This window comes from Drosophila sechellia, chromosome 2L, assembly GCF_004382195.2.
Source record: "Drosophila sechellia strain sech25 chromosome 2L, ASM438219v1, whole genome shotgun sequence".
In the NCBI taxonomy this organism is placed as follows: Eukaryota; Metazoa; Arthropoda; class Insecta; order Diptera; family Drosophilidae; genus Drosophila; species Drosophila sechellia.
The window spans coordinates 18528254-18772046 of record NC_045949.1 but is presented as its reverse complement, the minus strand read 5'-3'; the positions used below and the strand labels follow the sequence as shown (position 1 = coordinate 18772046).

Genomic DNA, 243793 nt, shown 5'->3' with positions numbered 1-243793 from the left:
CGTCAACCTCCTTCGACCATCCGCATTTGGCATTTCACAGCCTCTGCTAATGTGTTTGTTACCTTCATTTTGGGGTCTCCGGCCGAGAGTGTGTTCTTTCACCTTTAGTGGAAACTTTTTTCTGTTTCGGCAGAAGGTCAACGCTCATAATTGCTGGAGATACACTCTTAAAGCCAACGAACCGCGTGCCTTTCGACCAGCGACTCCATCTCGCAACGCTACGAATTGCGATATTAGATGCGGCAAATTATGATGTCGTCCACAGTCAAAGTTGGCTAACGAGGAAACTTCATAGGTTTCCATACAAACTATTTTAAAAATATATTTTGTACATTTAAATGTATTTATATGCAGATTAATTATATATATTTTAACATATTTCATTGAAACTATTACAGTATTCTTGATAAGAACACAAATTAAAATTACACGAATTTATGAAATTCTTAAGATTTTTATTGTCTTTAGGGATTTTTACTTAAATATGGAAAAAATATACACAACTGTTTAAAGTTTCTCTGTATACAAATAATTTTTTTTTTTTGGTCCAAGGTTTGCTTTGCTTTTAAGTTCCGTTTCACCCATCCCCCTTGCGCCCCCTCAGCATAATTCGCACACCCCTTGATTATTTCTTTAATCAGATGTGGGAAGTTCTTTGAACTGAACCTGGCAAAGAACGACCTCTCATTCTCCCAGGGGCCTTTGAACGTTTGCTCTGCCACATCGAGTGGGTTACTCCCCACTAATTTCCCCAAAGAACTTTGACGTAGACCCGGTTCTCTGCGGAGTGCTATGTACTCAGGGCAATCAGAGGGTTACGTTCGGTCAAAAGTTCCGCCAGATTGCCGATGGGGCCAAGCCCGGAAAACATTAGTTTCGGGGGTGCCCCAGTGCAGGTATCGCAGCTCAAAATTGAAACAATTAAATTATTCCATAATTATATGGATTGTCTTCCATGCTGGATGAAGAATTAAATGAAGGGAACTCCAGCCGAGAGCCACGCCTGCACACAACAACAACATCATTATCATTAACCAACTTCATGGATAGCATTTTATTAGAAGTTGTTTGTACTTAAATTAACTCGAATTGGGCGAGAAAAAGGGGGAAAAGAAATGAGCCGTCAATTGAAGACCAAGCATAAAAAGACCCCACAAACGATTTGGCATTTCTTTCAAGTTGAAGGAAATTAAAGGCAGGTAAGTGCATAAAGCAACTGGTAAACTACATTTTCGTAATATCTAAACATAATTATATTTTCCTGAGTGTAACCCACTAGCTAAACAAGAACAATAACGACAAAGGCCAATCATCACGCAATATCAACAACACAAAGCCTCTGAAGAATCCGAGAAGAACGTCGCCATCAGTTGAAGAATTGAAATCGGTGAAGAATCGGAATCGGAGGAGAACGTCGACAGCGGCGTTGGCGTACGAGCATTGACCTTCACTGGCGAAGAAGAAGAAGAAGAAGAAAAGCGGTAGAACCCACTGACGGCAGCAACAACAATTTGAAGCTTGTTCTCTCTGTTCTTGTTGTTGTTGCTATTATTATTATTGTTGCTTTGGCCATTGGCCATCAATCAGTCAGTCAGTTGTGCGCTGTCTCACTCATCCAACTGCAGTTTCCTTAAAGCCCAGACTCTCCCCGTCTCGCTTCCCCTTGCACTGCATCTATCGCTTAGTCACCGCAGACAACGGTAAATTTGCTTACGTTTTTCTGGTTTATTAAACACAGTATTATTTAACACTGACATTTTACAACCAAGGAACACAAACGCCAAATGCAAAACAAGTTACACTGGAAAAAATTTTGTTTTACTGGGTCTAATTAGGGTTTAAAATTATGAATAGAGGAAAGCAACTTTTCGATGTGACGCATTAAGTTATTTAAATCTGAACTAAATATTTAAAATATGATATTTGTTTAAAAGTTGTAGCTTTCGAGATACATACGAATATTACTCAAAATTAAGCATTGTTACTATCTTCTTTCTTAGCCTCGTAAAATGGTGTTACGAAACCGAAGCCCAATACTGTTTTCCAGCTAATCACTGTAAAAAGCGATTAAGTTGTTCAAAGCCGAAAAACCTTTTTCTAAGTGCCCACTGGCGTCGCTCGCGACGCCGACTGCTCTGCCAGCGCCAAATGAGCTGTGGGGGGCGGGGCCGGGAGGCGGGCGGGTACATTCACTTCTCGTTTTGAGCTGAATCACCATAAACCAAGAGCCACGAGTTGCTGGCCAGCGAAAGAATAAATAATAAGTGTCTTTGGGGCGCGACAGAGGGAGCGAGCGAGACGGGAACAGCACCAGAATATCTAATAAGAAATCAGCAAAACCGAGTCTGAAAAACGTGTTTTTTTTGTTTTTCGTCGTTATTCCTTATGTTTTTTTTTTATTATTTGTATTCCTCCTCGTATGCTGTTTCACTTATTTCTTTCTTTTCGTTAGATTTTGAATTGTTGGTGGGGCTTGGAGGGGCGGAAAACCGGGAGGTGGATCGGGGAGGTTGGCTGAACGAAACGAAACGGTCAACTGAAGCTCTAAGCTCGACACACAAAAAGTACATTGTGAAATCATTTCTATTTCTAAACAACAACAAGCGGAAGCAACAACAAATGGCACCACAGAAGAATTTGATAGGTGGTGACTACAGTGGTCGATCGGAAATACGCGATGCGCGAAATCCGGAATAGCACTATTCCAAACGATAAGGTAACATGAATCATGTCTCAAAATATCCGCAGGTGTGAAATTAAAAAGATACGCCAGGCATCAAACTTAGTGAATATTCATTGATTATAATTATTTAACGAGCAATGTTCTGTTTAATAGAGTGCTCACTGTACGCATGTGCAAATGGCTCCTTCTTGTCCCACCTCCAACCAAAGGCGTTTACATTGTTTTATCAGCAATTTCAGTTTCAGCTGAACCACACTCTATATATTTCAATATGGATTCGAGTCGTCGGTCTGAGAATTCCCGAGCTGTTCATCTTGCCCGCTCTGTTTCTTCTGGCCCGCTGTTGTTATTGTTGTTAGATTAATTTGCTTTAACAGCTGGCTTGTCGTCTGGTCCGCGAACATACAAATGTACTCGTAAACCGAAAGCCAAACAAACTCAAAGACAATTCCGAAGACTCCAAAAGCAAGCAGCGTGTGAACTTTTTGTGGGGGGAAGTCGGAAGAAAGGAGGGATGGCTTCCAATGCTTTCAAGTGCAAGAAGACTGGAGAACTCAAGGCGGCGAAGAATCGAAATTGGGGGATGCCAAGAACGACGCAGCCACGAAGGAATCCAAAATATGGGCACAGTAAAAACAGGCTAAGCTAGAAACTGTATTCACTTACTATTTTAAATTAATTTACCACAGACAGGATTTTACCAATCATTGTTAAAACTAATACACATGTGCATATAAATCCACTTAGCTGAAGTTCACTGTACTGCCTTAGTTCGAAACTTTGCTCTTTCGAATACAACAGCAGAAGAACCAACAAAAGCACATTAAACAAAGAAACACATGCTGCTGTTTATGTTCCAAGAAAAAAAAAAAATCACACAAATGGAGCTTGAAGGAGACGAAATTCTCCTGAAAGATTTCTGCCGAGATAATGCCCCTCATCTTTACCCGCCTCTAAAAACTAGATCCCCGCAGACCTATTACGATAATGGCATCTAACTTAATAACAAAGGCCAGGCCAACCTGTTCATGCAAAACGGAAACGTATCTCCGTAACCCATCCCAAAAGCCATTTCCCAACAAAAGTTTTGACAAAATTCCCACGAACCCAGGGTTCCGGGCACCCCGCGCACTTCCGTTTACAACCCTCTTTACAAGACCCATAAAGATTCATTTACAAGACAGTTTTCTTGGGACAGTTCCACCATTTGCATGCGTTAAATTTTCGCATATTCATGAGGACGCAAGGACACAGGACACCGGGAACCGGAGACCGAAGTTGAGCGAACCTGAAAGTCGAGAGAAAACTACCCCTGACGGTTAACAAAAGTAAATGACCTTTAATAATGTTGCTCGCCGAATTTCACGGACAGCATGAAAAGCGGAAAACAAAGACAGAACGGCTACGGAAACTGAGTAACCAACCGGTCGTTCTCTCCAATCATTCAACTAAAACCCATCAATCTGTACAGAGGAACCACACCCAAAATAACCTCGCGGGGGCGGAGGCAATAAAATCATTTTATGTCCATACCCCCAAAGGTAAAATAACACTAAAACAAAAGCTCGCGGGCGGTGGTGCTCTCTACACGGAGTGCAATTAAAGGTGCTTCTTGGCTTTTATGCCGCCGTAAACTTGCGATTGAAGATCCAGCGGCGTAATCAGGAAAAAGGGGAAATAATTGGGGACTCCAATTTGGCAATGCCTTCACTTGTTATTTGTATGTTTTACTATGCAAAAATTGGGTGTAAAACCCTAATATACCAAGTGAAAATGTTAAAAATTAAACAAATCAACTGTCTTGATATTAATTTAACTTTGAAATCTCAAATTAATTTAAATATACTTTAAAACTTGCGCTTGGCTTAGCTCCCTGTAATATTTCCTTACTGTGTACAGCAGCGTGCACATTTTAATATATAGAATCGTAAAAAATAATAAATACAAGAAAATTCATAAAACCCCCCGATAAAGGTGTTCTCCAACGACGGCAGGGCGTTGAATCCGCATCCATTCCACCCTCAAATTCCATTCACCATATGAAAATCAAATCAGCGAGGGTTGCCATTGTACTATGCAAACAAACAGATGTGCGTGTGTGTGCGTGTGAGGGGGAGCAAAGCGTGTGTGTATGAGTGCTTGTGCTCTTTAGGGATGGGGGAGGGTAGTTGGGTTGGTGTGGCACGGGGGTGCAGCTTTGGCTGGGGCGGTCTTCCGTCTGCCTGGGGTCAATGCACAAAAATGCGTAGAACGTGCTGGCGACCGCCGATTTCAGCAGGGGTTTTTGGCTTGAGCTCTGCTGGAAAATCGTTCACTTTTCGCACTCACCAACACTCGAACAAACGCCCGCACGCACACAGCCAGATACACCCACACACAGGCAACCAGGCACCCAGACACACACACACGCACTGATGCTGGGGGCTGACCCAAAAGTTTGTTGACCCCAACGCGAACAGACAGCAATGCGTAGTCGCATATATATTGCGTACAGTGAGCGAGTGATTTTCAAAGGTGATTAGCCCTTGATATTAGATTCATTCAACTTGCGACTCGAGAGATTGAAAATCCATTCACACGCATTTGCTGCCCAACGAAGAATGGCCAATTATTAGCTTTATAGCAATTCAATCTACAAATGTCCATTCATTATAGCTATTGAAAATTATTCATAATCGAATATTTCGAATATTTTTAACTTCTAACAATTAACTTATATTTGTTATAAACATGTGCTCCTCTACTCCTAGTTACCACTGTCGTATTGGGAGTTCCTGTATTTCGGGGTAAGATGCGTTCCCCTTTTCTTCGGAGGGTTGATTAGCACCCACACCACCCATCCGCCCGCCCGAGCGAGCACAGACCTTGAGCCACCTCCCAACCAACCTTTCTTCCCGGGCATTAATAATATGGCTGACATGACTATTTATTTATTTGCAAGACACTTTCCCTAATGTTACGGCCAAGGGGTGGGTGGCCAGACGACGGAGGTCCCACCCCCCGGAAAAGGATCAAAGTCAGGAGCATACGACACGCCGTCGCAAGTTTCACATACATATGTACATACATATATGTATGTATGTATGTAAGTGGAAACCAACCCTGCCAAAAAATAAGCCACAACCGGGGGAAAAATGCAAGTTGGACAGAACGAAAAAAGTGAAATAAAGTAAAATGAAATGAAAGCGGCAGCTGTAAAGTTCGACAATAAAAGCGGGAAGCAGCAGGGCGAAAAGGGAAAAAGTGAAACGAAAATGAAACGAAACTAGGCACAGGACATTCACACACACACACACACACACGGGGGATGCGGTGCGAGTCCTTTGAGGACTCGAGCAGCAACCACCACCACCGAAACAACATGAACAACATCAACTTGAACTCCCATCCGCAATATGGGCGATGGCAACGGCAACGGCAACAGACGGCATCGGACACATTTTACGGCTGCCCTACGACGTATTATGCAAATCCCTCCGAGCGTACTATGAAAAAAAAAAAGCTCAAATAATGCACGAATAAAACTTGCATTTCAATTGCGAAAACCACAAGGATGTCTGGGTGGCTTACAGTGCCATTTCCCTTTCAATTCACCTGAAACTAAAGGCCGGAAATCAAGAGCCACTCTCTTTTCGAAATTTGCTGGCTTAAATGTTCCCGGGAGCAGCGGCTGTCGGGTTTAGGTTACCAACTTGAAGGATTCGCTATTCTAAGCCAACATCTTACACTTTAGACCTATAATCCTAGGGGCTTTAATAATCAAGCTCATAGTCCAGCAAGGACACTTAATTAAAACTATTTTTAGCACCATATGTAATTTTCTTAGTGGAATATGCATACATGTATCATATATACATATAACAACTAAATGATCTACGGTTTGTTATTATATCCTCCTAAAATATGGCTAAACTTCGATACCCAACACAACAAAGGCCAAAAACAAGGAAACCCGAACAAAGGCGAAATAAGAGAAAAATGCATGTGAGGTTTTTGTTTGTTTTATGTCGCTCTGCCGGCGTCGCTGCTGCTGCGTCTGGGCAGCGATCACGCACACATATAGAAGCAAAGAGCAGAGGGAGGGAGAGAGGAGGAGACTCAGCGCAGCTTCCTTTTGACTGGTTCTTCTTACAGTGGAAAAAATTATGTGTCCTATAAATCTTAAATGTGCAACCGAATGATTTTGTTAGTATTGGCATTATTGTAAAATTTATTACTTCACAAATTATCAAAAAATTGATTAATGTACAGATTTTTCATTAAAAGCAAAGGTGCGAAACTCAAACCTATTGATGAAATATACATATTTGATTGCATATTTTTCCTGTTGTGTAGTTGAGACTGGCCACCATCGTTTATTTACTTGGTTTTTATGTTGATTTTGAGAATTCTAAAAATGCTTGCATCTTCATCCTTCTGCGTCTTTGTCTTCTTCCCTCCTCCTCGATTCCCCCTCCCACTATTCGTGGCCCGCATCGAATGCAGCAGATGACAGGTTTTCGCTCTCCTCCGCCCCCTGCTTTGCCGTGCTCTCCGGCTTTATGGCGCTCCCCACCTCCTTCGTGACTCGCTGCACAGGATGTTGGAATATCACGTCGTCGTATCCGTGTTTCCGTCTGTTCCTTGTTCTCGTTTCTCTGCTCCGTGCTCTTCGTCTTCGTCTTGTGCCATTGCCACTTTACCTTTTTTGTCTGCTTTTAAGCCCGGCTCCCCTTTGGCCCCTTCTTAACCACAGCTACTCCTTCCACTTCCTTTCGCCCCAAAACTGTCTGTGTATTTTATTTTATTTCGTTTCGTTTGGCTTTCGATGTCTGCAGCATCCTTGGAACTTTCTGGCACAGTGGGCCCTCCAAAAATATTGCAAGCACCATTGAAAAATGTAGATAAATGATCGAAAGAACACACCCTTTGACAAGGGTCCGCAGAAGCCGACGCTTATCTTAAATCCTATTTGTTATTTGTTGTGATTGTTATGTAATTGTAGAAACTTCTGTAAATTTGAAAAAGCTAACTATAGTTAGCCGGCGAGCCCAAATGGGCTGAATTAATAGATAAGAAGGACACCAAGGGGCTTCAAGACTTCCCCGTATGCCTTAATAAATAAATTAATAAAAAAAAAAAAAAAAAAAAAAAAAATTATTTTCAAAAATTTGTTAAACATGTATTAATGTACGATAAGAATCGGTAAAATCCTTATGTTAGTACCATTATACATACAAATTTTTGTTTTAAAATTCAATTTATAACCTGTCCAGTCAGCACACTGTGTCTACACCCTGGACAGGTATTTTGTACCTCAAGTAGATTATTTGCAATATTCATGGTACAAGGTGGAATATATACCACTCTAGGGAGGACTTACAAATTCGGGCTCCCCCTCTTTTGTCATTTATTTTCACGTGCGCAGCTATACACAAAAAATACTGTTGTGCTTTATTTATATTTAATTAATATAATCTTAAAATACCGTACTGCATCCTTTTTCTATGCGTTTATGACTTTCTACTCGTTTGCGTTGTTTGTACGTTGGAAAAATATATTACACACGAGTCGGTGAATTGTTTACGCATCAGTTTCGCGAGTAAATGCTAGAGAAGTTATTTTCCCTATATACAGGCCATAAATCGCTGTTGCTATGTACATATGAATGTATATAGTAGGTTGTGTTTATATATTTACATGGGCCCTCTGGATCGTATTCCCAGAACCATTTCGCACTTCTCTTTTTCTTATTCTCCCTTTTTGCGACGATCGTGACGGTTATATGCAGTTCCTTTGTTGTAACCACCACAAAGCCGAAATAATTGCAAACTCAAAAGAAACCCATAAAAGCAAGAATAGAGTTAGCCCAGGAGAGAGACAGAGCGAGCCACTTTTTTTCGGCCAGGAGAGAGCAGCTGCCTCGCTCTCACTCACACACGAGCCACAAAAACGCCGGCTCTCAATACAAATATACATACTTACACTGCAGGCCATGTAAAAACAAAAACAACAAGCAAAAGGGCGCCCAGCATAATGGGGGAAACGAAATGGAAGCGGAACGCAGCCTAGACTAAATTGCAACAACTGCAAATTGGGGGGAACGCATGGCGCCAAACGAAACGTGAGACAGACTCGGGGGCACATACACGAAAAGTGATTATTACAACACAAGCGCTGAGGCGCGTGGGCGCGAGGAGGGGGAACGCATGAGCTAACGGAACATGCTGCCGCATTAGTCACCACCAAAGCACAACAGATGTGTGCACATGTGTGAGTGTGTGTATGTGTCAGCTACCACCGAACAAATGAGTGCAAAGGAGTTAGCAGGATGCCGAAAAGGATGCGGAGAGGGGAATGGCAAGGGGCAGGGGAGGAGAGCATAGCAACCAGTGGAAACAAAATACAGTGAGCATTGGCTAAGAGCAATTTGCAATAAAGTGCTGCATATCCTGGGGCGAAATATATTTTTAAAAATCTTATTGGATTAAATACCATACATACACAAAATTAAATAAAATATTTTGTTAGCACCGTCCAAATTTTGATAAGAACTATGTAAGAGATCATATTTGATCGTATTTAACCTTTTGGTTATACGTAATTTCATAAAGTACAATTTAAGAAATCGAATACTGTTATTCTCGTAATTGGTAATTGAAGATGCAGACTGCCAACGTGAATGCATAGTGCCAATTAGGAAATTTACCAATTTCGGTATAAAAGTCTACATTATTGGCAATAACTAACGAAAAGCAGAACAGGAGGCACAGTAACGATCAAGATAAAGCTTTAGTTGAGCCTCTGAACTGGTATTTTTTAGCCATCACTTCCGCCTTCGCGGGCAGCAGCGTCGACTGCACGGCGGCCGAGGCAGCTGCCTGTTTGCAGCTGTGTGCGTGCACAAAAATAAAAGGGCGCATGAATTTGCATAATTTTCGGAACCAGATGGGGGGCGTGGCCGTCAACAAAATTGAAATGACAACTCGAGCTTTTCAATAACGCTTATTTATGTATGCGATGTTATTAATAAGCACATGGTGGGCATTAAACAAACCTGTATTGCAGTCAATTCCTGATGGAAACGGCAAAAAAGCATGTAAAATGAACTGCCGATTCGTCGTTGTATGCGTTTTTGGTCGAGTGTCGGTGTTTTTGGAGCAACTTCACGTTGAATGCATTGCGCAAATAATTATGTTTGCCGTTGCAGTTTTTTTGTTTTTGTTTTCTTCGCTCCGCTTCGCCTCTCTGCTTCTTTCCTTGCCGCCTTTTCTGCTGATGCTTTCAAACAAACCAACACTCACACACACACACGTATGCAGAAGGCGGCTTGCAATTATGCTAATGCGGCTGTTTGCGACACTTTTCTTCTTCTTTTGGCCGACACCGCACAAAACTGATTTCGCAGTTGGCCCAATAAAATTGGCCACAGAACGAAGCGAATTAACAAGCAACACACACAATTCAATGCTCTGGCTCGAAAACCGCGTCCGTGTCAGAACGCGTCAAGAACTGGAGCTGGTGGAGACATCGGCGTGCTATCGATACATCGATGACGCTACCTCGGTATCTATGCATTACTTCCAATTTAAAAGTAACGCATTTTATTTTCAAGAATTAAAGTCAATGGGGCATGACACGTGGCACAAGTAAACAGTAGGAATGTTTCAGAAGATATACTCTTTTGTTTACATACACAACTTGAATTTGCTATTTGTTTTATTTATAGTTTTATCGGGTAGATTTGTTAAAGTTTAAGTCAAATTTTAAATTGGATAAGCATCTCTACATTTTACCTACATTGCATTCCAATTGGAACTTGCCGTCTTTAGATACTTACATCGATATGTTTCGATGACTCTAACATCGATTGCCGAGGCATGTGCCTTGCACGTTTCTTGTAAACAAACGAAAGAGTATTTGAACAAACTAAAAATGGGAGCATTGGCAGAGGTAGGCAATGCATTAAATATGCAAAGTGGGTAATTAATACTTGAATACTTTCCCCAGCTGGCTGGTGATGAGAAAAACGGCGAAGGATCTCGGACTTTTGTGTTCACCAACGAGGGCCACACGCTGGGAAATGCACTGAAAACGATTATAGCCCGCTACCCGGAGGTGGATTTCTGTGGCTACACAATTCCGCATCCCACAGAGCAGAAGCTGCACTTCCGCATCCAATCCCGTAGAGACAGAGCCATAGATATACTTAAACGGGGACTGGAGGATCTGGAGGGTCTGTGTGATCATACAATCGTTACGTTCGAAAAGGAGATGGCCGAGTTTAATGCCATGAAAGTGGAGAATACATGACGGATTAGATATATATGTGTATAAAGAATACTTAAAACTAAACCACGCTGCGCGCCTTCTTGGGATCGTAGTTGGGCTTGCGGAGATGATGATAGTTTGGCAGGACCTTGCGCAGGAAGTCGATCTGCAGGGTTTGCGATCCCTGCTTGTCGATGGCCTCGCGCTGCAGTCCCTGCTCTCCATAAACAATCGTGTTTTCGGGCAGACGTTGACTACCATGGATCCTTATTCCAGCTCCCACCACACAACCGCTGGAAACAGTGACACCGCGGCCCACAAAACACTTGCTCTCGAAGACGTTCTTGTCGCCAATCTTGGCCGCTTCTACTTGGCAGCCGACTTCAAAGACATTGTGAGTGCCAATGCTCAGGATATTGTTAACATCCCAAACGGCGCCCGGCTCCAAACGGTGTGCTACGGTGGCATATTCCTCTATGATGCAGTTCTCCCCAATTATTATGGGTCCTGCGTCGGCGATAACGGTGGCACTCGGGTGAACCACACAGCCCGACGAGAAGGTGATGTCACCGCGCAGGTTGCTCTCCTCGCAGACCACCGCCTTGGGCAGGATTTTGATTCTGTTGAAAGGCAATAAGTATAGCAGAATTAAGTAATTAGTTTTGCAAGTACTTATGCTGCAAGTACCTGTTTTCCGAGGGCATTTTCTGGTTTCTTAAATTGTTTACGTTTTCTCACGAAGGTGAGAAGGCAACATTATTTATCGATAATAGCTGAGGGATTGCAAATGAGCCGATATTTTATAGCCAGATTTAGTTACTTTAAAAATAGGAAATGTAAAAAGAATCATTAAAGACCATTTGCACAAAAAAAAAAACCAATAACCATTTGCATAAAAAAAAACCAATGAAAAATCATGACACCGAACTTTATTGCTCAAAAACCAAATTAATGTTGAATACTCATTTACAAACAATACATACTGATTCCTAGTTCTTTTTATAAAAACCTGTTATGCATAGAACTTTTTCTTAAGAAATAAACACAATTATTTATAATGTAATTAGAAGATTTGCCGCCCAAAAATCCAAGTGTTGCATATTTAAACTTTTAGCCCCCACTTGGCAATTGGTGTTTTCCAGCACTTGCTTCGCATCGTGTCTATCGAGTATCCGGCGAGAAGTATCGTTTTGCCAAAGCTGTCGACTTGAAGCTGATGCAATTTTGTGCATGTATTAACGAGATTTAAGGCAAATCAGTTCTCAGTAAAGTCTTAGTCACAAAGCAGACAAAATGCCCGCCGATCAGTTGGCTGAGTTAACCTTGGGTAAGCATGCGTTTAAGTGATAGAAGTGGGCCAATTATTTCGTCCACGTTGCCAGCGAACCAGATTTATCGATCTATAATGTGCAATGTTTATATGTACGACCATGTGCAGGTGCTATCTTTACGTCGGAAAAGAAGGGCAGTGATGAGTCCGGCGATGGCAGTGAGTCCAAGCCCTTCAAGACCATCCTGCAGGCGATGCGTCATGCAGGCAAGGAGCCCTTTCCCACGATTTACGTAGACACCAAGGATCCGAATGCAGCGGAGCCCTACGAGCCGGCTGCCAAGTCCCAGCTGAAGAAAATTCAGAAACTGTTCGTCAGGGAGTCGCACAAGAATGCCGAGAAGCAGCAACGTGAGGCGGAGGATGCGGAGAAGCGCCAGCAGAATCTGGAGGATGCCCGGAAGGTGAAGATCTCGGAGGATCCCAGTCTGCCGGTGGCCCGCAGAATTCGAATCTTGGAGGGCACTGCCAACCGCGACTCGCGTGTCAAGGTCTACGGTTGGGTGCATCGTCTGCGTCGTCAGGGCAAGTCCCTGATCTTCATAACACTGCGCGACGGCACCGGTTTCCTGCAGTGCGTGCTAAACGACCAGCTCTGCCAGACCTACGACGCGCTCACCCTGAGCACGGAAAGCTCTGTAGTCCTGTTCGGTACCCTGAAACTAGTTCCAGAAGGAAAGACGGCGCCGGGAGGGCATGAACTAAACGTTGACTACTGGGAGCTGATTGGTTCGGCTCCGCCCGGCGGCGCCGATGCCATTCTCAACGAGGAAGCGCAACCGGACGTTCAGCTCGACAACCGGCATATCATGATCCGTGGCGAGAACACCTCGAAAGTGCTCAAGATGCGATCCGTTGTGACGCAAGCATTCCGTGCCCACTACGAGGCGCGTGGCTATAACGAGGTGACGCCCCCGACTCTGGTACAGACCCAGGTAGAAGGTGGCTCAACGCTCTTCAAGCTCAAGTACTTCGGCGAGGAGGCCTACCTCACGCAGAGCTCGCAGCTATATCTGGAGACCTGCCTGCCGGCTTTGGGCGACGTCTTTACCATTTCCCAGAGCTATCGTGCGGAACAGAGTCGTACGCGGCGGCACTTGGCCGAATACTCGCACGTGGAGGCCGAGTGTTCGTTCCTAACGTTCGATGAGCTGCTTGATCGATTGGAGGATCTGGTCTGCGACGTGGTGGATCGTGTTCTGAAGTCCCCATGGGGTTACTTGGTCAAGGAGCTTAACCCTGACTTCAAGCCGCCTCAGAAGCCATTCCGTCGCATGAACTACGAGGATGCCATCAAGTGGCTGAAGGAGAACAACGTGACCAAGGACGATGGCACCTTCTATGAGTTTGGCGAGGATATTCCCGAGGCTCCTGAGCGCAAGATGACCGATACCATCAACGAACCCATTATGCTGTGCCGTTTCCCAGCGGAAATCAAGTCCTTCTACATGCAGCGCTGCAAGGAGGACCAGCGTTTGACCGAGAGCGTGGACGTTCTGCTGCCAAATGTGGGCGAGATTGTGGGCGGATCGATGAGGATCTACGACAGCGAGGAGCTGCTCAAGGGCTATGCGCGCGAAGGCATTGATCCACAGCCCTACTACTGGTACACGGACCAGCGCGTCTATGGAACCATGCCACATGGCGGCTATGGTTTGGGACTGGAGCGCTTCCTCTGCTGGCTGCTCAACCGCTACCACATCCGCGAGGTCTGCCTGTACCCTCGATTCCTCGACAGATGCAGGCCCTAGGCAGTGGAGGAGAGGGTAATCCGTCAGCCGGCATTTACAGCGGTCGTAGAACTTCTCGCCACCTTAAAATTTAGCTTCTGCTATTGAGAATGAAATTTAACACAGCTATCTGCATATTTATCAAAGAATAAAGACCGCGCCTTCGCTTCATTCAATTGAATAAACTAAACAACTTTGCGATACTTTAAAAGGGTATATTACTAAAAAAGTTCAACTCTGTTTTTCCTTTAATATAAAATAAAACATCGGAGAGAATTCCGGGGAAGTACACTTTTCTGCTGCACTTAGGCCTCGTGGAATTAATAAAAAATGCAATTTGCAAGTGCAGCTGGCTATGGTGATTCACTAGATTGATTGATAACGAGGATGGAAAATAACGCATGATATGATAAATATAATAATAGTCAAAATAGGGCGAAAGTGATTGGGTAAAACGTAGTTGATCATGTATTTTTGAAAGCTGAAGAACATCACCAAACAAAACTTGATCCCAAGTTTAAGGGTTCCTTTCAGCGGATCGATACGAACTTAAATCACTAGTAAGTAAGCGAACTTATAAATATTCCCACGAGTTTCTAAGATCGTTACCAAACAAACAATTAATTGTCGAATTAGATGGACAAGGTGGAGAAGAGCTGATGGAGCGGCATCAAGAGTTCTGCGTCTGTGTGCCCAGAGGGGAAAAGTTGACAGCTGTCTCGCAGGGATGAGCAGTGTCCTGGTGGTCTTGGAGAACTTGTTGGTGAAATCATCGCTCCCGATATATACAATTTAAAACCTATGCTATATCAATTCAGCTTGTGATATTGTCGAAAAGTTGCTCGATGTCGTTGTCTACGAATTGCTCCGAGTTTCCCATGGCTTGCGTCTCATCCAGCTCCATGTCCTCTTCCTGCGTCTCCTCGTCCTCGGCCTCGTCTTCATCCTCTTCGTCGGCCTGCGTAACTGCCTCCACTTCGGCTGTAAGGTTCTCCTTGCGGTAATGGTTGCGCAAAAGTTCGCTAATGGAGGCGCAGACTATCTGTCTCACTTGAGCATCGAATCCCGGCGGCAGCCAGCCAGTGCGCTCATTGCACACAGCTCCGGTAAGTGGAGTGGGGATCTTCTCCAGCATTTCCTGGATCCTCGTCATTCGGACGTCGCAGTAGCGCAGCATGCATTGCCTGGAGCGCGGCAGCTTGTGCTCATCGAAGTAGGGATAGTCAATGTCCTGAACCAAATCGGACACTCGATCCTCGATAGGCGCGAATGGAGCGTTCGCCGCCCTGCGCTGCTTTACGAACTTCTTGGCGTACACGAATTCGGAGAGACCGGTGCTGAATCGCAGTCGGAAGTCGAAGGTCTGATAGTAGCGACTATGGAAGTCCTTGCGGGGATCGTAGCCGAAGCGAACATACAAAGTGCGCCACGGTCCGTTGCTAAAGTAAAATGCCAGCGATGGAGTGATGCACTTTAGCTTGTCGTTGGTCAAACCCGATTCATATTGCAGGGCGATTCGGGTCCAAATTGGACAGTCATCGAAGAGCTTTTTGACCAATGCCAGCTGCTCATCCGAAACGTACTTAACCTTGAGTCGTTTAAGGTTCTGGGAGTCTGCCTGAGTGGGAAAGCTGTCCACCATGTTGAACGAGACCACGCCCTGGTTGTCGTAGGAGGACTTGGACTGCACGCCCAGCACCTCATGTTGGCCGTCTTCTGAGGGATCGATACGATATGTGCCCGCGTAGACCGTGTCCACATGGGTGAACAATTCGGGCAGCGCCAGCAACTGGCTGTGACGACGTCTGTGGGAAAAACACGATGCTTTAACATCTCATTCTCTTGGTGCAAAGAGCACGACTATGGAGAAGTTACTCACTTAAAGAAGTCCAAGTCGGTGGTGTTTTTGGGTTTCAACTGGTCCAAAGCGTACGTGAGCTCCTGGGCAGCCTTTGCGTTGTCACTTTTGGGAGTTGACCAGAGGGGTAGGTATTGGAAATCACAAAGCGCTTAAAGTGAAAGGAAATTAGAATATATCGTGGATTGAATCCCCACCATCCACTCACTTTCAAAGGTGAAAGTCCTGCTGCAGTGACCCAACACCCGCACAAAATATTCCGGAGGCCGTTGTTTGTCCTTTTTGTGGCGCCTCACGGTTATGGATAGCAGCACACCAGTCTTATCCGTGCAGTCCCCAAATGTGGGTTTGTTGTAGGGATTCTCCGGATGGAAGTGCAATGCCAATCGTTTCACTTCGTCGCCCAAAACCTGTGCATGGAATCAGATATCAACCAAGCTGCCCGGTTGCCTGACCGGGTTGAATTCCATACCTTGGACACATTGATGATGCCGCCCAGAGTGGCTATCATCCGATCGGGATTTACCACTCGGCCGGGGTACTCGATCAACTCATATTCCTTCTGCGGATTGAAACTCAATTGGCGCGACATGTTCCGAAACTGAGGTGAGTTTTACGCATTAAACAGCTGTTGGGAGAACAGTGATGCTCTCTGCTAATAAATTTGAGCAAAAATAAAAGGAACAACAAAATTTAATCTGCTATGACGATGTACCCTTTCAAACTAGTTATTACCACAAAATAGTCAAAAATAAAAGAAAAATAATTTGTAATAAAATAAACAAAATTATAGATTTTATATATAATCAAAAAATAAATTTTTAGCAATTTAATTATTATTGTTGGCTCACCCCGGGCTGAAAATAGCTATCTTGGCAGCACTGCATGTTATCGAATTACCTATCGCTAGCCGGTTTGTTTATAGGCAATCTTGAAAATGTCGGGTAAAAACAGAAAACGCACGGCCAGCAGCAGCAGCGATGAGGAGCTGGACAGCGAGGAAGAGTCTCGCCTAAAGGACCTGCAAGAGCGCGACGAGTTCGCCAGCCGGCTGAAGAAGCGGGACGACGATCGGACGCGCAATGTGGTTGATTCCACCGGCGGACGCAGAGCCATCGAGGAGGCCACCAAGCGACTGAAGCTGGAGCACGAGGATCGGGACAAGATAGTGCCTCACCTGCGTCTGCAGTCGCGTCGCCAGTACCTGGAGAAGCGCAAGGATGACAAGGTGGCCGAGCTGGAGGCGGACATCCTGGACGATGAGTACCTCTTCGATGAGAGCGTGTAGGATCATAGCTTAATCCTTACCTACATACGTATCCAAATAATCGTGGTTTCCTTTCAGCCTGACCAAACGGGAGAAGGAGGAGCGCCAGTACAAGAAGCAACTGCTGAACATCGCCAAGGAGCACGAGAAGGCGCGGGAACTAGAGCGCATCCAGCGCTATAATATGCCACAGGACCTGAAAAAGGGAGAGCGATGTATGTAGACTACGTACGTTGGTCCTAGATAAATACTCATATGTTATTTTCCCACTTAAGCTGAATACGTTGAGGTGGATGAGTTTGAGAAGCAACCCAACTCGGAGCAGAAGAAATGGGAGGCTGAACAGCTGGCTTCGGCGCGTTTCCATTTCGGTGCCAAGGATGCCAAGGCGGAGGAGGAGTATGAGCTGCTCCTTGACGATCAGATTGATTTCATCCAAGCCCTAACCCTGGACGGAAGTCGAGAGAAGTCATCTAGCCGACAGCCTGAACTCACGGAGAAGGAACGCAAACGTTTGACATTGGACGAGACCAGAAGATCACTGCCCGTTTATCCGTTCAAGGAGGATCTGATTGCTGCTGTAAAGGAACATCAGGTGCTCATCATCGAAGGTGAAACGGGATCGGGCAAAACGACACAGGTGCCGCAGTACCTTGTGGAAGCTGGTTTCACCAAGGACAAGAAGATGATCGGATGCACGCAACCACGTCGTGTGGCCGCCATGTCGGTGGCAGCACGCGTGGCAGAGGAAATGGGCGTGAAGCTGGGCAACGAGGTGGGCTACAGCATCCGTTTCGAGGACTGCACCTCGGATCGCACCATTCTCAAGTACATGACGGACGGCACCCTGCATCGAGAGTTCCTGTCGGAACCCGACTTGGCCTCCTACAGTGTGATGATTATCGATGAGGCTCACGAACGGACACTGCACACGGACATCTTGTTTGGCCTGGTCAAGGATATTGCTCGCTTTAGACCAGAGTTGAAGCTGCTCATTTCCAGTGCCACTCTGGATGCGGAGAAGTTCTCTGCTTTCTTCGACGATGCGCCCATCTTTCGCATACCTGGTCGACGCTATCCAGTGGACATATTCTACACCAAGGCTCCGGAAGCGGACTACATCGACGCGTGTTGCGTTTCAGTTTTGCAGATTCATGCCACTCAACCCTTGGGCGACATTCTAGTCTTCCTCACGGGTCAGGATGAGATCGAGACTTGCCAGGAGGTTCTGCATGATCGCGTAAAACGGCTGGGCTCCAAAATACGTGAGCTGATCGTTATACCCGTCTATGCGAATCTACCGAGTGATATGCAGGCCAAAATCTTCGAGCCCACGCCGCCGAATGCCCGGAAAGTTATCCTGGCCACCAATATAGCAGAGACCTCGCTGACCATCGACAACATCATTTATGTGATTGATCCTGGGTTTGCCAAGCAGAACAATTTCAATTCCCGCACTGGCATGGAGTCGCTTATGGTGGTGCCCATTTCCAAGGCCTCCGCCAATCAGCGAGCGGGCAGAGCGGGACGAACTGCTCCGGGAAAGTGCTTCCGTCTGTATACGGCGTGGGCATACAAACACGAACTGGAGGACAATACCGTTCCGGAGATACAGCGTATCAATCTTGGCAATGCGGTGCTCATGTTAAAGGCTCTGGGCATCAATGATCTGATACACTTCGACTTCCTGGACCCTCCGCCGCACGAGACACTGGTTTTGGCTTTGGAGCAGCTGTATGCCCTGGGTGCGCTTAATCACCATGGAGAGTTAACCAAGCTGGGTAGACGGATGGCCGAGTTTCCCGTGGATCCCATGATGGGCAAGATGCTGCTGGCAAGCGAAAAGTATGTAATCGATCTAACTAACCAAAAGTGAAATAATTGACATATTCGTATATTTTTTTTTAGATACAAGTGCTCCGAGGAGATGGTGACCATTGCAGCCATGCTGTCCGTGAACAGCGCCATTTTCTACAGGCCCAAGGACAAAATCATTCATGCGGACACAGCCCGAAAAAACTTCAATCACATGCACGGCGACCACCTGAGCCTCCTGCAGGTCTACAATCAGTGGGCGGAGACGGACTACAGCACCCAGTGGTGCTACGAGAACTTCATCCAGTACAGATCGATGAAGCGGGCTCGAGACGTGCGGGAGCAGCTGGTGGGACTAATGCAGCGTGTCGAGATCGACATGGTCAGCTGCCTGCCGGAGACTGTAAACATGCGCAAGGCAGCCACCGCTGGTTACTTTTACCATGTGGCGCGACTCTCGAAGGGCGGCCACTACAAGACCATCAAGCACAATCAGACCGTGATGATACATCCGAACTCCTCGCTCTTTGAGGAGCTGCCGCGCTGGGTGCTCTATCACGAGCTGGTGTTCACCTCCAAGGAGTACATGCGTCAGGTTATCGAAATCGAGAGCAAGTGGTTGCTGGAGGTGGCTCCGCACTACTACAAGGCCAAGGAGCTGGAGGATTCGACGAACAAGAAGATGCCAAAGGTCGCCGGGCGCGCCGAAATAGCACAATAATTTTGGGGGTTTTTAGTTTGCAATTAATAATAAACTTTTATTATAAATTTTACGTTTTGTAGTTTTATATTGTAAACTGGGTTTGTTTATTATTCTTTTTAAATTTGGCCCCAATTTATCGATAATCTTAAGAAGCAGTAGTGGAGACATATATTTCACAATCGAATACTATTCTTATTAGTACGTTCAAAGTATCGATATGTGCCGGCCCCACCGCCAATTGTATTATCGATAACGTGCCGTGCGGTTGTATTTCGTGTTTTGCATTTCAAAGGGCATAATTGCACAATAATATAATTTAATTGCATCCAAAAAGCTTTAATAAGTAAGTCTATGAGCGAGCCGAGCTAACTGCGTTGAAAGAACAGAAAGAGCAGGAGATAAAAACACACAAACAGCACATTGTCATTAAACCATGACGTTCTAACCTAAAAACTGATGAAATTTCCAAGTCCAGTCGGCTTTCATTTACATATATAGTTTATAGAAAAGTAACTTAATACATTACGTTTTTTATTCAAAGGATAATGGCTGCTCAGTTCTTCAATCGCATTGGCCAAATGGGCCTTGGAGTTGCCGTTTTGGGTGGCGTTGTCAATTCGGCATTATATAATGTGGAAGGCGGCCACCGGGCGGTCATCTTCGATCGCTTCACCGGCATCAAGGAGAACGTGGTTGGCGAGGGCACCCACTTCTTCATCCCATGGGTGCAGCGGCCCATCATCTTCGACATCCGGTCCCAGCCCCGCAACGTTCCTGTGATCACGGGCAGCAAGGATCTGCAGAATGTCAACATCACGCTCCGCATCCTGTACCGCCCCATTCCCGACCAGCTGCCCAAGATCTACACCATTCTCGGCCAGGACTACGACGAGCGTGTCCTGCCCTCCATCGCGCCTGAGGTGCTGAAGGCTGTGGTCGCCCAGTTCGACGCCGGCGAGCTGATCACCCAGCGTGAGGTGAGTGAAACATCAGGAGACCTCTCTTTCTTTGGGATAAGCACCTATGTTTACTTAGTATCAGCTCATCAGATCGTTTCACGCGATTTTTATTTCCGATTAAAATTTGATTGTGTAAGCAAGAACGCGATCTTGGCGCTTAAGTCTAGGCTTATTGCTCTTTTGAGAATTGAAGCTTAAGAAATGTATTATTATTCAACTTAAGCAGTCGGAAATGTAATACTTTCATGCCCGTACTTAACGTGTTTACCTCTTTGCAGATGGTGTCGCAACGCGTTTCCCAGGAACTGACTGTCCGTGCCAAGCAGTTCGGCTTTATTCTGGATGACATCTCGCTCACGCACTTGACCTTCGGTCGGGAGTTCACGCTGGCCGTCGAGATGAAGCAGGTGGCCCAGCAGGAGGCGGAGAAGGCGCGTTTCGTCGTGGAGAAGGCGGAGCAGCAGAAGCTGGCGTCCATAATTTCGGCGGAGGGTGATGCCGAAGCCGCTGGCCTGTTGGCCAAGTCTTTCGGCGAGGCCGGAGACGGTCTGGTGGAGCTGCGACGTATTGAGGCCGCCGAGGATATCGCCTACCAGCTATCCCGGTCCCGTGGAGTCGCCTACTTGCCCAGCGGACAGAGCACGCTGCTCAATCTGCCATCGACCATCGCGCAGTAGCTGGGTGCATCTAGTTCCGTTAAGTTGTAACTACCTATAGCATTTACTAAGTACTTTTCGATTTTGTTTCTGCTGAAATATGCACTACTCTAAAGCGTTCGCGCCCGACTGACTGGAGAATACTAAGCGAAACAACCAAAATTTGTCTCATGTAATCGGTTTTTCCATTATCTTCCCGATCGGGTTCGAAATCCGGTCGCAGTGTGCGCTCCGAATGCGGCTCAACTTTTGTTGTTTCCGTTTGGGTCGTTCGTGTGCGCGTCCTGCTGAATTGGTCCTTAAGATCGGCGCCTGGCTCAAACCAACTCCAGTAATTCAAAGAAACACAGACCGTAAGAAAATTTCATTATGTGAACAAACAATAAATGATAATCCTTACATATGTGGGCTTTTAAATTGAGTGTGATGGGTATGCAGGGTATGCTATTTTATTTTCCCAATTAATTACAGATCGATCCTAAAACGAAAACCATATCGCTCCAGACTAAATACGTGACCTACTGAAGCTCAGCGATGTGATGTACCCCGCTCGCTTATCTCGGCCCGTGTTTACTTTTTATGCCTGTTTATGCAATCCCCCTCTCAAAGGCGCCATTCGACCCCTATAGACGGCAAATACTTTCCCATTCATTCGCAACTCAAGACGGTCATAAATCAAATTGTAGTATTCTTCGCCCCAATCGACCCGAACTCCAGCCACCCGTAAAGCAGCATAATGTGGGTGGGTGGTTGGGTGGCTGGTGGCTGGTAACTGGCGACTGGGTGGAGCACCCAGCGCATTAAAATCGAAAGCAGAGCCGTTGGCATGGCGTATAAATCTGTTGATTCAGCCAAGTGATTTGCCAAAGTGGCTTCGTTGAAATGTCAGGCACACGCACTTTGCTCGCACTCAGCAACAGTTGGACCACCCGTAGGATTCTCAGCAGCCGTACACTGAAAGAAATTACACCCTTCACTCGTAGAGTAAAAATGTATACTTGATTCAAAGAAAAGTAAGCAAAAGAAAGGAATGTTGTTTCGATCGTATTCCTAATATTCATAACTAGGATCATTATACGAGCCGATATACCCATGTTCGTTTGTCCGTCCGTATAAACTTCGAGATTTTGGGAACTATAAAAGCAAAAACAGTTTTGAAAAATATTTGAAATATTTTTTTTATATTTCTTGTTGTATTATTTTGCATGAAAATATCAAAAACATTTAAGCCACATATTTATGGTTTCTTGCCAATTCCAATTGACATTTCACATGAATTTTGAAATTCCGACAAGTAGCTGGCATCCAAAAGTCATTATCTTTCATTAGTAATTTTGATGTCCTTGAATTTTTCCCAGTGTATGCGGAACTGCCCGCTCAAAAGGCTCAACCTAGCCCACTTCCCCTAGCACAATGCGAAAGTGAGTGAGAGCATTGGATTATTTGACGTCACAATTCCATGAGCGGTTCAGAAAGCACGTCATGTGTGGTGCTCTATAATAACCGGTTTCCAAGATGCGCGTAAAGCGTGCCATTCGCGGCTTAATCAATTACTTGTCTTTCCTACGAATTTAATTTTGTTTACCTTTTTTTCGCGTGTTTTTTTCTTCGGGGAGCCCAAGAAAAACCCTGTTTCGAGTGACTCATGATGGGGGATTCCTGTCGAGATCGCTCTCTTTTTTTTCTTTTAATTTGAGTTGGGAAGCACGTGAGCAGCATTCAAAATGTTTTGCTTGGTGTTTAAAATATCACTAGGTTCACACACTAAGCTTAAAAATAATAAAATTAAGCTTACAGAGCTGGCAAATAAAATATATTTTTAAATGTAATAGCTTGCATGTATGTATTTATATATTTTTTAAAATTATAAGTAAATCCATGGAAAATAATGCCTTCGATATCCAGTTACTGATTCAGCGCCCAATTAATGCATGTTGCAAAAAAGTGTCAAAAAATGTGCACAAATCAAGCGAGTGCAGAATGTGTTTTTACGACTGCGGCTGCGATTCGAAGTTCAGCGGCTGCGGACTGAGATTGAACCGGTCCTGCGGAATAGGCAGCGCTGCTGGGCGGGCTTTAAAAGCCATGGCCAAGAGCGGGCAGCGCTCAGTCAAGAGGAGAACGCCGAGCGCACAGCAATCAGCACCGAAAAGTATCAGCGAATAATTATTAGCTGTTCCAAACCAGCAGGGCAAACTGAACGCGGAGCAAAGATTTAGTTCGGAACGGAAGTAACGCTCGGCGACAAGTGCAAATAATTAAAAGCAGTTAACTAAAGTGCAACGGTGAGAGACGAAGTGTGGCTGCTCAACAGCTCCAGCTGCCTGAAGTGCTTGGCCAACATAATGAGTGCATGTGCATGCGAAAGATTCATTTCGGGGCTAACGCTGCGTATACGTAATGTGTATCTAAAACTGGGCATATATAGCCTTGCTTCGGTTCAATCTGATAGTTCGGGCCCCGAATTCTATATTGCTTAAGCTTTTCTCGGCTTTCGGTATCTGCATGCTTTTGTGTATCTATTAAAATAAGATTTTAGCTTATTCGCTGGCAACAAGTCGTTCTCAATGCCAACTTGTTTACGTTGTTAAAATTGGAATTCAGAAAATCAAAAAAAATACAGCAGTCTTGATTAATGCAAGAATGCACTAAGCCTTCTAATTACCATACTAATTCACAGCCTATACTTAAGCAGCGCACTCGATGGGAAATCGCTTAATACTATTAATAACTTACTAATACTATTATCATCGTTTTGCCTACCAAGTAATTAGTATTCAATGTCGTTCATTCGCCGTGTTTGCAGCGATAGCATTTTTTGTTTGAGCTGCCGCAGCTGCACTGATTAGCACTATCACTGATTATCACTATCACTATCACGCACTTTTATTAATAACCCTTTCTATAATCGCACGTTTTTTCATATCAGCTCTAACCATTCGAGTTCATATCATTGCAAAAGTCAGTCGAAAAGTAAATCTCTGAAATGAGCCACATACCCATTAGTAACACAATTCCACCAAAACAAACCGATGGTAACGGTAAAGCTAACATTTCGCCGGATATGCTGGATCCCAAGGTTTCGGTATGTCTATTGGGTTAGGTACCATATAGGGCCAACAATTGTGCACGCATGCTAACTAAATACTTTTGCATACACATCAAGATCGACATGGAGGCGCCGGAGTTCAAGGATTTTGCCAAGACAATGGTGGACTTTATAGCCGAATATCTGGAGAATATACGCGAAAGGTGAGCCAGATTTGGACTGCTACTCAATTAGCTTGAATTAAACTAAATTTAGCGTATAAATTTCATTTATATGGAATCAGAATCAGTCGCTTGACCTCAGCATTTTGCGTTCGAATCGAAAGTTCGTTGTGAAGTGAATGACATTTCGCACACGTTTTGAGATTAGTCACGGGAAAGTCGCGCCGATCGGACCTTTCCATATCTATATATATCTATATATATATCACTTTGTTTAGAGGTTTGAGGCGACCTTCCCATTAGCTCGAGGGCCAAGTACTTTCGCTGAAAACTAATTAATTACTGCGGCATTAAAAGGCTTTGTGGAGTTGGCGTGTCAAGGTCGTTTTTCATGTATACGAGTATAGATATAATTGCACTGCTAACGCCTTGGCCAAAAGCAATTCGGCTATTTCACTATTCTTGGGCAATTCTTCTAACGGCTTCGTTTCCATTACCTTGAAAATCAAAGTCGGCTAAGTAAACAATTTTGTTAACTTTTAAGCCTGGTTAATTGAAAATCAAGCTTAAGTAGAGGGTAATATAATAATTCAATTTGCTTTATTAAAGTACTTTCGAAATTTGAGTTTGAATACTACTTTCTTAGTTAGAAAACTTTTCAAGCGAAGCACATCCTTGTTAAATTCTTAATTTGAGATACATTTATATAGAGAAATTTTCTTTTTCTTTTCTTTTTTTCTTTTTTAATACCTCTTAGTACTTCCTTTTAATTGAAAGGCTAGAAAATCCTCCCATTATTATCAGCTTTGCCTCTCTATATCCTTTTCCCATGGCAATTTGCTACATATTCGTATTGATTTTCATGGCAGTGGCAACAAGTTGGGGGTGGTTGGTTGGGTGGGTGTCCCCCAACCTCGATGCTTCCTGCTGCCTTTGTGGGCTAACTGAGTTTCGCAGCCAATTAGCAAGGAGCTTTTACTGAATGGGCGCCAAAATGCAATCAGAAGCTAACGCAATTTTCGCAATTACAGGCGCGTTCTGCCGGAAGTGAAGCCTGGCTACCTGAAGCCACTGATTCCGGACGCGGCGCCCGAGAAGCCGGAGAAGTGGCAGGATGTGATGCAGGACATCGAGCGGGTCATCATGCCGGGCGTGACGCACTGGCACAGTCCCAAGTTCCATGCCTACTTCCCCACGGCCAACTCGTATCCAGCGATCGTGGCGGACATGCTGAGTGGAGCGATTGCCTGCATCGGATTCACGTGGATCGCCAGTCCCGCGTGCACGGAACTCGAGGTGGTCATGATGGATTGGCTGGGCAAGATGCTGGAGCTGCCGGCGGAGTTCCTGGCCTGTTCGGGCGGCAAGGGTGGCGGTGTCATCCAGGGCACGGCCAGTGAGTCCACGCTGGTGGCTTTGCTGGGAGCCAAGGCCAAGAAGTTGAAGGAGGTGAAGGACCTGCATCCGGAGTGGGATGAGCACACCATTCTGGGCAAGCTGGTGGGCTACTGCTCCGATCAGGCTCACTCCTCCGTGGAGCGTGCTGGTCTCCTGGGCGGAGTAAAGCTCCGCTCCGTGCAGTCCGAGAATCACAGAATGCGTGGTGCTGCCCTGGAGAAGGCCATCGAACAGGATCTGGCCGAGGGCTTGATTCCCTTCTACGCCGTGGTCACCCTGGGCACCACCAACTCCTGCGCTTTCGACTACTTGGATGAGTGTGGACCGGTGGGAAACAAGCACAATTTGTGGATCCATGTGGACGCCGCCTATGCCGGATCCGCTTTCATTTGCCCCGAGTATCGCCACCTGATGAAGGGCATTGAATCAGCGGACTCTTTCAATTTCAACCCACACAAATGGATGATGGTGAACTTCGACTGCTCGGCCATGTGGCTGAAGGATCCCAGTTGGGTGGTCAACGCCTTCAATGTGGACCCTCTTTACCTGAAGCACGACATGCAGGGATCAGCTCCGGACTACCGTCACTGGCAAATCCCACTTGGACGGCGATTTAGGGCTCTGAAGCTCTGGTTCGTCCTCCGACTGTACGGGGTCGAGAATCTCCAGGCCCACATCCGCAGACACTGCAACTTTGCCAAGCAGTTCGGAGATTTTTGCGTGGCGGACTCCAGATTCGAACTGGCCGCCGAGGTTAACATGGGATTGGTCTGCTTCCGCCTGAAGGGCAGCAACGAGCGGAACGAAGCTCTTCTCAAGCGAATCAATGGACGCGGCCACATCCACTTGGTTCCCGCCAAGATCAAGGATATCTACTTTCTGCGCATGGCCATTTGCTCGCGATTCACCCAGTCCGAGGACATGGAGTACTCGTGGAAGGAGGTCAGCGCCGCTGCCGACGAGATGGAACAGGAGCAGTAAAGTGGTTGTGCAGGTCTCTTCCGTGTTTAGTATATAAATTAATATAGAAAACTTGAATTGGACCAGTATGACATAATGCATTGTGACTTGGAACCCGGAACAGACCATACACTTTCCACTTGCGACATGTTTAGGGAATTTACATCGCAACAAAAGATGGATCCTCCATCGCTACATTAGATTTATAGTATCCTATCATTGTATCATTGATGTTGTTCATGATTTTATTGTTAACGTTATGCGCCTAATAAAAAAAATGTATTCTGCTTAAAAATACAAACGAATTGTAACTATAAATTTTGACTAGTTTTCGTGTTGATACACACTGTACAATTTAGCAGCCCATTCGGATTTCCCATTGCACTTAACCGAAGTGCACGCTTTTCAGATAGTAGTCAATGATGCGTTGGGCTTCTCGGATACCACTGGATCTGGCGGCATCAATGGTTCCAAAGCCATTCAGCGAGGTTGCATCCCCAGCAAAGAGCAGACCGGGCGACTTCTCGCCCAGCGGAGCGGCCAGTCGCTGGACATCCCGTGCACTGCTGCTGGTGGAGAAGTAAGGACGACCGCCGAGGTAGCACGCCGAGGTGCTCCAGTTGGAGCGCAGTAGTTCCTGGGGGTATGGCACCAGGTTATTGCTCACGCAGCGCCTTAGAAGGCCGGTTATCTGCTCCAGCAGCTCCTCATCGGGCAGCTTCTCGATCTCCTCGTAGTAGCCGCCACCCACATGCACCTCCAGCACATGCTGACTGCTGGGCACCTGGCTGATCTCCACCACCTGCTGCGTCCAGTTGCGTTCGGGTTGCTGCTCCGCGGAGGGATTCAGAAGCGTTCCCAGTGGCCGCAGGCTTCCCTTTAGCCAACGCCCAATGGGCTTCTTGTAGGAGAGATATATCTTGAGGGGATTGCCAAAGCCGAGGTTGCGTATAGCCAGCATCTTGTCCAGCGGCAGCGTGGGTCGAAACAGAACGCCTGCAAAGCTTTTGAGCACGCCCAGCGGCAGGGTGCATATTATGTGATCGGCGTTGTAAAGGCTACCATCCAAGCAACCCACACTCTTCATCGGCGCTGGTGTCCACTGAATCAGGCCCACTGGTTTTCCGGTCTGCAACTGCGCTTTGTCCATGTTCTGAATGAGATCGTCCACTACATTATCTAGACCAGTGGGCACATACAGCGGGCGCAGTTCCTGCTGCACTGGACACTTGGTTATGTGCTCGATGTTCACGTACTCCAGGCAGCATCCCAGTATGCTGCCGAACTCCTTGAACAGCGATTGGAAGATCTCGCGTGCCGCCAGCTGCTCCTTAGGCTGCTGGAAGGAGGTGCCAATGATGCGATCGCTTTCTGTTCTAAAGTAATTCATGACATTGTCCAGTGAGTGCAGGTCACCACCCGTTTTAACTCGTTCGGAGACCTTGAAGCCTCGGCAAAGCTGCCGGAATAGCGTGTCGATAAGCTCGACCATGGCTGGATTGATGTGGCTTCCATCCTTAAGATAGGTGGCCCGATCCGGCTGCTTTATCTGCTTGTCCAAGCCCTCCGTGTTGCGTAGCAGTTCATACATCGAGTCCTGCGATCCATCGATCTTTACCCACTTGGCGCCCAATTCGCAGTAGGTGTCACCAAAGCGCTGGGTGTTAATCCTGCCGCCATAGCGATCGGTGGCCTCCAGGATCACTGTGCGCCGGAAGCCATTAGACAAGAGGTGCTGGGCTGCCGAGAGACCGGCAAGTCCTGCGCCCACGACCACTATCTGTGTATTTTGGCGCGCCGCATCCAGATCCGGATTGCGTTGCTTGTCGCCGATGTTATCCGCCTGTAGCACCCGTGCATTGTATAACCTGCGCCTGCTGGCCAGTTTAAAACTGCGGACAATAAGAGAGGGTTTAGTTTGCGTTTCACATCCAAATCCGCTGGAGCTGTTCAACTTACCATTGCATGGCAAGCGGGGCTGGTTTCCTGGAGTTCCGAAAGTAAATCAAGTAATTTTTAGAATTTTGGCAGATTTTTTAGTATTTGTTGACAGGCAGAGAGGCGTTTAGGCCTTTAAAGTCCCACTCGTCCCAGTTGTTCTTAAAAAGCAGAATCATAGTATCCACCACAAAGGAGGGTCCCCGGTTATCCAATTGCAGTTCGGATATCTAAATACAATCTTGGCAAGCAGGCAATGTTCCTAAAGGCTTATATTACTATTTTTGTATTCGTGTGTTACATATATGATTATTTACCTTACAGAAATCTGAGAATTCGTACTACGGCGAGCCCTGGACTGCGCTTATTCTATATTTATGAGAAAGAACACTAAACGTTCTTCAAAGCTAATCAAAATATTGAATTAAAGGAAACAGATATTTTTGTTTTGTTTATATTTTGTTATCCAATCGATATCAGGTGTTCCAATTGGGAGAAACAGCTGTTTGCCTGCGGATGCGACAACGACGATAGACCTTGGCGAAGTTATCGTAGGGCGAGGAAAAAGTGTATCGATTTGTAAGCAAATGCAGTCACATTAAGCCGCGAAAAATTTGATTTGAATTATAAAATAAAGTCTGTGATATTTTGTAATGCTTAAAAAACTAAAGCCTCGAGAGAAAGTTTAACAGAGAAGGTATTTAAGAGCTCTTTCGAAAGTAAAAAAATGACAGGGAAAAACCACTCTGCTTTTATAGAAAACGTGCGAAATGATCCTACATTTAATTTCACTTTATTTATAAACATGTGGAAAGTTACAAACTACGTCGCAAACTAACTAGGTTGTCCCTAAACATAAATAGTTTATCCGTTTTTCTCACTGAGATTTCTCGTGCGTTGCATTTTCGGTGCTTAGATGGATCTGGAAGTGCTGCGCAAGATCGCCTACGTTTCCCGATTTGCGGGCCACCAAGGATTGCTCCGCCTGCAGGTCCGTCAGCTGAGACTCGATCTCCTGCCAGGCGAAATCAATATCGGAGGCTTTGGTGTCCATGCCGCATACGACGAATCGCAGAAATTGACGTCCCGCATGCTCGGCCTTAACCATGTAGATCTTCTTTCGATCCATGAGCCGCTGCAGCAACTGCGTGGTAATCTCATTGTCGCCTTTGGGCCGGAAACAAACCAGTCCCAGGGCACGAGGAGCCACCAACTCGAATCGCGAATCCTTGAGCACCAGCTGCTCAAACTGTTTGGCCAACTCGATGTGCTTGCGCACATGGTTTCGCAATCCCTCGGCTCCCAGAGTGCGGAATGTGATCCAGACTTTCAGGGCTCGGAAGCGACGACCCAGGGGGATTTGCCAGTGACGGAAGTCGGGAATTTGCGACTGACCCTCGTGCTTGTGCTTCAGGTAGATGCGATCCACATTGAAGCTGTCGACCACCTTGTTGGCATCCCTTAGCCACATGGCCGAGCAATCGAAGTTGACCAGCATGAACTTGTGCAGGTTGAAGTTCAACGAGTCCACGCGATCCAATCCCTTTCGCAGATCCGAACACTCCTCCAGAGCAAAGGCTCCGCCGGCATAGGCCGCATCAACATGGAGCCAAACCTTGAATTCCTCGCAGACGGCGGACAGGTATTCAATATCGTCATAGGCACAAGTGCCCGTGGTGCCCAGAGTGGCAACGCAGATCACCGGAATCCGCCCTGCTGCCACGTCCTTCTCGATGGCCCCTCTCAGTGTATCGCCTCTTAGTACGAAATCCTCTCCAGCCGGCAGCAATCGAATCGGCATGGCAGCCAGGACTCCAGCCTTCTCGATGCAGCTGTTGCTCTGGTCCGAGGAGTAGGCCACCAAGCGACCACGCACATCGCTTTCGCTCAGCTCCGGATGCGATTCCCTGTAGCTGGCAACAGCCTGTTCCCTGGCAGCTAGGACAGCCACCAACACAGCCTCGCTAGCCGATCCCTGGATCACTCCGCCTCCTGGTCCATCGCTGGCGTGCTGGAAGTGTGCGGGCAGCTTCAGGAACTTGGCCAGCCAGTCCATGACCACCACCTCCAGTTCTGTGCAGGCGGGGCTGCAGATCTGTGGGGGATTATACGTGTTATTTGGTGTTTTTAATGTAAAAAATTATGCATATATATAACTCCATCCGTTTGTATACACTCTTAAATTAAGAATACATACATATAGTCATTTTTACCAATATATTATAAATTAAACTATGATTTATTTCACTTGGTTGGAGTTATTGTGCGGTAACTTCTTTGTCCGCAATGACAAATATTGTTTGCGAAACGGCTAGCTTGGGTTCGGCTCATCAATTCTATATACATTTAAATTTATTTGTATGCCTTTAAGGTGAGTCTGCTGCACAATAACTTTATATGGTGACAATTGCCGATTGATTTGTGTGAAAAACTCTCTTCGGTCAGGTGCAGTGGCAACCTGTTTGTCGGGTTCTTGGATTCACTTTCACCCACCGCGCACAATGGGCGCCCATTCAGCCGGCCAAAACAATGGGCCAGCAGCAGATTTCACCAGCCAGCATCCCAACGTACCCAGCTGAATCCGATGACGCCGAACCCGCTGGCCAGCATCTCGCCCACAATGGAGGGATACGAGGTGCTGGTGGGGTAGTAGGCGTGCATGTGGGGCGACTGCCAGTGGGTCAGTCCCGGCTTGATGACGCGACTAATGTCGCCGAGGACATCCTTCCACGCTTCGGGCTCTTCCGGCATCTCGGTGGGCAGCAGGTCCAGCAGATAGCCCGGCTCCACATTGGGCAGCACGTCGTCATCCCGGATATTCTCCAGGTAGTCGGCTATGTAGTCAATCGCCGCCTTGCCGAATTCCCGAAATTCCTTGGCATCCATACCGCTGACAATGTTGCGATATCGTTTTCTATTTGCACTTTTCACGTTCTGTTTGTTTTGGTTTTATTTCCCCGTTTTCGTTTTCGATTTGTTTGCCCAACTCAATTTCAGTTCCCGATCCGTTGATGCTACTCCAAGTTGCCTGAGGTTCACTCTGAAACCGATCGCCGCTGACGGCCGCCTTTTATACTCCGACTTCTCTGGACAGCCTCCAGAGCTGTCGGTTCAGCCAATATGGCTAGTTTGGAGAAATCTTTCTTTCTTTTGATTTAACTAATTTAGCTTGGGTTCGTTGATACTTTTAAATGTAAATACGAAGTTTGTTCAATTAACATCATCAAAACCTTAAAATACGGTTAAAAGTTTAAAGAAAGGTGTGTGTACTATTTTATACTATTTAAACTAAGTTGTATTTAGTGACAGGTTTATACTTTTATCCTAGAGTGTCATTCAAACACTTTTTTTTTTCAATTTGGCTATTAATTTCGAAAATATCCATAACCGATTGCTCTGCACAGTGATTCGTGAAGCGTGTCCAATCTGCGAGATTAGGGAACGAATCGGTAAACGGGATTATAGTTTTATGGGTTCGTATATTTCGTGCCATATATTTATAGAAAAACAATTAATTGGCAATTTTCCTAATCGTCGAGTGGCTATCTTCCGATCATATTTATCGCATAGTTCTTTGAATCGATAAGGATTTTTCGAGTGTTGCGTATATTTGGCCAAAAGATTTTGTTACCAACGAAACTCGAATAATAGCTGGTGGGAAATCACTTTGGGCCACAAACTGTTCCCACTTTTTTGTTGGTCGGTTGGCGCTCTCTTAGCCCTTCTCTCTTAGGCAAATCGATGAAAGAAATTATAGTTTTAAAACACATTGATTATTGTGGTTGCTATTGTTGTTGCCTCTAATGAACAATAATTGTAAATTCACGTGTTTGTCTATAAATCTCTTAAAATGAAACTCTTTCGCATTTAAATCTTTATCACAATAAAAGTAATATTCAGTATTAATAGTTGTTAATGTATAACGATCATAAGATAATTAAACCTATATATTCACTATATTTATTCGAAATGAATTATTATGGCTACACTTTTCAGATACAATAAGTTTTGTTCAGTAATTATTTGAAATAAATGTTTTAGCTTTTTTACTAATTTTTCTAAGAAAGCACATTAAAGAAAGTTGCTTATGATTGTATATCCACATTAACTCATTTCACATTTTGAATATTCATTTGAAAGAGGAGAATCTGCTGGATTTCTGCACTATTTATGTATATAACTTACCCAACTGAATCCCAGGACTCCGATGCCCGCGATCAGGAGCTCACCGATGATGGAGCCCGCCGACGAGGATGACGGATAGAAGGCATTGAAGTAGGGCGATTGCCAGTGGGTCAGACCCGGCAGGATGATATTCTCCATATCCTTGAGGACCTCGCGCCAATGATCGGGCTGCTCGGGGATCTCCTTGGGCAGCTGATTGATCACCGCATAAGGAGCCGAGCTGGGCAGGACATCCCTGTTGGAGGAGACACAGAATTTAGATACACCACCCCAAGGCTAAAAGTCCAGACACACACCTCTCACGTATGCCGCTCAGATAGTTGATAAGGAACTCGATGGAGGCGTGGCCAAATTCACGGAACTCATCAAAGTCCATGATCCTGGCTAATCCAAACAAAGGCGCGATTTACTTTGGGGGAAATTCGGGTTTTTAGCCGCTCGGTTGGTTCCGCACTTGTGCACCGCTGACATTCGAGTCTACAAATGAGCTGGCTGCGCTTTAACCAAGTCTCAATGAGCTCCGAATCTCGAGACCCTCCAATAAAAAGTTTGGGGGGGAACTACAACGACATCGACAAAAATCCGGCTATGTGTGAAAATGTGCAGTGGCAGCAAGTTTTTTGTCTTTCCGACTGGCCCATTGCCGAGATTTATGTTTATGTAACTACCAAAAGACACAATAGCGAAAACAAGATCGCCGGACAAAAGTTAAAAATGTCGGTGAAGAAAATTTAAACACACTGCTTGTTAATTGTCTATTAAAATGTGTTATCCAAACACCAGCACTGCTGCTTACTAAATCCCCGCACTCCCCCCCACAACCCACTGCCAATCCGGTTCCATATCATCGCATCATCAGCAATTAACCGTCCCAAGTCGAGCCCATTTGGCAAAATACTTCATGTGTCTAACCATTAACGGCTCCATTAGACAAAAGCGTTGGAAAATTTGAAAGTCAAAGTCGATTTGGTAACCGCGGAAGTGAAGCTCCGCCTGGGATGCCATAGATTGGGATCGCGTTGGATTGAGTGCATCGGTTTCATCAGCCATTTCCATTTCCATTCACGATCAGTTTCAGTTTCAGGGTCACGCTGCATTTTTATGCTCTTACCCTATATTGGTATTTGTATCGGTACTAGTTGGGTTCAAGGGTATGCCGTGTTTTCGTGTTTATTCGCACGCGTAACGAAAGCGCAGTAAGAAAATGTTGAATGTTCAATAAAGAAGTGCATTTTATGTTTAGCTTCTATTTAATATATATTACAGGCCAGCTCATCATGACTTGATACAAAAGTCTTAATATAAGTATATATGGTAGTAATATACTTTATAGGTTAAGATGGAACCATTGATGTTTCTTATAAAGGTAATCCTTTAAACATAACAGAGCTGCATTTTATGCCGAGTTCCTCAGACCGGGCGTACTCTCCGAGCGACCCACGCACTCCAGCTGTTCGCGTTCCTTGCTCCGCCGCAGCGCGGAACCCAACCCACAAACGACCTTCCCTGCTAGTGTCCACTTGTGTGGGTGGGCGGAGGTCATCCGCTGGCAGCGTGGGCGTGGGGTTCTCGAGCATGGCGTTGGGGTTCAAAGTGTTTGGCAAAGTATTTGGCGCGCTCTAAGCGGCTCATAAATAAATGCGAAAACAAAATCGTTCTTGCAGACGCAACGCATTTAAGGGGTTTTCGGGACGGGTGGCAAGTATCCACTATAGATATGGGGGTTCCGAAACTACACAGACAGCGAGAACCCTATGCAGATACGGCGAACTCATGGACAACGGGTGACTCGGGCATGGAGTAGCAGCTTCCCCCCTCTCCATCACCTTACAGCTTTGGGTTTTCCACTGCGCCGGCGCTGGAACGACATCGAACTCTAGGAATAGAAGCGTATGGCCACCCCAGCCCCATTTTAATGGCGACGCTGGGGCGATAAGATAATGGCCACTGCCTGCGCATGCCTGGAAGTTCTTGTTGCTTTTGGGCTCTATCGTCGGCCGATTTCCAGCGATTTTCAATATAAAGGGGCGGTGCCTGTTTTCCAGTGGAGACCCCGTATTTTTGGTGACCGCGCGCCGCGTATTGACTTGGACCTTTGAGTTAAGTTTCTCATATTTGTTTCGCCTCAGTCGACGTCGCTGCTGACTTTTAAGTGCTGTTTACTGTTGTTTTGGGGCCAACGAAGGTGTCGCGCTCGACGTTGGTTGGCTTTTTGTTCTACCCACAGTGCTGTTTTCCTTTTTCATTTTTTTTTCGCCCCTGCACTTTTGCAGCTCGAGCTTCTTGAGGCAGAGGGAAACAAAAAGTTTCCACACTTCCTTTTATTTCGGCTAGGCTAAAGTTTTTGCGTTTTACAAATATTGTAATGCTCTTGGAATTTGGACTTTTTGGGCAAATGGGCATCGCCAGAGAGCGACACACACATGCGCACGGTCCCCAAAAAGAAGCACAAAAATGTCGTCGCTGCTGGCGTTGTCGCCTCGCCGCCTTGTTGCCATTGTTGTCCTGCCATTCAGGGCTGGCTGTATGCATTTTACCATATCATTTGTGTCACATTAGGATCAATTGGTAAACACACGCCCGCCACCCGCACACCCGCACACACCCACAGATAGTACGCACCCATATGGGCGGCCAAAAGGCAAACGGAAAACGGCAAACGGCACACGAATACAAGACGAAAGGCAAAAAGACAAGAAAAACAACAGCGTTAAAAGCTCGCACAGTCGGGAAAAAGCGTGAAAAAGTGCGCAAAGTAAAAAGGAGAGACGACAGTTTGGACGGCCAAGAAAATAAATAAAGATGCAGCGCGGCAAATAGAGGGGATTCCCACCAGCAACAATACCAGCCGCCTGCCAGTGTTGCCGTGTCCAGGGTTGTCGCCGTACCGTTAACGACACCGTTACCTTAGCGTTGGCTCAACACCGTTAGCCATGCCGTCGCCATTTTGTCGCACTCGCTTCGCATTTGCCGTCGTCGTTTTCGCTGCCGAATCCGTTACCGTTACCGTTAAAGTTGCCGTCGCCAAAATGGCGTTCGCATAAAATCGCGTTCGAGTGCCGCAGAAAATTGAAATGAAATAATTCGAAATGTTGAAATAAGAAAATTAAAAACCAGCAAATATTAAACAAAGTTAACAAATACTGGAGTTGAGTGTTGAAGTGACGCAAAAAAATTAAAATAGGGTAAATGCAAATCAATTCCACTGGTTTTACGCGGCCGTCGCAGAACGCAAGGCTCCATAAAAAGCTAAAATTCAGAGTTAAGAAAACTGTTGGGAAAAAACTAGCTTAATTAAAAAAATTGAATCTTACATTTCAACAGTAGATCCGTAAAACCAAGGCCATTGAGCAAATTGTGCACGATTGTGTTGATTAAGTTATGAGAAGACCAAGATATATTTAGGATTTTAAAATGTTTAGTATATGAATTTTAATACTAACACGACTGCATTATGTTGGTTTTAAGATTTAAGGCAAACAAAATAAGATTAATATGCGAGCTCCAACTTCCGATGTTAGCCATTTTAATTTCAATTAAATCTTAAAGGATTAAAAATTACATACCGATTTTTTGTTGCGCTTTGCTACTTAAATTGAATTTCTCGAAAATAAATTTAAGAGTATTTTATTCATTTACATATGATCTTCAATCTTAACTAGTTTCCAAATACCGATGAACTATTAAATGGAAATATCCTATCAAAAACTTGGACCTTGACCGTTTTTTGATAGATAGTATCCGAATTTTTGACTGCGCACGAGAATCTCCTCTCCTCGTGACAAACGATGAGTAGATATGCGCCAAACGGTCTTTTGAATATCTACCGATCTTTTTGGCCCCATCCCCGTCTTACATAAAGTTCACCCGCCTCTCACTTGGTCGAAAGCACCCGAAGAATAGGTGGTCTAGTGTCCCCCGGTATCGCAAACAAATTCAAATTGTTCAAGTCCCTGGCTACTTCAACTGATAGAGCAGCCGAGCACTGAGCACGATCCCAACCGAGTGGCAAGACTGGAATCTAGAATCTACCGTAGAAACGGAAACCCAAAGAGACCGCCGCGATAAGGGAAAACAGTCCACGGGGCCACCGTTGGGCACGAACCAATGCCAGTTATCGAGCAGACAGCGATCCCGCCTAGCGGAGTCTCGTTTAAACGCTAAACGGGAAGCGAGTGCGGTAAACTAACAACAAGATTGCTTTTCAAACACCCAACAGGGCTAAAGATACAAACGTGTGCCAATTGGAATAAGCTAACTGAAATATACATATAACTCATACGACGCGTGTTCGAATCGCCGGCCCCTCAGCAATGATGCAAACCCTGAAACCACCGCCACCGCTACATCATCACCACCAGCATCAGCATCAGCACCAGCTCCAGCATACGCCTCAGCAGCAGCCACATCCGCATCAGCAGCTGCAACATCCGTTGCAGCAGCAGCAGCAACAGCACCTGTCAGCCATGGATAATCACCAGCAACATCAGCCGCATATCCATCAGCAGCAGCAGCAGCAACAATTGCCACCCACGCCGCAGGCATCTCACCTGGTCGGTGGGCAGCAACAGCAACAGCAGCAGCAACATCCGCACCACAATCACCTGGCTGTCGACCAGGATGACCCAAATCCCGAACTGGTGCTCGCCTTAATTTCCAGGAACCGGGCGCTCGAGGGTAAGTGGCCAAGTCATGCCATCTTTGATTCAGTCCTGTCCACCTGAAGGCTGCCTAGGAGATTTTCCTGCACAGCGAACAAAAATGTTTGCCAAGAATAGTATATTCGATATACTTATAAATTTTTGAAAATGAAACATTTTAAAGCAACGAAATAGAGAGAATAGTAGTATTTACATTGAAAAATATCTTTCTTCCTTAATTTTCCTTTAATGAATACCATATATTAAGAAAACAGTTTTCAACATATTTTTCACTGTCACTTCTGTAACTTAACCCTTTGAATACACTGTGCCCATGTGCTGGCCGCGCCTTAATTATGCAAAGTTTTTGTTTGCGCTCGCCCTTTGTTTTTATGAGCGACCAGAAAGGTTTTGTGATGAAGATGAGTTGGGGTTATGAGGTCGGTCTTTTAGGGTCACATAAGAGCCTTGCGGTTGGCCTGGCTTTGCCTTTGGCTCCTCCGAACTGGGGCTTAAGTGTTTTTCAATTAAATACGAAAGCTTTCCCGGTGGCAGACCGCCATCTTCACATCTCCACATCCCAACATCTCCACATCTCTGAGCAGCTCATTTCGAATGCCCTTTTAGGAGGGCCAATGTTGCGGCTGCTCGCTTGGACCGCCTGCTTTTTTATGCACTACGGCACGGAACAAATATATGGTCCGAGGGGACTTCCTTCAATATATGTACATAACTGGCAAAGTTCCGGCAGAAAGTTTTCTTTGAGGATATATGCATGGTGAATGGCTCCTAAGGAGATGATTTATTGCTGCCTGAGATGGCTCAAGGATGGTCAAAGGGATTTCTTTGTGCGAGTTGCTTATGATTCTGGCCTGTCACATCTATGATTTCGTTTCATACATGTGCCGCACTCGAAAATCCCACGCCCAATCAATTGGCAATCCCCGGACTAAAAGCCAGCCCAGAAAGTTGACAACTGAGTGTGGATTGGAGTCGAGTCGAGTCGCGTCGAGAGTGGAGAAGATGACATCGGACAGGGACACGCGCCGCTGATGAGAACAAAGCCGTAACCAAATCCAATGCGAAACTGTTGACAAACTCCAAATGTCTCCGGCATTGTTGCTAATGCGCTGGGAATACCCGGGCACCAGTGGAGGCGGTCGTCCACCGCACGTGTGTTCCCGGCTGAAGTTTTCGGGCATTGAAAAGAGCAGGCTCAGCCGTTTAGCCATTTTCCCGGCTTCAAGTGCGGCGGGATTTCGTTTTTAGAACACGCGTAATTACAAACAAATAAATATAGATTCTCGGGTGGAAAGGGAGGGGGAACGGATCCCGGAAACCGCATGTGCTGGGACCTGCGGATCGCCTTGGTCGAGCCTTCGCCACGTGTCACTAATATCCACTGCATCCCTGACAAAGTGCCTGCACTCGGGAAAAATCTAGTATATCGGGAGAATGAATATGATATCTTAAACATTCGCTGAATGGAAATCAACCTAGGAGCTTAACCTACTTAGCAAATCCTGATTAAATCTGGGCACATTTCAATGTTATTATATAGGAAACTATATTCATTAATCTGGAAGTTTGAGTAATGATAAATCTTGTTTCTAACCTTCATGGATTGGTGGATTGGTGCCTTTGTTTCATTTACTGGTCTTTTGTTGCAGTGTAGTTGTGAACTTTTCTCGCAGTGTAGCTGGGTAGAGCTTAGCTGGTGTAGCATGGCAGTTCCTCGGTGTCCCAAAGGACTCGAGTGACGTGTGCCGGGCGATGTGCAAAACGAGCAGAAAAATTGAATTATGCGCTTGCGGTGCTTCCCTCGAACCCATGGAACCCCTGAATACCCTGGAGCTGCCTCTGCCTTTAGAGCCTGCCCTACCCCGAAGCCAAAGTCCGCCCATCACCCCGCCCATCACTCGTTTCGGGCAATCGACAAATATTTTGTTATTTGCACATAAACATATTTATCGAGTTTGGGTTTGGTTTTCCTTTCGCTTGTTTCAAGTGAGCGGAGAAATGGGAAAACGGACGGGGTGGAGGAGGGGGTGGAAGGGGTGCTGGGTACGACTGCACCCACGGGTGTTTTGTTTCACCCGTTCGCCCGTCAAAAATTGTGTAAATATGTTTATCATTTCCACTTGCCCGGCGCACTTAGTGCTCGGCAAACAGACGATCCACCCCGCTGCCAGGACCTCGTTGTCCTTGTGTCCTGTGCCTCGAATTCTTCCCAACGCACTTGTCGCTCAACCGCCGGCCTCGTGTCCTTCGTTAGCAGTTCTTGTGTGGCTTTCCTATTAACGTGCCTACAGCCCGAACCACCCCCTAAATCCCCCACCACTCCCAGTCCTTCTAAGCGTATCCGTTTTCGGTTTGTTCCCCCTTCCTTCCTTCCTTCCTTCCCCGCGTTTCCGGAATGGGTTCCGGCAATTGTTGCCTTTGGCTTATGTAATTTGTCATAATGTCAACAGGCGCAGATCACGCAGTACGAGCAAACACTTCACTCGAGAACTGATTGTCCATGGAAAAGGCTGAACAAAGTTGGCTAGCCTATCGTTTGCAGTCGAAAAAGTGATTAAGTAGATGACTTTTTAAAAGAGCTCAATTCGCTTTGAAGATATTGGTATGTTTTGTGGGATGGATTTGCCGGATCTATCAAGGTTAATATTTTTACAACTCAATAAAATATATTAAATGGAACAATAAATCTTTATGCTTAGGGGATTGCATACTTATTTTTATTGTGGTTTATATAATTTAAATATATGTAAGAAATAATCACATGTAGCTGTATGCTATAAGATAGATCACTGGTCCATTTGCGCCTCTGATCAAACGCATCTCGCTGGCCAGCAACTCCCGCAACTCCCCATGAACGGTCTGGATGTCCTCCGCAGTGGCTCCACTATGGATGGGCACGTAGATCTCCCAGAGGAAGTCCGCTGGCGTAGCCGCAAAGGGATTCTGGCTGCTGGCATACGAACTACTTTGCGGAAGGAGCTCGTATCCAGTCACTGCTCGGTAGCTACTCTCTGTGGTGTAACCTGATTCGGATTCGGATTCATCCGATTCAGATGGAGATTCCGATTGTAGAGGCCATGGTGTCATCGCCAGATCGCTTCTTGTGGATAATAATCGGATTTCGTTATCCTGGGATTGAGATCTGAGCGGTTGCAGCAGCCTTGTTCTGCTGGATTCCATACTGATCTCGGAGTGCGTTCCCTTGACCCTGGTCTCCATCTCAATCGGATAAACACCACCTACTATTTCAGTTCGAGATCGTAAAGTTCGGATAGATTTGTTTCCAAATCGTCTTTGCAATCGAAGTCTGTGTTGGTGCCAGTTTCCTCGGTGAAATCGGTTTGCGTATACGAATTGAATGTCTTTAATATCCTGGCCAAATCGCGGCGAAAGGCGTTGTAGGCAGTCAAATTGATATCGGACATCTGTGGGAAAAGAAGTGATTAATAGAAAACAAATCTAATTCAAATATTTTATGTCCTTACCTTTTTTTTTTGAATTTTGAATTTCGGACCGAAAATGGTGTGGTATGGAATGTAAATGAATTATGGAGTTGAATTTGACAAATATGGTAGGGCTTCCTTGTTTATTATAGAGCTTCCGATGGGAACTGATATCCCATGCTGTTACTCTCTATGAGGATCTTGTTATTTTTCCAAAGGCAGAGCTGTGCAGGAAAAGCAGCTCCCCTGGGTACATCAATATCTTATACCTTCTCGGTGACCCCAATACCATTGGAGTCCGCTGTCTGTGAAGCACACTTTCAGCATTTTTCATTGCGGCAAAAACAAGAATGAAGTCCCGAATGGAAGGTAAAATTGTGGGTCTATCCGAGAGACCCTCGCCCTCCCCACCAAAAGTCTGGCAAACAAAAGCAGGCCCAGAGCCAAGTTGAGAAATCAGTTGATTCTGTTATTTTTCCCGGTTATTGTTGGCTTTTCGTTGCCGTCCGCTCCGTTCCTTCATGGCGTCCACATAAATCATTTTTTCGCCATTTTTCCGTTTTCGGGTGACGGGGAGTTGGGGGGATGGGAAATGGTAGTGAAACGGTGGCGCCTCCCTGCACATTTCCACCTCCTGCATATTTGATGGCTTTCTGGGTCTGCGCTTAGCATCGACGACAGCTTTTTGACTAGCCAACTGCCGGCTGGATGGCTGGGTTGGCTGGCTGGCAGGTAAGCCAAGCGACGACCTCCCCACCATTTTCTAACCACCCACCTTCGAATTTTCCTTTTTCTCTTTATTTTTTTTGGAACTTTGATGCTCCCCTTGAAGAGCTTTCTTTTCTTTTTTTTTTGTGGGGGGTTGAAGGCGAATGTTCAAGTTATGTTAAGTAAATAATGGGGCGTTCATATGACGCGGCAAACAGGGGGGCGTGGGGCGTTTTTTACTTCGGCAGGAGGGTGTACACAGTCATGTGTGTTTTTGGAGCCAACTGTTTACTTTTATATTTCTTCGCTGCTAATAAAATAAAATAGGAATTTCGCTTCGTAAAAAGAAACGGCGCACAAATGGTTGGGTATGTCAGCTGAGAATAGAAAGACATCTGGGACTGGCTTTGTTAAGGAAACATTCAGGTTGGTTTTAAGCCATATATGGGAAATGTAAGACAATTATTGTACGAAACTGGAAGTATTATGTTTCAAGAAATTCTACTTTGAAACATAATTTGTGTGAGAATCTTGTTGTAGCTAAGAATGTCATATCTATATGTACATTTATAAATCTGGAACTAGCTTTGTTAAGGAATATATAGCTTGGCATAAATGAATTTCTTGTATTGAATATTTAACAAAATTGGGAGTACATTTTATGAAATTATCATTGCTTTCAAATTCAATGAGTTTATATCTTAGAACTAGAACTATATCTGGAACTAGCTAGCTTGATTTTAATGAACGTCTTTTCTTGTATTGAATATTTTACAAAATTTTTTGAATGTGAAAATCATGTTGTAAACAAGTTATTTAGAGGCTTGGAAATGCTACTAACTTTAGAAAAACTTCTTATTTGAAAAGTATATAAGATAAAAAAGAAAAAAAAAATAAAAGTAGTCAAATTAAACCTACTAAAAACCTAGGAAATAACATAAATTTTTGTAAAAGATTGAAGATTCTTTGTGTTAGTTGGGTTTCATTAAAGATTGAAATGCACAGCTTTTTAAAATATTTTGCATATTTAAAGATATTAAGTGGATTTTAGGACTGGAAAATAAAACTTGAAGTAATATTTATTTATTTAGTCTAACATTTATTTGGTTTCCACTTACCACGACGCACAAGTTCTGTGTATTTCGCAAAGTAAGAATTTTTTCGCTGCTTTGAAGTAAACAAGTGGAATGTATGAAAACTTTTCGCAGCTCTCTTCATACATAGAAATGTATATTTTTCTATATATATGTACATATCTATATATATATATGTGTAGGGTTTTCTAGACCCCCCCTTGAGTGTGTTTGTGGAGTGCCTGTGGCGGGGCAACAAGACAGCATTGCGTTGTTGCAATATGCCGTGTGTAACTGAAGTGAACTGAATATTTTTGTGTTTGTGCAGCACACTTTAGGAGCCCCATTTCCACGTTCCCCCTTCCCCTCCCCCTCCCCCTCCGCCTCCGCCGTGAAAAACAGCAGCAACTCCCCGTTTGGCAGCTGGCAAAAGCTGTCTCAGTGCTGCTCTGGCTTCTATAAAAAACAATATCCCGCAGCGAACTTTATTAAATTACACGATTTTGACAGTTAAGCAACAGCCAGCCCCTCCGAAATTTACCCGCTTTCCACTTCCCCCACCCTCCTGTGGAAATCATAATTTTTCTTATTTTATGTAATACGCTCGAAGCTGCCAACAACCCGGAGAATCCCGGAGTAACATCCGCATCCTCGATGCCCTACCCCATCCACCGCAGGACGCTGTAGCAACGTGTTGGGGTTCAGGAGCTTTCTCGTATTCCTGAGGGGCCGGTTTAGGCAAATACGAGTCGAAAATGCTGGCAATAACAAAGTGCGCAGAGATACAAATTCCTATTTTATTTAATTGTCATACCCTTGCAGAGAGTTTTATGACTTCATCAGATACTTTTTGTGAATGCTATCTGCAGAGCTATCTGTTAAATACCCAGTAGCTTAGTAGTCTATTTAGTTCACAAGTATACTTGGTATAATTCTAAAGATGTTCCTTTTGGAATGACAAAATTGGACAAGAAGTACAGCTATAGACTATCAGATACCCGCTACGCTGTCACCTTTACAGCTGTCACAACTTTGTTTACCCTATGACTATCATGCATAGAATTTTAGTTCTATGCATTTAGATTTAGATAGAGTATTTCAACATTTGGCTGGGCAACTCTGGATAACCTCCGGGGCGCTTTTTCTTTTTAACGCAATCCCAAATCCTGGCAATAGCAACCGGGTTGGTGGAACATTTTCGTGGTCTTAGCCCCTGGGGCTGTTATCAATTCAAGGAGGGCGGAGGGAGGGAGCAGGAGTAGTACCCATGGTAGCCGACTTGGATACCTACTACTTGGTGGTTTTATCATTCCGCAATTAGCGCACCCATGTTCGCTCCCGCTTATCATCGTCTCCGGACTCTGGAGCAGTAGCTCCGCGTTTGGGGGATATCTTTTTGCTGCTGGGTGTAAATATTTGAACGGCATTTTAGTCGATACCTTGAACATTGATAAGGCGTGCGCGGCGGTATCTAAGTATCTGGGTATCTGTGTATCTATAAATACGCAACTTGTGCACTCTTCTCGTTTTCTATTTCGATGTGCCCCGCTTTTAGCTTCTTGGGAGCCCCGTGTTCCTGCGGTTATCGTCGTCTGGTACAAGATTTGCCCATTGAGGAGGCAACACGGTTGTCGACACTCTGTTTCATCGGTTACAAGGTGGGCACCTCCGGCTCAGGTAAAAAAAGAAGATATAAAACAACACACACCGAATGTACCTGCACCAGTTGATAAGACCAAACAAAAAACATGAAACAGAAACTGTGTTCCGAATGAAGTACGAGTATATGTGGGTTTGCTTGCCAATATGTCGGTGCTGAGGGAAGGAAGTGATTTTTATGGTTTTATTGGTAAGCGGAAGCCCTCTGCGTTTACCCCGGCAGCGTTAAATGAGGCCTATTAACATGAATCCGGCGGATAATGCACACAATTTTTCCCTTTCATACCGACCACCCCAGAGAAGTTCCACTTCCACTTCCCCTACTTCCGAAATTTGTATGCAACCACCCCTTCTGGTGGCTGGGCTTTTATGCTCTTATTTTATCACTGATTATTTTCCACATCGCTATGCTCTTTGTCTCGCTACCCGGACTCCTTTGTCCGAAGGATATCTAAACAGGTGGTCCCAGCAGGTGGCTACAAAGTCGGGATCCTTTGTCCATGGATCCCACCATCCACCATCCAGCTCTGTAGTCCATTTATGCAGTATTTACCTTTCAATCAAGTCGGGATATAGTTGTTTGCATTTTTGATTCCATCTTTTTGTGCTCGTGTTGTGTTTTCTTTGGCCTGCAAAGTCAACCGCACATCATTAGCAACGGAAATAGGAAAATTTTGGCTTGGGGTGAATTCAGAGATCGCAATAAATGGGCATGGGTATCAAGCCACCACAGAAGACAGAGATTAGTCAAATCCCCTCAATTTCCACTAGTTGTGTAAACAGAAGTGCTCACTTCCTCCTCCAGTTGCCAATTGATCAGTTGGGTGAGTCACGATCTGCGGTCGAGTAAGCCCCTAATTTTAGCTGAAATTATCTATTGGGTTTTTTCGCTAGTTAAAGATTATCGCCGCATAGACAATGCCAAACAGTCCATGTGTTTATTATTGGTACTTATTTTTCAAAAAATTTGTTCACGTGAGATCCACTTCTGTATATGCTGGAAACGGTGTCATTATAAAGCAATCCAATTCCCGATATGTCATTTTCAACAATAATAGCCGCGATTAGTTAACTTATCACCAGTTGCAAGGAGAGCCCGATTTCAATTCCAATCAGAGCAGCCGGCGGAAGGTCTTCAAGTCGATAAAAGAGCGGAGTTGCAAAGGTCGATCGCTAGACACTGAACTCACCCACACCGAAATGGAGAAATGTGATCGCGGATTTGGTGTTTGTTTTGATTTTGTTTTCCAGACCGAAATCAGTTGGTGGCAGCCAATCCCACGAGTATCGCCACTTATGGGGGCTTATCGGGCTTACGACTTGATAAGTTAAGTTTTGCCTAACCCTTACCAAACCCAAACCCACTGAATCAGATAAGTGTCACTCCAGAACGGAACGAACAGGATCGAGTATTGAGTGCTATCGGTGAACCTCTCGACTAAATAACACCCACTAGTTGCGAGCTTAAAAGATTTCAAATATTAACCAAATAGTAGAAGTGCAAAAAACCAGAAGTTATTAAGGAGTTGGGCATATATTAAAGTATCTATTACAGCTTTCCAATACTTCTAGTTTTAGATATTTTTGACAACCCATAAATAATATTTCTACAAATAGAAATACTCTCAACAGCTTGTTAATATTATTTTGCCTAACAACTTCGGTTTTTACAACCTATGTATATTAAACTAAACTAAAACTAAAGAGAACATATTTCTCTCACAAATGGATATGCTTTTAACTCTTTTTGAATGGGTACAACTACATCCATTTGATGGGTTTCCCGTGGCCTTCTTCAGTGGGCTGTTTGTCCAGAGATCTAAGAAGTGCCGCTGTAGGTGCTGCTCCGCGTTCTGTAGTTGTATCTGTATCTTTAACTGGTGCGCTTTCTGTTTCAGCTTGCCGTAATATTTACACAGATTGCTGAACTATTTTCCAACGAAGCCGGGGCAGCCACTTGAGAGTGTCAAGAAACAAGCGTTGTATAACTAGCGATGGCCTAACCCTCAGATTCGTGGGCACAGGGGCCAGAAAAGAGTGTGCCAGATGGGGCTTACGAGCCACTCCAAAACCTGAGCTCCTTGGAGTGGCCATATAAACACTGGCTGCATATGTGTGGCACTGATTGCACCTCAAGTAGTTGATTGGGGCAATCGAAAGGGGGTATAAAGCCCATAGGAGTGCCTATGTACAAACATTCTTCATACATGCTGCCTACTTGGATTTAAGTCCAATATAATCGTTTATTAAATCTAGAGTAAAGTTATTTATAGGCTTTGAAGTCACCGCACAGTGCAGCCGCTATCTGGGATGTTTGCACACAGTCGGATTGCAGTTGACCCAGTAATCCCAATGTGGGGGAAGGGCAAAACTCTGGCCAACTAACTGATAAGAGAGGCTAGAGCACCTCCTTCCGAAATCCGAAATCGGAAAACGCCGAAAATCTCAAGCTGGCAAATAGATAAATGGGTTTATTTTCCCGAAGCACATGACACACCATGCTAGTTGCGATTGTGACCTGTCCATTGATTGAGCGTATGTCGCAAATTATTCGATGCCGCGCTGAAAGCGTTCATTGAACAAAATGATTTTATTGCATGAGAGACCATGCTCCTTGGCCACTTGAAACCATTCGGCCATATGTTGCCATTTGTGACAAAACTGCACCAGACACGCCAGCTCCGCGTCCGCGTAAAGGGGATGGTATCCGTATGAGATCGGGAAAGTCGGAAAAAGTCCTGTGAAAGCGGGAAAAGTCGAGGGGTGGACGAAGCTGCTCGCTGGTGCGACTGTCGCTTGTTGTCGTTAATGCCCAATGGGTGGCAAATTGTTTTTTATTATCGCTCGGGCCGTAGCGAGACAAGTTGTTGGGTGGGCTTGTGGGCTGGACTTCGGATGGGTTTTCTCCGGCGGAAAGGAGTAAGGTCCTTGCACCCCGACTCCCTTGTCGATTGCGTGAATAAAACTTTAATGGAACGACACAAATCCCTGTTTGTTGCCCCAGCCCAGGCACACTCGTCTCCCCCATCTTTGGTGTCTCTAATGCAAAGTAATTGAGTGCGAAAATGCCGTCAGTTTTGTCAGAGGTTTTTGTGGCCTGGCGCTTGAATTTTTGATACTTTATGGCTCGTCCCCGGCACGTCCACTTCCACACGGATATGCGCAGGCATAAAGAATGCACTCCAAGTGCATTCCACTCCCAGTTGCCAGCACATTGGGGAATCGCACGGGGACGTAAAATAAAAATTTAAAAGCCAGAATGGGGAAGTGAACTCCGAATGGTCAAACTACTTTGGGTTCCACGTGGAGAAAAGGATGCTTTCCTTGCATAATTTGAACAAAGATACCTAGGAACCACTGCACATTTCAAAAGATAACTATAACGATTTATAATTGCTCGTATATCCTTAAATTTGTATGTTGCATCCGGAGTATTTCCAGAGCAATAAGGATATCAATAATATTTGGCTTATGTTTAATTATCCTTAAGTTATCCTTTGAATTGTGTTTCTCCTACAACTCTGCACTTTGCACAGTGTACATGTGCTGGGGTTGAACGGGTAATGTTGTGATGACCTCTGGGTAGACATGCAGTTGGGTCACCAATGTGGGCGTGTCAGGATCAGGACATTTCCAGTTCCTTGCCACAGGGAGCTCACGTAAATTGGTGATTGCAGCGGGCCATTGCACGTCTCAATTTTTTTGTTTGCCGAATCTCAACTGAGAACTTGCAGCTAAGTTGAGTTTATGGCCTCAACTTCAAGCAGGCAGTGGGCGCAGCCGGAATGGGTGGGCGTGGCCCTGTGGACGTGACCATGCAGTTACGACAGCCAAAGGGGCACAGATTGAAAGTTTGTCCTTGGCGCGAGAGGATGGCGAGAGTTATGAGCTACACTTTATTTGTCACGTGAGGGACCCTTCATAAAAGGAACTCATAAATCCCAGACAATATTTATGTTCGCGATGAGATGACCCAAGGTTTCGTTTTGAGTTTAATATTGTTATATAACTTTAAATGTGTGTCTCAACTCCAAGTCAATTAAAAGAATTCACTTTTCATTTACTTAAGAGTTTGAAATACTGCCGAGTAATGTTTGAAATTAATAGGAGTTCAAGAATTTGAAGCCAAGAATATAGTATGGTTAAAGCAAGCTGAAAGAGCTGAAGATGTAAAAAAGTAAAATGTCCTTCCTTAAAGAGTTGCCCGTAAATTCTGGTCGAAATTGAATCCGCATCCCAATATTTCCACTCCTTTGCACACAGATTTGCTGCGTCCTTTTCGAGCGCACACTTTGCGATCCTGGGTCCTTTTATAAATATGGCGACGTCCATTTTTGTGGCTGATAATTCAACAACAGGCAAGCAGGCAGGCAGAAATAGCTCTTTGCTCCCTGCTCCCTGTTCCGTGCTCCCCCAGTTTCCCCGTTTCCCCGTTTCCCACTCCACATGCTCCGGATTTCTCCCCTATTTCAGAGCCTGGCCAACCATTTTCTGCGCCATCTTGGCTTCATCAAACGCACACAAAAGACCATAAAGGCAAAGCCAAGATAATGGAGCACAGAGCACAGTCGAGTAGTCGAGCTCTCGGAGCAGGCAAATAAAATGGGCACCGAAACGAAGTCGTTAGAGTAGACGTACCCAGCCGAACCACCCAACCACCTAACCCACCAACCTAACCCCCAACAGCACCCGGCTAACCCAAGCCAACCCAAACGATTCCATGCTGCACCCCACCACTCCGTACCATCCCATAACATCTCCTATACCATCCCATACCACCCACACCTAGGACTTTTTGTGCCAGCTTCAAAAGAGGAAATCACCCCAAGTGTGTATTTTTATAGAGACCGCAATAAACCTTTTTCTTCTGCCATTTTTCGTTTCTTTTTTGTTTGGAACTCCCACTTTTCGTTCTAATACACTCGAAAATAAACAGTTGTGTAGTTTTGAAAGTTGCTTGACTTGGGTATTGGCCAAAAGTTTGGATGTTGAAGCTTAAATATTTTACGATTCTCCAGATTATGCAGATCTTTAAGAAAGTAAGCATTTGAAAGAAATGCAAAGAATAAATACGAGTTCATATTTTGCAAAGTCTTAAAATCTGCTAGATAACAAAACACTTTGCTTGACCAGATGCCAGTTGCCTTAGTGCACGAAGAGGTTCTTGGGGACCTGAGTTGCCCAGTGGTTCCTGCCCGCTTGATGAAGTTGCAGTTGAGACACAATAAGAACTGGACGTAGTAGTAGTGGTGGAGGAAACGGAAATCGCCGTCCATAACCATAAAGGCGGCTCAACGAGGCGGAGGCGAAGGAGGAGGAGGAGGCGAACCCAATTGATGATGGGCACCTAGCTGGGGAGCACTCAAAACTGAAGAAGTGATGGCCCAACTCTCCGCTTCGCCGCCAACTGACATCCGACATGGGCCTTCCATGTCGTCGTCGTTGTCGCCTATTCTTCGGAGCTGCAGCACTTTTCCGCCCGTAAACCATGGACCGTGGACCGTAGAAGCGTAAACCTTTTTTTCCCACATTTTACAGCTACGGTCAAGGGTGCCGGTGGTCGTTTGGTCAGCTTGCAGCTCGGACTTGACGCTTCAATGGCTGCCAACGGGCGCGCGCCTTTGTTTGCCAGAAAAAAACAAAAAAAAAAAGAGAAAGAAGGGAAATAACAGTCGACGAACAAAATGTTTTTTTGCAAAGTAGCCGAAAGCCAAGCGCATTACAAAGCTTCAACAAAAAGAGGAAAAACTGAAACAAGCAAGACTGAAACAAGAATGAAAATACGGAAAATAGCAAAATGTGTGTGGCGAGTGGATCCCATTGTTTAATGGCCGTCAGATGGAATGTGCGCCATAAATTGAAAAGTTATTGTGTTGCACGGACCGCACTGCGCCCTGCCACGCCCCCATTTGCACCCCAGCCCCACATTTTTCCTGGTCCAATTGTCCTGCCAAGCAGTTTTTGCTCTCAAATTGTTGAACGAACATATTTGACAGTTAATTTTTGGTTAAAGCATGCAATTTAATGCGGCTCTTTTTTACTTTTTAGTTTTTTTAGCGGTTAACTATTTAGAAATGTTGTAGAAAGGAATATAAGTACGTGGGAGAATTGAAAGTTTCCATATTAGGAAGGACATTTAAAATGGGAGTGTTCAGAAACAAAGCAGGAAATTGTAAAAAAGCTGCTTTCAAAGCAAAATACCGTGGCAAACCATTATGAAGAACCACAATTAACAAATTGCATAACTGGGGCAAAGAAAGGAGAACAACATGCCGTTCTAGGAAACCCATCCACAAAGACTTAATCAGACTACCCGAGTGCCGGAGAAGAAAACGGAATACGAAACAAATGCATAAAGTAAATTATAATAGGCATAATAAAGAAGGTCCTGGTGAAAGGCGAGGTAAACATGTCGCAGCGCTTTGTTGCCACTTACTTTGAATGACCAGGAAGCGGGAGCGGGCGGTGGGGCAAGGACATAAGTGCTCACGGCCCGGAATTAAAAGGAAACGCATTAAAAGGTGCCCAAAAAGACTTTCACCTTGGCAAATGGCGGCGGAACAGGCGACAAAATGGCCCAGCTGCAGATGGGGTCCATCGTCGTGGGGGTTTGGGTCCTGTGCGTCCCCGTGACTTAATATTGCATGAGCTGATGGTGGCTGCCTGGAGTCAGATGGTGTGGTATCTGCCACTGGTAACTGGAGACCAGGTCGACCACACGACACCGGCAACATTTTTAATTATGAAACACTAAAAGTGGCAAAGCCAAAGTGCAACACGCCGTCGGTTGAGGCACGGCACGCGCTAATGGAGGGGAGTCCGTGATCCGTACTCGCACTCCGCACTCCGCACACCGCACACCGTTCTCCGGATTTCGGAATGGCCCGGAGTGGGCGGAGTTCTGGGGGCCATTGCTATTAACTTAAACGCCTCTTTGCCGGTTAATGGAAATGAACCTGCTCGTCGTCGCCGCTGTCGGAGATGGGCAGTTATCTGGTTAAGACAGCTTAATGGTGCTGAGCACACGCACCTCACCCACACTGCACGAAAACTCGTGGAATTGCTGAAAGGCTGTTCAATAGAATTGATACGAAATTCAAGACAGGCAGACTATTTTCACTTGGTTAGCAGTTCTAGAAACGTTCTTATTTAAGCCACTGATTATTTAAAGTTTAAACATTTCCTTTTAAATTATGTTTAGTGTAAGGAAAGCTGGCTTCATGCTAACGAGGCCAAGTGGTGCGAGTAGTGCTCAGACCCGTTTCCGTATCGAGTTACCATTCCAGCTCTAATTGCAGGCACGTGTGAGCCACTTTTAACGTGGCTAACAAGTCAAGTGCGTGGCTCGCACCTACGAACTCAGCAGAGAGCCAACGGAACTCCACTTTGGAAATCTGAAGAGGGGGCGCATAAGTCGCAGCTAAGCCGCACGCGTTTTTCCCGGAGTTTCCACGCGGCTAGAATTTCCATATGACGATGATAACTATCCGAGGGTTGGGCCCTCCACGCAGTCGCGTGTCCGGGATGATGAGTCCACTTAGCGCGCCGAGGGTTGCTCCTTCCTCGACCCCGAAGCACCGCAGTTGACTCATCTCTGGTTACAGGAGGTCTTTGAGCATTTGCCTTTTTTATTGCTCCGTTTGCTTTAGTTCAATATATCGATGACTGTCCCGGCGTCGCTCCCTCCGTGTTAAGTGATTCCCATCTTCGGACGGACAAACAAACAGTCGCATTCAACGGATGCAACAGTTGAAGTGCCGCTGAAAACTCCACGCCGAGGGTTGCTGGGAAATTGATTAAGGTCATTATGCAGCTGGGTAGACTGACACTTAATCCCAGCGGCATAATCAGCAACATATTGCAGCAAAAGGCAAAAAAGCTTCGCCGTGAAAAGTAGCAAGTCCTTGTTTTCCACCGTAAAGTTTTTGAGCACCCAACCCCTGTGGAGTTCGAAGGTCGGAGGTGAGTTCGAAAGGTTGAGCACCAAGCCGTTCCTTTTATAGCTTACCCATTTTAGGTGCACAATAAACTTGCCTGGCTGTCTTCACCTGGCCGACAAGAGGGAGTGTCCTGAAACCAGTTTTCCAAGGCACCGGGCGCTCCCTTTTACCAGGAAACAGGATTATTCATGAGGTCAGTTGGCATAGGATCTGTCCAAATGCATATCCCAAATCCTCGCAAGCTATAGATGTCCGAAATCCACTTGCTGACATGTGACATCAACGATCGTGGCAACAAGTGAGAACAAACCGAGAACCTGTCCAATTCCAGACCGAGAAGCAAGCCATCCAATTCATGCTGAAACGCCCCTTAAACGCTGCAAATGCTTTTATTACATTAAAAGCATTAACATTAACTACGGTATGTAGAGCACAAAGTACCCCGAGTTGCGCCCAATATGTCATCAATGCGCCCGAGGACTTAACCCACTGCTGCCTGGTGCTGCGCTTTGTTAACACCCTGCGGATCTCGGGGTGGCAAAGTCCTCGAAAATGCAGAGGCAATGAATATATATTATGTGTTCGTAAAACTCCGAAAACAAACAGCGGGATTTTGTCATAAGCGAGAGCTCAACGGGAATTCCTTTCTTATTTGGATTTCCGGAGTGGGGTGAACACTTGGTCCTGTGTGGTGTAAACAGAAGTATCCTCAACAGAAATGTTAGATAAATCCTGACGCACTGAGGAAATCTTAACACTTTAAGTATAACTTTTCTGTATTATTTAACTTCCTTGCTTATGAAATATTTTAAATTACACAAAAAATGATTTAAAAACTTCAATTGCACTTAATTAATTTGTGATTTGCCACCACTGTGCCAGATCCGCTTGCAAGTCCTCCCACTCGGAACTTGACTTTGTCAATGAGGCTGCTCCGAGTCAGTCACGAATTCGTCCTGGGCGAGTCCTTTTGTCCGCCACCCTCGATTCGTCTTTATTTAACTTTGTCGAATTGATTTCGTTAGAGCAACAACAACAACTGCCCAAAGGGGCGGGTGATCGAATGGACAGGGGGGTGGGTATGGGAGAGGGGGAAGGATGTGGGCCAGGATAGCGGCAACACCCTCGAACAAGAGCGTTTTCCTTTGCCTGGTGATGTTTCCATTTGTACAAAATAGAGCACTTAACGGGGAAAACTGCAAACAAATTATTGCACTTGCTGTCACCAGACTGACTCTGCGTCTGTGTGCGTTAGTGCGAGTGCCCCGCCCCAGGAGTCCTCCGCCGCCCGTTCTGCCGTCCTCCATTCCCGTTACCATATCCGACCATATCCATGACTAGCGCTGCATACACTTAAAGGATTACAAGCGGATCTGTCGCTTGTTTGCCGCTAAATGGACGCATTTACCAGTTTGCCCATGGGTTGGTGGGTGGCTGGGTGGCTGGGTGGTTGGGCGGTTGGGCGGCGGATCACAATAGCCGGCGCTTTTTATGGCCAATGAATAGATGAATGAATGCATGACAAACTGACTGGATGACTGGATGACGGACTGCCTGACTGAGCGACTGAGCGACTGAATGAGTGAGAAAAGCGGCTGGGGATCCGGATGCGGAGGCTAAGGCGAAGTTACTTAATGGATTTGGTTAAGTGCTGCATTGACATTTTGATAAATGCTTTGGAACAGATGCGCTGCCAGTCGCGCGCTCAAAGAGTCCTGGAAAGCTTAAAAGGGGGCGTTGCCAGGCCGCCACACCCATCTCCACTTTTGTCCTGCACACCGCCACTGCTTTATGATAAATAGTTCACCACTCGGCGGTCCAAGGATGGAGCTACCCATCCAACTGGACTTTCTTCAGCTAAATCTATTGACCGGAAAAATAGTCTGATGGTGGAGTAATTTACGAAAGGTTTCTGAATTATATACATTTTATTGGGAAAGGCAGATTCGTGATTGGAGGTGTGTTGGAAAACCACATATAATGCAATACTGTTACTATCCAAATACGATGAGAATATAATGTAAGATCTGTTATGATATTGTTCTTTCCATTCTTAAGAACGTGCTTTTTATTAAGGTATAAAATAATATCAAAATAAATTAACTTGAAATTGTTTCATGAATATTTTCTTGTTTAATTCCCTCTTAGGGTTTCAAACAATTTTTATCCTTTAAAGCAACCATGATATAGGAAGGTGATTAAAGTTCCTCAAAGTCTACTAACTTAAAAGCCATTGGCTTTGCATTGCTTTCATAACTTTTTTAATGTCTCTTCTTGACCAACTTCACATAATTTTTTGGAACCCGCAGTCAAATCGCTTTGTTTCCCGCCCGCAAATCAACCCCAAATAAAGTTGAGTGCCACTTTTTTGTACATTGTTGCCCCCAAATGGCGAAACTTTTTGTTTCGTAATGTGGCCTACAAGTACCGCCTAATTAGATAATATGCGGCGGGCATTGCGTTCGTGTCCTTTCGCCTGGCCAACGAGTCCTTGCAGATGACGCCCTGGTTTTCCAATGCAAAGTGACGACGCGTGCAACCACTGAACTGTCAAATTGTAGCCAAAACTAAACCCATCCCAGCAAAATAATTTAGTATTTGGAAAAAGTTGTGGATATACCCTTCAAGAAAAAGTACAGAAAATATATCTTTTTTTTTACACCGAAGCTTATATTTTGTTTAATGGATAGGTTAGAGTAGAATTTTAAGCAATATAAACGTATAGGTAATTATTTCTTTGTTTCAAAATCTCTAGACAGATACAATAGCTAAGTTCTTAATAACGTTTATGTTGTTGGAAACGCTTCCTTTAAATACTTTTCAAATTCAGTATGCTCCCTTAAAGCACGGATATTATAACCCACATGCAAATATGTAGTTTTTGGCCAAAACTATTCCGAATAGTTTTATTTAAATATTTCGGTAGAAAATACCCGGGCAAAGGGTATGTGCTTAAAATAAAAAAGGCAAGTCGACGAGGCCGTCGCATAAAAAGGACGACCAGGACGAGGACGACGCCACCGCGCACAATTTGAATCCTAATGGATGCGTGCGGCGCGGCAAACGAGTGGCACGCACGCGATGAAGGCACATCTGGCGGGGATTGCCGTGTCCTGGAGTGCTCGAGTCCTGTCTCCTTCTGGCCTTACTTTATTCCTGACCCGGACCACGGCGGAGGTGTAAAGTTCACGTGTGCCCACTTACCCAGCCCACGGAGCACGGATGCCGTTTTATTAATGCTTTTGGAGTGCTTTCAATATTTTATCGCGCATTTTGCCCTATGAGTTGGGTTGGTTCGCTGCCTTCTGGCAGCACGATATCAATCGTTTCTGGCCGTTCCCTCGCTCCCTCGTTTTCCCCATTTTTTTACCCCTTTCGAAGTGCATCGGTGTTGCGTAATAACTTTTAGTTGGTCACTTTGCTGTTGGTCTGCTGGGCAGGAGAAATGTTTCAGTGGGGGGGGGGCATACATATAAATAGTGGCCCACCGCCCTCTATTATGATTATGACTTTGACTCTTTATCTAAATGGGTCTTTTGTTTGTCCATGCGCGGACTCCGCTGGCGGCGGAGGTGGAGTCGAGCTGGCCATATGAGTCCGAGCTCCATACTCCTTACTCCATTCATGTTGATTACAATCATTTGCTGTTTGGAGTCGTCGAGCTGCAATTGGTGGGCACTCTTGGCGGCCATCGAGGTGGGGCAGATCAATTAAGTTGTCAATCTAATTACCTGGAAAGGATCTGAGCAGATGTCAGCGCTGGCCCAAAATAACATAATGTCGCGGAATCGATCAGAAGCGGGCTAGTTAAAAAATCGATTTCCCTTCCCTTGGAAAGACAAACTGTATTTGTTAGGGTTTATTCAATTTAAATGGTTTTATTTGACTGCAAGAACAGTGTCACATATTTTTGGGTTTGGCATTTTAGTCATGTTTATTTTTCGGCAACGTGGTGAGCTTCGAAAGACAGCTAAACCAGCTCAACCAGCTAAACCGAGTGGCAACAAAAAGTGTATATAAATTATAAACCGAACAATATGGAAGAGTAAGCTGCGAGGCATTAGTGCGGTGGTGGCAACGCTTTTAAGTCTTAACGTTGAGGCAACACGACAGGCTAAAGTCGCCAAGGGACTTTTGGGCCACGAGTTCCAGCGCAACTATGAAAGCCAGGAGGATATAGCCAGAGGTTACACTGCAAGAAATTTATCCTATTTGCTTCTAGTCTTGTGTCGATAGGAAAGGTTTGTGGGACTCTAAAGCCAGTTAGCTAAGTTGAGTGGCAATAGAAAATTGTAGATGATAGATACAGGAGTTGACCTATTTGTAGTACTGAAATACCTTTTATTATGAAAAATACTCATACTTTACAGGTTTTGAGCATATAAATAGTGGTGCGATACCATATTCCTGTTGATATAATACTCTGTATTTTATGTTGAGATATAGCCGAGTTTTTGTTTCATCTGCTATTTTGCTGTTTTGCTGCAGGCTGGCCATTTTACAGGGCGTGCCCGCAACCCCCAGTGCACCCTCATCGGGGAAGTGGTTGTAGTTGTTGCTTGTTGTGGGTGTATCACCCATTCCCACCACCACCACCCACCTAGCACCACCCACCGCCCACCTGGTTGATGAGCATTTGTCTTTCGCCCGTCGCGATTAAGCAACAAGCTCGGCCAAAAAGAAAAGGCGAGTCGCTGGAGATGCGTGTGTCCAGCTTGAGAAGTCGTGGACATGTGTTTTTTGGCTGTATGAATTTTTGAAAGCCCTGTCTCTGGCCGCTTAATACCATAATATCGGGGTGGAGCGATGTGCTTCCACGGAAACAGCTGCTTTTGGCTCCTGCGAGACGTAATCCCGGCTTTGGCTGCCTTGCCGGTTGTCAGCATAGTTGAGCTCCCCTCCGGGTCCAGGAACCCGGCTCCCTGCTGTCCAAAGTAATACTTAGCGACATGGATAAAACCATACATATATTGTATGTTGACTTATGTATATTCCTGTTTGCCTGGCTGCGTGCCGCTCAATTTGCCTTCGATTGCGAGGCCGCCATTTTGCCCAGGGCAGCCATTCAAATTCGCTTTTCTTTTTCGCTCTTTTTGTTGTGAGTCCTGTCCGCTGTCTGCCATGAATTTGTATCGGTTTTCTTTCATTCGGCGAACACAATTGTGTGCTTTCATTCTTGTGCCCATTTCAACGGGGCTTGCTAAATCCCCAAGAAGTAGACTACGAATTTAAAGTGCACATATCTGAAGGAAAAGTTAAACAAAGATGCTTCAAAACCAGACTGCTATCTGATTTCAAAAATATTTGAGATATATAAATTTAAATTTATCACAAATTTAACTTCATTTCATGTTATTCTCTTAAGAGAGACACCTGTAAAATAATATATATCCTGGTTACTATCCGAGGTCAAATGTTTTATTGTCATTTCTTGTATTTTAAAAAAAGCTGTTGTCGTTCAGTGTATAATGCCATTGTTAATAAAATCTGAGAAGCCTGGAAGAACTGCAGAAAGATACATATATTCCAACCAGACTGTCAAGTCAAATTACAAAGAAGAGCCTTTATAAACTCTCCAAAGTCCGAATGCCAAATGCGAGTGTGTGGGTTTCCTCGTTTGCATGCGTGTGTGTGTGTGGGTGCGAGTCCCGTTGGCTACGCACATTATTTTGGCCTTTGGAAAATGGCCGAAACCAAGAGGCCGAGAGCGCCGACCACTTGGCAGCTCATAGCCATAAGTCTCGTCTCGTCTCGCCTCACCAACCGACTGGCAAACTGACTGACGGGCGGTATAAGCGCTCGAGAGTGCTATAATGCACTGAGAAAAATATCGGACCGAACTTGCTGACACAACACGTTGTTGAGTTAGGCATCAACATTTTGCATTAAGATAATCCAAGGAAAATGAATTTAATAATTATTAAATATAATTTTGAATTTTGAATATACCTATAGCATGAGTTCATTGGAATTTAAGGTTTTGCGCTTCAAAATCAAAGTTCCCTCAGCATTACACTGAAAGAAAAGAATAATTATCGTTGGAATAGAACAAATTGTTATATTTCCAATATGGTCATTCGATACTCCTGTATACACTTCTCAAACAAATTATTTTGAATTGTAGAATAATAGAATTTTGAACATTAAGCATAAATCTGTAGCATTTTGATTGAAGTTTCTCGGTGTGGGTTTTTAGTTGCAAAGGGTTAGGGGTTAAGGGCTAAGGGGGTTCGTGGGGGCTAGGGGTCAGGGGTAGGGGTAGGGGTTCCTGGGTGGCAGGTGCGCAGACGTTGCTCTCGATCAGCCGGTCGGTCGGAGTCAGTCAGTCAGCTATTCAACGACTTTAAGGTCATTTTCACAGTTACGAAACAATGACACAACAATAAGCAATGGCAGCCAAGTGCGCACAAACACACACACACTCACAAAACACACACATACGAAAGTACGGGCAGGATATGACAGGGTAGAAGAAGAGTCGGCCGAACTGCAGTGCAGAACAATGCAAACATATTTATGTGTATTTTTAGTGCACACCAGTGTGTTTTCCAACCGAATTTGCCAACAATGCGAAAGCGAGAGAGAGACCTCGAAAGTGGAATAGAGGTGGGCCGAGTGCCAGAAAGAGAGCGCGCGTGCTGGCAAAAAAGCCGAGCTGAACAGAGCTTTTCAAGAGACCACTCCCCGAAAACTGCAGGCGACGTCGACGCACACAAAACAACCAATCCCAGGCACAAACACACAAAAAAGCCAAAAGAAAACCCCCTGTAACACACACACACACACATACGCACGCCACACGCACACGCATGTCAGTGGAAAATGGAATGGGGCAAAGTGTTACAATGCAATTTCCCCGCTTTTTGTTTTTGGCGACCAACCCAAACTCAATTGTTGAGGCCAAAGGGAAAAAGTACAAAAGAAAACAGCGAAAAAAGGCCAGTCTGGAAAACTGGCACAGCCAGAGCAGCAACAACAGCAGCACACATTTGGCACAGGGTGCAGCTGAATCGGCTTTCCAATTGGAAGCGCTAAGGGTTGGGTTTCCCATTCCAGCTGTGATTATGTCAGACCCTGTGTGTGTGTGTGTGCGTGGCTGCATTCCAGTCCACCCCCTTCTCCAATAAGCAACCGAATCGTGGGCCGTTAGTCGTCAGTTGCTTTCCAAGCCTCGAAGTTGCCGCTCGGTTTTTTTGCCCGGTCATTCGTGCAGCTAAAAGTTCTGTGATAACGGTAGACAACAAGCCAAGCCGAAAAATACAAATAAAAAGTAAACTAAATCCGAAATTCGTTAGCGAAAAAACAAAAGTTTGCGCAAAATCAAGCATAATGTGGATTGAGCCAAAGGAAACCACAATGTGAAACTGTGAAAGTGATGGTTGATTGCTCTGCATAGGGAAAGAATCCAATCAGAGTGCGTCGGGATTTCCACCGCCACCAACAGTATGGAACTTTTGAAGCTAATGATGTTCAAAAGTGACTTCCTGTCCAATGGCAAATGTGACGATCGCGTACCGCCGATTAACCTGAGTCAATTGCCAGAGTTTTTGCTATGTAAGTAGCAAAAAGGGTAACCACCTCGGTTTGATATACCTAGTGGGTCATAGGTCGTGTCAATCCTAAGACAAGTTGTGTGACTACGAAAAAAGAACGGTCAAGAATCTACATTTATATGGATCGAAAGTATAGTGTTGTTGTGGATAAAAACATATAAATTAGAAGAGTAAGGGGTGTGCTATGAAAAGCAGAATATTTGTAGTGATTTTGTGTTATTTTCTTTTTGCAAATGCGAAAAAGGACTTAGGGAAATCATCAAATTCGCGGTTTAAATATAATTTTTAATCGCAATACGAGCTATTTTCTAAATTTAAATAATTAAAGTTTAATAACAAATGCCATTTCAACAGCTTACTAATTGGTTTTTGATTAATTTTCCAAAGGTATAATATCAAAGCCGATGTTATTTACATCTAATTAATATGTTTCAGCACAGTTCCATTTTTCTTATAAAATTAAAATATTGCAATGAAAAACAATGTGTAATGCAGTTATAATCGGATAATCACTTTTATTTTCTATCAGAGAATATATATATATTTGTATATAACATTTTGATTTTTTAATTTAACTGTAATATGTGCACGGAAGTCTAATCTTCTTTAAAATCTCTTTGAAAATCTTTTTGGTAGAAACAATTCTCGTTTTTCAATACTTACGCTCTAATCGGAATCTTTTCTATATAGTGACTTTTTAAATAGACGACAAAATCAAATTCATTTTTGATTAAAATAACTCAATTAACAGTTGTCTTGACTCGGTTGTGTGCGTGCATAGGCATAAATATTTGACTGAAACGAAATCGAAAAAATAAAATTTTAAGAACAAAATGGGTAAAGAAAACGGAAAACTCTTAACGCCTGTGCAGGAATAGCCCATCCTACATCATAGCATTGATATCATTTAATTGGATATCCTTCCGTCTTCCCACAGCCACAATCCCGAAATGCGGTGGCTGCCACGAGCTGATCCTCGACCGCTTCATCCTCAAAGTGCTGGAGAGGACGTGGCACGCCAAGTGCCTGCAGTGCAGCGAGTGCCATGGCCAGTTGAACGACAAGTGCTTCGCGCGGAATGGCCAGCTCTTCTGCAAGGAGGACTTCTTCAAGTAAGTAAATTTCTCAAATGCCAAGGTCCTTGGCAGTGGGTGGACGTTGGACGTTTGGTAGGCCAAGTTGGTTTAATGAAAAATCTCCTTCCATGTCGCACTTGCCAATGTTCGGGTCGAACAGACGTTACGGTACAAAGTGTTCCGCTTGTGATATGGGCATTCCGCCCACGCAGGTGGTGCGTCGGGCGCAGGACAACGTCTACCATCTGCAGTGCTTCCTGTGCGCCATGTGCTCCCGCACCCTTAACACCGGCGACGAGTTCTACCTAATGGAGGATCGCAAGCTGATCTGCAAGCGGGATTACGAGGAGGCCAAGGCCAAGGGTGGGTCATCCTTTTACCATTCAACTAGTAGAACTCCTTCTAATCTGTAGACTCTGCCACTTAGGACTCTATCTGGATGGCTCCTTGGACGGCGATCAGCCGAATAAGCGACCGCGCACCACCATCACCGCCAAGCAGCTGGAGACCCTGAAAACGGCCTACAATAACAGCCCCAAACCCGCCCGCCATGTACGTGAGCAGCTTTCGCAGGACACGGGCCTGGACATGCGGGTGGTGCAGGTCTGGTTCCAGAACAGGTGCGTCCTACTGCGTTTGCCCCTACTTTCCCATGCTTTACCTATGCTCTTATCCATCGGCAGGCGGGCCAAGGAGAAGCGACTGAAAAAGGACGCGGGCCGCACGCGCTGGAGCCAGTACTTCCGCTCGATGAAGGGCAACTGCTCGCCGCGCACCGACAAATTCCTCGACAAGGATGAGCTGAAGGTTGACTACGACAGCTTCAGTCACCACGGTGAGTGCTTGAGCCTAGACTGGGTGTCTAGGTTGTATGTAAATTGTCAAGTAGACACTTGTCTGAAAGAATTTCAAAGTTCACTGCCATTATTTTTTGAACAAACTGAAGGTTTCCAGTATTAGATAGCTGAAATATTTCTAGATATGCCATTAAGTGATAGTGTAATTTGTCATATTTGTTGGATAGCATTTACTATGACCGCCCAGCTACAATCTCCACCTCCACTCCTTGCAGATCTGAGCAACGACAGCTATAGCACCGTCAATTTGGGCCTGGACGAGGGCGCCTCGCCGCACAGCATCCGCGGATCCTACATGCACGGCAGTTCGAGTCCGTCGCAGTATCCGCCGAGCAGTCGCTCGCCGCCGCCAGTTGGCCAGGGCCACACGTTCGGCTCCTATCCGGACAACATTGTCTACACCAACATAGGTGAGTGACTGCTGTCCTGGTGCTTCCAATTCCTCAGAACTCATGACCTTAGCCTCGCTTTCAGATCAAGCGGTTGGGTCTAGTTTGCATGCCAGCAAGGCGCACCACCGCCTCCACAGTAGCAACAACGTCTCCGATCTGAGCAACGATTCCAGTCCCGATCAGGGATACCCCGACTTTCCGCCCAGCCCCGACTCCTGGCTGGGCGATTCGGGCAGCACCAACACGACCAGCGCCAACAACAATGCGAACAACAACAGCAGCCACAACAACAACAACAGCAGTGGCGGCGGGAGCGGCGGGGTGAGCGTCAGTACCGCCCCCAATCCGTCGGCGCCCGGCGTACATTACTGATACTCGAATCTGCTCTTGCGCTACTTTGAGATGCAGTCGCGCAGTCTGCTGCTGGCCGCTGCCCAGCAGCTGCAGCAGCATCAGCCACATTCGTCGTAGCTATAGCAGCGGCATCACACAGAACGCTCGCAACAGCAGCAGCAGCAGCAGCAACAGAAACAGAAAAAACAACAGAAAAAGAAACAGAAAAAGAAACAGGAAAAGCAACAGCAACAACATTAGATGCAGCAACATGTGACTTGGCGTGCTGCAACATAGACTTCAGCAACATGAGCGGAAATGCTTGGCGCCTGAGAAAGGTGGCAACGCTTCGCGTGGCTTTACCACACACACACACACACCTCCTCACCACCACACATCCACACCCTATTGTTTATGCCCTAAGCCTTCTTAATTCTTGGGAAGCCTACACCGAAAACAAAAATCCAAAACACAATTTGCTCAAAATCCTTGATTTCACTTCGGTTTGCCAAAAGGTGGGCTTAGCTTGAAGATACACCTGACACGGCTTGAATGTTACTAGGCGTTATGATTATCTGTTTCGAACGATTACTTCGCTCTATCATTTAGATTCGTAGCCCTGATATTTTATTGTAAATATTGTATATTTGTGTATAGTGAATGGAAACTAAAACTGAATTTTAAATTAATTAAGTCTGTATAGCGTCAAACAAATGCGGGGCATGGCGAGCACAACATTGGTTAGGCCCTGCCCGGAAAACCAAAACCAACAAAAACATCAACAAGTTATTTATTGCTTTATATAGGAATACAAGAAAATTGCATAGGAGAAATATCAATTACGAAAACGTGATGTCGTATTTATATCTAACGAATAAAAGAATTACAAAAACCAAAAATATTTCAACCAAATAGAAATGTCAGTAAAAAAAAGCAGCAACTACGTAAATGATAAAACGAATGCGATGAAATAAATTACTATTTGACACATAAGAATAAAAGACAACAAAAATTGTTAACCAGAAAGGTGTATTAATTAATTTTAACGCTTTTAAGAACTCCTGACGAAGAAGCGTTTCCAAACTTATATAGATTTTCCATCAAGATGATTCGCCTTGGTGATGGGTATCAGCATTTCTGCTTGCATTTTCTTTACAATGATTAATAGATATCTGATAGTCCAGCTTTGGTTTTCTGTGCTTCACACTTTCCATTGTTATACTGTCACTTAATATGCCTCATTCAACTGAGTTCAACATTTCAAATGGAAGAAAATGAATATATCGATCCTGTTGTCGTGTGCCACAAGCTTGAAGTGCAAGAAAATGAGATGAGGCAAGTGGATGCACGTGGAATACCCAGCATCCTTCTGGTCAAGCAAAGTGGAATCCTGCGGGCGGTTGGTGCCATGTGTCCACATCGTGGAGCTCCCCTTGAGAAGGGCGTTCTGTCCAGGAATCGGGTGCGATGTCCTTGGCACGGAGCTTGTTTCAATCTGACTACTGGTGACATTGAGAACTTTCCAGGACTAGATTCGTTGCCCTGTCATCGAGTTAGTGTCGACTCCAGAGGCCAGGTGCTCGTCCAAGTGAAGCGATCTTATTTACTACGACACTCAAGAATAAAACCAATGGCAAGCCGTAACTGGCAGGACCAACGACACTTTGTGGTGGTGGGAGGTGGTCCTTCAGGTGCTGTCTGTGTGGAGACGCTGCGCCAGGAGGGATTCACTGGTCGCTTGACCCTCGTCTGCCGGGAAAAACATCTGCCCTATGATCGAACAGGGATCATGAACTTGTTGAACACTTATACCAAGAACTTGGCCCTTCGGGAAGAACAGTTCTACAAGGACTACGGCATAGAGATGCAGTTGGGAGTATCCGCTGAAAGGTTGAATACGAATTGCAACATCCTTCATTGCGCTAATGGCAAAAGGTTTCCGTATGACAAAATCTATATAGCAACAGGTTATTCCGCCGTCACACCAAACTTACCCGGAATGCACTTGAAAAATGTGAAAACCATTCGGGACGTTGGCGATGCCAGGAGCATATTCCAAATGGTGGACAAATCAACCAAAGTGGTGTGCCTGGGTTCCAGTTTCATGGCTGTGGAGGCTTCGGCCAATCTCGTTTCCAGAGCGGGCAGCGTTACCCTGGTAGCTCGACAAAATGTGCCTTTCAAAAGCACATTGGGTGAGTTGATAGGACAGCGGATACTGAAGCTCCTGGAGGAGAATAAGGTAGATTTGCGCATGAGCAGTGGAATCATCAGGATTTTGGGAAACAGCCGTTGTGAGGTGGCTGCAGTGGAGCTCCTGGATAAGTCGCGAATAGCCTGTAATCTGCTCATTCTCGGCACTGGTTGTCAGTGCAACACACAGTTTCTCCAGCGGAGTGGTATCAGCATCAATCCCGATGGCTCCGTGGATGTCAACGACTTTCTGCAGACTAGAGTACGCAATGTTTATGTGGGCGGGGATATAGCCCATGCATATATCTTGGGTGGGCTTCCAGATCGAGTAAATATAAGCCACTATGGATTGGCGCAATACCACGGACGCATTGCTGCACTGAATATGAGTGGCCACATTGCGAAACTGGAAGCCATTCCCTTTTTCTATACCGTGATCTTCGGCAGGGTCTTTCGCTCCGCAGGATATGGACTTTTCAGGGACGTTGTCATCGACGGAAGTCTCGAGGATCTGCAGTTCGTTGCCTACTTCTTGGATGACAACGACAAGGTGACTTCAGTGGCATCCTGCGGTCGGGATCCCATGGTTGCCCAGTTTGCTGAACTAGTGTCGCAGGGAAAAGAATTGTGTCGGTGTCAGATCGTCGATCCCAAGGGGCGAAATTACTGGTTGACGAAGTTAAAGCTTTAGAACTAGAAGTGCTAACACGCTTTTTCGGAGTAATTAGGTTATTTAAGGAATAAAGATATTTCTGTTTATTTTATTCCCCAAAAGGATGGCATTATATTATATGGATATTAATTATTTCAGTGCTCGTTAACGAATTCTGTTAATAAAAGCTTTGAATTAACATTCGAATTTCGAATGTCGAAAATTCAACTCAAAGCTTTCTGCTGCTATAAAAAGCTCATTTTCGTTTACAGATAAACATATATTGATCTGAAGCCATACATACTGCATATACATAGTAAAATGGTTTTTGTTTTGAGTCGAATAAATGATCCGTATTTGAACTAAGATCAACGCCGAAATAAATAAAAACTCAGAATGAATCCGCTTTGCGTTTTTATTGATTGAATATCAGCTTAAGACTGAAACAGTTGGTGTGAGAAAATCTTAGATGTACTGGGTTAGTGGGTTGCTTACTTGATCTGCGCGAGAGCGCTTCTTGCTTATGCTTATGTGCATACATATGAAAAAGAATTCTTATGTGCTACGTGGCTATGTGCCTGCCTAGTGGCTGGGTTCTGATTTCGGCTTAAGTGTTTGTCTATTTAACAAGGAATCGATGCGGCGGACCACCGCGGTCGGTCTTTTGTATAAGTGAATTATGAGGAAGGCATAATTACGTTACTACATATCTATCTAGCGATATAAGTTAACAAGACAGAATGCTATAGTCGGCTATCAGATACCCGTTACTCAGCTAGTATGAATGCGAACGCGAAATTTCATCCTATTTCTGGGATATCGATAGATATTGGGGAATAAAATGAAAAAAATTTAAAAATTGTTTCAAAGTGTGGGCGTGACCGGTTCGGCGGCTTATGAGCGTTAGAGTTGTAAATCGATAGAAATTTACAAGGCTAATAAAATTTTGAAAAAATTTCGAAAAATAGTTCAAAAGTATGGGCGTGGCAATTTTGTGCGGTTTGCGGGCGTTAGAGTTGACATGGCAACATGGGTCAACAAACTTGCGCTGCGCCCTTTTCTTAAGAATCTGTATGCTGAATCTCAACCTTCTAGCTTTTATAGCTCCTAAGATCTCGACGATCTTACGGACAGACGGACATGGCTAGATCGGCTCGGCTATTGATCCTGATCAAGAATATATGTATGTACATGTATATGTATATACTTCATATGGTCGGAAACATTCCTTCTGCTTGTTATATACTTTTCAACGAATCTAGTATACCCTTTTACTCTACGAGTAAGGGGTATAATTATAATTTAGGCAAGAATCATTTTCTGGACATTCAAAAGTGATTTCTCTGTTAAGATCGGGACATAGATCGGGACAGACAGCGGGTCAGAGATCCTAAGTAGAGTGTCTAAAAAAACCTGGGTGCTTAGACACCCAGTGTTTATCGGGTGCACTTTGAGTGCCAGTGGATTGCTGCAGTTCTCTGGTATGTACTCCTCCAGATACAGTTCTCAGTCCCTAATTAATAAAGATGGCTTAAAACCTAAAGGTTAACTTTAAATAAAAATTGTACATTATATCTAATGCAGTGTTTTTGCATCTCATATAACCCCAAACAATTAAATTTTGTGTTGATGTTTCATACAGAGCGGAGGGTAATTCCCTATGTGAGGTGGTCATTAATATTTCAGCAATTTACTGACAGCTTAAACACGTTAATGGGCACATCAAAGCGGTAATAAGAGCCACATAACGGTAACTCGGCTAGCAAAACTAACTTTTTTGCACACCCATATTCATATATGTACATATGTACATATCACACGTTTATATTTATGTGAATATGATTGCTTCCGTCCACATGGAAAAGCATTCTTTTGTTGGCCATTTAATGGGTTAACAGTTTAGCAGGTAAATTATGCAATATGCAATGTAAAACGTCCACAATAAGCATTGCAATTAATTAGTTACTTTTGTACCTTCTAAAACAAGTGATAAATAAAAAAAATATAACTATGCATTGCATTTACCTTCAAAATAAAGAGCTCACTTTCGTAATTTTCCGAATTGGTTGGTACAGCTGCTTACAAATTTAAAGATTATTTAAAGATTTTAAAACCGCAGAGTTATCGACTTTGGAGAAGGACTGACACCTTGAGCACCATGTGTTTCAATGTACTGGGCGTGAGCAATCTTCTACCCGATTGCAGCATTGCAAACCAGGTCCATCTGTACTCTTTGCTGCAGCAACTCCAGAACCAGGATCGTCGTCCGGAGGAAGTGAGTGACGAGTTGCGGGATCGCTACAACGTATTCCGCCAGGTTTTGCCCAACTACCCGGCACCGGAACAGCCAGACGACGATCTGCTAATATTCGTTGATGAGTTGTTTCAGGAGCAGCCAGCAATATGGACCTTCACAGACACAATCCTGTCTGAATAGTGATTCCGAGCAGATGGGCATCGGCATGGACCGCCATCATTACACCACCACATTCATTTAAAAAGTGAAATTATGTCTTTGGTTAAGTGTCTGCCAAGTGGTCGGAGTGGCGTTAAATGTAATGAAAGTAAAACGTGGCCATTAAATGTTCACGACAATAAAAAAGGAAAATTCGGCATAAAATTACAAAACAATTTGGTGGTCAGTGGTACTGGCAAACACATACGTATATTAAGCAATTTAATGTGCGTTTGTCGCGCTTGTTTTCCTGCCTAAAAAACTGGAACCGGCTGGCCGTTTGTCCAGTGAAATGCGCCAGCTTATCAAATCTAAATGATCTCATTTAACATATTTTATTATTACCCAAAACAAAATAAAATGCGAGAAACGTAACAGAGAAAAAAAAACAGAGGAAAGTGTAGGCCAAGTGGAGCTTGGAGTGCCCTACCAAAAGGGGGATACTTTAAAGAAGTGATATAAGCTATTAGGTAATAAGCTATAATACTCTGAAGTTACTGATACAGATCAACGTTATATCTACTTTGTTTTGTATATCATACCTTGTCTATGTTGTAGGGCATTCAATGGTTGCTTAGGCCTAACCCACCGACCCTAAACTCACTTTTACCAAAACGACCACTAATGGCCAAAACGAGAAAAAAGCACACAGTGCACTGCGTACGGATTCACGAGACGGATTCGCAGTTCTGCCATAGAAATATGTATCTATCTGAACGGCTGGAGGGTGAATTACAACCTGGAAATGGTCGCGAATCGAGACCAAACTGTCATAAAAATCAGTTAATAACCGCAGACCAGTATATAGAAGTTAATATGTGTGCGATACACTTATCTGGTTGTGTGAATACGTAGATTTTCATTTTCATTTGGCCAGATCGGCCAGTTGGGGCATCGCCTCGTTTAGTTGACTGAGTTTTGTTCACCTGCACGGTTCGAATTACCGGAAACCGAAGTTCTGAGCCTTTACCTGCAAATAGTATTACTACTTAAAGGTGTAAAGCATATATGCAAAAGTTTAAGAAAATGCACGCGTTAAGAGTACTTTTACCAGTTTTGCAACTATTGGCAAGCGTTCGAGCGGAATCGGGAGAATTCGGTAGGATATAGTCTAAAAAGGATAATAGTGCTACTAAAAGTGATAAATATTCAAAATAAAAATATAACATCATCAAAGTTAGAGAATGAATATTACTAAGTATTTTATTGAATCTGGAAATTACTCCTGTGATGGTACTATCTTGAAATACAAATTAAATGTGAACGGTGTATGAAACATGCCAATATTTAGTGCCAAAAAAACCAAGATCCAGCCTAACCTAAGCATCTTGCAGAGAAATTTCTGGTGCCCGTGAGCCACGGAAACGCAGAGCAAAGGAGCGGAGCACGGAGCAACGAGACTACTGGACACTCGGTGTCCGCCCGCTCCTACTACGACGTGGTGCAAAACGCCGGACAGACGGGCTGCTCCGTGGGCACCGAGTGCACCCCGCTCCACGACTGCACCGCTCTGATCTACGAGGTGGCCCGGAGCTGCTACTACGGCGACAAGTCGCTCTACTGCGGCGGAGCCAGCGAGGAGCTGCCCTACGTCTGCTGCCCCAGCAGTCCGCTGGAAAAGAACCAGGTGTGCGGCAAGTCCCTGGTCCAAGGGCACTTCTACAAGGGACTGGGCTCCTATCCCTTCGTCGCGCGCATCGGCTTCAAACGTAAGGGTTATATTTAGTAGATAAATGCAGGATTTCCCCAGTTGAATACATATTTTTTGTGTCAATAATAGATTATTTCTAGATGTTTCTAAAGTAATTGTTAAATTAATATTTAGATGTCAACACTGGAGCCTTTGCTTATCCGTGTGCCGGAGCCGTAATTGCCCGCCGGGTCATCCTCACGGCCGCCCATTGCGCTCTGGCCAAGGCCGATGGACACCGACTGTAAGTTGGCCACTGGGTGCAGTGCATCACGATGCATATGGGTTGGCGAGGCATCTGATCGACTTTCTCCCACACTCCGCACTTTTGCAGGTCATCGGTGCGCGTGGGCGAGTACGATACGAGTAGCGATCCGGACTGCGCCAACACCGGATTCTGTGCACCACGGTCGGTCAACCACGCCATCAGCCATGTGATCGTGCATCCCGACTACAAGCAGGGCCAGTATCACCATGACATTGCTCTGCTGGTGCTCAAAACGCCGCTAAACTATTCGGGTGAGTTCTGGGCGGGATGGGGAGGAGGCACCCCTATATATGTATATCTATATTCATACATATATATCGAAGTCCAATGGGTGGTTACGCTTGGCAGTGTCGGCGTTAATTAAAAATCGTTTTGTTCTGTCATCTTTCCGACCGCTCCACTCCAAGCTCACATGTCATGTAGCTGATGCGATGAGGTTGGGGCTTGCGATCCCCACATGTCACTTAATTGGGCGGCGTCGGCCTTTGCTGCGTGTTTGCTGTACCAACTAATAGGTTGATCGCGACCTGGTCACTGGATCCACTTTGATTTGTGGCTTTTGGACTCGGTTCAATGGCTTCGGTAATGGTATACCCGAGCTCGAAAGTAACTCCTCTCACACGCAACCAGGAATCCTGGTCCATTCAGCACTTCACCTCATTGAGAACTTGGCTTGTGGTTCCCGCTGCCGCGGACTCGAATCGCATCGAACGTGATGCTGATGGTCTGAAATTGAATTCGGAGGCGTAAAACCATATTGCACATAGCATATCGAATAGGGGTCATTAGGGAGCAGCGGACGGCCGATCGGTGAGGCAATCGATTGGCTAATTGCAATTTGGCCAGTTCGTAAACAGATCATTACCGGCGACCCAAAAGGGGCGTCGCCCAGTTGGCTGGCCAACTTGTTTGCGTTCATCCTTATTGCTTTATAATGCCCAATAAAATACAGCGGTCCGAGATAAATCAATGGGCCCAGAGCAAGGGCGTCTTCCAATGGGGAGCTCCTTTTTTCGGCACAAACAAAATTATTACTTGGAACGCTAAAAGAGCTGCTGCCAAATATCAAAGAAATCAAGTTGCACTTTTGTGCGATAAGGCGAATGCTATGTTGATCAATCTGATAGCATCTAATAGATACATTTGTATATCAAACTAAGTAGTTCTGTTTCGCGAGGCCCCCCCTTCGAAAAAGTATACGCAAGCCCCTTTGGCCGAGGCAACAATGTTGCAGATTTGGGCAGGTAGCGATCAGAAGTCGAACGTAAGATTAATGGCGGCCAACCCATTTCCCATCTCGCACCGCCAGTGGCTACACAGCCCATCTGCCTGCAGAAGACACGCGCCAACCTGGTGGTGGGCAAACGGGCTACCATCGCCGGTTGGGGCAAGATGTCCACGTCGAGTGTCCGCCAGCCGGAGATGTCGCATCTGGACGTGCCGCTGACCAGCTGGGACCTGTGCCTGCGCAACTACGGCTCCACGGGTGCCCTGGAATCGCCCAACTCCATCGAGGGTCAATGGATGTGCGCAGGCGGTGAGGGCAAGGACGTCTGCCAAGGATTCGGCGGAGCACCGCTTTTCATACAAGAGAACGGCATCTTTTCACAGGTAATGAAATGCATTCGATCTACAATCCGTTCAATAAATCATAATTTACTGCTATCTAGTGGCGGAAAACCGTATGTCTTTATGTTTAACTAAAACTTTAAGTAACTTATCCCACAGATCGGCATCATGTCCTTTGGATCTGATAACTGCGGCGGTCTGCGCATCCCGAGTGTCTACACATCCGTGGCCCACTTTTCCGAGTGGATTCACGACAACACACCGCCGGAGTAGACTCAACTTAAGTAGGACCTAAAATTGCATTACTTAAATAAAGATATGAATAAATACCAACATCGGACTATATTTGTTATTCAAAGTCATCGTAGAAAGCTACTGCGTTCTGTAGCGCTTCCCATTGATCTGATATGTTGATCTGAGTTTACACGCACCCAATCACTTAATTAAATTAATTGAACTCTGACACGAACCACTCGACGAGGCTGAAAAATAAGAAAATCATCTTTTATACAAATAAGATGACGGTAGGGAAGTAAAACTTGGGGACTATTGGAAACCTTCTCTTCAAGCAATCGTATCTCATATTGTAGCTCCAATGATTATTCTTTTCTTTATTACAAATAATATATTTATTTGAAATTGTGTGAGACAGAACTAAAACAGATTGTGATTATAGCATTGATTATTTTAATAATGAATGAATAAAACTTCATATAAACTCAGCTCTATTAGGAAAATCGCAAGATGACTTTTAAAAAACAACAGCAATTTTTATTCCTTTTATTAGAGTACATTAAAAGGGAATACGTGTTCCATCAAATAAGTTAATCAATGTGAACCACTGATTTCACAGCACAGTACACAGAGAGCAAAATGCATATGCAGAAATGTTGCATAACAATATTTTCGAGCATATACTTCAGAATCGAAATTCACATTTCTTAGCCACTTCTGCAGTAACTTTTGTTTAGAATTCACTTTAGCCACATTACCCTGTTTTGTTACAGAGCTCCACCTTCATTTCTTTATGCACATTCTATGCTCTCCACAAACGAAAACTCCTCATTGCCGGCTCGTTAAACTTAATCGCTCCAGAGTCTGCATGGGAATTCTCCTGCCTGGACTTCGAGTTGACCATGTGCGTGCGGAGAGAAGAGTCCAGTCCGAGATGCCGATGAGGATGCCGATACCGGTGCCATGTGGCTAATTGGAGTCAGCTGTTTTTATGAGCCACTGTGATCAGCTGGTGGTTTGGCAGGAGCTGGAGTTGGAGTTGGTGCTGTTGCTGGAGCCCATAAGTGGGGCCATAAAAATCGAAATGGCTGCACTGCGCCAAAGAGCGCATAGAATCGGAATAGAATGGAATTCCTCGGATTCCTCGATTGCTAACCATTGCATAAGCTGCGTACAAATTAACTGTCTCACATTCCCGCAGAAATCAAACGACGGCCTAATCAATTCACGAGAACACTTTGCCCCGCCGAAGGCAGAGTATCTGGCCATCGGCGAGTCCCGGGGATGGCGGCGATGCTGGGGCAGAAGCCACTAAATGGAAAATCAATTTGTTTGCTCTCCACGACGGACGAGCTTCCCAGACGGTCAGTCGGCAGTCGATCGTCGCGAGGTGAGCACCGCGTCGCGCTCTCGCATCTCCCATTTTGCACTGGGCGAAAAGATCCTTTCAAAAGCGTCGAAAATAGTTTAATTGCCCTGTGTGTGTGTGTGGTTAGCTAAAGTTGCCCAAGAATGAAAAGCTGAATTTGTATTTTTTTTTTTTTTTTTAATTCTTATATTTAACAGTCTGGCTGTTTGGCACCAACTAATTGAGGTGCCTTACTATATAGCTAAATATATTAGTGAACTACCACGATAAATTCTAATTTCGCTTGCAGTGCGCGAAACGCTCAAGTTATTTTAACGGTGTAAATTACAAAATATGAATTCTTAAAAACTATGTGCTTCATCCATTGAGGTAGTGACGATCAAAGTGTTCAAATCCCTGGAAGTATAAAATATATATAAAATATAAATATATACATTTAAAAAGAATATGTATTTAAACTATTAAACAAATAGAATTATAAAGAGTTAATTTATGCACATGTGAATAAAAAGTGAATAAAAAAATACTATCCAAAATTATCAGTGATTTTACAAATTTATATTTCAACAATGTTTATAACTCCCTTGTTTTTCAAGCTCAAGATCTTCATGCCGAGCTACTAAAGCATATTCGAAAATTTCAGACATGCAGACCTGTTTTTTTGAAATGAGTTGTTCTGCCCAAATACCATGTAGTGAATTTTTATAGTTCTCAATTAGGAAAAGATGATTTGAGTGTATGGCAACCCCCGCGAGTGAATATAAGAGCCGAAGATCGCTCTGCACGAGCCCAAACTAATCCAATTAAAAAACAAACAATAAACAAATACGATCGAAGGAATTGTTTTTGACGTGCGTAATGCGCCTGTGTGGTAACGTGTTTGTTTACGCTTCCGATCTAGACAGTAAACCAAAACAATTAGCGTAGATTTAACAAAAACAAGCGAGCCCTCCGTGCGCGATATTTCGCCAGCGATAGCGAGAGCTCAAAAAAAGCGCCCAAGTCATAAATATCGGGCCTAATCAGATGGACGCTGGAGAGTAAGGGCGCTAATTGGGCATGCTACATATGCACAACTAACTGTAAGCTGATCGGATCGAAAAAACATAGGTTCGGTAGAAACGGCGCAATATGTGGGGGCGACAGCGCTGCCGGCAGAAGAAGCTAAAGAGGATAAGCGAAAAATAAAGTTCAAAACTCTTTTCAAGTCCCAGCTTGGCAACATGCACTGCGGCAACATGCTGCTGGCCGTCGGCCTCATGTTGCTGGCGCTATATGGCCCCTGCGCCGAATCCAAAACGGAGCACGAGTGCACCAGCATCGACATCCGAAACGAGTGCAAGAACATGCATCTGCTGGACAACTGCACCGTGGTCACCGGATACGTGATGATCACGCTGATCACCATCGAACAGCGCTGTAACTTCTCGGAGTACTCATACCCGCTGCTCACCGAGATCACAGAGTTCATGATCTTCACCGACGTGCGCGGCCTGGTCAACATCACCGAGATGTTCCCGCACCTGACCGTCATTCGAGGTCGTCGGCTGTTCCTCAACTACGCGCTCGGCGTGACCAACATGCACGAGCTGGAACAGGTGAGAGATCCTAAGCACATTCCATTGATAATGGAAAAGATTGATCCCTAAAGTGCTTGTGTTATAAGAAGAAATACCTAATTTCTTAGATTTTTGAACCATTTGCATGTTTTTTTTTTTTTTGTAAAATAATCTCCATTTTGATAACTCCTGAACTCCCAGCTGGCCTTTCCCAAATTGGTGGCCATTCAACGAGGACAAGTCTACATCGGCAGCTGCCCCAAGCTCTGCAGCATCGCCCGGGTTAATTGGGATCTGCTGACGCTCACTAGAGGCGAGAACAACATCATAATGGTCAATAAAAACTGCAGCACACCGGCTTGCTCTGGATGCAGTTCCTCGCACTGCTGGTCGAATCACTACTGCCAACGATCCGTCAACGAAAATGTCGCCAATCCGAAGGGGTAAGTATTACTTGAAATTAATCTAGACTAACTTTTTTTACTCTCCTCGAATGATAAATGCTAATCCCTAATTGCAGCAACATAAACGCATGCCACGAGGAGTGCTTGGGTGGCTGCAAGAACAACTCATCATCCCCAGCTGACTGCAGCGTCTGCCGCGGACTCAGTGATGATGGTGTCTGCGTGAAGAGCTGTCCTAAGGACAAGTGAGTGGGCACTTTCTGCCGCATCCGGCTCTATATAAACATACTGTCTTACAGGTACGTCATGGAGAACTATCAGCGCTGCTATACGAAGGCCGAGTGTGTGCTAAAGCACGGCTATGTTATTTCCGGAACACAGTGCGTGGCTTTCTGTCCCAGCGGCTACAAGACGAACAACCGTTCGGAGTGCGTGCTCTGTAGCCCCGATGAGGCTTGTATCAGCTTCTGCACGCCGGAGTGGCCAGGAAAAGCGTTTACCGTATACAATCTGGCTGATGCCGAGAATTTGCGTGGCTGTCAGATCTTCAATGGCAGCCTGGTCATCACAATCCGCAACAAGGTGAACGAGACGCAGTTGTACCAGAGCTTCACTAGTATGCGCGAGGTTCGGGGGCATGTAAAAGTCTATCGGTGGGTTTTAATATTTTAGGTGAAACCATTTAAACATATTTATTTATTGCCGCAGTTCCTTCCACCTAAGAAGCTTGCAATTCTTGAGAAATTTGGAGCGCGTTCACGGTGATCCCCTAGAGAATCGCCACTACTCCTTCATACTTTATGACAACAAGGAGCTGTCCGAGTTGTGGACACCCTCGCGGCAACTGGAGTTCATGGAGGGCGGCATATTCATGCATCGCAACAACAAACTGTGCAACCGGAGGATGCGAGAGTTCCAAAACGCTGTGACCCATGATAGAGCCCTGGACTCCCTGCAGACCAACGACCAGGAGGTGCAGTGCAGCCCCTCGAAATTGCAGCTAAATGTGCAGGTAAATAGCCCTAGCTTTTCTTAAGAAATATACTGACGATCTCTGTTTTAATTATATTTAGAAACGAACCCATCGGTCTGTGAAGCTAAGCTGGCTCAAGTCACAAACAAGCCAGAAGATTGAGGTGATCCACCGACCTTTATTGCCGGGGAAACTATACCACGAAGAAAGTGAACTGGAAGCGCCCATATGTACACGAATCAACTGGAAACGGCGCCTCCTCTTCCCTGACGATCTGATCGAAAATGGCACACACTATCTTTTCGACTTGGATAATCTTCAACCGGACACACGGTATGCCGTCCTGCTGCGTACTTTCGGTAATGATGAGGCGCATGAGGCGTATGAGGCACGCAGCGAATTGACCTACGTGCAGACGGAGCTGGACATTCCGAAGCCTCCGTTGCTGGAGCTGGTCAAGAAGACGGATAGCTCGCTGACGGTTCGAATGGCCAGTCACGACCATGTTAGCTTTCTTCTTACGGTCTTCGAATTGAGCGATGATCAGGCGTATATAGAGCAGAGGAACTACTGCCACCAGCCGTCGTACGTGTGGCAGGACATGGACGGCCCCAGGTGGATGGCGTACGAGGACTACGACGACTGCTGTGCCCAGAAGGCCGAGCAGTTGGAGGACTCTCGATTCATTGCGGACATGAGGGAGCAATATCGCTGCACCCTTGATGATCGCAAGCAGTGCCGACGACAGGCACATACAGAGGTCTCGCTTCCACAGCTTCGGCTGCCGGGAAACACCACGGAGTACGAGCTTAAGGCGCTGCATCGCTATCGCCTGTATGCGCTTCAGCTGCAAGCCTGCAATCAACTGGGATGCAGCAGCCACACAACGCTCTACGGACGAACGAACTATACAATAAGTGCCGATCTTCTCACCCAACAGTATGCCTGCCATATTCCGGAAATGGACAAGTACATTATGCGCTTCGACGAGCCTAAGAAGCCCAATGGCCTGGTGACCAACTACGTAATTCACTTTCGCAACAACTTCTCGCAGACACACGTCGGGTGTGTAACGCGAATGGATCACCAGAGTGCCGGCTACATGTACGTGAAGCAGATAAACATCACTTTCACCGAGTGCGCTGTGCGGGTTCATTCCCTGGCCGGGGATGTGATGACGCCCTACATGCCAATCAGCCTGTGCAGCGACGAGGACCGTCTACAGGCGTTTCACAGCAGGGAGGCCAAGGAACTTTCGCCAGAAATCACAGACATGCCAGCAACAGCGTCACATGGCCGTGGCATTAGCATATTCCTGATCTGCTTCCTGTTTGGGTGCAGTGTATCGCTGGTTTGGGTTCTTTACAAGCGGCGATGTTGGAGGAAGTTGCCGGAACTCCGGCGATATGTGCCCGTGCGGGAGCAGTGGCTGCGGGACCGACAACAAACTGAGGATCGCGAAATCCTGGTCGACGGTTTTGAGACAGTTCGTTTTCAGAACAACAACAACAGCCAGGCGGACGATTATCCCATGTAAACGATAATATACATTTGTATGTGAAAACTTACCTTGCTTGCTCAAGGATAGACCCTAGGTGGAGGATGTGCTGGGCTTGGTTGTGGGCTCCGACTTGTCTGCGTCATTGTCCAGGTTCTTGCCGCTGGCCAGGAGAACAGCTGGAACGCTGCTTGAGGTAGCCGGGAGGACCTCGCTGTCGGAAGGGGGTGTGGGCGTCCGGGGAGTTAGCAATTGTTGGCGGCTCCTCAGGCGCTCCATCTTAGCCTGCTCGTACTCCTTGAGATCGGACAGCTTCAGCTGGATGGTCTGCAGTTCGCGGCGTCGCATTTTTCCGGGATGTTTTCTTTTGGGGAGGAAGTATACAATCTGTATATCTTTATATCGATAAAGCATAGAAGTTATCGGATGCACTAGCTCGCCAGGGGTGACATAGGTTAGTCAACATATCGATAACATTTGTACCATTTTCCCATTATTAACATGAAGGGGTTTTTTTTAAATGAAAATAATTTTATCTTTGAAATAATTGATGTACCTAAGTATTGGCTTATATTTTGTGGGAAATAAAATATACAAGAACTTGGCCGCCGATTGTTTCTTCACTATAAAGTGTTTAAATATATTAGATATCAATCTATTTGTTATGTACAAAATCTATGCCCCACCAAACTAGTGATATATTAATAAAAAAATTTACTCCTCGTCACCAAAGAGTCCTCCCAGTTCCAAATCTTCTCCGCCAGTTCCGGTCAACTGATGTGCTCTGAATTCCGTAAAGAACTTTCCGTCGCTTTTCGAACTCCAGGCCTGCTCATCCGACTCGGCGGCAATGTGCCGGGCGTGCTTGGGCGGTGTGAAGTGGGTGTACGTGCAATCCGTGTAGTCAGCCGACGGTGTGTCGTCCTCACTGTATTCCAGATTGTAGTGCTCCTTCAGGAAGTCGACGACCTGTTCTTTGGAACCCAAACTGTTGAATTGCACTCGAAGATCTCGTTTCATGTGAGCGCTATACATGAAGGTGAGGTGGTGGTGAAAGCACTGAAACAGCAGGTTATCCCTGGCAGCAGAGGCTATATCCAACCACTGTTGTACACAGGACAATGGCGTTGTTTTGCCCTCTGGATAGCTGCTATTGAAGAGAGCCGGATTAGCAAGCAAGCCTCGAGCAGCCATTACACCAGCTGCACCCGTTTGTTCATGCATATCGCAAGCATCCCTGTAGCTCTCCACATTGCCGTTGACTATCAGGGGGATCTGAAGGGACTGGCGCACCTGGGACATAGCTGGGATGTCTAGTGTGTCCTTTGAGTGTTTTTGGGCTGGCGTCCGACCGTGAAGTGTTAGAAAGGTGACGCCCGCGTGCTCCAACTGGCGGGCTAAGTCGATAGTGCGCTGCAAGGACTCCTCACCTCCCAGCAGACGCATCTTCACCGAGACACTGAAATCCCCAGGCAGTGTGCGCCTCACTTCCTGAACCACTTGATGCACTAGCTCCGGCTGGCGCAGCATTCCGCAACCGTAGCCCTTCGCCATTGCCCAGCTTTGTGGACATCCGCAGTTTAGATCGATGCCATCGACATATGGGTAGATGAGCTGGGCGGATGTGACGAATTCCGTAGGATCCTTGGCCGCAAACTGAGCGATCAGCGGCTGGTCATCTGCACCAGTGGAGAACTCGTTCTGGCGGGCTTTTTCGCTGTTGTTAATGGAGTCCGAGATCATCATGGGTGTAAACGCTAGTTGTACTCCATTCAGACGTACTAGACGCCGAAATTCCAGCTTACTATAGCGCACCACTGAGAAATAATTGTGCAGATTTAGTAATAGAATACTGGCTATTCGTATTTTAGGAATTTACTTGGAGCGCTGACCCGCACGAAATCCGATTGTGCTTCCGCGAACAGCGCAGCGATGTCGTGGTGCGGTCTCTGTTGCGGCAGGTGCATGGTTATAAAATATTTAAAGGTAAACAAAAATAAACAATTGCCAAACGTGGTACAAAGCCGCTAATGCATATCGATGCTACCACGTGAGGGAAATCGATAGATCAGCTTAATACATACCGATACATTGCACGGTAATAACGGGTTTCGGTACGACAGTTTGTAATACGGTGATTTTAGTAACGAATATATTTTTTTATTTTCATAGTTTAGAGAGTCTTAAATCAAACTAATAATGGAATTATCTAACGAATATTTTCTTACATTTAAACTTATTGTAAATACCCCGATGAAAGACAACCCTAAGCTAAAGTTCCGTCGTGGCCACTCCCCAGTACTTTCGCATTCTACTCTCGTGCTCGTTGAAGTCATTATCGTCGTGCTCCTCTTCGTCCAGGATGTTTCTCTCCCGCTCCTGGGTAACGGCAAAGTCGTATTCGAAATTGTAGGGCATCAGGCGCTGAAGGGATCCAAAATAGGCTGAATTTGGACCCGTGGCCCGCTTGACTGTGCCTCCGTGAAACTTGGGCCGAGGCTTGGCATCAAATATATTATAGCCGTAGCTATGGGCCTGCTGGAAGGAGAGGGCACTGCCAAAGTGTCCTTGGGGCGATTGCTTCACCTGATGATATGAACCCAGAGGCACAGAAGTCGTTATGGGTTGGGGTAATTGAGGAGTGCTGGTCGAGATGAACTTGTTGGTGACAGTCCGCATTAAATTCGAGGTAAAGTCATTCCGTTCTGGAAGAACTGTAGCTGCCATGATTGCATTGGGTACGGTACGTTGTTTAGTGAAAGACTTAGAGATGGTGTTTAGCTCCTTATCGAACAGCAGCTGGGTGTTTTGCTCCAGCATGTACTCCCAGCACTTGAACTGCTCCTCAGAAAGCACTGATTCTGATACCGACTCTGTTTCGTCCAGCATCTCAAGCTGTTGCTCCTCCTGCAGGACACGGGCATGTGCCAGTACGAACTCATCGTCCTTATCCTTGGCCAGCAGGTCCCGATCACTCTGCCCACTTGGCGAGGATCGTCCTGCCAGCGGCTCCTGTTCAATGGCTCGGTGGCGACAGGCGTTGCTCCGGTCGCAGCACGTACGCTTGCAAACTGATCCACTGGACAAAGGTAAGGAAATCGGCTGGGGCTTCTTGCGTACACTTTGTTTCAGCTCTCGTATCAGGTGGTCCACATCCGTACCTAGGTGACGAAAGCGAACCACAATTACACTGAGACTCTCCGCCGCAGCAAAGCTTTGAGCAATGTCCACCAGTCGCTTGGCCGCAAGCAGGGAGTTCTCCTCCTTTCGCATCTCTCGGGCTGCACGATCAATATCCATCACTGACCAGAGGTGAGCATTGCCCACCACCAAGTACTCGTCGTCGTTGCTGAGAATGAGCTGCAACAAGGAACCGCTTTCAATTTGATTGGACTAAACATTTGATGTGGTAAAAACTTGCCTCTAACACATGTGGATCTGGCATGGAATAATTGTTATCCTTTTGAATGCCTTCCGCTTTGGTAAGACGCAACTGGGAGGTGCGTCGTATCAGATAGGCGTCCAGGCCTCCAGTGCTTGCCATGCGTAGAACATATCGTTTGCTCTTCAGCGGTCTTACTTTGGAAGGAGCCCGTGTCCTGGTAAGATGGAACAATGCGGCACTCCGCACACTGCCACATTGCTGCTGCGCCGCCAGCAGGGTAAACTTCATGTAATCCCTGACAGCCGAGTCCTTGACCATCTGCTGCTGCTTCATCAGATCGGGCACCATATGAGCCATCTCCTGGGCGGCCCGACCGCCACCCTCCAATGCCTCGAACATCCCGTACAGAGCCTCATCTGATCCCCCGTAGTTTGCAGCCCTTAGTTGGTAAACTGAAAGCTTCCGGCAATCACCAGAGCCCGGGGTTTCCGCAAATCCCATCGTCCAAGGCCCAGTGGACTTATTCTGATTCCGTTGGGCACTCACCTGTCGGATCTTGGTTGTCGGCAAAGCAGCTCTATTGTTCCCGGACACATCGATTAGGCTCCAATGGCGCTGGCTTTGGGTCTGACAAACCTTGAACTGCTGCTCGTCCACCTGAAGGATATTGATATTAGTTGATCAATAACAGCTGTGCCATTTGAAACCATAAGTTGGGTTTAGGTGCTCATATCTTACCTGCAACTGCAAGTTCCCCGATAGATCCAGGTACTTCAGATTCCTTGATGGAACCAATGCCAGCAGATTGACGCGATCCAGATGATTATGCGAGAGATCAAGGACCTTCAGCATGGCTAACTTTGCCAGTTGCGGGGTGCAGAGGAGCAAATTGTTGCAGCAGCGTAGCACCCTGAGCTGACCTAGAGTGGCCACCTCCTCGGGCAGTTGTTGCAGCATGTTACCAGACAAAACTAGGATCTCCAGTTCCGGCCAGTTGCGAACACAGGCGGCGGGCAGGACCCCAATGCGATTGTAGGCCAGATGGAGTACTCTCAACTTGGCGGCATTGTGCAAGGGCTCAAAGATGCTGTCATTCAGGTGATTCCCCGCCAGCGATAGATTCACCAGCGCAGCATGGTTATTCTGCTCGTAGCGTGGCAGGGTGGACAGTTTGTTGCAGGAGACATTCAGCGTTTCCAGGCGAGCGTGGGTCACGGCAAAAAAGTTGTCCGGAAGACTCGGTAGCTCATTGCTTTGCAATTGAAGACTCCGGATGCTGGAAAAGCCCTCCGGAAATTGGTCCAGCTGCTTCAGATCGTTGTATGCCAGGTCTAAGGACACCAGCTCAGTTATCCTGTAGTTGCGTAACAGTCCTGCCACGTTGCTAAGGCGATTGTGTGAAGCATCCAAGGCGGTCAAGGAGGCACATGCTCCGACCCAGTTGGGCAGCTCACTGAAGTTATTGTGAGAGACGTCAATGCGCTGCAGCTTCAGCGGAACTGGATGCGTGTTCGTTGTGGATATGTTGTGCAGGTCTAGAATTGAGATGGGAAAAGTAATAGAAGCCTGTTATAAATTCTACCCATTACTCATATAGCAGATTTCGTCGATCCAACCCTATAAAGTTCTAATCAATTTCCGTCCGTCCGTCCGAATAAAAGCTACTTTTTGGGAATTATTTAAGTTTAAAATGTAACGTTAAGCAACAGATTATAAAGACGTAGACGCAATTAATTTAAGGAATACAATCTAAGAGAACCCCTTACAATTATGGTCGGCGACAAGTGTCTGCAAATTGGTGGCATTTATGATCAGTTCCATCAGCTTGTTCCGGCTGCACTTCAGCGTCTCCAGTTGAGCGAGCGAACTGAGATCCAAGACCTCCATTTCGTTTTCGCATACCTCCAGCTGGGTCAAGTACTGCGGACGAAAAGAGAAAACGGCGATTGGGGAAGATGTACAGGCATGCCAGCCGGATATGGAGTACCGGAAGCCGGATGTCGGTTACCGACAGCCGGAGTGGAGTCAACTCACATTGTAGTTGCCAATCAAGATGCTGCCGCCCAGTTGGCTGCCCTTCAGGCTGAGCTTCTGGGGGGATGTCTGGCCAAAAGTGGCCGCCTGCTCCTCCTCCGCCGCCGTCACCTCCGCGGGCAGTGGATGCGGTCCACTGTGGCTGGCACTAACTTTTAGCTTCGATTTGTACGGATCCGCTGGCTTCCTCGTGGCTTTGAGCATTGTTTTCGGCCCTCTCGGGGGTTTCTTTTATTTCACTTCGAGCTCTTGGCAAAGACCCAACTTCGCTATGCATCAACGAACACCCATCGAGTGGCGATCGCAGCGGATTTCATTTGTTTTCGTGGGGTAATCCACTGCACTATTATTTTTAAAACCTTCTAAATTCACTAGCTTACTAATTCATATCACCATTTGCCTGCACTTATTAGTTCTTCCAAGGGGACTTGCCGAGATTTGGCAATAGGCAACTGTGTGGATTTGGTAATACTCCTACATTTTACTGTATGATCCGCACCCGATAAATGCGACCGCTCAACTGAAGACGAACACGATAACTACGGCTATGATGACTCTGGGCCGTTACAGAAAGACGGACACGCTTGAGGGATCCTCGGTCTTTCGATTGCTGGTCGTATTGCCCAAATCCGAGTTGCACTCAAGACGTGGAAGTACAGTGGTACACTTTCAGTGAACCGAATTAAAGCTCGTAAGTTTTAAAAGTATAGTAATACATATACGCGATATCGAAGGGAACTAAGAAAACTGTATAATCAAAGTCTCAATTTTATTTTTTTTAAATGTATTCCCGCTTGAATAATGGATATATTCATTCATTTGTAATCAGAAAGTGGGCTCGTTTAAATTTTTATAATTAAATATTCCGTTCGAGGTATACAGCACCCACTGTACAGGCCTAGAGAAGACTTGGCCATTCAAAAGAGGGTGAGTTTCAGCAATCCGATCAAAGAGCACGAGCGAGTCTCTTAAATGGCCACCTGTTGGAAAGAGGTGCTGTCGAAGGTGGAAGGAAAACCCAAAAAGGCAAAGTGCAGGAGAGGAGTAAAACAGTTCGACTTGTAGCTTTGTGTTTGTTACTCGAATTTTAGAAACAATTTGTTTTTATTATTTCAATGAAATATAATAATTGTTTGTCATGCCTACGCATTAGCAGCAAACTCAGAAGAGTGTGTATTTCATGTAAATCATTTGCTTCTATTTTCATTATCTTGCAGTTCGTCTGCTGACTTTACAAAATTTTAACAACGTCTATACATAAGAAACTAAGGGCAGGCAATTGTATTTTGTGGTCAACCGTGGGAGGTTTTGGCGTGACCTTAACGGTTATTTCTCTAACTTGGCCAGTTCATATACAGTTGCCATCGGGGTTCAAGTTGTGAGTACATAAAATAATCATTAGACAGAGTGCTTAGCAGTAACGTACGCCCTATCCACATAAGAGTGTATCATATACGATTGTTTGCATTAAAATAATATATATATATATATATATATGTAATATATATATGTGTGTATATAAGTATGTTGGTATTTATATAAAGTACAAAAAAAACATTGCTAAAAATACATGTTTAAACAAAGGAGCAGCAAATAAATAGATGGCGGAGTAACTAGAGTACAGGGTGTTAGTAGATCAGAGGGCTCGGTTGGAATCAGAAGTCGGTTAACTATGCACACTGTGCTGCTACGCTCGTTTGTTTATACACATAATCAATTTTAATATATTTGCTAGTTATTCCGTATGCTACGTGTGTTCTGTTTTCCTGGGCAACTCCAATCCCCTCCCCTCGTTTCGATTCGTTCCGTTTCGTTACGTTACGGTACGGTATGGTTACGACCGCCGTCGTGGTCTCGTAATGGCTTACGTAATGGTTCTTTAGCTTAATTCGATCGTGGCATTTGTAACATATCTGCCCATTGAGTGAGTTTACGGAACGCGGAGCGCAGAACGCGGATTAGGATTATTACTTATTGCTGTTGTACATTCAACTTAACGTTAGAAATATTAAGAGTGGCATATGACTAAAATTCGTTATCGACTATGTGTGTGGGAGGGGCGTGGCAGGGCAGGGCAGGGCATGGCAGGGCGCACCTAAATCATTCTTATTTACGGATAAGGGTTGTCAAGACTTAGCCGCAACCGCAGCCGCCTGCCCATCCTCGAATTGAATTAACGCGAATTGAGAGGCTTACGGAACTAAGAGAAGTGGCAAAGGCGAGAAATTTGATTTCCGCACTACACAATCATAATAAATGGTAATTCGTATAAGTAGGTAAGGATTATGCATAATCATTAATATAGCAGTAATAATATATCCATATATGTACGTTAATATACGGTCCCTCCGTATTATTTCCCCGTACTGGTCACCGTCCCCGCAGTCGCCGTCGAGTTGATCTGCACACCGCCCACGTCCTTGTGGTGATCGCCCGTGGCGTTTGAGTCCATGCTCGTCTCGGAGTAGTCCAGTTTGTAGCTAGCGCTTCGCGTCACATCCTCCATCGACGCCTCCTGGCATTCCCGCCCGCTGTGCGTCTGCGATCCACAGTTGTAGCAGGAGATCACTTTTGGCGCGGTTCCGCCACCACCCGCTCCCGTGATGGGGCAGACAGTGAGGGCGCTGTACGGCGTCGTGCTGGGGACTTGCTGCTGTGGCGTAGGCACCGTCTGCACGCTCACCGCGTTCGTACTGACCACGGCCGCTGTGTTCTGGAGCTGTGCAGGCGTTACCGCGGTAGGAGTGCCTCCCGCTGTCATTGGCAGGAAGGCCAGGCTGGTGTGGAAGGTCGGGTAGATAAGCTCACCGTTGTGTGGCGGACCCATCGGATAACGGAAGCCACCACGCACCGTCTGCGGAGGCGGCGCACTATGCGCTTGGAATATCGTCTGCTGTGGCGGCGGGGGTCCTCGCTGGTGATATGGATAGCTTGTGTTGTAGGTTGTGGGCGGCGGTTGTTGCGGCTGCAGGAGCACCGTTGTCGTGGGTGTGCTCACCGGAGACTGGCTGATGAGAAGGGTCTGGGGCTGTTGCTGCTGCAGGCTGGCGCTGCTGATGGTCTGTGCATCGCTAACGATGCTCGGCGTGCCCGTTGTGTAAACCTGCTGATAGGTCTTATCCATCCCATTGCGTCCGTTTAGCCGCTGCTGTAGATTCATTTGCTGCTGCTGCTGCTTGTAACTGAAGTGGTGTGGCTTCGCCTGATAGTTTCCCAGACCGGTGGGCAGTACGGTCGTGATCATGCCCATTCCCGCATCCACCGAATTGTGTACTGGCAGTGAGAGCTGCGTGGGTGTTGGCGTCTCAGAGGGCGACAGGTCACCACAGGATCCATTCGAGCTGCCCGATTCACTACCCGTGGTAGCTGCACTTTTGGTGGAGTTCATGGAGTTCATCATCGATCCACTGCCATCGTCGTTTATATTCATACTCTGCATCATAACGTTCATGTTATAGTTGGGGTTCTGAAAGTGCTGCTGCTGCTGTTGTTGCTGGTGCTGTGGTATGAATGTATTCGCCTTGACTCGATGATTATGTCCTAGACGCGGAAAACCGTTGCGAATGAGTCTGTGCAGACTGGTTCCGCTGGAATTACTGCTTCCGCCTTCGTTGATGCTCTGTAAAGATAAGTCATTTGTCGTATAAGTATTGTCGTATTTTGTAATATGATTGGCCGACTTAAACAATGGATGCAAATGCTAATATTAGTTAATTTGCTTTTGATTTCAATCTTGAGTTTGCTTTAAATAAATCAACAACGCATTTAATTGTTTAATAATTACATCGTGCTGCTGCTCGCCGCCAATGGTGGTTGGCGGCGGGGTAGTCTCCGCCGAGGGACGCCGCGTGTTCTTCTGATCCGCTAGTCGCTGGGACATACCCCTCATCTGCTGCTGCTGCTGGTGGGGTTGCTGCTGCGCCTGCAGTGGAACGTTAATTAGGGAGCGGTCCCGCTGAGGACTCGTGGTGCGGCTACTCGACGGCGAGGATTGCTGACTCAGCATCGGCGAGCTGGCAGGTGGCACTTGATGGTCCAGACTCTGCGGCTGCTGTTGCTGCAGAGCGGGCTGTTGGTGGGGCGGTTGTGGCACGTAGTGGCGCATCGTCCATCCCGTGTTCTGGTGGCTGATGATGGCACTAGTGTCCGCTGGAATGGTGATGTTAGGCTGCATCAGGTGCGGCATGCCATCGACACTGATCTGGTGCGTTCCATCAGAGCTGGGCAGAAGCTGTGGATGAACAGATTAAGTTAATCAACTTTACGTGGGTTTCTATTTGAAGACTTACCTTTTGAAAGTGCTGGGGAAAGATCATGGGGATATTGCCCTGCGGCGTCTGCAATACCTGCACCATTTGAGGATGTTGCGGGTGCGGGGGCGCCTGCTGCGGTCCTGGAATTTGGTGGATCACGTGTGGCTGTTGCTGAATCACCAGGTCATGGGGGGACGGCGGGTGAGGATGTTGGAGCACTGGCGCCTGCGTCTGTCTTTGCATTTGAGGCGCAAATCGCTCTACCACCAACTTGTTCTCCTTAATCTTGGCCAGAATGCCAAAAATCTTCTTTTGCTCCTCCATGGAGAACACCGGGTGGATGGCTGCCATCGTGTAGACCAGCAGCAGCTCCAACAGCGTGTCCTGATCATTAATACAACTGAAATCGCACTCTCCCCAGCATTCCAGCGTTCGATAGATCTCACTGACGCAGTTCCGATTGCAGGCACGGATCAGCGCCAGATACAGGGCCATCTTGCGCCGGATCTTCCGGTCGGTGGGATCGCCCTTCTGGCAGTTGACCATGTCTGCGGCCAGCTCATGCGGGTTATTCGCCCGCAGCTCCATGCCGCGCAGCGTCTCCGAGTCGCAACGGCCCTGCTCCTCGAGGAGCGTGCCCAAAAATCGCAGCTCGAATGGCAGGCAGGCGGTGAGCAAGGCGTACATCGTTTCGATCCGATTGTAGCTCTCAAGTTTCTCAAACCACTGCAGAACGTCCTGTTTGCAAATCATCTCCACGCTTGTCCCAGTCCCTTTCACCTACCGATCCCGAATCCCTGCAAGCGGCTGCACTGCATCAATGGCCACCTACTAGTGTGCCCGTTCGCCAGTTGGCCCGTCTGCGAATGTGTGTGAGTGTGTGTATGTGTTTGCGTCGGTGTGAGTGCTCTAGTTACGTGTGGTGGGTGCAAAAGGCGTCCAGAATCTCGTTAGCTGGCAGCAGCTGCTGCTGCATCACAGCCGGAATTGTCGAAGGCTGGATGGGATCCGCTACTGGACACCGGCCCAGCTTCCCGGGGCACTGTTAATTGGCTTTTCGCTGGCTTCTTCGCCACTAATCCGCTCACAAAGGCCGAGCTGATCGGCTGGTGCTGCTTTTCCTGCTGCTCTGCTGCCCACAACTACAACTAGTCGCGTATATTTTGCGCGTTAGCAGGGTAGGGGGTGCGCGGGCGGCGGGTGGCGGGGGGCTGCACCACATTGGCCAGGCACTCGCTGCTTTGCAAAACGCTCGCTGTTCGGCCGCTGTTATTCGGAGGAGATTACTCGCCGCTGCCACAAAAAACCCAGCAATTTTCGCGAAATTCCGCGATAGGCGCGCGTTTGCACTTTCCGGCAGCAATATACAGTGCGTAGGATCGCGGATTTGGACATTTAATGTGCACGGCCTTTAATTAGTTTGCATTGTGTGCACCTTTTTGTCTAAAAATTTTTTTCACTTCGGTTCCGTGTGACCGTGGCTGCTGTTTGTGTTGTTTGCGCCAGTGTGACCGTTAATACTGCCGACCAAAACCTTTGCCAGAAAAAGTGTGCTTTTTGTGGAAAGCCGTGTATTAATATATTTACATCTATAGAATACATATAATATATAATAATCAATTAAATCTTTCAAGCTGAGAAAAGTCCTGCAAATGTACTTAATAGATCATTAATAAGATAGCGTGGGCAAGAGTAAGATATCTGAAGAAGGAAATGAATCTATGTTGCCAGACTTCGTTTTAAATTAACGCGCCAAGGCTGCCAGAAGTGTGATATTTTTAAAATGTTTTTCTATACCTAACCGATTTGAAATTATTGATTGTGTACCACGTTAACACAACCTTTTGCTTGAATAAAAAGAAAGATCAGTTCTGAACTATTTTTGATATCCAATACATAATTAAATGTTCCGAAATTATTGTAACTTATTTAATTGCGGATTATATTTCTATAAAAATGAATGCAAGCACAAATTAATTTGCAGAATCAGCCGCTTAGAAACCATCCTCATCATCCTCGGCCATCTCCTTGGCCAGCTCAAGGTCCTGCTGCTCCCGCTCGCGTCTCTCCTCGGCACTCTCCAAATCCTTACCGTAGGATTTTGGGGGATAGCGCATGGCCTTAACGCTCTGGTTGTGCAGATTCAGGCAGAACGAGATGCGCTCGTGGAAGGCCAGCTGCGGTTCCCGGGTGCTGTAGATGTCCGTACTTTCCTTGCTGCGCATGAAGTTCTGGGCTGGGTCCAGCGTAGCCTCAATCACGCCGTCCCGTATAGCCTTCGATACAATAAACTCGGCATCCTCCGCGGAGTCCAGCATTAGCCGCTTGGCAATGTCTTGCGGCGAGATGCGTGAGTACGACAGTCCGATAGAGCGGATGGCCGTCTTGATCACATTGTGGCGCAGCCGGATAATCAGGGTGAATGTGTGGTCCAGTTGGAACTTGGGTCCGTATTGGGATACCACGTCGCCGAAGCGCTTCAAGTTGCCCAGACGCACGGCCTGCGTGAGCTGGAAGTAGGCACCAAGAGATTGGCGAAGACCGGCTTGCCGGAACACCACACGCTCCGGGATGTTGCCCAAAAGCAGCTCCACAACGATAATTAGCTTTTGAACCGTCTGACGGAAGCCGATGGCAGCGTGCTGCGGCGACTTACGCAGGGCCTGGACCAAATGCTTGTGGGCATCACTGTACTCCAGCTTGGCGGCCTTGATGCGACCGAGATAGTACAGGAAACGCGCCCATTCATTGTTGCTGGCCGATTCCGGGTAGACGGACTTCTTTACCAGCTTGTCTGCTTGGTCGTACAAAGCATAGTGCAAGTAGTTGCGGAGCAAACAGTTGATCAGCACCGCCTGGCCTTCAAAATCATTACGCAGCGTAGCGGTGCGCAGTCGAGCGTGCAGGAAGGATCGGATGCCTTCCAGTGAGTGCTTTAGCTCCGCCACTCTTGAAAAATAGAAGTAGGACTTAGCACCAATCAAATCAAGGGTGCGTCGGTTTTGGATGGAGATTTTGGACATTAGGGCGTCGGCGCTTATTCCGGCGCGCTTTAAATCACTGGCGTCGATGAGCTTGACCAGCAGGAGCAGGTAGAAGTAGGCATCGACCTCGGCGATTGGAGCCTTGGTGGCCACTTGTTTTTTGGGAACATCGGGCAGCTCGGTGGCGTCTTTCTCCACAGCGGGCATTAAAGCCACGGCCGCCTCACGATCTGCCCCAGCGGGGTAAATACTCTGGGCAAGATTCCGGAAGACGACGCCGTTCAGCTTGCGACGAGTGTTGGGCAAATTGCGAAGGACGCGCAGGATGAAGCTGTTGGCGGAAATGAGCCATATGAATAAGGGAGAAGATTACAATGCTTGCACTACTCACCGCGACTCCTTCGAGGCTACCCCCTTCTCAATCTGACGAATCTGCTCGCGGATCTCCTGCACGGCGGCCACATCTTGGTTCTTCTTCTCGTCAGCCAACGTCTCCACCGTTGGATCCACCTCCATCTCCACGTCGTTAGCAGCGATGTCCGTTGCGTTGGTCATTTTGTAATGGAACTCTCAATTTACTGGGGTCACAAATATAGCCGACTTTTCTTTTGTTTTTCCCAATCCCAATCAAAAATGCCTAGTAATGTCGCTTCTTCTTCTTATTCGTTTTCGGCTACAGGCAGTGCTGGTAAATGTAGTTGGTTAACAGTGCTGTTAAGCCGTTACGTTTCAATTTATCGATATGTTTTACGGTACACTGAGCGAACTTTCAGTCTCGTATGCTATAGGAATTTATTTCTAATGTTTTACAGTAATGATATCTATTGTTTCAATTTGGTTTAGGAATTTCCAAATTACGCACTCGCTAAAAGTGTATTTTTATTTAAATTGCACACCACAATTCCGTTAAGCCTTTTCGATATCGATACTCCGATAGCATCGCACGTTATCACTATTACAAAATAACACATTAATAAAAATATACGGAATATGAATTAAGTTAAAATTAAAGAGACCAAAATGTTGCGGTACAGACAAGTGGTGCGTCTCCTTCAGCGCCGTAATTTCTCGGCCGGAGCAACGAGCAATGGAAGTGGATCTTTCGGGGGCGACAAATCCGACGAAGATCTTCACCCTATACGACGAACACTCCGTTTGCTCGGCAACGATATGCGCAAAGTTAAGGAGTTCTTTGTACCAAAGGAACCGGAGATCGAGAAAGCTCCCATTCCGACACAGAGCAAGTTTCACTTTTCAGGAGAGCGAGACAAGAGCAAGGAATCCACTCTGCCGGATGACTTTCAGACCCATTGCGATGTGCTCATCATTGGCGGCGGTGGAGTGGGCAGCTCCATCGCCTTTTGGCTGAAGGAAAAGGCCCGCGACGGTCTTAATGTTGTGGTGGTCGAGAAGGATGACACGGTAGTAAAATGATGTGTACCAGTCTACCGCAAATATTTAAATGGTCTTCCACATATTTCTAGTATGCCCAGTCAGCCACTCGTGTTTCGGTGGGCGGTCTTTGTCAGCAATTCTCCCTGCCCGAAAACATCCAAATGTCACTATTTGCCGCCGACTTCCTGCGAAGCGCAAGGAAGCACTTTGGCGAGGAAGTGCCCCTCCAGTTCACGCCCCATGGCCATCTGATGCTCGCTGGCGAGGAGCACGCGGAAAGCCTGAAGCGCTCCTCTCAGCTTCAAAACGAACTGGGTGCCCGAAATGAACTTCTTACTGCAGATCGACTGGCTGCCAGATTCCCCTGGCTAAACACCACGGGCATCGCTTTGGGCTGTCTTGGTCTGGAAAAAGAGGGCTGGTTTAATCCGTTGGCCCTTCTGAGCAATTTCCGACGTTCAGCCAGTGGCTACGGCGCCCATTTTATCAGTGGCCAGGTGGTCGACTTCGAGTACAAATCCCAAATGGACATTTCTGTGGTCACAGACCTTGGTTCCAACGAGGGTGCCTATACGGGTTTGGAAAAAGCGGTCATCCAACTGCCCGATGGCACGCGACGCACCTGCAAGTTCGCCCTGTGTGTAATAAGCGCCGGTGCTAGTTCCGAACAAGTCGCGCGATTAGCAAGGATAGGCGTGGGTCCAGGAATACTTCAGGTTCCGCTGCCCATCAACGCACGCAAGAGGTACATGTACGCCATCAATTCGCAGGCCCAAAGTGCACCCGGGATGACCATGCCCATGACAATAGATCCGTCGGGCATCTTTGTTCGCAGAGATGGCCTGGGCGGCCACTATATTTGCGCGCATGATTCGACGGAAGAGATTCATAGTGGGACGATTGATCCGCAATATTTCGCCCAGCACATCAGACCCCATTTGTCCAATAGAATTCCCGTTCTTGGAGAAGCCCAAGTGGTGGATAGCTGGGCGGGCTGCTATGATCATAACGTATACGACGAGAACGGCGTTTTGGGAGCGCACCCGTACTACAACAATCTGTACCTAGCCACCGGTTTTAGCGGACACGGAGCACAACAATCTCTGGCCGTGGGCCGAGCCATATCCGAGCTGATCATGGATGGTCAGTTCAGAACCATCGACCTTTCTCGTCTAAGCTTCGACCGGCTGATTGTTGACCAGCCCATGTTCGAGTTGAATACTGTATTAAGCTAGAATTGTTGATGGTGCATTAAAACTAAATGCAGCTAATTTAATTAATGAATTTGAACTATTTGAACTGGCCTGGAGCAGGTCCAAACAGACCTACACCCTGCTTGCTGGCGGCGCGCGATGGGGCAAAGCCCAGAAGCTTTTGGATGTTCTGACGAATGGACATGGTGCACAGGATGTAGAGGAATATAAAGGAGCAGTCCGTATAGTCGTCACCGGACAAATTTCGGTGACTTAACCCCTGGATCCAGGAGATGGGTGTGAAGGGCAGCTGGGCAACCACACGGCCGTCGAAGATGCTGTTGAACATACTCAACAGGGCGGTGAAGGCGAATCCCGTGGCGAACATGGTCTTCATCTTGACCAGCGAGAGATCGCGGTTGTTGTTTTTCAGTTTTTCCTCATCGCGCTCGATCTTCTTCTTTACGGCTTTGTCCAGGGAGTCCCCATGGATTTCCTTGCGACGCTCCACTGCAACAGAATGCGGGTTAGCTCGTGACCATTTATAGCACCCTTTGACCGACTTACGCTTTTTGCTCTGCTTTTCCACCTCGGTCTTCAGCTTTTGGTACTTCTCCGTCCGGTAAACCATCACCCAAGTGAGTCCTAAGCAATAAATATGTAGGGTTAACTAAATTAACTGGCCTTTTGCTTACCTTCGCCCAGGAAAGCGGTGCAAACCGATATAAAAACAATTAATATTGTGTCGGACCACATTTTTTCACTAAATTAATGTTAATACAAATTAAAACTCATCGATAGCACTAGTGACATAAATCATTCAGCGGCTCCGATAGCTTACTAACATGGACTATCGATTAAAACAAACTTTTTGTTGGGGGTATTCCGGTACTTTAACGCACAACTTCATTTTCCCTTTTTTAAGTTTAGCCAATAAATTAGACACGTGATAATTAATAAAAGCCGTGTTTTTACTAAAAATTGATAAGGAAAAGTAAATAAATGCCAAAAAATTCATACTATATAAATCTGACCACTACATATAATAATATAGATTTTGATTTTTCTATAATTTTGAGTTAATTCCATTCTTTTCGAGTCCATATGAGTCGAGCGATAAGCTTATTTCTCAGACATTTAAAACACATTTGTGGGTTTTGGCATTGTCACAAGCTTGCCGACTGATGTTAAATTGTATTTCTAAGTTCATTAAAATTTTAAGAAATATTTGATTTTACAATATATTAATCAATTATTTTATGTTTGTTTATTGAATAGATATAAGCATGGTAACTTGCTGCAATAGTTTCTAGAGTCCGATGGTAAGTTTCCATGGCGTTGATGCTGATCTGATGCCGGCGCATTTCTGGTTGCTGTGGTTTCGATTTGGGGTGAGGTGACGTTAGGCGCTGTAATATGCTACATTTGAGGAAAGAAATCAAATCAGGTTATATATATATATATGGAAATATATATGCTATATATATATGAAACAACAATGAGAAAAATAACGAAGAAAAGAGAGTTTGAAATCTCAAAATCAGAATGTGGGTGAGACGTTGGCCAAAATATTCAATTTGAAGTCGGTTCACTTCAAGTTGAATATTACAAACGCCTATTTGGGAACGCAAAACGCTCGAAAGGAAAGAATAGAAATTATTCGGGTGGTGATGACACCCATGCTGAAGTTTTAGTTGCTGTTTCTTGAAGTTTTTTTTATATGTTGATTCAGTTTTTGAGATATTATCAACATTTATTTGCTCAATCTCAAGCCTCCGCCTAGTAACGTCTTCGCTCCCGCTCGCGACTGCGAGATCGTCGCCGTTCGTTAGAACGATTGCGACGCGTCTCGCGCTGGCGGTCACGATCCTTCTCCCGCTCCTTCTGGCGCTCCTCCCGCTCCTTAATACGCAGCTTGTGCTCCTCAATGCGTTTCTGACGGAATGCCTCCTTTTCTGCGATCTAAAAGCCGAAGAAATTTCATTGTTCAGACGGGCTTGGTCTAGAAGTGATTCTCGTTGATTGGAACTGTTTCTCTCAGCAACTTACAGCTTCCGGCGTAAGTGGCAGCCAGTATATGCATGGTGTTCCCTTTGTTTTTCGAAATAGATCATCTAGTAGTCTGATAGGCGGTTCATTCTCCTTCTTCTTAGTTTTGGACGCTATTTAAACGGGGTGTTTTTGAATTTTTTCATGACAGGAAAATGTATCCCACGGGTTTTACCTGGCGATCCACTGCGGCTTCTTGCATGTGCATTGCGATCAGGTCGCTCCCGATCGCGTCCTCGTCCCTCTCTGTCCCTGGAACGCTTTCGCTCCTGTCCGGCTCGTTCCGCATCCCGAGACCTCGAGTCCAGTCGATCCTTGCTCTCCCGACGCCTGTCGTTGCTGTGTTTGTCGAGGTCGCTTGGTTCCTTTTTGCCAACATCCCATTCGCGTACAGGTCGCGCAGGCTGAAGGGAAAAGACATGTTAGCTCTTTGCATTTCTATGCTATGATAATAATCCATTACTTTTTTGTCAGACGGTTCCAACCGAGACCAAGCGTTGCCCGACTGCTGGTTATCTCTGGTGTTTTCCTGCCCGTACCTCGGAGCCTCGTCCTTCGTTGAAAGTATTGCCCGATCCATATCAGTGCGACTCCCAAAATCTACATTCAAACATTTGGGATTTGAGACTGGCCAGCGAACTCCGTGCAGGGCATGTCGGGTTTCGATGGCCTCGCTTAAGGGTTGGAAAGCAAAATAATTGAAAGTGTAAGTTTTTTATAAACATATTTCAATGACTTCCTGGAGATTAGGTTCTACTTGCGCAACTACAATACTTACTCTTCAGTGGAGTAGGCAACATAGCACTTAGACTTGATCCGATCTATCCAGAAACCATCTTCCTCGACGATCTTTCCCGTCCGCGCCAACAGGCCTTTCAGCTGCAGCACTGTAAAGGGGCGCACCAAATTGGTGATATAGAGCACATGGCTGGCGCGGTTTCGAGCAGGACTAGGATCACGGACTATGTGTGGTGCTGCCGTGGAAACTGTGGCTTTGCTCAGGCTGACCTGGGCTGGAACCGTGTCTGCTGCTGCTGGAGGAGCGGGTCCTGCTTCTTCATTATCTGCCGACGCCTCTGCGGTGGTGTCGGTGTTGACGGTATTGCCCTTGTTATCGCGTTCTTTGCTTGCTTCGGATGCGGGCGCCGGCGAAGCAGATCGCTCTGAATCGCGATCGCTGGTAACCAGGCCTTCCTCCTCTGAGGAGGATTCTAGTTGCACATCGCTCAGGGGCACTGGCTGCACCACATCGGCTATAATGTTCTTCAGGGAATCCGTCGAAATGGCAAGCACGGGCGGGGTACGATCCGAGTTCTTTTTGTTCGTCAGCCACTTTCGCTTCCGCACCGACCGTTGTTGCTGCAGTACTGGAGCACCGGTTGTGTTGGTTGCGCTGCTGTTTAGACATGGATCATGCTTGTCGTTCGAAAGATCGGCTGGTTCATCCTGAATTAGTTTTGGGTTTTCCTCTATCTGCATGTGGTTTTCCTTCTGCTCCTCCTCTGCGGGTTGCTCTTCCTGTATCTGCTCCTTGTGCCTCTTCTTGGTTTCTCTGCGCTCCGCAGGAGGGGCGGCTTCTTCGTCCCTTTCATCGACCTCTTCTGTCTGAATGTCTAATACATCACTAGTCGTTTTTAGATGTTCCTCATCCTTGCTGGAAGGAGAAGGAACCTTTACCTCTTGTTCTTGCTCGCTCTGCTTGGTGTCGTCATCAGTGGAGGTGGGGACCTCCTGCTGCGGTTTTAAGTCCTCTTTCTCAACATCATCATCCTTGACTACAGCGGGATCAGAACAGGATTCATCGTTTTTAGCCTGCTTATCCTTCGTCTTGGCAAGGTCTTCGGACTCGCTCTCATTAGCCGCGGGTGGCGCTACAGTCTTTTTCTCCTCGACAGCGTCCTTTTCAACATCCTTTCCATTCTCCGGCTCCTCCTCGGGTATGGTGTCCACCTTCTTGTCGCCGCCCTTGGACTCCGTGCGCTTTTTAGGCGTCGTCCGGCTGCCCCGACTCCTGCGCACTGGCGATGCTCCAGCTCCGGCACGTTCTTCACTGGAGGCACGCGCCTCATTGACTTCTTGAGAGGCGGGCGGCACTTCTTTATTATTTTGAACCGCGACCGGAGTCTCGACCTCGGTCTTCTCGTTCTCCGACACCTTGCGGGAGCGGCGACTTCGCCGTGCCACTGCCACCGGCACCGGAGCGGGCGACGACGACTTTTTTCGCTCGCTGCGACGTCTCATGGCTGGCCGAAATCGCGAATCGCTGGAGACTCGCTGAGACACTGGAAAGATCTGAAATAAAACGTAGGTACAGCCGGCGGACCCACAGCTATTTCATGCACTGCTTTGCAAGTTCACTACTCTTTATATTCTGCACCTTTTCTTGATAAGAAAAAAAATTTTACTAGGCGAAAGAGCGTCAATCCGCCATCAATATACAGGGATGCTTTCTCTCGGTCTATCGCCCCGCTGACGGCTATCGATAGTATCGCATGCGGTGGGGGAAAGAAGTTACTAATTACATTAAACTTCATCAAATGTACTTTAACGTTTTTTATTTGATTGTTAATTACTTTATTCATCAATTTAATTTTGTTCTCAGATTTAACTTAAGAACGAAATGAAAAGTTGCCGATAAGGTTTTGTTTGACAGTGTCATCTCTAGAAAATTTTAAAAACCTTTGTTTACGAAATCTTAACGAAACATAAATATATTTGCGAATGTATGATAGAATAGAAATTATTTAAAAGTATTCTATGTTCTTAATCGGGCGGTACAAAATGTACTTTTAAAACGTATTTACCGCGCTTTGCAACACTACATACGTGCTATTTCATAATTTTTAATACCATACCTGCAACAATTATAGGTTTTAGTTAAAAAATTAATAAATGCCAAACATGTTAGTCAGAAATATTTACAAGTTTACGCAAGCTATGGTCAGGTTTCGCGTTGTCGCGAATCCCAGAGATTACTGTCATCTTGCGCCGCTGAAGAGAAGCCGTTATCACCAACGGTCAGAATTCGTATGTCGACCGCTGTGCTCCAATAGAGCGGGCTACCAGGTGTCCTGGGCAGCTGCACCCGCTTCTGGCTCTTCCAGTGGAGTGTTTTGGGCATTTTCCGCTGCTTTCACTTTGAATCTGTTTGGTGCCGCCGACGAAAAGGAGGAAACTCCGGAGGAAAAGCTGATCAAGACCATCAAACGATCAATCCTGTGCATTCAGAGGGAACAGTACGACAAGGCCGAGCAAATGCTCCACCTGGCTCTGCGAATGGCGCAGGATATTCAGAGCAAGGACGGCATCACATATGTGTTTGATCTGATGGCTAATTTGGCCATGGAACGCGAGCAGTTTAAGAAGGCGGAGAAGATATTCACGGACGTGATGAAACGCCTCTTTGCCGAGGGACACACCGAAGAGAGCCCCAAGGTGGGTGACCCACTTAGACACCATAACCAGTTAAGATCTCTTTCATCTTTAGATACTTCACATCAGCTCCAAGATAGCACACATGTCTCAGCTGCAAGGGGATCTGGAAAAGAGCTTTCAAGGGTTTACTTGGACCTTGCAGCAGTTGGCTAAGCTACTGGAGAAAATGCCCGACGACAAGGACATACTGGAGCTGTATGGCTTGACAAAGAATTGGTATTGAAGGTGTTTCCATTGCCGCTTACCAAACTTACACTTGCAGTTCCAGTCAATGCTTTTCCTTGTGATTATTTTCCAGGTTTGGCCAGCTGCTTATGAAGCAGGGCAAGTACCTGGAGGCTAAAAACCTCTTTAAGGAGGCCTTCGACACGCTCATAAATGTTTATGGTGCCGTCAACGACGCCTCTGTAACCATCCTAAATAACATCAGTGTGGCGTACGTAAACGTAGGTTCGTCTATTCATCCAAAGTACTTGAAATACATTAGACTAATTACAGCTGGAAAAGTACACCGAGGCAAGGGAGACGCTTTTGGAGGCCATGGAACTGACTAAGGAGCTAAAGGATGCCACCCAGGAAGGCATTCTGCAGGCAAATCTGGGTTTGGTGTATCTTCGCGAGGGCCTTATGTCGCAGGCGGAGAACGCTTGCCGACTGGCGTGGAAACTGGGCAAGCAACACCATAATTCCGATGCCGTAGAGCAGGCCGAGTATTGTCTCAACGAGATAAAAGCCACCCTGAATGGAGAGAAGCGCCAGTGAGGATTCTTTTTACAGTGTATTTTTGACTATTTATAAAAATTTCATGAAGCACAAATTTGGAAGGCTTAAAAAATCTTAAATAACTCCGCATTCTTTATATTGGGAACTAATTGCGGTTACTGAATGTTGGAATATAAGAAATTTAAGTAGTTGCTCATCGTTTTGAGTAGGAAATGAAAAGCCATCTTTCAAATTGTTTGCGGTATACTTTCAGTTCACGCAATTAGATCTTTTTTGTATTACTTCTCCCCACAATTTAATGTTACTCGAACTTGGCGATAACGATCATTAGGGCTACGCCGGTGAGCAGCGCAAAGATTTCCTTCAGCGACTGTTTCAGTTTAGTGGACTCCTCCAGCAGCTCCGGCAGGACACTCACTGTTGCGATGTAAATAAAGCCGCCGGCGGTGAAGGGCAAGACCCATGGGGCCGATCCGTCCCCGCCTCCAGCTCCCAGAAGAGCTAACGCTGTGCCCGCCAAAGCTCCGAGCGCTGTGACGAGCTGCAGAAGCATTGCCTTTCGCCTGGAACAGCCAGACTTTATAAGAATGGCAAAGTCGCCAATCTCATGGGGCACTTCGTGCAGCAGAATGGTGATAGTGGTCACGATGCCAATGCTGTTGCCCGCCAAATAGGAGGCACCGATGGCCAGGCCATCGGTGAAGTTGTGAGCAAAGTCCGCCGCCAAATTCAAGTAGCCGGAAATCTCCACTTCACCTTCTGGCTCCGCTTCTGGTTTCTTGGACTTGGTCTTGGCTGGCTTTGCCGGTTTGTCTCCATCTCCGTTGTCTTCTTTGTCAGAAGACTTTTTCTTAGCAGGCACTGGTTTTGGCTTTGGTGCTCCATGGCTGTGGCCGTGTCCTCCCTGACCGCCCTTTAGAATGCGTACCAGTTTCTCCACCGAAAGGAAGGCAATGATTCCTCCAAGGACCCACAGACCAATGCTCATATCGTGGCTATGAGCATGTTCATGCTCCTCGCCATCATGATGATGATGGTGATCATGACCGTGATCGTGGCCGTGTTCTCCATGACTGTGTGGATGCGTGGCATGCGGAATCAAGTGCAGAAAGGCATCGCCCAACAAACCGCCAGAAGCAAAGGCCAGAAGCACTTTAAGACGCGGCTTCATCGCCTCACTGTTGTCTAAGGGAATGATATATAGCAGCACGAAGGGAGCGGCACTGATAAGAAGAGTTGAGCCGATCGAGTGCAGCCAAATGGTGCTCATATCTATAAGAAATTTGGGTCAACTCGGGCATTTTAAGCGTGGTAGTTTGTGGATTACCCAAATCCGGCTTTGTCTTGGTGTGCCTTTCATCGTGCCCGTGATGATGGTGTCCGTGGTCATGTTCGTGGTCGTGGTCATGATCATGATCGTGCCCGTGGTGGTGGTGTCCATGATCGTGGTCATGATCATGATGATGATGGTGCTCCGCCCGTGGAGCCTTCTGCGGATCGAAATTTTCGTTGGCTTCCCGCGAGTATTTGAAACTGGGATTGCCCTGGCCGGCGCACAATGCCGGGAGCGAGAAAAGCACTGCTCCTAGGATTACGACCAGTGCCAGCTTCTGGTACAACTGGAGCTTACTGCACTGGAAATCAGCCACTTGTTTGGCCATTTTGTCCTTTACTTTAGTTTCGCGTCGGACTGCGGCCAAAGTGTTGTGACGTGTTTGCTTTTTTTCTGGCTGAGTTGTTATCGATAAGAGTGTAAATCTGGAGATATCGATTATTTGGCAAAAAATAAACAAGGAACTTGTGTATATTTTTAATTATAAGTTTCACTTTGCCGCTTTTGCTTACATTAACTTTTAAACGGAGCTCAAGATTCGACAGTTTTCTAAGGGAATGCTTACAAAAATGCGAAACATTTGATATTTATGCAGGGTACTCAAGGAAAATAACTTGTTCACACTTTGCCGTTACATTTCAGTTTTAAAATCTTCCACATTTATAATATATTCATTTTTAAATTAACCTTTTAAATAAACCAAATACAAGTAAAATCCACCCCAGCATATTCAGAAATAAAGTATCTTTATTTTCTGTAGCCTAACCACCGACATTGATTGAAATTCACTCAATTGAATAATTTTATATTTGTATATTTGCATTTAAATGACTATTAAATATTTGTATGCTTTAGTTAGTTTCCTATGTATTTATCGTTACCAGACATGGTTAAACGGGGCTAATAACTAGACACGAGAAGGTGCACAATAATTTGTTGCGTGTTGCGACGAGGCCGATGATGAACCGATTTAAAAAGCACTCGTAAATTTCGTTGGTGATCAATAAATAATAATTTCGATTTGCACATGACACGGCAATGTGGGTGTGTGTTTGTTTAGTGTATGTATATATACAAGCCACTTTGGTTGCTGGTTGAATTGCTGCTGATTTTGCCGCCTTTGCCTTTCTTTCGTTTCCGTGTCCGCCGTTCAGTACAGATTGATCTTCTTGAGTATTGTCTTGCGACACATGTGGCATGTGCGGAGCGTTTCGGCACAATGGGAGCACGCGCCGTGCCCGCACAGGAAGGCCACATCCCTCTTTCGCTCCATGCAAATACCGCAGAAGTGCGACTCCTCAAACTCCAGCACTTTGTTCTCCAGATAGCGAAGTAGATCCCCGGACGGTAGGCGAGTGGGGTCACTAGGTGACGTGGACGTGGGCAGGGCCACCACTCGGCCGCTGACCGTCAATCGCCGCTCGATTGCCACGGCACAGCGGAGACACTTTTTCATTCGGATGCCGCACTCCTCGCAGGCGATCTGATGCTGACACGGCTCAAAGCGCACCATCGGCAGGATCTCATTGCACACAATGCACTCCTGGGGACCGGGCACGATCACCGGACTTGTACTGGGCCCAGCCGCTCCGTCCTCCAACGCGGTGCTGGTCGAGCTAGTGGTAACCGGAGGCTTGGGCGCCTTCTTGCGCGGTGCCACCTGTGGAGAGACGTTTTGCTGTGTTGCATCGGAGTTCAGTTTCTTAACGCCCGGCGAGGCGGAGGGCGTGGATGGAGATGCTCCTACTCCAATGGCTGGGATATCGTTTGGCTTTGGCATTAGTTCAAATGTCTGGCGCTGCGGTGGTGGGGGTGCTGCAACGCTTCCAGGCCCGGCTCCATTGGATTCAGCTCCAGCAGACGCAGCGCTCTCCTCACCGTCGGCTGATACTGCGGACACTTCCAAAGCTTGAAGATTCCTAGGCAGCGATTCAGCTTCGCCCTGCTGCCCAAAAATCAGTTGCCTGATGTGGCGGTCCGTTATCCACTCAAAAATGCTTGCATTGGCGTTGTTCAGCTCCACTCGGCAGCCGGCCCTCGAAAGATAGATTAATATACTGTACATCAAACGATCCTCGGGACGAATGCTCGAGTGCACTAGACTCAGGTAAAACTTGTGAATCTCAGGAGCCTCTTCTGGCTGAGGCTCCGCGGCCGACTGCAGATTGGACTTCTTAATGACGCACAAGTGCATCGCATTGTCGCCATCCTCGTCCTTGGCATTCACGTCGCAGGAGAGGCGAACGAGTCGCTCGATTACCCCGGCATGGCCCTGGGAGACGGCCAGAAGGAACGGCGTCTGTTGGCGATTATTGCGTATATCTAACTCCGCTTGGCCCTCAGTGACCAGCGTTTCCACAACCTGGGCATGACCGTTAAGGGCTGCCAAGTGAAGAGCCGCAAAGCCATCGTCTTTGCGCACATTGACCAGCTGGCGGGAGAGTAACAGGATACGACGAGCAGCTACCACGTTTCCTTTAAGCGCTGCATGGTGTAGCACGTTAAATCCGCGATTATTCTTAACCGTAAAGTCAAGATTCGGAGCATTACAAAGCAACTCCACAACTTCCGTATTCTCCTTGCCGATTGCGTCGTGAAGAGCCGTATCCCCGTACGAATCCTGAATGTTTACGTTGGCATTGTGCTGCAGCAACTCACGGACACAGTGCGGCGTTTTCTTGTGCGCGCAGATGTGCAGTGCAGAGCAGTGGCTCGAGTTCAGGAAGTTCACCTCAGCACCGTGCTGCAGCAGCACTCGCATGGTGGCCGGCTGGTTGCCAAATGCTGCGTAGTGCAGAGCTGAATCACCTTCCTTGTCGACTGCATTCACGTTGGCACCCTTGGAGATGAGGTAGCTGACAAGATCGACGTAGCCCTGATGAGAGGCCACCTGAATACAAGCCTTGCCGCCACTCATCACATCCACCTGGCTGGGATTCACGTCCAGGTACTGCCGCACGAAATCCAAATGACCCTGTGCAGCCTCGCGCACCAACTTGTCGGCAACCGAACTACCAGAGAGGCCAGAGAGCGGTGTCATTACATGGTCAGCGCGTCGGTGGCTCAGGTCCATCATACTGTTGGAGCGCTCAGCTGCCGTTGCCAAAGGAGAACGCTCTAGTTTGACACATTTCGGATTCAGAGTCCATTCGAAGCCGTCGTCCAACTGCTGGATGCGGAGGTCGCCGTCCGAGTACACCTTCACTACCTTGCAAATTTTTCCCAGGGCCTACGAAATATTTTTTTTAAGGAATACTCTCAAAAAAGTTTTGACATAATCTGAATACTCACGTGTCGCATGATTTCTATCCATTCGCCGTGACCCTTCTGCAGCTGCTGCACTTTGTTGGCATCGTTGATGATGGTGACCAGGTCACCTACACGAAAAGAGACAACCTTAACGAGTGCGGCGGGATGAAAGGTCCATCGATTGGGACAGTTTTCATACTGAACACTGTTTGGATTTCGATTGTGTTAGAAATCCAAATAAAATCAATCAAATTATTTATTCTCACCGTATATCCCCCTTGTCCGTGATGCGGTGTACAGTGCCCAGTTTGGACAAATGCTCGACCATGCGTGGATTCCATCCGCCATGACCCTGCTGCAACTTCATTAGCGCGTCAACCTCTAGGCAAACCTTGACGCGGTCGCCCACGGAAAAGCTTGGCTTCACCATGGGCGCCACCGGCTGCAACTCCTCTGTCTGACCCAGAACAGGCATGTGGTCCTTGTAGTAGTGACCGCCGCACGTGGCCGTAATGTATTTGAGGTCAACGTTTCCCTTGTGACCTAGACGGTAGACGTTAGTCGATCCGGTTACCCACGATACGTTGGCCACGCTGCGACACGATTCGTTGTCCCAGCCTCGGATTTCCATTACCCGACCCGTCCTGCCCTCTCCGCCGTCCTGTTCGTTCCACTCCCAGTCAGGACCGCGCACCACTTTGGAACCCACAAAGATGCCTCGTAGCTGGATGCGCTTGGCACCTTTTCTCATGGGCAATCTCACGCCCAGCGAGTTGGGAGTCGTGTAGCGGATGAACGGGTGCTCAATATCGTGCAGATCCTCTGCGTAGCAATAGGCACACAGGTGATAGTTGGGACACTGGGCGCACTTGAATACTATGCCAGCGATACCCGCCTTTGAGCAGCCATCGCAGACAACATTTGAGTGCCGAACTCCTGCGAATAAATAATTCGAATATAAGACCTTTTAAACAATGAACTATAAATAATTGTAATTTGGAAAGATTGAATTAGATTTTATTAAATATTGTCACTTACCAACTTGAGCATTATCTACAATTGTCAAGTCGTACTGGTTTTGGTAGCCCACACGGTAATTGGTCCGGTGTCCGGAATCCCAGTTGACCACGACAGTGTTTTCCGGCGAATGTGTCGATCCGCAACGTCCGATTTCGCAAACGGTTCCAACGTGACCTTCTCCGTCGTCTGTTGCGTAAGCAATGAAACAAAGTCGAGAGTGACGTGATGTGAGTTGGAGAATCTATAGAGCTATAAAGCTGCCACAAGGATGCTCCTGGGGCTGCATTGTGTGTACATCGGCATCATCATCCACATCCACATCCGGTGGATATCAGACATATGCAGCGCGCACACTTCCCCCTCATAAACAACGCGCCATGACTATAAATACCCATAATCATTGACTCGGGCTCGGGCTCCAAGCGGATTTTTGTTATGCACTCGGACTCGGGCGTGCAGCTGCTCTATAATTACCCCGTATCACGGGTGTGGATGTGGAATCGTTCTCTAGAGGGTGACATTTGATGTTGGCCTAGGGAGGAATGGGAGCACCGCTGGCTGGGCTCCCATCTGAAAATTTGTTTATGTCTATTTTCAACACACCCCAGTCGGAGGAATACCAAGGTCCAAAAATAAACACTCCACATCCTCCCCAAATCTCAGGCCGGCTGGAGCTATGTAACTGCTCGCGATCCCCACCCGGTAGCTAAAAATAAACACTCCAAAAAGGTTGGAGACAAAATGGCACGCGCCCTTGCGCCTGACATGTGCATATGCATATGCTTCACAGGCTGCTTTTCGGGACTGGAATAGGGAGACTTCGGTAGGGGGGACACATACCATGACCTAATCCTAAACATGTGCAGCTGCTTCAATAGGCTTAAACATCACAGCACTTTTCTACTGCGTTTGATATCAAATTAACTTTTGGTGATAAGGTACTAAAGTGATTGGTCTAACTTCCACATAATGATTCAAATTGTTTTTGAAGTGTATTTGAAGAAATGTTCTCTCTTGGTAATATTCATTTAAAACCATTAAAATGTAATTGAAAATTATAGTGTTCAACATTCCTTTTATTTTTGAGGTTTTGAATTCTAATCTCTTTTCAAGGCACATATAATACAGTCGGGCTATCATACTTTCGAAACGATACAAGCCTCACCATCTAATTGTTTGTAATACGTTACGAATTTGTTCCAGCGAAAGACAATTAATTCAATTAAAAACTACGCAATATTATTGTTTGGCGGGCAGCTGCCTACGGACGTATGTGCATATGTATTTACTTGCTATATATATGTACGTACTATCGAGAGCCACACATCCCCGCCATATATATGTAGTACATATGTATATATATGAACCATAAAACGAAGCGACGAAAGCAGAAGCAATTGGTAAGCGCAAGAATTTCGCTGCTGCCGCAGTGAGTGTTGCTAAAAATAGCGTGGCGCGTCCTCTTTACATTCAACAACGCCCCGAGCAGCAGCAGCGGACACGGACGTACACCTCTCCGTCTCATCCCGTCCCACTGCCCCACGCCCCTTCGCACTCTCTCTCATCCCACGTACCCTCTACGGGTGCCAATGCCAAGTGAGTTGCGTTTGCGTATACAGTAGGTATTGGCCAAGAATGGATTCCCTTTAAGCCATTTATCATTTATCATGTCTTTTCTACATACATAATATAACCAAAATTAAAGTATCAGCAGATAAACAAAAACGTACAACTCATAGTCAAATATTCATCGATCGTACGAGGTAGACAAATGTTCCTTTAAGATATTCCATATTAATTATTACGCTATTAAATCCATTTGTAAATACAAATATGGGGACAAAATCAGCTTAAGAAATAATAATCGAATTTAGATGAAGTATTCAGATGTACCATAATAATCCTATTGTAAAGCCTTCTTATTCGGAGAACGTATTACTAAGCATGGGTGTTCCCCGAATTCAATGCCTAAGTAGGCGACATCCCCACCGCCTAATCTTCACCGTACGCCAATTTCGGTCTGCACAATATAACAAAAACACCCGTATCTATAAACAGAGAGCGGATAGCAAGTTAATACGCCTCTTTGTTGGTGGGGTAAAGTAAACAAGCTGGCCCGTGGCTGCCTAAATGCGTTCTTACCTTGATTCGACCAGATCCAGTCGGGTCCGCGCACCACTCGAATGCCGGGCGGAATGGAGGCTCGCATGGCGCTTGGTTGGCTCAATTTATGTAATCCGATTCAGCCTGCAAGGAGGATAGCATAAATGTGACATTTGACAATACTCGGGGCACGGAGTTTGATGGGACCTGGCTGATAATTGGGTCAACTAAATGGCGGCCCCGTCGGCGCATGACTAAAATGGAGAGGAGCATATCGGGGTCACCTCAGAAGTCTTTGTAGGCTTCAAGCATGGAAGGGTCACTAAGTGCATGTTTCAATACATTGCAAAGGCTTAATCCTAAGCAAGAAATTGTACTCTTCACAAAATACTTGAGCAGAATTAAAATTTTCTAGAGATTTCTGTATTAAACCTCTTGAGATTTCTTTATTAACCCTTCCTCAATACTTATGGGGTGTCGGGGGAGGAAATGCCATTCAAATGCCAGATATGTTTCCCGATCGCCAGCGCTTCGGTTTCTGGCAGTCCGAGGTTTTGTGGTGCGGGTGCAGCCCAGAAGCTCGTATGACGCATGCCGATAAGACGGATATATGTACATATATATGCACCGTCTGGAACTCCGATTCCAATTTCGATACTGATTCCTCATCGTCCCGCTGACAAAAGTCAAGTGCCTGTGACTACTTGGTCAAGCAGCGAAGTCATTCAAGGAACCGACCCGTATGTGTTGTTTACGAAAGTACAAGCACACACACTCACGCCCGTTTTGCCATCGCACATATATATACATATGTGTGTATATATATTTTACAAACATATATACTTATGCAAAATGGGTATGTGAAAAGCGATTATTGGGGGCTTGGTTTGGTTTTTTTTTTGGGCTTACCAATGCAATTTGTGATACTGTCGCTTAGCTCCAGCTGTTCGCAATGAAAAACGTTAAGTTCTCAAGCCTTTAATGGTGCATTTTATACGCGCGTGCGCTTTTTAATGGGCATTTAGTGTTTCCTTTCGCTAAAATGCAGTGACACCGTTGCTCTAGTGGCCAAAAAGGGCATAGTTCACTCGCACGCGATCTGTTTTTCGCACTATTCTAACACACAGCTACCGCACTTATGGTCAATTTCACCTGGACATTACAATTTTTTAGTTAAACGGCCAAATTCACTATTTCGCTAGAACTATCAAATAAAACTACAATTTTATGTGCTTCTTCTTTCCATCTAGAGACGACCGTGCAAAATGACAAATGTATTCGATAGTGATCGATAACACCTAGGGAAAACGATGAGTGGTGGAGATATACCAGAACACATGTTATTATTTTTATTTTTGGCAGTCCATAAATTTACATAGTTGTCAATCGCGGAGTGATTACTTATTTTTATTCATGTTTGGTAGTAGTGTGTGATGAAAAGAGCCGCCGAAATGGACCACATTACGTATCAGACAGCTGTAAAAAAGGGTACGCCTCTATGATATAAGTATTGAGATGTAAACAAACAAATATTGTTTTTTTTTTTCAGCCCAACTGGTTGAGAGGAATCCCCAGTTGCAGATCAACCCCATGCGTGTATCCATGCACCAGGAGGAAGACATCATCGAATTGGCCCAACAAATCCAGAATGCTGATAAACAATTGAAAAACACAACTTGCCACAAGCTGGGGGTCATAATGGAGCAGGTAAGCCATACTCCATACTCCTTTAACAATTATAATACAAACTAATAAATCTTTCATAGATCAAAATGCTTCAGGCCCAAGCCATGGAGATACTTAAGGAGTCCACTCTCAACCGAGATCTGCACAGTGCGGCCTGCAATTTCACCAAAAAACCTGGACAAATCTATCATCTTTATCAAAGGCCATCGGGTCAAAACTATTTCAGCATGCTATCGCCGGAAGTACGTTTTGTTTAAAAATAATTCTAAAAAACCCATTATTAATTGCTATACACTTTCAGGAATGGAATCTTTCCGTTGACCAAACATTCAAAGGCAGCTACAGATTGGAATACGATTTGAGCTGGACTCCACTGGATAAGATTAAGGAGCAGGATGAGAAGCTTAAGTGGACGGAGCAGTGCATGCAAAAGGCACTAGATGGTGGGCGTGGTTCGGCCATGGCAATTGACTTTAATATAAACAATGATTAAAAGAATATATTAAAAATTATTTTTATTAAGATGTTTTTGTACCCAAACTTCGATGTTATTGCTATTAAAATTAAAAAAGCACTAGCATAAAATGTATTAATTTTAGTTTAAACCTTAACATTTATATTTTTGTAAACATAAATATTTAATTCCTGTTTAATTTTGTAAACATGATAAATAATATATGCTAACGATATTTTCTATCGATAGAGAAAGTGCATCTCAATGGCTTTCGATAGCTGCCGTGCAGTTCGATTTATGTTTTTATTTTTAGTGCAACAGCTGAGAGCTCTCTTTTTGTGAAATTGTGCATATTTTTAGTTTGTTTTGTTTCGTTTAGCGTTTCGTTCACAACCGCAACATGTCCGCGCCCAAGAACGAGATGTATTACAGCCTGCTGGAGTGGTTCAAGACCCTCAATCTAAATGCCCCGCATGCGGATGCGGAATCACTGGCCGACGGAGTGGCACTGGCTCAGGTAACTAGATATACATCTATAGTTCATCAATATCTATTAGCTGTTTCTTCACAGGCCCTCAACCAGTTCGCACCCGAATCCTTCACCGACGCTTGGCTGTCCAAGATCAAAGCCAGCGCCGTGGGCAGCAACTGGCGACTGCGAATGAGCAATCTGAAAAAAGTGACACAGTCCGTGTACGACTACTACAGCGATGTACTCAACTACTCGCTGAGTGATTTCTCGAAGCCAGATCTGCAGAGGATTGCTGAGAAGTGCGACTTGGGAGAGCTGGAGCGCTTGCTGCAGTTGGTCCTTGGTTGCGCCGTGAACTGTGCCGAGAAGCAGTCCTACATCACGGAGATCATGTGTCTGGAAGAGGAACTACAGGCGAATATAATGCGCGCCCTTCAGGAACTTGAGGCCACGAGGCAAGCATCCACGCCGGAGGGCGGGGTAGCCAGTTCCTTGTCTCGTGGCTCTCGCACAGGACTCCTGGACAGCAAGGCAGTTCAGGAGGATCGAGACGCCCTGGCTCAAAAATGCTTTGAGACGGAAAAGAAAATGCTCCTTCTCATAGACGAGAAAACGAATCTGCAACAGGAGTTGCACAAGCTGCAGCAAGAGTTTGCCCGCCTAGAGCAACACTCCACGGTAATCGGAGATGATGGAGTCTCCTTGGGACCAGTCCAAACAGGATCTGTGCGCTACAACGAACTGCGGCGTCAATTGGACCTACTAAAAGAGGAACTTCTGCAGTCTGAAGGAGCTCGGGAGGACCTTAAAATCAAAGCCCAGCAACAAGATACCGATCTGCTCCACATGCAAATGCGAATAGAGGAACTAATGGTACGGTCACCACGAATCCATTTATGTTTTATGTTAATTAACCTTTCTTACCTACAGAAAAGTTCCGCTGAAGTGACCACACTGAAGGATGAAGTGGATGTTCTGCGGGAGTCCAACGACAAGCTTAAGATATGCGAGGCCCAGCTTGACACGTATAAAAAGAAGCTAGAAGACTATAACGACCTGAAGAAACAAGTAAAAATTCTGGAGGAGCGTAGCGCCGACTATGTGCAGCAGAATGCGCAGTTTGAGGAAGATGCTAAACGATATGCCAACACCAAAGGCCAAGTGGAGCTGTTCAAGAAAGAGATTCAAGACCTTCATGCCAAGCTGGACGCCGAGAGCAGCAAGAATGTAAAGTTGGAGTTTGATAACAAGAATTTGGAGGGCAAGAACCTGGCTCTGCAGCGCGCCAAGGACAGTTTGCTCAAGGAGCGCGACAACCTTCGCGAGGCAGTCGACGAGCTGAAATGCGGACAATTGTCCTCGAACACAGCGCTGACAGGAACCACGGTTTCCAGGGAACTGCAACCGTCGGCCACAGTGGAAAAACTACAGCGCCTGGAGGCGGAGAACAAGGCTCTGCGCGAGGGACAGGGTGGCCAGACAGCTTTGGCGGTTAGTAATATTAGATAGCATAACTTGGCCACTTTATATTAATACACATTCTTTGCAGCAACTTCTGGACGATGCCAATAAACGCTGCGAGAATTTGCGTGAGCAGCTAAAAACAGCCAATGAACGTATACTTTCCCTGTCGCATGCTTCTCAAAGCGATGATCCCATTTTAAAAGAGTAAATATAATAGGTTTTTTACTATTGCATATATAATTTCAAACCTTTTCTTTTACCACAGGAGCGAGTTCGGCAAACAAATCAAACAGTTGATGGAGCTAAATGAACAAAAGAGTGAGTCATGATTACTGCCACAAGATAAAACGCCTTCTAATATTTTATATCAACACAGCACTCCAACTGGAGGAAGCTGTTACCCAAAGCACGTCTCTGCAATGCAAGGTGACTCAGCTGGAAACCAATTTATCAGCACGTGAGCAGGAAATTCTGGTGTATGACGCCAAATACCGAAAATGCGTAGAGAAAGCTAAGGAGGTGATCAAAAGCATAGATCCTCGAATTGCCAGTGGTAAGTACTTAAAAATATAACAAAGATTTACAATAATTGTTGAAATTTCAGCTCTGGATGCCAGCGTACTGGAAAAGAGTGCTGATCTCGTCGAGGCGGAGCCCAAGCCCAAGATGAGTGTGATGGAGGAGCAACTTATGACCTCCGCCTTCTACAGACTGGGTGTCAATGCCCAGCGCGATGCAATCGACTCTAAGCTGGCAATATTGATGGGCTCGGGCCAGACATTCCTTGCCCGCCAGCGGCAGTCCGCGCCGCGCAAATCTCTAAGTGCAATGAAATCAAAGTAGAAAGCATGAAGTAGTACACCTGAAGAGTAGGATAAGTCTCATTTCTTGTTTGAAAATTTATATAACTAATATATAATACAAGTATTTATTGGACCTCCGCAAGGATCTGTATCGTATTTATAGTACATACCTTAATAAAATTGCTAAAATGATTCAATAGAATTACCAATTTAAATTTCAAATAATTTTTCCCCGTACCCCCTTTAAAACAGAATTCAAGTGCTTTTGTAAATATTTTTGCTTTAGTTATATAATTAAATACATTTAACGCAGAGTTCAGGGCAAAAACAAATGCACACATAAATGAAAGGGTAGCTCTCCTTGGCTCTGGAACCCATCTTGTAGTCTTGGGCGTTGGCACAGGTTGGAAATGCAATTCGGAGAGGTGCAGAAGCTACACAGACGAGCGGTAATAACAATAGGTGTCATCCTCTACTTGGCGATCAGTGGGGGCAGCAAACCGCCGGCTGCCGGCTGGTTCTCCCCCAACTAACTGGTGGAGTCTACATACTTAGTACGTAGGATCTCTGATCGAACGGCTCACCAGGGCCGCCACATGCTCTCATCCTGTCCAGCTGCTGCTGCAGCAGCTGCCGCCTGGGCCATGTAGTGATACTCCTCCTCCTGACGTTGCCTTAGAGCCTGACGAGCGGCGTTGCTTGTCTGGGGTCGCGGACTGGTCGCCGGAGCCTCGTTCTCATTGGAACCGATGCCACTCTCGGATCTTGGTGAGGATTGCTGCGTGGCGGGCATGGACTTCAGTTCCGACATCGAGACGCCGGAACTGACAGACGCTGCCACCGAGGCAGGTCTCTCTTGGTGCATCGTTGGCGTTCCGGCACCGGAAGTAGCCATTGCGGCAACTGAGGCTCCTGCTGAAGCGGCCACAGCCATGCTGTTGGCATAAGCCGCTGCGGCGGCAGCCACATGAGCAGCCTCCAAGCCGCCCGGAAAACTGGGACTCAACTTGCCGGCCAAATGTGGCTGAACCCGTTGCAACTCGATCAACCGCTCGAAATCCGTACGTGTGGCAATCGGATCCACCAGCGGCTGGGCACTAAGGCCAAGGGCCGCTGCCAGCTGGACATAGTGGGGCGGCAGGACCAGGACTCCATTGGTGGACTCTGGTTGCTGCTGCACGTGCGCCTTCAGCTGCTGCTTGTACTGCTCCAGGACATTGGCGCACACCTTGTTGCGATCCTCCTCGTAGCTCAGTTCGCTGGGAGCGACGGCATCTACGTGCGGCGATGTCTTCCCTTGTGTCTGGCTTTGCACCTGTATTGGAATCGGAGTTTGCGCCTGCGCCTGGAGTCCACGATTGTTGTTCTCATCCTGGGGAGCCGGCGTCATTGGCAGAGCCCTCTGCTCAGCGGCCACCATTTTCAGACCCTTGCTGTAGTCCACCGGATTCGAGTCCTGGCTGCTGTAGTCCAGCGAATGCTCCTCGGGCTGCGACTTCTTCGCGTGATTAAGGTCGAAGCAGCTGCTACTGCTGGGACTTTCGGCAAACGCGGCCGTCGAATGGGGACAGATCTCCACGTCGATCTCGGCTATGCACTGGTCCAGGTGCCGCAGCAGTCGTGCCTTGGAGCCGGGCTCCGCTAAGGTTGGCATGGTGCCCATGGGCGGTGGTTCCGGGGTGGCCAGATAACGAGCCACCTCGCGAGCGCAGTCCGTGTAACCAGCTCGGTATTTGTTAACCGCTGAAAGAAAATCAGGATTTGAATATTATTATCTATGTTTGGATACAAGAAGTTTGCCTAAGTCCTAAATTTAATGAATTTTATTTTAGATACAGATATGTTCTTCAGTATGTATGTATAAAATTACTTATTGTTGCGGAAATGTAAAATCTTAATACGAAAATGGTTACCCTTATATGAAAACTTACTGGGATCGTCGAGATTGCGATGCCGCTGAAAGTGGCGGACGGTTAGCTCCAGGATGTCCGCCTTCTCTAGCTTGGTGTGCTTCGCCTGGCCCTCGCCGTTCTTGGCATTTTGGCTCTTGGTGGACTCGAGGATGAGGGCCTTCAGGATGGCCAGGCTCTGGTTGATTCGCGCCCGCCGGCGCTTCTCCATGAGTGGTTTGTTTGTCCGCTTGCTGATGTCCTGCGACGAAGTCACATTCTGCGTGGAGCTCACCAGCCCGATGGACTTTATGCCGCTGCCATTGGTTGAGCCGGCGGCGGTGAATCCGATGCCTGGCGGGAATAGCGAAGGGTCAATAATTAATACAATTATCGCTATAACCTGGAAGTTTTTGTAATTGAATCAATTACAAACAAAGTTATCTCTTTCGTTTCAGAACTTTTTTGGCGTTGAAATTCTCATGCCCAGTTTTTCAAGTGAAAATATTTAGTTTATTATAAAATATTTGTTAATTAAACAATCATTGGTTTTAAAATTAAAAATCTATAGATTAAACTTAAAACAGTGAAATTCTTTGAGTGGTTGCGCTTTTCGAGATTATTAGTTGTGAGCATAATTAAGATTAATGTTTAGTTTCAAAACACTTTGGTGCTTTTATTTTATTTTCAAATCATTTTATTAGGTATTATTATAAAACTAATCAACAAAATGTTGTATTGTTTTATTATTTATTTTAATTATTTAATTTAACACATCTTGTCCACAGGTGGCCATGCTTTGCAAAAGCATGTTCTCTACTATTTGAATTTTTGTTTAATGGTCACTAAGTAAATATAAATATATTAAACAATGTTTAGCCATGAAGGACTTTTTTTGTGGAAACTTGTTGTCAATAATTTTGTTTGCCTAATATTTATTAGTCACAATTCACTTTAGAGGTTTAGGTCACGTTTAAAAATTTATATCATTCTGAAGTTCTGAGTCCTATTTTCTGATAGAATTCAACTTTTTAAACACAAACTTGTTTATTACCAGGTGCTGATTTATTTTTTGAGTAATCCTTATCACGTTTTGCTGTCATTTTCTCATTTTTACGAAATCCAAAAGAATTCGTTGCCCGTCGTCAATCAGAATGATATTTCTCGTTTTCTAAATTTTATTTGGGTTTGATAATTTCGAAACTTTCAGTTTAGAGTCCGCCCGCCAACAATCACGTCTTTTTGATGGTGGAATCAGGCTCCAAATTCCGCTCGACAAGGAGGACACGCGTCCGTTCTGTTCGAGGATTCACGGCTAACTGACGGCGAGCAGCGAAACAATTGCGACTTTTCACTTCGTCGCCTGTCGGCTGTCTGGCTGGCAACGGGGTTTTCCGATTTTCCGCTGTCGCGTGCGCTTGGCTTGTGCAAAATTTCCCGACTGAAATGCTTGGTTAGCTCATGTTGCTGCTGCTGCTGCTGCTTTTGCTGTTGGCAGTGGCACGAGCCATCGTCGTGTGGCGCAGCAACCAAAGCAGATTGGAGTCAACCGACAATAAAAGGAACAACAACAACAACACCAGCGACAGCAGCAACAACAACAACAATAGCAACAACAACAGCACTAGCAATCAGCAGGAGCGGCAACAGCAACAAAGCCTGTGGATGTGGCAGCAACAGCAACGCCTGGCTGCCTGCCACGTTAATGGTGGTTGTGGTAATGGTTGCCCCACCGACCTCTACACACACACACACAAACACCCATAGATTTGGCGAAGAGCTTAACGACGCAGCGGAGGCATGTTGCCAGTGGGCGGTGGGTGGCTGGGCCCGTGGGCGGAGGGAGGGGGCTGAGTGGAGCAAGGGGTTGGGTGATTGGTGGCGCGCTGGCTGCGGCAAATGTCAGGCAGCCCGAGCGACAAGCCGGATCGACGTGCCGCCACTTGGACGGACGGCGTGACCATGTCTGGCTTTCACACACACACATACACACTGGCACACCCTCAGTCACAGACACAGGAACCCACTCATACACAGGCATACAAATCAATTCGCTTAGGCGCAAATAGGAAACTACCCAGCACACATGGCGAATGAGTGTTATTTTGGCTGAAAATACAAAGCATACTTTTCGGGGCTAGGTGCAGGCTAACAATTTGATTGATTAACTAAAGCAGGCTAAATTAATAACTTATTAATAGATTGCAAAACTATATTAGTTTTTATTTTAAGAAAAATATTTATTAAATTCCAAATATGCTGCTAAATAATTCATATTACTTTTTCTTCTTGCCACAACAAACTGTCGACCGAAAACGTGCTGCACACTTTGTTCACTGGGTGGACTGCGTCAACGGCGGGTTAGCCGGAGCCGGGATCTGGTACGGGGTTGTGGCCTGCGGGCGACGAAGCAGCTCCTGCTCCTTCGACCGACTGGCTGTGGGTCGTGCGGGGTCAGTGGGGGTGGGTTGGCTGAATGGATGGATGGATGAGCGGGCGTGTAGGTGTTTGCTGTCGCTGACTTTGCCATTCGGCTGCCCGCATCGAAATCATAACACCAACGAGGCGAAACTTCTGCGGCGCAGCAGTCGTGGCAAATAATAAGCCAGGCCAGCGGAAAACGGAGGAGGGAGCGAGCGAGGAGCAGGAGCAGGAATGGCAGGAATGACAGTAGTGGCTGGATCCAGACGAAGACAACTGTGACAGCGGCAACAGAAAGGACTATTAGATAAATACGATTGCTGGTGCGTGTTTTTGGGGGCGCAATGCCGTGGCAACACAGTCGATGGCTACAAATTGGCAGGGATGTGGGCGGGCACACATCCACATCAGCGGCGGCTTAACAAGGTGCGCAACGCATTGCAATTCCCGTCGATTTAAACAGTCCAAATGCGGCCAACAACAAGTGCCCCAAACTGCGTGCCATACAATATGGAAATTCCACATTGCTGCAGTGCGCCCACATGTGGCGGGTTCACAGGGCTCCGACACTGCGTGTATCCAAAACCAATCGAATTTGTACGTAACATAATGCGTCACAAGGTTGGCAGGATAATCGGAGCTTAGCTCTTTTTACAGACGATGAGTGGCATCACATGGCTGTGCCACATTGTGGGTATTCATATATCAAGAGCTGGTTACATTATGTGGCAAACTCCAATAATGTGACTTAAAGAGAGGACTTAGTAAAAAGTGGTTGGCCAGAATCGTGTGGTATGTACTTAAAAACCAAGTTCTAGGTAGACAAAGTTCTGGGATTATTTCATCACTAGTTCTGGGAACATGCACTTTGATATTTTGAATAATAAAGCAGGAAACATTAACTTCAAAAATGGGTAATCAGAATACTCGTACTATCAGGGCATCTCTTACCAGCCATAATACACAAACTCCCTCCTCTTTTCGGTGATTTAATTAAGACAGATTCCGGGAAGTGATGCCGCATTGTGGCTACGTAGAATTTCAATTTGCAACGCCCGAACAGAAGTTTCCCCCGCGGCAAGGCAAGGCAAACAACGGTGCTTTTGTGAAATTTTAAGCGCCAATTTGGAAACGGGGGAGCATAATGAGCAATTAGCAGCCGCATCTTAAAGCTGGCGAAGGCCAGAACCTCACCCAGTGCCGCCGCGTGTGGCTCTCCTGTGGGTCGTTGGCACTCGTCAGGTGGCGTTTTTATGCGGCCTGGGCAGGTGCAATCAGTGTGGAAAGCACAAACATGGTCGGGGCGCGGGAAGAGCTCTCCAAGCTACGCACCACGGATCTGGGGGGATAATGCCGAGGATGGCGAGGATATATGTGCGTGGTATGAGGACTGGCAACCCAATCCACTTGGCGCATGTTGCCAGCTGCCATTGCCGCCAGCCAAATTACTGAACTGAACCGAACTGAACGATGACTTGAATGCTGCCCTCGCGGCCTGGGAAGCTTGCGTTGGTTGGGATCCGGAGGCGGGTGTCTCCGTGGGTGGCTCGGTGGGTCTGGGCCAGTCATGTGGTGCTGGCACACACATAAATCGTTTATAGCCACACCGAGAGCAGGCAGTCCGCCACCAGCGTCATCATCGTCATCGCTAAAAGCCCTGCCACGACCCTGGGTCTGGGCTCCAGTTGTACGGCTTTGCCTCTCCGGCTTTTCCACTTCCTTCGCTTCTCGCAACCCCACTTGCCGCCTCACTTCACTGCTGCCGATGTTTCTGGTCGACTTGACAGGCTGCCCCATTGCCACTGCCACGTCCCCAGAGCCACACACCCCCTCCCTTTCGGATAACCAACAACCACCCACTACCCTCCACCACCCACATCCCACTCAGACGTGCGGGAGAAGTGGCATTGTAACAGCCGGCAGCAGGCCACATGCAACCTTCGGCCACGGATCGCTGACTGTGGGAAATACTCTACCCGCTATGGGAAGCTACACTGAAACAAAAGCCACGCTATGATTTACTTTATGAATGTGTATCTTGCAGTTGGTCCCATGGAAATATATATATATACATATATATATAATTTGCTATAGGTAAGGAACTTAAGTGAGGCCCGCTTTATCTGAAATTCAATTGGAGTTAGTTTTCGAATCAAAGTTGTGCTAAAGCAGAAATATTTTAAATATTTTTCCCATAATAACTACTTTATTAATATAATGAACATGCCCTTAAAGAAAAATTTGCTTCTGTGCATTCCCTGCGACTGGTAGTCGGAGTCAAAGGTATAAAAGGCAAGTTAAGCGCAGACAGCAGTGGCAACCGGAGCCCGGCGAAAGGGGAACGGAGGAAAAGCGGAAGGACAAGGGAGCAGTGGCAGTGGCAGGAGCAGGCTGGAGACGGATCTCGTGCTCAGTACCGGCAGCGAGAACAACAATAACAATGCGAAAAGGTATTGGTGGCAAAACAGAACTGAAAATCAAACTGCGGGGGAAAAAGGACCAAAGGACTCGTTCGCACACAGACAATCGCACTGGCGCACCAGTGAAGGGAAAGCCCCACAGGAAAAGCTTCGGAAGTGCGCTCCATGCCGCAATGGCAACGGAAGCAGCACAGGACAGGACAGGACAGCCAGAACGAAGGGAAGAGGGACACGGTGCGGTGCGGTGCGGTTGGCGGGTTGGTTTGCTGGTTCGGTGGCGGGTGGGGAAGGCAGTTTGTCAAGTGGCGGAGGGGAAAAGGACACGAAGCGGAGCAGGAGCAGGTGGCAGAGGGCCATGACACGACCTGCTCCTGCCGTTGTGTCGGCTAAAGAGAGAAAAATGACTAAATCAAAAGGAAGTGCGCCACACTGTGCGGTGTAAGAGCACGTACAATACGCCGCACTATGGGCAACTTCACCTGTTTTGTTGGCATAAATAAATATATCGGTAACTACTTAAGATACGATGATTTGTATTTCTAGTCTTTTTGCGTTCGCATTCACACTAGCTGGGTAACGGGTATCTGATAGTCGGGGAACTCGACTATAACATTCTCTCTTGTGTAGATTTGATAAGCTGGCTCATTTCACTGGGCAAACGGCCATCCGGTTTCAATGTTTTAGGCAGGCAGCGCGACAAACCACTGACTACCAAATTGTTTTGTAATTTTATGCTGGATTTTCCATTTTTATTGTCGTGAACATTTAATGGCCACGTTTTACTTTCATTAAGTTTAACGCAACTCCTTCACTTGGGAATTGACGAAAGACATAATTTCACTTTTTAAATGAATGTGGTCTAATGGTGACGGTCCATCCCGATGCCGATCTGCCCGGAGTCACTATCCAGACTGGATTCGCAGGTCTCCCCGCCGGATGATTCAATGTCTGTGAAGGTCGATGCAATAGGCTGGTCCAGGAACAACTCATCAACGAATATTAGCAGATCGTCGTCTGGCTGTTCCGGTGCCGGGTAGTTGGGCAAAACCTGGCGGAATACGTTGTAGCGATCCCGCAACTCGTCACTCACTTCCTCCGGACGACGATCCTGGTTCTGGAGTTGCTGCAGCAAAGAGTACAGATGGACCTGGTTTGCAATGCTGCAATCGGGTAGAAGATTGCTCACGCCCAGTACATTGAAACACATGGTGCTCAAGGTGTCAGTCCTTCTCCAAAGTCGATAACTCTGTGGTTTTAAAATCTTTAAATAGTTACAAAATTTGAAAGCAACTGTACCAACCAATTCGGAAAATTACGAAAGTGAGCTCTTTATTTTGAAGTTAAATTCAATACTTTCAATGATTTGTTTACGTCTTGTAATTGAAAATATATGAATATAAGTAGTCACTCACAACAAAAGGAGAATCACCGATGCCACGTGCTTTATATTTGCAACAGCTGACTTTACAGCTGTTATTTTGTAAAATTGGACTGTTAACTTTACATTTGCGTTACATAACATTAACCTTTGACCAATTCTAAGTCCGTTAAGAAAGCGAATTTTGAAACTTTGCTATATTTTTAAAAACACATTTTTGCTAACAAATCAGGTCAAATTCCCCATAGTGCTCCACTCCGCCTATATTGGTGCTCCTGTGTGTGTGTTCAAGTGCGAGTGTTTGGGTGGGTGTCTGTGTGTATGTGTGCTGGCGCGTGCTTCCAAGAACGAAAGCATGACGGCTCGAAACAACCGACAAATCCGTTCAAATCGAACTGAATATAACAGTCGCAAAATATAAATAAAAAAAAAATAAAAAACTTCGAGTTCTAGCATGATTAAGGGTAAGACACAAAAATAAAACTAATTTAAAAGCTATTAGGACTAAATTTATCAATGGATGATTGTGCTCTCCTGAGATACCGAAGGTGGTAAAACAGCTTTAGTCTGAAGAATACCACTTCCGACACCTTTGTCGGCTGCGCAAAGGCATGGCCACAATATGGCAGCGACTCTGGGTAGCGGGGGGCACAAGGGGCGCAAACAGAGCACGGAGCAGTGGTGTGAAAAAAATTGAAATTTGCGTGAGTGCTCCAACTACGGCACTGGATAGGATGGTGGCACGGGCAGGGTACAGCATGGTATGGCATAGCCTGGCATGGCATGGCTTGGTTTGGTTTTGGCATGGAAGCTCGACAGCCGGGCATCCTGGCATCCTGGCAGCATGGCGCTTGGCTGCCTTACAATTCCCAATCCCCCCGTGGGTGTGTCTGTGTGGGCGGGCATCGTTTGCACTTCAATGCTAATGTTGGCTTGGCAGCGACGTCTGTCGTCGACATTTTCCAAGCCGAGAGTATGGCGGATACGAGGGATTGGGGGCCGACGAAAGGCGGCGAGGGGGAGCGGGGGTGAGGGGCGCGGGCCATGGCCAGGACGCGTGTCGCTTGTTCGTTTTGGGCATTTTTGGGATTGCCACTGGCAGTGGTGTAAGCTGGACTTGATCAACGGGGTCTTTGCCAGAGACATATATCATGGGTTCATGAAGATTTCGTTCCATTTTATTTTATTAAAAAAGGCATGCTATGTTTTTATTGTAGATATGAAAGGAATCGCATAGCACAGTATATATAATATATTAAAATCCTATTAACCGATATTGGTTAAATACTAATTTAGAGCCAAGATATGAACGCTGATCTAAATGATCTGTAATGTATTAGATTATAGATAATACTATCCTATGTTTTTATGAAGTGTATGCCTTTTGATTTCCGGACATAATAATGAACGCATTTCAATTCCGTTCCGATAGGTTTTCAAGATCCTTGTTAGAGGAATTCTTCGGGGCATTTCTTTCACAGACGCGCTCCACTCGGCTGGAATTTCGAGTGAGTCGTGTGTCCTTTGCTTTTCAACGGCAACAATGGGCGCTCTGCAGGTTTGGCCCTCGAATGTAGGCAACACTTTTTTGTTTTCCTCTGCCTTCCTTTAAACGAAATTGCTGCAAGCTGCCTGGCTGGCAAACGTTGCATGCAAAAGGTCCGCATCGAAATGGGAGAAATCGACCAATTTTGTCGACCTAATCCCTAATGACAGCAACTAACTCACAGTGCACAAGTTTGGGACAACAAAATCAGACCAAACACAAAAGCACACAACAGCCCCAACCAAAAAGCCTGGCTGCAAAATTAAAGTTTAAAAAAGGTTGCCTACCATTTTTTATTTGTTCAGCGCTGACGGCAAGTGCCAAAAGTTTCCCCCGAAGCACAGTGGTCATTTGGACGAAAAGAACTTTGCTATTAATTGAGTCACTGATCGAACGCACTTAAAACGATCATTCGCAATCTATAAAGTAAACAAAAAGAAAATGAAAATATGATGGAAGAAATTATTCATTTGCAAGGAAATTTAACTAAACCATTTTTATTTTTAGGTATATTGAGGGTATACATTTAACTTAAATGTTATTCCTATCTTCTCCTAAAACTAAGCTTACTGCTTTAATCGTTGTCGTTAAAAGGGCATTTCTACCTCCTACTAGGTATAATCAACACTTTTACATATTCAGTTGGATATTGCAGAGCCCTTTAATTGCTTTACTGCCTTACCACTGTATGAGTAATTTCGAGTGTGTGGGCGTGTGGGTTTTAAATGCCGTCGAGTTTTCCGAGTGTTTGTGTTGCTTCGGCGGCGCCCTTTTGCGCGTCAATGACTTGCTTCTGCTGCTGCTTTTGCTTTTCCTATGCTGCCTCCGGCTGCCACATGTCAAGCCCAAGCCCAAGCCCACCTACCGGATGACCCACGAGCCCTGCCCCGTCCACTTTACTCCACCACCCGTCGGGCACACCGCATTTCGCACACAACTTTTGCCGCATTAAATTTGACGCAAAAAGCACGCGCGCTGGCGGCGTCAAAAAAAAGAAAGGAAAACTGGGAAGGGGGAGGCGAGAAAACGAATGAGCGAATATAAACGAGCAGCTGCGCCGGCAACAACAAAAACAAGGTCTGAGCTTGGACCCGCCGCCGTCTAAAGTCGTTGTCTGACACCCCCAACCACAGGCCCACTTCCTGACCCACCACGCCCCCTCATCAGGCGTCAGGCATCACCCACCAGCTACCATTCACCACTCGCCACTTACCACCCACCAGGCACCACGCCCGCCGACTGCCGGCAAACAAGCGTGACCTGCCACGCAGCAGAGCGACTTTGACGCACAGAAGCTGCACTTCGAGAAAAAGAATAGAATTGGTCAAAATTACTAGGTAAGTAACGAAAAGCTTAATTCTAACTTAGCATGGTCCTCCGAGCCAGATTCTTGTGAATACTAGATAACCAACGATAAGTTTTATTTACCCCTTTACATAGCATGGTCCTTCGAACCGGATACTTCTGAACTGGAAGACGTTGTAAATCGTATTACCTATTCACATCAATCGCTACTAGATAACCAATGAAAAGTTTTCTTTACTCTTATTGATTATGTAACTCAGCATGGTCCTTCGAACCGAATACTTCTGAACTAGAAGACGGTGTGGTTCTTATAATCTGTAAAAGGACTAGATAACTTGGCATGGTCCTTCCTCACAAATGGGAAATTTTCAACCGCTTTTGCAACCGGAAATACACTTTTTTCAGTGCATCGCGTGGAGGGAATAAAGTGTGGAGCTCGCAGCTGTGGGATTCGAACTCGGTCTCGAGCTCGGGCGCCAGAGCCAATAGTCAGTCATCAAGGCTGTTTGCGGTCTGCTCTTCGGGGCGCTGTCTGGCTGTATGTGGATCTGGATTATACATCTATACACGTACACATACTCGTGTGGGAATAAACACCCGTGTAACTGTGAAAGTGTGTCTCCTTGTGTGGGCATTTGTACGGCGCAAAAGGAAAGAAATGAGTCGAAAAAAGGCAACAACCAGCAGCCAAAAAAAAAAGGTTCGACTGACGACCGTCAGAAATATTTTATGGTTTCGCTTTTGGCACCTCGCTCTGCACCTCGACTTTCCATATTGATTTGCCACTTTTAGCGCAGTTTTCAGAAAACCGCTTTGCCACAAGAATGGCATTCACAGAAACGATGGAGGCGCCACCATCCAGCGGTAATTGCGAAATAATTGCTGAGACGTTGGAAAAGCTGTCTCCCCACGCGACTCCCGCCCCGCCAACTTTTCCGTGCGGGGCGTGGCGGTGTCTTTAAGTTGTTGACTTCGAGTTCAAACACAAATCCGCAAACATTCGTGCCGGCTCCCCAGACCTTGCTCCTTCCAACTCCCCTCTGGCCATTAATTGGTGGCGTGTTAGGAAGTTAAGCTCCTGCTGCCGCTCCTCTGCTTCACTGAGTCCTGTCATTACCCCGGAGCTAGATGTCGGAGCGTAGCAAGTAATACGTTGGCAAATACCCATACCCCCGGCCACATGCCAGGACTGCGGAAGCACCCTCATCCATCCACATCCGCCCAACACCCCCACTCAGCCCACTCAGATGGAGGCAAGCTAAGTGTACATTCAGCTGTCTGTCGCTGACGCCACTTAAATACATGCGCATACAAGGAACAACAAAAATCTTGCTACAGTGGCGCAAAAGGGAAGGAGTTTTCTAAAAAAAAGGACGAGCTCTGCGTTCAATAGAAAATCAGAGGGGTACTACTATGCATTTCAAGAGATATATATTTCCTGGAACCTAAAATCTAAAAAGATTTCTGAAAAACTGTTCAACAATTCTTCGCACTAAACGAAACTAGCCTCATTATAAGACAAATAAGTAGCTTTCAATACCTCTAATCGAATAAATATTTTAAGATGATTTAGTTCTTTACTCTAAAAGGCAGTTCCAAAAATGTCAAACAGAAATATATTACTAAGCAACATACATACATATTTATATATCTATAAACGCACAAACATTCGAGTTACACATCATTTATACTGTCGGCATGGACTACCAATCATTGATTACAATCAGTGGGTGTTTAACCAATGGATTCGCCGGCGTAAAGGTCCCCAAAAAGCTGCCATCCTTCCCTCTTCTGCTTGTCTGGGGCATCAAAGTGAAATATTTAGCTTAATGAAGCAACGACGGCGTTTCCTGCCTCGGCCAATTTAGTGTGAGTGTGTAATTCTTTAGCTATTATGGCTGCCCGGCAACCGACTGCCATAGTCATCTCATTCCATACCCATCCCGATCACCATCCCCATCCCATCCAGCAATTTCCCCACTCCTGCCCTTCTTCACCTTCAGCCTTGGAGTCGCGCCACCTGTGACAGACGACGGGTGGTGGGTTCTCCCCCTTGGGCATAAAAAGTTACGCACGGACCCGCCGGATTACCTCGTGATCCTTAGGCAACCGTCGTGGTCGTTGCTTTCAACGTTTATCTCGACTGAGGTGGTGGCGGCAATCAGAGTCGCCCAAACACTCAGACACACACACCGACACACGCGAACAGGGGGAGCCTGCTACCCACCATCGTTTCCGCAACACTGCTCCACCGCTTTGGCAACAAAATGTCCCACAATTACCACTAAGGCCACATCCACATCCACATTTACAGCCACCTCTAACGAAGCCGTCGATGATTTCTATGACAATTTTCTATAGCTGGCAAGTGGCAACTGCTCAACGACTCACCACAGATGCCCCTGGACCCCCAACTGACAATCAGACATTGCCACCGCCACTCTCGTTTGGGGCAGCGAGTCGCCACTGTCCGTGTCCGTGCCCGTGTCGGTGTCCCGGTCCTTGTCCGTTTCCATGTCCTTGTCCGTCCGTCTGTCCGTTTATCGGCGACCCCTTCGCCGGCCAATCCCTTCTCCGGGCCGTTATCATGTCTCGGGTTTCAAAGTTTTCTCATGTTGCCAAGCTCTACGGGCCAAAGGGATCGCGGGGGGAAGCGCCGGAGGGACCCAGCAGACGGACGCACGTAACGGATGGATGGGCGGACGTGGAGGACCACACCATGGCAATCGCATTCGCACTAACACACACACTCGCTCGCTTACACTAACACAATCGCACCACAGGAGCGGCATTGCGGCTAAAAAGCCATACTCCGTCGGTCCTTGCCCGGCAAAAGCAGAAGGCTTCAGGGCAACCAGAATGCAGAACCATCCACGGCACAGCACAGGCATGGAATGCCTAAATCCACCAGACTTCCACCATGGAACCATCAAGGGGGTTTGGCATTGTTGAATACCCTAAGACAAATAGCAGGTGAAAATATATATATTATATATAATACGATCATCCTAAGCAGCAGAGTATAACTTTTATAAGGACTTTAATTTAAGGAAAGTTAATTTATTTAAAAAATTGATGTCAATATTTTAGATCTCAGTTAACACTTATAGTAAATAAATCCATATAACTTTAAGGCATACATTTATGTGTTCTTTATATTAAGAGCTCAACTAATTTAGTTTTTACGACCTAGTGACTTTGATTTCATAATATAGATAAATAGAACGCAGTAGCATACAGTTTCGATTTGTTAGGATTTCAAAAACATGTTCAGATTCTGGTTGCAAGAAGGGCTGCTTCGAGTTTTGATTCCAAGATCTGCGCAGCAAACGCGCTTAGCAGAGATTTTTGGGCCAACCATGTGTGTAATTATATGTACATAGACAATAAGTGGCTAAAGTAGTTCTGACCGACTAATCGACCCGAGATTCTGCCCGATAATGGGTAAGTGAACATCCACACTCCAGACGACACTTGCCAAGCGCCCTGCAAATGGGGAGCCTCTGCTGTTGAAGCTTTCCACCATCCATGTCGCCGCAGAACAGCACAAAGGCCACACAGCCACCCACTTAGCACCACCACATACCACCACCCACCCACCCACGGCCACAACAATAAGGCGTAAGCCCAGACTCGACCTCCGTCTGTGTGGGGTTGGGGTGAGATTGGGTTTGCTGGGGAGGGGTATCTATGTGCGAAATCAGCCAACTCAGAAGGCAAAAGGAAAGGCAAGCTGCCGCCGCCTGTTCGTCTGGCTTCCGTTCGGAGTTGCCTGCAATTATTCCGTTAGTGTTGGGTGGGTTACCCAACAAAATCCCACCAAGCCTCCCAAAGGGGCACCCGGGCAAACAAGCGCCCACAATGTGCGCCCAATCCCCTGGAAAAGACGCGTCCGCATCGCTCGTTACTCACACCAACAAGTGCAGCTGCTGCTGTTATCCTTGGGGGCCCAAAGTCGTCCTGTTGCCGCTGCCGTTGCTGTTTTTGTCGACACTTTTTTCACGGCTTGCTCGCTTGGCTGCTCTTTCGTGCGTTGCCACTGCCAGGAGTCCCATTCCGAGTCCAACCAGTTCCGTGCCCCCGCCTCGCCTCGCCCCGAGAAACTTGCAACCTGCCAAACCAAACCAACCGCATCGCCGCCCCCGCCCGCGGCTCCTGCTGCTTGTTTTCCTTCTGGGGGCTCCTCCTCATCCCCGTCCTTTTTGGCCTGAAAATCAAAACACACGTCTCGGCGTGCGGCGCACATCTGCATGGAATTTCTAAAGTACGTGCCACGGACAGAGCGGACAGAACGGACGGAACGGACAGAGCGGACACAGGCAGCCAACGAACGAGCGCCATCGTCCTGGCCCGATGCCATCGCAATGCCACAGCCGGCAGCTCTGGCGTGGTGCTCCAACCTCGTCCTGCGTTCGGTGTCCTTTCTCCGCTGCGCTGTGGCACATTCATGGATTACATAGCTAACCGTACCAGGAGCAGCCATTCCTATTCCGCCGTCGTCGCCTGTCTGTTTGTATGTATTTGGCGGCATGGCGGCGAGAGCGTGAACCGAAACATGCAGAACCTTTAGTGAAAAGACGCACTGAGCGAAAATGTTTTGCGAATTAAGAATTGAAAAATCGAGTAAATTTATTTATTTTATTTCGAAAAAGCGGACAAGATAGAGATATATTATTAGAGATATAGTAATTACAATTTTTCTAATGCTGTTTTCTAGGTAAAAGGTGTCTAAAATTCATACTAAATCTCATAGCATTAACCTGGAACTCTTATACTAGTTTTGAGAATTTTCCAAAATGTTTATTAGCATTTGAGCTTTCAGTGTTCATTTGGCACTGGCGGCGCGGAGCGCGCGTGCGGTGTTCAAGCTTGGCATTATAATTTCTTGCTCGGCACAGTGGCGGTGGCCCACGCACACACTTGCCAAATGGCGCACAGACGGTCGCAGGAGCAGGATAAGGCTGGCAAACAGGCACACACAGGGCGCACATTTTAACACTCTCGACAATAAACAGCATGTCACTTAGCTCAAACTTCAAAAGTGCGCCAGTCTGTGCCCAGGACTTGGGCTTCGGCAGGACTTGAAAGAGGGGCGAGCGAAACGAAGCAGCAGGACGAGGGGCTGAAGCTGGATCAGGGGCGGGAGTCATCGCCGCAGTCACCGACATCGTTATGCGAATGCCGCCAGCAGGCTTCCGTGCCGTGCCAAACTTTTTTATTTGTCATTCTCGTTCGTTCGCTCGACAACAAGACGCGGCGACAGCGCGAAGTTTCCACCAGGAAGACGGTTGGGGCGCCCACTGATGGGCGATAATAAACAGGCACAGACCAGACCACACCCACACAGACCAACCCACCCACTGAATCCCACCCACTTGGGCAGACGGGCCAAGGCGCAACGGCATGAAAAAGGCGCTGGCTGAAGTGTGTCTCCTGGTCCTCGAGAGCATCGTCGTCGTCGTCGTCAGGAACAGGCGCTTGTTGATATTGCCTCCCAGTGTGGCATTAATTGGGGCTACTCCACTTGGATAAAGCCATACCTGCTGGAGCTCCCATTGGGATATGATTATACCCAAAAAGCAAGCAACAAATAAGTCGGACGGGATAATTCGAGAAAGCTGATTTTTCAAATGGGATGCCATCCAGATTAGTTTTACGACTTATAGATCTATGTAATAGTTTTCTAGTTTGGACCAACTTCTTATAAGTTAAAAAGCAGCGAAGTTAGATTTCGATTTATTAATAATTTATATTATAGAATAAGTTGGCAGCCCAAACAATTTACTTTTTAAATCTTCGAAGGCTTAAAATTTCCATAATAATCATTGATTTTGGAATGAACATTTCATAGCTGGAAGAAGTATTCTTCCCTAGCAAAGAATTCTGTCTGTACTTAAGATTTAAGAAGGAATATAGACAGATCTTGTGAGAATTCAACTTAGACAGTATTATGAGATTGTAAAAACATAAGGCATAGAAAAGGTTTATAAGTTATATTCCAAATTTTGCAAAATGTCATTCAGATTTTAAGCAAACTAAGCTATATATGGTGCAAAGGCATCTGGTTGACTCATTGGTACAGCATCTTCTGCCAAACGGAATATTCCGACTTGTAAAATTCCGTGGGTTTATATAACCTGCACACTTTAGAAGCTCTGAGTCCAAAAATAAGTCAATTTGTCCCACTGTACGTGTAAGCGGTTTGATTGTCATGGCAATTCGAAAGCATTTGTCGGTCGTTCCCCCAGTCCCCCCCCCCCCCCCCCCCCCACCACACATCGCCCACACCCCCCACAACTCGACGGAGGCAACTCGACGCAGACACAGAATTCCACATCGCAGCGAAGTCCTGGCAAATACCATTCACAGTCCCCGCCCGCTCCCCATCCGGTGAGCCAGTAGAGCAGCAACATCGCCAACGACGGAGGACAACAGCAAGGGGGGGAATGGCAGAGGCATGGCAGCAACATCAGCCACTTGCCACATTTGGCTTTCTGCCAGGACCAGACTCCAGGACTCGAGCGGTGGGCGGGGCACTCGGGCGGGGTGGGTTTGGCAGCCCGACGGCAACAACAAGTACGTTCCACACAGCAGCAGTAACGACTGTGCCAGCAGCAGGAGCAGCAACTAAAAATGCGACGTGCGAGATTATCGTGTCGCTTGTTGGTCGTCCCCGTCCATAGTCCGTAGTCCTTCGACCCTCGTCTCTCGTGCTTCATCCTTCGCCCCTAATACGTAGTCCGTACTCCCAGTGCACTATGGGGCATTTGGCCGGTTTTTTTTGCAAAAATGTGTTTTTCACAAGTATGCAAAATTGAAGTATTTTAGTATTAATACATTGGAAATACGTTAGACTATTATGTTTTAGCCGGCAAAAGTAATTTTAACAGTGTACTGTTATTATAACAGCTGTTAAAGTCGGCTGTTGCGAGCATATACCAGGTGGCTGCGAAACGCGCAAAATTTAGCTTAACTTTCAAAGTGTTAAAATTTTAAAAGAAGATCGTAAAAGAGTAAAATTTGAAATAGATAATCAATATTCAGGTTTGTATTATGTATATATATTAATATATTGTTTATTGTGTGCGTCTATTTCTAACAATTTGTACATTTAGCAAGTGGTGTCAACATGTAGCTGTTAGAAAAAAATTTCAACTTTGAATAGAGCTATAAAAATTTGTTCAAATTTGTTCAATATGTGTTTATATCCATGTTGTAGTGTGTTCAATTCCTAACTCATATCAGGTAGTCTCTATGTGCGTTTTTTGCGGGTTTTTGAGAAATTTCATTTTTTAGGGAACAACATCTCGATTGCCAATGCTGCCCTGCTGGAAGTGTGGCGCAAGCAAAAGGGTGTTCGTCAAAAAGAAAATTCTTTCTGCACTTTTATTAGTGTGCATTTTTCTGATAGCAAGCTAGACTTTAATGAATGATTAACGAATAGTAATAATAACGAATGTTTTCAGTCAATCTTTTGCGAAATTGGAGAAAATGCAATCGAAAAATATATGAACTTTCGAAAGTTTTTTCAAAGTGGTTAGAAGAACACCTAGTCCTGAAGGTAAAAGAGAAAACTAAAAAGGAAAGTAAATTATCTGGATGCCCGAAAACGTCATATTATTTTAAAAGTTTGAGTGGCCGAAGACAGCAAGTAGATGAACTCGTATGGGCGCAGAACCACAACGAACGTCTTTTGGGTCAAGCTGCAATGCTAGCTGCACGGAAGCGCGGCCTGCTGGATCTTGCAGACATACTTAAAATTCTTTTTTTGAACCCAGCCAAGGCAAATATAAATAATATCCCATAATATCATCAATAAATATAAAAAGGAGCATTCGAAAACATAAGCGACTATCTCTTCCAGCAGAAGTCATTCAAAATTTGAATTTCAAATGTTAGCTTGCGAATTTGAACCTGACACCGATTCTTCAGACTCTATTGATTGTAAAGACGAAGACGATTATGAATTTGTATACAATACTGAAATTAAAAATTAACTTTAAAAATATAATATTAAAAACAAAAATAAAAATAAAAAATTGGGGCGGAGTTGGGGGCACGCCCACTTTTCCAAAATATTCCTGGGGTCATATGTAACACATAAAAAAAAAATTCATCCAAATATCTCCCATAGTTTAGGAGTTATTAATTTTTGTAAAAAAAACAGGCCAAATGCCCCATAGTGCAGTGGCAGTGCCACACACACACACAAACTGTACGGCTGTTGGTATTTCTGTGGCTGCGCACAAGCTCCCCTGCCACTGCCACTCCGGCTATCCTGGCACCCCGAGTCCTGGCCACCACCGCTTCGCCCCTTCGCCGGCGACACCATCACCATCAGGCGGCACAACTTGCTGCCGCTGACGGAGGCAACTGCTGACTGCTACTTATGGCGCTGATGATGACACAATGACAACAACAGCGCAAGCAGAATATCGCCTGCGGACTGGGTGATACCTATGTATATAATCAAGGGGAACATGCAATCTATACGGTTCCAGTTGCACAAACATGTCTATCTAATAAATTAGCACTTTTCCTAGTCGATTTATATGCCGAAAAGATCCCATTCATATTTCAAACTTAGCAATCATGGATGCCCATATGCCCAACCAAATACCCATTAGTCGAGCTCAGCCAGAAAGCATGCAGCGTGCGCACGCGAGGATAACGACTCGACTCAACTCGACTCGACTCTGCTCGACTCGAGGACGGGGACGACAACCAGCTCGACAGAGTGTGCGTGGGCGGGACGAGCGAGTGGGAGGAGGTCATGCCATGATGTGGACAAGGATGTGGATGTGGTGTGGGTGGGTCTGGGAGTGGGTGAACTGTGTGCGACTAATTGGGTGAGAGAATGTGGGTGCTTAAATTGGTTTCGTGCTTTCGTGTGACGCGTGCGGAGGCGTGTAAAGCCCGGCGTGTTCCTGTGTAAGTGTGCTGGGGCTGAGGGTGTGTGCGTGCCCACGAGTGTGTGTAAGTGTGCAGGCGACAGGCTGCTCTGCGGGTCCTCTAGCCCCGACCCCCCATCCCCCTCACCCTCTCTTCGTGCTGTTGGCATGAATGCTTGATGGCGTGACGGCAGCCGGTTGTTGCCAGCAATCGAAACGAACTCGGGGGAAGCATGGGTTCCTTTCCTCCTTTCCCTGCAGACCGAATCCAGAAATACCCAATCCCAGCTGGGCCAAGTGGTAAAGCTACGAGGATCACTTACAACCATATACCACTAGGTTTTCAAATTCAAACCATATGTTCCGGGTATGTAGCTAATATATCAAAGTATAATTTACGCATATTGCCAAATCATAATCATAATATAAGTGTAGTACTATTACTTACTGATATTTACAGCGATTTGGAGGCGCATGACCTTCGACCCCAGCCTACTGGACTCCCAATAAGGGTACACAAACACAATTTACCCCGCCTGTAAGTGGATTTTATTTTTGCGTGCTCTTCCAGCACAGCAATGCCCCGGCTCACAATTTCAGCTCTGTGCTTTGGATTTGTGAGCTCGTCCGTGCAAGGACTTCTCTCAGCCAGGACATCAGGACGTGGTCGTTACCCGCTTGCGCAGCTTGTTTACGACCCCTACTGGACTCGAATCCGTTAGAGCGCAGAGGCTCTCCGCGAGGCGACACTGCTCCTCCGGGATTCGTCGAGCATACGGTTGTCCTGGATCAGAATGATCGTGTGCTCGTTCTCGGTGGCCACCATCGTCTCCTGGCGGCGGGTGCGCAGCCGCACGTAACTCAGCTCGTCCCCGTTCTCCAAATCCTGCACCATGGAGCGTGCCAGGGTCACCAGTGGCCTATCCGATCGGCGTATATGCGGGCCACATTCGCCGGCAAATTGGTCCGCACCGGAACTCCATTGCCATCGATCAGGATTGCCCCCGTCACGCCTGGCAGCTGAACCAGCCGATCGAAGGTCATCTGCACAGTGTTTGACGCCATGGCTTCCAAGAGCGGAAGTGGATCCCTATTTGGGTGAACTATAGGGCAGGGGGCTGTATTTGTAGGTCTGGATGTGGGTGACTTAAAGCAAACACACAGATATTTCGATCTCTGTTTCAAAGATGTGAGTTATTGAACTTATTATTCAATATTTAAGAAACAAATATTAGATGTTATTAGTTAGTCAAAACTAAGTTACATTGACATATAACTATAACTATATTTGGCTATCAAGCACATGGTTCAAAATACAGACTGAACCTTATGGATAATAAAATATAAAATCCTAATCCTGCCTTAAACTTGATGTCCTGCTAACGCTCCATATCGCGTAAGTTACCACAGGGAGATGATTTAAGTCAATCCTGTAATTGAGTCTTTTACTATATGTGGGGGACCAGTAGCCACGCAGATCGATGGGCATTTCGCAACTTCATTTCGCAGTGGCTTGGACTTAATTTCGCGGGGGAAGAGCTCCCCCGTGGCTATTGGCAAGGACATCCCAGCATCCCAGCAGACAAGCATCCAAACATCCAGCCAGCCGGCTAGTGAAAGAATTTCCGGACTCCATGTCAAAGGTTGGATCTTATTTGTGCTACAGCACGCTTCGCCAGGGGAATGGAAATGGTGGGACAGTGGAAGTGGAGAAAGTAACGACCCAGACGAGGCGCCACCACCCACGGTGGTGCAGGCGGCAATCATTCCTGGCAGCATGCGGCCACGTAAATGGCGTTGAATTACAGCCCGACAATCGAAGCGTTGAAGTCCCGAACTGAAAAGTTCACTCCTGCCCGTCCGGCAGCGGCAGCGGCAGCAGCATCATTCATAAGGCAGCCCAGGCCACAGATTGTCTGGAAGCGAGTCGAGTGCGCACGCACGCAACGAGCCGATGATGATGAGCTCAGGACTCCCAAACAGGCAACTTTATGACTGTGGGCCATGGGTCGGCATTGGGTTGTGGTGTCGTCACGTGCCGGTCGCCGTCTGCGACTGACTCTGACTCCGGGTGCGGATGTGGATGTGGATGCGGGTGCTCCGTGCCGCCCTCTTCGGAGCTCCCTAATCCACGTTGTATAATTCATTTGGCGTTGCCGACCCGTTCGCCGTGCGGAACTATTTATTTAATAATTCGACGTAAAAGCTTGACACGGCAAGCCGGGGTTGTGTGCCGTCACAAAGCAACTGGCTCTCATCCAAACACGCAGCTGGGTATACCCTAATGCCCACACCAACTGTCCAGTGTTTTAAGCTCTATCACAAATAGATTTTAAATAAAACAAATGTTCAGCACTTTGTGTGCTTGGCCAACATTTAAAGGTTCAAAAAGCTTAAGTTTAGAATCATCTTAAGATTGTTGGCATTGCATATGTTTCTTATCAATAAACTCCATCTTCATCTTGCCATCTAATTTTAGCTTAGATTATTGCTCGACGCATTATAACAATTTCAAAAAATTTCACGTTGGCAACTACAAATATTCGAAGTCGAAAACCGCGTTGCCAATCGTCATAGCTTTGGAGGTTGTACTGGCTAGTAGATAGTTTCGGTGCGTATCCACGCTAATTGTGGATTGTGTACCCGCTAATTGGTATTTTAACCCTATTAGTATTATTTAGTGGTATTTTCTCGCATCACCGCGTCGGTCACACCAACACAAGCGTGCTACCCATTTCCGGCTGTTCTTCCTCTTTCTTTTGCCATTGTCAGCCGACGAAGGTGGGTGTTTTATTTTTTCATCCGGCTCCACAGTATCACTCGACTAACTAATTTCTATCGCCTATAGTGCTTTAACCCAAACTATTATCATGGTGGCCGTTAAGAAACAAAAGAAGGCTCTGGAGAGCACCAACGCCCGTCTGGCGCTGGTGATGAAGTCCGGCAAATACTGCCTGGGCTACAAGCAGACCTTGAAGACCCTGCGCCAGGGCAAGGCCAAACTGGTGCTCATCGCCAGCAACACGCCCGCCCTGAGGTGAGATGCCCATGCGTCTGTTGCTAAGCAGTAGTTTTCCACTGCGCCCAAGTGACCACGTTTTTGATGGAACCATATGGAGTCTGCCCTTAAAGCTGACTGAGAAGTATGATTCCGAGTAGTGGAGCAGTGCAATCAATCAATCTCAAGCTTCGGGACTGGTTCGCTTAAGTCTGCGGCGCCTCCAAATGGTTCCTCCAACAACGGGCATGCACATCACTTGGGGTAAGAAGCCGGCATATGTACATAGCTTTAGTCTACTGCCCATAATGATGATCCTATTGATTCCGAATGCCTTGACGAATCCTTTTTATACTAGAGACTCTTTCTGACGCTCGAACCAATGGTTCATCTCTTCCAAGCGCCTCTATTTCGGTACTAACATGTGCTCTTCCCATTGCAGGAAGTCCGAGATCGAGTACTACGCCATGCTGGCCAAGACTGAAGTCCAGCACTACAGCGGCACCAACATCGAGCTGGGCACCGCCTGCGGTAAATACTTCCGCGTGTGCACCCTGTCCATCACCGATCCTGGAGATTCGGACATCATCCGCTCGCTGGAGACGGCCTAAACATTTATTTTTAATCGAACAAGACGACACAATAAAGTTTTGTATGAGCAGAGATAAAGTTTAAAATAAAAACACTATTATTTTGGTAAATTCAGTGAGAGCAATGTTGGGATAACTTATTAATATTTCATCATCAAAAGATTTGGCGCGTGATTCTTGTTGTTTAAGTAGCATTTTATTTAAAAGAACACATTGTCATTTAGCTTTACTCCCTTAAGTACAAACGTTTTGTATTTTATAAAACTGAATCTATGACCACGATATTCCATATCCATTACAATTCGGCCCAATATACATCACGTAGACAAACACATAATATGGTAAAAATATTGGCTTCAAACATGGTTTTGCTTGGCCTAAAAAAGAAGGAAAAGTTAGTTATTTAATCAAATTTTCGACTTTAGTACTTACATTCTCTGCAACTTTCAGTAGATGATCAAAGCTGGCCTTTCCCGTCTGCATAACCATTCCATGGAACACTTTAGCCTCTGACGCGGTCAACAGCTCATATGGAGAACCGAACTCGACGACGTGACCAGCATCCATCACCAAGACTTTGTCGGAGTCCATGATGGTGTTTAGACGATGGGCTATCGTAAGTACTGTACAGTTCTTGAATTTGTTTCGAATGGTAGCCTGAATCAGAGCGTCCGTCTGGGGATCCACATTGGCCGTTGCCTCGTCCATAACCAGGATTCTATTCTCGCGCAGAATGGCCCTTGCCAAGCAGACCAACTGGCGTTGGCCTACGCTAAAGTTGGTCCCGCCCTCAGATATGATGCTCTGCAGACCCGAAGGCAATTCCGAAATTTCCTCTTTGAGGTGGACGTCCTCGAGGGCCTTCCAAAGCTTATCATCGGGATATTGCTCGAAGGGATCCAAGTTGTATCGCATTGTGCCGGAGAACAGAACGGGTTCCTGTGGAATAATGGAGATCTTGCTACGTAAATCGTGCAGACCCATATCATTTGTGTCCAGACTGTCGATAAGTATTGCTCCATCGTTGTAGGATAGTCTGAAAAGTGCATTGATAAGGGAGGACTTTCCCGCACCTGTGCGTCCAACGATGCCCACTTTCTCCATGGGCTGTATCGTGAAGCTCAGTCCCTTCAGCACGCAAGGCGCATTGGGATCGGGCTCATATCTCAGGCTCAAATCCTTGGTCACCAGTTTTCCTTCTTTGGGCCAACTCTTTGGAGGTTGCTTATCCGCAGGCGAATTAAAATCCCCTTCAGGCTCCAGATCTTTGTACTCCAAGACTCGCTCCACTGAGGTCATTGCGTTCTCCAGCTCAGCGGACTGACGCATGCCCCACTGCACCATTCCTGTCATACCCAGTGCTTGGGTAATTGCCAGGCCTATCTGGCCAGCATTGTGCAGAGGAGGATTGAAGAAGTTGTGCAGTATCACCGATATCACGTACGCCACACAGAAAAGATCCAGGTAGTAGCCAAAGGCACGACTGGTAGAAACAAAGGTGTAGTAGCCGGAGCTGTGCAGATCCTGGTAGTTGTCGTACTGGCTGATCAGAGTTTGCTGCGCCCCCATCGCCCGGATAGTTGGAAGTCCAACAAGAGTGGCACTGAAATGCGAGTACATCGGCGACCGAGCCACGGCCTCCAGGCGCTTCACATCTCTCGACGTCTTCAGGTAAAAATCGCGCCAATAGTAAAATGCTAATACCATTGCAAAGGTGTTGATCAAGTACCACGGGTTGGTTACGCACAGCACGCAGATGATGCCCGTCAGGGTGAGGAAGATCTGTATGCAGTCCAACATGACGGCGGGCATCACCTCATCCACCTGACCCAGATCATTGGCGAATCGATTAAGGATCCGGCCGGTGGGATTGGTGTGGAAAAAGTACAAAGCCGTGCGAGACAAGCCCTTGAACATGGTGTTGTGCAGCTCAGTGGAAGAGTGCATGGTAATGTTGAAGAAAAGCAGCGTTCGGAGCAAAGCACAAATGACCAGGCCCACATTAATGGCAGTGAAGTAGTAGATATCCAGCGTTGACGAAGAAGCGGTGTTCTTAACCCTAATCAAAACGAGTTCCATTAAGATCTATAAATATTTTCAGATTTCTCAATCACTTACCAGTAGGAAAGAAAATAATCCCCGCCCGACCCCAGAAGCTGAGTGCCAATACACAGCAATATCAGCACAGCGAAAACCAAGACACCACAGCCTGCGCCAAAGTATTTCTTGTACATGGACAGTCCAATTTGACCACCACTGCGGGACTCCTGCACCGCCACCGCACTGGGCTTTGGTTTCTCCTTTTCCACCATGGATTCTAACGAGGATGAGCTTCCATTGGAACTTTTAGTGCTTAAAGCGCTACCCTGGCGGGAAAGGTTCGGCGGCGTTATGATCTCATCCCCTCCGCCGCTGTTCTGTGTACTTTCCACTAAGAGCTGGGCAAAGTCCTGCCCGCTCTTCAGCATCTCTTCGTAGGTTCCGCACGCCGAGACGTGACCCTTGTCCATGATAACAATTAGATCGGCGTCCTCCAGAAACTGCAACTGATGGGTGACAAGTATCACCAGCTGTTTGCCCAGGAAGCCGCGCATGCATTCATCGAACAGGTGCCTACCCACTTGAGTGTCCACTGCGCTGAGAGGATCGTCCAAAAGGTATACATCCGCCCTGCGGTAAACAGCTCTGGCCAAACATATTCTCGCTCGCTGACCACCGGACAGTGAAGCTCCGCGTTCGCCCACGATGGTTCCATCCCCGTGCAACAACTCCAAGTCCCGCTCCAGGGCACACCGCTTGAGCACAGTTCGATAGCGCTGCTTGTCCATGGGCAAGCCAAACAGAATGTTGTCGCGAACCGATGCATTGAAAAGCCATGGCTCCTGGGAGGCGTAGGAATACTTGCCCGAGACTTGTACCGATCCAGATTCAGGCGGCAGCTCTCCTAGGATAGCCTGAATGAGGCTTGATTTGCCCGATCCCACAGGTCCAATCACAGCTACCAATTGGTCGCGCCGCAGCGACATGTTGATGTTGTTTAAGACAGGATCGTGTTGTTCCTGGCTCCAGCGTGCTCTCAAGGCTTTGATTTCCACTAAGGTATCTGGTTCCTTGCCAATGCCAACGGGATAAGACCTCTTTTCCACTTCTTTCAGTAAATGTTGTTCCTCTTCGGCTTTTTCGTCCCTTCGCTCCGACATATCAATTACATTTGCCTCCTCCCGCATCATAAAATTAGTTATACGACGCATTGAGACCAAGAGTTCAGCAAACTGCGACATTCCACTCGGAAAGAACTTGCTCACAGTACGCCTTAGGATGTTGTAGAAGGCGGTGACGCAGAAGGCGCGCTCTGCCGTCAGTTCGCCTCCGCCCAGGACGAATCCCAGAAGGCTCACAAAGATGGCTATGCGACCCAGGGTTATCTCGAATGAGAGCAGGATGCCGCGCAAAAGGTTCATCTGGCGAATGGAGCTCATCTCGCTGCGCCGCATCTGCCCTATCAGTTTACCGAATGGACGCTCCCAGGTGTACATTTTGATAACCTGGATGCCCGTGATGATTTCGTTCATCATGCGCACTCGCTGATCCGTCCGGAGTGCCGTCTGCAGGCGCAGCTTTGAGGTTACGCGGCTTAAGTAGGTTTGCAGTGGTAGATAGAGTACTAGGATGCTGATTCCGTAGAAGGAAGCCATTCGGATCTGTTCGTACAGGAAGTAGGAGGCGATCAGCAGCTCCAAAGGTCCCAGCCACAGGAAGTGGAAATGGATAAGACATCGATCGAATCGGTTAAGATCGTTGGAGAGCAAGTTAACCACCTGTCCGGTTGTGGTGCCTCCTAGCGAAGTGCGACTGAGCCGCAGGGCCTTTCGGTATATAGCGCTACTTACTGCCACCCGCATCTTCATGGCCAAGTGCTGCAAGAATTAAGAGGGCACAGAACTAGATACAAGTTGACTTCAGTATTAAGTTAATGAACTTACCATCATGCCCATCATGTATGGGTGGGTGAGAAGAACGCTGGCCAAGATGCAGGCTATAAGGAGCAAGGCGTAGATCTGGGCATTGTAGCTATGTCCGTTTCCATGCTCGCTGAACTCCGATATGAGTCCGGCCAGAAGAAGCGGCACAGTGGCTCTGTTATAAATCAAATTAATCCGAATAAATTATCAGCGACACGTTGACTGATCAAGTCCACGACTCTTACCTGGTTCCCAGTTCCAAGGCGGCAATTGTTATACCGGACATAATGAGCCCCCAGCCGAAGACGCGGCCGATGACCCGCAGGACACTTGGTTTACGGCCAGACTCACCTTTTCGTCGCCACCGAGCCACCTCGTCCTCCCATACCTGGAAGAACTCATCTCCCAGGCTCTCCGCTCCATGCTCATCCAGCGTTTTGTACAGATCCGTGGGCTGGAGCGTCTGTTTGCGACCCTTGAACAGAATGGGCAGGGCAAAGCTGGAATAGGAGAGTAATTGTGTAAATTGATTTCGCCACGGTAGCTAGCTTTGAATTATGCTACGAACAATATGAGTATCCGTTAACTGTTGACTTCGGATGTCACTTCTCAGCGGCAGTTGAAAGGCACATAAATAGGTGAGTACATATGTACCCATGTGCTCAAAGGAAACACTTCTTAGCGGTAGGATGAAACGTGTGCGTACCAGAACATGAGCGAGGATAGGATACCTGCCGACTCGCGGGGATTGGGTCGAAGTTTACTGGCCTGCATGGTTATGTAAATGTGCAGGCAATTTCACAAGTTCTCATAAACGAAAGACGCGGAATTTAGTTCTTATTCATCAGCAATTCATCACTCATAAGCGTGCAATGTATGTAGGCGGCAGCATAACACGCGAATTTCATCAACTATCGACAGATGCTGGATCTCAATTTCGCAATATGATAACAACTGACAACGGAAAACTTTCCACTCGGACGAATCGCAAAACACAACAAATCACGACGCCCCGCTTTTCCAATCATTCTGTCCAATGGTCGCGACTAGCAAGCGCTTCGATGCCAAATCAAACGCCCGTCGAGCGCCGAATCAGCTGTTCGACCGGCTGACGCAAGGGCCGTGCGTGTGTGTGTGCAAAAGCGCGCCGATTTAGATACACACACACACATGTATGTATGTTTACTTACATGGTCACTTCAGCCTTCAGAGCATTAGAGTGGACCACTCAAAGATAAGATACCCGCTTTCTAATTTATTTCCCATCCTATCGTAGCCCTTTTTACACTGTCCTGTGCTATTGTAATTATTGTGTTGAAAAGAGAGGTGCTGTAAGTTTATATTTTTAATAACAACAAATACTATGTTTATTTTTTATATTAATGAAATTCATGTTTGCTAAATACAAATTTATAAAAAAAATAAATTGCTAGCTATACACCTTTTTTAAACATTAGGGTGGAGTTCGCACCGATATGACATTAGTCATGTAATAAAGTGTTATTACGTTTTTATTTATCTTTTTATGTAGATATCGCATTCTACTATCTAGGAATTTTAATAATATAATACTGACAACGGTTGCACCTTCCAGGTGTATCAGCAGTACATTTTTAGCAATTCTCTTGAAGTTTAGTACAATAAACTATTTTCAATTTAAAATGATTGGCTTCCGTAGATAACTTTTTCATCATATCACTCAATGAGGAAACCTTATTAGTCTACAAGTACTTCTCTGGTACTTATCGCGCCTGTCAGCTGTGATAACACGTACTCATGTTCACCTAATCAATATCATTTCTATAACATATTCTAATATTGCAGCTATGATCAAAACAATAGGACTTTTAAATATATATAATGTGCAAATAATTCATTTCGTTGCTGAAAGTGTGAAAACTTCAATGGGGAGATATTCAATATTCATTAGCAATTTCGGCTCGTCAAGAGGGAAGCATGAGGCTGAGTTTTTCAGATTTTTCGAATTCCTAAAATTTTAGGAAGTTTATAAATATATATGAATTCGTTTACAGATGAGTACTCTTACCCGTTGAGAAATCTTCAGGAGAGTGTCGTATGTGCCCTGACCCGTCTGCTTGACCAAGTCTTGGAAGACATTAGTGTCATCGGCCGTTAGGAGCTTATAGGGTGTCCCGAATTCCACAACTCTTCCGGCATCCATCACCAGTACACGGTCCGAGTCCATGATGGTGTGCAATCTATGGGCTACGGTAAGGACGGTGCACTCCCTGAACTTGTTTCGAATGGTGGCTTGGATCAGAGCATCCGTCTGGGGATCCACATTGGCCGTCGCCTCATCCATCACAAGTATTCTGTTGTCCCGCAGAATAGCCCGTGCCAGGCAGACCAATTGGCGCTGGCCCACGCTAAAGTTGGAGCCACCCTCGGTGATTTTTGTCTGCAGGCCAGTAGCCACACTGGCCACCACATCCTTGAGTTCCACCTCCTCCAACGCGCACCACAGCCTTTCATCGCTATACTCATCGAAGGGATCCAAGTTGTATCGCACTGTGCCGGAGAACAGAACTGGTTCCTGAGGTATGATTGAGATCTTGCTGCGCAGGTCATGCAGACCCATATCATTGGTGTCTTTATCGTCTATGCGCACAGATCCATCGTTGTAGGACAGGCGGAATAGAGCGTTAATCAGGGAGGATTTGCCGGCTCCGGTTCGTCCCACGATGCCAACCTTTTCTTTGGGCTTTATTACAAAACTGAGGGACTTCAGAACGCTTTCCGATTTCAGATACAGCTCGTAACGCAGACTCAGCTCTTCAAATTCTATTTTTCCTTGCTCTGGCCAAGATTCATGGGGTCTTTCGTCAGCCGAGGCTTCCAGTGGTCCCTCTGGCTCTATTTCCTCGTATTCAATCATCCGCTCCACGGAAATCATTGTGTTTTCCAACTCTGCCGACTGGCGGACAGTCCACTGAACCGTGCCAACCAAGCCCATGGCCTTGAATATAAGTAAATTAAATTAGAAATCAGACATATGTGAATGTTCTTCCGATCGTATACCTGTGTTATAGCCAGGCCAACATCGGCTGCACTAGATGGTGGAAAGATGAAGAAGGCAAGCGTAACCATCGCTATATAGAGCACACAGAATATATCCATCCAATAGGCGAAGGATCGCGAGGTGCTAATGAACATGTAGGAGGCTGAACTGTGCATATCTTGGTAGCCATCGAACTCCGCCTCCAGAATGCTTTCTGCCCGAAATGCACGAATTGTGGAAAGCCCAGTCAGAGAAGCAGCGAAGTGTGAGTAAACCGGAGATCGAGCTGTCAAAGGTTAAGAAAGTTGTAGCCAAGTGGTAATTAGTTAGTTAATAACCTCTTACTACTGGCCTCCAGGCGTTTAACATCCAGCGAAGTTCTGAGATAAAAGGAGCGCAGATAGTATATGACTACTCCAAAAGCTAGTGCGGGTATGAGAAAGAGGGGATTGACAATGGATATGACAATAATATTGCCGCTAAACAGGAGAAAGTCTTGGATGACGGTGATCATTATGGTGGGCAGCATCTCATCCACTTGACCCATGTCTTTGGAGAAACGATTAAGAATACCTCCCGCAGGGTTCTTGTTGAAAAAGTACATGGAAGCTCTGGAGATCCCTCGAAACATTGAGTTATGTAACTGGGTAGAGGCCCTCATTGCCAAGTTGAAGAACAGAAAGGATCGTGTTATGGTCACAGTAATGGATAGCACTGTTATCAACATAAATATGTACGCAGCGTGCACTTCGAAGTCCGCATCCTTAGCATCTGTTGTGTAGTTATGAGCTACCGTGTTCTCATTTCTTGAGACCCTAAAAGCATAGGAATTGAGAATTTTAAGTGATTTCGAAAGTGACAAAGTAAACAACTCCTTACCAAAGGGATAGAAAGTAATCCCCAAGAGAGGCTAGTCCTTGGGAGCACACGAAAAAGGTCATTACCACTGAAAAGGAGAGGAATCCGCCTCCTGCCCTGAAATAATCGATGTACACTCCGAAGCCGTTGCGACCCAGTTGCTGCCGCTCAAGGTTTCTCTTTTGTTCCTCCTCTAAAATCTCTGGACAGGATTCCGCATGGGAGAGCACAGATTTCACACTGCTGCGCCGTTGGTCCGTGATACTGGAGGTTCTCGATCGGTCCTCCGCCGCCTCCTTGTGATTGACAGGATCACCCAGTGCGATGCCAAAGTCTACACCCGATTTGTAAAGCGAATCATACGTTCCCACAGCCTTCACCTTGCCCTTCTCCATGATCACAATCTGGTCGGCCTGCTGAAGGAACTGCAATTGATGGGTGACCAGGATGACAATTTTATCGCGCAGATGACCACGCAAGCACTCTTTGAAGAGACGACGGGCCACGCCGGAGTCCACGGCACTCAAAGGATCATCCAGCAGATAGATGGACGCATCCCGGTAAACAGATCTTGCCAAGCTGATCCTCGCCTTTTGGCCTCCAGAGAGCGAGGCTCCGCGATCTCCCAATATGGTTTTGTCCTTCAAGGGAAGTAGCTCAAAGTCTCGTTCCAACGCGCACTTCCTCACCACCAAATCATATCGCAGGCGATCCATTGGCTGGCCAAAAAGAATATTCTGACGCACGGTGCCGGAGAAAAGCCACGGCTCTTGGGAGGCATATGACATCGATCCAGTAACCTCGAGCTCTCCCGACTCGGCATGCAGTTCACCCAAAATGGCTTGTATCAGACTGGATTTTCCGGAGCCAGTGTGTCCCACAATGGCGACCAATGTACCAGCGTGGACCTGCAGATTTACCCCACTTAGCGTGTAATCGGGTGAGTTCGTGGTCCACTTGGCTTTTAGTTCACTTATGGATACGCAATCTTCCGAATGGTGTGGAGCCTTCTCGGTAGCACGCATTGGTGTGGGCGTCACTAAGAGTTTTTCGCTAGCCTCCTGATGAACATCCTCAGCCCCGTTGGAAACTACCTTCTCATCCGGCGCCACTACCTCTCCGGATAGCAAAAACTTTTGAACCCGCTTGATGGACACGATGGTTTCTGCGGTTTGCGTTATGCCCACTGAAAAATATGCTGTCATGTTGGTGCGTACAACATTGTAATAGGCTGTGATGAGAAAGGCCACTTCCGCTGTAAGGAACCTGCCCAGTAGCACAAATCCTACCAAACTTAGGAATATGGATACTGGAGTCAGGAATCTGTTGAAGGACAAAAGGAGGCTTTTCGCATAGGCCACGTGGCGGATGCCGTTGATCTCCTTGTGGCGGGCATGGGCCACCAATTTCTCAAACGGCAGCTCCCAAGCGTACATTTTAATCACCTGGATGCCAGCGATGATCTCAGTCATTATCCGCATCCGTTTGTCCGTCCGGATAGCTGTTTTCAGTCGCAGCCCAGAGATATTTTTGCCCAAATACATTTGAAGGGGTATGAAGAGCAGTATGAAGGTCATACCGAACACGGCAGCGATTCCAATCTATGAAACAAATAGGGGTTTTTATATATCCCATATGCATTTCTCGGAACCCACCTCTTGGTACATCAAATAGGTCACTATTAGCGTTTGCAGTGGGGCCAACCAAAGATAGTGGGTAAACTGAATAAAGGTGTCCATTCTGCCAAGGTCATTGGAAATTAAATTGATTATATGTCCGGTAGAAATTTCGCCCAGGTCTGTTTTGGTCAATCGAAGGCATTTCCGGTAGATCATGCTGCTCACACCCACTCGAATCTTAAGGCCTGCAGTTTACGGATTAGACAACTAATTTACAAAACGCTTTGAGCAACATCAATAAGTAAGGAACACACCCAGGTGAGTCACGGCGAATGAGTACGGGTTCATAATGATCACTTTGAGAGCAGAGCCCAAAATCACTCCGCCCGCGTAGGCATATGCCAATCCATTGGATGTTGGGCTAGGATTGGAAAAGCTAGATATAAGCTTCATGAGAAACATGGGCTGCACCGTGAGTGTAACCTCCTGGCAGAGGAGAACCACTCCGAGGAAGACGAAGTACCGGCCAAATACACGAAGGAGGACTCTGAGCAAACTGGCGTTTTTCTTGTAGGTCTCCAGTTCTTTTGCCCACGAAGAGCTTAATTTGTTGCCTAGCGACTCTTTGCATAAAACAGAGATATGAGGATGTACAAAAATATGATAATATTATTATATAAGCACCAAAAACACTTACCGGCCCTATGCTCTTTCAAGGCCCTGTAAAGGTCCTTTGTACCCAATGTGACCTTATTCCCCTTAATAAAAGTGGGAATGGTATACCTGAATTATTTGAAAAAAATTACGCACACTTAAAAAAAATTGTGGACTTTACACGTTTGCAATATCTTACCAAAAGGTTAACGCAGAAAAAATATTCGATCGTTCCCGAGGATTCTCGGGGAGATCTTCATTCTTAAAGGACCGCATTTTACAAGCCGGCTATGATGACTAGTTATGTTTCGCTACATAATAAACATGATGCAAGTGAAATAATCCAGGCAGCAAGAAATAGATTCAAATTAATGATTTTTAATCAGTTATTAATTAGCCATTAAGCGGAATGTCTAAAATAGAACAGAATGCGGTTGTCGAGCTCCCCGACTATCACATACCTGTTACTCAGGTAACATTTATTACCCACGCCTTCACGTCACTGCACTTTAAAATTGAAATTCGGCTAAACAGCAATACGTCCGCGCACAGAAAAGATCTTTAAGGTACTGAGTGTGTGCAACATGATTGGCTCTCGGTACCGAATTCACCGCAGATTACCCAGATTAGATTTCGGTTATAATTTTTGAAGATAATGACTTTATGTTGAATACCAGTCTGGTTCACAAACACCTTAAATGATATGCTGTAAAGATATAAAGCTATGCACCTACTATTTGTACTTTGCTTTATTAAATCATTTGTCTAGATTTAAACCTTAAGAATATTTTGATAGGATTTAATAACAAAAAACAGCGGCATGTGCAGAATACAAGAAGACGCCTAAGTACAATTAATAATAATCATTTTTCTTATGAAATCAGGAACGAACGATATAAAAACTTAAAAGCGAACACATAAGATCAAGAACGAGTAACTAAGTACCGAAATTATGAGATTGAGAACGAACGATCTCATATAAACGAAAATGTAATTGTTTATATATTATTTCCCAGAAAATTGTCCAATAAAGCTATATATAATTGTACCGGCTCATCGTAGAGTATAAGGGTTAAAAACTATGAAACAAGGAATTCAATTCTGTATTTCACTATCTGAGTCAATCTGGGTATCTGAGAGAATAGCGTTCTTTCTTGTTAGATCAAGTTACATTATTTTTTATCAAAGGTACTATAGTCAATCCACAAACAAATGGAAAGCTTGTTGTACCTGAAAACACTGGAAGTTGAGATTATTCATGCAGCTTTTGGAGACGCCAAACACTTTTATTTTTATACCCTTGCAAATGGTATATTGATTTCATTCAGAAGCTTTAACCTCATATAAAGTATAAATATTCGTGTTTAGTATCAACAGTATAGTCGATACAGCCATTTGTCTTCGTTCTATTTCACTTAGTATACTATGTAGGTGGGACCACTATATCATATTGCTGTCATAGGGAAAATCGAAAAAGAACGGAAACTAAATAAATATTTATGTACAAGAGGTATACAACAGTTTTCGACCACATATAATAATATAATCATAATGTATATGTATGCATGTATGTATATTTTTACAGCAGGGGCAAACGGAAGCTAGCTTCCTTTCTTGTTTTAATTGAAATATTAACTTGTTATTATAATTGTGGGCAATTATCCGCCGACTAGATCGGAAGCAGGAAGTTGCTGTTGGTGAATATTCGTTTAAGAACGTTGGCAGCATGGGTTAATTTTTCAACTTTCGCAAAAGCTCCAAAGTAAATGCAGGCCTGTGGTAACTATCATGGCATGTGAACAGCGTTGTACACACACACACTCGCACATTCACACCTGGACATTGAAGTTATCAGCTAAAAGAGAACTGACTTCCTCCGGTTGTACATACATATAAATAAAAACATACATATATGTGTGTGTAGAGCAGATAAGCACTGCATGCGGAGAAGAGCTTGGCAGTTGTTAGTGAGTTCAGGTGAAATTGATTATGCGAATGGGGGTAAAAAATATGGCCAAACAGTGAGGGAGCCAGTTAGAAAACGGTGGTCGATCCAACCAGTCCGATATTTCAGTTGGGAAGCCAGAAAGAAAAAAAAACGAGAGCCATGAGAGAATACAGCCTGTGTATGATTGTGATAGCAGCATTCATTGCCAGCCAGCTAGACAGCACTTCAGCTCTCCGTAAGTTGCCACATTTTGGATGCGTTTTTTTCAAATGATTTACTGGAATTCATTATTGCCATTGCAGAGTGCTATTCGTGCACCTCGACGACGAATGACACTGGAAATTGTTTAACGAGTCCATCTACTCAAAATACTAGATCCTGTGAAACTGAGTGCTATACTCAAATTACCGCAAGTGGGTTTGTATGACTCATGACCGACTTTTTAATATTCTTAGACGGGGGTAGTGGCCCTCTTATCGATCAGTGCAGCCGAAAGTGATAAGCGATTATCTCTGTATTTGATAGCTATTGATCCTTATTTTCTTTTCTAATTTCGTGCGGAACGGAACAGGTTTATGATGTTGTGACTCATTTGGCATTTCATTTTATTTTCGTGTTGTTGTCTAGGATTTAAATATTGCGTATAATTCGATTTAAAAACGGAGAGAACTCTAAAGTGGAGTCACTCGCCTATCAGATACCCCTTAGTCAGCTTGTGGGAGTTTAAGGTACATATTTCGACCTTCTGTTGAAGTATCGGTGGAAACTGGCACGCTTTGTGGGCTTTAAAGTGGGCGTGGCAACGTTCTAAAGCATATTTGCACAGCCTAGGCGCCACCAGAATCTGCATGCTTAGTCTCAAGTTATCTGGAATAGCTTATATTAGAAATCATACAAAGTTTTGCTCTGAACCATTATTCCCTGGCATCCAGTTATTGATTTTCTATATCCCACTAGGAAACCTAACTCGTGGCTGCTTGACTACTGGCACTGCGTGCACCTTACCATCCTGCTCGACCTGCAACACAGACAATTGCAATGTGAATTTGGTGTGCCAGGAGTGCCTCGGCGAAGAGAATTGCGCCACGACCAACGTGACGCTTACGCAATACAATGCAGTGTGCCCCAAAATTGGCCAGGTCTGCGTGAATCAGTTGAATGGCAACCAGACGGTGACCCGTCAATGTGGTGACCCCTGTGCTGCTGGAACGGAATCCACGTGCTCCTCATGCTCGGCATCCCTGTGCAATGTGGGACTATTCCCCGCCAATCGTCGCCAGTGCTATAATTGCACAGGAGAGAACTGCAATGCGGTCTCAAATACCTTGGTCGCGGGATGTAGTCAAATCGATGCCGGGTGCTTCACCACCGGAACGTCTGCGAGCAACATGACCCGTGGTTGCACATCGACCACCACGGAAATCAAGTGTGCGTCGGACAGCACCGATCCCAGTTGCCTTGTCTGCAACTCCGACTTTTGCAATAGTCCGACCTACGAACGGGTGGCCGGTTCCTGTATCATTTGCGAGAATTGTGCGGCGCAACAGGTTGCAACTGATGCGAAGTCCTGCGGACAGGCCAAGTACAATCAGGAAGTCGGGTGTTATACCATCACCTCGGGAACCAATGTTAACCGAGGGTGCTTGAACACTTTGGAGTCTGGCTGCTCCACAACCAATGCCTGCACTTCCTGCTCCGAAAATGGCTGCAATGTGGCTGCCGTCGAGTTCAAGTGCATTAAATGCATCTCCAATGAGGTTACCGGCTGCTGGTCGGCCAGTAATCCGGACACGCTCCCTGTGGTCGACTGCCCCAATGGAACGTGCTACAGCGGAGTCTGGAGTAAGTTGCTATAGTTTTCAAAGATTTTATTTTATTATTATGCCAGCGAAAACCTAACGACTTCCTTTCAACATTTTCCCCCAGATGAACTAGGAGTGCGAGGATGTTTTACCGCCGCCAGCCTACAGATGCAGTACCAGTGCAACGCCAAAGTGGAGGTTTATCAGTGCGATACGTGTACGGAGAGCATGTGCAACAAGTTACCCTTCAATGGAGCAGGCGCACTCAGGCATGTGGGCGTGGTCGGCCTGCTGATGGGAGTGGTGATCGCTCTACGCGGTGCCCTGTAATCCTGCCACCTCCACGTAGTTGGATGATCCAACCAAATTACCGTGTGCCTGGGTCTATGAGTAATGTTAACTATTACAAAGCAACAGACAATAACACATAACTTAATTATAGGAGCTGAAGCATTTTAAGAATACTTGCATAATCCCAAATAAATCATTTTAATAAAACAATTACTCTTTCACACTAGTTTAGTAATTATGTCCATGGAAAACCCTGCTTTTAAAGATGGCTAGTGGTTAAAGAGTTTTCAGCCTGCTAAGTCTTATCAAAATGGCTGCGAGATACATAACCATATATGTAATCACAACGCCTTATCAACCGCAGTATCATTAATAATATACTTTGTATATATGTGTATATTTATTGCAACAATTAAAATGAGAGTTTATATAAACAACAGGGCGAAGAAATTTGTTTGGGTGCACTAGTAAAGCAATTTGGAAATGTCGCAGAAAGTATTCGTAGCAAATTGGTATTCTTAGGTAACTCAAAGTACATTTTAGTCAACATGGTCATGGTGATATCGCCGAATTCCATAATGTTGGCTTACAATTTGCCATTGTTAAGCTGAACGGGCTTAATCTAAAATCATAAGGTTGCATTTTTCAATCCTGAAAAGCCAGCCGGCTAAGCAGAAGATCATTAGACTTGAATATATTACTCGCGATCCTGCATTCGTGGCCAAACCATTTTTATCTATTTCCACATGGTTGCAGTCGTCTTCGAAACACCTCTCACAGAGTTCTTCATGTTTCTTGCAGTGCTCCCGCGAACTCTCGTCCATGTCGGAAATGCAGCTTCTCACCATAAAGCCATCTGGTCCTCCAGCACTGCTGTTGAAATTGAAGTACATAGAAACGCAACCGTTCACTTCGCCCAACTTTATGTGGCACATCTTTTTGCCCTTCTTAGTTCTGGTTTTCCCCTCATTGGGTGAGCAAAATTTACAACTGAGGCATCTTACCGGCGGAGAAAGCGTTGTTGTTTCCTCGACAGCTGCCGAAGTTTCCTCCATTCCAGTGGTATGGGCTGAGCTCACAGTGGACACTACACTGGGCAACACTGTACTTGGTTGCTCCTGGTAAAGTCCCTGGACTTCAAGAACTGACAGTACAGTAAATAGAATAATATTATTGGAAAGCAGACCCATTCTCAATAAAATGGAATAAAAACGTATTTCTAGATTTATTCGATTGGGGTTCCGCTGATCCGTGCTCATAGACACGCTTCGATGACTTGGCTAACTGCAGTCTGCGTTCTGTCGAGCCATTTTATATGCTCTAAATGAAATGGTTTCAGTAAATGAGCTCAAGGGACCAAATTTAAAAGCCTTTCCCAGTATCCCTGATCCATTAAGCAGCTGCTGAACAATAATTATCTAGTAATATAAGTACTAGTTATGTTCTCCATCAAATGTTTCGCCTTGAAATGGTTTATTTTATATACATTTGCATATTAAGTACAGTATATTTCACTATTTAAGAAAGAAAAAGAAAATCCCCATGCGCTGCAAAGAGATTAAGTTTCGTAACAGAAATTCAAAGTAATTGCCCTTATGTATTTGGTAGATAAACAAATTTATCTAGACAGACAGCGATATAATCTGCTATTTTCAGTATTAGTCATACCTATCGATTTTTAAGTATGCCAATCTCCATTTACTTTTTAATTGTTATGACTCAGAATAGCGTGGGTGGATTTTTAAAAAGCCACCTGCCAGCTAAGCAAACCGATGCTCCAGATAAGGAATTGCACCCCCGGATGATGGGTGACTGCTGCAGATCCCGGAGTGACTTCATACTCAGTCATGTTGTGAACATTGCAATTGTCCTCGTAGCACGTGGGACACAGCTTCTCATTCTCGGCGCAATAGCGAGATAGCTCCATATCTAACTCGGATACACAGCCCCGATGCAGGAAGTACTTCTTCCCCGGAACGACATTGGGATCGATGAGCAGTATGGTGCGACATCCATTCCTTTTGCCAGGTATCGGGCCGCAGTTTGACTTTGTTTCATTGGTGATCGTTTTGTTGCAGAACATGCAGGAATAGCACCTTAGGGGCTTCTGTTCGGGATCTGCAACTGGGGGCTTGGTTGTTGTGGTCTCCTCCTGGGGCCCATCAGCCGGGTAATCGGGCGATCCTCCCACTGGTTCCTCAGTTTTGTTGGTTGGGTGAGTTTGCAGGACCTCTTCTGGTGAAGCTGGTGGGCGAGTATCGGGAGTCACTTCTGAAGACGAGCCCGGAATATCCATATGACCGGACGATTGGTCTACTTTGTCGGTTTGAGGAACTTGAGTTGGTGGAGAGCTACCGGGATTCTCGGTGGATTTATTTTCTGGCTCTTCTTTGCCCCCTTCTAATTCGTTATCCGTTTCCGAATTGGTGTCTAGGCTTGCAACTTCCGGCTCCTTCTCATCCTCTCCAGATTGGTGGCCCACCTGCCCAACTTGACTTCCATTAGATGACACTTCCTGTGTAGGCTCAGGGTCATCAGTTGGACTCTGTGTTGTATTCAAAAATAAGTGGCTTTGTCCTAGGGATTCTGTGTCATTTTCACTGGCTTCCATGCCTGAGTTTTCTGACGTTTCACCCGCTAGTCCGCCGCTTAAGCTGACCTCTTCAATGGTGTCCTCCTGCGCCGTGCTCCATTCAAGCAGAGCAGTTAGGGAAATCCAAATGACCAGCAGTCTAATCCGCATCGTGGTCACCGATCGGTTGTAGCTTCGCAGAGCCTATGACTCGGACGACGAATAAATCTTGAACTGAACCCGCCGAGTGGATGGGCTTATCAGAGTGTATCTTTCGTTATCGGTTTATCCCCGTTTTGAAGAGCTCTGCAAACATGGATATTTGCTCCGTTCTGGCCACCGATGAGTTTGTTATTCCCGACCTGTCCCGTGCCTGTTTAGCTGGCAACTGAGGTCGATGGTCATTAAGCCGCCTGGACATGTGGTATGTGTACTCGAATCCGCTGATTGTCACGCAATTATCCGGTCTCTAAATTAAATCGATACATTGGGGCGGTCGCCGGACCCTTGACCCACACTTTTGAGTAGCTCCAGACTTTCCCGCAACAAATGCGAGGCCCTGCATTATTGATGATGTGAACCTTTCGATGGAACCTATAGGACACTCCGATAATGGGGTCAAGGCACAGAGCACATTATGGTTATGACATTTTTGGCCATTATGCATATGCCGGAATAAAGTTGGGTAGCCATCCAACTGTGGTTGGGAATTTATCAATATCGAAAGGATTTCATTAGGACATCAGGCCACTCGCTATTTTAAGCCTTAAAATAATTCAAGCATTTCTACTAACGTAAGGATTTCATGGTGGCAATTTAAGAACACATTTAGCGAGTGTAACTTTTTATTTTAATGATAATGTTTGGTTATTTTAAAGTTAAATGGCTTTTTCCAGCTTATCCTTATCACCAGTTCGACTATATCAACTCATTGTTATATTGTCTGATAAGTCATAAACAGATTAGAGATTCCAATTTTGCAAACAAAGGTGCACTTCTTGGCTTACATTCTTTATGAGCTGTCAAAATGCGTGGTCTGCAGACGAATCGCCACTCAAACTTCCACCACCTGCTCCTCCTATTCCTGATCCTTCTGAGATGTGAGATACCTGCGATTTCCCACGGAAAAATGCATTGTTAACCTAAAGGTGGTTTTTTAATAGCAGGCCGTTGTTTTGCCATTGTTTGCTACCACTGCGATTCCATTGCCCTGCCGGAATGTTCCCAGACCCTCGGAGAAGTGGGAGTTCTTCCCTACAAGGAGTGCCCTACCCAGCTCACGTGTGCCATGTCCATTGGTAAGTGCACCTAAATGTGATTTGTAATTGTTTCTAAATCGACGGTTAGTCAGCCATTTTATAGGATCTATTTTTGCAATTCATTAATTTGTAAAAGCTAAAGTACATTGATTGTTTCCAAGCCGTGTGGGCTTACTCAAACATCAAAGATACTTGAAATATTTAGTAACTCCAATCTTCTTATACCATTAATCGCAAACGAATTAGTGGACTCCATTACATACCGCGGTTGCGGAGCAGAAACCCCCATCACCGGAGCGACTTACTCAAAGACTTGCTCATCAAACCTGTGCAATGCGGGTGTCTATCCGCCGGGACGACTTAAGTGCCATCATTGCGCTGGACAGGAATGCGTGGCGGCTCCAGCAGCAAAACCAAAACCCTGTCGCTATCATTTGGAAGAGGATCAGTGCTACACGGATGTCATAAGCTCATTAGAGGCGTACAGGGGCTGTGCCTCCGAGCACAATCACACGCTGTCCACTGCCGCCAAGCTGTGTGACATCAATGGCTGCAATGACGAGCAAGGAGCTTGGACCCAAGTCTGCGCCACCTGCGATTCAGCAATCGGCCGCGGATGCAAGATAGATCTCTTTCAGGTCAACACCGGCAGATGCAATGTGAGCCTGTACGAAGAATGCCAGCAGGATGTTCTTTTGGGTGAACAGGAGGACAAGTACTGCTTTAGCTTTCGAAGACTAAGTCGAGTGGTCAGAGGCTGCTCTACTAAAATTCCAACAGATTTGGAGCCGTACGTAGAGCAATTAGAAAAGTGTAATACCAGTGACCACTGCAACGCAGGATGCATTACGCAGCAGAAGTGTTTTACATGCAACTCCGTGGATCAGGAACTTTGCCGGACAAATATTACGGCTATAGCTAATAGCACTTGTAGCTCCGCTGAGGCCTCTTCCTGTTTCTCCTGCGAGTACTCCAACTGGAGTATTCAACGAGGCTGTGGAGCACCGCCGGCAAATCCTCAAATCACCAAGTGTTATGAATGTGATGAAGGCGCTGGGTGTAATAGTAAGGATTTCACCCGGTGCTACCAATGCAGCACGGATCAAGCGGGAGCAGGCTGTGCAAATTGGGAAAGTCCTGGCGAAATATACATCGAAGAATGCGCTGAGCCGGCTGCACCATGTGTGGTGGTTTCCTATAACAACGGCACCACTGCAAGAGGTTGCCAAAAATCGGACTTCAGCTGTGCTTCCGCAAATGTGGCCAGTTGTCTACCATGCGAAGGAAGTTTTTGCAACAAAGGATCATTTCCGGAGGAGCGCCTTTGGTGTCATCAGTGTAGGGGAGTGCAGGACTGTGAGGAGATCTCCAGAGGACAAACGGCTTTGCCTTGTCCGCTTCCAGCGAATGAGCCGGAGGATCAGGAATTGGCCTGCTTGGAGTATTTTGACGTTAACAGTAAAGAAATTGTAAGAGGATGTCGTTCCAATCCCGAGCTATACTACGAATGCCTCTTAAGGAGTAACCACCTCGGCAGTTGTCGCACTTGTCACAGTCAGGCATGTAATAATAGTCCTGGCCGGGAATTAAGAGCTGGCTATGAGCTGGAGGCCAAGGCATTGTCCTTGTTGCAAGGGAAGAGTTCCGCAATATCCAAATATTCGAATGTGGGTCACGGAATTTGGTTGTTGCTAAGCGCTAGCTATCTTTCAACTTGAACGAATTCAACTCCTTAAAGATGATTTATGTTGCAATACTCTTAATGACAGGTTGGCAATTGTCTGATCTTTAGCGTTATCTATATTGTAACTTGCTGAGACTATAAATAAATGGATAGCAGAACTTAAAAGAAAGGCCTCTTATTCCGGGGGCGTATAGCCAGGATTCAAGGCACGACCACGGTGATTGAAGGAGTAGAACGAGGGGAAGTTGCCCAAGGTGTCCCAAGTTTTCTGTTGCATGTCCACTGTGGCGCGGATCTCCTTGAAGTTGCCAACGATCTCGATGATGTTGTAAATCACAATCACCAAACTGATGACGGTCTGCAGGATAATCTAAGGATTGTCAAAGGGAAACCTTTCGTGAGTATCCATGCACGCACCCTGAATGCCCCGAAACTCACGTCCAATGGAAGGCTATTCCATTCCTGCTCTGTCAGCCTCAAATAGGTGCGATCTGTGGAGTAAATGCGGCACTTAGTGGTCCAAAGTTTATTTACCACAACAGTGACGAAAACTTACGATGGGCAGCAGAAAAAGCAGCGTGTGCCAGGCTGGCAAATCCGGCAATCAGCAAGAGTTTGTTAAACAGTTTACTGTCCATTTTTTTATTGAACAATTACGAATTACAATCACAGTCGGTACAATTTTCTACAAAATTTTGCTAAATTGCTATCAATATGCGGGCACACCTAGGGCTGGAAGCTTTGGCCGATAGTTTAGGGTTGTCTGTATACCTTAAATTTTTCCATAATATATTTAAGAATTTTAAATTTAAATATTGTATTGGGATGAACATTAATATTATACAAAGATTGATTTTGTAATCATATTTATTATATAATTATATTATAATATAATATCATTATAATTATATTATAATTATATAAACATACAATAAATATTCTGTTATATATTTTGCTTAAGAAAACCATTCGTTAAATTTGAAATCGTTTGTTTATCAACTAGGTATAAATAATGATTATATGCGATATTATTAATTATTATATTACTATTATTGAATAAATTGAAACATTTTCATGTGAAATCTTAATGTAAACCTATTGCTTCGAAATTTAGCTAACTTTGGTATTTGTCAGCACACGGTCACTCGAAAAATGTCGCCGCGCCCGCTGGTATATTTGAACACTAGTGTCACGGTCGCACTATTCGTCTCTCAGCGTTCAGAAGATTCGGAAGTCGCGGCGCTCGAAGCGGAAAACCAGTGGTCCAATAAGAAAGCCAACCTGCAGCAAAAAAAAAAAACCGGCAATTCAAACGCACCTTGCAACTGTTTTTTTCAAAGAGAAAAAAGGACTCAGGGCCACTCCCCTCGACAAAAGCTTACGTGCGACGAGTCCGTGTGTGTTTTCTTGGCGCGTCGCCGAATTTGTGTGTGTATCCGGACATCTCTTTTACGGTCCTTTTTGCGTGGGTGTGCCAAAAGGAAGAGAGAGTGAGAAGGCAGCAGAAAAGGGCAGAAAGGGAAATTCCAGCACACTAAAAAGCGAGTCAACAAGGTGCGACACAATGTCCGTTTCCTCGAACGCCTCCTCCGCCTCCAACAAGGACAGCGTGGACAGTCCCAGCAGCACCACCAACACGGACAGCTCCGAGCTGACGCACATCCTCAATCGGCGCCAGGAGATCATGGAGTCCCAGGAGGCAGGCATCGAGGTGCGTCGCACCTACAAGGTGGTCAACGTCTACACCGACTTCCCCGAGTTCTCCCGTAACCAGATCAAGGACTACCAGAAGACCTTCAATACGTAAGTGAAGGCCGCCGAGCAATCTTTACTTTTGTGAACCCTTGGTCCAGTGCCAATTTAAATTATATGTAATATAAATTATATTGATATTGCGAAAAGGAGTTGTTCTGAGTGGGAGCCAAACTTTTGATTAATTTTTTTTAAAGACACCTGAGCAGAATCCGTTGGAATAATAGTAGTTCATAATAGGAAAGGATGTTTAGGGTCATCTCTAGATTATAAAATAAATACAGCTAATAAGTGTACTAATTATAACCATTAGGCACACTTCTAATCATTACAAACATTTGTAAATATATATCTTTAATGCAAGATAATTCAGAAACAGAAATCAGATTGCAAACCGATGTTAGGGCCTTCAATTTGCAAAAGGTCGTCTGCGCCAACCTTTGCACTCCTTTCACCTGCAACTGCCACTTTCCCAGGCATCTCTCACCGCATTTGCGTCTCATTAGATGGCAACATAAAACTCATGCGCCTAATGGGCATTTAAATTGCATTTACTGCAGCCCCTTCGCAGCCAACCCCCCCTGGCCAATGGGGCATGACTCACAAGTACTTGCGGAGCAGTTTTGTCACAGTCACTGGCTTATTCCCAAGTCGTGCTCCCGTCGCGCGGATCATGAGGCAAAAGTGGTTTTCTGCGCCAACACTTTCAGGCGGATTCAATTATCACACCACAGTCGAGCTCCCCGAAGTGCACTTTTTGGTAGCAAAAGCCACACTTTATGTTTATTATTTGTTATATTAAACATGTTAACTTTAAGTAGGTTTTCAAAATCATCATTCGATTATAGTGGATGGATCTGTTCTGCAAGGAAAAAGCTTATCCCACGTTAATACTCGTAGTTCATTAAAACATTCTTTATTTATCTCCAAGGTTCTAATGCTCGACCTTAAGACAAAATAGCGCCCATTTGGCTTATCGAGGTTCCCCTGTATTTGTTTACGGTTTTGTATTACCACCCGACAACGCCAACTGTCGTCAGATGGGCCACCTTGCGAACAAAATGTGTTCCTTTGCCAGTTTCCTAGTCTTGTGGTGGATCGTTTTAGTGATCTTGGGTTTCGCTCAATCAACCGCAGCAGTATTGCGCAATGGCTTGTTAGATTAAATCTCTAGAATTGTTATTTAAATTCAAGTAGTTGGCACGTAGGGTTGTCTAGGCTGATAAGATATCTCGGTTTCATCCGAGCTGATTAGCGGAGAATCGCCAAGCAGCTGTCACTTCTCCTAAATGATTCAGTTCGTTACTCAGCTAAGGTGAGGCTGAATCACTAGGCAATTAAAAAAACATAATGAGAATGCCAATTAGCACGCTTAATATAGTAACTGATTTGCTTGCCTCTATCACTGGCCAGCTAACTTAAGGCAGTTAGTTAAGGGTTTCTTAAGCCTTCTTATTGGCTCCTCCCCAAAAATCAGTTCCTATGCATGTAGGCCAAAGTTTTGAGCTCTAAAAAATGGTCCAAACGTAAAATGCCTGCATTATGGCAATGCGAACGTGTTCTGCAATTGTAAAGCAATGCACAGGCAGCAAAAAAGATAAAAACCAGGCAGTCTGGGAAATACTGGGTGCATGTGCCACAAATGGCAGACAGACAAGAGACTTTTGGTCTGCCATTAGCTAATGTGGTGGGTTACGTATGTACGTATATACTTATATGGATTATAAGATTCGATTTGGCCAAAAAACAGTTGGGCTTTGATTATACAATTGTCTGTTTTGGGTCTCCAATGGAGGAAATACAAAAGTCGGCATACTCACAAGCAGAAGTTAGCAATTAGAAGCTTAAAGCCGATTTATTAAATTTGCTTGTTAATTTGTTAAATTCGCCACTGTTTAGCTTTTATTTATTCAATAAATGAACAATATTTGTAAAAAACCTTTTTACAGGAGTTCCAAAGCTGAAGCGACATATCAGAATATCATTACAGCAAGTTCTTAAACAAGTTTTTATACATTGTATTCTAGTCTCGACAAACATGACAAGACTACAAAACGCAAAAAAATTTTTCGTGAGGATTCACTCGTAGATTTACTCACGTACCTTATTGAATTGTCTCCGTAGACTTTAGTACTTTTTTTTAACCCGACCAAATGTCAGCAGACATTTACCCCGGGTGGCTTGATCTTCTTGGTTTATTTTTAAAGTAATAATAATAACAAAACCGAAAGAGCGAAAAACCGGCTGAAGTAGCGCCTTTGTGCCGGGCCATTGGCATTTCCAGTCACGTTGGATCGTACGGCAACTTAAAGTGATGTGCTAAACTGGCAAGTTTAATGCGCTCAAAACAGATCTGTTTTAATTAAAAAATGAGATATATTCGAGAATCGAAAGCAAAACGCCGTTTTACAAAGCAATTTGTATAAACAATTCGCCACTGATTCAGCCGAGCGAGCGGATTTCTGCGAACATGCCTTCCGATAATCAAAGTAAATGCAAATGTAAACAAATTCGTTTTGAGACGTCACAGTTCCAGAGGAAGCCAGTGCTCCCCTCTCAAACTTCCCAAAAAGATAATGTCCAGATCTGACCAACCCCTGTTTCAAGGGTATACTAATATATCTATATATATATATATATACTATATTTACTAGATTTAAACTGTGTTATATCCAAATTAGTCTACATATACTTTGTAGACTAACCTTATTATCGCTCACGCAATGTTTTACGATATCTTTGTAGTTTCCTTGTTGTTTTCCCCTCGCAATACGCCATTTTCCGCACGGATGTCTGCTGAAATTCAGAGATATACAACGGCTCTAACTTCCGGGAGGCGATAAACTGCAGAATTATAAGCGGGTAGTTCTCTGCTTTTATGCAGAATTAAATGTAGCTACATCGTCCGTTTGCAAAGTTGATAGAATTGATTCAATTTTTTTATCATATACAGTAGTATAGTATTTCGATTGCGCATGTTATATTTTCGAATAAATGCGCGTTACTCATTTAACAAATACAGTGCTCATATAAAATGTATTAGTCAATGTTTTTATTAATATCTTTGCTTTTCAATTTCTCCACATATTGTCATCAATGAGAAGCCCCAGAATGTCTTTCACCATATCTATCAGCATTATTTTGATCACGTAACGATGAGTAAATGCCTATTAAATACATTGAATTGTTCAATACCCACCCACAACTTTGCTAAATTGAAAGAACTTATTTTTCCCAAAGATGGCAAATAGAGAAAGCTTCCCATTAGGGAGTGACCACTGTGGGCGTAAGGCGCTTTGTGCTTCCCCCAGTTTTCCGTTGGGGGTGCTATGCCAATGCCACTCGTACCGTTCGCTGTCGTCGCTCTGGTTACAGTTTGCATTTCGAGTTCATGGACAAAAGCAACGTACTCGTACGCACTTTACAATAGGGTAGGAATTCGTTTCTGTGTGGTCTTTTATGGAGGAGGAGAACCTTTAATTAAGTTGCCATTGCCACCACAACGCCCATTATCACTCAGGCATAACCCCTTGACTGCCCCTCCTGCACTTATGTACATGCGAATTATTTATTGCGAGGGTTGCTTTGCAGTGCAGGACTTAGAGAGTGTTCTTAGAGAGCTTTCTCCTCGTCCAAATGCATATTTGCATTCGCCTAGGTTCATTGACACCAATTCGGCTGTTTGCAAATGCTGTTTGCATGCCTGCTCTTGTGGGTTCGGTAATCTGCAGCGATGGAAAGCGGGTTTCCTAGTGGCAATCGATAGTGCTGCATTATCGCACACCCCTTCACATTTCCGGCTGCAGCCTCCACTCGTAATTATTTCCGCGCACATGTGCCCGACCTTTTCGCATTTGGCCGAAAATCACGAGTTGCGAAGTGCAGTTGTGGAATTGCATCCAGCTGGCGACGGGCAGTCTGGCATGTCCACACAACACGCCAAAGAAAACGCAATAAAAAAAAAGAAAAACCAAATTGACGTACAGTAAACTAGCTGACAAAGGAGAGCCAATGACACAGTGGGACCCCCGCCTCGCGTCCATCGACGCTTCATTGTGCGCATTGTGATTGCATTTTATGCGATCTGCGGTTGCGGCACAAGTTTGGGCACTAGCCTAGCATAGAGTTAAAACTAATAGCTAAAGATACAAATTAATGATTGTCTAGGATATAATTTCAAGAAAGGATATCTTGTATTCTTCCATAAAAGCTATTTAAACGAGCTTTATTGACAATATACCAGCTTAGTAGTATTTTATCACACCACATTGCAGTGCTATTAGACTGACCACGAGTGTGTCAGCATATGTAGAGTGGCAACTACTGCTTTATTGTCGAGTGTTGTCCACTCAATTGAGGAAATATCAAATTATGTGCGAGCCAGTGGCTCATCATCACCACTCATCGTCCAGCCATTGTGGTGACCCCGACTTTCTGCAATTAGTCACTGCATTTCTTCATTGTCCAGTTTGTTTGTTTGATTCACTTCTGCGGCGATAAGGAGAACTCAATGCAGTGCTGATGTTTCTTGTTTCTGGCTTCCTGCAGCAACTAAAAATAATCTGAGATGCGACCCACGCAACGCTTTTTTTCCCGCTTCCCGTCGTCTTGGCTTGCTCCAATTTCGAAATGTCAAAGTGTGGCGGGTTTATTTCGGGAATACCCTGCCCATTTCATGAGCCATTTCAAATGGATGGCAAGACCCCCATTAGAAGTGGGAATGGTCGTCAAGGAAGGGTTAGATACAGATACAGATCGAACATGATTACTATAGTTGCTGTATGAAATACCACAGACGCTAATTCCACAGCCGCCTGCCAGTCGTGTCTTTTATTGATTTACAATTTTACATACCTGTGTTTGCGCAGGCCATGTGCACAGGTGCATGTTTGGTTTCGAAACAGAAAACATCCATTCGATCCATACGATCCAGGCCATTCAACATTCAACGTCGGTCGAAATAAACAAGCGCGATTGTGTATGCAAGACATTGTCTTTGAACACTTTTCGCTTCGAATCGGCTACAATAGATGTGGCTATAATGATGAAACCCGCCCTATGAAGACGCGCGGTGCATTTTAAGCGTATTTTAACCGTTACCGCAAAGTTCAAGAACTCAACGCTCTGCCAACTGCAGACGCGTCGAAGTTTGGATCGCAGTCGCAAAGGCTTTTGCATTAGCCCACTTGAACATCGAGGGCACAAGAACTCCATTCACAATGGAGCTGCAAGTGCGAGGCAGTTGGCTGCTAATAGCGAAAACCACTGTTCAATCTAGTAATCGCAACTCAGTAGCAGTTGCTACAGTAATGGGTGGAAGTACTAGCTCCTTTGGTTAAGAGAAATATCTATTAGAGTTTATTTAAATGTTTATAAAAGCTGTTTACATTTGCTTTTTGGAAAATCTTTCTAAAACCGCATGTGAAAAAATGTCGGATTTGTTGTAAACATAAATGGTTGCTATTATCTTAACCGCAATTGTTAACAAAGTGCCCAGCGAAGTACATGTATAGACAAATTTACGATGCAAATTGCGGCAGGCATAAACGGCAACACCAATAACAATGGCCAGCTGACCCCGTTATTTGTTGAACTGTGCACGAAAAAACGATAAAGAAAATCGCATGCATATATAGCATACAGCATAGAGCATATAGCATATGCCTCTGCCACAACAACAACAACATTAGAAGCTCCGGCCACATGCAATGGGGCAGAAAGATGTTGTACATACGAACACCCCCGAAAACCTCGGAGTGTGAAGTTGCACGATTCATTGGTACGAAAACAATCAATACAAATTAGGCTAAATCCGAGGGGGAGACAGCAGGTGCTCGAAAAATATACACAGAAAAACGAATTGGAATCGAATAATATGAAATGAAATTCTTACTTACTAATAACATTTAAAGTGGGTATTTAGGAACAGTTACATTTCGTTTTGCATCAAGTACAATATTACAAATTATGAACACCCCTTAGGTTATTTTTACTAATTAAAAGATTTAAAAGTGTATTCACTAATAAGTTCTTGAAGGTAATATCAACTGCTATTCCAATGCAATCTGTTGCCGTCGTCCCAGCCGCTGGAATACCCCCTGTAGCTGCTGCCAAAATTGATAGAATATGATTTAATAAACACAAGCGGCGTCTTGTTTAATTGAATGGAGCAGTTGGAGTCTGTTGTGATTATCGAAACCGAAGCGAAACGAAAGCCAGACAACAACACCTTGATTAATTCGAAAGAAAATAATAACGAAAGCAAGAAAACAGCGGGCGAAAAGCAAAAGTGCCTCCAATTGTCACATTGACGCAACTGGAAGTTGGAGAAAAGAGTGCAATTGGAGTTAATTAAAGAGGCGATAGCGTAACACTGGCCGTCGTTAATGGCCCAACTGTGATGGTGGCAATGATGGCAATGGTGACACCTAGCCATCATCGCAGACACTCCTGAGATGATACAATTTTCATTGCATCGCGGCTAATTACTTTCACTCGCCTTCTTTTGCCGCAAAATCACGAAAGCACGCAATTTGTCGATGTGGATACAATTATTAATGAAACGAAAGCGAAACTTCCATTGCTCGGCGGCTGCAATCTAATAGATACTATTTCGTCATTAGGTGGCGGCTTCTAGGCGAGCGAGAAATCGAAACTGAAAGTTGCGACTATTGGATAACATCAAGGTGTACACAAACATGTGGCCGATCGTGGGTAATGGGTATATATTGTCATATAAAGTGGCTGCTTCCTTTAGCTGATCGTATTTTTAGCAAGAGCTCTAACTAGTTTAACTAGTTTCAGTTGGCGATGATCATCGTGAGCAGCAGCAGCATCCTTCGCCTAACTCGCAAGGTCGCCGGTTTGGAGCCTGTGCAACTAGTTTCCGCCACTTTGGATGCTGTTGCTCGTGTGGCAAGTGTGCCTCATCTGCCGCCCGCAGCAACACGCGATTTATTCAGACGACAGCGCGTGCTTCTTGCGTTTTCTCTTTTAATATATTACACAATTAGATAGTAAATGGGCTTTATTTACATTTCCATCGCGATTTCCTGCCCACACTTTGGCGGAAGTTTGAACTCTTGACTCGCCGATTTCGGTCGTCGAACTGGCGATAAATCGCGAACGGGAATCGTGAGGGAAATTCTCCAAAATCAAGTTGTGCACGATGTATCTGTTTACTTGCCAAAATATATGAGTTAATGCTTTTAATGCTTTTTTTTTAAACTCAGACAAAACCAGCTTGGGATCAAAAGTGTTTGATGTGAATTGCACCAATTCAATCAAACTAATGAATAGAGTTTGCATACTTAGGCAAAGCACTCTCCCTCTTTTACAGCCACAAAACAATTAAAAACCATATTTAATATTTTGATATTAATATGTTCTGTTACCGATATGATTATCTGCCCATTAACCGAAGAAATTTGAGACTACACGTTGTTGTGCAAATTATGGTTCTATTCCTGGGTGCTATTATTGTGCCCGATGCTGTTGCCTGCAAATTTAACATGAAATTGGGTTGGCCGCCGACCATAATGCCCTGCCACCCACCATTTTCGCAGACATCGGGCCACGCGACCTCTGACGCCAGTGCACCCACGTTTGCATTATCGATTGCTAATCCCCGACATTGGGAGTCTCGTGTCTTGCGGTTGGTCATTGACCAGCGGCAAATGTGCTCACTCTCACCCTTCCCCGTTTTTTTTTTCGATTCCCAGAGTGCTGACTAATTGATTTGCATCTGTTTACCTTTCGCTTTTCCAGGTACGATACGGCTCGTGATGGCTTCTTAGACCTGCAGGAGCTGAAGTTCATGATGGAGAAGCTGGGCGCTCCGCAAACCCATCTGGGACTCAAGCAGATGATTGCCGAGGTGGACGAGGATAACGATGGCAAGATTTCATTCCGAGAGTTCTTGCTGATCTTCAGGAAGGCGCAGGCCGGGGAACTGGACTCCGATTCCGGGCTGAATCAGCTGGCCCGCCTCACCGAGGTCGATGTGGAGCAGGTGGGCGTGAGCGGAGCCAAGAACTTCTTCGAGGCGAAAATTGAGCAACAGCTGCGGACGAACAAGTTCCACGACGAGATTCGGGCGGAGCAGGAGGAGCGCCGGCGCGAGGAGGAGGAGCGGGCCCAGCGGCGTCAGCAGTTTCAGCAGCGGGCAGCGATCTTCCAATAGAGGATTTAGGTTCCCCCTTAGTCTAGCGAGTAATTATCTGGCGTAGGTTAATCGAATGTGGAACTAATCCCGGGAGAAGAGGATACGCTTCGAACAAGCATTTTTCAAGCATCACATACTCTAAATATATTCATACTTATCGTCCCATACATATATAAACTCGATTTGCTGGCAAAAACATCTTGGGAATTGAATGTTATCTTTGACTAATGAATGTTTGTTTTGGATCTTTGAAGTACCCATAACAACTTATCAAGTAACCAAATATAATGTCCAATTTCTAAAATATATTTTTTTAAATCCAACCAAACTGAGCCACTCTAGCCACACATATGCATACATACGTACATAAATAACGATCATACCAAAAGCGTATTTATAGTTAACCTTTAGTTAAGTTTAAAATGTTTTAGATTAAGAACTACTTTATTGTTTGGTGTTGAGCAAAATTTCATTGTTGAATTACGTTTATCCTTGATGGTTCTCCAAAATGTATGCTTTTTACTTTATGATTTTGTACTTTTAGTGCCATTTTTATGTTCTTCGTTTTAGTTTTGTTAAAAATAAAATTGATAGTTATATTAAGCAAATCAATTCGTGAAATTCAACCTTCTTTGTACATACTAATCCTATGTGGGCAGTCAACCTTAGTTTTTTGTTCGGATGAGTCTAAAGTAAAACAATAAGTTTCGATTCAGTATTTCACGTTTAAAGTTAGCGATTTAAGCAATACTAACTCGTTAAATACGAATACACAAGAAAATACACGTACTTTTAGAGAGCGTTTACTACAAACTTATACTGCAATTTAAATAAATAAATGTATATAATACAAAATATTTAAAATCGCTTTTATTTTTTTCCAACCTTTTCAAAAATGTTGTTCCGAATTGCAAAACTTCGTTCCTGCTCAGTAAAGCATTGGTTTAATTAAGTTACACTACTTGTTGCAAGTAACCTTGACTAGCACCAATTTCCTTCCCGCTGCGAACCCTTCATCACCTTGCGTGCCATACTGGAAGACCACCAACTAAGTACCCCATGGAGTGACTAGTTTTAATGCTGACATAGAGATTCAGATCATCTGTGGAATGAAAATTGTAGTGGGGTGTTATCGCACTTTTTAGAAAACAAATTGGTTTCACCTCCAAGATCAAGCACTTGCTTGAGTAAATACCATTTCCTGGTCCAATCGTGAGTCATCTCCAGGGCTTCCTTTTACTCCCCGGCAGCTAGACCTTTTCGGAGGGAATGCCTGCACCTCAGCATATCGCATTTCAGGGCGTAGCGATGCTGGCAAACAGGACACTCGTGCGGCTTGAGCTGCAGGTGGTAGCCCTTAATGTGTTGAGACAGTCCGTTGCGTCGCTTGAAGACCCGCTCACAGATGCCGCACTTGTGTTGCCGCTCCGTCGAGTGGGTGATATTGTGCTGGCGGAGTCCGTTGAGCGAACCAAATGATTTTCTACAAATATTACACTCAAATACTTGGGTGGGCGTAACTTTCTTTTTCGAATTCATCGCAGTCTGCACCATCGTTTTGGATTTTCTGGGTCTGCAATTGAGTTCATGACGACGATACAGGCGCCAGTGGGCAAAGGCGATGGCCTGGCAGTGGCGACACTTGAAGCTCTGCAGACGCCGATGGTTTTTGAGCGACAACGATTGACATATGTAACGCATATGCTGGCGAAGACCCAAGCGGGATCGGAAGAACTTTAGACAACCACAACAGCGTCCTGAAAAATTGGGTATTATCTTCACGAAGTGTTCTTTCTGGCGACGGTGGCGGTGTAAGTTCTTAAGACTTGAAAATCCCTTTCTACACATCCGGCAAACATAAGTTTTTCTGGGTACCTTCCTTGGTGACTTCAGTTTTTTGCATTTCAGCTGCAACTTACGATACCTGTTAGCCAGTTTAGCGTAGCTAGCAGTCACTGCAACCAGTTGAGGATCAGGTGCGGGTGCTGACAGTTGAGTGGCTGTCGGTATAAGGTCTTTGTGATGCAGGAAGCTACTCTGCATGTCCAGAATATCAATCTTTTTCCTAGGTTGCTTGGATACAGGACTATTATGCCACTCCAACGGCCAGTATTCCGATTGTTCGGTTGTCACAAGACCTCTGTTGCTTTCCATTTTCATTAGAGGGTTCATGGTCAAACTGGGAAGGCTTATATTCATCGGAGGAACACTAACCATGGGAGTGGTATTACTGTGACTGTGCGCATAATGCTGATTTAGGCTATCTATTGTTATAAATTTGGCAGTGCACAAGGTGCAGTTGTGAAGCCGAAAAGCCGCTGAGGATTCGACCACACTATCGTTGAGTACCACAATGTTTGGTTTTATCGACGTGGGAGGAGCAGGCGGTGGCAGCAGCTCGCAGATCAGTTGGTTAGGTATCTGGCTTACATTGGTCACAATGGGCTTGCATGAGCGCGGTTCGGGAGCCGAGGGAGGATCTATATTATCCTGAAGAGGAGGCGGATCAGCAGGCGGAGGAGCGGGGTCTGGCGCAGAATCCGCTCCCTCCACCTTTTCCGTTTTGTACTGATGCGGGGGTAGTTGCCATTCCTCCTTCGCATAATTGTGCTCTTCGGTTAGGAGTTCGTTTTGCAGCATTTCATTAGCCGTTCTTCCAGGTTGTAGTCTCTCCGACTGTCCCACATCCGCATCGTCTGGAATATTGATATACGGATCATCCAGATTAATAATCTCCATGATATCACAATTGTTGATAATGTCTTGGGCATTTAGCATAGGGAAATCGCAGAACTGAAACTTTTGTTCAGTTTCTTCCTGATCGCAGCCATCGTCCTGCTCTAAGCCCATGTCCAGTTCATCCGGAAAAAAATTGTCCAAGCTCTCGCAGGCCTCCTGTTTCACACGAAACAAGGGTTCCTGTTTGATTTTCAGTTGTCGGCGGTATTTTCTTTGCAACTCACTTTGCGCCAACATCACAACATCGATGAATTGGGAAAATCGCTCCAGTTGCAGGCAGCACTCCTGGCATATTTCCTTGGGCAAGGTGTCGTCCTGAAGAATCTGTAGCGTAGGAAAGCACTTCTGGATCATGCCAAAGAGCTCAAAACTTTTTTCAAACGAGGAGCAATTTGTGGCCGAGGAACCACAAAAGCGGCAAGTGGCTTTAACACCTGTTGCTGCTGAATCGGCGGCACTAGAGAGAGTTTGTTTGTGAATTGGCCTATTGCTTGGGGACACCTGTTCCATGTGGCCATTTATGGAGTCATCTTCCGATACTCTAATTGATGGCACAGCATTCTTCTTCAGCGTTTTCCGATTATTGCTGCAATTGAAGTCCTCATCAACAAAGTGCCGACTGCACAGCGCACTCCATTTGGAGGGCATCCACTGACCGCTCCTCTGGGTAAATTCCTTCCATTTTTGTAGAAGATCCTTCCGTTTGAAGGGAAATCTTTAAGAGAAAAGAAGCTATAGTTTAATCTTGTCAATTGAAAATCAACACACTTACCTGTGAAAAGAAATGCTGCCAGCGTGCACATATTTATGGCTACAATTTATCACGGCGCAGTGGGCGGGCATCTTAAGGTATTTATGGTCCAATCATTTATAATTAGTGGCAAACTTTCAGTTGTTTACATCTGTAAGCAAGCAGTTGTTCGCTAAATCAGCTGGTTTTGTTTTGTTTCTGCAGCGTTCAGTGTTGGAAAAGCGTCTCACATATTGTAAATAGCGGTATTTTAACTTGCAGTTTTGAATAAATAACGAAAGTTAATGCGAATAACTTGCGATCACATGCGATAAAATTTAATAGAATATATTATAATAGTTAAAACTACATTTTTGTTTTTTGTAAATGCTCATTTCATTTCATTATTTCATTAGTTTATAATCTGAAAAATTTTAAATTAAACTAAAATACTAGTATTGTTAAAGAACAGAAAATTTGCAAAATGCCAGCTGGTCACATTAAATCTTATCAACAAACCGAACAGCTGACACACACGTCCTTCCCCAACCACCCCCTTTCAACAATAATCCGTCACACTTATCAATTAGCGCGTTTATGACCGCCCCTCGGCCCCAAAAACCGCCCAGATGCTCGGCCCGTGAGCATATTTATTTTCTCTCGCCCCACGGAAAACTTCCACGGGCTTCAGTCTGTCGATTCGCTCGGAAGCGCGCTGTACGCACAAGTTGGCGGAGGAATAGACAAGGTCAAGCAAGGTCTTTCTTTTCGGGTTGACGAATAATCTAAATTCTACGTGCGTGCGCGGGTGGTGAAAGCAGAAAAGAAAGAGAAATGGCTCAGGTGCGACTGCTGGTACAGGGACTTCGGCGGAGCCTACTCAATGTGGGCGTGGCCACGCCCAACGAGTCCACAGCGACCCACAAAAGATCGCAGCACAGCTCGTCGGGCTGCGGGTAAGTCTCTTGAGATTGCGATAAGATTCTCTCATTTTCGGGGGTGTTCCGATCCTAAGAAACTTTTCATTTTTGCAATATATTGCTTTGGTGCTCCAGATGAGCTGAGTAAGCTTCTTCTCATTTAGAATGCTCTTTTAAAATCATGTTTAGTTAAACAATGTATATTGTGTGTACTTTTAAATGCTTTATTGCATATCAATAACTAAAATTCTAGTCTTATAATATAGATACCTTTTCACTGCAACCTGCAGACTTAATCTTACTTTTTTAGTTCCCAAGATCTCGACGTTCTTTCGATCAGAAAGTCGTCGGAGGAACATATTGATATGGCTAGATCGACTTGGCTGATGATCCTAATCATAAAACATGTTCTTCAACTTACCTGTTAGATAATTTTCATCGAATTTCGCATACTCTTTCGCAACTTTTTAAAACTTTAGAAGTCTTAGGTTTATTTAATTTTTGAAATTGTAAACGGGATGAAATTAACTAGAAAAACTTTTAAAGCCAAGCCCAAAGAAAAGAATATGTGAAATGTATTACCGGGAAATTCAAATATATGTTTTGTATTTGTATTCCCTCAGAGATTATGATCTAGTTGTCGTTGGTGGTGGCATCGTCGGCGCCGCATCTGCCCGGGAGATTGTCCTGCGCCATCCATCCCTCAAAGTGGCTGTCCTGGAGAAGGAGTGTAAGCTGGCCAAGCACCAGAGTGGCCACAACTCCGGCGTTATCCATGCTGGTATCTACTATAAGCCTGGAACCCTGAAAGCCCGCCTTTGCGTGGAGGGCATGCATTTGGCCTACGCTTATCTGGATGAAAAAAAGATCCCGTACAAGAAAACCGGGAAGCTGATTGTGGCCACGGATGAGAAAGAGGTGAAGCTGCTGAAGGATTTGGAGAAGCGTGGCATTGCCAACAACGTGCCGGATCTGAGAATGATCGAAGGCAGCGAGATTCAGGAGATCGAACCCTACTGCCAGGGAGTGATGGCGCTTCACAGTCCGCACACTGGTATCGTTGACTGGGGATTGGTTACCCAGCATTATGGCCAGGATTTCAAACAGTGCGGAGGTGATATCTACCTGGACTTTAATGTTAGCAAGTTTAGCGAGACCAAGGAGGGCACCGACTACCCAGTGACCATCCATGGCGCTAGGCCCGGTCAAACGGTTCGTACCAAGAACGTATTAACCTGCGGCGGTTTGCAATCCGACCTGCTGGCTGAGAAGACTGGTTGCCCCAGGGACCCCCGCATCGTGCCTTTCCGTGGAGAGTACCTGCTGCTGACCAAGGAAAAACAGCATATGGTCAAGGGTAATATTTATCCGGTGCCGGATCCACGTTTTCCCTTCCTGGGAGTTCACTTTACGCCGCGAATGGACGGATCTATCTGGCTGGGACCAAACGCCGTGCTGGCTCTGAAACGGGAAGGTTACACGTAAGTCTTCTTAGAACTCATATTTAAACTTGACTGACACCTCACTTCTCCCAGCTGGGGTGACATAAATCTTTTCGAGCTTTTCGACGCCCTGCGCTATCCGGGCTTCGTAAAGATGGCGAGCAAGTACATCGGCTTCGGGCTCAGCGAGATGTCCAAATCGTGGTTTATTAACCTGCAGATCAAGGCGTTGCAGAAGTACATCCCGGACATTACGGAGTACGATATCCAGCGTGGTCCCGCTGGAGTACGTGCCCAAGCAATGGATCTCGATGGCAATCTGGTGGATGATTTTGTTTTCGATCGCGGACAAGGATCGGGAGCGCTAGCCAAGCGAGTGCTCCACTGCAGAAACGCCCCATCGCCGGGCGCTACTAGTAGCTTGGCCATTGCAAAGATGATCGCAGACAAGATCGAGAATGAGTTCTCTATCGGCAAGTGATGCCTTTATCTCAAATAATGTAACCAAAGTCTAAAAGTCTAGGTCCTATATTCTGCCTTTATGTCAGTAATGTCTGTACTGATTCGCCACTTTCGCATTTCTTTTCGAAACTGTAATGTTGATCTATTGTATATAAAACAAAATTAAAACTTGTGCAGGTTTCTAAGATAACCTTTAATTCAGTTCGAGTATGTGTCGGTTTTTTCTTTGAGGTGAATCATCGTCCTTAATGCCCAACACCTTAATCTGCTTCTTTAATGATTTCTCCTCCAAGGCAGATTGTATCAGTTTTGTGCACTTTTCGTTTAAAATTTTCAGACCGTTCGCAGCATGCTGACGCATTTGAGGATCACAGGATTCATCCGCTTCAATCGCTTTTAGAAGGCGATAAATGGGCAGTAACATTTCCTGGTAATCCAGTAGGTTCTCCATGCCATTTAATAGTTCAGCTAAGACCAGGACTGCTGCACGCTTAGAGGGAACATATCCTCCGGTGGTTAATTCGCTATTAACAAGTTGGAGTAACTCGTGGAAGAAGTTCTGCACTTGAAAGGCCAACAGGCGACAAAGCTGGGCGAGATTGGCAAAGGCTGACATCCGGAATTCGTGAACAGGAGACCGGGAGCCGTGCATGAAGCAGTTGAGAAGAACCGCCTTGTATCGAAAGCAAAGAGGACCTGGATGGGATTAATATAAAAGTTTAGGGTAATTCTTAGCTGTGTAGAACATAGCTTACCCAACTCCTGAGCAACTTTCAGAATAGCTTCACCCACTACAAGGCGGTAGTCTAAGTTAGCCGTCTCTGATAGGTACTCATCACTCAATTTGTCCAGCACATCGGACTCCATCACATGAACAAGCGACACAAAGAGCCGAACACAATTTAGGAAGGTATAGGATTCCTTATCCTTGAGAGTGGTCAGGGCTAAAGCTATGATAAGTTGGCCCTGCGCTAAGGTAGCAGGATCTCTTTTTTTCAGCAAATCAATCATCATCTGAATGCCATACACTTGCACGTGGGATTGCTTTTCCTCTATCAGGGACCGAGCTTTTTGAAAAGGTTGTATTTTAACAGCTTCACTTGGTCGCCATGCGCCGTGAATTATTGTAAGCAATGATTGTACAGATTGCTGGATAAGAGGGTTCGCAGATTGAGCACCCAACTGGTGTAGTTGCTCTTTCAGTTCCTTACAGGCCTCTGAAAGTTGAATATTCTCACTGCCCTCAAGAATTTCCTGCAAAAGGTTTAGAACGAGAAGTAGGATCTGATCCGTGGTCTCTTGCTCTCTAGATCGGTTCACAAGCAAGTCTTTTAGTATATGTAGAAGCTTCTTGGTATGTTGTGATAGCTGAGCTCTTAATGGTTGATGGGCTACCATTTGGTTTAAAGCAATAAGCAAATCTAGCATCAGTTGATATTTGGAGTGCAGAAAGTCTCTGAGCTCTGCTTCTGATGAAATAAAATCGACGCTGGCTAAAGATTTATCATTTATCTGTTTAGCTATGAAGCCCAAAAGACAGAGGAAAACTTTGCAGGTGAGGGAATGATGAGAGCTAGATGTGAGTAGACCGGGCAATATTCTGCCCATATCGTGATCTGCTTGATGATCTTTGTGAGCTACTTTAACCTGAATTTGAGTTGTGCTCATGGAAGGCAGGATTATAATGCGTGGGTTTAAACACTTCCAAGGAGGTTCCTTCTCAACTTCCCATTTAAACAGCTTCTGGAGTATCGCAGGTAATTCGTTTTCCATTTCTCTGTTGTCCAGACAACGCAAAATAATGGCAGAAAGCTGCGATGACGCCGGTAATTCCATTGGTAGGCCATCGTATAGTTGGAGCAGCAATGGAAGGTAAGGAACGAGTAGATTACTAGGTAAGCAAGCTACGGTTGAAGAACAAAAGAGATGCTGCCATAAGAGGATGCGATTGCACAGTTCCTGGTGATCCATTAAGATAAGGCCATTAATAATGTCTTCTGGGTTACAAAGCGTTTCCCAGTGTTTGGATAATATTTCTTCTATCAGCTTTTGATTTGTATCACTTAAATCGTAAAGTCTTCTGAGCGATAGGACACCGGCGCACATTTTGTCCGCATTTTGGAGATAGAATTTGCAATAATCTAGCAACTGGAAAATCATTTTTTCTTGCGCTAACTGAGAAAATCCTTTTCTGGCCACAATACTAGCCACAATTTCCGCATTTCTGGAAGCACTCACATTGGGAGTTTGATGGAGGGCATCAACAAGACTAGCGAATCCTTGGGGTAAGTGAAGCTTTCCTAGGAGTTGACGATGCAATAATTGGGCCAGAGGTGCGCAAAGAGGTGTGGCTTTAAGTAGCAATATGTGGCGAAAGAAATCTGCTTTCGATTCATGTTGCCAGAGGTAGGATATAGCCTTATCCAGCAGTGGAGAGTCCTGCTGCACACGTAGACTCACAATGGCCGCCAGTAGATCCCTTTGCAACAGCTCCATCGAGTTGGCTATGTGGAACTGTCGAATGGGCAGTATATTTATAAATAACTGAATGCTTAGAAGCATCAATGAAAAGTTAGCTTTAAGATTCCCACGGGCCTCACAAAAGATAGGCGATTTGTAGAAATCCTCATGCAGTTGGCATCGAAGCGAGTAATATGATAACTCTTGTGAAGCCTGGATGCACAGTTTTAGGTGCGCAACCGAAATAAGATTCTCCTTTGCGTCGCTGTGGAAATTAATGTTCCTCGTGATCGAATGTAGCACATGTTGCAATCTTATTATATAGCATATAGTAGGATCCGAATCGGGATCAATACTAGATTCTTGATCGTCTGTCAACTGATATTCCTGGCATAGCTCATGCAATTGCTGACCAATTTCGAGTTTAGCATATTTTTCCAAAATTCGCAGATTGATTTCCAAGGCGTCGGCAGTCTCCGAGTTATTTGCGGTATTTGCTGTCGAAATATTAGTATTAAGGATACTACAATGATTATATGATGTTAACCAATTTACCTAGAGCCTTACTAAGCCTTAAATTCTCTAAAAGAGCAAAGTACTTGGCCGTATTTATCATTGTTATCACAGCAAACTACAATTTTGCGAATTTAGCGACCATTTGCTAGAGATGATTGTTTACAATGTCACCAACGCATCGATAACATATTGATAAGGGTAACACGGTGTTGGCAGCATAGCTAATTAAAACTGCGCGATAGTTTAATGTAGCCAATGTAGCTATATATTTTATTGAATATAAAACCATGTTATTTGTTGAAATTGGATCAAATTACAAAAAATTATAATTATATTTTATAATTTAGTTATAAAACTGTTTCTGTAAACGGGGATTTCCTAGTTTTCAGAATTTCGAGATTGCAACCAACCTATCTAAATATCGATAGACGTCTGCAATAGCCGCGGATTGCGCATCTGACTGCAGCAAAGCGCTCTGGTCACACTGGCCCACGAACAACTCGAGAGCAGCAGGAAAATCGAACAACTTTCTTTTTCCACTGTGTGTGCCTGCAAAAACACAAAGTGCGCAGAATAGCTTTATTCAGCTAGCCGATACGACTCGAAAGTGGATTAATTGGCCAGCGGCACCGACGCCCCGCCCACCGTCAGCCGCCCTCCCAAAATTAAAAATTGCCAAAAACACCTACGCGCAGGCAATTAAGACCGTGTTAGCTAGTGTGCGTGTGCGCTCGCGAGTGTGTGTGTGCTGCTGGGGCAGTAATCATTTTCTGGTGAAAATCGGTGGAAAATGAAGAAAATCCTGTCCAAGTTCGAGCGCAATGAGAACTCGCGACTGGAGAATCCGCCCAACAGCAGCAGCTCGTCGTCCTCGAACGAGAAGAACAGCTTCGTGGGCAAGGTCTTCACAGTGGGACGCGTCACGGTCACCGTAGAGGATGTCCTGGCAGAAGGTAGACGACTATATATACACTCTTATATCTGTGCTCCCATTCCCCTATCTGCAACACGTCGCCCGCGATTATGCTTATCACCTGCCTGATTTACAGGTGGGCAGTAGCCTGCCGTCCGCTTTTCGGTCTCGCCCCTCCTCAGAGATTAGATAAACCCCTTCAGCGCGAGAGCTCCCAAATGTGGGGCGTACTCAAAGCGCTTAAGAGCATAAAAATCAGCTGCGTATCCCCCATAATTGGGGGCGCCACTTGTCGCATTTCCGATTAAACATAGGATCCAAATCACATAACTTAAACACTTATTCAGTCTTTACTCCCAATCATTTCTGTATAAGAGCGATAAAGTCGTAACAACTACACTCCGACTTGGATATATTATCTTCTAACGAACCGGAAAGCATTTTAAATTATTTCATTAATTATGAATACTTAATAATGTTTTGTAGCCAAAATTCCAACTAATTGCACTGCAATTTTTGCCCTTGGCAAAGAACTTAACTACATATTTATGTCCATAACTCGGGTCTCTAATGGCTTGCAGATATTTTGACTTTAAAGAGTTTATTTTTGCCAAAACCAGAAATGCCTGCATTTCTATTGTGACATATTGCGTTAGAGAAACACGACGGTTACGGTTCTGGTTGGTTTTTCCATGGAATACCCATTGAATTCCCGTAGCCACTACACATGGCCACAAATCAATTGAATCAATTATGTTAATTTAGCCAATGAAGCGGCAAGACCAACACTCATCAGCCGACTGTCTCCGACAGTCTTCCGTTTTTCACCTTTGCCGAGCTAAATGGCAAAGTTCGTCCCTAAGGAAATCGACTGTGCTGTGTCCTTGTCCTTGAAATGCGGAGTGCTCCACTCCACATCATCCTGCAGTGCAAGTGCCTCCTTGTTGGCCTGGCACCAGTACCCTCCGCCCAACATTTGATCATCTAACGATTGCCCACCCACCGCCTGGCCAGCCATTCGCCACCTTTCCTTTAGCCATTACGTAGTGTTTTTACTTTTTATACTTTTGGCAAGCAGACTCGATTCGTAATTTTGTTTTGCGCTGCGCTGGCGCCGCTGGCAAGTAGTCAGCTGTTGTCGGGGATACCCTGTAATCGAAAAGGCTATGCGTTTGTCGAACACGGTTATTTGGTTAAAGTTTTTGAATTAGTATAACAAATTATCAACTAAATTATCTATTCTTAACTAATTAATTTAATCCAGTAACGTAACTATTAGTATTTAATTTAAGAAAGAGAAAAATCGATTGAATCCTTTGCAGATGCTCAATGTATAAAATGCGCTTATAGTCAAGTTTAAACAGTTCGATATGCTGGATACCTCCAAAGTAACTCTGTGCTTAATCACCTTAAATATTTACCTGCTTTCTTTGATTCGACTTTTGAGCAGCCAACAACAATTACAAATGACTAAGCGACAAACGGTTAACGAATGAAGCTTTCCCGCCGGGATCCCGCCTTAACCCCTTACCCCAAACACTTAACCGCTTACTGCCCACCTTGCAGTTGACGCCCCTTCAGACGTATTTTCTACCCTCGCTTGCGTTCCGAATTGCCTTCTCGCGTTTTCTCGCATCGCTACAATTGTGCATTGTTATTGTTGCTTTTTATACTATTATTACTGGATGTTGTTGCTGTACTTTTTGCCAATGTTGATTTGTTGCTGTTGGCTGGGCAACCTTCAGCATTGATTAACATTTGACGCCATAATTTCACAAAGTCGAGCAAAAATGGTTACATTTGCTGGTCCGCTATTCACTTCTCTCTATCGCCTACACTGGGAGAAATGGGGTGTCCATTTACAGCAAATGTTCCATAAATATTGTCAATATTAAAACATTCTCTAAATCGTCTATGCATGCATTGAGATCATTGTTTTTGTTTATATCCAATATAAATGTTTTTTCTTAGTGCCCACTGTGCCTATTTTTTTATTTTACCACCCCTCCGCCTTCCCCCGCCGAGTATTGTTATTGTCGCATGTTATTGTTGTTATTTCTGTACGTGACCTTCAATAATTTAGTTTATATTGCGTTGCCTTTTTATCGTACATTTTGAAGTGGCGCAAAGCGACAGGTGGAGAGGGCTGAAATGTGGGGGCATTCTACTTGAATTCTATTTGCAATACTGAAATAAACCTCATGCAAATGGCCTGTTAGGCAAAACATGTGTAAATCGTTCCATGGCCAGACAGTAACTGCTATCGCTCGAATTCGGGTACCCTCTACTATTTCAACACCGCGTGGGGGATTTTTGTGAACGTGAAATTTTTATAGTAAAGAAATTGCATTATTATTACGTAGATATATGACATAAATTATGTGGGAAGGAATGGTCACAGATACGTGTGCTATAAAAATGTGACACATATTTCCTTTAATAAGCAAATTAGTCTATTAATTGAAAAATGCTGTCTTCTGCAGCTACTCCCTGCCTAAATAAGATCAAGATAATCGTATATTTTATGTATATACAATAACAGCCCGATTAATAGCTTAGCTTACTTTCAGTTTCCTCCCCCCATTCAAATATGCTATGTTGTTTACAGCTGACAGCTGTTATGGATGTCTAGCCCGTCAACTTACCCCACTAATGCTCTGTTTTTCTCTACCCCATCACTTCAAAACTCACGCAGGTGGTTTCGCCATGGTCTTTTTGGCCAGGGGCAACGGCGGAGGCAGCTCCTCGGCGACCAAGTACGCCCTGAAGCGAATGTACGTCAACAATGAGCATGATCTGAACGTAGCCAAGCGGGAGATCCAGATAGCGGTGAGTAAATAAATCGGGACAAACAAACCTAATCTAATAGGACAATCACTTTCACTCCCCCAGAGCAACCTGAGTGGTCACAAAAACATCATTGGTTATGTGGACTCCAGCATCACGCCCACGGGAAACGGGGTGTGCGAGGTGCTACTCCTGATGCCCTACTGCAAGCATCACATGCTGGCCATGATGAATGCAAGGTAAACGAAGTGAATATAAAAATGTAGTTTATTTGATTGCTGAATTCGAATGTAATCCAATGGAATTCGCCACAGATTGCACGTTGGCTTCACGGAGCCCGAGGTGCTCAACATCTTCTGTGATATTGCCGAGGCTGTCTCTCGATTGCACTACTGTCAGACTCCGATCATCCATCGGGACCTTAAGGTGGAGAACATTCTGCAAACGGACGCGGGCAGCTTCGTACTCTGCGACTTCGGATCGGCAACGGCCAAGACGTTAAATCCTCAACAGCACGGAGTCACCGTGGTGCAGGAGGAGATCCAAAAGTACACCACTCTATCTTATCGGGCTCCCGAGATGATCGACCTGTACGGGGGCAAAAGCATAACCACAAAGGCGGACATTTGGGCACTGGGTTGCATGCTCTACAAGCTGTGCTTCTTTTCCATGCCTTTTGGGGAGAGTACTTTGGCTATCCAGAATGGACAGTTTTCCATTCCAGACTCCTCAAAGTACTCGAAGGGCATGCACCAACTAATTAAATATATGTTGGAACCCGATATGGAGAAGCGACCAAACATTTGGCAAGTTGGCGAGGTGGCCTTTCGACTGGCGGGCAAGGATAATCCCATTCAGAATCTCCATGTGAGTAATGCTTGATGTTTGTGTGTTCAGATTCCTGTATGATAATCTGTTTGCTTATTTTCCATCAGAAAACTGCCATTCCAAACTTCGACCTACTGGTAGTGCCTCCGTTTGAATCGGAAGCCAAGAGGATCAGTGCAGCGGCCTCCAAGGCGGCGAAGGCGCAGAATGTGTCAGTTGTGGAGGCGGGAACCAGTGTAGCTCCTCGGTCTCGTCCTAAGGGTTCCTCATCGGTACATGGAGGAAATCCCTTGGGTCTCGGGTTGCCTCCCAGTCCCTCGCCAAGACAGAATATCACCTCTCCACAACCTCAACCTCAACCTGTGGTCGAGCAGTTCCAGGCCAACTTCCCAGCTATGCCACCTGCTGTTCCTCCTCCTCAAGCTGTTACTCCGGCAGCTCCTGCTGCCAGTAACCTCTTCGAGGCAAGTGGTTATCCAGATCCATTCAATGAGCCAGCTGCAGCAGTAATTCCTACTGAATTTCTGCCAGCAGCAGAAGAACCTAACAAGGAGGAAGTGCCTCAGGACTTGAACGTCATTGCAGGCACGCCCACCAAGAGCATGCTGACGCCGCCCAAGCCAAGCGGAGGAGGTGGTCATAGGCGTAACGTTAGCGACACCTCGGCCTTCAATAAGTAAGTTTAATATAAGAAAACAGAAGCTAATCTAAAATCAAGAATACACATTTTAATTCGACAAATTTTAAGTTACCTTTTTAATCACAAAAGTTGTGTCTTGTTATCGTTTTTTAAGTTTACTTGGTCAGCATCAATATTATTGCTTTCCCCCAAAGGTTTCAGCCTGAAAATTAAGATATATGGTTTCATAAATATTTAAATATTCTTGATGTTAGACATTTCCAAATGCGTTGGTCCTGCACGATCTGTATGTGTTCTGTGTTCTGCTCTTCTCTTGCTCTTTTACTCACTCTCTGCTTGTCTCTTTCTGAGAATTCCCGATCCTTAAGAGCTACAAGTGACCAGGATGAGGCCGATGAGCCACGGAGTCAATAGATTCTTTGTAGCCTTAAGATCTCTTGCATTCACGAACTTACTTTTCCTGCTTTGCTTGCTCTTTTTCCTTATTTTTAATTTTTTTCCATCACTCACTGATCATCTAATCATTCATTTGTTCTGTTGCGCTCCAGAACTTTTGCCAATGAGACAAGTCAGTTTCTGGCTCCGTTTAACAATAACTTGGCTGCCATGGGCGACGGTCAGCAGACTTTGGCTAGTGCTACCTCGAATCCCGGGATATATGCATCTTCAACGGCGAACTCAGCCGCGGTATCCATTAGCGAATTAATGAAACCAGGACAAACGGCGGTGGAAAAGCGAGTAGATTCCTGGAATCCGTTCGAAGAGGAGCAGCCCTTCAGCCAGATGACTGAGGACCACATCTTTGAGGCAGAGTTCGACAAGATACGACAGAGAGGCAGTCAAGGAAGTACGTTTTGGAAGAGTGCGTTTTAGCGCAATATTAACCTCTTTAATGCTTTCAGGCATCACAGCAAAATCGGCATCCACAACTTCCACGTTAACACCAACGGAGCAGATTCCCTCTGCGGTTGTGGCTCCTGTTACATCTGCTCCTGGTGCAGTGCCTCCTCCGCCGATTGCTGCCGCTGTGTCTCCTCACCCGTCGCAGGTCTCCGAGGATCCATTCGGATCGGCGCCATTCAGTTTGCCACCCGGACTGCGCGAGAAGGCGAGCTCGCTGCGCAAAACCGGAGGTAAAGCATGAAATTCTACCTTAAATGTTTGCAATGCCAGAATACGTTTAGTTTTCCGATTGTCGCTTTTGTTCGCTCTCAATCTCAATCCAGAAAGTGAAAGTGATTTGAACGTAGACGTAGACGTAGTCTAAAAACTTCCTAGTAACGCTATGCTCAACTCAGCAAAGTGCCGCCAAGGCGATCTCCTCGATATCCTCCATCCAAGGAGCCGCTTCCAGACCACATCGGCAGCCGCCGTAAAATTCGATCAGCTCCAGCAATAAATTAACCGTATACTAGCCGATCGCTGCTCGATCGAAGAATCTAGCGTGCCATATAGATGGGGGAAGATCCCGCGAATACTACTTAAGTGCAATCAATCAATTTGTAAATACCCCATGCACCTACCAACCAACCAAAAATATCTCAACGAACCTTCTTATCTTTTGTCATATGAGTTTATTCGGTGATTAATATGTTTTCTTCAAAATGAGCTGTAATTCCTTAAACCTATTTGGTTAAAAATACCACCAATCTTACGTTTTCCAAAATTTATACCCCTATAAAATTATACATCGTCATGAAAAGTTAGTTTTTTGGTAAACTATTTCCTTTCCTTTATAATTCCTTTATTAACTTTTGTTTATTTCGAAAACAAATATACTTTTTTCCCTCCCTCCATTTCTTTAACCATCATCAATCTGCGCGCTTCTAACAAAGTAATACTTGGTGCTGGTACTGTGCTTGATACAAATTATCGGAAAACCAACCCAAAACTAATAAATCATATATTTAAATATATTATATCTAGGTATTAAGTTAATTTAGTTCGTAATGGTAATAAATTAGCGGTTGTGGTTCAAAAACTAACCAATCAAAAGAACAAATTTCAATTATTTGTATTGTACAATTCATTGGCTTATTAGTGAATGTATCTACTCTGTGTGTAATTGTAAATTAAGCTAAGAGAAGAACTAGAACTATTTATTCATGTTGTTAGCGTAGTGTGTGAAGCAATTCAATTCTACTGGCGTATACATTTTTGGCAATAATTTGCATATCAGAGTTATTACTTACTATACATACATGTGTTAAACGTGCAATTCTAAAAATTAATGCTAAAAAGATTATTATTATTATGGATCTGTAGATCTGATTAAAGCTAAACACGACACCAAACTTTATTAAGATTTATACCCTCTGATCGTTTTTCAATTCTGCTTTCGATGAAGTTCCCATAAAACTCCGATCTCTTCGGATTTGGCAGCAGACAAACAAACAAAAGTAATCCAATCAATTGTTAATTATCACTACGAGAGAGTCCAATCAACGCAAGACAATATACATATGTACGATCAAGCTCGAGATAGTCCAATAATGTTTTCCGAATTGTCCAAATTGACCACTTTTGTTCTCTACACACAGACACACCAATTGAAATGTTCAATTAGCTTTAATTACTACTCTTGTTAATACTGTAAATAATTAAGCCAATGGAAGAAAACCCCTTTAAGAGTTAAACCAAAGAGCTAACACTTAGTAACTAGATTTACCCAAAATGAGCAACCGATAAGCGCAATGAAAGCAACAAAAGTCAGGTAACCAAGACACATACATACAAGCAGATTATCAGATGACAGCAAATACAGAATATATCTATATATACATAAAGCACTATATATTTATACAAACCAATTAAAAAAGGGCGTTAGCTTAAGCTCAGCCACAAGAATTGTACGAGATTAAAACCAAAACTGAAGCAAAACTGCAATAAACTCTATATTATGTTTAAAAAACTGAACATTCACAAAATGTAAATCGAGCTAACTAAATTTATGGGCTGCACTATGATAAGTAATTGGTTTGGCATGCACAGCAAAACATTTGAAGTTATAAACTTTAGAATTGGCATTTGCCCAATTAATCAACAAAATGTTTGATGGAAGTTTTTCAAAAGTCGTTGTGCATGCCATCAAATCACCACATAATTTCCCAAATTAATTGTTGGGTCAACATTACAACGTATTCCAGCTTCTATCGTCGCCTTCGTCATTCAACTAACCAAACTATTACGTATACGTCACGTTGAGCATAAAGCATTCATAAATCACTTAGTAACATATTACATTGCAGGCGATAACAACCACGTGTTCTCACATTTATCATCCATAATTAGTTGTAGAACAAACTGCCGCTAACCCGTAATCTCATTACCTTACTGCATAAAAGTCCTTCGCTCTCGTCCACAGCGAAATTCATCGGCGTTTCATCTGGTGGAACAGGAGGCGGAGTGGCCACGCCTATCGGCTTGGTAGCGGGAGGAGCAAACACCGCCACCTCATCCAACTCATCCAAGTGGATGCTCTCCCCCACCCTGGAGGTTTCCAGCGAAGAGAAGACCTCGCTTATCAGCAAACTCAAAACAGACTCGGAATGTGGAATTCCAGGCGCTGTTGGAGGAGCTGGAGAAGGTGTCTCTGGTTATGTTAAGCTACCTGTAGAAGATCGCAACAAGTACGAGAAGCTTCGCAGCAAAGATCAGCCGACTTCCGATGATTCCGATTCCGAGGCTTCGGAGTTCTTTCAACAAGACAGCGATGAAGGAGGTGGGGGTATCTTTAGGCAAATGCAGATGGTGACAAGCAATTTGCCGGAAACCATACATAAAATCCAACAGGTTGCCTATCACAAGGTGGACAAGACAGCGCATCTGCCAATTGTAAAGAAGCTTCGCGATAAGACCAAGAAACCCACAACAGCTGCCCATCAAGCGGCCCAACAACTAAATCTCATGGCTGCCGCGGTAGCTGCACAAGCTGAAGAAGCTGCCAAGGCGGCGGAATCCGACGGTGATTCCATCGGATCTGCCAGTGACCTGCGGGCAGAGGATGATGATCTATTTGACGAGAATCCTCGCCAGACACAAGCCAAGCAACGTCGTCCTTTGCCAACAGAAATGGATGGAATAAGCGAATCAGTGAAGACCTGTAGCAGCTCTGCCTACCATGCAGAATGTGAAAGTGTGACCACCCATGAAGACGATGTGCGTAGTCGGGTGGTGGTGAAGGTGCGGATGAGGAAGAAGGACCGTGCCCTTGTGACTGCCACTGGCGACCCAAGTGCTCCGTCGGAAGAACTGAGTCCCACTTCCAGCGATCTCCTGCACAAGTTCGGCGATCGTCCGTTGCTGCTAGATGATGAATTGGATTATGGTTCTGGAGAAAGCAAGAGTAGCACTGAATCTCCTGTGGCTCCAACTCTGCCAACAAATCCCGATGTGCAGGAATCAGAGGAGGATGTGTTCGCCCTGGCTCCATTTAAATTACCAGTCGGAGTTCCTTTGAAACGAAAGACTAAATCCAAAGCTAAGCCCAAGCCGTCGGAACCCGAGATGTGGACTTCAACACCAGTTAAAAGCGCCGCTGTCGGAGATCCCTCTACCAACTTTGCCAGTTTTCCAGCACAGCTCACGCCAACCAATAATGTGGGGAGCTCCGCGCAGCTAGATGAGTTCAATGAGCCAATTTTCAATCCCTTCCAGGAAAACGCACAGAACACGCAGTCAGAGGAAACTAATCAATGCGACCTATTCGGCTTGGAGCCATTTCCACAGGTAATTCGTACAATCGAACAGAACCCACAGCACCACCAGATCCACCAATTTCCCAGCCACAACAACAATAACAATGTGATCAAAGTGCCCGCCTCTGTATCTGTTGCTCTTCCTGCCTCCGTTCCTGTGTCTGTTTCCGTCAATTCGTCTGCCCCACAACTGGTGACCATAAATCACTCGATTATTATCAACAAAACGCCGGAGCCACCGATGAACTATAATAATAATAATAACCAGACTGCTAAGTCGAGTGGCACCAGCAGTGTCTATGTGAATGTGCCGTCTTTCTCCAGCATGAGCACCAGTTCCTGCTCCATTAACCAGCCACAATCCTCACCAGCAGCTGTGATTCCAGTTCAAGCACCTCTTCCAGTTCCAGTTCCTGCCCCTGTTTCCGTTCCAGCCGTTCCAGCTCCAATACCAGCGGTCGTTACCCATCTGCGTCCTTTGCTGCCCATTGCCGATAATGCGTATGTGCAAATCTCCCAAGATCGCTGCTCAGATTTCACACCGGACGACGAGGAGGAGCCCGTGGTGTTGCGTGATGCCGATGTGGTGGCAGACGGAATCGGTATACCTACCCCTGCGAAGCCCAAGAAGGAGAAGTCCCATCTGGCTGTGAGGGTTCTGCCGGGAAAGCTCACCCAAAAGGTTAAGGGACATTCGTACAAAAAAGTAAGCGCGGCTGCCCTTGGATCCACCAGTTCCCTTAGTTCCGGCAGTAAGCAGAAGCACCAGCGATTGCAGTACCAGTCCCACGATGATGACGACGACGAACAGGATCAGGATGAGAATCGAGGAGCTGGAGGCGGCCGCAATTTCCAATCAAACACCATTCAAAACTCTGCCAAAACCGGCTTCAGCAATATGAGCTTTGAGGACTTTCCCTCGGATCAGGAAATGGATCGTCTGTCCAGGACCATTCCCTTCGAGGTGGTTAGAAACGAAAAGATGTTACTCGAGGCGGAGAAGAAGTTCGGCTCCCTCAAGCGACGGAACAACTTGTTCTCATAATGTGGACAGTGGGGCGAGACCATTAAGGAGACCTGAGACTGAGTGTTTCAAATTATGTTGGCATTTCGTTTAAGCTTTTCTCCGTTCCGTTTTTAATGTGGTTCCAAAAATAACCAATATCTGTATTTTTTGAACATAGTATTCGCGTGTAGCAATGTTGAAAAGTGGCTAGTACCCATACATATTACACACACAACAAGAACAATACCTATAACTGTTATTTAGTGCAAAAATTTAAACTAGTTTTAGATGCGAAACATGTTTTAGAATTTATACAGTGCGTAAGTTTACCAAAGTTACATTTATTTTTGTGGCATTTTTCAGCTTGAAGTATTTCATGAATTATATATTTATACAAAACTATGTGATTATACACCCACACCCAATAACAACCCCAAAAAACAATTTATCACCTAAGCCAATTGCATTCACTAACACACCAAGGTATTTAAGAATTAATTATTCTATCCGTTTCGAATAACATACGCGTTTATGTTAGTACACCAATTGTTTTGCATTATGTATTATCTCGACTATATAAAATATGCATATTGTATTTATAATTTACTCCAGTGTTTTCTTTGGTTTCCTTGGGAAAACGCAACAAACTTGCCGCCCTCTCTTAAACAAAAGAAATTTTTAGAGTATCAACTGTATCAGCTGTTGGGTTGCTATAGACAAAAGATAATGCACAGACATCTGTTGCTTATCGAAAAATGTATTTATATATATAATGTTGTGGTTAAGTACCTCATACAAGTTTTTCTTCTCGCCAACAGCTTGTTGCTATTTTAGTACCTTTGTGACATTAAATGCCATTGAATTTTTACAGTTTTACAGTAGGAACTGAACCTAACTCGATTCTTACGTGTTTTCTCGAAACATCTTTGATTCTTTATTAGTTAACTATATTACTATTTTATTATATTATATGTTTTATGAATTGAAGTTTTCTAGCTACAAAATTCAAGACATATTTATTAGAATTCCAACTTATCGAGTGCTCACTGCACTCGTAAACAAAGAACAGCTGAGATGTGTTAGGGTATGTGTAGGTTTTTGCGTTGTGGAAACTCATACAAGATAAGCGGAAAAAGTTGCCAGCCCAAGCAAAAATCCGAAAAAAATAACAAAAATTCCAAGTCGGCAATACTTACAATATCACGTATCTGTCAGATACAACATTTTGTCGTATCGCGTAGTACGCTTCCAGAAATCTGCAGTTTAACGGAAAACATACATCAGAGAAGACATGGAGGTGAACCAAAAATGGAACTGGGACTCCAAGCCAATTCTGGTCAAATGCGGAGGATTCTCCTCGCAATTGGCCAAGAATGTCACCGAAAAAGTGGACGGTGATCCACTGTGGGGATCGCGATTCGATGCCACCAATCCGGAAGCTGTGATCCAAACACATCTGGACTTTCTCCGCAACGGAGCGGATATTATTCTAACCAACACGTATCAGTCCAGCGTCGAGGGATTCGTGAAGTACCTGGGCGTTACCAGAGAACGAGGTGTGGAGTTGATTCAAAAAAGTGTACAACTGGCCAAGCAGGCAAAGGAACAGTACCTAAGCGAAATCGGTTCTGAAGCGGACTCGGCTCTTCCCCTGATCATGGGCTCAATAGGTCCATATGGCGCCTATCTCCACGATGGATCTGAGTACACCGGCAACTATGCGGACAAGATGTCCAAGGAGCAGCTGAAGGCGTGGCACACGGCAAGAATCGAGATTTGTCTCGCAGCTGGAGTGGATGGATTGGCCTTGGAAACACTTCCCTGTCTGATGGAAGCAGAGGCAGTCACCGAATTAGTACTGGACAACTTTCCGGATGCCAAATTCTGGGTCTCCCTGCAGTGCATGGTCAGTAATATCGGAAAAAAAATGGCGCATTTTTAATGATAATATTATTATTAGTTAAATTTAAAAAAAATGAAAACTAAAAAACCTAAATTTTAATTTCTGATATTTTTAGGATGAGAAGCACATGGCTAGTGGAGAAAGCTTCGCGGAGGCGGCTCTCTCCCTCTGGCGGTTGGTCCAAAGTCGGAAGGCCGAGAACCGGCTCCTTGGGATCGGACTGAACTGTGTAAACCCACTATTTGTGACCCCTTTGCTATCATCGCTTACCAAAGTGGCCGGTTCGGATCGCATCCCACTGGTGGTCTACAGCAATCGGGGCGAGATCTACGACGTCGAGCAGGGAGATTGGACTGGAACCGGCGAGGAGGTGGTCAAGTTTGTGCCCGAGTGGATCCAGCTGGGAGTGCGCATCGTTGGCGGCTGTTGCCGGGTCTATCCGACGGACGTGTTGGCGATCCGCAAGTACGTCGATGGCCTCAACATAAAGCCGTAATCGGGCGAGAACTCCGGACACTGATAGCAGCCTTGTCGCTAATGCGAAAGCTGTTTCGTGTGACTAGACCTAGACCTATTTAGTTTGCTAAATACATATACGCGAGTACTAGATGTACCCAGATCAGATGGCTTCCTAATCAGCAGAGAGTGGAAAAAAGCGTGGACGGCTGGCTGGGAGACAAACACAGATTAGGCGGGCGGACCAAAGGTAAACAAGTGGGCTGGGGATATGGGCAGACGTTCGCCCAACGACTGTTTTTGCCAACCTAGCTCAATTTTTGAGTCCAAATCAAAAGAATCTTCTATTCAATTATAACACAAAAACGTGCATTTGTCCTCTAAAAAACTTGTTTTCTTAGCTTTTTATTTTTTATAGCCGGATTTAAATTCTTTAAAATTAATATTCTTAAAAGTGTGTATGTATGTACTGATTTAAAGCAATAAACTACAAAAGTATCAGAGATATTGGTTTTAGTTGTCTTCAATATAACATATTTTTAGTACAATATTAAAAAAAATATCTTCATTAGAGTTTCATCAAATCTCATCACTTCTTATGTACCGAGGCAAATGACTTCTGGTATGCAAGGTATTTTATAGAGAAGGGTATGCCCTTCTATTCTTGCGGTTCCCGACTTTATCACTGCCATGATGATGTGCACCAAGAGTAAAGTGCACAAGGAGACTTCTATAGAGAGCCGCAGAATTGGAAATCTACTACAAAAGTCCGATCAGTACCAAATTTGTATGTTGATCGAAAGGAACATACCGCATTTTCTAAAGATTAGTTTAGGAGAAAATGAGAGAGTGAAAGTGGGAGTATTAACATTTTTAGCTGTTGAAGCTTTTGAGGATGGTGGAGCCACATGCCCACCTATTGCTCTCTGACCCAATCTGTCAATCAGCCTAATCCGATACTTCGTTGAAGGTTTTCAAAAAACAAGATTTTAACGGCCATTTTTAAAATAAGCATTTTGTCGGTCAATCTCTTACTTTACATTTTTTTTTTATTTATTTATTTTATTTATTTGTTTTGTCCAAATATTAATAACAATCATCAAATTAAGCTCACCTCTTTTAGAGGAGCTTTTGATTGATATATCTTATGTCTTATTTCCATGTTCATTTGCCATTTCTTTACCAGAATAGGGGTTAAATGTTGTTTTTCTCTTTGACATCAGTAGACCTATTTTTGGATCATAATCTATTGAGTGCGCTCGGAAGCTCCCCCATTTTCCTTTGAGGAGGACAGAGTCAACAACCAAGTACATCTTGAAGCGTTGGTCCTAGGCGGCGTCCAGAGGTTATCGACGGCGACTTAGCAGAGGCGACATCCCGAGCAGAGTCACTCGGAAGCCAGAACCACGCACTGCGGCGCTTTGACGATTTCATCAGCTTCATCAGCCTCGTGGAGGGGGAGTCGCAGTCCACCCGGACAATCCAATCTGGCTGGCCAGCGTCTGGCAGCTGTGCACCCGGCTTATCGCCCAGAAAGTATCACTTGGTGGGGGCACTCTCATGTTTGTGTTTGCCGTTTTGTTTTGTTATAAATTATTATTAATATTATAAGTTTCGCCCTGATAAGCAGAGCCGCACAGCTGAGTGGCCCTTCGGAAAGTATAAAAGCCCCTCGACGCTCCGTGAAACACTTAAACGTTCGTCGAGCGCCCAGTGCGACTGATCATATCCACCGGTCCGAAAGATTTGTGATTACCACTTGATAACCAGCCCGTCTAGCCTCTAATAAAGTTGTTATTGAATTTGCCCATTGACTAGATCCATAAACAAGCTGTCAAGGTGAGTGCGAGACCTTATCGTGTGTTTGTCGCTTCCCCACCGATAGATTCTGATGACAGACGGTGTATACCCTATCCAAGAAGTATTCTTAAAAGTGCAACTAAGGGATCTTATGAGCAATCTAAAAATGTTATACTTGGAATACTTATATTAAATATTAATATATTTTTTAATTCGGAACAAGAATAGATCTTGAAACGTAATAAATGATTCACTTTAAAAGATATATATTTATCAAAAATTGTTGCCAAATTTTAAAGAGCTGATGTATATTTTGAATTTAGCATATTTTTCAAGCTTTATCTCGCCATTTATTGAGATACGTAAAAATGTGACCTTGATTTTATTTTTGTATACTATTCACTGAATATTTGGAAACCGTTTACACCTAGAATTAAATCTTTTTTATAATAAATCATAAAACTCATATAACATATATCTTAGCAAAAGAACTTTGGCCTGTTTTTCTCAGTGTGTTTCTTAGATTAAGTCACTTGTCTTTGGTTCTTCCAAGTTCGTTGAACTAATAAATAGAGATTAGTGTTTCCGATACATTGTATCACATCGCCCTGAGTGCAGTGAAATCCAGGTGGCAGACGCAATATATTTCATTATCTCGTAGCCCGCTGACGTAGAAATGTAACTAATAATCAATTTTCCACGGATCATCCTCCACCCCTCTTAGTAATCTGTCAATCATGGGTTTGACGCGCGTGCTGGTGAAGGATGGCGGTTTCGGCACCCAGATGACCGTCCATGTGGGCGACTCTGTGGATGGGGATCCGCTGTGGAGTGCCCGCTTCAATGCCACCAATCCGGCGGCCATCATCAGCACCCACCTGGACTTTTTGCAGAGTGAGCAATTGTTTGCCGGTAGCAATTCGCAACAGACTAACTGAATTTTCCCCCTGACATCACCAGATGGTGCCGATATCATTTTGACCAACACCTACCAGTCCAGTGTCGATGGTTACATGGAGTACATGGAGCTGGACGAGGAGCAGAGCATCGAGCTGATAAAGAACACGGTCCGCCTGGCCCACATCGCCAAGGAACGCTATCTATCCGAGTGCTATCAGGAACAGTTGTCGGTGCAGGAGGGTAAGTGGACATCCATGGCTTCCAGCTCGGTCGGGATTAATTGATATTTTAGATCGCATTTAGATTGTGGTCAAGTGAACGAAGTGGAAGTTACATTACTTTTAATACTTTCATAATAAACTATTTTATATATAGTAATGTACCCATTATATATTCCAATTTATTACTTTTTAAGGATACCCTTTGATCATCGCCTCCATAGGACCCTTTGGTGCCCACCTGCACGATGGCTCCGAGTACACCGGTAGCTATGCCGACTTTGTGCCGGCCAAGGAGATTACGGACTGGCATCGCGGGAGGATCGAAGCGTGCTTGGAGGCTGGTGTGGATGCGCTGGCCATCGAGACGATTCCCTGCCAAATGGAGGCGGAGGCCCTGGTGGAGATGCTGTGCGATGATTATCCGGATGTCAAGTTCTGGGTGGCCTTCCAGTGCAAGGATGAGAAGACCCTGGCGCATGGAGAAACCTTTTCGGACGCGGCGAATGCTATTTGGGACCTATTGGCTGAGCGAAATGCCCAGGATAAGTGTCTGGCCATCGGAGTAAATTGTGTGCATCCCAAGTTTGTGACTCCGCTCTTCAAGAGTTTGAATGGTGACCGCGAAGTGGGTGAGCAGATACCGTTGGTGGTGTACCCCAATAGCGGAGAGGTTTACGACGTGGTCAACGGCTGGCAGGGAAGAGAGCACTGTGTGCCCCTGGCGAACTACGTTCCGGAGTGGGCGCAACTGGGGGCCAAGGTCATTGGGGGATGCTGTCGCACCTATGCGAGGGATGTACGCCACATCGGGGAGGCCATTCGCGACTGGAACAAACTGAAGAAGGTCTCATAGGGATGAACTTCTAAACTGGGGATCTCAGTACCTTCGAAAAGAACAAAATAGTTATCCATTTAGTACTGTAAATAAATGTATTTAGTATTAAGGCATAAAACTTATTTGAATAAAAAGGAAAGACAAAAGTTGTTACTTTTTAATTTTTTAATATCCGAGATATAACATTAATAAACAAATCTCTCAAAAGAGACGCTTCCTATTTATTTTCAAAATGTAAAAAATGTAGTAATGGCAATCAATGGATTTTTAGCTTAACGTTGTATCTCATGAGTGAAATAATTTAAGGTGAATTTGAATTCTAAATATGTGGAACTTCTAACCGTAATTGTCACATTACAAAAAATTTACATAAATTAAGTTCTCCTTTTTCGAAATGTATTTTTTTACACGAGAATTTTGTAGAGATGGAGAAAAATACTATATTTGTAATAGTGTTGAAAACAATCGATGGTCATCGATAGTGCTATCGATAGTTGCCAGTCGTACCAACGCCGAAAGTGACAGCCAAAAAAGAGAACCAGCTGTGGAGATTTGCAAAAATTTCGGCAATTTTGAATTTGTACAGGAGCTCCTAGTTAAATACACACAAAATGTTGATCAAAGTGAAGGTTAGTGGGAAGATATGTTAGTTGCAAAAAAGGAGGATAAAGAAAAATCACAGTCATCGTGCCCAGCGGCACTTTGAACAACAACAAAATCGTCGGAAATTACAGTGAATATGTGTGGCTGGGACTATTAATGTAAATATGTATTATCTTTCCATTAGACACTGACTGGCAAGGAAATCGAGATCGACATTGAGCCCACGGACAAGGTAGATCGCATCAAGGAGCGCGTGGAGGAAAAGGAAGGCATTCCGCCCCAGCAACAGCGTCTCATTTTCTCCGGCAAGCAAATGTGAGTGTTTCCGGCTATTGGTCATTGATTTTTGCTTATTTCGCATGCGATTCCCTCCAGGAATGACGACAAAACCGCGGCGGACTACAAAGTGCAAGGTGGATCCGTTCTTCACTTGGTTTTGGCACTGCGAGGAGGTGATTCAATCCTAACACGTTGTGTGTAACTAGCGTGTTCATAAGCGGAAAACATTCATTTAAAATTCACTCAAATATATTAAGCTTGAGAAGCGTCATATGGAGAATTAATATATGTAAACTAAAAAGCAGTCTTGAAAGTGGTTTAGAACAAAACAAAGTGTATATTCGCATCGGAGGAACGTAGACAGAATGGATTGGGGCCAACAGGGTCCGTAATAAAACATGTTTTTTGTAAGCCAGCATCTAAATCATTCGAAGAAAAGAAGAACACTCCACAATGGTGGGCCAAGGTTTAAAGCATATCAAAAAGGCATTTATTTTGTCTCAGTGGCAGTTTGTAAGTTCAGTTCTGTTTAACAAAACGTCCGACTAGCAGGTGATTCTTTGGCGTGCACTGTTCGGGCTTTAAGCGTGTGAGAATGACCTGGTAGCCCGCCTCCTCCGCCTGCAGCAGGCGATCGGTGTCCACTACGGACATGCAGTGGAGTCCTTGAAGAGTGGTTTCTGGCTTGCAGTTGGTGGTCCCCATCTCGTGTGCCTGATCTGCCGAGTGGGCAATGTACAAGTAGTCCTTTGTGTCTAACACCTTTTGGAGCGCTTTGCTCAATGGGTACGAAATGTGAGGCATGGGCTGCAGAGAACCGTAGCAGCAAGGACAGCAAACAAAGTGTGCCTTGGCTCTACGGCACTGCTGCAAAACGATGTCTGTGGCCGTTCCACAGGCGTGCAGAGAGGCCCCGATCTTGAATCCTCCGACAAAGTAATCTATGTTGCATTGGTAAAAAACGCAGTTGGTCAAGCCCAATTCGTTTGATCTTTTCTGAGCTTGAAGCAGGGAGAAAGCTTTGTTTTCCATCACAATAATGGTACAATTTGGCAGTTTGAGGGCCAGCAGTATGGCCAAATGCCCTGTACCGCTGCAGAAGTCCACAATGCGGTCGCCCGGTTGAGCCAGGGAAACCACCGCATTGGCCAAGTTCTCCAGCTGCTGCCTCTTGCGCTCGAGTCGCTCCTTGGGCAGCGCTGAACTCTTAGCATGTGTGGGCTCAATCTGCTCCCAGTCGATTAGCTGCTGGCCATAGGTGTGTTCCGAATCGGAATTAAATTGCAGTTGCAGCGAGGAAAGCTTACTTAGAGCCGCTTCCAACTCCAACTGACTGGTGTAAATCCGATTTCTGGGCTTGTAACGCTTGGGATCGGCTTTGTACAGACTGGTGGCCTCGCAGTCGGGGATTCCCAGTTCACCGGGAGGGGTCTTAACTGCTTGCGGCACATAAAGATCCCTTAGAACCCTGGCGCACTTATCGTTGAAAGAATCGATCTAAAACATATAATGTTAACTATAATTGCTCTAGTTACTTTAGTAGATCAAATTTTCAAACCTCGCTGAACCAGGTACTAGTGAGTGGAAAATGGGGCAGCATCTGCCCGCAATGCTGGAAGACAATTCTCAACAGGGGATACAAAATTATATCCGCAATTGTAAAGCTGATGCCCTCGGCGAAGCGGTGCTCAATAAGCAGCTCTTCCTTAGGTGTAGTGCACTTGATCTGCACTCGTTCTCTCCTCTTGACTTTGTCGCCATTCTCACTCTGATTGGCCTGCTCCCTAGCCTGTTTATAAATGTTATGCATCCTCACCGGTTCGTTCATGTGCTGCTCGAACCTCACCACTTCTTGTGGGACGGATTCCAAAACTTGTCCACTATGAAGCTTACTGACAACAGCCACTACATCCACCTCACAGAACTTAGTCCAAATCGATGCTTCTGACGGAGCCAAGAGGCAGCTTCCCTTAAAACCTAGAAGTTTCTTGAGTTCCTGATTTGGTTGTCTTGCAATAAGCTCTCTGAAATAAAGGAAATATTAGGTGAATATGGATTCTTTTAATTACCAATAAACACATTAACCAACCGGCAAACAGCACACGTTCCTGCTATGAAAGTGTTTCCGTTCTTCTCGTAGATTGGAAGTTTTAGATCCTGGATAGCGGGCAATGATGCGGCATCCCTGCACGTGATGTGCCGATCTGTCAGTTCCTTTTTGAGTTGCGAACTCCGTAAAGCTATTTTACCGCCTTCGATCTGAGATGGTAACAATTATTAACAATCTTTAATTAAGCTACAAACATGAATTGTGGCCAACCTTTGTAGAAACGAAGTTCACTCGCACATTTTTGGGATCTTTTACAAATTTGTATGTAAACAAAGCCAAGAACGAGGACACACTAGTATAAATGGTGGTCTCTTTTTGAGTGCTAATCTCGATCTCCAGGTACAACTGATCCATAGTTTCGTTAACCGATCATCAAAACAAATTGGAAACTAAACGAAAATCGAAAATAAAATAAATGAGCGAGAAAATTATAAACCAGCTGGGGGCCAAAAAGGAAAGAGGAAGAGTCATCGGCATTCACCTGTCATTTTAGTTGTCGATAGGTACTTGGGTTATCGATTACTAATCGGAATTATGTTTGGCGCACTATTTCAATTTGAAAAGCATTTCCACTTGCCTTAATTTTTTTTTTTAGATTTTTAACTTAAATTTTAACAATTATGCACTTAAGCATATTTGTAATAAAGAACGCATTTTTGAATACTGTATTTTGAATACGCCTTTTTATTTCGATGTATTTATGCTATTGTTCTCAATAAAATATGAAAAATATTTCTGAAATCCCATCCGAACGCACACTAGTTTTGGCTCGCCCTAAGCAGAGACCATCCTCCTTTTTATGTTTCTGCCGTTCCCATTCTTATTCCCACTAGCTTCCCCTTTTAGCCCGTTCCCAATGATGGCTAAAAATAAAGAAGTGCTGCTGCCGCCGTTCTTCTGGTACAGCAAAAAGGGCAACATAATTGTGGTTATACACTAGCGTTGGAAGTAGTACTACCGCTTTAATGAGCAAGTTGGGTTGGGGCTATTTAAGCCATATGGGTTTGTGTAACGTTTAATAAGCAAAATCTCCATAAATAAACTAAAACTAAACCTAAATCAATATTTGCAAATATAATATGTACATATGTGTATTAAGCACAACTTGGTCTTTTGCAATTGTAAGTGATATAACTTTCTAAATATTTAAACTTACAAAGATCGTGACAAATTAGGGAGAGTAAGTAATGATTTCAAAATTTGGGACCTGCTTAAATGGAAGGGTATTACACGCCGATTGATGGCGAGTTAATTTTAGCCATTCCGAGGAACGATGGCCCAAGGAATGGGGAATGGGCATAAGGTAATGGTAATCGTGATGTGGAATGGGAGCCCGACCGAATGTTGCGACGGCTTCACTTACCTGCTGCACTTTGCTGCGAGCCTGCTGCGATTTCTAATCGAAACGAAACCTTCTACCCTAATGATGGCCTCGGGGAATAACCTTGGCCCTTTGTTAGCTGAAAAATCGGAGTTTTTAATCGTTTTTTTGATGGGGGACGAGAACTCGATGATGCCACATATAACTTGCAACGTGCTGCATGTATGAGATCGCTGCGCTTCAATAGCTGTTCGCCTGCTCGAAGTTGTTCCGTTAAAATCTGTGCTAGGGCAGAGGCCACAAAATGTTGCACAAAGGGCCGGCAGCAGTCGTCCCGCTCGCACTCGCGTGCTCCTTGCGAGCCCTTCGCCATGCGATGCAACACCCAGCACTCTGGTATCTGGCCCTCTCGCTCGCGCTTAGAATTCCTTCTCGCTTGGAACGGCATGGGGAACACAGCATGGGAATGGGATTGGTAATGGTAGTGGGAATGGGATTCGGGAAGGGGCACTGTGCTCTAACCGCTTTCCAGCGCTGCTGCTCGCCTGTTCCCGGACACCATCGAAATTTCACATGTATTCCCACGGCCTGAATTTTCCCATGAAGAAGAGGAAGAGGATGGGCAGAATTTCAACAAGAGACAGCCGGAGCGCTCACATACACACTCTGCCTCTTTTTTCCGTGTTTTTTTTTTTTGTTGCACGAGTCTGCTCCCAGGGTCGATGCACTGAAAAATAATACCCCTTTAATCCTGAAAACGATTAATAGATTTTGGAACAAAATTTTGGGCTATTCAATTAGAAACAGTTAAAAAATATATGCATGTACATATATGTATAACAAGTTTAATATTTTGATCCACACCTTTTGCCACATTTATTTATATTATTTATTTTCTTACAGCATATTATTAATTGTCCAAAAAGTAAAACTAATTTGGAGTATTATCCTTCCTTACTTAGGTTTGATTTCGTTAAGTGTATGGTTGTTCCGTTCCTGCGGCTCTGATGGTCGTTTTGTTTATGCTGCTGTTGCTGATGATGCTGCCCCTTCTCGAATTCCCATCGCCCTGCTGCTCCACGACCTCCTCCCGATCCATGGCAGTGCCTCAAGTCCAGACTGGTCCTGGTCATGGACCCTTGTCCTCTTCGTACTTTACTTCTGCATCCGCTTGGGCTAACATCTTCTTCATCTGCCTCGCTCGAATCGCGTCCCTCCGCAGCTTCGCATTCCATTTGGTGTCCAAGTCTGGCTTCTTTAACCTCTCCTTTGCCGAGGCTTCTGAATCTGTGGCACTGTGGAGCGGTTTAGAAATAACATAGAAAACTACATAGCCTCTACAAAAGAGATCCAAATAGCATATCGTCTAAAGAAATTGTAAATTGGGATCAACAACTTCTCCTCAAGGGCGGCGACCACAGGCGGTACAAGAAGTTCCCGATGGCCGAAATCAAAGTCGTGGTCAAGTGCACACTATAATGCAATGGAACGTATAAGAATTCTAGACCCTGGAGAGGATTCGCTCGTATAGAGTGGATGTTGGAAATTGGCACTATTGCCATGGTCGGGAGTGCAGGGACACGGAGAGCAAGCTGAGGAACAGGATTTGGAAAAACCAACCGCTTTAAATTTTGAATTAGAATAAAAGTCATAGGAGGAAAAACCTACTGTGAAGAAGTTTAGATATAAGCCACATGTTAACATTTGATCATGGTTCGGGTACATCTTATACCCACTGTGCCACACAAAATGCGGCCTTGGTAAGCTGCAGGAATGCCTAAGCAATTGCGAGACAACTGAAGCCACTTCCTCCTCATTCGGCTCCTCCTCCTCAATCTCCGGCCCCTGTCCCACGTCCTTGTACAAGGCCTCTTCTAATGGTAGCTCCACCGTTGTCGTGTCTCAACTCATCCTCGTCCCCCGCAGTTCCCTGCTCGTTTCAGCAACTTCGGTTTCCGATAATGTGGCATTGACTTGGCAGTAGTTATTCCAGTTATTTGTGCCACACTTTGCCAGACATGCAGCCATATGCTCGGGCTACTGCACTCCTGGTCCGTCGATATGTTCAAGGATTTTTTCATGTTTCCAGGCATGCCGTTGACGTATGTTGCGTCCTGCTCTAAAATTTGAGCTCAGAGTTACCACAGAAAAATGCTGGATTGGGTATGTGGGTATCTAATTTTGAGTGGGAAAATCAGGATGTTTTGAAATTAGGTTCGGTCATGATTGAAGAAGAATGGATGTTGGGTGCAGGCAGTTCATAAATTGGTTAAGTGTAATCATGTCAAATTTGGAGACACAATTGAACTCTACGGCGCCTTCTCAGCTCTGTAATTCGTCCGTATGAACGTCGAGATCTCAGGAACTATATAAGCTAGAAGCTTGAGATTAAGAAGACATAGAAAGTTTGGTTTTACCAAAAAAAATTTGACATGGCAACTTTTGAGAAATGATTTAATTTTTTAATTAAATTAAATAATTAATTCAGTTGTTTTGCCAATTTCGATAGATATGGCGAACACATTTTGTCCGCGTCCACTCTGACCCCTGAAAACATCCCACCAAATATATCCTGTCCACACCTTAGGGCATTAAAATTAACTTTTTCCCCAATTTCTACCGATATTCCTTGAAAATGTTGCAAAATGTTTTGATATTTTTTTTATATTATTATTAGTCGTGTGAGTTTCTATCGATTTGATAAAAATTTTTTGCCACGGCCACATTTTTGAGAATTTTGTTTTTGATAAAATCCGTTGTATTGTTAATTTCTATCGATATGGCGAAAACATTTTAACCGCGCCCACTCTGACCCCTAACAATAGCCCATATATCCCATCCACACCTTAGAGCATTAAAATTAACTTCTTTCCCAATTCTACCGATATTCCTGAAAAATGTTAAAATCGCGGTCCCACTTGGACTACTAGCTGTGTAACGGGTATCGGATAGTCGGGGAACTCAACTATAGCGGTCGATATTGTTTTTTTATGATGTACGTCTTTATAAGATCCCACAGCTTTGAGCGACAAAGGAAAGCGTCGGTGGAGTGGAACCTTTGGTGAGAGTAACTTATTATATATTTCCTATTATTTGTTGTACCCCGCTGCGCCTCTGCGGTTTTAGAAATGTTGACATAAAGGAAATCGATTACCGTCAAAAGTTGTAGAGCCATGACAACCAATATTTTCGCGAATCAGATTCTAGCCATTTTTTCCAATTCTTCGATTGTTCTGTTTACGTGCTCTATTCTGTCTCACCGTATTACATATAATTTAACTTAACTTATTGATACGCCTACCAAAGGGATAAATCAAGACAGACTTTGTAGGCGGAGGATCGATCAACAATAATACTAGCCTATTCCCAATCCCAATTTGGCCAGGGTATTTGTTACACAACTAAAAATAAAATATACATCATTTTAATGGTGCAAAATGTGCATGTGATACTTAGAACAAGTAAACAAAAATTAATGAGATTTTTTTTTTTTTTATTTGATGGTTGCTAAAATCAAGGCTTAATAGGTGTGGCTCAATTATGATGGAAATCTGAAATGGTTTAAACTCGACTTATGATTATTTCCCAAACCAAAATTAGACACCGGGCATAAGAAGTAGAAGGGGAAACCGCAGAGTGAACTCAAATATGTATTCTGCTCCGGAAATGCCGAGTCTAACTCTATCCACCACTCAATTCGCGGAATGATTTCCCCAAAACCACCACTCCATCGTCGCCCCACTCCAGCCGCACACGTTCATACATACATAGTACACCCTTTCAAAGCGACTCCATGGCGAGGCAACAAACAAACAAACAAGCAAGCACGCAGACAAACAGACTGACTGACAGACAGACAGACAAACACACGCCGTACGTGGGCCTGAGAAATTCACACTCAGTTGAAACGGAACGAAATCGGAGGTCGAGTGACTGGCAACGCGATAAATCTCATGGGTTGCTGACTGCGGAGTCTGGCCGCCTGTTCGTTAGAGTCCATGAATCGAAATTGTGTGGCTCAAGTGACGACGGTGTCTTTTTCGACTTCGTTCTCCCGTTCGATGCCTTAATTCCAAAATTAGTGTTGGTTACGTTGCACTCGCTTCAATTGACGAGTGCGATACTCGCATGAAGATGATACTTTCCGACTGGGAAATAACTTGTTTTTAATATCTGGCGGTAGGTAGGACATACTTGGAAAACAAAAACATATATGTACTTGCTGCTCAAAAGTTGAGTTTGGGGCGGAGCTAGTACCGACTCCGGGCTCGGGTTCTTTGCTTTCGTCTTTTTCGCTCCGCCGGCGCTTCCGATTCGAACAACTAGAGCAGTGAGCAGCATCATTTAGATTTAGACCGGAATTGTAACAGGCGCACAGCGTCGATAGACCGGTTCATCGACTCGCCGCGATAATTCTCGCCCTCTAGCTGTCCCGCTCTGCCGGAGCTCGGGTTGTCCCGCTCGTACGCAGTGAGCTTTCCCTTGGAGCTTCCCTGTTAAGCGCCAATTTTAAAAGGAATTTTGTAATCCTACAATTTAAATTTGGCGTTCTGCTTTTCTGTTTTTCTCTTTTGCTGTTTTACTTTTCTTTTTTTTGTTTCGATTAACTTATGGAAAATTTTTATAAGCTTTAATGCGAAATAATTGTGTTTAGTATTTTTTCAGTTTATTTTGTTGAATACTCAAAAAATTGCTCTTACAATTGAATTTACTTTTAATATCGATATGATTGCGCGCTCTTATCGATAGCTTAACTTCTACCGATATCCCAATGACAGATATTGCACAATTGCAGCCCAGCGCTTAAATCAGCTGGCTCTGCTCGGCTGAGTTTGGCAGAAATCAAAACTTCTTATTTCTCTCTAACCGACACAAGACACGCAGCAGACAACTGGAAGAGTGAAGGGGAATCTTTCAGGCTTTGATTGACCCCATCGCAGTATCTTTAGGCTCGTTACACCTTTGGAAAATGCTACCAATTCCACTGGCGTTGCAAAATTCTGCGGTAAAAACAACAAAGAAGCGACGTCTGAAATAGGAGCAACAAAAAAACGAAATAATCAATTAAAATCGAAGTGGAAGCGAGTGTTTTCCGCGGAGTATCCTTAACGTTGGACAGTTCATCAGGATTCCGATTGCTACAAAGGACAAAACCAAAAGTTGCGTGAACAGCTGCAACAGCTGCGTGGGCAGCGACGCGGCAGAGACGCCGGCAGAAGCTGCGCAGCAATAGCAAAAACAACAAGCTTTTCGGTCATTTTTTTGTTTTCTTTCCAACAATGGAAATGCGTGAGGTCTTGAGTCGCGAGGGCAGAGAGGCGAAAAATCTGCTCGTCTACCAGTTTTGCGATGAGACAACGAGTGGTGCTACCAGTGGATTCGGATCCGTGGGCGGCGACGTTGGAGGAGGATCAGGTGGCGATGGACCAGCTGTTGGAAGCGGAGGCGTTCTTTTAAACGGTAAGAACCATCAACTGTTGCTATTGAATACCCGGTACTTGAGGAGTTTTTCTCTTAGTTTTAAAATTACTTTTAGGAAGAGACTCATGTAAAATGCTTAGTCATTACATGATAGTGGCAACTACCTTAGATACATTTTAGATGTTGTATATTGTCTACAAATTGCTTATAATATATATATAACGTACATAAGTTGTATAAATTGGTAGGCTTGATTTGTTTAAAAATGGTTAATTTAGGTATTCCACATGTCATAACCTTATAAAACTTTATGATTACCGAGTGTTCGACTTTTGGCAAATTTGATATTTTATTTGAAATTCCCATTAATAACTTAAATCTTTTGTAGGCTATCGAAAGCCACCCATGGTGCCACCGAAGTCGCCCAACGGTACGCCGAAAAACTGTCAATCGCCCACTTCCCCGCGTGTGAAGTCCTCTGCCAGTGTGGGATGCGGCGGAGGCAGTAGTGGTGGACCACGCGTGCGCAGCGCATCCACAGGAAGGGACAAGAAGTCGGAGCTGCAGGCCAGATACTGGGCCTTACTATTCGGAAATCTACAGAGAGCTATTAATGAGATTTATCAGACAGTGGAGTGCTATGAAAACATTTCCAGTTGCCAAGAGACTATTCTGGTGCTTGAAAACTATGTGCGAGATTTCAAGGCGCTTTGCGAATGGTTCAAAGTATCGTGGGACTATGAATCTCGACCACTACAACAGCGTCCCCAAAGCCTGGCTTGGGAAGTGCGCAAGAGCAATCCCACTCCCAGAGTTCGGACTAGAAGTCTGTGCAGCCCCAACAACTCGGGCAAATCCAGTCCAGCCTTGTTTCCGGGTACTCAATCCGGAGAAACCTCACCGTTCTGTGATAGTGGACAGATTTCGCCCAGGAAATTACTGCGTGCCTATGACCAAGTGCCAAAGGGAGCAATGCGACTGAATGTCAGAGAACTTTTTGCGGCCAGCAAGAGAGCTACTCAAGGATCATCACAATCTGATAACATGGAGGGTCCTCTAGATTTAAGTGCCGACAAATCTAATTTCGTGTTGCGCAGCACGCAGTATTCCCAAACGGATTTGGAGGACCCACATCTAACTCTAGCTGATGTCAGGGAGAAAATGCGCATAGAGGCGGAGGAAAGAGAAGCTCAAAATAGGATTGAAAATGAGGCTTTAGAAGAAGTGACCATTCCAATAGCCAATGAAGACACAGCGGAAAGCTTAAACAAACAAGAACCATCTTCGCTCGAACAACAAATTCTTTTCGTAGCGAATTTAAGCAAAGAACCTGAATTAATGGAAGCAGCTCCAGAAGCTACTGCTCTACAGATGACTGTGGCTTCTCTGGAGTCTATGGAAAACGCCTTACTTAATCAACAGGCAAACAAGGAGCCCACGCCGCCAAGCACTGTCGTTAAACCACTGGCGGAAATTTTGAAGAAACCACAACCCTTAAATCCTATATCAGGAAATAATGTTCAAAACAGTCCCCTTAAGTATTCCAGTGTGCTAAATCGTCCCTCGAAGAAGATGATTCCACCACCTGGAGGAGTAGCAGCTCAGAAGACCATAGCAACCAAACCGGGTCTGGTAAAACCGAATTTAACGACTACAGTCTATGGTTTACGTAGTACCAAAACAGCTCCTCCTCCAATAAAAACCATTGGAAAAATTGGATTACAGCGACATCCCAGGCCCTCCAGTAAAACCGAGTGCTATGGTCCACCCAACAATGTGGCTTCTAGATTGTCGGCCCGCTCCCGAACCATGTTGGAAATAAATGGAAGAAACACCAATTCAAGTGCTAGAACTTTACCGAAGAAGACTAATCCAGGTTCCATTTTATGCACGGCCACAAGAACTAAAATGAGTTCCAGACTAAGTTCTAGAGAGGATATAACTAGTTCCACATCCACTCTGAAAGCTAGCAATGAACAACTTTCAAATTCAAGAAACACTTTGAAGGCGGAGAATCAACATTCCGAACCAAAACATATTCAACCTCCGGCAGATGCTGACGATGGATGGTTGACTGTAAAAAACCGAAGAAGGACCAGCATGCACTGGGCAAACAGATTCAATCAGCCCACAGGATATGCCAGTTTGCCGACGTTGGCGTTGTTGAATGAGCAGCAAAAGGAGCAGGAGCACAAAGAAAAGCAGAAAGACGAAGACGACGGCAAAGTTATCGTCAAAACAATATCGGCTAAAACTAAAGCTCCAATGGGAGTGGCTAAGGCTAAAGCGAAGACATCTATATCCATAACACGACCAGAAATCAAAAACGCCAAGGCCAAGGTTAATTCATTCCCCGTTCAGAAAAGCAACACTAATCAAGTGAAGAAACCAGAGAAGCGAGAAAAGTCTGACACCACAGCTCCCGCACCAATTGCTTCCTCAAGTAACACTCGCAACAGCAGCAGCAGTATTTGTGTTGGACGCAATTCCATTATCAAACGACAGAAATCTGATCTTACAGGGCTTAAAATGACATCCTTGCACAAGGAGTACATGAGGAGCGAGAAGAATGCGCTGAGAAAACTACAACAAAAGGAGCAGGGCAACAAGCAACACAACAGCAGCTCCTCTTCCGCAGAAACCGTTGTGGAATGTAAGTACTTAATCACGTTTTAAACTAATTATGATCTAGTAAAAATTGGTATTTTTCAGCCTGCAATGAAGACCATAGCAAGATCGATATTAAGATACAAACCAACTGCGAGTTCTCCAAGACCATAGGCGAACTCTACGAGAGCATTGCCCACTGCAAGCTCCCAAGTGGAAGTCTTAAAACCAATGCTAGCAACCTGAGTGCTTGTGATGAGAACGAAGAGCAAAATACGGATGACAACGAGGAAGAGCGTAATGAAAGGATCTTAGGAGAGGTTCAGGAATCTCTGGAGCGACAAATCAGGGAGCTGGAACAAACTGAGATCGATGTGGATACGGAAACAGATGAAACGGACTGTGAAGTTCAGCTAGAGGAGCAGGACGACGGAGTTGATGGCTTGGAGATGGGCAGCGGTGATGATTCGGCTGTTTTTGTGACCATGAGCGATGATGAGAACGCCAGCTTGGAGTTAAGATACCAAGCGTTGCTTTCTGACATGTCTTGGAACGAAAGAGCTGAGGCTTTGGCCACCTTGCAGGCTTATGTTGCCAGACACCCTGGAAGAGCCCAAGAGCTTCATCAGAAGTTATCATCGCCGTCCAGGCGTCGTTCCCTACAGGAAACTCTGAAAAAATATCAAGCAAAACAGGCGAGAGCTCAGCAGAAGCGGAATCTGCTTCAGCAGGAAAAGGCAGCTAAGTTACAGCAGCTATTTTCAAGGGTGGAGGATGTCAAGGCAGCCAAGAATCAAATAATCGAAGACAAACGTCAGAAAATGCAAGGACGACTCCAAAGGGCAGCTGAAAATCGAGAACAATATCTGAAGCAAATCATTGAGAAAGCCCATGACGAGGAGAAGAAACTCAAGGAAATAAATTTCATCAAGAACATAGAAGCTCAAAACAAGCGGCTGGATCTCCTGGAATCCTCCAAGGAAACAGAAGGTAGACTGCAAGACCTAGAGCAGGAAAGGCAAAAGAGGGTGGAGGAAAAACTGGCTAAGGAAGCCGCTGTGGAAAGACGACGACAAGCCCTAGAAAAAGAACGTTTGCTCAAGCTCGAGAAGATGAATGAAACGCGCCTGGAGAAGGAGCAGAGAATTGGTAAGATGCAGGAGCAGAAGGAGAAACAGCGACAGGCTCTGGCGAGAGAAAAGGCCAGAGATCGAGAGGAGAGACTTCTAGCCCTACAAGTCCAACAACAACAGACGACGGAGGAGCTGCAGCGAAAGATTCTCCAAAAACAAATGGAATCCGCTCGACGTCACGAGGAGAACATCGAACACATCCGGCAAAGAGCTCTGGAGCTGACTATTCCCACCAGACAGGCGGACGAGGGACGTGGCGATCAGGACGTGTCCGAGGACATATTGAATGGAAACGGCACGAGCACCACCAATGAGGATTGCGACTTATCCTCTTCTCTTTCCGAGGTGGGCGGCAACACCGCTCACACGCGAAGCTACAAGAAGAAGATGAAAAAACTTAAGCAGAGGATGAATCAGTGGTGAGTAAAATGATGGAACCTAAGCGTTAAAATCTCATTGGGTTGTATAAAATTCGCATTAATCTCAGATTGGAATCTCTATTTATTGAGTTGTATGCTCTTCTTACAGCGCTGCCGAGTATTTGGAGAGTTTGGATGCCTTGCCCGCACACGCAAGAAGAGATAGTACAGTTCCCAAGCTGCTAAATCTGGTGGTCAAGGGTGGAGGTGCCCAAGGACTGGATAGAAACCTAGGCAACCTTTTGCGTGTCATACCCAAAGCTCAGAACTTAGATTTTCTGGCCTTTCTCTGCATGGATGGCTTGGGCATACTGGCCAACCACGTGATTAGCAAGAGCATGGATGAAAACTCAGAGATCTCCCGGAAGTGAGTTGACTTTGCACTTTCCACCTTTTTAGTATATGTATCGTTAATATCGCTACTTTATAATGCTCTAGGTCCGTCTATTTGGCCGCGCAGCTGTACCGGAATGCCTGCTCCGTGTGTCCTCAGATTGCTCGTCACGCTCTTCTGGGCAATTCCATAACCGTTCTGTTCGATGCCATCAACAAGAGTTTCCAGGTAATCCTCAAAAGCAACCGCTGCACAAAAGAAACTTTCACGAACTTTTGGCCACCCAAAATGCTCCACAATAAAATTGTCGCCAGGCAGTCGTCTCGCCTCGAGGCGTTGTCCGTGGGATTGGGGCAGACCCAACTAAAGTTGGCAACTCACAATTCCCCAGGCCACGTCGAAAGTCGCCTATGTGTGTGGTATAAATTCGTACTTGGCTAGGGCTTTATTCCTGCCGGCAGCCACTTAACACTTGGCCGCGTTTATGTCGCTGTCCAACTTAAACCCGCTATAAAGAAATCCTAGTGGGGCGGGAGTCCGGAGTATTAACCGAAGGTCTTTACTGCAACTATATAGTTGTGTATAGTATATATAGTTATGTGAACCGAGTGTAGAAATATTGTTAATATATAATTTTTATAATTCAATTCGATTGCCTTAAAGTATTGTTTAGATATGTCAGGGTTATTTTAACACTAGTTTTTTGAACAGTTCTATATATTTCCATAAATATTTATTATATATATTAATAGATACCACATTTGTTTATTATGCAAATTTATGTAACTCCAAATTATTTGGGAAGGGCATTTGGTGGTCGATTAGCCCCCAATACCCTTTTTGGCCCTGTTTAAAGTTTATGTTTTGCTGGCTTTTGTTTTTGCTCGTTTCGCTGGCGTTGTTTATTTGCCATTTCTTTGACGCTTTTATTTGGCGCTGCCTTTTGTTTGTTTGGCATTTTTATTTGAATTTTATTTACTGGCCTCGTGCGCTCGCTTGTCTGTCGCCTGGCCCATCAATTTTTAAGCACTAGGTCGGTTCCCTGATCCCTGCCCCCCATGGATCTCCACTTTCTGGAGCTCTTCACTCTTCTGGCCAATTTGTTGGCGTGTAAAATGCTTATATGTACATTTGCGGCTGCCGTTAAATCAATCGTTAAATCGCATAAAAAGCTACTCTTCCACCCAATATACATATGTACATTTTTGTTCCCTTTTTTTTTTAATATTTTTACATTTATTGGTGCCTATATAATGTACCCTTTCCCCGCGAGAGTTCCAGGTCAGATCAGAAAGAAATATTTAAATATATAAAATCTTAAGAAATGAGAAAAAAATATGTATGTATCAAATATTTGTTTTTTTGTGATAGTTAAAAAAAATTTATGTTTTTTATATTTGATCTAATTTAACAGCTTAAAGAAATATCGTTTAACACGTGTAATTATATACATTATTTTCTCAAGACGAAAAGATATTGTAAATTGGGTTTCTTCTCCATTTTGATAGGACATAATTTCTTGCTTTTTATTTAAATCTATAAAAATATTTTTAGTGCGCATCGCACTTTGGAGTTGTTGTTTTGGTCGTTGGCATTGTTAACTTGGCTCGTGTTCATTGTCGCTCCCTCCGGCCCATTGTCCCTCTCCCCCTCTCCACATCTACTTCACCTTCCTTTTTTTTCTTTGATGGATCATGTAAGAAGGTGGCATAAGAGGGGGAAGAGAGAAGAGCGGCGAAAAAGGCGCAACAGAGTAAAAAGTTAACTGTAAGTGAGCGAGGGAGAAACATCAATTAACTTTTTGATTGATGTGGAAGTCTCTTTCTCTGTTGCTCTGTCCGTTTGCTGTTGCTGTTTAAATTGATAATTAATTTAAACACGCGACAAGGAATTTCACTGCTGGCCCCAAAAAGCATGCAACAATCGTGCGGTGCTACTTTAATGACTTAGATAGTAACCCACTTTTCGTTGAAGGATACTTATATTTATCTATGGTTATCTTTTTAATTATTTATTAATGGGGATTCAATCAACAAATTGCCCAATGCACTAAGCTTAAACAAACATTTTCGTTGCAATAAGCGCTTTATTAACCACAAGATTTAACATACAGGATGAAATTGTAAATATTTTGATTGATTTTTATTCGAAATTAAGTCGTATAACCGAAATAGTGTCCGTTCTAAGTCCTTTTCGATCTCTTGCAGTTACCCGAAGAAAAATCACCACAACATCCGGTCGAGTTGTCCACGGAGCTAATGCTGGCCTGCACGGAGGCGCTGTCCTCGAGTTACGTGAAAAAGAACACCCACCCAAAAGTTCCGGAACGCCTGCCGGACATGATAAAGTGAGTACAACAACAAGTGCAGCTACGCCGGTTTATTGCGGCCAACTACAAAAACTTCGAATGAAAAGAGGGGAAATGCGCGAGTTCGAAAACTGGTGAGAGTGGGAGCGAGATGGCCATTGTGGTCGGCACTGCTGCCATCACTTTCGCACGCCGGAGAGGGCGTGTTCTACTGCGCGAGAGTGGGACAGCAAATGCGACTGCGCTGCCAGCGCCAACGTCGCTGCTGCTGCGCTGCCCAACCTGCTGCGTTTAAAAAATATTATTTTTAATTTAAACTTTTATTTAGTTGGTCACACTATCGCACAGCATGTGGGTCGCCATCGCATAATTTTGGGGCTTAGCAAATGAAAAACATATGGATTACGATTCTTTAACAACTTCTTACTCGCTTGTTTAGCGTTTTCAAAATTTTAGATGTGATAAAATTCAATTCTATTGTACATGAAATTAGGGCACTCCCCAACCTTTTTGCATTTTTGAGTTTAAACTCCGATATAGCACTTCACTTTAATTTTGCGTCCTGCTAGGAGCTTCAGAATCCATTTCCCCTTTCTTTTTCATCTGATTGTTTTCCTTTAATTTGCGCTCATTTTCATGGGAAAAAGTTTTAATCGAATTGTTGCTATTGTTTACGTTTCCATAGGTAAACTTTTTGCAAACAAAAACGAATTTCAGTCATCAAAAGAAAAACTTTTGATTTGACTTATTGCAATTTTAATAAATCATAAACTGTTTATGTAAAATAGTAGTGTTAAAAAATATGATAATTTTCCCTTTATATTGAACTTTAAAATCCAATATCGTAAAAAACATGATCTTTTTTATGTGTTTTCTGCGTTTGTATCAGTTAGTGTTGTGTGTTTTATCCCTTCATTGTTACAAAAAAAAACTTTGTTGCCATGCATTTTCCAATTGTGAATTGGCTTTTGTGTGTTACATTTGCGTTTGTTTTTGTTTCGGTTTTTCCTAGCCATTTTTTATGTTGGCTCTTCTTGTGTGTGCCATGGCTTTTGTTTATGCTTTTGTGTGTGCTCTGGGCTCTGACCAATGTTCTGCCTTTCCTAGGTGTTTGCTTTATTTTTTATTATTCCTTCTTGTTGACTGCTGTTTTTTATGTTCTTTGTCAATTTTCGTTTGTTTATATTTTCAATTTGGTTACAAAAGCTTTTCGTTATTTTTATTAGTCAGCCATTGTTGTTTTATTTTTTTACGTTAGTGTGTCGTCTCCTTTGCAGCCTTTTGTGGTGGCTTCTGCCGCTTTTTATCCTCATTCTTTTGGTTGCTCGCCTTTATTTCTTCGGCCATTTTTCGTAGCGCGCATTTCGGCGCTCAATTCAATTACAGCGTTTGCAAAATCAAATTTTCTTTTGACTATAATTTTCGGGGAAACAAGACCCGGCTGGCCCACCCCCTTTTCTGGGGCCCTGCACCTTGCGCCATTTTGCCTTGAAAATAAATAAACTTGGCTGAATGGAAAACTCAATTCGCCGCACTTGAATGCTCCGCCATCTTGCACTTCTTCCTCTTCTGGCCCTCTTCCGTTTCCGTTCCCGTTGCTTCATATTTTTTCTGGCCACGAAGTATTTGGAATTTTCCGGCTTCCTAATTCGATTGCATCTTTCTTTCTTGCTCCTCTGCGTGCCGCTTTTGCCGGATGCATAATTAAATTTTTGTTTACTTTTAATTGTTCAGGTGGCGGGGCTGCTTCGAATATTTTGTTGTTCATTTGAATAAAGTTCTCGGGGAGTCGTGTAATCGAATTAAAGTTGACAAAGAGGAACTTTTATTTTAGACAAGGGTTTTCATTCTTTGAGGGCAGGGAAACTTTGTTTGGCACTACGAAACTTTTGTTAAAAGATTTTTGCTTTCTACAAGAAGAACTCTCAAATTCGCAAATATTAAAGTTTGTACTTTTCTAATTAAATTTGACTTTGCATGCTGAATAATTAGAAAAAACACAATACAGATTCTCTTAAGAGCTCTGCGAGTTAGCTGGCGTTTCACACTATCATCATTTCCCCATATGATTAATCACAGCGCATCCATGTCGATTGAAATTCTATTTGGTTAACCATAATGCCCCTCATAAATCCTGCCACCATCCAGTATGTCATCCCCGTCCTTGAACCATGACAAATTTGATTTGCCTCGCTCGGGCACCTTGGCATCAAACAAAAAGCTGTGCGCAGATCTACCAGATATCTTTTTACACTGTAATTGATTTATAATTAATCAACACAGTCATTAGCCCTCTTGGTAAAAAACGGGAAGTAAATATATTTTAATCACGATTTGATCATCAATCGCAACAACTGAAAAGGCGGCTCATCGCAATCATAACGATGATTTGGCACGCGATAAAGCAAACACCCCTTGGCGCGGAATCGAAACCAGAAAGCAGAACCCAAACGCAAGCCGAATCCCAATCCCAAACCGAAACCGGAACCGGAACCCCTTTCACCTTGCCACCCCTAAAAAGCAGTCATAATGAAATATATGCATATTTCTGTGCTTGTAGGGGGGGGAAAAACAAAAGGTCTTTTCGATATTCCCCAGCTTGTCTGGCGATGCTCCGGCGACTGCCGTTTCCACTGGCAGGATGTCAACAAGGAGGACATGCTGGCAGAGTTACTTCCGCTTGCTGCTCAACTACTCGACTGCTGTGCGGCAGTTAATTTAATTACCCTTTAAGTAACCAGATCGAATGGTCAATTTGGAGTTATGGCCGGCAGGCCTTGGAGCTGCTGCATCCACATCCTGCAGGATGTGCGCATGCAGAGTCTGAGTGTGCCACTTTTTGTGGCATGCAGTTTTCAGTTGACATTGTTACGGAATTAACTGAGCAAAAAAGAAAATTCGCATTTTAACAATCAGTAAATCATTTCCAAGAAATCAAGTTCTTGGCCTAAGTTCTTTATAGTTACATTTATAATTAAGTTATTATGTTTAAAAAATGTTTGTTGATTACTCTTCAATATATTTATTATATGTTTTCATACATTTTATTCTCCCAGTGCCAATAAAAGTCATCGGCTCAATTACAAGGACAGTATCTGGCATCTAAGCACACTTGCACACCCACACACACGTGCGCCTGGGTTTTATTTTACCATCGACATATTAGTGCAACTATTAAGACCTTAAACTAGACAGCAGACCATTCCGCCCACTTCGATAGACCTTGGTCTTTGACTCTCCTATCTGGGCAAATGTATTAATTTCATTCTGGGTCCTTGGTCCTTGCTGCTCGTCTCTCTCTCGTCGTTTTCTCGTACTCCTTTGGAAATATGCTTCGACGTGTCCTGTTTCTCATGTTTCTCCTCCCTGGCCCTTTGTTTGTTGGATTTTTTATGTGCTGCGTTTAATATCCGATTTCAGTTCCCCCCTTGTCTCTGTTGATTCTTTTTGACAAAAGGCTGAGCATAGGGAAAACTCGGCTCAGTTTCTGTCTGTTTCGCTTTGTTTGGCTTTGGTGAAGTTTCCTATTTGCCCACTGCGCCGCTCCTTTTGTTTGCCCCTCGTCCTTTTCACAATTCCTCCCACCCCCGCTTCAAGGAAAATCAAAATATTGACTCTTAACGGTGCCTATTAATCTTTCAGCTACCCCGAAAATGTCAGCGGGGGAGGGTGGAAAATTTCATGGCGAGGGGGCATCAAATTCGCATTTAGCAGTCATTTTAAATTGCTCAAATGAAAGTGACATTAGGAATAATGCATTTAGGGAATGAATTTTTCCTTTTTTATTGTATTTAACTATTAAAAAACTGATTGCATCAATTATAATATATTATAATAAAATTGATTTAAAAGTCTAGTTATGTGCACTGCTCATTTCATAACTTTATTCAACGATAAGGACCACCTGGCAGCTTTTTGCATGTCATAATTGAATTCAAATCAGAGAACTGTCACACAACTAATCAGAGTTGTCATCTGAGTCCTGCCCCTCGCATTTTGAAGCACCAGTATTCCTCATCCGACTGCAGTCAACTGCTCAACAGAGCTCAGTTTCAATTTCTATTTCAGTTTTCGTTTTCAGTTCCCGTTGCTCATCTGTTCGTTTCGACATTCAAACTGTCAAAAAGTCAGCATCAATTACAGTTACAAAGACATCATGGCAAAACCCCTGCACGAAAACCCACACAAATATAGCCGAAATCGGAGCAGCGGACGGCAGGGGCGGTGTGTTCGAGGGGGTGTGCCACAAAGGAGAGGGGGTCAAGGGTCAGAGTAGTAGCTCAAAAGAAGTGTAGCCCAAAACTTCGCTGTATATTTGCATCAAAATGCATTTGGCCATAAAGGACTGAGGAAAAAACCATTGTCGAGGTGCGTTTTAACTATTTGGGAAATATTGAAAACGAAAATAACGTGGGAAATTAAAAACTTTCTTTAGGGAAAGTATATTTGATACTAAAGTATTTGTATTTCCTTTATTGATTAGATATATTTCTATATATCCATGACTGTCTGTCCGTCCGTTTTTCACCAGTCCGTCAGTATAAACGGCGAAGTCGGGAAATAGAAGAGCAAGGAAGTTGGCAAATCCTCATAACACCTATGCAGTTGAAGTTTTTCGCCTCATCGTCCACATAGTTCATAAATTTGGATAGATGTGCAGTCGCCGGTTCAAACGATTAAGGGGTATCAAATGGACTGCTGGCAACACTGGGCTTTTTCTACCTAGCTACGTAACTTTTGAGTTTACCCTCTACTCGCATAACCCGAAGAGGTCATATGCAAAAGTCTGACATATGCGCTGACATTTTGCATGCAAAAAGGCGCAGCAGCCTCAGCAGCTATGCCCTCTTCCTCGTCCGCCCTCGAACTCCTGTCCCTTGTCGAGCTGCATGTCAAAAGTTTGATGAGTGCCTGTCCAGCTCCGCCGCACGTCAAAGGACGAGCAGCGGGAGGGGCGGCGGGCAGGGGGCTAGCGGTACGGCTTTGGCTATTGAATTACCTACAGGCTCAGTCCGAGGCTGAGCCACTCTTCGTTTGAGTGCATTCGCTTTGATTTTGGCCTGGTTTTTTGTTGTTGTGCCCACTGCTCTGTTTTGGGTTTTTCCTCTCTGGGGAAAATTTCCGGGGGAGCGGGTGGGCCGGCAACAACCACCCACCAAGATGAAGTTGTCTCTGGTAGGCGACATATGTAAAATGTGTAAAGTGCAGTGCCGGTTACAGTTAATTTAATGCTCGTCAGATGCGAAGTACTATATCTCCGGGATGATAATGCACCCTCTATAAAATCACATCCTTCCTGGTTCAGTTTTCGTTGTTCCATCACTTAAAAAAAAAAACAAACAATGTTAGTTTAATCGATTAAAGATATGGAGATGGAGTTTTAAGCTAATGCTGGCGAAATGTATTTAACATTCCATTCTTTTTTCAAATAAACTTTGTTACTTCTAAGAACATCGAAGGAATTGATTTAGACAGCAGAAAGTGTTTTTTCCAGTGCAGTTAATGCGCGTTGGTAGCTCGCAAAGCAAACAGGAGCAGGGGGTGATTATGAGGGGGTGGAGATAAACAGAACGGGAACACAAAACAGGCGCAAGGACAAGGACAACCAACTGACGCATCACTCAATCAAATGGCAATTGTGAGGGCTTAACACGAGGCCTCGGGCCGCAACACAATCGAAGTGCCGAGCAACCCTCGCTCTATAGTGATATAGATAGATAGATAGATAGATAGATAGATGGTACCGGCCGCATCCCCTGCTGAAGATCCCGATACGGGGACCAAAACTGGTGCAAATTAACACGCTAAGCACTTGAATCGTACCAAATGTGGCATGAGTAATGCCCTCAAGTGGCCAGCAGATGGCGCACATTACAAGCCGCTAATCCGGGAGCTACCCTATATAACCTATAGGCGTACCCCATTCGCCGCGGGATTCGCATAAAAATTTACGATAAAACTAAAAATCTTCGCAAAGTATTCTTTGAAATGGCCAAGCCGTAAAGGTCATTTAGCACTAAAGGAAAAGTCGCTCCTATGGTTATGGCTATTCAATGGTCGCGGAATGTCTCTTACTTATATAAGGGGCCCCGCATTTATGATTGGGCGGCGACTTTCCATAAATTCTAATTTGATTTTGCCACTAAAGTGCCATAAGAACGCAATTTGGTTTCGACTCCCCACTCCCCATGCATATATTCATACTTGTACATTTATTTGGAGCAGCGCTGGAACCCTACGTTGGGCATAATTTTTTACGATGCTCACTCTGCGACATTTTCATTCGCTAGCCATTTTCCATTTTCTACTTTTCCACACACACACACACACTCTCAGAACGGAAAAGCCAAATCACAGGCGCCCATTTTCACTGACTTTGGTCCCGGACTCAAACTTTCCAATCCTGAAAGTCTTCCAGGGTATGTGAACAATCTTAGGACAGTTGTGGGTTTTTCCAAAAATTAATTTTTTTAAATCTACAATTTTACTAAAGTTTTTTTGCATAATTTGAAACCATTTAAATAATTTCCAGTTACAATTGTACATACTGTTATTGTTAAGTTATTTCCCAACCTTAAATTAGCCGCATTAGCAGGGTATTTAAATCTTCGCCTTGCCTTTCGCGACTTGGTTACTTTTAATGCCCGTGGCATTTTTTGTGACCCACCTCCTGGTCGTGTGTGTTGTTCGACTGGCTTTTGTTGGCCGTGTTGCTATTTTATTTTATTATATGCACTTTTCTTCTACAAAATGGCGGCAAACGTCGCCGCACGGTCCTGTTCGGGGTCCTTCTATGGCTCTGGTACGAATCTTAAGGAGGAGTTGTTGGGGGGAACATCGTTATGGTTGCGGTTATTTGGCGCCATGTTTTTGTGCTGCTGCTGCCGCTGTTGGGTTCCCCAGCTTTTTCTTCTTCGCGCCTCGTTTGAGTTTTACGAGCGGCTTTACTTTCTGGCAGCTATTTCGACTTTGGCTTGTTAACAGCCTCACAAAGGTTGACGGGGGATTTGGCGACCCAATCCCAGTGCCAATTCCCATAGAAAAATCCCGTCATCGCGCTGCCCCACGAGTGTTGTCCATTTCTGACGTTGATTCCCCATCCAATTTTATACTTTTCTACGTTTCCCACATTTGTTTTTTGCTTTTCTGGATGAGCATCTGCGGTAGGCAGGAGCTTGAGCAGTCGCCGCCTTATGTGGCCCGGTGACAAGCCCCATATGGAAAGCAGGCAGGCACTGAGAAAAAACCTAGCTTACACTCAAAGAAGATGTTTCACGATAGAAAGTGGAAAAGACTAAAGATGTTGTTGCCACATATGGAAGTTTACATCTTTAATTTGAGTTCCTTCTCCCAAACTAATTGGCCTTGCAACGCACTTTATTTTCTCTCTGTGTAGATGGGTTAAAACTGCTGAAATTTTATTTTCAACGCGCGTGTCGTAATTGAAGACGCCCAAACTCTTTCCCCTGCACCCCCCACCCAGCCCGCTGTCAAAATATATATACATATATGTATTTAATATAAGACAAAACGTTTACCCCGTTGCCTGTCGCCCCAATGTTTTTCTGTGCGAGTTTTTGGGGTAAATGGAAAACGCATTGGGTGGCGTTCGTTACTAAGAAAACACAGGAGATGCGACGCGAGATGGAACGGAATGGTTTGGGTCTGGTATGGCATTGCTCTATGGATGGATGGACGGATTGGATGGACGGGTGACGTGTTGATGAATTTTCGTTTTAAGAACTCGGCTAGACAGGATCGGGATTATATATCCCACGGAGTGATTGCCACATCCGTGTTTGTCTTCGCCTTTCGTTGGCCTACCGCATGCAGATTTCATTTTCCATCCCATATCTATAACTCGGATTTACTTGAGTCTCGCTGAGATATATTCTGCCGGCTTCTTGGGTTTCATTTCCCCCTATTTTGCCGCACTTTTTGCACACATTTCTGGCTAAGTCTTGAGGGCACACTTGACAGCTCAATCTCGGCACTTTCCAGGCACTCTTTAATATTTTTTTTATACCCTTAACCCCTGGTTCTCCGCGTAATGCGAGTTTAATCACTGATGTATTAAGAATAAAAGTGAGCAACAACCTCGTGGCACATCTATCTGCATCCCTTTAAACCCGAACTGACAACCAAATGTCTTAATTTATTCATAACTTTTTATATATGTTTATTAGACTGCGCACAGCGAGGGGAGGGCTATTATATTGTTGTTCCCGGCCAAAATGCAACCCCTCACCCCGCCTTAAACAATTTCCATGTTTTGATTTATGAATGATAATGCGCTGTGACACATCCGAACCCAAGCGGAGCGTAGCGAAACCAACTGGATGGGCCAGGAGCTGAGGTCTTCATTTTGGCATATGTCTGCATTGCGTTTAATTTGCATTAATGGGCGTGGTAATGGGCCTGGTACCGTGGCTTCCGATTTTTGGGCGGCTTAATGAGGCGCAGCATTGTAAAAAGTTTAACAGATTCCGCAGTCTCGCAAAAATATGCACGCCTGAAAGTATTTTAAATAAGGGGTTTCATAGCAACTGTCGCAAAAAAAAGGGTAACCTTCTGCTGGGTGGGCGTGGCAGGGGGATAAAGTCAATAGCTAATATGGTGATTATAAAGCAATTTTATGGGATTAAAGGGGCTGCGGGGAGAGTTATACCTTTATACCTCTTTTAGTTTTGTACCGAGCTCTAGCTATATATTGGATTTCAAAAGTTTTACTTAGCTCATAAACGCGTTGATAATTAAGGCACAGTTTTCTCCCGATTTTATGGACATATTAAGCCAAGAACTGACTTGCTATCTTCTTAAGCCACTCATTCTTTCACATTATTTACGATGAGCTGAGAAGTCCAAGGCGCAGATACCGGTGTATAGAAATGCATACATTATGTACAGATGTATCTCATGCGAGGGCAATCCTTTCGCTGCGGTTTTTGCTAGGCGCCATGCCTCGATTTCGACGCTACCTTGCGGTTCGCGGCGCCTTTACAGCCATCTCTTTCGGCGAGCCTATGCCGCTCTCTTTCTGCCACGCCGTTGAAAATCAATTTGCATCAGTTTCTGGGCTCGGGCATCCTCATTCTCCGACTGAATCATCATCGTCATCCGGCGACTGGCGCAAGGTAAATGAATTAAAAGTTGTCGCTGCTCCGTACGGCGATACGTACAAATTCATTTGCATTCAGAAATGAAAATAAAAACAGGGGAGAGTCCAGAAATTAATTACGATCTCAACTGGAACTCTTATCAGTCGAAGGTGCGGCCCTGAAAAAACACACAGCTGCCTTTTTCGCCTCTCCGCCTGTCATTTGATTTGTATCTCTGTTGTTCTTATTTTACACTTTTCGGTGTCCCGTTTTTTATTTAAGGTTTATTCGAAAAATCTGAAATTAGTAACCATTTTCGCAAAACAGAGGGGTTTTAAGGGTTTCCGTTGACAGCTGTGTGACCACCAAAAAATTAAAAAAAGGAGCCCTTGGGCAGGGCGTGACCGTAACTGATGTCCTGTCGAGTCCTTGAGCATAACCAATTGGATTCGATTGGATTACACAAATGAAGAACAATTATAAAACAGCTCTCTTAAATGTGAGTTCTACCTTTTTTCATGTTTTATGATAGGGGTGTTCGGGGTGTAATTGAAATATTCGAAACGAGTACGGGTATCTAAAGTGAATATCTTATACTTCACATAAAAAAATAAACTAAATCTGTTCGCTAAACACAAAATATGTGCACAAACATTTGTTGATTTGAATATTTAATGAGTATAAACGAGGACTTTTTTAAATTTGATTTCCAATCGATCTGGACTTCTCATAAGCCCCCCGTGGCGGAAACTTTCAAATTGCACCCAATCATAACCGCATCTCCGCCTCAGCCAAAACATTTACAAATGCAATTAAACCATAACCGTCCACCCAGAGCATAAATTCCATCCGCACATAGGGGTGTCCTTTTTCCAATGACCATTTCGCTATGTCTGCCACAGGAAGGATAGTTTCGTAAAAAATCAAAAATGCTGTGCGCCCGAATGCGGTAAATTCAATTTCAATTCGCTTCTGAATTCCGAATTGCATTTTCCGGGCAATAATTGATGGGCAGCGGAGCGATCGGTCCTCCGCCAGTCGCTGTGGTGCCCTCTTTCAACAATGGGATAAGTCTAAGTAAGTGGGTTATTAGCGCCGCAGGATGTCCGAAGTGGCAAAAGGACATGCAGGCCGAAAGGAGACCCCTGCCGACGAAGGAACCCTTGCTGGGCATTAGAGAGTCACGTCCCAGCTTCTGTTGATGTGATTATTGTTGTTGGAGGCGTTTCGTATTAGTAATGTAAACATGCACAGGGAACAATGTGAAAATTTCTCTTTCGCATTTGCATTATAACCTCCAATACCAATCGGCATTGTATTCGATTTAGTATTACTTCCCATTTAAAACAACGTTATATAATAACTTTAAAATATTGGCATAGATTGGGGTTTTTTTTCTGAGTGCACCGAAAGGTAAGCAGCAATTGAAATTCACGAGAGGTCTACTGTTCCGAGTCTAAGCTCCATTAGCCACAATTGAGATCTCTCCATGGCAAATCCCTGTGACATGACGAATTGTCTTAGTCCTGGCCGGGATTTATGTAATAAATATAACCCCCTTGCCGCAGTTTTAGTGACAGCTGCTGCACGTGCTGCCCTAGTAAGCGCCATAATTATGATGATAAAATGATGATGATGATGATGTCACACTGTTGGTGGCTCTTAATGATAACGATGTCCCTGCTCTCGCCCACTGATAAGGTTACTTAACACCACATGCCCACATTTTCCGCGTCGCCCATTAAAAGTTCACCCTCTCGCAGTACAACAAGCCCCGTTACCCCTCGGCCCCCGATTCCCTTTATGGCCATAAAGGAGTCGACCAACTTGCAGCATGAAATTATTTAACACGCAGCTCTAATGCATAAACATGGCCAACAAAGTTGGCAACCGAACCCCCTGTACCAGGTGTTGTGTAATTTCAGCATCATCAATGATAGCCATGTACGCGCCGAAAAATTGGGTAGAGGTTGTGCATTTAGTTTTGTTAGCAGTTCTATTACATTATGATTTAAAACGGCTTTTAAAACAGTAAAAACCTATCCGGATTGTCGTTTTATAATTGTATAGCTTATATTAAATATTGATAATTATATACTCGTATGTATCGAAATCCCTTGTAACTCCTATAGCTTAGAGTAAAAGATAGATAGGTCCCCAGTCCCCTAACTTCTATGCCTTGCTTTCTCGTCCGAGGGTTGCTTCAGTACTTTTGGTCCTCCTAGCCACTTGTGGGCAATCAGAACTCTCGACTTTGGCCGACTGTTTGACTGCCGATTGCTACCCCTAAAATGGGACTCGAGTTGCATTGTTTTGACATGACACCCGAATCGGGAGGCCCGGGGATATATATGTATATACGTATGTTCTGCCCATCAGAAGGGGGGAGTTTGGAAGTTTGGAACGGCAAGGCGCAGGCGCGACAGTTTTTAACCCTCCGAAAGGAAACAGTTGCTCTTAATCAAGTGCTGACAAGCGGCGGAGAAAACAATTTGAAATCGCATTTTAATCAACTCCGGCTCGTGCGCACTGCGGAAAATGAAGGGGTAGCTAGCGTTTCCTGATCTCCTTTTTTCCCAGCTTAGTTTTCAGTAACACCTTTAGAGCCAATCCGTGTGAGTCGCTTGTTTTGCCTGCCGACTACAATCGAATTTCCAATGTTGTTTTAGGCCACCGCAAGGCGTTGAGTTTTATGCACATGAATCTGACCTGGATCTGAATTTGAATCGGGTTCGGATGCGGATGGGTTTCCACGTGTGTTCTCGGTTCGGATGCAGAGTGGCAGCCAGCTGGCGTTTTTCTTCCCAGCCTCCCTTGTTGACTTTACTTGATTGAATGAATTTGAATCTGATGAATTTCAATGGTTCGTGTTGAAATTGAATTACTGCGAAAGCTGCTAAGCAGATTTGGTTGTGAAAATACAGAATGTGTTGGGGTTAAAAATGTCCAACGCATTTTGGTAAAAATTTGATTTACTGTGTGTGTGTAAATAAGTTAATGAAAAATGCAATTTGTATGTTCTGAGATAATTTGAATCGCTTAACCTGCCATCATTGAATCATTGACTATAAAATCCTTCAGTTTGCCACAGAAATGAATGAGTTAGTCAAATTACATTAACACTCAGCTATACATTGGGTTATTATGATTTAAATTTAATTTGCCTAATTTGTTAGTCAACTTTTTAATCTGTCGAAACATGGAGTCCAATAGAGTTAAAGCGTTTCGCGCCCAGAATTTAGCCACCAATCTCATAAACAGTATTAAAATCGATTGTCCAATTGTTTGAAAAGCCACGTGCTGTGCAAATTTCGATTGAAAGCCCACCGACAATGGCAACATAATTCTTTCATATGCTAATGAGCAGCACGCGTCTAGCATTAAATGTGCTCAAAATGCAAAACCGATTAGCAAAAGATTCAGATACGTTCGCCCATAAAATACTGCTATATGTTCGTAAGCAAATACGAGCGGCATTTGCGAGGAGTGTGTGAGTTCCCGGGAATTGTGACATTGCATCCATTTAGCAGCTTTCGTAGATTCAAGTGCAAGTCCTTCTCAAACCATTTGCTTTTCTTGTTTTTGGAGATGGAATTTCTTCTCTTCGGCCACGGAGAGTGAAAGAAGGAGAAATTGTTGTGCAAATAATTTCAGTTTGCTTGATGTTTTGATTTCAATTAGGCGAGTGCTGATTACAAACACTAAAAATATCAAACAAAACCTCGTGCTCTTTGTTCGTTCATTATTTTCTGTGTGATTTATCATAATAAACGAAAGCGAGTCGTCAACAAAAGGAGCTCATTCATCGTTTGATGTTTACAATACAAATGAATGGCATACAGATTTCTGCTATTTAAGTGGCAAGCCATAAACATATACAGATCCATAACATTCTACAAATGAATGATTGATATGCCATGACAATGTCCTGCCGCAAAAATCTGAAAATCCAGAGTTGACCACCGAAGCTGCCGTGGCAGCCGTGGCAGCGTTGAAACGCAAACACGGCCAGCAGCAATTTTGATGCCATACTATATAGCCGAAAATCCATTTTGACCCCTTTTGACGCAGCCAGAAGTCCTGTTCGCAAATAAAAGCGTCCATTACTCAAACGCTAACACACACGCACATAAGCAGCCAAACGCACACACACACCCACTGGAGAGGCAAACAAAGCAGCAAGGACTACGTGCCACCGCCAGGATGAGACCCAAAGTCCCGCTCCACTGTACCTGAATCTGTATCTGTGCTGCCAGCTTAAGATACTTGCGTGAAATGAGTTCTGATATCAGCATTAACTGAAAGTAGATCGAAGATCTTGGCATAAAAGCAAAGGTTTTTTTAATATAAAACTCTAAGCGCTTGCAAGTTTTTAAATTATTTTAGTTGTTTAGTTTTTTATCGTAACAAAGCAAAAAAAAGCTCAACACTTTTTGTTCTGCAACCATTTGAAGTTAAAACAAAACACTTTTGCAAGCTGAAAAATAAAGCTAAAAGCACATCTTTGCTGATCCCATGCTGATATCCCCACAACATTTCTGGCGTTGTCAACTGTAAACATACTTGAGCTTCCTGTTTTGCTATTTGTGCCTCGCATCGCACACAGGACACTTAGCGCAGACAGGCGGACACAAGGACACAGGACGAGCGGACTAACGGACATGGGCAGACCCGGACGCAGGGACAATCCACACGATGTTTGCTCTCCTGGTTGGTCAATCTAACCCACAGCCTCGCCCGCTGTCCCTTTGGCCTCTGCTGGACAAAAAGTACTCGGCAAACTCATCAGCACCACAAAAATATCCTTAATAATTTTCTTAAACCAACAAGCACAAAGCTAGCACGGAGCTCGAAGGATGCTTTTACCCCCGTTCTGCGGGTGAGTTTGTGAGTGGGTGGCCGCCCCTTTTCCGCCGCCAGTGAGCTGTCATCGTTTGTCATGTGTCCTGGCCCGAGTTTCGCCTGTGGAAAGTATTTAGTTCGTTGGTCGCATCAATCCAAACACAAAATGGCCAACTCCCCGGCCAGCGACGTATCGGATGTGGCCGAGGTTTCCTCTCCCAGGACAGGACAGACCGAGGACCGAGCACCAAGGACTAAGGACCCCGGGCAGGACATAATCGTCAGTGCCGTAAAATAAACAGCAGCCAAAAGCAGCAGCCAACGATGGCGACAAAATAAAAATAAAATGCGACAACACGGGGCGCAAATGGTTGTCGAGGGGCAAAACCACTGGCAGGACACCCAGACAGGACTTTTTCGGGTGTGAAAAGGCATTTGGTGCAAAGCTCGAAATAAAAATAAGAATCCCCGGCGAAAAAAAATTAACATCCTTGTTAGTTGTGAAAACACGTTCGCTAAATACGCGCGACAGTTGCAGGCGCACCAACCCCCTTTTAATCATCAAGGACCTCCCTCGAGTGTGAGTGTGTGTGTGTGTGTGGGACAGGCGCAAATATTTTAACAAGTGTCAAATGCACACGCTACTTAACTCAAGCTCTGTGTGTCTTGTTTATTAAACAAAATAGTTGCAATTGGCAAGAAAAAGTGCAACCCCTTGCCGCTCGCTTCAAAAATGTACTTTTTTTGTAAAAGAAACACGAAATGGTTCCCTTTCCTCTCTCAACTGGAAAATGTCCTTTTCACGGGCGCTTGTAATTTGGGCATTTGTGTGCATTGATTTCGGCACTTAAGACGCATAATCGGCAGCATAAAACAGTGAGGGCAGCGGATTTATGAACACTGTAAATAATTTCGCCCTCGAATCCTTAACAAAGCGTTTGTCAACTAATGGGAATAGTCTCTTCATTCTGTAAGTAGCTTTAGCCATTATTTTATAGCCGCAGTTTTTGTCAGTGTAGTCAACGAGCAGCACAGTTCGCTGAACAACAATGTGCAGAAGGAAGGGACTAGGGGAGGTAACCGGAAGCGGGAGGGACCGGGAGCAGTCCTGCAGGACCATGGGCATGCATTTCGGCATTTCGGGCTCGCATAAGCTGGATTAAAATCAAAACAGATTTGCGCTGACAATGACAACAGGCATCAGCATCAGCATCAGAATCAACAACAGCAGCCAGAGCAAGGACATGTTAATGTTCACTCGGAGGTTAAACAGGACACAAGTCCTCCACCCCCGATATGTGAATGGAAACACCTTGCTGGCAGAGCAAATGAAATGTCATTTGCCCGTTGATTACCCGGGATAAAGAGGAGTCCTCTCTCCTCCTCTCCGGCCGGTGGGGGATACTTGTTGTTTTGCGAGGAGGGAGTATGAATTTAAATCGCTTTCAAATCATATGACACATGGTCGGGTTCCAGTCGTTCCACCCCGTGCCTTTGAACGCTCCGGGCGATTAACAAGTGTGGAGTGTCCTGGCCCAAAAGGTAGCCAGTTGAAGGGGAAGTGGGTACAGGATCAACAGAACTAGCAACATATGGACATAGAAACCACGGGGCAAACAACGAGAAATCGGCCGAATGACTACGGCTAAATAGCAATGAATAGCTGAAAGGCACTACAGTTGTTCGGCAAACAGGGATTCAATGGGGATTAACTTAATTAAATATATCATAGTTATTTAGATGATATCAATTGAATACTTCGCCTTTTTCCTTTACAGCTATGCTGTGATCACGGGCCTGATCGAGGTCCTTTCCCGTCGCATTCAGAAGGTGCGGGAGTCCATCGAGGGCAACAAGAGTGTGATGCTGGGTCTGCTGACCACCTTGGGCTTCCTGTCCCGCTTCATTGATGCCTGCCAGCCGGGTGAGTCACACTAGCCAGCTTCTGAAGTCGCACCTGCCAGAGGGTAAATAAACCGGAGAAGGATCGTTGCTTATTCGTTTCTCTATCCTCCGTCGACAGGTCCTGCCGATCCGACACGTCTGCTGAGCGCGGCCAAGTCCACCGAGCTCTTTGGAACCGTTTCGATGCTCTATGGCTGCGTGATGCCAATGGGTGAGTTTCAACTGAACCAAACAGTAGCTGAAAACTGAATTGCGGTGGAGGGGGAGGAGTGGAGTGGCGGAGGTGCTAATTAGATTTCAATGCACTTTACGAACAACCCATGCAACGTGATCTCCTCCCAAAGGCGGAAATTAGTTTTGATTTTTCCGTAAGCCTCTAATGTTTTATGAGTGAATATCCGCTATCGCCGCTCATCCGCCTTTCCTACCTATTTTCTGAATCATTTTCTTATTTTTTATTTCTGTTCTGTTCTGTTTTTGCAGGTGAATGCATTCCACCACGCACGACCGCCCTGGCGGCATCGACTTTTCATCTCTACGTGTCCCTGGCCTCCCTGGATGTGAACACCTTCCAGGTGAGTTTGCCCTTCAACGGGTGGGGGATTCTTGGGAGTTTCGGCGCAAACGACAAACGTCGAACGTCGTGCGTCGCCGTTTAAACAAATCAAAAAGTCAGCCAGCCAGCTCTTAACCCAATACGAAGGCACCGTGGTTAGGGCCTAAAGATATCCTGATAATATTATCAAAAATTTAAATTAAATATTTTGTAATGAAATAATTTACAAGGTATTTAAACTTTTAACAACGATGTTTTAATTTATTATCTAATCAAGAGTCTTGAAATAATTTATTTTGCGATACATGTATTAAACAGTTCGACGAATTCATCTAAAATAATTAATATATATTGTAATTCTTATCTTAATTCCAATTTATTTGGAACCTAAAATTGAATCCATTCTTTCACCAATGTGACTCGATTTTTCCTGCTCAAGCAGCGAAGCGCAGAGAAAATTTCATTAGAATTTCTCTCTTCTGTTTTATTTTTTCCCGTGGAAACTGCTGCTGGTGGCGTGTGTATGCGTTTGGCTTTTCTTTGCTTTGCACTCCTAAACTTTGTCGAACGTGAAATCGCCTGGTGAAAATTGAGAAAATCGGCAACAACAACAATAGTTGCATTTGCATCGGCGGGAGGAAAATCAGGGGGGAGGAAAAGTTAGTGTAGACGTTTAAAACTTTGCAATTGCGGCGGCTTGCAATCTGCGAGTGAGTTTCGACAGAGTGATTTGCATATTGCCAAATGTCATGACAGCCACCACGAGAATTGTGTATTTAGTGGGGTGGGATTTTCCGGAGGAGTACCCTGGTTTGGGGAAAATGCACAGGAGTCAGGGCAGAGTGACATTTGCCGAACAGACAACACAGCGCCAAATGACAAACACAACATGAGGCACAGACGCCATTGAACCGCGATGACATTTCGCTCTATACCCGTGTACCTGTGAAAATTCAGAGCAGAAAATGGCCAAAACGGCGGGATTGGGTGGTGGGTGGTGGGTGGGTTGCTGCCTGCCTGGGGGCATCAGGCAGGACACGAAATAGAGGATGGGTGGCATACGCAAATATTTTGACACTTTACTTGGGCCAACTGTCGGCTGTCGTCTTGGCGTGGCCTAAAATATTTATGCCAACCGTAACGAAAGGAGCCGAATGGAGTTGGAATGGGCCAAGTTCGGTTGGCAGCCAAAACCGCGTTAATGAAACAGAATACGGGAGTGCTACAATCGTGAATCAAACTGAGGCTCGGCACTAGAAGACTATTGGTTGCAAATAATGGAACTTAAAGTACTTGTAAATAAAGTCAATATCAAATTATATCTATAAATGTGATGAGCAATTGCGTTCTTTACTTGAATATGTACACATAAAAATGTTGTGATACATTTATTTAAAATGAATAGATTTACCTTTGACTTTTTAACCAGCTACCAAACTGTGAAATAGCTGTGTTTTTCGCAGAGTGTGGCAGCTAGGTTTTAATTTCCTGTGTACCTCCATCCCGGGTATCTGAGCTCTCGAGTGTGTGCGTCTGTTCTGTTGCACGTGTCAATATTTAACAGATGCAGGCTGGCAGAGGCAAGGCTACGCACTTGACAAACTAATTTGCTAGACAAACTTTGCCGCTGCCAAAAGCTCCGACCACGAATTGCACTGGGATTAGAGCTATTTGTTTTAAATTACCACAAAAATAGATAAGGGTTTCGTTTCGGTTGCTCGTCATCACCAACATCATCATCAAGTTTTGAGCGAGGGTCGGCTGCTCCGTTTCTGGCAAATAATTTGATTCGGTTTTAATCAGCAAACTCAATTTTCGAGAGCCGCTCCAGAGGCCGCGCTTGTTTTTGCGTAAATATTGACTTTGTAAAATGAAATTTTCAAGTTTAACCCAAGCCCAAGCCAATCCGAAGCCCACGCAATTTCAATCGTTCTCGAGCTCTCTCTCTATCTGTGTTGTTTTTTTCGAGCTGTATTTTTTCGTTTCCGGCTGGAAAATCCTTGCCGCTCGCTCATATCCTGCCAGGGTCGGAATAGTGAGGGGGCGTTGTTCTAGCCAGCCAGGCATGTCAATTGTTTGGCTAAATATTTGCTCAGTGCTCGTACTCTTGCTCATACTCGAACAAGTTGCCAGTTTCAGTTGTTGAATTTCGAGTTTCGGGTTTTGGCCTGCCAGGACAAACAAATTAGAAGCGCTCTCTGGCTCGCTCGACAAGTCCCTTATGCAAATAGCACGCAAATATATAGGCAAGATTAAATAAACAATCGGGCCGCAGGACGTGACGGCCCTTCATTTCCTGCCCTAAACAAGTGGCACTCTCTGATATTTGCTTTGACTTAATTAAAACATTTGCTCAGTGATTTCGGCCTCGGTTATTTTTTACCATTGTTGTTGGCTTGTGTTGCCAATTAAATGTGTTTCGGTATTTTCAGGAGGCCCTAACTGTGGAGGGTCCTTTGTCGCTGAAGCTGTTGGACGTGATGACCCTCATCCTGAACTGCAGTTTGGTGAATGAGCAATGGTCAACGAACAACGAGAGCTGCCCAATGCTGATTGACCTTGTCGCCTCCCTGGCCTTTTTCTGCGTCAACAATCGCAGACATCAGGACCTGCTGATATCTGAGCAGTACGCCGTTATCTTCAAGTGCTTGGCCAAGCTGCCCAGCCAGTTCAACCCTGTGATTTATCCGTTCCTGGTCACGGCTTCCTTCAACAATCCGCCAGCCAGGGAGTTCCTCTGCAAGGACTTCGACTTGACGGTAAGGGGCTAATAATATCTGATTAAAATGGAACCTGTAATGATTTGGCTCATTGAAATGATGGCTTACGTTTACAACAAATATTTTCCATATCCTTGCAGTTCCTAGATGAGTACAGCAAATCGGATATGGCCCAAAGGAATGTGGTCATTAAAATGATAAACAGCCGCACCAAAGACAAAATCAGCGCCGGTAATAAGAAAAATGCGTAGATACAAGATACGCGCGAGGGCGGCAACTCAATATATTATATAAAGATATGTATCCCATAAAATTATCCTTCAAACTGAAGACCCAGCTTTCCAAGTGATATTATTTTCGAAGAAAATGAAAAATCTGAAGGACAAAACTACTTGAAACATTCGCAAGGAGATCAACACCAGGATAATTGAATATCGAATGCAGAAGCGGCACACAAAATAATATTGTAATATTATCTTAAACTAGTTTACTAAACAATCACTTCATCTCACGCACTCTCACACATTCGCTAAACACATTCACAACAAGAGACGAACTGGCATAGATTTTATATATTAATATATACACCTAGGACATATACTTATTGTAACTTATGTTTAATGCAAAGTATTAACACTAGTTTAGCGCCCCTATCCACAAACTCCTCACCCACTCACATAACAAATTCTCGAATACCATATATACAATTTTCACCAACACAAAAAAAAAATAAAAATAAAAAAAGGTAAACATAAATGCAATTACCTTTTTTATTTTTATAAATATCAAAAAACAAATAAAAACGCGAATGAAATAAAAAACTGAACAATCAAAGTCGTTTCAAGAGTAAATACTTGGTATAATTGTTAAAGGGGGTTGCTTTTTCATTTAATTAAATCAATATGCAATGTGTAATTTCACAGTAAATATTTATTAGCATGGTAGAATTATGCAACAATTGTTTGATTGACTTTTTATGTTGCTGCTACTGATGAAGTTTAATGACCATTTAAAACAATTAGATCATTTGCTCCTGCCTTTTTCCTAATTCATATAAAAATTTAATTTTTTATAATTCCTCCTGGCCAGAGGAACCAGCTTTTTCCTCTTACGTTTGATGTGCTGCAGACAATGAAACGGAGACCTGGCAATTTCCACCTCCCCTCACCGCCGAAAAACAACAAATTAAAAACGACAAAAATAATGTGCCTTAATCATTTGTGGGCGTGGTCCAGAGGGGCGTTTGGGGTTTTGTCAGCGAGACAAAGGCACAAAATTCATCAGTGTCGGCAACGCTGAGACATCGCGCAGTGTCCTTTTGTCCTGCCAACTGAAAGGGGGGCGTGGCAAGGATTCGGCGGGGGCGGGCGGATGGTGTGGGCTGGCCATTGTCTCCATTGTCCTTGTTGTTGCACCTAGCCCGGAATTATGTGTGTCACACGGCGCGAGAGCACAAGAATCGGAGGGAAAAGCAAGCAGTGGCAGCGACGACATCTAATTTCTTTGGACATTGTACGTGTGGGTTTTTAATGCTGCCATATGCACAACCCCTGGGCAGAGGCCCTCGCTTTTTACTTTTTATTTTGCCAAATTGAAAGAACTCGAACAACGACAACAAGTATAATAATAATAAAAGGCCTCAAGACTCGTTTTCTCTGGCGACAGATTGAAGTCACTCAACTTGAAATAAAATGCGACAGCGCTGAACAGTTGCACAATCAAATGGGAACAATATGCGGCGGATATCCTGGAATATCCTTGTTTTCGAGCGAAAGGTATGCTGGACTTATGAGGGAACATTTTATACCATATTTATATTTAATCAAGAAAATGATGCGATATACTTAGGAATTAGCTCGAAAACAAGTTTATACAAACTCCACTCATGTTTATACAAACTCCACTCTTTCTATTTACGAGGTAACATGAGTTTATCACTGATTTGGTTCTTATTTCCCTTTTTTGTCAAACATCATTTTTAATTTGAGGCCCGGAAAGCAATGAACAAATTGGTGTTAGCAGAAGCCAAGTGCTGGGGCACAAAGAATAGAAAATATTCCAGCGAGTGGTTGGGGGTGCAGTTACAGTAGCAGAAGGGCTGAAGGTGGAGTGAGTGCACTTGCCGCAAATGAAAGTGCGTCAATCAACCCTTCCAGCCGGCTAGCCAGCTAGCCAGCCAACCAACCATCCATCCACCCACTATTCATAAAAAGTCATAATTGCTATGTAGATGCCAGGACTCCCACTGTCCAACTGTCCACTCGACTAATTGCCGCAAGTGACTAAGCAGACGACATCTTTGAGCGCCAATGTCAATATATCAAAAAATACCAATTTCACCTTCTCAATCAAAATTACGGCCGACTACAACAGTATCGAAACGGCATATAGAAGTCACCCCCGGGGGAGCTGCGTTTTGTGTAGATTAGTTTAGCATAGTCAGGGGCAATTAAAATGGAAAAGTGTGCGTCTGGGTTGCGTGCAGTGGCCTCATAAGACTCGGGATGGAGGTCATTTCCAGCGGTTGGTTGGTTCGTCCTGTTCGGCTTAAAGCCGCCAAAAAGTTAATTGCAACTTAAAGAGGCGCAGCAGGGCCAACTGATTTCCAGGCGCGGCCAGGACAAACAAATTTCGGACCACCACACAAAGTTTGTTGACCAACGGAAACCAGAAGGAGACGAGTTTGAAAAAAGAAAAAAATGTTTTTGTCCGAATGCTAAATACTCTACCTAAGATACTATTTTCCGTACATCAAATGAAAAGGTGGTCTAGAAATTTAAACCACATTTGTGGAAACAATGTTTCCATACCCAATTAAAAAGGGTATGGAAAGAATAACACAAAAAAAGGGAAAGTTGACTATCCTGACTGTTCATTTTTTGTATCTTTCGTATGTTTTGTTTCAGTATTTTTTATTGCGCCTCGACTTCCGGTCAGGATACGCTCCTAATTTGTTTACAAGGGCTAGCCGACGGTCCATGCTTTATTTTTGCGCCACACTCAATTGATTTACCTACACGGAAATAAAAAATCTAATTTTAGCTTTCTGGCTAAAATGTTTATCATTTTGAATTCACTTTCTGATAATAAAACGATTTTATTGAAAAGCAAACGATATACGTTAACTAGATATCTAACCTTTTTCACATACCATACTCGTATTTGTGTTCTGTGTATGCTGCGTTGGGAACTTGGTAATGTAGATTCTACAATCCTGACGTGTCCCGTGCACATTATGCGCGATGCATGGTGTCCGATAAGAATACAGGACTCAGAAGGACTCGCAGGACTCAATGAGAAGCGCATGGGGGGTTGACTTTTATTCCGACTTTTATTCCCGGACTTAGCGGACAAATAATGTGAGCAACAATGGCATTGCGTGATGACCTTATGATGACACCCAGCTGATTATAAAGAAATATCCTGGACTTGGCTTGCGTGCTCGCCTCAAATTCAGCGGAAATGTTTGCAGCAACGGTAAATTATGTAACACACGCAGGATATTCGGAGGCGGGGCAGCTGGAACAGCCTTGCCCATTGAAAATCATCGGAGCGCAGTGGTCTAAGCTCCTGTTGCCAACTCCCGTCCATGGACAATGTCCGTAAGCGGCTTTGCTGATGCTCATTTGCACGTATAACTCAGCCAGACCCGACTGGAATAAACTCAACTCAACCGAGTTGTACCGTCAAAGGCAGCGAAGCGTCACGGCTTAAGAGTACACAGTGAGAAATATTACTTTTTTGTATATATTATTACATATATTCGATCACTACCACTCGAAAGTATGCGTGTAAATGCTATTTCTATTAGCTTATTAAGAACTATTTACAGAACAATTATATAGCAGCCGCTAGGTGGCGCGCTTGTGCACTATCGTAGTGAATATAGAAGTATTCGACCATATCGTTCCCTTTAATTTTTTAAAACTCGCTAGGATCAAGTATAGCTTGTGCAGATCATACAAAAAAGTTCACCATTATGTCTGTGTTCAACTGTTACTATCCGAACGCAGCGAAAAGGATCTGTGTGTTTGTGCAACTATTAGTCCCCGAACCATTTTCTCGGAGCTTTGCTTTCAGCTCCAAATTTATGACCACATAAATAACGCAGCAGAAAAACCAGTGGCAGTCGAAGCCAGAAAGAGATAGAGCGAAAGAGGGCGAAAGAGATGGCGGCAGGGAGACATCCACCGAAAAACCCCACATAACCAAAACGAGATTAAAACGAAGATAGGAGTACCTTGGAAATATATGCTATTTACGGTAATTATTTGTGGCGTTAACCCAAATAGGTAAATTGTATTTTTGTGATTTATGGAACAAACTCTTATCAGATACAGTTAAAATAATGATAAAATTAACTAAAGCTATTCATTCATATTATTTTATTGGCTTCTTGTTAATGAAACCACGCAAGTATCATTTACGCAGTAGTGATTACGTAATTTTTGGATATCTAATTTGCTATTTTGGGGATCAACCTGTAAATAAATTCGAATTTAAAGATAGCCCAGCTAATTCCATCATGTCCACCCTCAGTATCCGTAAGCTAGCCCCTAGGGTATGGTAAAAAACCTGCTGCTAGCATTCATTCATTTCATATGCATATTTATAGCTTAAATAAATAACAAATAATATGGCTATAAATTTTGTCACTCTCTTTTGTTTCAATAACCAGCCAGAGAACCGAAAGAGAATTCAGCAGAAGGAAGCCCAGTCCACCGAAATGTATTTACATACTATATATATATATTGATAAATATTAAATATGCATAAATAAAACTCGACTCGACTCGACAAATGATCGGCGAAAATGTTTGTTTGATGCCAAAATGCCACACTCGAAAAACTAGTTTGGGGTCAGGGAAAACCGTGGGGGTAAGCGGTGGGACGCATTGGAAAAATCATGACAGTTTGCTGGCCATAAATCACTGCCATGTGGCCTAGGTATCTCTGCTGTCTCGATAAGCCCGCCACCGGAGATAACACCAATTTGTTGTAGCTAAATCTTTATCGCAGCACTTCCGTGCGGTTTCTGTTTGTATTTTTTTCGAGTGCAGCAGGGAGATAAATTAAAACCATGTAAGTGGTTAATTAAACGCGTTTTACCCGCACTCGCCTGCCTCATATCATCGTATATCGTTCTCGAATATATAGCATATGTTGTGGGGCGCTCTCGATAAGATAGGCGAAGATACGACTACCGGTTGAATAACTGGCAAAATATTGCAAGTTCAGAATGAAATATAGCAAAAAACTAGTTGAGTGGAATACTAAATATATCTTTTGCAAACAAACCTAAAACTAAAGACAGGAACTTAGATACTATCTTAAGATACTAATTTACACTTTATGATTTTTGTTTAACTTAAGGAGGAACACCATACACATTACGTTTCATACGAGATGTGTTTTATGTCCTTTTTATTTTGAGTGGTGTCTGCTTGGGGCAAAAGCGTTGACAGCATTTGTTGAATTTTCAAATTGAAGCGGCAAAGAGACGCTTATACTCCAAATGCCATATCCTGGAAGGGGGCGGGGTTGGGGCAGAAGAACTGTATGTTGTAAGGCATTCCATTTTCATCATGTGCTATCTCGGAGATACATATTTTCGGTCTCGCATGCAGATATGCGTTCGGATATGTACATTGTACAATATTGCATAAATTATTAATGCCAACTTTTATTTATTCCCATTCTTTTGCCCACATACGATACGTATTTTTACATATTTGAAGACAGTTGGCAGTCGGCAAACAGACGCGCACTCAAAAACAAATGCGAGGGTATAGACAGTCAGTCAGTCAGTCAGTGAGTCCGTCTGTCTGTCACTCGCTCGTCATATTTGCGTGTTTGCATTTAATCATCGAAATCCATGCAGCGACTGTGGCAGTGGCAGTGGCATGCCACGCCCACACTTCTGGGCGCAGACCGCAACCCCTTCGGCAGAACCCCACCCACTTCCGCCTCTCCGCCCTCGAGCAACTTTTGCGTTATTTGCATTTGCTGGAAGTTATTCTCCGTCGATTCGCCACTTTTTTCCCAGCAATATAATTTCCTCTTTATGCGCGGGCTTCAAAAACAATAAAAGGAGAGCAGCCAAAAGGATTTGGCTTATCCAGATGAAGGACTGGATCTTCCTTTATAGCGTAGTCTTCACTGTCCAGTAATATTAAAATATCAGGCAAATTTTACAATACCCTATACTTTATATAGACTCTAAACTCTCATATATGTAAGCATATAGCTAAACATGTAACTGGACATATGATTGTTTTAAGAGGAAATAGTGTAATTCTAATTGACAGCTAACATAGACTAATTCGGGACACATCAGTGCACTTCTCCCTCGATCATCCTGACTTCACAAAAAATGAAATAATCTCTCATAATTGTCAGCTAACATGATACAACTATTTTGTTTGCATTGTTACGCAGATTGCCAATGAATTGCTTGCCTCTGGTCATGTCCAGTCAGCTTTTAGTAATCGGAAAAGCTTATCGGGTGGTGAAAAGTGCCCCAACAAATTTCCGCAACGAAAACAACTGCATCAATAAACCAGGAATCTACTCCAGAACACTCGAAATCAAGGTAGCAATGAGGACGACAATCTGTCAATTAGTTATCATGTTCAGTGTCAGCACAATATGATTTTGATTTAATTTTATGAGCCAAGTCACGAAATGGGCCAAAGGCGTAGATAAAATGGGCGATAGTGCTGGATATGCTGATAGTAATACTAGGTAAAACTACATTCCATATGCCAACCAAAAAAACCAAACAGTAGTTATATAAAATGTATCATATGATATGGTATTATGATATATACTTTTTAATTATATATATATTTTGCAGGCTATTACTATGTTTTTTTTTTTTAACTGTAGTTATAGAACCACTGATTTACGGCTACTGTACTTATAGAACTTTTCTCCCAGTGCAGCGAGCGAAACGGATAGAAAATGAGATATAGACGTAGCTGGGATATTCAGGGATAGTTTGTAGCACCGCAAACTGTGTCCAGCATTTTTGCGTGTTTATAAAAAATTAAAAATAAAAATCAGTGCCCAGTGTCCTCATTGGCAAACCACGTGCCACGCCCCCTGCATACGCCCACACTGTCCACTCTGCATGCCACATGCCATTGCAGGGGCAACCACCGCCCTTCCCTTCCCTCGTCCACCAGACCATGCCGAATTTTGATTAAAGTTGGCTTTTACACTGCCGGCCATCATCCATTGTTGCCACTGCTGTTGGCCATTGTTATTCTTATACCTGTTGTTTTGCTGCCACCGCTAAGGCAACGCATTTGGAATTCGAATTGGAATTTCAGTGTGGTCACAAGTCCTTCGATTAATATATTACGTAATATTTCTGTAATCAGAGAATATTTATTATAAACCAAAAAATAGAATCCCAAACCTTAAAAATATGCTATATAACTTTTATTAAATAATTCTTGAAGATTGATAATTAATTTAGGTATAAATGTTAGTATTTACTTATACATATACATTTGCAGAGTATTGCTTAGTCTGCTTTAGTTCGCTTTCAGTTTTTCTTAAACTTTTTTTTGTCTGGACTTTAGTTTCAGGTTCTGCGCTGCAATGTTTTTCGTACTTCCATTTGCTTTTATTGCATATTTGTATTTTGCATTGTTATTGGCCATGCCTGGTTATTTTTGTGTGTTGGAGGAGTTGAACGAGGAGGGAGGAGACTCCATGTGTTGTTGGCTTTCCCCTTCATTTTCCACATCAGCCGCACAGCTTCCAACCATTCCATTTTCCAACTTATTCCCTTTTTCCTTTTTGCGGTTGTCCATTTGTTGTGCGACTCTGCCTTTGTTTAACTTGTATCTTTTTCAGGTTTTTTTTAGGCACGGACGGATTGTGTTTTGCAGGCTTTTTCCAAACTATTTGTTTGCTACATGGGCATAAAATAATTTGCAAGTGATTTTCAGCATTAACGACAAGAATGGAGGCATTAAAAATGCAAAAAGCGTTGGCTCATTCATAATGCAAGGGCCAAATAAGAGAAAAGGGGTTAAGGGTGGTGCAACTGCAATCGCATGCATAATAGATAAACGTGTGGGCACGGGGGCATGGAGCCTGGGTACCCAGCAAAGCCACTTTAATCAACTCTTCTGCGGTGCATTTCAAGGCAAACGTCAGCCAATCCGGGCGATCCCGGAAAAGCCCCCGAACAAAAGCCGTACAAAACCCAAACTGAGCTGTCAACGCTTCTCCAATCCAATCCTATCCAATCCACCAAACCCAGCACCCCACGTGCTCCGCCCCACTTTCAGCCCGATTTGCCACTCCTTTTGGCACGATTACAAGCTTTGCGCTCGCTGTTTCTGCTGCATGCAAATCCCCTTTTGACACTTGACCGGTTGACCAGCGCAGGTCAAGCATTTTCCTCCCACAACCCACCACCTGCCACCCACCGCCCATCAGGGAGCGTCCATGGGCACCCCCCTCATTTCCTTGATGGCTTCGTGGGTGTCATAATTTGTAATCCTGCAGCGCAGCCTGTTTAATTTTCACACCTTTGTGCTCGTCGCTGCAGCAGCTGAACTCGAATTCCCGACACACGACCAACGGCGGATTAAGCGGCTCATCTGGACATTTGGCCAACTGGTCACTTGACAGCCCTGCACAGTGGAACACTTGACCCCAGTGAGGAAAATTAATAAGCTAAAGCGAACTCCAAACTTTGGTCATTACAGAAGTGCATTCGTTTGGAGATTAGCCAAAGGGCACATCAAAAGCCAAATGAAAAAGATTACTTTGAGATACAAGTTATGAACAGCGTTCTTAATCGATATCAAAGTGGTATTGAGATCCTGAGTAGATATTGTGCTATAGCTAACACTTAGTAAAATAATATTGCTCTTAAGTAAAACGTAATAAATAATAGTAGTTTACACCTAAAATTGTATTGCAACGAGCTCTTACAACAAGTTGTACAAAACTATGCAATAAGTGAGACATTAGGACAAATGGAAAAAATCCATAATCATTTAAACACCAATTCCTGCCCATCCGTTGCTTTATCAACACTCTAAGTTTATTTTTTTATGGATTTCATTACCGTTTATGACTGACGAGAAGAATCATTACTGCCGTGTATTTCTCCCACAGCTTTCGACGGATTTCGGTTTAGCAGGGTTAAGTAGATACATATGCATATCCACCAAATCGTTTAGCATGATAATCGAAATGGATTTGCCCCTCAAGTGCTTGCCCCTTGTCTCGAGTCTGTGTATCTCTAATGCTGCATGCCCCGCCGCTCCCTTCGGCCCCCTCTCTGTCCTACGATTCAACGCCCGGTTTTGGCAATGCCTCAAACGACAAGCTGGCCGGCACTGAAAACAAATAGCATTATACTTCAAGTATTTTTGAAAAACTACCTTCGTCCATTTACTATAATTAATCGACAGGATAGACGAATAATAGGTTCCTAATTACACCATTTTTTAAAATTATCATAAAATATTGTTGTTCAATTCTATTTTGTATACATTTTGAGATGGATAATGGTTTCTTCCTCTGTAGAGATTCGAACAAATCTTCGATGACCGTCGAAGGAGTTGGCATCGCTGGAGGAGCGCGGGGAAGTGGCACTGGCACTGGCACTCCAGTTGGTGGATGAGGAGTCTGGGTCTTCGGCTGAGCCTGGCGCTCGCCATCATCAAGTTGGCGTGTTTATGGGCCAAGCGGCACAATTAACATGTCGCGGCTTTTAGCGTCTCTGGCAGCGGCAACAACTTCGGAGGCAGCTTGCACAAAATGACATATGAGGCGCATAATTGAAACTTCAAAGGAGCAGGGGCGGCGTTCGGGGCATAAATTAGGCGGCTGATCGCTCCGGAATGGCGATGTTGCTGAAGGTGAGGACTTCCATCCGCCGAGAACACGGGGTCGTCATCGTTTTGGTTCCATTAGCGACGTGTGGCGGCGGCGGGGAAGTGGCACTGGCAGTTGCAGTGGAAGTGGCAACAGCAACTGAAACACCGGCCGCATTAGCTACAGTAGCCCCCGTCCCGTTTGTCGCGCCGCGCCCTTCCATTAACACAACATATATCCGTATAGTTGCTACATGGAAATCAATAAAAATCTGCGTGTGCGGTGATCTAGCATTCCAAATGGGAACTGCCAACATCCACACAGAGCGAAAAGTAGCTACCCAACCAGCAGTGAAAGATCATAGTAATTCAAGACATAGATACGAGTACTATAATATAGTATATCTATCATAGAAGGGATTTTAGAGTTCGTTATATAAATATTTTCTTTATATAAGTATTAACTTTCATTGGCATGCATATTTCATCCAAACTACCTATATTTTTTTCGCGCAGTGTGCCCCTCAAGTTCAAGGGGAGACCGCCGCCAGTGACAGGGACGGCAACTGTCGCAGAGCGAGATGAAAAATGTTGTCTCATTGTCGGCATTTGTGTTTTCCCGCCGATTTCCATATTTTACGCCATAAATTAAGCACTTGAGGAGCTCGAACGCCGAACCACTTAAACGGCCAAAGAAAATTCTCAATTGTTGCAGCGAAGATAAGGAAATTGAACGTTTGGTCTGGGCTAAAACTCCGAACCGGAAGAGTCAAATCCGAAGATACTCGGCTGCGTGTGGGAAAAAAGAAAATCAGAGAAAAGCCCGCAAAGGGCAAGCGAACACGCAACAAATCTGCCGTTTACTTACCAGCACTCGCGGCACTTTCCACCCGAAAAAAACCCATATGTGGAGACACCTTCGACCGCCAAGTCCAAGTCCAAGTCGAGCTCCAGCCCCAGTTCCATCCGACGGAACATTTTCCGTTCGAGTCTTCCCGGCAGACACTTTGCTGCAGCTTAAGCACTGCCAGACACGCCAATGGCAACCAAAGTAAATAGCCAGACAAATGAAAAGCTCTGCTCGAGAGCGAAAAACTGTGAGAACCGAATGTTGGGGCCAGGCTCCAGGGAAAGTTCTAAATGATGCAGAGCAGGCTAGACAGAAGATTGAGATACTCTATCAGAAGACAGAAAGTTGAAGCGGGAAGGGAAACCAAGGAAACTTAAAATGCAAATGTATGGCAAGCAGGCAATAAACTAAATAATTGGATCAAAAATATAGTTATACAAGAAATAGTAATTCTAACATATATATGGGGAAATTATAAAGGAACTATTAATCTTATAAATATTAAAAAAATATTATTTTTAAAAACCGATCAGTTTTTAAAATTCCAAATACAAACTAGTATAACGCAATGTTGCTTGAGCTTCCCTTTAAAGAGGTAGAGCATAAAACGGTTGATTCCGCACGAATAAGCATCCCGTTCTCCGCCCAATCCGACTCATCCTGCCCAAAGGAGCCAGCGGGAAAGTCAAAGGAAGGAAGGAAGGAAGAAGGAGGAGCGGGAGGAAGCTCCAGCGAAGCGTAAACATTTTACATTTTTGTGTGCAATGAAGGCGACGCCATCTTGATGTGGATGTGAATGGGGATGTGGAAGCGGGGGAATCCGTCGGCGAAACGGGTTCGCAGCCGCCAAAGGACTATAAAATCATTTAAGCGATGCCCCACACACCGAAAGCAGGCTTCTTCTTTTGAGCCAGCCTTTCACTTTCTTATCGCGCCTGCTGCAATTTGTCATAAATTCAGCAAGTTATAGGCCAGCTCGTAAAGTGCATGAAAAATGCGACAAAATTGCAGCAAAGAGTGAGTAAAACACACTGCGCCCGGAAAAGAGGGGAGTCGGGGATGGTATTCGTTTGCTGCTTAGATGGCAACTATGGTAAGTGTGGTTCCTGGTGGTTCCTGGCGGTTTCTCTGCATCCTTGCCAACCCGTAAGCCAAAATGCAAATGTAAAGCAACACCTCGTGCCTCTTCCACCACGCCCGCCACGCAAAACATTTGCATTAATCATGTTTGCATTGCATTATGCAGCAGCATACAGTACCAGATGGGCGGCGGCCTAGAGGGGCGTGGCCGGGCTTAAAGCCCCTCAGCACACACTCCAAATATGCGCTGGGTTTTGGTTTGGTCTGCTTTTCCATGCGAAGGACAGAAACTCATGCATAAATATTTTTTTTGCATAAACAAAAGTGTTGAAAATGCAATTTGCCCCGTCTGTGGGCAGAAGGGGGGCGTGGCAGTAGCAGTATTCTGCGGCATGATGCTTAGTGTGAGGTCAACACCCACAGTAAAAACACAGAAAAATAAAATAGATGTGTGCGGGTATAATCCCGAAACAAGAAAGCTACAAATATGTGGTTAGTGGAATATTTCATGAAGCTTACACTTGGGGGATCTACACTGAAAACAACTACAAAAAGTTGGCACGGATTGGGGATTAAGTATTCTAAGAGACATTAAATGTACTTTACCACTATCGGCTAATATTTTCTATTTCCAAATCTAAAATAAACGAGCATAAAAGTTTATCTTTGATAACGATCAAAAGAACAATCAAATGTTTCAGTTCCAAAAAGAAAAGGAACCTATATCGAGCATCCAACTATATCCAAGCTGTAAACATAATTTCATATTTTCTGCAAGCCACAATTATCCCCACTGTTTATTCCCCGTGGAAAAATAAAAACTCCCATCCCCCAAAAAGGAAAACAGAGCTTTTCCGTTGAACTCTTAGCTTCTGCCCGTGGACATTGTCCCGGGGCCAGAAGAAAAACGACTCGGCCTATGGGGCGTATGCGTATGTTTCGAGTCCACATTATGTATACGCACGGTGGCACCATCCCCCTGGGACGCAGAGATATGCTGATGGCCGAGGGGAGCAGACACATTTATATGGCAAACTGTTTTTAATGCTTTTAATGCGCCAAAGTGTTGTTTCATTTTCATTATTTGCACAAGCTGCCACACATTTAAATGCGAGTCCTCCCCTCTGGCGGGCTGCTTGTGTGTGTGTGCAGCTGTTGAGCTATAATCATAATTTCATAAAGCACATTTTCACAAAAGCTTTCAGCACCCTAAACTGCATTGTAATTACAACGAAAGCGCTGGCATGCGAAGCGCGGGGATCGGACATCGCAGGGGTGTTGCACAAGGGGCGGGAGGGGCCGATGTGCACCACCATCACAAAGGACGAAAGGACCCGCCGTACGGCGTGCATTTTGTTGCTGCGGCAACGACAAGGAGCGCAAGGATACCGGTATCCAACATGCTGGAGCGCAGCTGGGTTGTCAGCCCAGCTTTAGTAGCCATATCTTATCCAGCAATTCTGGAGAACTTATGTACTGTTTTCTAAATTCTTTTCCAATCAGGAAACTCTTAAACACTTAAGGTCGATCCCCATATTTATTTTTTTTTACTAAAAATTATAATATAACTATGAAAACATTTTAATGATGTAAGATTTTGTGAGCTTATTAATATTCATTTAAAATTCTCATTAGATTCTTCAAATTCCTTGAAGTTTTCCTCTTTTTCCCTACAAATCCTGGCAATCCTGGCTTGCTGTAATAAGAGGGGAATGCAAGTGGCGGTGGGGGGCAACTTCACTTGTTACACTCGTTGTTGTTGCTGTCGGACCCCGATCCGCGTTTCCCTTCCCCCCTCGCCCAACTGTTTGTTGCGTGTTGATTTCAACGCATAAATATTTCAAAAGGTTCAAACAAAATGGCGTCGACGCGCAATAAATACCAGAGCTATGCATGTGTGCTTGTGCGAGAGAGCGAACTGCGCCTGTGTGCGTGCGTATGTGTGTGTGTGCGAAAATGTAACCCTTTCTGGCCGTGTAATAAAAGTGAATTTATGCAATATTTCTGCGCCTTTGTGCAAATGGCATTTGTAATTCCTCGAACAACAAACAGCAACCAGCGACGAAAGTGTCCTCGGCAGGCGTGTTTGTTATGCTAATGGGCTACCAACAAGGCATTATGCCCGATCCAATCGAGTGCCATCGCAGGAAACACGAATTTTCGCGCTGAATCTATTAAATATAAATTAAAACATTTGCCCAAAAATATTCATCAAGAGCGTTTCACCGAAGTTTGGAAAATTTGTTTCTGCTTTCGGCGATACAAGAATTGACAAATGGGCTGGCCATTAAAATTATTTATTAATCGCAATTTTTTAGGATAAAATGGGTAAATTTTTTAATGCCTATTTTTAAAGTGTGGATTGTGTAAAAAAGCATTCCAAGGGATTTTATTATAAAGGATTGAATTTACTCTCTCATTTAAATGGATGTAACATAATAGATAATTTACATAATAGCCGAGTTCCTCGACTATCAGATACCCGTTACTCAGCTAGCGAGTCATATCTATAAAAATTTAAATTTCAACAATTTATAAATATGAGGGTTTCAGGGTATTCAAAGAAAGGCGATGTACCTTTAACATTTAACAATTCTTCAATCACGTACTTAGGTTCCGTAATGTGTACACTTAGAAAAATGAATACCGAAAGTCGCCTTGAGTTTTTAAACTTCAGGATAATGATAATGTCCTTTTTTTTCAGTCGTTATTGTAAGTGTTCAGTCCAAATAGAATAAGTATTTCTATGAGTGTGGCAACTAAATCTTATTTATTCGGACCATCCACAACTGGACACCTCCGCAACACAAACGCTTGGACCTTCTGCGAAGAATTATTGCAACACTTGTTCCCTGTCACCACAAATGTTTGTCGCAGGGTTAAGGTGGCCTGGCACCAACACCTGGGTACCAGCCAAAGAACCAACCGAAGCTAAAATGCTGGTGAATTTTCGTGCCAGTTACAAGTTGCAGAAACAGGGGGAAAATGGCAATGGAAAAATAAATATCAAAAGCAAAACAATAGAGGCGGGAAAACAGCTATCCATCGCCTCTGGAGGTTCTCATACGTTTCAAATATGGGAAAGTGAGGAAAAGGAGGTGATTTCCACTAGCTTAAGAAGGCAAAGGCAAAGAGGCCTACAAATGTCATTCAAGCGCTTGGCTGCACATAATAGGAAAGGAACCAGAAGTGGTACACTGAGGGAAATATATCGAGAAGCATGAATGAATACTTCAATATAAGAACTCATACACAGATAGTTTTTATAAAGGCTTTTATTGATTATGTTTTATTTTAGTCTAATAAAGATAATATACATTTAAATATTTTTTTAGATCTTCATCTGATTTTGTTCAATGCAATGTGGATGGTTAGGAGATGTTGGCCTCCTCAAGTGCCAATGGTTTTCCGCCTTTGGCTTTTGGCCGAAACGGAAATCCATTAGGTTTACCCCATTGTGTCCCGCTTTTCAGCCTCTCCAGCGCTGCAGTTTGCAGTTGCGGGAGAAGATTTCCGTTTGACATGGCACAGAGCCCCTTAACCCATTGTGTGCCTACTGCTTAACACTCTTCCCTTCCCAATCTCGAAAACGTTTTGCATACATTTCGATTTGGGTCGAATCGCAGGTTTATGCGTTTTGATTAGCATAAATCAAAGTTAGTCGGAGGTAGCCATGACTTAGGCACGTCTCCATCGGTCCAAGATCCCCGCATCTATATCTATTTCGCTTGTAAAACACACGGAGGAACTGCTTTGGAAACATCTTTCTCTTGGCAAAAACAAACATGTACACACTATATATTCAAATGCGAAACCATAAATCCGAGACGCAACAAAGCGAGTCTGATGAAAACATTAACATTATGCCCGAGATTTTTATGGCTACTTCAATTTTTGATGGTTGCGCGAGACCGAGATGCTTTCATGCGGAATTGGGTGTTATGATTACTTTGCGCTACGAGAGCAACAAATATAAATATTTATTTCGCTCTTAATACAGCAAAAAACTAAACTTATCCAAATATTAGCTTTATGCTCTGGAAGTATGTAACAAATAAAATAAAAAGGGAAAAGTAATATATCCAATATATGTATCTAAATGGGAATATGAGCTTATTGAAGATTGAATAAATTAGAAAATGTTGACAGTAAACCTTGGGTAGAAAAGAGAATTAAATCGTCTTCGTGTTCGGGAGCCCTTTTCCCTGATTTGGGTGTTCCTTGTGACAAATAAGCGTTGGTTTTTTTTGGAGAATGCGCATGCGAGTGTACCATAAAATTCGTTAAGTATTCGCCGCTACAGACAAGAGACAATCGTAAAAACAAAAACCCAAAAAAAAAAAAACACAAAAAGAAGCCTAACACAGCGCACAAATCGTTAATGACGAAGTATTTGTGTTGTTTTTAATTGCCCGTTTGGTGGCTTGACAGCCACCTGGGAAGTTGATGAATTCGCGACGCCCGCATCGGTCAACAACATTTACATTTGGCCAGGTGGACAGGCTAAGGGTGGAGGGGTAAGATGGGGAAATACCCGCTGGAGTCACCTGTTTTTATTCGTGGGCAGGAAATGCAGTGCGGCTCGTCAGTGTCAGTGTCAAAAGTCGGACTTCGGACGACTGAGGCATTACAGAAATATCTTGATAACTCAATCTCCGAATCTTAAAAGGGGGGAGGATACTGCGGAAAAACGCCAGCGTCATGGAAGTCGGCCTGTCAGTCAGCTCAGATCGCAGCGGATCATGACTTCGCAGTTCGACGGAGCAGGAGCGGTGGAAATATGGCCACAAAGCCGTGGCCACAAATTGGCTTGATCGGTGCCGGCTTGAAGTCAATTTGCGACGGCTTAGGCCCACGGATCTTCCGATCGATCGATGGATCGATTGGCATCAGTCTGACTCTCATCTGACTGAAACTCGGAAAACTGACTTGCCGACTGACGGACTAAATCTGCCGAGCAAGTACTAAGTACCTGGGGATGAGGGACAAACGAGCCGCGAAAGTGCTCCACAAAACATATGGCACACAATTATCCAACTGACAGTGACGATGTGTTAAGAAATGCCAAAATACAAGCGAGTTTTCTAGTTTGAGAACTAGGTGATACTGTGGAAATGTGGTTTAGTACTTTAAAAATAAAGTAAGTGCTCGCTTAACCTGTATATAACTAATAACTAACAATTAAATATGTATAAACCAATGCGGCTCACATTGAAGTCTCCGAAAAGCGCGAGATGCACTACACCCGCTCGATACCCTTCCTTTCTCCTACAAAAACAAACACCGCATGGAATATGAAAATGATGAAGGAAGTAAATGGGAAATCTGTGGCACCCAAAGGCCAGGGCCACGGACTGGAAGCGGCAGCCGTGGATGCAGCAGCAGCGGATCCCAGGGAACCAGAGGCGGCACATGGCGCCCCCTGTGCGGCATTTATCATGGGGCCTCCGGAGCACTATATTTAGACGACGGGCTAATGGATGCAGCAGGGAAAAATAGAGGCAGATAGGTACAATGGGGTGGAAGCGAGAGGCGGGCAGATCCGA

At 44.9% G+C, this 243793-nt stretch overlaps 50 protein-coding genes across 70 annotated transcripts; 24 read left to right on the top strand and 26 right to left on the bottom strand.

Annotated features, from left to right (window-relative positions):
• The first annotated feature begins 10509 nt into the window (after positions 1 to 10509).
• On the top strand, positions 10510 to 11017 carry LOC6614656 (probable DNA-directed RNA polymerases I and III subunit RPAC2). The gene is made up of 2 exons (XM_002039047.2): positions 10510 to 10615; positions 10673 to 11017. The coding sequence occupies exons 1-2, from the start codon at positions 10517 to 10519 to the stop codon at positions 10973 to 10975; spliced, it is 402 nt and encodes a 133-aa protein (XP_002039083.2). The 5' UTR covers positions 10510 to 10516; the 3' UTR covers positions 10976 to 11017.
• Positions 10920 to 11728, bottom strand: LOC6614655 (dynactin subunit 6). The gene is made up of 2 exons (XM_002039046.2): positions 11621 to 11728; positions 10920 to 11553 (listed from the first exon to the last, which is right to left on the bottom strand). Exons 1-2 carry the CDS (start codon positions 11635 to 11637, stop codon positions 11013 to 11015), a joined length of 558 nt encoding a protein of 185 aa, XP_002039082.1. The 5' UTR covers positions 11638 to 11728; the 3' UTR covers positions 10920 to 11012.
• Positions 11729 to 12104: 376 nt separating this feature from the next.
• LOC6614654 (asparagine--tRNA ligase, cytoplasmic) lies at positions 12105 to 14204 on the top strand. Its single transcript, XM_002039045.2, has 2 exons — positions 12105 to 12260; positions 12372 to 14204. The coding sequence occupies exons 1-2, from the start codon at positions 12227 to 12229 to the stop codon at positions 14012 to 14014; spliced, it is 1677 nt and encodes a 558-aa protein (XP_002039081.1). The 5' UTR covers positions 12105 to 12226; the 3' UTR covers positions 14015 to 14204.
• A 234-nt stretch (positions 14205 to 14438) lies between these two features.
• On the bottom strand, positions 14439 to 16469 carry LOC6614653 (general transcription factor 3C polypeptide 5). Its single transcript, XM_002039044.2, has 4 exons — positions 16324 to 16469; positions 16060 to 16261; positions 15873 to 16002; positions 14439 to 15798 (listed from the first exon to the last, which is right to left on the bottom strand). Exons 1-4 carry the CDS (start codon positions 16441 to 16443, stop codon positions 14808 to 14810), a joined length of 1443 nt encoding a protein of 480 aa, XP_002039080.1. The 5' UTR covers positions 16444 to 16469; the 3' UTR covers positions 14439 to 14807.
• Positions 16470 to 16760: 291 nt separating this feature from the next.
• On the top strand, positions 16761 to 19706 carry LOC6614652 (pre-mRNA-splicing factor ATP-dependent RNA helicase DHX16). The gene is made up of 4 exons (XM_002039043.2): positions 16761 to 17135; positions 17197 to 17333; positions 17394 to 18963; positions 19027 to 19706. Exons 1-4 carry the CDS (start codon positions 16789 to 16791, stop codon positions 19652 to 19654), a joined length of 2682 nt encoding a protein of 893 aa, XP_002039079.1. The 5' UTR covers positions 16761 to 16788; the 3' UTR covers positions 19655 to 19706.
• Positions 19707 to 19874: 168 nt separating this feature from the next.
• Positions 19875 to 21652, top strand: LOC6614651 (protein l(2)37Cc). Its single transcript, XM_002039042.2, has 3 exons — positions 19875 to 19979; positions 20178 to 20613; positions 20874 to 21652. Exons 2-3 carry the CDS (start codon positions 20182 to 20184, stop codon positions 21270 to 21272), a joined length of 831 nt encoding a protein of 276 aa, XP_002039078.1. The 5' UTR covers positions 19875 to 19979; positions 20178 to 20181; the 3' UTR covers positions 21273 to 21652.
• A 1710-nt stretch (positions 21653 to 23362) lies between these two features.
• Positions 23363 to 27120, top strand: LOC6614650 (aromatic-L-amino-acid decarboxylase). 2 transcript variants are annotated; one of them, XM_002039041.2, is made up of 4 exons: positions 23363 to 23536; positions 24181 to 24336; positions 24418 to 24503; positions 25493 to 27120. In XM_002039041.2, the coding sequence occupies exons 2-4, from the start codon at positions 24238 to 24240 to the stop codon at positions 26838 to 26840; spliced, it is 1533 nt and encodes a 510-aa protein (XP_002039077.2). In that variant the 5' UTR covers positions 23363 to 23536; positions 24181 to 24237; the 3' UTR covers positions 26841 to 27120. The 2 variants fall into 2 exon arrangements, with proteins under 2 accessions (XP_002039077.2, XP_032583236.1); XM_032727345.1 differs by lacking the exon at positions 24181 to 24336 and having other exon boundaries at positions 23364 to 23536.
• On the bottom strand, positions 27047 to 29263 carry LOC6614649 (protein anon-37Cs). The gene is made up of 3 exons (XM_002039040.2): positions 29075 to 29263; positions 28779 to 29019; positions 27047 to 28711 (listed from the first exon to the last, which is right to left on the bottom strand). The coding sequence occupies exons 2-3, from the start codon at positions 28784 to 28786 to the stop codon at positions 27205 to 27207; spliced, it is 1515 nt and encodes a 504-aa protein (XP_002039076.2). The 5' UTR covers positions 28787 to 29019; positions 29075 to 29263; the 3' UTR covers positions 27047 to 27204.
• Positions 29264 to 29531: 268 nt separating this feature from the next.
• LOC6614648 (3,4-dihydroxyphenylacetaldehyde synthase) lies at positions 29532 to 33352 on the bottom strand. 2 transcript variants are annotated; one of them, XM_002039039.2, is made up of 3 exons: positions 33239 to 33352; positions 32943 to 33177; positions 29532 to 30852 (listed from the first exon to the last, which is right to left on the bottom strand). In XM_002039039.2, exons 1-3 carry the CDS (start codon positions 33316 to 33318, stop codon positions 29635 to 29637), a joined length of 1533 nt encoding a protein of 510 aa, XP_002039075.1. In that variant the 5' UTR covers positions 33319 to 33352; the 3' UTR covers positions 29532 to 29634. The 2 variants fall into 2 exon arrangements, with proteins under 2 accessions (XP_002039075.1, XP_032583241.1); XM_032727350.1 differs by lacking the exons at positions 32943 to 33177; positions 33239 to 33352 and adding an exon at positions 31329 to 31808.
• A 1722-nt stretch (positions 33353 to 35074) lies between these two features.
• Positions 35075 to 63656, top strand: LOC6614646 (LIM/homeobox protein Lhx4). Of its 5 annotated transcripts, XM_032725194.1 has the most exons (8): positions 35075 to 36127; positions 37162 to 37619; positions 60917 to 61091; positions 61207 to 61418; positions 61483 to 61675; positions 61739 to 61890; positions 62128 to 62322; positions 62387 to 63656. In XM_032725194.1, the coding sequence occupies exons 2-8, from the start codon at positions 37256 to 37258 to the stop codon at positions 62674 to 62676; spliced, it is 1581 nt and encodes a 526-aa protein (XP_032581085.1). In that variant the 5' UTR covers positions 35075 to 36127; positions 37162 to 37255; the 3' UTR covers positions 62677 to 63656. The 5 variants fall into 5 exon arrangements, with proteins under 5 accessions (XP_032581085.1, XP_032581082.1, XP_002039073.1 ...); XM_032725191.1 differs by lacking the exon at positions 35075 to 36127 and having other exon boundaries at positions 36617 to 37619; XM_002039037.2 differs by lacking the exon at positions 35075 to 36127 and having other exon boundaries at positions 36618 to 37619; positions 61216 to 61418.
• LOC6614647 lies at positions 40325 to 40845 on the bottom strand. The gene has a single exon (XM_002039038.2). It carries the CDS (start codon positions 40820 to 40822, stop codon positions 40361 to 40363), a length of 462 nt encoding a protein of 153 aa, XP_002039074.1. The 5' UTR covers positions 40823 to 40845; the 3' UTR covers positions 40325 to 40360.
• Positions 40643 to 41196, bottom strand: LOC116802096. Its single transcript, XM_032725222.1, has 2 exons — positions 41089 to 41196; positions 40643 to 41028 (listed from the first exon to the last, which is right to left on the bottom strand). The coding sequence occupies exon 2, from the start codon at positions 41026 to 41028 to the stop codon at positions 40846 to 40848; it is 183 nt and encodes a 60-aa protein (XP_032581113.1). The 5' UTR covers positions 41089 to 41196; the 3' UTR covers positions 40643 to 40845.
• Positions 63657 to 63744: 88 nt separating the features above from the next.
• Positions 63745 to 65794, top strand: LOC6614645 (apoptosis-inducing factor 3). The gene has a single exon (XM_002039036.2). It carries the CDS (start codon positions 63902 to 63904, stop codon positions 65519 to 65521), a length of 1620 nt encoding a protein of 539 aa, XP_002039072.1. The 5' UTR covers positions 63745 to 63901; the 3' UTR covers positions 65522 to 65794.
• A 1713-nt stretch (positions 65795 to 67507) lies between these two features.
• Positions 67508 to 68090, top strand: LOC6614644. The gene is made up of 2 exons (XM_002039035.2): positions 67508 to 67547; positions 67602 to 68090. The coding sequence occupies exon 2, from the start codon at positions 67641 to 67643 to the stop codon at positions 67917 to 67919; it is 279 nt and encodes a 92-aa protein (XP_002039071.1). The 5' UTR covers positions 67508 to 67547; positions 67602 to 67640; the 3' UTR covers positions 67920 to 68090.
• Positions 68091 to 68836: 746 nt separating this feature from the next.
• On the top strand, positions 68837 to 71799 carry LOC6614643 (chymotrypsin-like protease CTRL-1). The gene is made up of 6 exons (XM_002039034.2): positions 68837 to 69036; positions 69272 to 69646; positions 69763 to 69871; positions 69962 to 70146; positions 71205 to 71506; positions 71624 to 71799. The coding sequence occupies exons 1-6, from the start codon at positions 68946 to 68948 to the stop codon at positions 71735 to 71737; spliced, it is 1176 nt and encodes a 391-aa protein (XP_002039070.2). The 5' UTR covers positions 68837 to 68945; the 3' UTR covers positions 71738 to 71799.
• Positions 71800 to 73229: 1430 nt separating this feature from the next.
• On the bottom strand, positions 73230 to 77990 carry LOC6614641. Its single transcript, XM_002039032.2, has 2 exons — positions 77573 to 77990; positions 73230 to 73463 (listed from the first exon to the last, which is right to left on the bottom strand). The coding sequence occupies exon 1, from the start codon at positions 77913 to 77915 to the stop codon at positions 77595 to 77597; it is 321 nt and encodes a 106-aa protein (XP_002039068.2). The 5' UTR covers positions 77916 to 77990; the 3' UTR covers positions 73230 to 73463; positions 77573 to 77594.
• On the top strand, positions 73524 to 77571 carry LOC6614642 (insulin-like peptide receptor). 2 transcript variants are annotated; one of them, XM_032719387.1, is made up of 7 exons: positions 73524 to 74149; positions 74276 to 74665; positions 74828 to 75069; positions 75147 to 75275; positions 75330 to 75683; positions 75739 to 76042; positions 76104 to 77571. In XM_032719387.1, the coding sequence occupies exons 2-7, from the start codon at positions 74291 to 74293 to the stop codon at positions 77538 to 77540; spliced, it is 2841 nt and encodes a 946-aa protein (XP_032575278.1). In that variant the 5' UTR covers positions 73524 to 74149; positions 74276 to 74290; the 3' UTR covers positions 77541 to 77571. The 2 variants fall into 2 exon arrangements, with proteins under 2 accessions (XP_032575278.1, XP_002039069.1); XM_002039033.2 differs by having other exon boundaries at positions 73524 to 74665.
• A 123-nt stretch (positions 77991 to 78113) lies between the features above and the next one.
• On the bottom strand, positions 78114 to 79538 carry LOC6614640 (tRNA-dihydrouridine(20a/20b) synthase [NAD(P)+]-like). Its single transcript, XM_002039031.2, has 2 exons — positions 79381 to 79538; positions 78114 to 79318 (listed from the first exon to the last, which is right to left on the bottom strand). Exons 1-2 carry the CDS (start codon positions 79466 to 79468, stop codon positions 78216 to 78218), a joined length of 1191 nt encoding a protein of 396 aa, XP_002039067.2. The 5' UTR covers positions 79469 to 79538; the 3' UTR covers positions 78114 to 78215.
• Positions 79539 to 79649: 111 nt separating this feature from the next.
• Positions 79650 to 83573, bottom strand: LOC6614639 (protein phosphatase PHLPP-like protein). Its single transcript, XM_002039030.2, has 5 exons — positions 82921 to 83573; positions 82653 to 82806; positions 81625 to 82421; positions 80923 to 81543; positions 79650 to 80861 (listed from the first exon to the last, which is right to left on the bottom strand). The coding sequence occupies exons 1-5, from the start codon at positions 83122 to 83124 to the stop codon at positions 79773 to 79775; spliced, it is 2865 nt and encodes a 954-aa protein (XP_002039066.1). The 5' UTR covers positions 83125 to 83573; the 3' UTR covers positions 79650 to 79772.
• Positions 83574 to 83979: 406 nt separating this feature from the next.
• Positions 83980 to 88666, bottom strand: LOC6621705 (trithorax group protein osa). The gene is made up of 4 exons (XM_032727837.1): positions 88091 to 88666; positions 87210 to 88033; positions 86705 to 87151; positions 83980 to 86539 (listed from the first exon to the last, which is right to left on the bottom strand). Exons 2-4 carry the CDS (start codon positions 87924 to 87926, stop codon positions 85274 to 85276), a joined length of 2430 nt encoding a protein of 809 aa, XP_032583728.1. The 5' UTR covers positions 87927 to 88033; positions 88091 to 88666; the 3' UTR covers positions 83980 to 85273.
• Positions 88667 to 89087: 421 nt separating this feature from the next.
• On the bottom strand, positions 89088 to 90838 carry LOC6614638 (probable 26S proteasome non-ATPase regulatory subunit 3). The gene is made up of 2 exons (XM_002039029.2): positions 90549 to 90838; positions 89088 to 90488 (listed from the first exon to the last, which is right to left on the bottom strand). The coding sequence occupies exons 1-2, from the start codon at positions 90710 to 90712 to the stop codon at positions 89168 to 89170; spliced, it is 1485 nt and encodes a 494-aa protein (XP_002039065.1). The 5' UTR covers positions 90713 to 90838; the 3' UTR covers positions 89088 to 89167.
• Positions 90839 to 91087: 249 nt separating this feature from the next.
• Positions 91088 to 92828, top strand: LOC6614637 (FAD-dependent oxidoreductase domain-containing protein 1). The gene is made up of 2 exons (XM_002039028.2): positions 91088 to 91579; positions 91642 to 92828. The coding sequence occupies exons 1-2, from the start codon at positions 91178 to 91180 to the stop codon at positions 92785 to 92787; spliced, it is 1548 nt and encodes a 515-aa protein (XP_002039064.1). The 5' UTR covers positions 91088 to 91177; the 3' UTR covers positions 92788 to 92828.
• On the bottom strand, positions 92785 to 93553 carry LOC6614636 (calcium load-activated calcium channel). The gene is made up of 3 exons (XM_002039027.2): positions 93441 to 93553; positions 93313 to 93390; positions 92785 to 93255 (listed from the first exon to the last, which is right to left on the bottom strand). Exons 1-3 carry the CDS (start codon positions 93499 to 93501, stop codon positions 92843 to 92845), a joined length of 552 nt encoding a protein of 183 aa, XP_002039063.1. The 5' UTR covers positions 93502 to 93553; the 3' UTR covers positions 92785 to 92842.
• Positions 93554 to 93896: 343 nt separating this feature from the next.
• Positions 93897 to 97232, bottom strand: LOC6614635 (apoptotic chromatin condensation inducer in the nucleus). Its single transcript, XM_002039026.2, has 5 exons — positions 95573 to 97232; positions 95258 to 95468; positions 94970 to 95198; positions 94795 to 94907; positions 93897 to 94707 (listed from the first exon to the last, which is right to left on the bottom strand). Exons 1-5 carry the CDS (start codon positions 97033 to 97035, stop codon positions 94525 to 94527), a joined length of 2199 nt encoding a protein of 732 aa, XP_002039062.1. The 5' UTR covers positions 97036 to 97232; the 3' UTR covers positions 93897 to 94524.
• A 270-nt stretch (positions 97233 to 97502) lies between these two features.
• Positions 97503 to 99081, top strand: LOC6614634 (tetratricopeptide repeat protein 19 homolog, mitochondrial). 4 transcript variants are annotated; one of them, XM_002039025.2, is made up of 4 exons: positions 97524 to 98229; positions 98282 to 98445; positions 98528 to 98675; positions 98728 to 99081. In XM_002039025.2, the coding sequence occupies exons 1-4, from the start codon at positions 97687 to 97689 to the stop codon at positions 98989 to 98991; spliced, it is 1119 nt and encodes a 372-aa protein (XP_002039061.2). In that variant the 5' UTR covers positions 97524 to 97686; the 3' UTR covers positions 98992 to 99081. The 4 variants fall into 4 exon arrangements, 2 of the variants coding, with proteins under 2 accessions (XP_032569729.1, XP_002039061.2); XR_004361189.1 differs by lacking the exon at positions 98728 to 99081 and having other exon boundaries at positions 97503 to 98229; positions 98296 to 98454; positions 98528 to 98604; XR_004361188.1 differs by lacking the exon at positions 98728 to 99081 and having other exon boundaries at positions 97506 to 98229; positions 98296 to 98445; positions 98528 to 98620.
• On the bottom strand, positions 98993 to 100696 carry LOC6614633 (protein catecholamines up). Its single transcript, XM_002039024.2, has 2 exons — positions 100280 to 100696; positions 98993 to 100224 (listed from the first exon to the last, which is right to left on the bottom strand). The coding sequence occupies exons 1-2, from the start codon at positions 100611 to 100613 to the stop codon at positions 99254 to 99256; spliced, it is 1305 nt and encodes a 434-aa protein (XP_002039060.1). The 5' UTR covers positions 100614 to 100696; the 3' UTR covers positions 98993 to 99253.
• Positions 100697 to 101078: 382 nt separating this feature from the next.
• Positions 101079 to 107900, bottom strand: LOC6614632 (E3 ubiquitin-protein ligase MIB2). Of its 2 annotated transcripts, XM_002039023.2 has the most exons (6): positions 107567 to 107900; positions 106697 to 106801; positions 104573 to 104740; positions 103801 to 104470; positions 103577 to 103739; positions 101079 to 103514 (listed from the first exon to the last, which is right to left on the bottom strand). In XM_002039023.2, exons 2-6 carry the CDS (start codon positions 106761 to 106763, stop codon positions 101436 to 101438), a joined length of 3147 nt encoding a protein of 1048 aa, XP_002039059.1. In that variant the 5' UTR covers positions 106764 to 106801; positions 107567 to 107900; the 3' UTR covers positions 101079 to 101435. The 2 variants fall into 2 exon arrangements, with proteins under 2 accessions (XP_002039059.1, XP_032569728.1); XM_032713837.1 differs by lacking the exons at positions 104573 to 104740; positions 106697 to 106801; positions 107567 to 107900 and having other exon boundaries at positions 103577 to 103662; positions 103801 to 103981.
• A 39-nt stretch (positions 107901 to 107939) lies between these two features.
• On the top strand, positions 107940 to 108920 carry LOC6614631 (uncharacterized protein C1orf50 homolog). Its single transcript, XM_002039022.2, has 4 exons — positions 107940 to 108145; positions 108207 to 108364; positions 108424 to 108585; positions 108645 to 108920. Exons 1-4 carry the CDS (start codon positions 108091 to 108093, stop codon positions 108834 to 108836), a joined length of 567 nt encoding a protein of 188 aa, XP_002039058.2. The 5' UTR covers positions 107940 to 108090; the 3' UTR covers positions 108837 to 108920.
• Positions 108921 to 109197: 277 nt separating this feature from the next.
• On the top strand, positions 109198 to 111738 carry LOC6614630 (protein hook). The gene is made up of 7 exons (XM_002039021.2): positions 109198 to 109314; positions 109369 to 110142; positions 110200 to 110760; positions 110819 to 110937; positions 110999 to 111051; positions 111110 to 111286; positions 111338 to 111738. The coding sequence occupies exons 1-7, from the start codon at positions 109198 to 109200 to the stop codon at positions 111574 to 111576; spliced, it is 2040 nt and encodes a 679-aa protein (XP_002039057.1). The 3' UTR covers positions 111577 to 111738.
• Positions 111739 to 111796: 58 nt separating this feature from the next.
• Positions 111797 to 114886, bottom strand: LOC6614629 (protein hairy). The gene is made up of 3 exons (XM_002039020.2): positions 114480 to 114886; positions 113468 to 113779; positions 111797 to 113279 (listed from the first exon to the last, which is right to left on the bottom strand). Exons 1-3 carry the CDS (start codon positions 114526 to 114528, stop codon positions 112117 to 112119), a joined length of 1524 nt encoding a protein of 507 aa, XP_002039056.1. The 5' UTR covers positions 114529 to 114886; the 3' UTR covers positions 111797 to 112116.
• Positions 114887 to 118990: 4104 nt separating this feature from the next.
• LOC6614626 lies at positions 118991 to 126816 on the bottom strand. 4 transcript variants are annotated; one of them, XM_032727460.1, is made up of 3 exons: positions 121873 to 122501; positions 121478 to 121609; positions 118991 to 119527 (listed from the first exon to the last, which is right to left on the bottom strand). In XM_032727460.1, the coding sequence occupies exons 2-3, from the start codon at positions 121478 to 121480 to the stop codon at positions 119126 to 119128; spliced, it is 405 nt and encodes a 134-aa protein (XP_032583351.1). In that variant the 5' UTR covers positions 121481 to 121609; positions 121873 to 122501; the 3' UTR covers positions 118991 to 119125. The 4 variants fall into 4 exon arrangements, 3 of the variants coding, with proteins under 3 accessions (XP_032583351.1, XP_032583352.1, XP_002039053.1); XR_004363672.1 differs by lacking the exon at positions 121873 to 122501 and adding an exon at positions 126408 to 126816 and having other exon boundaries at positions 119443 to 119527; XM_032727461.1 differs by lacking the exons at positions 121478 to 121609; positions 121873 to 122501 and adding an exon at positions 119679 to 120568 and having other exon boundaries at positions 118991 to 119512.
• Positions 126817 to 131324: 4508 nt separating this feature from the next.
• Positions 131325 to 133569, bottom strand: LOC6614624. The gene is given in 2 exon segments (XM_032727548.1): positions 131325 to 132310; positions 132313 to 133569. Coding segments are annotated over 2 exon segments (345 nt in total). The 5' UTR covers positions 132452 to 133569; the 3' UTR covers positions 131325 to 132104.
• Positions 133570 to 134076: 507 nt separating this feature from the next.
• Positions 134077 to 135072, top strand: LOC6614622 (60S ribosomal protein L30). The gene is made up of 3 exons (XM_002039014.2): positions 134077 to 134167; positions 134235 to 134423; positions 134827 to 135072. The coding sequence occupies exons 2-3, from the start codon at positions 134257 to 134259 to the stop codon at positions 134993 to 134995; spliced, it is 336 nt and encodes a 111-aa protein (XP_002039050.2). The 5' UTR covers positions 134077 to 134167; positions 134235 to 134256; the 3' UTR covers positions 134996 to 135072.
• Positions 135073 to 135148: 76 nt separating this feature from the next.
• On the bottom strand, positions 135149 to 140026 carry LOC6614621 (probable multidrug resistance-associated protein lethal(2)03659). The gene is made up of 6 exons (XM_002039013.2): positions 139643 to 140026; positions 139182 to 139436; positions 138958 to 139111; positions 137093 to 138891; positions 135407 to 137033; positions 135149 to 135351 (listed from the first exon to the last, which is right to left on the bottom strand). The coding sequence occupies exons 1-6, from the start codon at positions 139708 to 139710 to the stop codon at positions 135331 to 135333; spliced, it is 3924 nt and encodes a 1307-aa protein (XP_002039049.1). The 5' UTR covers positions 139711 to 140026; the 3' UTR covers positions 135149 to 135330.
• A 403-nt stretch (positions 140027 to 140429) lies between these two features.
• Positions 140430 to 145658, bottom strand: LOC6614620 (probable multidrug resistance-associated protein lethal(2)03659). The gene is made up of 10 exons (XM_002039012.2): positions 145548 to 145658; positions 145286 to 145397; positions 145130 to 145215; positions 144747 to 145055; positions 144469 to 144677; positions 142835 to 144414; positions 142301 to 142770; positions 141976 to 142241; positions 140984 to 141913; positions 140430 to 140924 (listed from the first exon to the last, which is right to left on the bottom strand). Exons 2-10 carry the CDS (start codon positions 145360 to 145362, stop codon positions 140880 to 140882), a joined length of 3972 nt encoding a protein of 1323 aa, XP_002039048.1. The 5' UTR covers positions 145363 to 145397; positions 145548 to 145658; the 3' UTR covers positions 140430 to 140879.
• A 1461-nt stretch (positions 145659 to 147119) lies between these two features.
• On the top strand, positions 147120 to 149353 carry LOC6614619 (keratin-associated protein 10-1). Its single transcript, XM_002039011.2, has 4 exons — positions 147120 to 147269; positions 147337 to 147447; positions 147992 to 148876; positions 148961 to 149353. The coding sequence occupies exons 1-4, from the start codon at positions 147194 to 147196 to the stop codon at positions 149164 to 149166; spliced, it is 1278 nt and encodes a 425-aa protein (XP_002039047.1). The 5' UTR covers positions 147120 to 147193; the 3' UTR covers positions 149167 to 149353.
• A 1226-nt stretch (positions 149354 to 150579) lies between these two features.
• Positions 150580 to 152104, bottom strand: LOC6614618. Its single transcript, XM_032720582.1, has one exon. It carries the CDS (start codon positions 151868 to 151870, stop codon positions 150869 to 150871), a length of 1002 nt encoding a protein of 333 aa, XP_032576473.1. The 5' UTR covers positions 151871 to 152104; the 3' UTR covers positions 150580 to 150868.
• Positions 152105 to 152704: 600 nt separating this feature from the next.
• Positions 152705 to 154820, top strand: LOC6614617. 3 transcript variants are annotated; one of them, XM_002039009.2, is made up of 3 exons: positions 152705 to 152799; positions 152866 to 152997; positions 153205 to 154820. In XM_002039009.2, exons 1-3 carry the CDS (start codon positions 152727 to 152729, stop codon positions 154674 to 154676), a joined length of 1677 nt encoding a protein of 558 aa, XP_002039045.1. In that variant the 5' UTR covers positions 152705 to 152726; the 3' UTR covers positions 154677 to 154820. The 3 variants fall into 3 exon arrangements, with proteins under 3 accessions (XP_002039045.1, XP_032576456.1, XP_032576448.1); XM_032720565.1 differs by having other exon boundaries at positions 152863 to 152997; XM_032720557.1 differs by having other exon boundaries at positions 152848 to 152997.
• On the bottom strand, positions 154741 to 155371 carry LOC6614616 (membrane magnesium transporter 1). The gene is made up of 3 exons (XM_002039008.2): positions 155199 to 155371; positions 155081 to 155133; positions 154741 to 155012 (listed from the first exon to the last, which is right to left on the bottom strand). Exons 1-3 carry the CDS (start codon positions 155278 to 155280, stop codon positions 154818 to 154820), a joined length of 330 nt encoding a protein of 109 aa, XP_002039044.1. The 5' UTR covers positions 155281 to 155371; the 3' UTR covers positions 154741 to 154817.
• A 474-nt stretch (positions 155372 to 155845) lies between these two features.
• LOC6614615 (EF-hand domain-containing protein D2 homolog) lies at positions 155846 to 165415 on the top strand. Its single transcript, XM_002039007.2, has 2 exons — positions 155846 to 156445; positions 164162 to 165415. Exons 1-2 carry the CDS (start codon positions 156207 to 156209, stop codon positions 164574 to 164576), a joined length of 654 nt encoding a protein of 217 aa, XP_002039043.1. The 5' UTR covers positions 155846 to 156206; the 3' UTR covers positions 164577 to 165415.
• LOC6614614 lies at positions 164999 to 168234 on the bottom strand. 2 transcript variants are annotated; one of them, XR_004361909.1, is made up of 3 exons: positions 168070 to 168234; positions 165722 to 168012; positions 164999 to 165660 (listed from the first exon to the last, which is right to left on the bottom strand). XR_004361909.1 is itself a non-coding variant. In XM_032719802.1 (2 exons), exons 1-2 carry the CDS (start codon positions 168138 to 168140, stop codon positions 165795 to 165797), a joined length of 2289 nt encoding a protein of 762 aa, XP_032575693.1. In that variant the 5' UTR covers positions 168141 to 168234; the 3' UTR covers positions 164999 to 165794. The 2 variants fall into 2 exon arrangements, 1 of the variants encoding a protein (XP_032575693.1); XM_032719802.1 differs by having other exon boundaries at positions 164999 to 168012.
• A 339-nt stretch (positions 168235 to 168573) lies between these two features.
• Positions 168574 to 171052, top strand: LOC6614613 (L-2-hydroxyglutarate dehydrogenase, mitochondrial). The gene is made up of 3 exons (XM_002039005.2): positions 168574 to 168983; positions 169571 to 170428; positions 170483 to 171052. Exons 1-3 carry the CDS (start codon positions 168862 to 168864, stop codon positions 170868 to 170870), a joined length of 1368 nt encoding a protein of 455 aa, XP_002039041.1. The 5' UTR covers positions 168574 to 168861; the 3' UTR covers positions 170871 to 171052.
• On the bottom strand, positions 171024 to 173977 carry LOC6614612 (transport and Golgi organization protein 6). Its single transcript, XM_002039004.2, has 3 exons — positions 173867 to 173977; positions 171607 to 173808; positions 171024 to 171547 (listed from the first exon to the last, which is right to left on the bottom strand). The coding sequence occupies exons 1-3, from the start codon at positions 173925 to 173927 to the stop codon at positions 171045 to 171047; spliced, it is 2766 nt and encodes a 921-aa protein (XP_002039040.1). The 5' UTR covers positions 173928 to 173977; the 3' UTR covers positions 171024 to 171044.
• Positions 173978 to 174298: 321 nt separating this feature from the next.
• Positions 174299 to 185304, top strand: LOC6614611 (AP2-associated protein kinase 1). Of its 4 annotated transcripts, none has more exons than XM_032727270.1 (8): positions 174299 to 174780; positions 177436 to 177569; positions 177633 to 177766; positions 177842 to 178394; positions 178463 to 179031; positions 179544 to 179842; positions 179898 to 180128; positions 180180 to 181922. In XM_032727270.1, the coding sequence occupies exons 1-8, from the start codon at positions 174618 to 174620 to the stop codon at positions 180260 to 180262; spliced, it is 2166 nt and encodes a 721-aa protein (XP_032583161.1). In that variant the 5' UTR covers positions 174299 to 174617; the 3' UTR covers positions 180263 to 181922. The 4 variants fall into 4 exon arrangements, with proteins under 4 accessions (XP_032583161.1, XP_032583125.1, XP_032583211.1 ...); XM_032727234.1 differs by lacking the exon at positions 180180 to 181922 and adding an exon at positions 182340 to 182516 and having other exon boundaries at positions 174300 to 174780; XM_032727320.1 differs by having other exon boundaries at positions 174300 to 174780; positions 180222 to 181922.
• A 487-nt stretch (positions 185305 to 185791) lies between these two features.
• Positions 185792 to 187220, top strand: LOC6614610 (homocysteine S-methyltransferase). Its single transcript, XM_002039002.2, has 2 exons — positions 185792 to 186604; positions 186717 to 187220. The coding sequence occupies exons 1-2, from the start codon at positions 185990 to 185992 to the stop codon at positions 187095 to 187097; spliced, it is 996 nt and encodes a 331-aa protein (XP_002039038.1). The 5' UTR covers positions 185792 to 185989; the 3' UTR covers positions 187098 to 187220.
• Positions 187221 to 188747: 1527 nt separating this feature from the next.
• Positions 188748 to 190962, top strand: LOC6614609 (homocysteine S-methyltransferase). The gene is made up of 4 exons (XM_002039001.2): positions 188748 to 188896; positions 189582 to 189751; positions 189818 to 189997; positions 190173 to 190962. The coding sequence occupies exons 2-4, from the start codon at positions 189595 to 189597 to the stop codon at positions 190829 to 190831; spliced, it is 996 nt and encodes a 331-aa protein (XP_002039037.1). The 5' UTR covers positions 188748 to 188896; positions 189582 to 189594; the 3' UTR covers positions 190832 to 190962.
• A 347-nt stretch (positions 190963 to 191309) lies between these two features.
• On the top strand, positions 191310 to 191999 carry LOC6614608 (NEDD8). Its single transcript, XM_002039000.2, has 3 exons — positions 191310 to 191442; positions 191601 to 191731; positions 191792 to 191999. The coding sequence occupies exons 1-3, from the start codon at positions 191425 to 191427 to the stop codon at positions 191895 to 191897; spliced, it is 255 nt and encodes an 84-aa protein (XP_002039036.1). The 5' UTR covers positions 191310 to 191424; the 3' UTR covers positions 191898 to 191999.
• Positions 192000 to 192162: 163 nt separating this feature from the next.
• On the bottom strand, positions 192163 to 194258 carry LOC6614607 (glutathione S-transferase C-terminal domain-containing protein homolog). Its single transcript, XM_032725275.1, has 4 exons — positions 194016 to 194258; positions 193785 to 193954; positions 193254 to 193719; positions 192163 to 193192 (listed from the first exon to the last, which is right to left on the bottom strand). Exons 1-4 carry the CDS (start codon positions 194157 to 194159, stop codon positions 192215 to 192217), a joined length of 1758 nt encoding a protein of 585 aa, XP_032581166.1. The 5' UTR covers positions 194160 to 194258; the 3' UTR covers positions 192163 to 192214.
• A 1739-nt stretch (positions 194259 to 195997) lies between these two features.
• On the bottom strand, positions 195998 to 197446 carry LOC116803635. Its single transcript, XM_032727781.1, has one exon. The coding sequence runs from the start codon at positions 196776 to 196778 to the stop codon at positions 196515 to 196517; it is 264 nt and encodes an 87-aa protein (XP_032583672.1). The 5' UTR covers positions 196779 to 197446; the 3' UTR covers positions 195998 to 196514.
• Positions 197447 to 199599: 2153 nt separating this feature from the next.
• On the top strand, positions 199600 to 227199 carry LOC6614606 (S phase cyclin A-associated protein in the endoplasmic reticulum). Its single transcript, XM_032717902.1, has 11 exons — positions 199600 to 200586; positions 200936 to 203200; positions 203260 to 204706; positions 204816 to 205073; positions 205145 to 205268; positions 207248 to 207387; positions 223067 to 223212; positions 223312 to 223404; positions 223677 to 223768; positions 226182 to 226508; positions 226610 to 227199. Exons 1-11 carry the CDS (start codon positions 200406 to 200408, stop codon positions 226718 to 226720), a joined length of 5184 nt encoding a protein of 1727 aa, XP_032573793.1. The 5' UTR covers positions 199600 to 200405; the 3' UTR covers positions 226721 to 227199.
• Positions 227200 to 243793: the final 16594 nt, after the last annotated feature.

Coding starts and splice junctions, on each gene's coding strand:
- LOC6614633 (XM_002039024.2), bottom strand. CDS start 100,613: ATGGCCAAACAAGTGGCTGATTTCCAGTGCAGTAAGCTCCAGTTGTAC. Junction 100,225..100,279: donor CAAGACAAAGCCGGATTTGG/GTAATCCACAAA, acceptor AATTTCTTATAG/ATATGAGCACCATTTGGCTG.
- LOC6614637 (XM_002039028.2), top strand. CDS start 91,178: ATGTTGCGGTACAGACAAGTGGTGCGTCTCCTTCAGCGCCGTAATTTC. Junction 91,580..91,641: donor TGGTCGAGAAGGATGACACG/GTAGTAAAATGA, acceptor ACATATTTCTAG/TATGCCCAGTCAGCCACTCG.
- LOC6614620 (XM_002039012.2), bottom strand. CDS start 145,362: ATGCGGTCCTTTAAGAATGAAGATCTCCCCGAGAATCCTCGGGAACGA. Junction 142,771..142,834: donor GATTACTTTCTATCCCTTTG/GTAAGGAGTTGT, acceptor CTATGCTTTTAG/GGTCTCAAGAAATGAGAACA. Junction 142,242..142,300: donor TAAACGCCTGGAGGCCAGTA/GTAAGAGGTTAT, acceptor AACCTTTGACAG/CTCGATCTCCGGTTTACTCA.
- LOC6614617 (XM_032720557.1), top strand. CDS start 152,727: ATGCGTGGTCTGCAGACGAATCGCCACTCAAACTTCCACCACCTGCTC. Junction 152,800..152,847: donor ATTCCTGATCCTTCTGAGAT/GTGAGATACCTG, acceptor GTTAACCTAAAG/GTGGTTTTTTAATAGCAGGC. Junction 152,998..153,204: donor CACGTGTGCCATGTCCATTG/GTAAGTGCACCT, acceptor CAAACGAATTAG/TGGACTCCATTACATACCGC.
- LOC6614653 (XM_002039044.2), bottom strand. CDS start 16,443: ATGTCGCGCCAATTGAGTTTCAATCCGCAGAAGGAATATGAGTTGATC. Junction 16,262..16,323: donor GCATCATCAATGTGTCCAAG/GTATGGAATTCA, acceptor TTCCATGCACAG/GTTTTGGGCGACGAAGTGAA. Junction 16,003..16,059: donor CAGGACTTTCACCTTTGAAA/GTGAGTGGATGG, acceptor TTTCACTTTAAG/CGCTTTGTGATTTCCAATAC.
- LOC6614606 (XM_032717902.1), top strand. CDS start 200,406: ATGGAAATGCGTGAGGTCTTGAGTCGCGAGGGCAGAGAGGCGAAAAAT. Junction 204,707..204,815: donor AAGCAGAGGATGAATCAGTG/GTGAGTAAAATG, acceptor CTCTTCTTACAG/CGCTGCCGAGTATTTGGAGA. Junction 226,509..226,609: donor GCAAGGACTTCGACTTGACG/GTAAGGGGCTAA, acceptor ATATCCTTGCAG/TTCCTAGATGAGTACAGCAA.
- LOC6614622 (XM_002039014.2), top strand. CDS start 134,257: ATGGTGGCCGTTAAGAAACAAAAGAAGGCTCTGGAGAGCACCAACGCC. Junction 134,424..134,826: donor AGCAACACGCCCGCCCTGAG/GTGAGATGCCCA, acceptor TTCCCATTGCAG/GAAGTCCGAGATCGAGTACT.
- LOC6614646 (XM_032725194.1), top strand. CDS start 37,256: ATGATGCAAACCCTGAAACCACCGCCACCGCTACATCATCACCACCAG. Junction 37,620..60,916: donor CAGGAACCGGGCGCTCGAGG/GTAAGTGGCCAA, acceptor GTCTTCCCACAG/CCACAATCCCGAAATGCGGT. Junction 62,323..62,386: donor CATTGTCTACACCAACATAG/GTGAGTGACTGC, acceptor CCTCGCTTTCAG/ATCAAGCGGTTGGGTCTAGT.
- LOC6614638 (XM_002039029.2), bottom strand. CDS start 90,712: ATGACCAACGCAACGGACATCGCTGCTAACGACGTGGAGATGGAGGTG. Junction 90,489..90,548: donor GTAGCCTCGAAGGAGTCGCG/GTGAGTAGTGCA, acceptor TTCCGCCAACAG/CTTCATCCTGCGCGTCCTTC.
- LOC116802096 (XM_032725222.1), bottom strand. CDS start 41,028: ATGTCCGATATCAATTTGACTGCCTACAACGCCTTTCGCCGCGATTTG.
- LOC6614641 (XM_002039032.2), bottom strand. CDS start 77,915: ATGCTTTATCGATATAAAGATATACAGATTGTATACTTCCTCCCCAAA.
- LOC6614621 (XM_002039013.2), bottom strand. CDS start 139,710: ATGCAGGCCAGTAAACTTCGACCCAATCCCCGCGAGTCGGCAGGTATC. Junction 139,437..139,642: donor CTATCCTCGCTCATGTTCTG/GTACGCACACGT, acceptor CTCCTATTCCAG/CTTTGCCCTGCCCATTCTGT. Junction 138,892..138,957: donor CATACATGATGGGCATGATG/GTAAGTTCATTA, acceptor TAATTCTTGCAG/CACTTGGCCATGAAGATGCG.
- LOC6614651 (XM_002039042.2), top strand. CDS start 20,182: ATGGCTGCTCAGTTCTTCAATCGCATTGGCCAAATGGGCCTTGGAGTT. Junction 20,614..20,873: donor AGCTGATCACCCAGCGTGAG/GTGAGTGAAACA, acceptor ACCTCTTTGCAG/ATGGTGTCGCAACGCGTTTC.
- LOC6614610 (XM_002039002.2), top strand. CDS start 185,990: ATGGAGGTGAACCAAAAATGGAACTGGGACTCCAAGCCAATTCTGGTC. Junction 186,605..186,716: donor GGGTCTCCCTGCAGTGCATG/GTCAGTAATATC, acceptor TGATATTTTTAG/GATGAGAAGCACATGGCTAG.
- LOC6621705 (XM_032727837.1), bottom strand. CDS start 87,926: ATGATTTGCAAACAGGACGTTCTGCAGTGGTTTGAGAAACTTGAGAGC. Junction 87,152..87,209: donor TTCCCCAGCACTTTCAAAAG/GTAAGTCTTCAA, acceptor GTTCATCCACAG/CTTCTGCCCAGCTCTGATGG. Junction 86,540..86,704: donor GCGGCGAGCAGCAGCACGAT/GTAATTATTAAA, acceptor TTATCTTTACAG/AGCATCAACGAAGGCGGAAG.
- LOC6614609 (XM_002039001.2), top strand. CDS start 189,595: ATGGGTTTGACGCGCGTGCTGGTGAAGGATGGCGGTTTCGGCACCCAG. Junction 189,752..189,817: donor CCACCTGGACTTTTTGCAGA/GTGAGCAATTGT, acceptor TGACATCACCAG/ATGGTGCCGATATCATTTTG. Junction 189,998..190,172: donor ACAGTTGTCGGTGCAGGAGG/GTAAGTGGACAT, acceptor TTACTTTTTAAG/GATACCCTTTGATCATCGCC.
- LOC6614618 (XM_032720582.1), bottom strand. CDS start 151,870: ATGCGGATTAGACTGCTGGTCATTTGGATTTCCCTAACTGCTCTGCTT.
- LOC6614630 (XM_002039021.2), top strand. CDS start 109,198: ATGTCCGCGCCCAAGAACGAGATGTATTACAGCCTGCTGGAGTGGTTC. Junction 110,938..110,998: donor GATGATCCCATTTTAAAAGA/GTAAATATAATA, acceptor CTTTTACCACAG/GAGCGAGTTCGGCAAACAAA. Junction 111,052..111,109: donor GGAGCTAAATGAACAAAAGA/GTGAGTCATGAT, acceptor ATATCAACACAG/CACTCCAACTGGAGGAAGCT.
- LOC6614612 (XM_002039004.2), bottom strand. CDS start 173,927: ATGATAAATACGGCCAAGTACTTTGCTCTTTTAGAGAATTTAAGGCTT. Junction 173,809..173,866: donor AAGGCTTAGTAAGGCTCTAG/GTAAATTGGTTA, acceptor ATATTTCGACAG/CAAATACCGCAAATAACTCG. Junction 171,548..171,606: donor GAAAGTTGCTCAGGAGTTGG/GTAAGCTATGTT, acceptor AATCCCATCCAG/GTCCTCTTTGCTTTCGATAC.
- LOC6614634 (XM_002039025.2), top strand. CDS start 97,687: ATGCCAAACATGTTAGTCAGAAATATTTACAAGTTTACGCAAGCTATG. Junction 98,230..98,281: donor ACACCGAAGAGAGCCCCAAG/GTGGGTGACCCA, acceptor TTTCATCTTTAG/ATACTTCACATCAGCTCCAA. Junction 98,446..98,527: donor TATGGCTTGACAAAGAATTG/GTATTGAAGGTG, acceptor ATTATTTTCCAG/GTTTGGCCAGCTGCTTATGA.
- LOC6614656 (XM_002039047.2), top strand. CDS start 10,517: ATGACTCTAACATCGATTGCCGAGGCATGTGCCTTGCACGTTTCTTGT. Junction 10,616..10,672: donor AAATGGGAGCATTGGCAGAG/GTAGGCAATGCA, acceptor TACTTTCCCCAG/CTGGCTGGTGATGAGAAAAA.
- LOC6614648 (XM_002039039.2), bottom strand. CDS start 33,318: ATGGACTTTGATGAGTTCCGTGAATTTGGCCACGCCTCCATCGAGTTC. Junction 33,178..33,238: donor CTGAGCGGCATACGTGAGAG/GTGTGTGTCTGG, acceptor CTCCTCCAACAG/GGATGTCCTGCCCAGCTCGG. Junction 30,853..32,942: donor GAGTCCTGGGATTCAGTTGG/GTAAGTTATATA, acceptor AATCCCCCACAG/ATCTGCAGCCCCGCCTGCAC.
- LOC6614639 (XM_002039030.2), bottom strand. CDS start 83,124: ATGCTCAAAGCCACGAGGAAGCCAGCGGATCCGTACAAATCGAAGCTA. Junction 82,422..82,652: donor ACTTGTCGCCGACCATAATT/GTAAGGGGTTCT, acceptor TCTCAATTCTAG/ACCTGCACAACATATCCACA. Junction 80,862..80,922: donor CAGATCCACATGTGTTAGAG/GCAAGTTTTTAC, acceptor TCCTTGTTGCAG/CTCATTCTCAGCAACGACGA.
- LOC6614608 (XM_002039000.2), top strand. Junction 191,732..191,791: donor ATTTTCTCCGGCAAGCAAAT/GTGAGTGTTTCC, acceptor GATTCCCTCCAG/GAATGACGACAAAACCGCGG.
- LOC6614643 (XM_002039034.2), top strand. CDS start 68,946: ATGCAAAAGTTTAAGAAAATGCACGCGTTAAGAGTACTTTTACCAGTT. Junction 69,647..69,762: donor CGCGCGCATCGGCTTCAAAC/GTAAGGGTTATA, acceptor ATTAATATTTAG/ATGTCAACACTGGAGCCTTT. Junction 69,872..69,961: donor AAGGCCGATGGACACCGACT/GTAAGTTGGCCA, acceptor GCACTTTTGCAG/GTCATCGGTGCGCGTGGGCG.
- LOC6614647 (XM_002039038.2), bottom strand. CDS start 40,822: ATGGAGACCAGGGTCAAGGGAACGCACTCCGAGATCAGTATGGAATCC.
- LOC6614619 (XM_002039011.2), top strand. CDS start 147,194: ATGAGAGAATACAGCCTGTGTATGATTGTGATAGCAGCATTCATTGCC. Junction 147,270..147,336: donor AGACAGCACTTCAGCTCTCC/GTAAGTTGCCAC, acceptor TTGCCATTGCAG/AGTGCTATTCGTGCACCTCG. Junction 147,448..147,991: donor CTATACTCAAATTACCGCAA/GTGGGTTTGTAT, acceptor ATATCCCACTAG/GAAACCTAACTCGTGGCTGC.
- LOC6614642 (XM_032719387.1), top strand. CDS start 74,291: ATGCACTGCGGCAACATGCTGCTGGCCGTCGGCCTCATGTTGCTGGCG. Junction 74,666..74,827: donor ACATGCACGAGCTGGAACAG/GTGAGAGATCCT, acceptor CTGAACTCCCAG/CTGGCCTTTCCCAAATTGGT. Junction 75,684..75,738: donor GGGCATGTAAAAGTCTATCG/GTGGGTTTTAAT, acceptor TTATTGCCGCAG/TTCCTTCCACCTAAGAAGCT.
- LOC6614631 (XM_002039022.2), top strand. CDS start 108,091: ATGAAAAGAGCCGCCGAAATGGACCACATTACGTATCAGACAGCTGTA. Junction 108,365..108,423: donor TGGGGGTCATAATGGAGCAG/GTAAGCCATACT, acceptor AATCTTTCATAG/ATCAAAATGCTTCAGGCCCA. Junction 108,586..108,644: donor TCAGCATGCTATCGCCGGAA/GTACGTTTTGTT, acceptor ATACACTTTCAG/GAATGGAATCTTTCCGTTGA.
- LOC6614636 (XM_002039027.2), bottom strand. CDS start 93,501: ATGTGGTCCGACACAATATTAATTGTTTTTATATCGGTTTGCACCGCT. Junction 93,391..93,440: donor CACCGCTTTCCTGGGCGAAG/GTAAGCAAAAGG, acceptor TTTATTGCTTAG/GACTCACTTGGGTGATGGTT. Junction 93,256..93,312: donor GGAAAAGCAGAGCAAAAAGC/GTAAGTCGGTCA, acceptor ATTCTGTTGCAG/TGGAGCGTCGCAAGGAAATC.
- LOC6614615 (XM_002039007.2), top strand. CDS start 156,207: ATGTCCGTTTCCTCGAACGCCTCCTCCGCCTCCAACAAGGACAGCGTG. Junction 156,446..164,161: donor TACCAGAAGACCTTCAATAC/GTAAGTGAAGGC, acceptor TCGCTTTTCCAG/GTACGATACGGCTCGTGATG.
- LOC6614607 (XM_032725275.1), bottom strand. CDS start 194,159: ATGGATCAGTTGTACCTGGAGATCGAGATTAGCACTCAAAAAGAGACC. Junction 193,955..194,015: donor TGAACTTCGTTTCTACAAAG/GTTGGCCACAAT, acceptor TTACCATCTCAG/ATCGAAGGCGGTAAAATAGC. Junction 193,720..193,784: donor GGAACGTGTGCTGTTTGCCG/GTTGGTTAATGT, acceptor CCTTTATTTCAG/AGAGCTTATTGCAAGACAAC.
- LOC6614640 (XM_002039031.2), bottom strand. CDS start 79,468: ATGCACCTGCCGCAACAGAGACCGCACCACGACATCGCTGCGCTGTTC. Junction 79,319..79,380: donor CGTGCGGGTCAGCGCTCCAA/GTAAATTCCTAA, acceptor ATTATTTCTCAG/TGGTGCGCTATAGTAAGCTG.
- LOC6614614 (XM_032719802.1), bottom strand. CDS start 168,140: ATGCCCGCCCACTGCGCCGTGATAAATTGTAGCCATAAATATGTGCAC. Junction 168,013..168,069: donor GGCAGCATTTCTTTTCACAG/GTAAGTGTGTTG, acceptor TTTCTCTTAAAG/ATTTCCCTTCAAACGGAAGG.
- LOC6614616 (XM_002039008.2), bottom strand. CDS start 155,280: ATGGACAGTAAACTGTTTAACAAACTCTTGCTGATTGCCGGATTTGCC. Junction 155,134..155,198: donor TGCTTTTTCTGCTGCCCATC/GTAAGTTTTCGT, acceptor TTTACTCCACAG/ATCGCACCTATTTGAGGCTG. Junction 155,013..155,080: donor GGAATAGCCTTCCATTGGAC/GTGAGTTTCGGG, acceptor GACAATCCTTAG/ATTATCCTGCAGACCGTCAT.
- LOC6614652 (XM_002039043.2), top strand. CDS start 16,789: ATGTCGGGTAAAAACAGAAAACGCACGGCCAGCAGCAGCAGCGATGAG. Junction 17,334..17,393: donor CCTGAAAAAGGGAGAGCGAT/GTATGTAGACTA, acceptor TTCCCACTTAAG/CTGAATACGTTGAGGTGGAT. Junction 18,964..19,026: donor ATGCTGCTGGCAAGCGAAAA/GTATGTAATCGA, acceptor ATTTTTTTTTAG/ATACAAGTGCTCCGAGGAGA.
- LOC6614632 (XM_002039023.2), bottom strand. CDS start 106,763: ATGCGAGCCTCCATTCCGCCCGGCATTCGAGTGGTGCGCGGACCCGAC. Junction 104,471..104,572: donor TGTAGATAATGCTCAAGTTG/GTAAGTGACAAT, acceptor ATTTATTCGCAG/GAGTTCGGCACTCAAATGTT. Junction 103,515..103,576: donor GGATAGAAATCATGCGACAC/GTGAGTATTCAG, acceptor AATATTTCGTAG/GCCCTGGGAAAAATTTGCAA.
- LOC6614654 (XM_002039045.2), top strand. CDS start 12,227: ATGCCCGCCGATCAGTTGGCTGAGTTAACCTTGG. Junction 12,261..12,371: donor GTTGGCTGAGTTAACCTTGG/GTAAGCATGCGT, acceptor GACCATGTGCAG/GTGCTATCTTTACGTCGGAA.
- LOC116803635 (XM_032727781.1), bottom strand. CDS start 196,778: ATGACTTTTATTCTAATTCAAAATTTAAAGCGGTTGGTTTTTCCAAAT.
- LOC6614611 (XM_032727204.1), top strand. CDS start 174,618: ATGAAGAAAATCCTGTCCAAGTTCGAGCGCAATGAGAACTCGCGACTG. Junction 178,395..178,462: donor ATCCCATTCAGAATCTCCAT/GTGAGTAATGCT, acceptor ATTTTCCATCAG/AAAACTGCCATTCCAAACTT. Junction 179,843..179,897: donor ACAGAGAGGCAGTCAAGGAA/GTACGTTTTGGA, acceptor TAATGCTTTCAG/GCATCACAGCAAAATCGGCA.
- LOC6614635 (XM_002039026.2), bottom strand. CDS start 97,035: ATGAGACGTCGCAGCGAGCGAAAAAAGTCGTCGTCGCCCGCTCCGGTG. Junction 95,469..95,572: donor GTTGCCTACTCCACTGAAGA/GTAAGTATTGTA, acceptor CCAACCCTTAAG/CGAGGCCATCGAAACCCGAC. Junction 94,708..94,794: donor TGCCACTTACGCCGGAAGCT/GTAAGTTGCTGA, acceptor TTCGGCTTTTAG/ATCGCAGAAAAGGAGGCATT.
- LOC6614629 (XM_002039020.2), bottom strand. CDS start 114,528: ATGACAGCAAAACGTGATAAGGATTACTCAAAAAATAAATCAGCACCT. Junction 113,780..114,479: donor AAAAAATAAATCAGCACCTG/GTAATAAACAAG, acceptor TATTCCCGCCAG/GCATCGGATTCACCGCCGCC. Junction 113,280..113,467: donor TCGCAATCTCGACGATCCCA/GTAAGTTTTCAT, acceptor ATTTTCTTTCAG/CGGTTAACAAATACCGAGCT.
- LOC6614613 (XM_002039005.2), top strand. CDS start 168,862: ATGGCTCAGGTGCGACTGCTGGTACAGGGACTTCGGCGGAGCCTACTC. Junction 168,984..169,570: donor CACAGCTCGTCGGGCTGCGG/GTAAGTCTCTTG, acceptor GTATTCCCTCAG/AGATTATGATCTAGTTGTCG. Junction 170,429..170,482: donor CTGAAACGGGAAGGTTACAC/GTAAGTCTTCTT, acceptor CACTTCTCCCAG/CTGGGGTGACATAAATCTTT.
- LOC6614645 (XM_002039036.2), top strand. CDS start 63,902: ATGGAAGAAAATGAATATATCGATCCTGTTGTCGTGTGCCACAAGCTT.
- LOC6614650 (XM_002039041.2), top strand. CDS start 24,238: ATGAGCCACATACCCATTAGTAACACAATTCCACCAAAACAAACCGAT. Junction 24,337..24,417: donor TGCTGGATCCCAAGGTTTCG/GTATGTCTATTG, acceptor ATACACATCAAG/ATCGACATGGAGGCGCCGGA. Junction 24,504..25,492: donor CTGGAGAATATACGCGAAAG/GTGAGCCAGATT, acceptor TCGCAATTACAG/GCGCGTTCTGCCGGAAGTGA.
- LOC6614644 (XM_002039035.2), top strand. CDS start 67,641: ATGTGTTTCAATGTACTGGGCGTGAGCAATCTTCTACCCGATTGCAGC.